This window comes from Phyllobates terribilis, unplaced genomic scaffold (assembly GCF_046119375.1).
Source record: "Phyllobates terribilis strain yellow unplaced genomic scaffold, ASM4611937v1 Scaffold_8__6_contigs__length_399053987, whole genome shotgun sequence".
Classification (NCBI taxonomy): Eukaryota; Metazoa; Chordata; class Amphibia; order Anura; family Dendrobatidae; genus Phyllobates; species Phyllobates terribilis.
The window spans coordinates 113007797-113296154 of NW_027362768.1; the positions used below are offsets into that span (position 1 = coordinate 113007797).

A 288358-nucleotide genomic window follows, 5' to 3' on the forward strand; every position below is an offset into this window, starting at 1 on the left:
ATGAAAGGCCAAATTCGGTTGGCCATCATAAAAATGAGGTCACCCTCACCTGCAAATTGTGAACGTGTGCTCAAGAGCCATCTTCTATTGTCCATAAATCAGACCATGTTGTAATTTATCCTAGCACATAGGCCAGCATTGACAGCAGGCAGCACATAGACCGAAAATACATTTGTCTGACCGTACCTAAACAAGGGCGTAAGCCACAGTGAAAATTCTTGGTTTTTTTTTGTTTTTTTTACATACAAGAAAAAAAAAAGGATAATTTTTGATCAGGGTGCTTGATTGATCTATCAGCCATTTTTGGGCAAGGTGTCAGTTTTTAGAGTCATTGTGACAATTGTTTTTCTCATATGCAAAAAAAATTATATATATATTAATATATACACACACAATATCCACGCTTCTCCCACCCATTCAACAGCAAAAAATAACACCACCCAGATGGCATTTGATTGCTGTGTTTTTTCCTGGACCTATTCTTTTGAATGAGTAAGTTTGATCCACAAATCAGATGAAAACTGATATTTTTTTTTCTGTTAACATTTGTCCCGAGAAAAAAACGGACATGTGAACAGCCCAATAGACTTTGATGTTCTCTCAGTGAAAATCACTGATAGTCCTCGTACCTATTATAGTCTATGGGGCTGTTTACACGTCCATACATTTTTGCAGAGAAAATCACAGAGACTTGTCCAATTTTGATCCAAGCTCGTCAATGCAAGTCTACGTGTCTGTGGAAAAAAAAAAATCGGACTGCACTTGGTTGACATCCATGTGCAATCCATTGTGCTGTCTTGTGTGCTAGGAAAAGTTTGAGAAACCTCCATCAGTTATTTTTTTTCAACCGAGAAAAAATGATAAAAATCTCATGGTAAAAACTGACACATTGCTTAAACAGTGATGAAAATCTGATTCAAAAAACACTGATGAAACTTTTTTTTTGCATATGAGAAAAATCACCGATATCGGAATGAGCCCTATGTGTCAGCAGGGCTCCCTCCTGACATATACTGGGGGAATGTTTGTAGACGACAATGCACCCGGCACAAGAGAGTCTTATACAAGGTGCACTTACCATTATTCCACTAAATAGGAAAGCATGGCTTTTCACACTTTCATCTATGCAGTGGGGCACAGTACAAAAAACATGTATTGCACTTTATTTTATTTTTTATATTGGCTGTCATATGCCACTTTTTGAAATGCAGGGATATACTGTACATTGGTGGGATACATCAGAGAAAAATCCCAGTATACTGTATACAGGCTTGGACTGGCCCACAGGAGAGCAGGAGGAACCCCTGGTGGGCCCCCATGCAGAGATGGGCTCTGCACACCACTTATATGTACGCTATGTACAGACAAGGGCATCATCTCAGCATTCATTTAACAAACTACCCCGTTTATTATTACATAGATATATAGACAAATTTGTGAGTGAGGGTAATGTGATATTTGCATGTAGCTGAACAGTGGGCCCCCAGACTCAATGTTACTGGTCGGCCCTTGGCACCCCATCTTGCTTGAAAAACGAGATGTGACTAAAGCAATAATCACTGGCATATACAGACAGAAGAGGACCCATATGCAAGAACAATATATGGGTCCTTTACAGTCCAATAGTTCATCATAATGCCTAGTTCCATTTGCTTTGGAATTGGAAATGTGCCCCCTTACCTCTTGTGCCCCTATGCAACTGCACAAGTTGCACCAACGATATGATAGTAATATATTACACAGTCTGGCACCTATAAAGTCAAACTTTTATATATAGTTGTGCAGGGGCAGACATTACAGACACAATCCCTCTGGAAACCCTCACCTGTTTGCCGGCTGCCTGGACGTCCTCCTCTGAGTTTTCAGCATTTCTTTGCTCTGTTTATGCACAGTGGGAGTCCGGCGGCTCTCACTTGAGCAGAGACCCTATTGCGGAGCGGCTGAGATCAGGTTCTGTCCTTCTGCTCAGGTGACACTGTGTCTGGTAGCTAAGCGTTTATGGTGAAAGCTTCCCTTAAACTAAGCAGTATTGTAGGACAGGTGAACAAAGGCTGATTATGGAGATCCTTCAATACACTAACTCTGCTGTTGACAGAGATGGCAGATCAATGTTTCCTTGTGCAGTCAGTGTTTGCTTTCACCTTAATCCTATAGATGTATTTTTCTTAAAGGACAAACAGTTTTTTTGTTGGCTGTGATGTTAAAGTCATGTTCACGCAGAAGTTATAATATCATATGGAACTTGAATACTATAATGAACAAAAATATCAACGCCAGACAAAAGGCCCTTTTCTCTCAAATATAGTTCACAAATTTGTCTAAATCTGTGTTAGTGAGCTCTTCTCTGCCAAGATAATCCATCCACCGCACTGGTGTGGCATATCCAAATGCTGATTAGACAGCATGATAATTGTACAGGTGTGCCTTAGGCTGGCCATAATAAAAGGTCAATCTAAAATGTGCAGTTTTACAGTATAGGGATAGCCCGGAGGGGGGGGGGTCAGAAAACCAGTCAGTATCTGGTGTGACCACTGACCACCATTTGCCTCACGCAGTGCAACACATCTCCTTCACATAAAGTTGATCAGGTTGTTGATTGTGGAATGTTGGTCCACTCCTCTTCCATGGCTGCGAAGAACTGCACATTTTAGAGTGGTCTTTTATTGTGGCCAGCACAACTGTGCAATAATCATGTTGCTTAATCAACATCTTGATAAGCCATACCTGTGCGGTGGATGGATTATCTCAACAAAGGAGAAGTGCTCACTAACACAGATTTAGGCCTCTTTCAGACATCTGGATATTTCCAGTACTGGAAAAGGCAGCACTGGAGACGTCCGTGTCCGTGTGCACCTGTATGACATGAGTGTGGCAACCGTGTGCCGCATTAGGATCACACGTACCGGCGCCTGGGAATCAGCAGTACAGTTAGCGCTGTTTCCAAGTAACAGTGCTGCCCTCATCATTGTCCAATCCCTGCTTTTCGATCAGCGCCAGCAAGGGACAATGTTGAGAGTAGTATTCTGCTACCATTGTGTCCTGGTGTAGAAATAAGAATAAAATTAAAAAATCCTTATATTCACCTGTCTGAAGATGTCCCCTGCTGCAACCCATCTGACCACTCATGCTGAGGAGCAGAGGAAAATGACTCGCTCCAGTGAGCGGTGTCCTGTCACTCACTGAGCTCAGCACAGAGCAGGAGCCGCTCGCTGCAGGAGTCATTCTCCCCTGCTCCTCTGCGTGAGCGGTCAGGTGGATTACAGCGGGGGACATCTTCAGACAGGTGAATATAAGGATTTTTTAATTTTATTCTTATTTTTACATAGCGCAAGCAGGGTACAATGATGAGAGATTACACTGATTCCCAGGCGTTGGTACGTGTCACACTGATGACACACGGATGTCATCCATGTGTCATCACTGTGCACATGTGTGGGACGTTTTGCGTCCTGTGCTGCGAGAAAAAAACGGACATGTCAGCGTGTGGAGCACACGAACACACGGTCTGCGGAAACACACTGACATGTGCACAGATCCATTCATTTGAATGGGTCTACGTGTGTCAGTGTCTCCAGTACGTGTGGAAACGGACACCACATGTACTCAAAACACTGACATGTGAAAGGTGCCTTAGACAAATTTGTGAACAATATTCTTAGATCTTTGAGTTCACCTCATGAAATATGGGAGCAAAATCAAAAGTGTGGCGCTTATATTTTTGTTCAGTATATTTATTGCCATTTATCCTCCATGAAGACACTAGCTCCTGGAGTATCCGTATTAACGAATAAGGCCATGTTCCCATCTAGCGTTAACGGTGCATTTTTCTGCTGCATTTTTTCCTGCAGATGATCTGCTCCGTTTAAGGCTACGTTCCCACGATGAGCTTTTGGTGAGTTTTTGATATTACAGATTTTCTGCACTATTTCTGAGCCCATTAAGTAAAATTTGTTATTTGCATCTTTTTGAAAGTACATAGCATAAAAAAAATCACAAAAATTTCATCATGGGAACGTAGCCTAATAGTTTATAGTGGATGGGATTTAAAGGAGTTGTCCAGTCTTTAGCTACAAGTCTGCAGTCACTCTCTGTGACTGCAGACTTGTGAACCCTCACATTATGCGCTGTGAGGATTCTCCAGTGATGGCAGTCATGTGACCACAAGTATTCGCTATGCATACTCGCAGCCACACTCCAACTAGACTGCTTCTGGCCATGTTGAATACACTTGAATTGAATAAGGCTCCACCCATCTACTCGGAGTGTGGCCTGGAGTATGTATATTGCATATTTTCAGTCATATGACCATCATTCGCGGTGCTTGCAGTAGGGAATCCTTACATGCGGAGTGAGGATTTGCAAGTCTGCACTCACACAGAGTGACTGCAGACTTGTAGTTTAAGACTGGAAAACGCCTTTAAGTAGGAGTAACTTAAGGATAACAAGAGTTTGAGTATGTGGAGACTGAGAGGGCCCTGTAGTCACCAGACATGTCATATGATAGGTCATTTAACGAGTAATGTATCCAGCGAGGTCACGTCAGGTGACATATCACATAATAGGTCATGTGATATACACACATGGGTGCTCAGTTGCACATGCAGGGGACAATGTTGGAAGCAGAGAATTTTTTAAAAAATTTACTTATGCATTGCTTTACCTATGGGATTTGACTTCTCATTATGAAAATGTAGCAAACCTTAGACTAATACGAACCACACACACCAAGGAAGGCAACAGTCACTATATTTAATAAAGTAGGACACTGTATTTAAGTGAGAATACACTATACATAATAAGGGAGGACACTATGTAAAAATGATGGGTTATTCATTATAAGACAGTAATAAGAGATGGCGCTCTTCATAAAACGAGCGGTTGTTCTACAAACAAAACTATTACCAAATTCATCATTCTCTGGAATCCATACAGTATAGATACAGGGTAATATTTACACCCAGTGACTGACCGGTGATATCTCCATCACCCACTGTGAATTTAGCGTTATATTTTTGGTTGTTTTATTTTAGTGCTGTACTTCAATTTGTCCTCCCTTTTCTACTACTGTTTCCACTATTAAGTCTCAGCCGCCCCCAAAGCAGTTATGTCTATGTTTCTGCAGACCCCTGGGGTGCTCTATAAACTTACTTTCAGGCTCTAATCTATTTGTGAGAAATGCATTGATCTTGACAAGAACATATGTGCACGAATTACCAAATGCAAACACATGAGAACAGGAAGACATGAGGCATCATTACTGTACACAACGTCTTTTTGTTTTCTCCTATGTCGACATGTGAGGAAGGTTTTAAGAAGAAAGAACTGACTCATCCTGTAAACAAGCCGACACCATATAATCACATTATACCTGTCATGTCAGACCGTGCAGAGCTCAGCAGTGGGCTCCAAGAGCAGAATTATAGAAGTCTGGTGTCTTTCAGACCAGAGCGATGCAGAAGTGGATGTTACTAGATTTCAGTTCCAGAATATATCTCAATAAGAACCCAATGTTCTAAAGTTTAGCCAATAACATTCTAGACTGTCTACTTTATGACCACTTTTGAAGAAAGTCTAATTAAAGGGAGTTCTAACACAGGAACAAAGGATTGGTCATGTTGAAATGCAAGATGCCCAATTCTTATTTTTAATGACATCTTTCATCATACAGATTTCTTTGCTTGAACAGGTCTGTTTAAAGGTTTTTCTGTTTTATTTAACTCACTAAGTGCTGTAAATTTACAGTGATTGGTTCTAGGCTTTAAATCTATGCTACTATAAATGTATTGCAGAAGGTTAAAGCTTCTGCAATCTAGGAGGAACAAGTTTGGTTGGTTCCCAGCTGTCAGGCACAGCCAGGAACCTAGGGAGAAGACAGAAGCGGTTTATCATTGCTTCTGCCTTCTATATCACCAGCTAGTGTACAAAAGCATTGTCACTGCCCATAGAGATTTTATTCCACATAGACTGAAATAGCAGCATGCTTCACATATTGAGGCAGATGCAATGGACACAAAATTGACAATTGTGTGAGACTATAGAAGGATCCACATTCACACAGAATTTTTTTAATGCAAAGTTAAGCAGAATTCTAAATAGTTTTCATTGAAAATTTTCTATAATTTGGCAGCTGCAGTGGGTCCGTAAGTCTTTAATTTGGCTTAATGCATTTGAAAAAATGTTGCAAATCTGTCAACGCTTCTTCTCTTGGTTCTGATGGCTTTCTGCTCTCCCCTCCCTTTTCACAGAATAAGAGATAGTAACGCTGAGGGGGTTGGGCACAGATTCCCACAATCTGGACAGAAGAGAAAGCATGTATAGTCTTTGTGAGGGCAGGGAAAAAACAGGCTATAGAAAAGGGGGAAAGCACACGAAGAAGAAATAAATGCAGGACATTTGTTGGGCTGATATGGTGTCTTACTGAGGTGTCAAGGACCCATTGATTTACTTGCAAAAATTACATTCATAAATTTGTCTATGCTTCTATATAATATTACACTGGATAGTTTGTTAAATAAATAATGACATCCTGGCTTTGTCTGTATATTGTAACAATGTATAAAACATTGTTTCCACATCAAATAGTCTTTAAGGTAGAATAAACAGGTTACCTGTGTCCTTTACACTGCACCATTATTTATCTCTAAAAGGGACATTATATTTAAATTTCCATTTGGAAGTCCTTTAAAGGTGAAAAGGAAAGCCTACTAGATGGATGGAGTATGCCAAAGTTAAAATGGGGTTTTCCAAAGGTGGACAAACCTATCATTCTTGTTGCTGTAATACTGTATGTGCATGAAATTGCTATTCCATGTACATATCTGCTCTGGGATACTTACTCTGTAATATTTGCTAATGGCTGTCTAATGATAGGATTTAGACACTCTGGGCTCCAGGTGAAGCTGAACCTGCTGGAAGCATTGACTGTTGTGAAGTTACTGTGACTACAGTTTACACTTGGTAATTGTGACTCACACCTCTGGCTTTCATCCAGGAGTCATACTATTCAGGTGTAATCCACTTTGTAGTGGTCAGAAATTGTTTATTTACTATAGAAGAAAGGAAACTTTGAACTGCAGGAATATTGCAGCTTTGCCAAAATTACAGAGGATAGATTTACATTGCAAGAATCTTATTTGACATTGCTGTTAATAAGTGTCAGAAAGCGGAACAAAGGATAGGTTACACTGAATTCCACAGATTGGAGTGAATTCCCCCTCTAATTCTCTGTTAGGCCAAGTTCACACGTTCAGTATTTGGTCAGTATTTTACATCAGTATTTGTAAGCCAAAAACAGGAGTGGAAAAGTATAATAGAAACACGTCACCACTTCTGTATTTATCACCCACTCCTGGTTTTGGCTTACAAATACTGATGTAAAATACTCACCAAATACTGAACGTGTGAACGTGGCCTTAGTCAGATATTTTATAAGATGACATTTATTGGGATCCATAGCTACAGCCACTTATAAAATCTAAATTAAAATGTACCTGTCTTTTTACACAAAAGCTGTATAAAAGCATGTTCTTCAGTGGCTAGATCCCACATCACAAGTTAAAACTTGGTTCGCTGTTGTAAGAAGACAGGAAGTAAGGTGCTGGATGGCAGGTATGTGGTGGTTTTTATTTTGACTGGAAATGGTTAGGAGATGGTTTTTATTTTGACTGGATTTTGGGTCCAGGATTTAGGAGCGACAAAAAGAGCCTGGGTGGGAAAGGTCGCTCCCATAGTCCAGTCTGGGTCTTACTGGCCTACTAAAATGCAAGTGGATGGATACAGACTGAGCTGGTGGATATTCTGTACTGCAGCCTGAAAGATTCCTGTAATACCAAATTGGTGAGACAGTTTAATTTACTTTGCCTTACCCATAGAGAGGACTGTTTTCTTATTTATTTGTGCTGAAGAAATTCTGTTTCATTTTTGTTTATGAAGGACAATAAACTTTCTTTCATTTTGACATAAAAACTCTGTGCCTGTGCATATCCAATCGGCTATGAGAGAGCTGAAACCTCTACAGTTTACATAATAGTCTAACATGTCTACAAACTGCTTCTATTCTTAGGACTCTGAAACTTGCAATTCTCTCTTTTTGAAAAAACAAATATTCTTCTTAAGTATAATGCCAGCACTACAAGTGCTGGAACTTCCTTTATACCAGTCCTTCTTTTCCCAGCATGCTCGCCTGCCTTGATCTGAGAGTCCGCCTCTCTGGTATGCCTGTACACAGATTGCCTCTCTTCTCTTTATGTGCTATATGAGGCCCCAATTCTCTGTTACCTGTCTCAGAGTCCCAGCTGCTAGTGACAGACTGCACTGGACAACACGCAGTGCACACAAAATTACACAATAAAAAAAGTGGGTTCTAGGTCGACTATTGTCAACCCAAATGTATTAATGATGGGTTGATTAACAGCAAATACAATGCAATGGAGTCAGAAATGGAGCGCAATAGCTTGTCCTATCAATAATTAATAAATAGTACTATTTTTTTTTTTTGGATTGAAGAAGTTCAAACAAATCCCTATGGAGCTATTTGCAAAAAACCTCGCAGCCTGGTTAGAGATGCTCCACGCAGCGGCATTTAAATGCCATATTTGATAACATGTCAACCGAAGACTTGACAGAGCTTATTTGAAAGTTTAACAGAGACTTGTGTTTGCTGTCCAATTTATTAACAGCGAGGAGGATGTTAACTCGGAGCGGGGAAAACAGAGGCACTAATAGACTCCGTCTTATTTGCTACTGCTGCATATATAAGACTGAGAGGTTACAGGACAGAAAGGTGTCATTGAGCGAATATATTACTTCCTGCCAAATATATTGTCACATAAATATGTATCACATCTCTGTCCGTCTTCCCTGAATTACTTTCATTTGCATCAATAACATCTGAATAAAGTCCTAATTTCCATGTGGGTAATCGGTACTCCTTCCACTTTAGTCATATACTTCCTCTTGTAATGTTTTCCTATAAATGCTGTTTCTGCGCTGAACAAAGGGCAGAACCATGAATGTCTCCTGAAGATGATGACATACACAAATAAGGCAAAACATTAAAACCACATGGTTAGTCAATTACATTGAATGTAATTATCTTGTTACAATGTCACATGTCAAGGGATGGGATGTAGGTAATAAGCAAATAGTTCTTGGCAGGGGCATAACGATGTTGTTGCAGAGGGTGCGACCATGACTGGTCTGATGCAGGAGGGGGCCCGCCAACGCCATTGTCTATGTCAGCTGGATGTGAGTCATTGGAGGCATATTCAGCTGAAATGTATTGCAGCGTAGAGGTGCTCCCTGCACCTCAGTATAAGTCAACGGCCAATCAGAGGTTGGCAGCTGACATAGGCGTGCCGGTCATGGGCGGCGCATGGCAGTGATGTCATGAATAACCCGAGGCGGGCATGCCAGTGTCAGCTACAGGACTCTGCACAGACGATATAAGAGGACGCCGCAGATCAAGAGAGTGGAGGAAGGTAAGAATAATTGCTTATTTTTTTAAAAATATGTTGGAGAAAAATGGGGAACATTATGCTGGAAAGGGCCCAGGATGGGAACATGATATCAAGAAGGAGCCCAGGATGGGGAAAATTATATCAGGGCAGGGCCCAGTATAAAAGACATTGTTATAGAATGGGGCCCAGGATGGAAGACATTATACCAGCATAGGGCTCAGGATGGAAGACATTGCTATAGGATGAGGCCCAGGATAAAGGACATTGTTATAGGATGGGGTCCTGTATGGGGGACATATTAAATAAAGGGGTCAGGATGGGGGACATTATTAAATAAAAGGGCCAGGATGGGGACATTATTACAGTAAGGGGCCCAAGATGGGGGAATTATTAAATAAAGGACCTAGGATAGGGGACATTTTTAAATACAGTGGTCGAGGATGGGGGACATTAATACAGGCAGGGGCCAGGATGGTGACATTATTAGATGGGGGGCAAACACTTATGTCTTTATAGTATCTAGAACGCTACAAGGGCCCATTCATCTGAACATGAAGTTGGGGGACCCGGTGCAAAATTTGGACCTGGGCCCCACACTTCATCAGACTCTAGTTACACCACAGTTTCTTGAAGCTCATGTGTTTCAAGACGGAATAAAGAGCATGTGCAGAGAGCCAGCTAACTTTGACAAGGGTCAGATTGTGATGACTGGATGACTGGTTTGTGAGTGACTCCTGGTTACTACCTGTCAAGAGTGGTCCAAGTAAAAGAAATCAGTCAACGGGGTCATGGATCGGAAAGGCTCATTGATGTGTTTGAGGAGTACAGTCCAGTGTCTCTTGTCAGATCCCACAGAAATGTAGAAAATGACACACTTGTTTGTGGGGAGAAATAAGTGTAGCAGCAGACGCTTGATGTGCCCAAGCTGGTCCCTGTCTACTGCTGAAGGTGCCTACTATGGGCACAGGAAAACCAGAATTGCAGCATGGAGCAATAGAGGATTCATATCTGGGTGAATGTCAATCATTTACAGAAGTGCCAACTTGATTTTATCTTATTTTATCTGGATAACTTATCCAGAAAATACAAACAGACAACAATTTTTAGGCAATAGTGCTCTATTTTTATGGACTGTCCAGGGATTTTGGTTGGTGACTCTGTAACAGCTCGATCACTAGAAAAAGGTTGGTATAAATGGGAAGACAGAGTGATCTTCTGGCCAATGTTCTGCTAGGAAATCTTAGGTCCTGGAATTCATGTACATATTATTTTGACATGTAGCTCCTTCCTTCACATTGTTGCAGACCAAGTTACCCCCTTAGGGTATGTGCCCAAGATCAGGAAATAGCAGCGTTTTGGAAGCAGTGTATATTCGCTGCGTCCAAAACGCTGCGTTCTAATCACGCAGTTAAATACTCATGTGTTCAGTGAACCATGTGGATTTACAGCATCTAATGATATTCTATTGTGGAAATTTTTGTAGCGGAAACCAGCGCCTCTGCAACAGAAATCGGCATGCTGCGGCTCGTAAACCCGCGCTGTGGATGAGTTTATGCAGAATCAAATAGAAGCACAGTGGGCGTGGGATTTCTATAAATCCTATCCACTAAGCTTGTATTGTAGAACACAGCGTTTTGGATGCCCCGCAGGTGAGCTGCGTCTAAAACGCTGCTATTCCTGATCGTGGGCATGCAGCCTTAATGTTAAAAGCAGTCCTTTCTGTCCTGCAAAAATCACTCAGTAATGTTTAGAACATCATAACAAAAAGTTCAAGGTATTGCTTTGGCCTCCAAAAATTCCTCAGTTCTCATTTTGCTCAAGCATCTGTACGATGTTTAGGAAATACAAGTCAGATCCATGGATGCCCTGTAGGACCCTTGTGACCTTCAAGACCCATAGGTCCTGCTCCTTGGTGCTAATAAGTATGGCATAAATTCAGATGTCTTCTGAATCCATGCCTCAACCGGCCAGAGCTGATTTGGGAGTTTGAAGAAGACCTAGATAATATGAGGTAGGAAGATTTACTGTTACGGCTGATCGTTGTATAGCAAGGTGTAAAGCGTAAGCTCATCTGTCTTAAAAAAAAACCTCACCTTTTTAGGGAATCTTCTCTCCAGGGAATCTTGGCCCATAGCAGCCCCTGCGGTTTTGGTGTTCTTTTTCAACCTTTTATGCTAAATTCCCATGAAGAGCATTTGGTGATGACAGTGACACAGCCAAAGCCTGGCACAGGGAGCAGTGGCGGAAATTCGCCAGTGGATACGGGGAAAGTGAGTACAGCATGAATTGTTGTTTTATAACAAGTTTCAGTTAGGATAGAAACTTAAAGTGATATTCCCATCTCCAACATCATATTCCAATATGTAGTGGGTGTAATAATAATAATATAAGCAAGTACCTCCAATTAGAAATGTAGCATAGTTCTTCTGATTCTCTGCGTCGCTTACTCATCTTCAGGGCATTGTAGTAGCTTAGTTATCCATGGTTACAACCACTCATATAGTGACAGTTAGTTGTTAGCGGTCGCAACAATGGATACTTAGGCTACTGCAATGCCTTGCACATTGGGTAAGCGACACAGCAAATCAGAAGAACTATACTACATTACTAATTGGAGGTATTTGATAATATTATTATTATTATATCTACCACATATTGAGATAGGATCTTGGAGATGGAAATACCACTTTAATTGAAAGGGAGCAACCCTTTAAAGGATCTGGCATCTCCGATTTCAGGCCCCTGATCATTCTGTTCTTCAGGAAATAAGTCTAGGTCAGAGCGCCAAAGTATTCTGGCAACAGCCCTCCCATAGAGAGCAGTTTGGCCAAATGAGCGCTTCTGTGTATGGGAGATAGTTGAAGCATTGGTCAGCCGACAGTCAACGAGTTGATAGCGTATGAGTGTCTGTAATCTAAAAAGTCTCTCCCGACAAGGGGCCAACGACAAAAGAAGTCAAAGCTCTACCATTATCAATAATTTGGAGGCCCTGGTTATGTCTGATATATCATTTCAGTCCCTTTGAATTGAGCTATGCTGCAATACCAAACCCAGCCCATGAACAAGAGTGGCACTGTTTTTTAGAAAACAAGGCAGATTTTATTTTTTCTATCTCCTGTCAGCATAAGTGCTCTATTCCATATATATGAATTATTTTTAATAAGAATCGCATGTTTTGTCATTTATACATTTGTGTAGTTGTATTATTGCAGTCATTCCTAAGTGTTACACAATATATTTCTTCACGTTATATTATTTACTGTCTTGGTGGAGAACTGAAATTCTGACAAAACTAAGATCAGTGTAGACTGGAATTTACGGAAGAAACTTCCGATCACAATGGTTGTAGTGGGCATTGTGTCACAGCACAGCAGCCATCAACAGGCTATTAGACGGGAAAAATGAGGATAATGCTCCATGGGAATGTGCTCCACGTCCAAGAGCAGCTGTTGATGTTGTAATGGTCAAGGATTGCGGACCTTTATACCCACAGTGCGGCAACAAAGTGTACAATAAAGCAACAAGAACTGCAAAACTAAAATGATAAATGTGGGAATGGAGAATACTGCTGGATCAGACGTGGAGCACATACTTTACACGATAACTGACAAGGAGAACTTGAGCCCAAACCTAATTATGGCCACTTTAATCTACCTTAAACACACTTTGTCATAAAGCATCCTTTTCAAAGCAATGAACCTTAACAGGGGTCCCACAGAAAAGTGACACACTGTATAGACCAGGAACAGGGTATAACAAATATACATAAGGTATAATTACATTTTTACCTTATGACAAAGAAGAAGAACTTTAATCATGTTAGGCAGAGTTACTGGAATAGTGGCTTCAGGGAGAAAATGAGTTGTTATTCTCCCTGCAGCTGCTCATTTACAGTCATTGAGGCAGTGCATGGGACAGTATCAGTTACCTTTGATCACTCCTTCAGCACCTTGACAGACAGCCTGCGCTGCACACACTTACTGCAGAGCTGGCTGTCAGTCAGGGTGCAGGAGGAGTCATCAAAGCTCGGTGACGGTAGTGAGAACTGACGGTTGTCGCTCCCTGAACTGCCCCGATGAATGCAAGCGAGCAGCTGCAGGGAGAATATAACTTCATTTTCTCCCTGTAGCTGCGCTTCCAGTTAGACACACGCAGCATAGCCTTACTGTATTTTTCTGCAGAAAAAAAGCTGCTTTTCACAGCACCAGGAAAAGGAATGAGATTTCAGAAATGTTTTCATTTTTTTTTTTAATCTGAGAACTGCAGCATTTTTTTTTCTATCTGCAGCATGTAAGTTTTTGCAGCCTTATTGTTTTTTCACCTATAGAAGACAATGCAAAAGTGTAAAAAAATGCAAACAGGTTTTGCTACGTTTTAGCATCATTTATTTGCTGCTGTCAAACGTGCACTGTAGACAAATTGCACATGTAATCCGCACCAAAATAACACTGCAAAATGCAACAAAAAAGCAGAAAAAAACATAACAAAAAAAGCAACAAAACCGCTGTAGAAAGAAATGCTGTGAGGCTATGTTCACACAATGCATTTTTGCAGCATTTTTTTTTTATCAGTAGCCAAATCCTGCTCTCTTGGCAGTAAATATGCATTCAAAACACCCTTCTTTCAGCATTTTTGTGACTTTCTGTCCCTTTTTTGGTGCAGATTACTGGTGTATTACAGTACATGTTTAGAAAAGTTAGTTTTATTAACCAAAAATGTTGCAAATCGCTGCAACAATGCTTAATTGCATTTTATATTTAAATTATATATCTAAAGTTGCAAAAAACTGCAACGTGTGAACATAGCTTAAAATGGTTATGTGCGAATAACCCTTTTAAATATATAAGCAATTTCTTAATCCTTCTCATGTACATGGATAATGAAACCACCTAATCCAGGGATATTTAACAATTGAGTGCAAAATGAAATCCTAAATTAGAACCTGCAGGGAAGCACATTAAACATTTATTCATTTTTTTTACTTTTTTTTTTGTCTAAGAAAATCATTTTAAAATCTTCGGCTGGAGATTTCTTGTGTTTTATTAATTTCCCATTCTTCCAGCTGATTGCGCCCGTCCAGGACATGTTCAGCACCTGCACGTTCATTGCATCCTTTATAAATTTTTACAGTGTTTCACCTTATACATAATTTAACCCCAGCTACAAGTATAGCCTCTGAAAGGATTTTTTTAGAGGAACACCTTTTTATTGATTCTTTAAAGGGGTTGTCCACTTTTGGAGAGACATTTGTTTTCCTTTCTTAAATGTATGTATTTTTAGCTAAAAATCCTTTATAGGAATAAGGTTTCATTTAAACTTTTGCAGTGTTAACCTTCTATAGTCGCTTTATTGTACTGTCCATTTCTGGCTGCAGAATGGGTTAACTAAGACTGTCATTGAGCTCCCCAGCTCGAACCCTTTTAGGTCTTCACTACCTTATGCTTGGACAACATTACCCATGTTGGAAAGAAGTGGTAGTCAACTTAATAACGAACATTATTGGGGATAGTAATCCAGATAAACTTGAAATATGTTAATTGGGAAGCCTGCATGCTATTAGAATTGAGTCGAAAATAAGGCATCAACCGTAATATAGTTTTTTGCTAACTTAAATTTAGCTAAGAAATAGATGAATTTCCACCAAAAAGTATAAGAAATAAAATTGTAGATGCAGTAATAAATTATAAATACACAAACATTTCCGAAAACAAAAGAACATTTGGTTGGCTTACTTGTGCCAAAATTTGTGTGCCCTTGTCATATTTCACCTCCCCCTTTGCGATTGAGGCCAGATTTCCAGAGTATTTAATTTAGTAAATCTCCCCCAATTGATTGTAAGAAGAACTGAGGTTCAGGATCACTTATACTGCAGCCATACATTGTAATGTTTTTTGCCTCTTTGTATAATGCTTCTAAACCTGAATCACTTGTTATGTTTTGATTACATGCTCGATGAGCCCGATTCATTATATTCATATTACTGTGTGTACGGATGCATAACTCAACTAGTGGAAAAAGGGTAATATAAAAAGGACTTATATTGTCCAGTCAGACTTCTAGAAAAAAAATTCTGTAGCTTTGCACAACATTTGACACAAACATCCTGATGACACTATAAAACTAGTATTGTAGGGGGCTTCATGTATAGGGTCAAGCAGAGGTTTATAGCAACCAGTCGGCTCACTTGGTGTCTGAATTAGTTATTTTTTCTTTGAGGCCAAAACCAGACAGATCTCTAAATGAAAGCTCTAGCATTGAAGAAGAGTCGCAATAAAAAGTTGAGTAACTTTGAAATCCTGAGTTTTACTATCTCACATCTAAAGATAAATTCAGAATCTTGGGGGTCTCCGATTGACCAGCACAATGTGGGAGCTCCCATGACTAGAGATGAGCGAACCAAAACTTAAAAGTTTGGGGTACGTACCGGACATTCAGTGTTCAGTGCTGAACTCAGAACACGGACTTCTCTCGGAAGTCCGTGTTCAGTGCTGAACTCAGAACACGGACTTCTCTCGGAAGTCCGTGTTCAGTGCTGAACTCAGAACACGGACTTCTCTCGGAAGTCCGTGTTCAGTGCTGAACTCGGACTTCTCTCGGAAGTCCGTGTTCAGTGCTGAACTCGGAACACGGACTTCTCTCGGAAGTCCGTGTTCAGTGCTGAACTCGGAACACGGACTTCTCTCGGAAGTCCGTGTTCAGTGCTGAACTCGGAACACGGACTTCTCTCGGAAGTCCGTGTTCAGTGCTGAACTCGGAACACGGACTTCTCTCGGAAGTCCGTTTTAATGTTCGGAGTTCCGGTGGAAGTTCGAAAGAGAGATTCGGCTCCCCATACATTTCAATGGGGTTCGGGTTAAATGGGGTTCGGGTTCATGTTCAGGTTCGTGTAAAGCTCTGGTACCCGAACTTAACTTTGGAAATAAAGTTCAATTGAGTACCAGAACTCTAACTTCCACGGGTCCGCTCATCGACACCTGTGACATTGAAGACTCATGCAAATGTTTAAAAGGGGTTTTCCGGGCTCCACATACCTTTCTGCAGTCATTCCATGTGACTATGGATTGCCAAATTCTAACTGTTGCAACACTGCCTTATACACACTGTCATGATGACCTTCTGTTGCCAGCTCGAGTGGCCGTAACTGGACCACAAATATGCAATTTGAGTATTAGAGGTCAAATCAGAGGCCAACTAACTTCTTATCAGGTTCTCTCATTAGACCATTGAAAGACGCAGGAAAAGTTGTTAATATGCAAATCACATACTTCTGGTTAAAGAAGCACTCCTCCCATCAAAATTTGTATCCTCTTAATATACTGCAGTCATCATATTATAAAAAAAACAAAAAAAACCTGGGAGTCTGAACTGAAACGTAAATTGATGTGCAAGCAAAGTGTAAATGCATGTTCACATGAGGCCATTAGACAGAAAAAAAACAAAGACAAAAGCAAAATACACAAATACCTGAAAGTAAATGGATAAATCACAGTGCATAAAAATAAAGATAAATAATAAAGGGTATTTAGTTAACATAAATTTTGATCAAAATAATGTAAAAGCCATCCCGCCACATCACTTGACAAATGGTAAGGTTTTTAATATTAGAGTTAGCACTGTCCCATAAGGGTTGCCGTGACGTGGCGGGATGGCTTTTACATTATTTTGATCAAAAATTTATGTTAACTAAATACCCTTTATTATTTATCATTATTTTTATGCACTGTGCAATTTATCTATTTACTTTCAGGTATTTGTGTATTTTGCTTTTGTCTTTTTTCAGTCATCATATTATATAGCAGTGTGTACTTACAATTATTCATTTTGCTTCTCTACCCAGTTAATGGTTCTCTTTTCCATTAGGTCTATGACATCACGCGATTAAGTACTGACTGACTATCTGAACCCTTCTAATCTCTATGTAGAAACAGGAGGTCTATTATCCCTGCATGAGTCATCACTGCAAAGTGCCTGGGTCAAAAGTTGAAGAGGGTGATGACTCATGCAGGGAAGAGAGCTCACAAAAGAAAAGGATTACAAAAAGTTGGATCTATATAGCTCTTACATGGGATGTGTGAGACTAGAAAAACATGGCTCCTTTCTTTAAACCCTTCACTATGGACGAATTTCCACTTCAGCATTTTTGCTTTTTCCTCCCAGACCCATAACTCTTTTACTTTTCAGAGGACATAGACATATGAGAGCTTGTTTTTTCACTGGACGAGTTGTACCCTAGAATGGCACCATTCATTTTACTACATAGTGTACTGGAAAACAGGAAAAAAAATTCCATGTGGAGAGAAATTGTGAAAAACACGCAATTTATTTTTTTGGGAATTGCTTTTATGGTGTACATTTTGTGATAAAAATGACTGTAATATGATTAGGCTCATCAGTATGTTTACAGCGATACCAAATATTTTTTGGGTTGTATCGCCACTTTCCGAGATCCATAACGATGGAGGTGTGTGAGAGTTTCTTTTTTACGGGACAAGATGACATTTTTATTGATACCATTTTGGGATAGAGGTGACGTTTTGATTGCTTGTTACAGCATTTTTTTTTTGTGGAATTGCAGAGACCGTAATTTTGGTGTTCTTGATTTTCTTGTTTACGGTGTTTACCGATTGGGTTAATTCTTTTTATATTTTGATACATTGGACTTTTCTGAACGCAGCAAGTGATACCACATGTGCATTTTTTTAATATCTATTTTTAATGAATGAGGGAAAAAGGGGGGGGGGGGTGATTTGAATGATTATATTTTTTCAAAACATTTTTTTACACTGTTCACTGTGCTGGTTAGTCCCCTTAGGGGACTTGAAGCTGGGATCGCTGCATATAGTAAAAATCAAGGTCTCCTTTGAAGTTGAGCCGCAGGCTTACCTCCCTCCTCATTTTCTGAAGAGATGCAGTTATAAGTCACCAGCCCCACAGCTTTCAGAGCAGGTGTGCAGTATACAGTGATACCAGTATAGACTCCAGAAAAAAATCATTGATGGCTGAATGTGTTACGACAGAACTTATGCTGAGATTTATAGTTCGACCAATACCACAGCTCTGCTACTCACCAGAGCTGTCACTCAAGGAGGAAAGCCCGCCCTGCTAGAAACCAGGAAGGAAACTAAGGAGAATGCAGAGCTCTGAATTGCTCAAGAGACAAATCGAGAAAACCCCTTTAATGAATTTGGCACATCTTATTTAATTTGATGAATCAGGGCCTATAGGTTTTTACCAAGTACAAGACATTTTACTCAGAGGTTCTTTGTTGCTAATTCATCCGTTCTCTGCATCTTGGAAAATCCAAAATAATCGCATGGTTCTTTGCTAAAAACAATTGACAGCTCGATTAAAAGAAATTCTTGATATACCTTGATACTTATTTATATGGCGTATGTCTAGAATTTTTCAAAAAATGTATTGAAAATTTTCTAAGCTAAAAAGAATGATAAAAATTTCCAGAAATTAGCACTTGTCAGTGGTTAGGAATAAGTCACGCTGACACTGCTTCTTTTTTCTCCCTGTACTATAATTTAATAGAAATTATCCGTCTCCATCACAAATGTATTTTGCAATCATCATGTCGCCCTTTGTAAACCGCAGTACAGGTCAATATAAAAATCCATGCATTCACAAGACATATCGTATTAAACATTTTAATTAAAAGTTGTTTTTTTTACATTATACTTAAAACAATTACTAAAATACAAAACAGGTTGAAGAGTACACATAATATTAGGTGATGTACACAGCCCCATCCAAGTGGCTTTCATGCATATAAAAGTCTTGGCAGCCGAACATTTGATCCGTGATTACACAGGGTTGATTTTGGTGCCTGGAAGACTAGAGCGGAATAGGCTTTGGCAGCGCTTCATTGACGTTCTTGATGCTTTCTTTGTGTGCCGTCTCCACTTGGTCCTTATAAGAGTAAGGTCACTTCTTTGGTCATTGGGACACTTCTATAGAATATAACATATGTTGCTTGTTCAGGGTATTCAGGAGCCATCCTCTTGTGCGTCAAACTGTTCATCATATGACTGAGATGAAAGGAAGGTTTCCCATGTGGCAAGGCACTGCAGGAAAGTAGACAGATGTATACGTGAAAATTCTATTTATTCACAAAATGAATTGGAAATGATCTGCTAAAAATATAAAAGAAAAAAAAATATATAGAAACTATGTGCAACTGAGTAAAAAGCCTAAATAGGAGTTATACAGCGCAATGCTGGACAATCATTCCTAAATAGATCATCGATAAAGAGTTAGGTCCGTGCTTTCCAGGGGGATACATCAAAGATACAAAACAAAAAAAAATTCTTAATTCCTTCATACATGCAAAAGCAGCAATGTTTTGACCTGTGTGATCTTTATCAAGCTCAGGTTGAAACGTTGCCATTTTTAAGTGTATGGAGGAATAAAACCATTTCCATGTCTGGTAATCCCCTGGGGAATGCTGTAATTACTCTATATGAACATTTTGTACAGTTGATTCCTTGGTCTTATATGGGCTTTCACTTTGAGAGTGGTGCAGATAATTGGGTGCTTTTTCCATTCATAAATGGGTTGTCCACTACTAGGACAACTCCTTTTCAATCTGAATGTCCCAGTTAAAATAAAAACACCTATACTCCCAATCCCATGCCAACGCTGTTCCAGTGGTGTCGGCACTCGCGTTCCCAGGGCTCACATGAGGCTATGTCATGTGAGCCCTGGGGCTGGCCGCTCACTTCCTCTTGATTACTTACATGTCTGAAGGCGGGGACAATGACGCCAACGCTGAGTGGGTGCAAGGCTACCTGACATAACCTCATGTGAGCTCCGGGAAAGCAAGTGCCGACACCGCCGGAATGGCGCCGGCACAGGAGGTGAGCACAACTATGTTTATTTTAACGGGTGCAAACATTCAGATTGAAAATTGTCCATATAGTGGACAACCCCTTTAAATAAAGTATGTTATACTCTAAGCACACGGTCATAAAGGGGAATCAGAACCTACATTAAAAAAAAAAAAAAAAAAACCTTTATTGTAACTAAGGAGTTGTCCACTAATTGGACAACCTCTTCTCAATCCCCATTTTTCCCCCTTGTAAAATAATAACACTTATACTCGTCTTAGGTGCCATTCTAGTGGTGTTGGAACTTGTGGTCCCAGAGTTCGTATGAGGAAAGTGGCAAGCTGCTGTTCTTTCACGTCCTCCGGATGTATGTGATATGTTCGAAGGCAGGGAGAGCGAAGCCAGCACTATTGGCCATAGGATTACGTGACAATGTTATGCGATCCATGGGAAAGCCAGTGCAGACAACGCTCGAATGGTGCCGGCACCGGAGGAGAGTATAAGGGTTATTATTTTACAAGGAGGAAAATAGGGATTCAGAAAGGGTTGTTCAAGTAGTGGCCAACACCTTTAACCCTTGCCTGTACTGTGCAAAAAAAGTAATTTATTCAATATGCAAATCGTGGCGTGAGTGCTCCATGCATCGTGTCCCCCACTCATGTATTGACATGCCTTGCTGCGTTATGTTATTCTGCCTGAAAAGAAACCCAAGACTTGTGCGCACAAACTGGCAGAACAATAGTAGAGTGTGTGTGTGAACAGTCCCTACTCTTTCAGGTGTATCAATGTAGACAGGGGCCGTGACAGAGACAGCACACACATGCTGTCAGTGCATGTGTGTGCACATACATGGGTTTATGGTCAGACAGCACGCTCTCTAAGCAAGCGAGCGTTGCAAAATCACCAATACTGGGGGCAAAGGCTGCACCAAGCACCCAAATTTACACACTGAATAGGTGTCTTTTTTCTTGGACAGTAATGGCAATTATTATTTTGTTAAATATATGCATTAAATAGGGGCTATGTTCCACTATTTAACAGTGTGCGTGGCCTAATTTATGATTTGGGAGACTTGTTAGGGAGTTCTCCCCTTTTCCCAGGAGTATAGTCAACTATAAGCTTGTATACTGTATGTATCGATTAAAAAAAATTAACAAAGCCTACACCAGGCATTAATTTTACAGCAATAAAAAAAAAATGCATCTAACAGGAACCTAATGACAGTTCTTAAAGCTATTCAGACAGAAACCCATAACGAGGATAGGATACACAATGTGCGCATCTTCCGGCAAACATTTAGACATACACCAGGCAGCTGGTTATTACCTTGTAATTTACTATTGTATTAAATGCAATTTTTTTTTTTCATGGAAACCATTGTAGCATCTAGAGGAAGCTCCGGATCCAGCCCTCCTTATGTCATAATTACATGGGGTGGGAAAGCATGGCTGACTATATATGAAATTGAACCATTTTATCTTCTAGATATGGAGAGACAATTATTCCTGTTGACAACTTAATATCGATATTTCAGATACAGACGCTTGTGTCATTTTGGAGAAAGAAAAAAAACTTTTAAAAATTGCTCCATTTACTTCACTCAGAAGACGAAATTACAGAAAATGGCATTTATCGAAATCTTCCGCTATACTTCGTAGATAGAAAGACTTAAAAAGTATCATAGCAATGGTGTAACACGAAACTTGTGGGCTCCAGTGTTGTGTCTCCAAATAAACCCCCAATACCACACATCTTTAATAGCATTGCTCTTCTTATATGGGTCTAAAGGACCTTTTGGGCATCCTTATGCTCCCCTGCACCTATTATTGGGTCAGTTGACTTCTAGATTCTTTTTGCCATGATGAGTACTTTGCAGTCATTGGAAGATGTGATTTTTAAGCAAACAAGCTCAATGATTTTTGGAACCGCCATACAAATGTAGAGAGCAGCACATGCACAGGCACCACTCCACCCGTGAGATGACGCACGGACAGGGGCCTGTTTTCGAGATAGGTGGGCCCTGCATTTATCATATATTTATGGTCATATCATGTGGAAGGGCATTTGTCATTAACAGGCCCCTCTTTTGGCATGGGTACAAGTGGGGTGGACCAATTTTTCTCCAATTTATGGTTGGTAAAAAATAAATAAATCCTAGTCTAAATTCGATAGAATTTTATTAATCCTTTAAGAGGTTTTCCCCTGACCAAAAGATGATTTTAATCAATAGATCTTGAAATGATAATAAGTTCCACAATTGGATGTGATTAAATAAAATGTTCCGGTGCTGAGATAATCTTATAAATGTCCCCTGCTGTGTACTGTGTAATGTCTGTGTCTGACCGTACAGGGACATGGTCTGATCATACCACATCTCCTGGACAGGGGGGAGAAAAAGAGTATACAGATATTACCGCAGGGGATCACAGCTGATTCTGTGAGGTAAAACATTTCACTGCCTGCTTTTAAACAATGTTGTACCTCAAAGAAATAATCATTTGCGATCCTGTGCTGTAATGTCTGCATACTCTTTAGCTTCCTCCCCTGCCCAGGAGCTGTGGTATGATCAGACCATGTTCCTGTACGGTCAGACACAGCCATTACACAGTACACAGCAGGGGACATTTATAAGATTATCTCAGCACAGGAACATTTTATTTAAACACATCCAATTGTGGAAATTATTATTATTCCAAGATCTATTGATTAAAATGAACTTTTGTTTGTGGGAAAACCCCTTTAAGTAGAGAGAAATATTAGGTCTGTATTAATAATCCATTTCACTGAAAACAAGCCGAGATCTGGACAATGGCAGGAAACTTTTTAGTAAAAAGTCAATTGCATTGTGTAAAACATTATTTACTCCTATGGCTGCAGTAGCTGCCTGCATCATTATGGTGGATCACAAAAGTCATATAGCTTATTCTTAGCATATTAAATTATTTAGTTAAAAAAAAGTTCCCAAAGTGATAACGCTTAAAAGTCAGCAAGTATTCAAATTAAGAAAATAAAACCAACAACACTAAAAAAGAAGGTGATTGATGGCACGCCCCAACCATTTATCTTTAGAGAGTGAATGGCTCTTTATGAGGCATCAAAATCAACCAGGATCATCGCTGATTGTAATAACGGTACCTTTCAGACTGGCAGCTACGCGCAGTATCTCTCTTACTTGAAAAGAGCAGGAAGATTACGCTCCTTTAAATAGCATTAATTATCTTGGGACTCAATGGATTTTGTCATCTTCAACTAGATCTCACATGACTATATTACAAAAGAAAGAATATGCAGCAGCAGGCCGGGGTCTTCCCAGGGAAGTGTGGCGTCTTCTCATCTGATCTGGTTAACCATCTACACATACACACTAGAGATTATCAAAACGCTTTGTGTAACCCTGGTCCACGGTCTAGGTCAGTGCTCTCTGGTCATGGACAGAAGCTGCGTGAAACGTTCTGACCTTCTGGGTTCCTCGGTGTGGCGTTTGGTTCGCTGGCTTGGTGTGAAGCACAGGTGATGACGCACCAGTCCCTCATATCAGAAGATGAGCCCCGGATCCCTGAAGGTCAGGAAATTGCCACAGCTCCTGTCCACGGCCAGAGAGCACTGACTTGGTCTGTGGACCGGGTTGCCAGATGTGATCCAGTCATCTATAATATACATGATTGAGCGTGTTTAGAAAGAAGGGTGATCGAAGAAAAGCTTCAGCAGAGACACAGGACTGAAGAGCAGTAAGCACCATTATGGTCCAGCAGAAAGGGTGACGAAATTAGCATCAAGAGTGTTGCAGTGGTTTATAGCGAATTGGAGGGTCTTATCTGAATGGTTAAAAGGGGTTGTCCGGTCTAAAATAAAAAGTCAGCAAACTTATGAATCCCCCCCCCCCCCCAGTGCACAGTGCCGGGAGCTGGGACCAGCGGGCACATATGCGTTATGCATAGTCCTGGGCAGAACATGTCTAGTGGGCGCAGCCTCTCAATACAAGTGTATGGAGCAAGGCCATGCCCACTAGACTGGCTCTCAAACATATCACAGCCGTTCCCGGCTAAGAAAAAGGCAAATCCTTGCAGTGCACAGTGCGTGAGCTGGGGGGGATTCATAAGTCAGCAGTCACACAGAGTGACTACAGACTTTTCATTTTAGACCGGACAACCCCTTTAAAAGGGAATTTGTCAGCACGGAATGACTGCTCAAACCAAGTTTGGGGGAGGGAACGCTCATTACACCTACTTGTTTAACATTTATCTCCACCCTTTAAAAAGCCAAAGCTGGCAAATTAAAGAAGAGGGATGGAGTGGTGGAAATAGAGGGAAAAAAAAAGGAGATGGAAAGGTGCACTTAAAGTTTGGCCACACCAAGGGTGCATCAAGTGACTGTGCTTGGTTGGAACAGTCATTCTGTGCTGACAGAGTCCATTTAAAGGGTTATTCTCAGGATTCTATCTTTAGGACCACACTGCTGCCCAGGCTCCCTGCTTGCTGGGGAGTGGTGTCCCTGTAGTGTGCATAAATTGCCTGTGACCTTGGCTGGTAAATACCATTGCCTTTTTGCAATGTTTAAGAGAGAAGGCCGATCATAAAATCCAAAATTTGATAATGTGGCAGGATGTTTCCATCTGTATCTAATGGGCCTTCCCAAAGCACAAAATCTACAAAGGCCTAGTATGACTAAGAAAACTGCGTAAGGTACATTTGTTTTATCTGGAATTATTTGATGGCTGCCTGCCCAGAGGAAAAAAAAAATGTAACATTAGCAAAAATCAAAGATATGAAATTTTGCATCTTTTAGACAACCATATTACTAAGACAAATGGCATCAGGCTCGTCCCGAAGATTAAATGTGAATTTAATACCATGTACAACGTGCAGAGTCATTTTTCAGTTGCTACCCCAGAGAATAAGGTGGGAAGTGGACTGAGAAGACCTAGACATTGTATTTAATTATCCATCTGTCACTATAGGGAATGTATCAATGCACGTCCATTATAATAAAGTGCAAACCATGCAACTTACTGGGTTTTATAGAGGTATTCTATCTTTATCAAAGCCTTAAAACTGATTCTTTACTTGGAAGAGCTTAAAGGGGTTGTTCACTACTGAACGCCTTCACTATGTGGTTAATAAAATAAGAAAAAAAAAGCATACTTACCTCCCCGGACCAGCGACACTCCTTTGCTCAGAGAGTGGTTTTCACTCGCAATCTCGTGACATTGTTTATGTCACACGACCGCTGCAGACTATCAGCGGCCAGTGATGGACGGCAGTCTTCACAGATCAGTCAGATTACGTATGCTCCGGTATAAAACATGAGGCATGCAAAGGCATCTCCATGGGTGATCTAGAACATTTGCAAGAAGAATAAGCTTTGTTCTCTCACCAATTTACATTAATGGGATTTTATGGTTTTAATAAAAAAAATAAAAATACAGCTTAAAAAGGGATGTGTCATTGGGAAATTACCTCAGGTTTAAATCCCATTTTTGTGATAAACATATCTTGTTTAATTTGGCAATTTTTTTTCATACCACAAGCTTTACTAAAAATGAAGAATATAAATCCTTCAATTTTCACACTGGCCACTGGGGCTTTTTTAGACTAACTTCCTGTCTCAAAAAATTAACACGCACATTAGTTGAAATAGACTGCACACGCTCATTAGATGCTGAATATAACCGTCACAAAGTGAGGGGCAATAAGTCAGCACTATGGGCAATGTCCCAGCTGACCTTATTAGCTGTGTTTAGAGGTGTTACCTGTTATAGTAATCCTGCCTCTGATGATAAGGAGCCTGTTGAAAACGCTTTCTGATAGGACAGGAAGTAGGAGTCAAAAAAAGCCCTAGTGGCCGGCGTAAAAATTGCAAGATTACTAATTTTGTATTTGTTTTTTTAAATAAATAAAATACAAAAAGAAAAAAAATATTGCTAAAAGTAAAAAAAAAAATCTAACACAAAAACCTGATTTAAACAATAGGTCATCCCCTTTAAAGTTGAAAATGACAAAATAAAAAGATATCTACTGAGGTCCCAGTTGCACCAGTCTGCATAGCTATAGATAGGATGTCACCTCTGCAGCAAGAAAGACCAGCAGACAGCAATGTAGAGGTAGGTTCTTGGTTAAAGGGGTTGACTGATTAAAATATATATATATATCTCAAGTAGCCAAGGATGTTTATGCTTTAAATTGGCAAAATGACTTGCATACTGAAGCCTCCAAAGCTTCAGCTTCACCTCTCCATTGCTGCCTGCTGGTCTTTCTTGCTGCAGCGGTAACGACATGTTTACACCACTGCAGACAGTCATTGGAGCACCAGTGGCTTCAACGGATAAGAGCATCCTACAGATTATAATATAATTTATATATACATATAAATAAAAAAATAAAGACTTGTCCGAAAGTGTTGGCACCCTTGAAACTGTTCAAGAAAATGAAGTATTTCTCGAAGAAAATTATTGCAATTACACATGTTTTGTTATAATATATTTCCTTCGTGTGTATTGGAACAACAAAAAAAAAAAACAGAGGAAAAACAAAGGCAAATTGGACATAATTTCACACAAAACCACCAAAATGGGCCGGACAAAATTGTTGGCACCTTTCCAAAAATTGTGGGTAAGCAACTTTGTTTCAAGCATGTGATGCTCGTTCAAACTGACCTGTGGCAAGTAACAGGTGTGGGCAATATGAAAATCACACCTGAAACCAGATAAAAAGGGGAGAAGTTGACTTAATCTGTGTGTGTGTGTGTGTCACACTAAGCATGGAGAACAGAAAGAGGAGAATAGAACGGTCTGAGGACTTGAGAACCACAATCGTTGAAAAATATCAACAATCTCAAGGTTACAAGTCCATCTCTAGAGATTTTGATGTTCCTTTATACACATACACACAAACACGCATATATGAAGATTACACATATACCGAAGAGATTCCTGACAGTGTATATACTATACTAAGACATATCATAGTTCTCCAATGCCCGTGAGCGAGTTGGATATACATCAATGGGTACAAAACAGTAAATACACAAGACTCCGTCCGGCAGTTGAGTTTCCCAAGAACCAGGGTGTTTCGATTTTTAATGCAGGTTTCTATGACAAAGACTCAGTTATTTTTGTAGTAGGGTAAGATCTCCACTGCTTCCATCTTTCAGGCTCATCCATGTGTGAACCTGGTCTACAGGTAATTAACTATCCTATACACTGGCACGTATGATACATTTTATAAACGCTGTCAGCTAATGTATCGTGAATTATCTCCGTCCTGTTATATTTTTCAATCACAAGACACAATTAAATGCAGGAGGTAATAATGTCACAGAGAGGACGTTAACCTTGGGCTAAATACGCATTTTCCAATTCTGCCAATCAACCACAATTCAGTTTAATTAGTTAATTTAAGACTGTATGTTATTCCTAATTAGCCTGTGCCATTATGCTATTTGGCATTCAATATTCTGGCGTAAGTGCAGAAATAATGCACAGACGGACAGAACCGAGGTAACAATGGGGATTTTAATTAAATATTCTGAGTGTATTATTTAAAATTAGACTTTATTTCTTAATTAGTATTTGGCCATTGGCTTTACTGGAGGATTCCCAGTGGCTTTAGTCAGTTTCTTTATTTTAGCTGTAGGATTTGTCACCGTAGTCTCGTTATTAGAGGCAGATGTCTACAACTCCAGCTGCGAGGAATGTAATCGAATACAAGGTGCACATCTGTTTAGAGCTTTATGATGCCCAAAAGGTACCTGTCATTTCATAAAAAAACGGTAGAACATTACGGTCTTGCTGCTCGTATAGCCCACAAGTTAAAATTGCTTTTGTTGCACTTATCAGTCTTGTGTGTCCAAAAACTGTCCCAACTTTTACAGCCTGTAACTTGTCCTCTTCTAATTTTGAGTATGTGGATCCCTTTCATTAGCATCCTGCCAGCACTATAGGATCTGGAACTTCTTTACCTCACTTCCCAGCATGCATTGCTCCTGCTATTGACCAACAATTTGCCTTCCCTAAGCGGAAAACCCACCTCTCTGTTTTGTCTGTATGCAGTTTTTCAGACAGGAAAGCAGGAGTTGCGATAAAGACCTGTTCCTATTCCCTGCAATCGGTCTCAGATGGATTACGCTTTAAAACAGGCAGTGAAAAGTAAATTCAATAGTAGAGATGTCAAATAATGACTTATAGTGATCTGCAGAATATCTATGCATCACAGTATCTACCTAATGAGATCAAATTGTCTAAGAGGTATAATGACCATTTAAAGCAGGGGTCTCAAATACGCGGCCCCTGAGATTGTGTTCTGCAGCCTGCGGGACACTGGAGCTTCAGAGACATCATTAGGACAGCAGAGAGCGGGCCGAAGAAGGAGCGCTCTGATGCCTCTTCATGACATCATGCCAGAGGGCAAGGGTGCCAGAGCTGAGGCATCTCTTTACCAACCAGCTGGATTGGCTTCTGGTAGGTGAATGTGGAGAAGAGGATTTTTAACCACTTCCTGACAACCGCCAAACACATATGGCTTAGTGAGAGGGGACTTCCTGCAAACTGCTGTACATAAAGGTGCATCTCACTAAATTAGAATATCATCAAAAAGTTAATTTATTTCAGTTCTTCAATACAAAATGTGAAACTCCTATATTATATAGAGTCATTACAAACAGAGTGATCTATTTCAAGTGTTTATTTCTGTTAATGTTGATGATTATGGCTTACAGCCAATGAAAACACAAAAGTCATTATCTCAGTAAATTAGAATACTTTATAACAACAGCCTGAAAAAGGTTTTTAGAATCTGAAATGTTGGCCTACTGAAATGTATGTTCAGTAAATGCACTCAATACTTGGTCGGGGCTCCTTTTGCATCAATTACTGCATCAATGCGGCGTGGCATGGAGGCGATCAGCCTGTGGCTCTGCTGAGGTGTTATGGAAGCCCAGGTTGCTTTGATAGCAGCCTTCAGCTCGTCTGCATTGTTGGGTCTGGTGTCTCTCATCTTCCTCTTGACAATACACCATGGATTCTCTATGGGGTTAAGGTCAGGCGAGTTTGCTGCCAATCAAGCACAGTGATACTGTTGTGTATAAACCAGGTATTGGTACTTTTGGCAGTGTGGACAGGTGCCAAGTCCTGCTGGAGAATGACATTTCCATCTCCAAAAAGCTTGTGGGCAGAGGGAAGTATGAAGTGCTGTAAAATGTCCTGGCAGACGGCTGCGCTGACTTTGGTCTTGATAAAACACAGTGGACCTACACCAGCAGATGACATGGCTCCCCAAACCAACACTGATTGTGGAAACTTCACACTAGACCTCAAGCAGCTAGGATTGTGGCCTCTCCACTCTTCCTCCAGACTCAGCTGTACATTATAGATGACACCATGCTGCAATGGCCACGATTGGTATTAGAACCTATCACAGCCATTTAACCCTTTAGATATCACCGTCAACGGTGACCGTGGTATTTGGATAGATATTTGAAGGAAATATTTATTGAATCTGTTTTTTTTCTTCAATTTTGAAATCAACAAATATATTCATGCATGCCCTTAAATATCTTGTGCCTAGCGTACTGCAAAATCCTTGCTGACGGTGACTATTATATTCATAAATTTCTGACCTCATCTCCTTCTACCCACATGTAATCTCTGTTCCTCACAAGACCTTTTTCTTTCCTTGCTTCGTACTTTCCTCACACAACAGTCTCCAAGATTTCTCTTGTGCTTCCCCTGTGCTCTGGAGCTTCCCACGCCAAGAAATCAGGTTCTCTTCCATCTTGGAAACCTTCAAACGCAAACTGATTTCCCATGTCCTCAGGGAAGCCTACAACCGGAAATAGGCCTGCTATCACCACACTGCCATATCGGCAGCTTCTATCCTCCCCGTACAAGGTCTTTTCCAGTACATCGTAAACACTCAAAAAGTCCTCTCCCATTCTACCTAGGCCTGGGCAATTTTGCAAAAAAATAAAATCTTGATTTAATAAAAAATTAAAAAAATTAAATATAATATTCAACTACAATCTCAGTTATTTTTTTGTGGGTGGTGCTTAGTAAGAGCCTATCAAATTTACTATAATTTGTGCCAGAAAGAGGCGTAATTATAACAGAAATCTACTCCAGCTGTAAATGGGGGAAAATGGGGGATAGAGCTGACAGGCAAGGGGTCAGGAACAATCTTTATTCCAGTTTTATGGAGGGTAGGCAGCAAAGATGAGAAGCTACAGGGGGGCCAAATACTGAAGGGGCACATGTGAGGTGTTTAACCGTACTCCTCAGTACTGAACAGCAAACATACAAAAAATAAAAAGCTGGATGCAGGAAAGGAGCAAAATGTTAACCCTCGTACACTCAGAAGAACAGAAGTTACTGATAACACAATTTAGAAGGGAAAAACAGTGGAGGCATGGGGCAAGACAAGATTTTATGGAGATGCAAAAACTATTTGTTTGCTGGTCTTCCTGCAATGAGAGTCCTCGGAGCGGTGCCACAGCTTCTCCTCACCGCTCACCACTCATCTTATGCTCGGGTACCAGCTGCTCTGCCCAATCACGGTGTTCAGCAGCTCTGTTCTTCCTCCCACAGTGGCCGCTTCACTGATGACACAGGGCTGGCGGGATCATAGGGAGCGGGACTAAAACTAAATTTTTGATTTTGGCAAAAAACAGAATTGAGCCAACCTAAAATGGGCAATTAATCACCAAGCCCTAATTGTACCTGCCCGTCACTAACTTAGGGTATGCAGAGATGACTGTGTTGTTCCCTGAAGCGTCTTAAAGACGTCTCGTCGGAACCTCTTTTGCGGGGTCTCTGACGCCGGCATTTTTGTGTGTGCATTAATAGTGACCGTTTTTCCAAACAGAAGACGCCACAAGAGTGGACTGCTGACTTCTTTTAAAGCGAATCAGTCAGCAAGTTTTTGCTGTGTAATCTGACAGCATAAAGCAGTGACAGATTCCAGCAACGTATCACTAAATTTACTGGGTGCAGAAATTATGATAAATCTTCAGAGAAAACTGATTTCATCAGAGCTGGTAATGCTGTAGCACCGAATGCCAGCTTTCTGTCACTATACCTTATACATAGGAAGCTGCTAATCAGTGGTGGGACTAGGAGGCACAAGGCTAGTTGTCTTGTAATGATAACCTCCTGGTAATAAAACACAGATTGTATTGAAAGAGCAAAACACAACTCAGTAGTGACACATCACTGGAATCGGGATCTCTTTCACTACATCACGGTGCTCTCAGATTACATTGCAAAAACCTGGAGCACTCCTGAAAAGGCGTTTAAAGAGGTGGTCCACTAGATTGTATAATGCGCCCATCGATTTACACCTTTTAAATAAGTATTTTTGTAAATACCTTATGTTGCCATATTTGCCTGTGAGCGGCGCTATCGCTGCTAGCTCAGTCCGCCGCTGAGGTCACATCAACTTCCTGACTTCCTCGATTTCCTCAGACGTGATCCAATCGCACGCACACCCCCTGATTGACTGGACTGTGGGCGGCATTTCACTGCACGTCACAGCCCAGAATCCAGCATGCGGTTTCCCTCTCTGCTCTGCTTTCATTGGTGGCAAGCACGTGCTGGATACTGGGCTGTGACGTGCGGTGGAATGCCGCCCGCAGCCAGTCAATCAGGGGGTGTGCGTGGTATTGGATCACGTCTGGGTGAATCAAGGAAGTCAGGAAGTTGACCTGTCATCAGCGGCGGCTGCAGCCGGGGTCACGTAATGTGGACTGACCGAGCAGCGATAGCGTCACTCACAGGCAGCAGAAGGTATTTACAAAAATACTTACTTAAAAGGTGTAAATCGATGAGCGCATTATACAATGTAGTGGATCACCTCTTTAAAAAAAAAAAACTGCAAAAAAAATGAACAAATGCACAACTTTTGACAACTTAGGAGGGTAGACCCTACTGACCGATTCCCTTTTAGCTTATGTATTGGAAATCCTGTTTTTTTAAGTACAACATGCCAAGTGTGCTATAAAAACAATAACTAGAATAAAAATAAATAGGTGAGAGATTAGCGCTGCAGACAGAAAAGTCACTTAGCAAGATGAACACAAACCGAGATGGAGCAGCCCTCACTCTAACAAACGCTACAAGCGAAACTGGAGAACATTTTTAACAATCAATAACAAATCTCTTCAACTTGTAAACGTACATACAATGCAATAATGAAAAAGTGGTCAAAGCAGTACACAGAGCCTTTAAGGTTTTCTTTGTTGTGAATCAATATGTCAGACCGATATTGCTCAAGTGAAGCAAGTTAGGCATAAACTGTATTGCATTAATAACAAGAAAATCCCAAAAAGAGTCCCAAGCCACAGTACACATGGCTCCTGCAGTGACTACATTCTCTGGATAGCACAGTGCAGAATATAAAACTGGTTCAAAGAGTCCTTCTTCATTGTGGCTTTAATGTCTGGATACTGAAGCCTTAAAGGGATATTCCCATCTCCAAGATCCTATCCCAATATGTAGTAGGTGTAATAATAATAATTTTAGCAAATATCTACAATTAGAAATGTAGTATAGTATTTTGGATTCGCTATGTCACTTACCTCACGTACAGGCATTGCAGGACCTTCAGTATCCATGGTTACGACCACTAGTAGCTATCTAACTAACTGTCTGTATATCAGTGGTCGTAACCATGGATACCTAAGGTCCTGCAATGCCTGCACATGAGGAAAGAGACATAGTGAATCAGAAAAACTATACTACATTTCTAATTGTAGATATTTGCTAATATTATTATTACTACTACTACTACTACACCTACTACATATTGTGATAGGATCTTGGAGATGGGAATACCCCTTTAAAGAAGCCCTCCTCCTCCTCCCATCAACGTTTTCATCCTCTTAATATATTGCAATCATCATATTATATATCACTGTGTACTTACAATTGCCCATTTTGCCTTTCTACCCAGCTAATTCTTCTGGATGGATTCTTCTATTACTAAATATTTAATCCACCATATTGTGGCCACTGAATTAGGTTTTATTCCCACATACGTTTTCGGCTTTAGTCTATAGGTTGCTGTCACTTATAGAGATGAGCGGCAGAGACCGACCGACAGACAGACAGAGAGACCGACCGACAGACAGACAGAGAGACCGACCGACAGACAGACAGAGAGACCGACCGACAGACAGACAGAGAGACCGACAGACAGACAGACAGAGAGACCGACAGACAGACAGAGAAGACCGACCGACAGACAGACAGACAGAGAGACCGACCGACAGACAGACAGAGAGACCGACCGACAGACAGACAGACAGAGAGACCGACAGAGAGACAGAGAGACCGACAGAGAGACAGACCGACCGACAGAGAGACAGACCGACCGACAGAGAGACAGACCGACCGACAGAGAGACAGACCGACCGACAGAGAGACAGACCGACCGACAGAGAGACAGACCGACCGACAGAGAGAAAGACCGACCGACAGAGAGACAGACCGACCGACAGAGAGACAGACCGACCGACAGAGAGACAGACCGACCGACAGAGAGACAGACCGACCGACAGAGAGACAGACCGACCGACAGAGAGACAGACCGACCGACAGAGAGACAGACCGACCGACAGAGAGACAGACCGACCGACAGAGAGACAGACCGACCGACAGAGAGACAGACCGACCGACAGAGAGACAGACCGACCGACAGAGAGACAGACCGACCGACAGAGAGACAGACCGACCGACAGAGAGACAGACCGACCGACAGAGAGACAGACCGACCGACAGAGAGACAGACCGACCGACAGAGAGACAGACCGACCGACAGAGAGACAGACCGACCGACAGAGAGACAGACCGACCGACAGAGAGACAGACCGACCGACAGAGAGACAGACCGACCGACAGAGAGACAGACCGACCGACAGAGAGACCCACACAGAAAGAAAAAAAAATATTTTCAATGGGGTTCCAGTTCTGGTGGAAATTTGGGTACTGCTGTGGTACCCGAACCGAACTTTCTCAGAACCCAAACTTCCATCAGTCCGCCCATGCCTAGTCACTTATAAAGTTAAAATGTTCCACACAGGCTCTGCACAAGGAGAAGGGCACAAACTTCTAGCACAGTTACTGGCAATTAATAATGTAGGTTGACATCAGAGATCAGCTAGGATTCTAGATAGGGAACTTCACACTTGCAATATACTAAACACCCATCTGCACTACGCATATCTGTGTGACTGGCACCCTATAGAGGCCTGATCAAAGCTTTGAACTTCGTAGAGCGTTGACAAGTAAACCGCATTTCTGGATATCGCTTTTATCCTCCATCCTTGATTTACCAGCAGCGCAGAACTAACCCTTTCATTACATTTCAGTTGATTTCTTTGTGGGTCTGCAGCAGCCTTGACCCTTTTAGTGGTTGTGGTCACACAACCATACCAGATGAGTACCTTTGCCTTTGGTCTCCCCACTGTAACTCGGATAAAACCCTATTGCACTTGTTATAGCAGTTTTTTTTCACCTTAAGTATAATACTAAGCAGCCCCGCACTCATCTAGTGTCTGCATTCTGCTGGGAATCGGTGTACGAGCCTGCATTCGTATCACTAAGAATGACCTGCTGAACATTAGATAGATTCCTCTCAAACAGTCAAGATCAGCAAGATCACAGCTCAGCCTCTCTGGTCATCTACTTATTTTAGAAGATAGTTGAAGGAAGGATAATCCCTCTTTCCTCCTCCAGCCATGCCTGCAGGCATAGATGGTACTGGCTCCATCTGCTCATGTCATGCTGAACTTGCCAGGCATTCACTGATGTGTGCACCTCATGGGTTCTTCCTAGTCATTTTTTTTCCAGCGCATGACACATTTAGTGCTCTCCCGTCTGTATAAAATACTGACGACATTATTACAAGAAGCAATGCTAGAAAAGTGGATTAAAGGGGATGCTGAAGGAGTCACAAATCAGAAGAAAAAGGCTAAGGAACCCCCAATGATCTCAAAACCTGCATCAACTTTCCAAGAAGGAGGATGTTATCACTTACATATACAGCTATAACATATCAGACAATGCAAAAAAGGCTGGGTGAAAATGTGGCGCCCCTGAGGGTTCGACCGCCACAGGAATGCTGCACTTCTTTAATGGAGTGTGGTGTTCCTCCTCTGAGGTAAGCCTGGTGTGATGGTAGTTACCTAGCCTTTTGCATCCAACACCACATTCCACCAGAGGGAGCTAGTATGCACTAGGTGCTGCTCCCCTGGTTACAGGGAGACTGAGGAACACAAAGTGGTAAGAACCAGTTAGTGGGTGTGGGTGGAGGAACAGTTAGTTAGTGACACATCTAATTTCATATTTAATAGAATGCCATCTTTGATCTTGGTCTTTCTGCTGGTTCAAACCTGGTCCTGTGTGGACCTGTCCTTCTTAGTAGTCCTTTTTGGTTGCTGTAAAACTACTGTGTGTAATGTGACTTCCCTCCGGGAGCACAGATCCTGTGTGGGCCTGCACCGGCAAGGGACACAGCCCTCGTACCCTGGCCTTGGGACAAGAGGAAGGTTGCAGACAAAGAATGTCTCAACCCGGCCAAGGACCAGGATCAAGAAGGCCCGGGAGCTTTAGAGTGTGGCTCCCTAGCAAATGGGTCCCGGGGAGGATGCAGACAGAGCGGAGCACGCCACCTGTCCTCGCCTACCTGATCTATTCAGAGGGATTCCGGCTGCAAGAGGGGTACCGGCCCCCGACACCCGACCTCGTACTCTATGTCCAGGACGGGAAAGCCCGGTTAGGCCCTGAGGATCCCGCCGGGCTTGGGATGGAGAGGAATTGCCACCCGAGCCCTACACCTGAGAGGAGCTCAGAGGGAGACCTGGCCTATCTACACACGCACAGACGGGAAGGGGTAAAGTCTGTAGTGCAGGAACACTCTGGTGTAGGGACGCTACCAAACACTGGACTTCCTCGGAGGTAGTCGGACCCCCGTCCCTGGTGGCCGCAGGACTCCGCGAGGAGCAGGGAGAAGCCTTGCGCTGCTTTTGAGAACTGTGAGTAAAGCCTTGGAAATTCATCCCTATGGCCTCCGGACTGTTCATTACGCGCCATACCACGCGACGCGGTGCCCGCACTCCCCGCGCTACTACTACTACCCCTTTCATCCTGACTTGCCTGCCCTGAGGCCGCGCTCCACCTGTGGGGAGCAGCGAGAACTCTAGCCGCCATGACACCGGGCCTCAGCGAACTGTAGCGGTGCTGGTGGCGCATCACCAGACACCACAGGTGGCGTAGTCGACAGTTACCACTCAACCCGGAAAGCCCTAACATCATTTTCAATGTGACGGCCCTGGGCACGGAACGGGTCAAGGCCACGACTGCATCCCCGTCCTCAACATCTGACCCGGCTCTGAGTACCCCATCTTCCCAGGGCAGGGCTTGCGAGCGTCACATCACTGGCGTAGTCGGCAGGATATCGTGCCCGCAGCAACGGAGAAAAGTGCCCATTGCTATCGGGTACTGTTTGCCTTACACCTTGGACTGTTGTTTTACACTTAAAAATGGCGCCCGCCCAAGAAGAACAGGCGCCATAATGCTGTGAAAAGACTGTCTTTGTACTCCTCCCATCGTGGGCTTGGCTCCCGCTTGGCGCCAAAAATGTGGACTGCCCCTTCCATCAGAGACTGTCCGCGGGGTAATGCCCGTCAAACAGGATGGGCTGAACGAAGGCGGGCCTGTCAGCATGCCGCCCAGGAACCGCCCCGAAAGAGGAGGAAGAAGAAGGAAAGTAACAAGGTGCAGCCATGTCAGTCGGAGCTTGGCAGTGAACAGAGGCGGTCATGGATGCCCTTGGGGAACGAGGCCATGCGACTGCTGCACCCAATCCAGGCCCTTCATCTGGCGGAGAGTCTAGCGGCAGTGTGTTGACACCGGGAGACTTCGAGTTTCTAAACCAGGAGGCTCCAGAGCTTGCTAGGAGGCAGAGAGAGGCCCAGGAGGCGGCGACGGCAGCATGGAAAGCGGAGATGCTGTAGCGAATCCGAGACCGCCGCCGAGGAGTAGAGGCTCGGGAAGCAGTCGGCCTGGAGGTCGAAGTGGAAACTGATCTGACGGCAGGTGAGGATGCAACCCCTGCCCCGGCTGCGGAGCCATCGGGACTGATCCTGGACCTCATGGCGGAGTATGTACATCCCCAAGCTGTCACCTGGGAGCAAGCGTTAGCTCCCGAGCTGCAAGCGGCAGCTATCGGTGGGGATTTGCACTGCCATGGGAGCTCCGTGACGGAGGTGCCTGGAGCTGCGGAGGAGGCTACCGACTCCAACCCGGACTGGTCCGCCTTATTAGAGGACTCGCAGCAACCCGTCCTGACCCCGCTACCTGACCCGGCGGTGACCTGTCCCGAGGCCGAGGAGTGGGCCTGGGAAAACCAGGGGGGCGACCTGATAGGCTTCCCGTGGGAGACCAGATCTGAAGCGCACAGGAGGAGCCAATGGTGCAGCGATCAGGTCCTCCAGCTGGCAAGGGAGCAATGTCGGCGGGAGCAACGTTGCCAGCGCCTCGAAGTCCGGACCAAGGCTACAAAGACTCGGGCGCGACAGGAGGAGGCCACCCGTCCTAGCCCCCGGTATGAAGGCAAGGTTGTGCGACTTCACCAGCAGGCGGGGTAGGGGTTTATCCGGTGCCCCATGTTCCAGGACGATGTGTTCGTCAGCAGGCGGGACGTCGAGCCGCGCCTTAAGAAAGGACACCCCAGCCGGAACCTCTTCCCGGGCAACACAGTGACTTTCACTCGCCACCAGGGGGAGCGTGGGTGGTACGCCCTGGACGTCCGCAAAGTGTCTGGGAGTGACGCCACCCCCTCCTCAGCTTCAGGTGACCGGCTAGCCTCTGTCGGGAGGAATGAGCCCTTCCCTCCTCGCGAGCCCCAAGTCTAAAGCAGCCCCCGGCTGCTGTTGTAGTTGTTTGAAGTTTAGTTAAATGCTGCTATTTTATGTTTACCTTTTCTTATAGAGACTTTGGTCCCTGCGGACTATGGCAGGCGGCGGACTGCATTGTAAATAGTTATGCATCTATTTAGGTGCTCCCTATTGGTTTTATACAAAACCGTGCCTACTTTCTACCTCAGACCTCAGAAGCAAAACCTGTCTGGAGTGGCTTTTGTAGGGGTCCAGCTCCGGATCTTCATGCCCTTCAGCCACCCCAGGGCCCACGTAGAGGGTTTAGGGCAGGTCCCTCTTGCTACTGAACTGACCGTCGTCACCTTTAAGCAGTCCGCTGTCTTGATCAAAAAGTCTCTTGTCTTAATTTATAATTTTGCACTTTTATGCCTTTGTACTTTTATAATTTTATACTTTGCACTTTTGTACTTTTATAACTGTTATGCAACGTTACAAGAAATGTGCCTCCCATAAAGGGATGATAGTTTTACTTGTTATATAAAAAGAAATTTTCCTGGGTGCTATTCCTTTGCAGCCCGCGGACGTGCTGTGTTTTACCAGGGGGGAATGTGGCGCCCCTGAGGGTTCGACCGCCACAGGAATGCTGCACTTCTTTAATGGAGTGTGGTGTTCCCCCTCTGAGGTAAGCCTGGTGTGATGGTAGTTACCTAGCCTCTTGCATCCAACACCACATTCCACCAGAGGGAGCTAGTATGCACTAGGTGCTGCTCCCCTGGTTACAGGGAGACTGGGGAACACAAAGTGGTAGGAACCAGTTAGTGGGTGTGGGTGGAGGAACAGTTAGTTAGTGACACTTCTAATTTCATATTTAATAGAATGCCATCTTTGATCTTGGTCTTTCTGTTGGTTCAAACCTGGTCCTGTGTGGACCTGTCCTTCTTAGTGGTCCTTTTTGGTTGCTGTAAAACTACTGTGTGTAATGTGCGTTCCCTCCGGGAGCGCAGATCCTGTGTGGGCCTGCACCGGCAAGGGACACAGCCCTCGTACCCTGGCCTTGGGACGAGAGGAAGGTTGCAGACAAGGAATGTCTCAACCCGGCCAAGGACCAGGATCAAGAAGGCCCGGGAGCTTTAGAGTGTGGCTCCCTAGCAAATGGGTCCCGGGGAGGATGCAGATGGAGCGGAGCACGCCACCTGTCCTCGCTTACCTGATCTATTCAGAGGGATTCCGGCTGCAAGAGGGGTACCGGCCCCCGACACCCGACCTCGTACTCTATGTCCAGGACGGGAAAGCCCGGTTAGGCCCTGAGGATCCCGCCGGGCTTGGGATGGAGAGGAATTGCCACCCGAGCCATACACCTGAGAGGAGCTCAGAGGGAGACCTGGCCTATCTACACACGCACAGACGGGAAGGGGTAAAGTCTGTAGTGCAGGAACACTCTGGTGTAGGGACGCTACCAAACACTGGACTTCCTCGGAGGTAGTCGGACCCCCGTCCCTGGTGGCCGCAGTACTCCGCGAGGAGCAGGGAGAAGCCTTGCGCTGCTTTTGAGAACTGAGTAAAGCCTTGGAAATTCATCCCTATGGCCTCCGGACTGTTCATTACGCGCCATACCACGCGACGCGGTGCCCGCACTCCCCGCGCTACTACTACTACCCCCTTCATCCTGACTTGCCTGCCCTGAGGCCGCGCTCCGCCTGTGGGGAGCAGCGAGAACTCTAGCCGCCATGACACCGGGCCTCAGCGGACTGTAGCGGCGCTGGTGGCGCATCACCAGACACCACAGGTGGCGTAGTCGACAATTACCACTCAACCCGGAAAGCCCTAACATCATTTTCAATGTGACGGCCCAGGGCACGGAACGGGTCAAGGCCACGACTGCATCCTCGTCCTCAACATCTGACCCGGCTCCGAGTACCCCATCTTCCCAGGGCAGGGCTTGCGAGCGTCACAATTATTTAGGATATTTGAAGATGAATGGTTGTTTTTGAGATATCAATTTTCCTCGCCTATAAAATGCCCATACACAACAGAGAGAGCAATATGAATAGTGGAGTAAGCCACAGTAGGTCACTTTTGGTAGCAGCTTATCTCCCCGGAAAACAAAGGAATCCAGAGTGCAAATATAAACTCTCTGATTCTTCTCTGACCCAATCTCACCTATGGTGAAAGAGCAGGAAGACCTTTAGATACATTAAATTGGCAGCAGGTCCCACCAAAATTGGCAGGTTTGGCCAACTTTAATCTGATACATTCGTGGGACTTAGGAAGTACAACATTTTTTATCAGTGCCTAATCTATTTTGTGAGGTCTAGAAGTGGTTTAACACTACAATATATAATTCTGATGGCAATGAAAATATAGAAATAAGCAAAAAGATCTGCACTGGTGAGGTGTCCACTTCAGTACTCGATGACAGACGGACTAGGGCATAGGGAATTGCTTTTGCCTTCACTCGTATGCCGGCGTCCTAGGAGCCTCTAGCGAGTACTAGATTCCCACCAACTCAAGGTTTAACAAACATAATAGTCCTAAAAAGACTAGTGATCACAAGAGGCACCTGGATTCCGGCATTCAAGTGCCGAACAAAGAAGTTTGCACTGCCTTGCTCTGTATGTACCAATGAGGATAATGTTCCAGGGAAATGCTTAATTTTTGGCTCATATCTAATACACAGTAAAATCGCTTTAAAAAGAGTTACAGTATTTTGCGGATTATAAAATGCACCCCAAATTTTGGGGTAGAAAATGGGAACATTTTTTATTTTTAAATGAAATGGCGTGCCTTATAAATCGGTTTTAACTGGGGGGTGGCAGCAGTGGAGTGGGGATCACAAGAGCCAGGGTCACTGCTTCAAGAGGTCGGCGGCGACTGCGGTAGGAGTGGGGCGATGCCGCAGGTCTCGTCCTCTCAGAAAGGTCGCTGATTCAGGAGGACTAGGATGGTGGCGGGAGTGGGGCGATCCAGCAGGCCCAGTCCACAGAAGTCGGCGGTGAGCTGAGGTTCCTTCTTCCGTACATAGCCCTGTGGTGGGGTTCGGGAAAATGGCTTGGAGGCAACGCATGTGCAGATCGAGATCTCGAGAGACGATATCTCGTCTCCAGATATCTCGTCTCCCGAGATCTCAATCTGCGCATGCTCCGGTGGCCATTTTCCCAAAGCTCACCGCAGGGCTATGTACGGGAGAGGGGACCTCTGCTCAAAACTTGCCTCTTCTAAGAGGACGGGGCCAGCAGCATCGCCTCACTCCTGCTGCAGCCGCCAACCTCCTCAATCTGTGACCCCGCTCTACTGACGCCGCCCCTCAGGTAAAATACCATACCTTCGCATTATAGGCCGCACCCCCTTTTTCCTCCCAAATATTGGGGTAAAAAAGTGTCTTTTAATATGAAAAATATGGTACTTCAGTTCCGATCACTTCCGCAAATGAGGTCAGTGATATCACATCTACATAGACCTGCCAAGTCACAAGTATGAGCGGCAAGTATTGTGCGTACCTGTCCCTATAACTAGGCCCCTTTTTCCTCCACTGAATAAGGCCTCATTCAGATGTCCAACTTTCTTGTGTACCATACTGTGGTGCGAGTGTCTTCCGATTTTCTCATATGTTAAGAAATAAAAAAAAAAAAATTGATATACAGTGGTGGCCGAAAGTATTGGCACCCCTGCAATTCTGTCAGATAATACTCAGTTTGTTCCTGTATATAACAATCTTCTCTAATCTGACAGTCTGTGACAATCGTGTCATCCGAGTGCGGTCCAATTTTTTTACTGACCCACTGACTTGTATTACAGATTTTGATTCGATCCTCAGATCAAAATCGAAGAGGTCTCCGTTATTTTCTGGGGACCTCTCAGTCCCCGAATGGCCCCATAACACTCATACCTCTGATAGTCTATCAGTGAAAATCAAGGATAGCACTTGTACAGAGAAATCGGACATCTGAATGAGCCCTAGGTGAGGTTTTACCGTATTTAAATTCTTGAAATAAGACCAGATGTTTTTTTTTTTTAACTAAGTATATTTCAGTGAGGCGATTTGTAAGATGCATCATTTCATGGTATTAATCTTGAATAGTTTCCACTCAGCACCGCTGTGCCATGTTAGTAAAAACAATTTGCTAAGACACGGCTAATTTCACAGCATAATAAAATATAAAAGAATTCTGCTTAAACTGGAGCGAGGACGAAATTGAATGCTGAGGATTCAATGGTAAAAGGACTCTAACAAAAGAGCACATTCTAGTTTACAATTTGCGGAGCACTACTTGGCCTAAATTGTCCATCGGTTTACTTACAACCATTCAATAATGTGAGGACAGAGCGAGAAAAGTAATCATAAACGTATAAATGGAAAAGAGGTAATAAATTACCATCTCCATTTCATAGTAATTCCAACCACACAGTCAACAATCTTCTGAGGCTGGTCATCTCTTATATTCCACATGAGATGTTATGTAAAAAACACAAAAGTAAAAAACTACAACAGGTGGTAATAACAGCCGGTAATAAATGGTTACGTAGACTTTCAGTACAAAAAAAAAAACCCAACAAAACTAATGAACTACATCACCTCCTGATAATGGTCGATCCTGCTGTCGGCCATGGTTAGAAAAGTAGCTTTTAAATCAGTCCGCGTGTTTTTTGTCCATCGCTCCCAGTCCGCTTTCAAAGCGTTATTGGCAAATTCTACTTTATCTTCAAGTTTTTCAATCTCTTCCTTCAGCTGCAAAAAACAGAATAAAGAACAAAAAATAAATAAAATAAAAAAACACTTAAAGATGTAAGTGATGCCTTAAAAAAAACAAAAAAAAAACCTAAACTAAATGATCTACTGCAAGTAAATTAGAAGAACAGACGTGTTAGTCCATATGAATGGAGCAACGTTGCAGTACCAGGCACAGCCATTACGGTATGGATGTCGCAGTGCTGGGTGCTATGATGGGTACTGCAGTGAGCATTGCTGCCCCTTCATTGTGTTGATTATTAGGGTTTTCGGAGGTCTGATCACAAGTGATTATTAGTGTTGAGCGATACCTTCTGATATCGGGAAATATCGGATCGGACCGATACCCAAAAAATATCGGATATCGCCGATTCCAATACTGGAAACCAATGCAAGTCAATGGGACACAAATATCGGAATGAAAATAAACCCTTTCTTTTCTTGTAGGTTAATTCTACATGAAGGAAAACAACTAAGAATAATGTAGAATGAATTACATGAAAAGCCGGCAATTCAGCAGCGGCATAGACCAGTACCCGACAATTTAGAACAGAAAAAATAGAGCATCACACATAGATTAGATACATAGAAACATGTCAGTCACATATATAATAAGTACAGTGACAGTGTTGCTTACTGTACTTGTCATTTAGTGTTAAAGGATTTATTAAAAAAAATAATAGTGTTTTCATGCACTGTCTCTTTAAAAAAGCCGGCCGGCAATTCCGCATCGGTACCCGACAATTTAGAATAGAAAGAATAGAGCATCACACATAGATTATATACATAGAAACATGTCAGTCACATATATAAGAAGTACAGTGATAGTGTTGATTACTGTAGTTGTCATTTAGTGTTAAAATAAAGCATTTATTAAAAAAAAAAAAATTGGCATGGGGTTCCCCGTAATTTTAGTCTCTAGCGGAGGTTAAGCAGACGGCTGGGGCAGATGTTTGAAGCCTGGGAAGGGGGTAATACCCAAGGAGCTTCCCAGGCTACTAATATCAGCCCCCAGCTGAATACCTAGCCTTTACTAGCTATTAAAATGGGGGACCCCAAAAAAAATGACGTGGAGTCCCCCCTATTTTAATAGCTAGCAAAGGCTAGGCAGACATCTGGGGGCTGATATTAATAGCCCAGGAAGGGTGCCATGAATATTGGCCCCCTCCCAGGCTAGAAACACCAGCCGTCAGCCGCCCCAGAAATGGTGCATCCATAGGATGCACCAATTCTGGCACTTAGCCTTGCTCTTCCCATTGCCCTGTAGCGGTGGCAGTGGGGTAATAGGGCTGGGGTTGATGTCAGCTTATAATGCCAGCTGACATCAAGCCCAGGTTAGTAATGAAGAGGCGTCTATAAGACACCCCCATAGTCAAAGTTAAGAAAAAACAAAACACCCAGAATAAAGTCCTTTAAATGAAATAAACACACAATTTTTTAATGTTCTAAATTAAACCATACTTACCATCACGCCCATTCCAGCTGAAGCCAATGTCTTCTGGAATAAAAGTAAAATAATAAACCAACCTCATCCATACCTTTCCATGGTTCCCAGCACGGCTCCAGCTCTCTGGAGCCATCCTGGGAACCATGGAAAGGTAAGGATGATGTTGGTTGTTTATTTTACTTTTATTGCAGGAGATCGTTGGCTTCAGCTGGAATGGGCGTGATGGTAAGTATGGTTTAATTTAGAACATTAAAGGAATACGTCTTTATTTCAATTAAAGGACTTTATTCTGGGTGTTTTTTTTTTAGTTTTTTTTTTAACTTCGACTATGGGGTTAGTAATGGGGGTGTCTTATAGACGCCTCTCCATTACTAACCTGGGCTTGATGTCAGGTGGCATTATAAGCTGACATCAACCCCAGCCCTATTACGCCACTGCCACCGCTACAGGGCAGTGGGAAGAGCGAGGCTAAGTGCCAGAATTGGCGCATCCTATGGATGCGCCATTTCTGGGGCGGCTGACGGCTGGTGTTTCTAGCCTGGGAGGGGGCCAATATTCATGGCACCCTTCCTGGGCTATTAATATCAGCCCCCAGCTGGCTGCCTAGCCTTTGCTAGCTATTAAAATAGGGGGGAACCCACGTCATTTTTTTGGGGGTCCCCCATTTTAATAGCTAGTAAAGGCTAGGTATTCAGCTGGGGGTTGATATTAGTGGCGTGGGAAGCTCCGTGGGTATTACCCCCTTCCCAGGCTTCAAACATAAGCCCCAGCCGTCTGTATAACTATTCGTTTTTTTAATACATCCTTTAACACTAAATGACAAATACAGTAAGCTGAGCGCTGCCATCCAGCTTGTCATCCTTCAGAGACACTGCAGAGCGCAGGCATTATGGGAACTTCTGATTCCGGTATTCGATATTCTAAAAGTATCGGAACTCCGATACTGAAATATCGGGTATCGACCGATATTCGCGGTATCGGAATGCTCAACACTAGTGATTATATATTAACAGCTTGCCCTAAAAATAGACCATCACTTAAAATCCCATTAAACAAGAGTCCTCAGTGTCAGAACTGTGCAGGTTATATTTTACTAGCTATTCAACCTGTTCTACTCCCGAGTGGCGAGCATTTTTAGTCATACATTTCCGGCACCATTTTTCTTTTTCAAGATACTGTTTGCGAATTTGCATATACAGTGTGTTCAATAAAATGGCGCCGGAGATCGTGGCATGAGCACCCCCCGAGTCCGGTGTCATTTTATTGAAGTCATGTATTAAAACATCAACATAGCAGTGCACACGCGCCGGCCATTGGGATAATGGCAATGGGTGGTGCATGCACACTGCTATTTTGACATTGTAATACATTAATGCAATAAAATGGGGCCAGAGTCCGTGCATGTGTATACCGCGCTATCCAGGGCCATTTTATTGAAGACACTGTATATGCGAATTCGCAGACAGGGTCTTAAAAAAAAATGGTGCCTGAAAGAGCGGTATGCGCATGCACTGACTTTGGCGCCATTTTATTTGAAGTGTTGTCGTACAAAATTAAAGGGATCCTGTCATCAGAAATAACACTGTTAATCTGCAGATATGTGGTTAATCTGCAGGTTAATAGCGTTAGGCTATGTAACAAAAAGCGTTTTTGCAGCAAATGCAGAAATGCATCAAAAACGCTTGTAATTGGTCAACCATGCATTGCAATGCAAATCTGCATGTGCTGTGCACACGATGCGGAAATTTCCGCTCCATATTTGCATTGCATTAAAAAAACGTAGCACTACCATTGTTCGGGCGTTTCCGCCGCAAATTCGAGCCCATTGACATGCAGCAAAACCGCAGGTAACCTGTGGATTTGCTGCGTTTCAATTTAAGTCAATGACCACGAATTCGCAGCGGAAAAGCGCTGCGTGTGGTACCCAGGTCAGGAAAGGAGGCTACTACTCCCTTCATCCGATCGCCGCTCTCGCTGATAGGAGCAGTAGTCTGCCCAGTCAAGCCCATGTGCTCGCAGTGTATAAAAAAAAAACAAACAAAAAAAAAAAAAAAAAACTTTTATACTCACCTATCCGGCACCCATGATGTCCTCCTGGTCCCCGGCAGTGATCCTGTCCTCCCGGAGGCTGGCGGTGCACTGTGGGGAGCGGGCTCGTTACCGCAGGTCCTGTCAGTATAGTACCTGCAGTGACGTGAGCATCGGCTGATCGGTCACGTGAGCATCGGCCGATCGGTCACGTGAGCATCGGCTGATCGGTCACGTGAGCATCGGCTGATCGGTCACGTGACCTCTCCGTGGGAGCATTCTCAAGAATGCTCCCCCAGTGGTTAGCTCACTGGGGCTCATCAGCCCTCCATTACTAACCTGAGCTTCACGTTAGCCGCCAATATAAGGCTGACGTGAACCCCAACCCCATTACCCCACTGTCACCGCTACAGGGCAGAGGGAAGAGCGAGGCTAAGTGCCAGATTTGTCGCATCTTATGGATGCGCCATTTCTGGGACTACTGAGGGTGATATTAATAGTCGTGGAGGGAGCTAGTATCCATGGTCCCTTCCATGGCTATTCATATCAGTCTGATGACTCACTAGTGTACAGAGCACAAGTTAAAAGGGTAACCCCTACTGACCAAATTACAGTATCTATTTTGAGGAAGGGGGTGGTTTAGCATTTTTATATGTAAATAAAACAGCGAAATTAAGAAACTTTTTCCACTCATCACTTCCACCCCCTGAACGGATTATTCAACTTAAAAAGACTGCTGAAATCTGTCTACAGTTCTGTCTACAGTTCTGTCTTCAGTGAATGATCAAACAATGCCTGCTGCCTATAGAAGTCTATGAAGAGGGGGAGAAGTGAGAGAAAGAAAGCAGTAGAGCAGGAAGGGAAACTGTTGTAGCCTCCAGGGAATAAAGCCTGGGGAAAAGTCTTAGTTACTTATCGGTAACAGGATTTTTCAGAACCCATGACAGCACCACGATAAAAGGGATCTGCCCACCAGGGACAGGAAACCTGCAGGCTAATAGGGCGGCACCTTCTCTCCCACATCAGTTGTATTACAGACCATGTGAGGACCTCCACATGACACCTGCAAGTGTGGAATCACAATGTTAGTAAAAGGAGTGCTCACCCATTCGTGACAGGAGGGAATACAAGGGTGCTGTCATGGGTTCCCGAAAAATCCAGTTACTGGTAAGTAACTGCGACTTTATCGATCACCCATGACAGCACCACGAGAAAATTACAGAGAACAAATAATCTAGGAAGGGACCACAGCCTGGAGCACCCCTCTCCCAAAGGCGAGATCGGCAGACACACACATATCTAATCTATAGTGTCTACAGAATGTGGAAGGAGAGGACCAGGTAGCAGTCTTACAAATCTCTTCTATTGAGACATTCGCTTTCTCTGCCCAGGAGGTTGCCACGGCCCGAGTGGAATGAGCCTTTAAACCTTCTGGAATTTCCTTGCCGCTTGATGAGTAGGTTAGAGACATGGCATATCTAATCCACCTAGCAATGGTGGGTTTTGAGGCCCTACACCCTTTCCTAGAACCCTGGAAGGATACGAAAAATGAACTATCCTTTCTACAGTCCTTAGTAGCTGAAAGGTATCTGACTACACATAAAACATCCAAAGTATGCAATCTCTCCTCTTTCTGGTTCTTTGGATTGGAACAAAAAGAGGGAAGAAAGACTCCCTGTAGCTTATGGAACCGACTCGCTACCTTAGGAAGGTATGCCGGATCTGGTTTAAAGCGCACCTGTCAGCAGGATTGAGCTTAGTAAACCACATACACTGTCAGGTGGATGCCATTACACTTTCGGCAAACGAAAGATGCTACTGCGCATGAGCGACGGCCATTTTGGGGAATGAAAAGATCCTAGTTACTTACCGGTAACGGGATTTTACAGAGCCCATGACAGCACCACCTGAGAGAGGGTATCCGCCCACCAAGGACAGGAACCTACTGAATAAAAAGGCGGTACCTCTCCTCCGCATCAGTTTTTTGTTTCAGAGCATGAGAGGGCCTCCGAAGACAGGTTAATACATAACCACCACCTCAACATATGTACTAAACACCTTAAAAAAAGTGCACACCACAGTGATAAAGGGGAGGGAATTAATAGGGTGCTGTCATGGGCTCTGTAAAATCCCGTTACCGGTAAGTAACTAGGATCTTTTCCCCTTCTCCCATGACAGCACCACCTGAGAGATTTATAGAGATTAAATACCAGAGGGAGGGATCACCGCTTGCAACACCCTTCTACCAAAGGACAGATCAGTAGAAGAGGAAAGGTCAAGACGGTAATGTTTGTAAAATGTAGCAGGGGATGACCAAGTTGCCGCCTTACATATAATGTCGATGGGCACATCCGCCTTCTCAGCCCAGGAAGCAGCTACCGCTCTGGTGGAATGGGCCTTCAGGTTCTCAGGAACCGGCAGATTGCTAGAAGAGTAGGCTAAGGTAATAGTATCCCTGACCCATCTAGCTATGGTCCCCCTTGTAACCTTAAGTCCTTTCCTAGCCCCCTGAAAGGATATAAATAAAGCGTCACTCTTTCTCCAGGCTTTTGTCACTTCCAAATACTGGACTAACACCCTCCTAACATCTAAGGTGTGAAGCTTATATTCCTCAGAATCCCTAGGATTAGGATAGAAGGAAGGGAGAGTGATTACTTGCGTCCTATGGAACTTGGAGGCTACCTTTGGAAGATAGGCCGGGTCTGGTCTTAAGATTACTCTATCCATACATACTTGAGTGAATGGATGGTTAACGGATAGTGCGTGTAAGTCACTGACTTTACGAGCTGATGTCAGGGCCACCAATAGCGCAGTCTTTAAAGTTAAGATTTTTTCTGAAACCTTCTCTAAGGGCTCGAAGGGAGGTTTGGTTAATGCTTCCAGAACTAAATTAAGGTCCCAAGGAGGCATTCTTGGAACAGGAATAGGTCTGGATCTATGACAGGCTTTAATAAATCTAATGATCCATCTATTTGCTGCCAAGTCATAATTATACAGTGCCCCCAGAGCCGATACCTGTACCTTAAGAGTACTGGTGGCTAGTCCCATGTTTAACCCCTTCTGGAGGAATTCTAGTATGGCCTCAATAGGAACCCTCCCTTTGGCAGACTGACCCGAGGTAGACAAGAACTTAGCCCAGGTTCTACCATAGATTCTAGTTGTTATCGGCTTTCTACTTGCTAGAAGGGTAGTAACAAGATCTGGAGAAAACCCCCTTTGCGTCAATAGCGACCTCTCAAAATCCAAGCCGTCAAATGCAGGCCCGCTCTTTGGGGATGACAGACTGGGCCCTGCCTGAGGAGATCCGGGATGTCCGGAAGAACCCATGGATCTGCTTGGGACATTCTCTTCATCCAAGTGAACCATGGTCTCTTGGGCCAGAACGGGGCGATCAATATAACCCTCGCCCGTTCCTCTCGGATCTTCCTCAGGATAGTAGGGATCAGTACTAAAGGGGGAAAGGCATAAGCTAGAGTGAAATCCCACTGAATCTGCAGCGCCTCCACCGCAAACGCCCCCTCTTTTGGATTCAGGGAGCAAAAGGTTTCGGTCTTCCGATTGTGTCTGTTTGCAAACAGATCTATCTGGGGCTGTCCCCACCGATCCACAATCTGCTGAAAAACGGCTGGATTCAACTCCCACTCTCCTTGTTTCAAGATGTGACGACTCAAGAAATCGGCCTTTATGTTCTCTTCCCCTTTTATATGCAGTGCCGAGAGCGTAACCAGCCGACTCTCGGCAAACCTGAAGATCTGATCCGCTATTAACATCAGAGGGAGAGACCTGGTACCCCCCTGATGATTGATGTAGGCGACTGTTGATCTGCTGTCTGACATTATCCTGACGTGAGGACCCTGAAGAACAGAACTGAATTCTTTTAGCGCGTTTCTGGCTGCCAACAGCTCTTTCATGTTGGAAGAGAGGCTTGTCTCGCTGTCCGACCAGAGGCCTTGTACAGAACGATCCCTTAGGTGAGCTCCCCAACCTTCCGCACTTGCGTCTGTTGTAATTGTATCCGACACCTGGAAGGTCCAAGGAACCCCCAAAGATAGGTTGACCGGAGATGTCCACCAGTCCAGGGAGTTGATCACAACATCTGGAAGAGATATTTTCCCATTCAGGCGACCTTTGAGCCGCCTGTCCGCTGCCAGAATCTCCTGTTGAAGACATCTGGAATGGTGCTGGGCCCACTGAACCGCCGGAATGCAAGACGTCATTGTACCCAACAGAGACATTGCACTCCTCAGGGTGATGGTCGGATTGCTGACAATCTGAGATGTTAGGGATCTGATCTTCAGTTTCTTTTCCTCTGGCAGAAGACAGGTTTGGTTTTCCGAGTCCAGAATGAGACCCAGGAAAGACTGAACCCTCTTTGGTTCCAGCCTTGACTTCTCCAGATTTAACAGCCAACCTAGGCGTCTTAGACTGGCCATGACGTCCGCCAGGGCTAGAGCACAGAGTTGACTTGATCTGCCCACTACTAAGAAGTCGTCCAGATGAGGGATGACTAAAATATCTCTTTCCCTCAAGTGCGCTGTGACCTCCAGAATGATTTTTGTGAAGACTCTCGGCGCCATGGAAATGCCAAAGGGAAGAGCTGCGAACTGAAAATGCCTTACGTGCCTGCCGAATTGTACAGCTACTCTTAGAAACTGTTGATGATCTGGCAAAATCGGGACGTGGTAGTAGGCGTCCTTCAGATCGAGGACGCACATAAAACAGTCCGGAAATAACATCTTTATGGCTGATTTTATTGTTTCCATCTTGAAAGGCCTGTAGATTAAATGGTCGTTCAGTCTCTTTAAGTTTGCAATGGTCCTGAAGGAGCCGTCCGGCTTCTTTATTAGGAAGAGGGTCGAATAGAATCCTCTTCCTTGCTCGGGTGCAGGTGTTTCCACCAGAACTCCTTTCCTGAGCAGAGAGAGAACTTCCTGCTGTAAGGCTATCTGTTCCGCTAAACCTCTGGGGGCTGATATTTTGACAGTGTTCTTGGGCCTGCTCTTGAACTTCTTTCCAGCTACCTTGGTCTCTGGGAGCTTTACTGCGGCTGTATTTTCTCTTCCGAAAGGAACTGTTAAATCGGGAACCAGACACCGTGGGAAATCCATGTTTTTTGTCTGCGGCTTTATCTAGGATGTCATCTAGACCTTTGCCGAACAAGAAGTCCCCCTCACAAGGGATTGAGCACAGTTTAGACTTTGACTGCACATCTCCTGGCCAGCTCTTGAGCCATAGCGCCCTACGGGCTGCATTAGAGAGGTTTGCAGACCGGGCAGCCAGCCTAACTGAATCTGCCGATGCATCTGCCAGGAATGCAGCCGCTCCCTGCACAAGAGGAAGGTCTGATAGAATTTTCTCCCTGGACACATTCCCCCTGATCTGGTCTTCCAATTGTTGAAGCCAGATCATCATAGATCTAGCAGTGCAAGTCGCTGCTACTGCCGGTTTAAGGGCCCCTGCTGACGACTCCCAGGTTTGCTTAAGGAAGGACTCCGCTTTTTTATCCAGCGGGTCTTTTAAGGCTCCTAAATCCTCCAAGGGCAGAGTGGATTTTTTTGAAGATTTTGAAATGGCCACGTCAATCTTAGGGGTTTTGTCCCATTTAGCCGCATCCTCATCCTCAAAGGGGTACCTCCGCTTGGAGGATGACGGCAGCTGACCCTTCCTCTCCGGTTTCTTCCATTCCCTTTCTATCAGAGATTTAATCCGGTCATTGACCGGGAATGAGCGTCTCCTCCTTTGGTCTACGCCCCCGAACATAACATCCTGGACTGTTCTGGGCACTTTGGTATCGGTAATACCCATAGTCCCTCTGACGGCTTTAACTAGTCTCTCAGTATTAGCAACCGAAAAACAAGGTCTGCCCCCCCCCATTATCATCCGAAGACTCCGATGACGATGAGGAGTGATTAGAGGAGGAAGGCAGTTCTCTCGTAAAACGGGACTCCACTGATTCCTCTAATTCTGAAGAAACTAGTTTTCGCTTCTTCTTTTTGACTGAGGTTAAGCCTCTTAAAGACTCTCTGACCTCTGTCTGGATTAGATCCTTTAATTCTAAAGAAAACTTGGGGGACTCCTCTGCAATGGTTTTCTGAATACAGTCTGAGCAAAGGTTTTTGGCACAGGAGGTGGGAAGACCGATTTTGCATAAAGCACACTCCCTGTTTTTATTTTTAGCACTACACTTCTTCGCCTCCTGCCCCAAGAAATAAAAGGAGAAGAAGGAGGAAAAGAGAGAGAGAGAAGAGCACATTATTCAAGGTGAGACTTTCACGAAGATCACTCACCACACTGCCGTTCAGACTAGGGTACCGGAGGCGGTGGTTGCCGTTCACATGAGGGCTCCCATCTGGCGGAGGCGGACTGACGAAGTCTTTTCTGACCAGTCTTGCCGGAACTCGTACGCCCCTCACTGCTGTGACTTTGTCGATGGGAAGATTCCCGTTCCATTTGTTTGAGCTGCTTGCGCTGCTCTGATGGCTGTGGCTGCTGCTGTACTTCCTGTGGCGGTGACAGCTGCTGCCCAGGTGACTGCGGTTCCTCATTCATCATGGCGGGGATGCAGACACCGCCATCCTGATTGCTCCCCATCCTTAAAAGCAGTAGGGCTCCACCTCCTTTAAGCTCCTCCCCTTCCGGCAGCATGCTCATCTCTCTTTTTTTTTTTTTTTTTTTTTTTTTTAATTTTAGCCAGCTGGCGCGCTACCCGCAGATCCACCTGCCTCTGCGCGTGCGCAGACCAGCGGCACCCGGCGCGCTTGCAGCGGGATGACAGCTTCCCACCCGCGCATGCGCAGACCCGGTTTCCGGTGCACTCCGTGATAGGGCGCGTGCGCAGCCCGGACTTCCGGCGCGCTCCGTCACAGGGTGCGACGCGACCCCCACGTGCGCAGCCCGGAAGACCTGCCGGCCGGCGCGCTCAGTTCATCTTTGCGAGGCGCAGGCCCCGGCGCACGCGGGGAGGCATCCAAAGGAAAACAGCACCTCCTCCCCACACGCAGACCCGGGCAGCAGCCAGACGGGCTGGGAACAGGGACCATCTGCTGCTTCCACGGCCTCCAGGCCGCACCGTCCATAATCCAGGTACGTGAGGTACCACCTGGTGAGGCTCCCATCAGGGACAGGAACCAAAACTGATGCGGAGGAGAGGTACCGCCTTTTTATTCAGTAGGTTCCTGTCCTTGGTGGGCGGATACCCTCTCTCAGGTGGTGCTGTCATGGGAGAAGGGGAAAATTTTCACTTTGCCACGGACATTACAAAGACCGTATTTTAAATAGTAGGCAGGTCACTGAAAGCAGAGTGACCTTTCAGAGGCCAGAAATAGGCATACATAATGAGAGCACCAGTTACAGCCCCTCCCCAAAGTCCCGCCCCAGAGCACGAGCATATCATTATGGCAGAAATGAAAATAAAGATTATAAAAGAACCACAGCAAGGATTTCCATCAACAAAGGTATCATTTTAATCAGTGTAACAACGCCCACCTGACAGTGTATGTGGTTTACTGAGCACAATTCTACTGACAGGTGCACTTTAAAGATCACCCTGTCGTCATCTAAGATTTGAGTAAATGGCAGGGCTATAGAAAGAGCTTGAATATCACTAATTCTTCTGGCTGAAGTTAATGCTACCAGCAAGGCTGTTTTAACCCCTGTCTGACGTAATCAGTAATAGTACGTCGCACTGGCCTGGGCCTATTGGACCAGGTATGTACTATTAAGCATTACGGGATCGCACATGCACACAAGCGGTGCGGGGCGATTTTTCGCCGGATGTCAGCTGATTATCACAGCTGACACCCGGTGCTATGTGCAAGGAGCGGTCCCGTACCGCTCCCAGCACATTAACCCCCAAAATGCTGTGATTGAAGTTGATTGCAGCATTTTGGGAGCAAGGGGAGGTAAGCGCAGCTTACTTACTTCCTCTCCGGAGTCCCGCACTGTCTGTGCCGGGTCCCGGAAGTTGCCATTGTGACCCGATGTCGTCATGACGACATCCTCGTCACCAGGCAGAAGAAAGTTACTTTGATCATGCGCAGTGCACGCAGTCTGAGAGCCTGTATAGCATAGAGATGCTGCTCTGCATCTCTATGCTATACAAGCGATCAGCCTGCAAAAAGTGAAAGTCCCATAGCGGAACAAAGTGTAAAAGTAAGAAAAAGTAAGAAAAAGTATCAGAAAGTGAAAAAAAAATAGTAAAAAATAAAATGAAAAAAAAAATCCCCAAAAAATAAAAATATGCTGTACCCATAAAAAAAAAATATGAAAAAAAACAAAAAAAACACAATAAAAATACACATATTTGGTATTGCCGCGTCCCTAACGACCTGACCTATAAAGCTGTCCTACTAGTTAACCCCTTTAGTGAACTCAGTAAAAAAGATAAAATAAAAAACAAAGCAAAAAATTATGCTTTATCATCATACCGCCAAACAAAAAATGGTATAAAATAAAAATGTTACCTACCGCTGAAAACGTCATCTTGTCCCGCAAAAAACAAGCCGCCATACAGCTCTAGCAGCCGAAAAATAAAAAAGTAGTTATAGCTCTCAGAGTAAAGCGATTATTTTTTCTATAAAATAGATTTTATTGTGGAAAAGCGGCAAAACATTAAAAATTATATAAATGTGGTACTGCTGTAAACGTACTGACCTGAAGAATAAAGCTGCCTTATCAAATTTACCACACGTGGATCGGCATAAAAAACCCTAAAAAACAATTCCTGAATTGTTGGTTTTTGTTTATTCTGCCTCCCAAAAATCAGAATAGAAAGCGAACAAAAGAAAGTCATGTGCCCGAAAATGGTACCAATAAAAAGGTCAACTCGTCCCACAAAAAACAAGCCATCATATGGCTCTGTTGGCCGAAATATGGAAAAATGATAACTCTCAAAATATGGCAATGCAAAAACTAGTCTTTGCAACAACAAAAAAAAAGCGTCTTTTAGTGTATGACAGCTGTCAATCATAAAAACCCGATAACAATCTGGCATCGCAGTAAGCGCACCGACCCAATGAATAAGGTCGTCTAATCACTTATACCGCACAAGGAATGGCGTAAAAAATAAACTCTAGGGTTAAGATTTTTTCAAAAGTAAAGAAAAAAAAAAATTATGACGATATGGCGACTAGTGTTGAGCACAAGTGCTCGCTACTTGAGTTTGCACCGGGTGCTTGGGTATGCACCGAGTATTGTGGGTGCTCGAATGACATGCTCGAGTCTCCGCCCCATATGCTTTGCGGCCAAAGAAAACCTTGCAGGGATTGCCTGCCATGCACGAGCGATCCCCGCATGTTTTTTTTTGTATGTCTAACAACCGTGAAACATGCAGGGCAGGGACTCGAGCATGTCACTCGATACATGGTACATACCCGAGTACCCGATGCAAACTCAAATAGCGAGCACTTGCGCTCAAGACTAAAGACAACTTATTCAATATGATGACCTAAAGTTATCAAATTCTGTGTCGTACCTCTAGGTTCAAAATGTTCACTATGCCCCTTGATAAAATCCTTGAGTGGTCTAGTTTCCAAAATGGGGTCACTTGTGGGGGGGGGTTTCCACTATTTAGGTGCATCAGGAGCTCTCCAAACACGACATGGCGTCCGCTCTCAATTCCAGTCAATTTTGCGTTCAAAAAGTCACACAGTGCTCCTTCCCTTCCGAGCCCTGCCGTGCGCCCAAACAGTGTATTTTCCCCACATATGGGGTATTGGCGTACTCAGGAGAAATTGCACAACAAATGGTATGGTGCAATTTCTCCTGTTACCCTTATGAAAATGCAGAATTGGAGGCTGAAAAACATTTTTTGTCGGAAAAATGTGAAAATTGTATTTTTACGGCTCAATGTTATAAACTTCTGTGAAGCACTTGGGGTTCAAGGTGCTCACCACACATCTAGATAAGTTCCCTGAGGGGTCTAGTTTCAAAAATGGTGTCACTTGTGGGGGGGGGGGGGTTTCCATTCTCTAGGCACATCAAGGGCTCCCCAAGCGCAACATGGCGTCCGCTAATTATTCAAGCAAATTTTACATTCAAAAAGCCAAATGGCGCTCCTTCCCTTACGAACCCTGCCGTACGCCCAAACAGTAATATTTCCCCACATATGGGGAATTTGGAGTGCTCAGGATAAAATGCACAACAAATTTTGGGGTCCATTTTTTCCTGTTACCCTTGCAAAAATAAAAAAAATTGGGGTCTAAAGTAAAATTTGTGAAAAGTTAAATATTCATTTTTTTCTTCTACAATCCAAAAATTCCTGTGAAACACCTGAAAGGTTAATAAATGTTTTGAATGTGGTTTTGAGCACCTTGAGGGGTGCAGTTTTTAGAATGGTGTCACTTTTGGGTATTTTCTGTCATAAAGGTCCCTCAAAGTCACTTCAAATGTGATGTGGTCCCTAAAAAAATGTTTTTGCAAATTTTGTTGGAAAAATGAGAAATCACTGGTCAACTTTTAACCCTTATAACTTCCTAACAAAAAAAAATGTTGGTTCCAAAATTGTGCTGATGTAAAGTAGACATGTGGGAAATGTTATTAACTATTTTGTGTGACATATCTCTCTGATTTAAGGGAATAAAAATTCAAAGTTTGAAAATTGCGACATTTTCAAAATTTTCGCCAAATTTCTGATTTTTTTCACAAATAGACGCAAGTGATATCGAATAAATTTTACCACTATCATGAAGTACAATATATCACAAAAAAGAGTCTCAATCAGTGGGATCCGTTGAAGCGTTCCAGAGTTACTACTTCATAAAGTGAGGGTGGTCAGAATTGTAAAAATTGGTCTGGTCATTAACATGCAAATCAACCTCGGTGGTAAAGGGGTTAATGGAAAGAACCTTAAGGGTTGCTGATTCTGTGGGTTCAAACAGCGTGTCAGTTAAGGCTGTCAGGACCAAATTTAAGCAAAAAATTACCTAACTTCCTGCGGGGTTGGTGCACAAGTAGGGTCCCAAACCATATAAGAAAACTCAAAGATATTGCAACTTCTTTCGTCCAAAAGGACCTTCATCAGTCTACCTGCAGATATAGGTTGTATGGAGCAAATTCCCAGTGAAATAGTCAAATAGTCCGTCAGAAGGCAGTTTAGAAATAAGGAGAGATCAGCAAAAAGAACACGGCGTCCACCGCTGGTTCAGAGGCGTGCTGTGCAGAGCATGCCTCTACCTTTTCCTGTGCGATCTTCACATTAGTCTTGATCTTTAGGAGGCTTCCTTCGGACAAATCTCCTCTTCGGAAAGGATCGCCTCTGGGTAAGCATGAATAGAGTAGGGAATCACTTCTTCACAGCTCCTGCTTTTTCGAGGATTTCGCCCCGGGCTAGGCCAAAGAGCTATCCAGGCCAGAAGGAGACTATCTCCCAGCCAACACTTTAGCCATAAAGCCCTATGGGTGGCATTAGAAAGGGCGGCCGACCTTGCCGCCAACCTCACAGAGTCAGCTGAGGCATCAGCCAGAAAGGCTGCTGCATCTTGCATCAGTGGAATGGTGGACCAGACTTCTTTCCTTGCCACCTTCAACTGTACTTTCAGCAGCTCCAGCCAGATCATGAAAGATTGAGCTGTGCATGTTGCTGCTACTGCCAGCTTCAAGGCTCCCGCTGATGTCTCCCAAGTGCCCTTGAGAAAGGTGTCTGCTTTTCTATCAAGGGGATCTCTCAATGCCAGCCATATCATCAAAGGGCAGAGAGGCTCTCCTGGAAGCCTTAGTTATTGCCACATCCAGTCTGGGGGCTTCGTCCCAAAAAGACTAAGAAGGTTCTTCAAAAGGGTGCTTTCTTTTAAAAGAAGGGGGGAAGGGAACTCTTCCTTTCTGGCCTCTTCCACTCTTTATGCACTAACCCTTGGATTTTCTCATTTAACGGAAAGCACCTCCTTTTCCTCTGATCTAGGCCACGGAACTTTAAATCCTGCACTGATCTCTCAGGCCTAGTGTCCACAACACCCATGGTAGATCGGACCGCTTTACCCCGTCCAACTTCATTCAGAAGAAAACAATGGCACCCTGAGCCACTATCCGAAGATGAGGCAGATGAGGAGGGACTAGCTGAGTTAGCCTCATATTCTGATATAGAAGAGACATCTGACATTGGGGGGACATCACTATCAAGTTCCAATTTCTTCTTTCCTTTCTTAGAGAGGGCCTTGCTGATCTCTGCTTTAGTGATGGATCTTAAGCCAGTAGTAAAGCTAGGGGTCTTCTCTGCCACTGTCTGTTCTATGCTTGACTGACTCTTGATAGTAATCTGATAATAGGGCTCTGCACAGAGCACACTCCTTGTGCTTGGTCTTAGTAATACAGTTCTTTTCCTGGCAAAATGACAAGAAAGGAGAGGACATCCTATTACCAAGTGAACTTTCACAAAGATCACTTACCACCTTGACTCAATAGAATGGTGCCGTTTAGAGGAAGGACCCTTCTCAACCGGGAGATCATCCCTGGAGGCTGCAGATTCGTCCAGCTTGCTGGAGCTTCGTTGACTGGACCTGCTTGCAGACCCACACTTCTCTGTGGTCCGGCTCCACCTCCTCTGACACGAAGACGACGACGCTCCACTCGCTCCTGGGGCTTCCCATGTAGCAGCTGCTGCTGCTCATGCTGATGCTTCAATTTTATCTCCACCATACAATAACGGACAGATGGGCTGGAAAGCATCTGAGCAGTGGTGCCAGTCTTCTATATACTGGCCCCTGCTCCCAGTACCTCTGTTACTTCCAAGTCACGTGAACGTGAACTCTGCACAGCTTTCGGCATGCCTCCATTGCTGTCCTACATGCCCCACTATTAGGGAATTCCTTTCTGCAACTTTCAAACACTCCTGGTGTGACAATGGTGCATCCGCCCTGTGTGCGCGAGCGTCACGCGGGCTTCCTGATGAGGTCATCAGCTGCGCCCCCGGCTGCGTCATCGGCCTGCCCCTCTCCTAGGAGCGCGGTACTTCTGGCTTCGGCCACCTCGTGTTGTGGGAAGGGAATCCTGGACAGGGAAGGCACCTGCAAACGCCTGCAGCCTGAGCCACGCCTGAGCCGCCCATCCCCAGGTAGGGAACGCCACTCACCTCACGACCATGCACAAGCGCCCTTGGGCCCACCGTGGCGCCTAGAGGAGCCTTGCACCAGTCGAGGCAGAGAAGGGAATTCTGCCTGAACCGGCCGGCCAGGCCTGGGAAGAAAATCTTTGACGTCTTTCTTCATTATAGAGGTAAGCCTGTAACAGGTTCTCCCATCAAGGACTGGAAACCAACTGATGAGGGAGAGAGGCGCCCCCTTTTAAGCCTGTTTGTTTCCTGTCCTTGATGGGCAGATCGCCGCTGTCATGGGTGATGGATAAAAGGCATAAATAATGCAGACTATAGGTCACATAATGGTCAGAAATAGTGCCATTTCTCATATATACACATAAAAGCTTATACTTTTTAAAAAGAATAAAAAAAAAAAGATGAAAAAGTAAATAAATAAAAAAAGAGCATAAAGACCACAAAACCTTTCTATTATGCAAACAGATGTAAAACTTTGGCTGATGGATGTCTAAAAATGTTAAGAGACTTCTATGTTTTCTCTAGTTTGTTCTGCATCCCGAGCAGAGCTACTTCACATTTTAGCTTTCGTAACACACATTTGCTGCACTCTTTCCCCCAATGTAGACCATCTGCATCTGTTATCTACAAATACACACATCAAAAAAATGTGAGTTATCGGAAAGTCCCCTGGGTGAAAACAGCCCCTAATTTACTCACAGATTGTGTTTTCCGAATAAGAGCGCGAAACTGGCACAGAATAAAACCGAACATTATGTTGGCATCTGCAGTTGTGTAGTAATTGGACAAATTTAATGAACTTATTTTGATTTACAGATTTATTTTACTCGTAGCCTCTGAAGAGAGGGATGTTTGCACAGCCATAATTTTACATCAAGGTTCCATTTACAGTGCATTGTGAAAGTATTTGGCCCCCTTGAACTTTTCTACCTTTGGCTACATATCTGGCTTCAAACATAAAGATATAAAATTCTAATTTTTTGGGGAAGAATCAACAACAAATGGGACACAATCGTGAAGTGGAACGAAATTTATTGGATATTTTAAACTTTAACAAATTAAAAACTGAAAAGTGGGGCGTGCAATATTATTCGGCCCCCTTGAGTTAATACTTTGTAGCGCTTCTGCTGCGATTACAGCTGCAAGTCGCTTGGGGTATGTCTCTATCAGTTTTGCACATTCTTCCTTGCAAAACAGCTCGAGCTCATTGAGGTTGGATGGAGGGCGTTTGTGAACAGCAGTTTTCAGCTCTTTCCACAGATTCTCGATTGGATTCAGGTCTGGACTTTGACTTGGCCATTCTAACACCTGGATACATTTATTTATTTTTGAACCATTCCATTGTAGATTTTGCTTTATGTTTGGGATCATTGTCTTGTTGAAAGATAAATCTCCACCCCAGTCTCAGGTCTTTTGCAGACTCCAACAGGTTTTTTTCCAGAATGGTCCTGTATTTGGCTCTGTCCATCTTCCCATCACTTTTAACCATCTTACCTGTCCCTGCTGAAGAAAAGCAGGCCCAAACCATGAAGCTGCCACCACCATGTTTGACAGTGGGGATGGTGTTTTCAGGGTGATGAGCTGTGTTGCTTTTACGTCAAACATATCGTTTTGCATTGTGACCAAAAAGTTCGATTTTGGTTTCATCTGACCAGAGCACCTTATTCCACATGTTTGGTGTGTCTCCCAGGTGGCTTGTGGCAAACTTCAAACGAGACTTTTTATGGATCTCTCTGAGAAAGGGCTTTCTTCTTGCCACTCTTCCATAAAGGCCAGATTTGTGCAGTGTACGACTGATTGTTGTCCTATGGACAGACTCTCCCACCTCAGCGGTAGATCTCTGCAGTTCATCCAGAGTGATCATGGGCCTTTTGGCTGCATCTCTGATAAGTCTTCTCCTTGTTCGAGATGAAAGTTTAGAGGGACGGCCGGGTCTTGGTAGATTTGCAGTGGTCTGATTCTCCTTCCATTTCAATATGATCGCTTGCACAGTTCTCCTTGAGATGTTTAAAACTTGGGAAATTTTTTTGTATCCAAATCAGTCTTTAAACTTCGCCACAACAGTATCTCGGACCTGCCTGGTGTGTTCCTTGGTCTTCATGATGCTCTCTGCACTTGAAACAGAACCCTGAGACTATCACAGAGCAGGTGCATTTATACAGAGACTTGAATACACACAGGTGGATTCTATTTATCATTACCAGTCATTTAGGACAACATTGGATCATTCAGAGATCCTCACTGATCTTCTGGAGTGAGTTTGCTGCACTGAAAGTAAAGGGGCCGAATAATATTGCACGCCTAACTTTTCAGTTTTTAATTTGTTAAAAAAGTTTAAAATATCCAATAAATTTCGTTCCACTTCACGATTGTGTCCCACTTGTTGTTGATTCTTCCCAAAAAAATTTGAATTTTATATCTTTATGTTTGAAGCCAGAAATGTGGCAAAAGGTAAAAATGTTCAAGGGGGCGAAGTACTTCCACAATGCACTGTACAAATATTGAATACGTACGTACACAAACCCGCAGATCTTGGCGATGATTTTGGAATATTTAATGGTCATTGTTGTATCTATAATAAATACAAAATATCTATAGGATATTACGCATCTATGAAAAAAAATTTATTCTGCAGTAACAGGATCGGACAGGTGTCAGATCTTCAGATATGCATTGAGCAGAGGGTTGGACATGATGACCCTGGAGGTCCCTTCCAACCCTAAACAGTCTATGATTCTATTCTCAATTATTGGATTATAGAAAGCCATATGAAAATTCACTAGCAAGAGGTAAAGGGACTTTCCTAAGGAAAGGCACAATTAAAATCTGTTACCAACAGCTTTTCTGTTCTCTTTTTGTGCTCGCTGCTCATTCTTCTAAAATATAAAATTATATTCTGCTCCTGTGCGTGAATTATAGGAGCAGATTATGTGATGCTGAATTAAAGGGGGTGACCACACTCTTAAATGTAAAAAAAAAACAAACAAACAAAAAAAAAACATAATTCAATGACGTGTTGGCAAAAGATATTAGGTTATTCCAAGACCTAACAAACTGAGAGTTCAGTCTAGGGCAGATGCAGGAGATCTTGCCGCTTGTATCTCTAGCTGCTCAGTAAAGGGCTCAGCAGTTACTATGTCAGAAAGCTGTGTGTCACGATTCCACCGCTCAGTGTGTCTGTGACCGACAGCTCAGTCGTCCAATCTAGTGCAGGGGCGTGCTCAGCGTTCTGTATTTTGACTGACAGCTCAGCCATCCAATTTGAGACTGGGAGGTGCTGAGGTTACTTCAGGTGTTCCCTGTTTTAATTGATTACCCAGCTACTTAAGCTGTTGGCCCCAGATAGCTTCCAGTTACAGCTTTCAGCTCAGTGTGGTGTGTTCTCTGTGCTCTGAATTCAGACATCCTGATCTTCTGTTGCCAGACCTTGGATTTGCCTACTGACTACCCATTTGTATTACCCCTTTTGCCTTGACGCACTCTGACCTTGGAATTCTGACTTCGGACTGTGACCAGACTACACCTTTGTCTCTTCCCTCTGTTTATGATAGTACCCTCCTCCCAGCCCTTGACCTTGGATTCCTTGACTACCCTGACTCAAGGCTTGTCCATGAAAAGTGACTCAGCGTTACAATATGTGTGAATTGCATCTATGTCGGTGCTAGCTGCTTTCAGCACAAGCGCAGTTGGGGGCTCAGCATTTACTATGTCAGGAAGTTATGGGTGACAGGAAAAAAATAGGAGGAAAAAGCACAGTAGGGTTTTAGCTGAGGGAGATGAGGGTTTTAAATAAGGTTATGCTAATCTAATTTAGTTGTGCATGCACATTTCCATGACGTATAAATCCAGCTGCTGCAGGTCCAATGAGTTATCAGACTGGGAAGACACAGAAAAGGAGTATTAGGGTTTATACGCAAAAAAATAATTTTTCATTATTAAGCATTTCTTACTTTGTCTCCTGATTTTTTGTTATGGTTTTATATTTTTTTTTGCGGTTGTCATGTGATATCTTTCTTCATGCTTATTGGTGCTTCGCTACATTAATGTATTATGGGAGTTGACATTTTGTAGCTTTGATAAAGAACGCAGCATGCGTTTGAAATGCATTGCTTTTGACAATCATAATATGGAATCTTTTTATCATATTTTCTAAAAAAAAGTTTTCATTTAATAAAGCTGGATATATTTTTCCTTCACCTGTTTCTACATTTTGGTCCTATGGAATCCTTTGCTTCAACACGCATAGAGCTCTGGTGAACTGGTTTTCTTCTACTCATTAACCAACTAGATGTCTTTGCTGGTATTGACTGCAGCATCTAAAACAGTTGAACAGCCATGATCAGTGATAACACCAAACGTGGCAGATGATACAGTGTGTCAGTTATAGTGAACAGCTGACATCTACTGCATTTTGAGGCATCAAGGGATGCTATTCTATTCCCCAAGTCAGTAAAAAGGCATGTTAGCGGTCATCAATTAATTTCTTTATATCTACTGATATTATCTTGATGCAGGGCAGTTTTGTAGTGCAAGAGGAAATTAAAGTACTGTAGTGATTCAGCTCTCTGGTAGACGATTGGATACGCACAGGCGCAGGGTGTTTATCTAAAACAAAAATAAAATTAAGTTTGCCCTTCACAAACTTTACAGCTCCAAAAATGAAAACAGCCTTTCTTCAGCACAAATGAATAACCAAAAACAGTCCTTTCTCTGGGTAAGGCAAAGTAACTCAAACTTGGTATTACATCAAACTCTTAGGCTGCAGTGCAGACTATCTACCAGTCCAAACACAACACACTCTGCAAAGCTAACCCAGATGCCTTTTATTAAGCCTGTAAGACCTGGGCTGAAGTATGGGAGTGACCTTTCCCACCCAGGCTCTTTGGTCGCTCCTAAATCCCGGACCAAAAATTCAGTCAAATAAAAACCTTCTCAGTAACCTAGTGTTACTGGTATAGACTTCCTGGGGACTTACAACACTGAGGCCAGCTGCCTCAGTGACAGATACCTGCTGCTTTCTTACAGTACACAAGAGGAAATCCACACAGGCAAGAGCATACAAACTCCATGCAGATATTGCCTTGGTTGGATTCTAAATCAGAACTCTGATGCTGGAAGGCAAAAATGTTAATCACTGTCCTGTCCATAGAATATAAAGCTGTATAATAAATAATCTTCATTATCTAATTGGGTCTCATAAGGGCTGAGTGGAATTTGATGCAACCTCTCCAGGGGCTCACATTAAGCCATTGTACTAGGTAATGGAAAACGAATACTTTACAATCAACTAACATTTTCTGAAATCTGAACAATACCTTGAAAGATCATCTGCTGGTCAACTAGAAGAAAGCATTGGCATGAAACAATGATAACACAAGGCTAATGCCTCTGGACAACATCTGGAAAGCAAGTACTCGAGTGACAGCGAATTAATGAGGCAGCTAGGAAAGATGTAACAGTAACAGACATAAATGAAAGCCGGGTGGTGAGAGGGCAGCTGAAGACTTCGGAGTAAAAGGATCAAAAAAACCATCAAATCGACTTTCTTCACAAAAACATCAAACAACCGATGGGCTGCTCTACATGCCGTCAGAAAATAGTCTGAGCGAATTACCATCAGGCCGACTTTTATTGAACTACCGCTCATGAATTTCTAATAAGAAAATAAATTCAAAAGACTTTTTTTTTAATTTGAAACTACAGGCAGTGATGTCAGCATCCAACTCCCAGTGTTAATAAAAATATGCACGATCCAGGATTTCGGCATTCAGTTACATTATCCAGATCTGAGGTATGTGATGGGGTTCCATAATGGCTTCAATTAGATTGTATTAGGAGTACAGAAGCTGGTTACTCTGCTTAAAAATCTTCCTACGAATTTCTAATAACGCTCGCCCAGTCTTTGGTTACTTAAAGGAATTTTCCAAGAACTACACTGATCAACAGAACATATGGACAGTGGCAATTTCTGGCCCTTTCATTGCAGTACTCGGCATGACATCCATATGTGCTTGGTACTTTCAAATGAATAGTGCCAAGGTACAGTGACACCTCTGTCAAGTCCTCCTAATCAATATGGGTAATCCAAAGGATGATAATATGATAACATAGAAAACGACTTTAAAAAAGACCCTTAAACCCAGGCCATGCACAGAAATAACTTTCTTCAGGTGCTCAGCCATGTTCTCTTCCTCAGTGTCCCATGTATGGCTGTAGGACAACTGCCTGCAGCAGAAACCTCTCTGCAATAACTTGTCTACAGTTGGATCGCTAAGCATCTCCACTCTGCCAACGCTGATTACAAGCAGAAGAAGGGACTGCTCAGCACAGGGTCAACCCCTGTGGTTCTCTGCAAGATTTATATAAGATTGATTTTCCCAGGCTTATTAATGTATAAGTTTGGTGTACCTTTATTAAGCCATATCCACTGTTACTCAAATTGGGAGGCGCCACTTACATCACATTGACATAAACCTTCGTCAGGCTGCATAATTTTACAACGTTAACAGGTTGCAGAGGTACAATTGTACCTTCATATATACCTCCACTGTGGGAAGACTTTCTCCTTTACTTGGTTTCAGAAACTAAAGTTCATTCAGCTACAAATGTTATTCTGATATCTATTGGCCAGTGTTGTTACTGCTCACTTATGTTGCGAGTTGATTCAAACTGGGAGTGGCTTCTACTACTCTTCCTGCCTCCCTCCTCTCAGTAGCCATTTTGCTGTTCATCTCATTGCTGTGAGCACACACATTTCTAGGCTTCTGAAGTCTTCAATTTCTTGGATACGAAGGTAGGAAAGTCTCACAGCATCTAACAGCCAGTTATACCTTCATTCGCCTTATGTGGGGACAGAACAGTCAGAAATTGTCTTTGAGCCTGGACATGGCTTACATATATTTTGTATGAAACTTATCACCATAGGTATGATTTTTATACGAAAAATGGATAATAATTAGTATCTACATATTGTTTTACGATGTTTTACTTATATTCAGCACAAAATAAAGATGGTGGCTCTGTTACAATTTTCCTATTGGTCGAAAAAACAGTCGAAGATGGAATGAAAATTCTGAAACCGTATACGGTTTACATAATGTATAAATGACATTTATAATAATTATCACTAGAAATAATTTACTTTTTTATCTGAACTTTAGAATCGAGTTTCATTCTACTTGCCACGTGTTACTGAACTAAATTACGAAGCCAAAATTCATCTACCAAGTCATCATGAGTGATAGTGATGCTGGATCTAGTTTCCGCCATAATCCAAGAAAACGTGTTTGCAGGTTAGTATCATTTTGTGAAAAGCCAATAATGTAGTATTGTGTAGTATTTCAGAAAATTATTTATTTTTAATTTTTTCATATTTACGTCTGACTAAATAATGCGAATGCTAGAAGAATCTGATTCTGAGCATGAGGAAGAACCATATGTTGCATCTGATGATGAAAACTATGTACCACAAGTGGATGTTACTGAAGAAGATTCAGACATTGAACAAGAAATAGTCAGAGCAGGAAAAAGAATACGACTTAGACGAAAGTGTTGAGGATGAGTCTGTGCCTCAAAGTGCAGGCGACATTTGGACTGCTAAGGATAAAACTCAATGGTGTAGTGATCCACTGCCAAATGCACAAACAAAATCTCGTAATGTCCTACGACAAAGAGGTGGCCCTGCAGCAATCAGCAACCTGTATACAGCAAAAGAGCTATTCAAGTCAATCATGACTCCCGAGATGTGTGACATCATATTACGAGTAACGAATCGAAAGGCCAAGAGAGTTTGTGATGCTTACAACAACGAACTGGTACAAAGTTTTCCTGATTCTTCTGAACGGCCACCACAAAAAACATTCAAGCAATTTACTGAAACTGAACTCCATGCATTTTTGGGCATACTGATTGCTGCTGGTGTGCACAGAGACAACAAAGAGAATCTGGAGGAAATGTGGAATGTTGCTGCTCTGCCTCTTATACGTGCAGCCATGTCTCGTGACCGCTTCAAGAGGATACTCAGATTTATCAGATTTGACAACGAAAATACACGTGCAGAACGTGTGCAAACAGATAAAGCTGCACCAATACGGGACATCTGGACAATGCTGAAAAGAAATCTGGAGAGAGCCTACAAGCCATATAATTGTATCACCGTCGACGAGCAATTATTTCCATTTAGAGGCCATACTAAATTTACCCAGTATATACCTTCAAAACCAGCTAAATATGGCATAAAGATTTTCTGGGCTTGTGACTCGTCAAACACCTACCCATTACAAGGTCAGCTCTTCACTGGGAAACCAACTGATGGTCCTCAACAAGTAAACATTGGTGAACGAACAGTATTGGACCTAGTGAGCTCGTATAAAGGCTCTGGAAGAAATGTCACCACCGATAACTTCTTTACAACCATGGAACTAGCTAAGGTATTGAACTCCTGGAACATGACACTAGTTGGTACAGTGAGAAAAAACAAAAGGTTCCTACCTAGCAACATGCAGCCTGCCAAAGAAAGGCCTGTAAACTCGACAAATTTTGCCTACAATCATGATGCAACAGTCTGTTCATATGTACCAAAGAAGAACAAATCAGTCGTGCTTCTATCATCTATGCACATGACGGGAGAAGTTGAAGAGACACTAGCAGCCAAGCCAGAGATAATAAAATACTACAACAAAACAAAAGGCGGAGTTGATGTTATGGATAAAATGTTGGGAGAGTACACTGTGAAACGACGAACATTACGTTGGCCTCTTTTTCTACAATATGATTGACGTCACTGGGTTAGCATCCTACATCATCTACAGAGAACACAATCCAAGCTTCAGGACAAAGGATCAACGAAGAAAGTTCCTGAAAGATCTCGCAAATCAGCTGTGTATGCCTGCAATTGAAGATCGTAGTACAAACCGAATGATGATGAGAAACCATTTTCTTCGAGGTGCAGTAGAAATGGTGCTTGGACAATGCATTCTGGTAGCATCGCAAGCAGCAGCTGGCCCTCAAATACCTCATGGTAGTCGTGGACCCTCCCCTGTTGTTGGTAGTTGCTATGTCTGCCGAGACCTGAGACGAAAACAACGTAAGAATAGAAAGTCTTGTGTGGTTTGTGTGAAACCCATTTGCGATGAACACTCGGTAGCAATTACAACATGCATTACTTGCGAAGAAAATCATTAAAAAAAAAGTTTTACATTTTCTTTTATAATGTAAATGAACAGTTTTTTTTACATGTTTATAATAATAAAATAGCATTATCATTAAAAAAAATATTATTCTTTTTTCCTTGCATTATCTTCATTCAAAATATATGAGGGTACATTTGTACCTATGCAGCTTGTTATGGATGCAAAAATATCTCGACCCCTTATCTCGGAAGGGGGTGGAGATATTTTATTGAAATTTGGCCAATATATTCTGGACCAAAACTGCAGAGATGTCACGAAATTTCAGCCCTCTACGGCTTTTCGAAAAAAAGTTATTGCAATTTTAAAACGGAATAGTTACAATTGTACCTACTCAGCCGGACGAAGGTTAATAAAGTTCTCCGTGCTGAGCACTCTGTGGGAAGTTACAGCTTTATCCCCGTAGAAGAGATACACATTTTACTCCCTCACATATCCATTTACTTTAACGAGGGAATTGGAGTACCAAGGATTAATGCTTGGACTCCGTTTTAATCACTTATTTCTCTCATGTTTCCCATCTTCTTTAAGGTTGCACGCTGCTCCATAGATAAAAGGCAATGCTGCTGGGTGCCATCAATTTTCTCCCTCCTTTTTGTGGGTTAATTTTTGTCACCGGCCTCTTCTACCTATACTGTACCGATAGGCTGAAGAAGAATGGCAAGTGATGGCTGGAGGGAGCAGCATCCCGAAACATGGCTCAAGACTAGAAGATGGTTCCCAGTATGTCTTCATTGCTGATGTCCACTTTCCAATGTAATGTAAGCACAGCCTGTGCCAAATACTTCCCAATATGGGGAGTATTTGGTAAGAGCTAACCGTGATATACTGCTGGCTCCAGTGGTGGGGATGGTACACTGCCACATAGTACGACACCTACCTTTTTTTTTTTTTGCTTCCACAAACAAGTCAGTGTATCATTAAGCTGTTGGTATAATGAAGAATAGAGGGGTGTCTACCATACATTATGCCATGCCACACCATAATCCACGGAGTAGGACCAGTGAGACATTCCCTTCTGAAGGCCTTTTCATGGAGTTGTGCGTGTGATTCCTAGACCAATCTCCAGCTATCATTGACTCAAAAACAAAAGAGGGACTCCTCACTGAAGAGGATAGACTCCATTCCATCCTCCATGGCTGTTTAAATCTGCACCATGATAGCCTTCGAGAGAGGTGGCGTGAAGTCAAGCATGAGGCAAAGGCTATCATGGTGTGGAGCAAAATGGCCATGGAGGATGGAATGGAGGTCTATCCTCTTAGGCGATGAGTCATGCTTTTGTCTTGAAATTAAATTTTTACAGAAGGGGCCCCTTTACTATTGGGTCGTGCTGAAAGAATGAGCACTGCTTGAAAAGAGGTCTGACATTCGATTGTCTTACTAAAGTCAAACTGCTCTAGCGAAAACACATCTGAATTCAGATTTTCAAAAAATCAAACAGAAGCCCCCGAAGGAGTCATAGACAAGGACCAAGACAAGGTGTAATCACAGCCTTAGCTGCAATCAGAGTTTCCATAAGGTACTGCTCTATGATAACCGCAAAAAAAAAATTTAATTCTGCATTTTAGCTTTAGTCATGGAGAAGACAGCCTCAGCTAATACAGGACAAAAATGTAGAACAAGTTATTAACAATGATTTTCATGTTATGTAACTTGAATTTTCAATGTACTCATTAAGAATGTTTAAATATTTTCTTATACATAGCAAATTGTTTCCTTGAGTTATCAGATTCTGAGTGTTACGAAATAAAACTTCACTAGTCAATACAGACTACGAGGCCACTTTTTCTCCAGGACAGCTTTGCTACATGAGATCTATTGTGAAATGTGACCCTTTTTCGCTCCACCAGCAGCAAGTGTCGTCTGTAGGACAAAGTACATCAATCAAACTGAAGAACAATGAAAATTACCAGAGAAACAAGCTTAGAACTTACAATTACTTGGTCAGCTTTTCTGTTCACCAGAGCATCTACTTTGGCATCAAGCTCTGCCTGGATTAGATCTCTTCTTCTCAGCACTCCCTAAGACAAAATTGTACCAAAATTAATACATTAATGAGGCTCAGAGGAATTTGTAATTATAAGTATTTCTATTCACAGCTGTCACAAATTCAGTTTTCGGTATTGTCTATCATATCACTTAAAACTTTTTTTTTGTCAATCAATGAACGTTTGACATTTTTCCATTTCATTGGAAAAATAAAAAAACTCATTAAGAAATAAATGGCGGCAACACATTTCAAAAAAATTAGGACAGGACCATGCCTATCACTGTGTGTCATCCAGTCTTTTGACAATAACCTGCAAACACCCGGGAAGTGAGAAAACCAATTGCTGGAGTTTTTCTCATGCAAGATTCCAGCACTCAACATTCCTGGGTCGTTGCCAAATATTTTGTTTCATAATGCGCTAAAAGTTTTCTATTGGTGAAAGGTCTGGACTGCAGGCAGCAGTTTCATCATCCGAAATCTCCTTCTGTGAAGCCATGCTGTTGCGATGGATGAAGTATGTGGCTTAGCATTGTCTTGCCGAAATAGACAAGGCCTTCCCTGAACCAGACCTTGTCTGGATGAAGCATATATTGTTCTAGAACCTCTATATGATGCTCAGTAGGGATAGTGGGTTCACCTTGTCGTGGTGGGATAGCTTTTATACTATTTTTGATTAAAAACAGTGTTATTAAGAACCCTATTTTAATTAAATGCACTTGTTTTTTATTTATTTACAGCAGGGTTTATGTTCATTTTGCTTCTTGTAGGTTTTTCTGATTCATGGCCATTGTGAAACATGTATTTAGGTGCTGCATGTATACCACCTTAAACCAAGCTCAAATTTTGTGTTTTTTCTTTGTCTTTTTTGCATTTTGTGCAAACCAGGGTGTGGCCTCCATTCCTAGAGCTGGATAATACATTTAAAAAGCTTCATTGGCTGTTGTCCACAGTTCGAGACCCGGTCCTTTGTCTGCCCTTATTCACACAGAGGTCAACTTTGAAACATGGTAAGGTTTTTAATATTAGACAGAGTAGGACTATCCCGAACGGGTTTACCTTGTCGTGGTGGGATAGCTTTTATACTATTTTTGATCAAAAACAGTGTTACTAAGAACCCTGTTTTATTTAAATACACTTGCTTTTTATTTATTCACAGAAGGGTTTATGTTCATTTTGCTCCTTGGGTTGTTACCGATGTCTGGTGAGAATTTCATGTTAATAAAACCTTTAGAAATATATTTACTTAGAAAACTGGTGACATGTTCAATACTTATTTCACCTGCTGTAAATGAGTTTTGGCCAAGAGAAGACGGCAGCGTTTCTGGATGGTGTGGATAGATGGCTTCTTTATTATATGACAGAGTCTTAATTTGCAGTTGTGGATTGCATGACAAACTGTGTTCAGAGGCAATTAAAGTTTTTCTGAGCTCATAAGTGATTTGCAGGACCGACTCATGCGTGTTTTTTAATGCAGTAGTCTCAGGGCCCGTTGATCACAAGCATTTAATATGGACAGTGGGCCTTGCCCCATCAATTTCTAAATTAGTTCATTTTTTAAAATGAAATGAAACACTGTCTAACGTTCTGATCTGTGTTCTCTGTTCTGAATCGTCCAACCTACTCTTCACTTAGGTCACCAAGGTGTTCTAGGAAATGGTTCAAGTGGCTGTGGAGATAATGCACCTTGATACTCATGGTACAGCCAAGGTGACTGAAAGAAGATAATTACGCTGAACTAGTAGAAAGAGTGCTTTCTGCTTTATAGTTCTCAAGAAGATTCTGTACAACCATAGTGAAAGAAGACCATACAGCTGCCTCAGCAACGTTTAATGAATCTTTGAAGTGTGTCCTCTGATTTGAAGACTCAAAAATACCAGCTTTTAGCTTCTCCGTGGTCAGGGCTGGAAATTTTCTGCAGATGTAGTTGAAGCATCTTCCCTCTTTGTTTACAGTCTTTACAAAATGCTTCATTACACCTAGTTTGATGTGCAGTGGTGGTAAAATTATCTTATTTCTGTCAACCAATGGTTCTTCAATTACATTCTTTTCTCCTACTACCATGTGTTCTGAACCACTGCTCATTTTTTGATCTACTAATGCAGAGACATATAAAACAGGAATAGTGTATCCACTCTGCTGTCCCAGGAGAACATTCACCATCTTTAGAATCAAAACAGATTGGCCACTGGGGATTGTGATATGATATTTTCTGTAGGACCAGATCAATTGTGTTTTGCTCTTCAGTCATCTTAGTTGAGTGACCTATTGGGATTGGCCCATATTTGTTTCCATTTTGTAAAAGCACACATTTTTAGGCTCTACTTAGAATGGTCTATGAACAGCCGCCATTCGCCTTGTCGATGTTCTGATATGCACATTTTCATCAGCAAGTCTTGAACAGTGTTGCAATAAACAAAAAATCACTTTCTTCCGAGAAGAATGGCAGTAAATCCTTTTCTCTGTAGGGATAGTATTTGATTTTAGTTTCCGGATGTAATAAATTCTTCTCTGCTCATCTAGGCGCCAATAATTCTGCTGATTTCTATGGGACATTTAGCTCTCCAACGAGGTCATTGAGCTCCAGGTGATTAAAAACTTGTGGTACTGATGAGGTTTCTTCAAAATCCCAGTCATCATGGCTACTGTTTGAAGAACAGGATTCATCTTCAAGGAGCTCTTCTAGCTTATTGAATAATGGGCTGGTATTTCATCTGAGTGTAAAACAGGTTGTTATTCCGAGTCTAGCGCAGGATACATCCAGTTACTCAGATTACGTCAATTAATGCCCTTTATGTTAACCACACAGACCTAACAATCACGGTGATTCCGATGTTCTCTCCAGACCAAGTTTCAGACATTTCCACGTACCATTTGACCTCTGCCCAAGGTGCTAAATACAAGTTTTACAGACAATGTGTGGAGCCCATGTCTTATCTTGGTCCCCCAATTTTATTTTGAAATAGCTTAGGTATGACCTTTTCACAAAATCAGAAATGGATTTTCTTTGTTCCCTTAATTTATACTCTCCAACAACGTAGCAAAAGCAATTGGGATGATTCAAACACTGTCTTCATGAGGATGCCATATAATCACCTTCAAGGGTGAAAAATATAAAAAAGATTACACAAAATCCAAAAAAAATTAAAGTATGGTCTTCTGCTGAATAAGTAAAGACCACACCTTTCGAATTCTCAAGTATTCTAGGAAGGAACATACAGCATCTAGTTAATACCAACCTTTCACTCTCAAAGCCAGGACCACGCTAACTCTGCTTGAAGTGAGAAGACGTCACCGAGGTTGCCAAATGCTCTACTGCGTTGCCACACATTTCTAAGGAACAAGCTGCCGATAGAGTTGGTATAGAATCACAGATGGTCTGTTATGTATTTGACTAACACCTTAATACTTATTAAATGCAATGTGCATTTAAATGAGTATTCAAGTATTTCTCACATACCTTACAGACCATCTTTAATTCTTTAATTAAAACTCCTGTCAAGGAAAAATCCCAAATTCATGTGTGGGCAACCGTACATTAAAACTAGAGCTACTACAAAAAAAAATGAATTACATTCTGATTCAGAGGACTGGATATACCCAAGATCAATCCCAAGACCTGAGGCACCAAAAACCAGGGCTGTGGAGTCGGTAAGCCACAGTTGCGACTCAGACTCCTGGATTTTATCAGGTTCCGACTCCGGCTCCGACTCCTTCATAAATGGCCAATTCGTAACAATAAATTTACTGTTGTAAAATATTAACATCGTGCTTATTCAGTTTCTCACCGTCATATAAGTAATCAGACCACTTAGAGCAAAAACTATATTTATTAGAATATAGCAAATAACTTTTATAAACTCTTGTAAGTAAATATGCAATAAACACAGTTATGTAGTTAATAAGAAGAAATCTATAAATTTGTCCTCAGAAAAAGTATTGCCTCTGTCAGATCCTCCTTCATGGATGCCCTCAAATCTGATCTAATTATTTTGAGAGCAGAGAACAACCTCTCTACACTAACTTGGGTTGGTGGCAAAGCAGTAACCACTCGGGCAACATCTCTGACAATGTCAGGATACAGAGGAATCGCTTGTTGCACTGTTATTTTTGATGAACTGTCAAATTTCTCAATTTCTTTTAGTGCACATGAAAAATTCTGCTGAAATGTACTGGCTGTGTTCTTTGATGGGGATGACTCTTCTTCTATGCGGGAACACTTTGCACGATCCTTGTGATCCAAATATTTTTCTAAATTAAATTCTTCATCAGTTGATGATGAGGGTGAAGATGTGGCAGGACGACCAAATTCTTCTTGTTCCTCCTGACTGTTCTGCAACCCTTTCATCCTTACTGCTATTTTAAACAGAGCTTCTTTTCCTTTAGTTAGCTGTTGATCATCTAGAAGAATCCGATGCATTGGGTCTACATAAACAGCTGCCAAAAGAATGTTATTTTGTAATAGTAGCTCCTCTCTCCGTTTCATTGATGTAGCAATGCCACTTGCAATTAACCCTCCTCTTTGGGACAGGCGAAACATCAGGTTCTTCCACTCCTTTAAGAAAATACCTGGAGTTAAGTCCTCTGCTTGTAATTTTTTAGTCACAGTAAATGGGTGCTCTAGCAATTTTTCCAGCTCAGTCACCTGATTCCACTGACTTTCATTTAGCGTCAGTTGAGGGTTAGCCATGTCTACAAGAAAGGTTTTCAGTTCAACCAAGCACTGAATCATTAAGTAAGTACTGCCCCATCGTGTGGCTTGATCAATAATTGCCCCTTTTCCAGCACGTCTCTTCAAAATTGAGTCAACTTGACGGGTTCTGGCAACAGTAGCCAATTTTCTCACTTTGCCAATCAGTGCAGCAGCATGTCCTTCTTGCAGACTGTCTCTTATAGCCAGCTGTAGCGTATGCACAACACAGCGCATGTGATGAATGAAAGAACGTATTGACACAGTTTCAACAAGATCATCTAAACTATCATGTTGCTGTTCATCTGAAGCAACTTCAGTTTGCTCCTTAGTTACAATACGGTGTTCCTCTATTTCAAACATTTCTGTGTCTGTGGACCCAGAATGTTCTTCTAGCTGCTGGTCACCATCATTACTCTCATTCATTAGCTTAATAGTACTTATATTTGAAGCATTGTCAGTTACGACAGAAAGAACTTGCTCTTTTTTAAGTTCATAGTCTTGCAGAACCTTTTCCACCAAGACCTGGAGAAACTCACTGGTGTGATGCGCTTTGGTGTCTTTTACTGCCAATGTCTTGGTAACTATTTCATTTTTGTCACAAACAAATCGGACATTGATGGCAAAATAGTTCACTCTGTGACGTGAGCAGGCATCCATTTTAAGAAACAGAAAGCGTCCCTTGAGAGTTTTTTTAAGTTCTTCCTTTTGTTTAAAAGCTTCTTTGATTACTAATTTTCTAATACTCTCTCTCCAGAGAAACACCAAGCTTGAGGGCCATTTCCCCATTCAGACACATAAAAGCTGGTCGTGAAAATAATGAAATAGGCACACTATCCTTTACAACAAGCTCTATAATCTGTTTTTTAAATGTATCTACTGTCATTGTCACAGTAACTTTGTCACTGACAAAATATCTTGCAACTGATGGCTGCAAAGTTCTCTGCTCCTTTGTTTGGCTGGAAGAGCCGGGCACTGGTTCATTGGTTTGGATGCAGTCTTTCTCATCCACTGCTTTCAGTACTTCTGGATGAAAGCGCTGCAAATGTCTCTTTAGATTAGAAGCTCTGGTAGGAGCATTTTTATCTTTGCCTGAATATGCACTGATCTTGGCTTCACAGCATTTGTTTTCGTCTGGATCATTTGTCATACACTGACAGACATAATGTTTTCTATCTTGAGGGATGGTGAAATGTTCAAATACAGCTGATTTAATGTGACGCTTCTTTGACATTCTCAGGTTTTTAATTCTGCATTCACAATTCAAATGACAATTGTTTTTCCTAAAAACAATTGTACAAAATTATTGCCAGGTCGTACAATTGATATAATGGTCAGTAATACTGTTATTCCTCATGTACTCACAGTTAACTGATGCAAAGTTTGTTGAAAGGATAATACTTCTTACAGTCTTCCTCTTCTGAGTAGCAGCTGTGAGATGCTTGGAAGACTCACACCTAGTAAACATCTAGTCTAGAGGAGGAGCTTTACTACTAAGAATTTGCAACACATTTTCACTTTCAGTTTCATACATTGTAAGTAGGGGGGTTGGGGCAGCATGAGGTTAACCAAGTATAAGATTAGATAAGGGCAGTGGAGAACAGTGACACACAAGAAGTAAGAAATGTCTATCTCCAGCAGAACTGCTTATCACTGTTGTTCATAGTTTGATAGAACATATATGAGTAACATTTATAAAATTCATATGAAAGTTCAATTATGAAATATTAATACATTTTTTTTTAAAGCTGGAGTCGGAGTCGGTACATTTATACCAACTCCGACCAAAACTAACTCTGACTCCACGACTCCGACTCCGACTCCACAGCCCTGCCAAAAACGTTTCTTCATTTGTTCCCCAAATCATAGGGTTATTATGTCTGATTAGAGTCCTTCTTTAGTCGTGTGCACATCAAGTTATTTTTTCCTTAGTATTACTTCCACCCTACACATGATATTGAAATATAGCCAGATCACTTCTGTAACATTTCCAGTTAGGTCCTGTCAACATTTATGAGACTCCAAAAACATAAAAGCCTTGCAGCCCGTAATGAGGTATGCTAGAGGGTGGGAATGTGTAGATGTGCACCAGAGAGTCAGACGAGTCAGGAAAATGTGAATTAAAAGACAAAGCTGTTGGCATTATTATACAAGTAGCAAATATAATCTCACTGTCCTGATGAGGGGATAAAGGATTTGTTCTGGTAACTGTGTAGTCAATATTACCATAAAGTCATTGTCACAATTGTGCAATCATTCGAGAAGACAAGAACTTGCTAGGATGACTTGATTTGGCTGTTAGAAGATGAGTAGACTGGACATAAGTGGTCAACAGAATGCTAGCCTTTGTTATTCACGCGTGACTATTGGCATTAAAGTGGTTGTCTCATCTTCTTAAAAGGGTAAAAGTACTTGTAAAAACAAGCAACTTTGAAATTATTAAAAATTCTCTCTATTTAAGAACAAAGGGATTTTTACTTCTATAGTTTACTGCTCATTGCTTAGATTATGGCCACAGCTGCAGTCTATCAGCCATGGTCGGTGTGAAGACCCGGGGTCTTCAGTGGGTGTAATACTACTCAGACAACACAGGGTGAGGGTAAAACAGTGTGGTAATACTTTATTGAACCACAAAAAGGACAATAAACACACAGAACAGTCCCAGCAAATACCCAAGGTGGTACAACATTACACAGTCCTCACCCTTCCGCTGGCCCGCCTGGGATAGAACAGCTGTGACTTTGGGACTTCCAGGGCCAACTACCTCAACCAGTGGCCCCCCCTTTTCTGATAGGCCCCCACAGAGAGAAGGTAGTGGCAAGCTTAGGAAGCTAGCAGTCCATCGAGGATCAATGTCAGAAGACCCGAGGGTCCCACCCTGGCCTCTCTGAGAGTTTCCATGGGGCCAGATGACTGACTGGTCCCAATCTGGCTTCTGCGAATGTCTCCATGGGTTCCTGGCGACCGTAGGGTCCCACCTTGCAACCCCAAAAAACATATCCATGGGTTCTCTGATGGTCAATGGAGCAGATTCGTATCTTTCCAGTCAGGGCCATATACCCTAAGGCCGGAATCATGTAGAATCCAAATCTGTGTGTCTTTGGATGGAGCAGTCATGCTATCCATCCACTGTCCTGAAAGATGTCTCTCATTCTCCTTGTAAAAGTCTTTCTGATTCTCCTTGATTCTCTTTGCAGCAGGATAGAAAAAACTTTTTTATGTTTACATAGGTGGCTAAGGTCATCAGGCACAGGTTGGGGGGAAAGGGCAGAGCTCACAGGGCTCAGGTCTCATTGTTTGAGCTAATCAATTTACATAGTTTGTATCTTTCCTGCTCTTTGAATTCACATCTAGCTGGCTTAGTACAATATATCACTAGCATATTAACAAACATCATTGTTTCCAAATGAAGACAAGTCAACATTCAGTTTTATACAAATACTGGTCTGTCCTTCTTGACCAGCCACAAAAATGCATATACATTCACAAGTCAACGTAAAGATAATAGTTTATTTCTCGTGGCTTAACAAATCTAACCGTCTGGCTGATTAAGATTATAAGCTATATCGTCACAGTCTGTCTCTTAAGCAAGGAGCGAAGCACCTGGAAGAACAGCGGAGAAGCTGGTCAGGTCACTGGACCCTGTGCTTCTCCAATTCTGCCAAGAAACGAAGAAAAAGCTACCTCTGCTTGCAGCATAGGAAATTGCAGTTTGGGCCAGTCATCAGGAAAGATCCTGAGAAAAAAATGAGAAGACCTCCATGTTTGCCAAGAAAACATTTCCACAACAATATGCTACCACTAGTGACCTGAAGTGCTGATTGGTCCATCTTACCATTAAGATAAAAATTAAAAATTGTGTAATCTTCACCCATTTTGTGTAGCTTTTGTGGTGAAAATTTAAAAACACCCTCTTTAAGTAAATGTCAGACAAAAGATCTGTAATTCAGTCCCCTATAGATACGTACACCAGGCTTAGATGTGTACGTGTTCCAAATGGTGAGAGAGAAGATGCTCACAGTCACTTGGCATAATTAAACCCAAAGCTCGATTCCTCCTCCTTCCCCCATCCACAGTTCTCCTTGGCATCTTCCTTCGATGGGGAGTTGATACCTCAGCTAGTTAATGGTTGAAGGTGTATTGGGCAGTGACAATGTGTTTGGTCACATTTAGTTTTCTGTGGTTAGCATAAGAGGTCGTGGTCACCTTGTTTCGGTGTTGATGCACATTTAACCCCAATTACAAGAATATAGACTTGTGGCGATGGCTTAAGCCTGGAGTTTTTTTAGTGTGGACTCCTACAGAGGCATTTGAATGCTGTATATCAATAAAAGTAGGCAAGTATGTTGAAGAAAAGGGCATATAAATGATGTCCCTCAAATATGTGCAGTTGCAAACACCATTTAAAGATATGTTTGTTAGCAAAATTTACAAACATTCTGCTGCTTACAAATAAACCAAACAAGTAAAGCACCTTTCGCTGTTATGACCTGCTGTAAATATGATGCATACTAGACACCAACTTCTAAAAGTGTTCATATAGAATCTTGGCCTGCAGTTCACAAGAAATCTTGAATTTGTGTTGCAACCACTGTCTTATCTAATCAAGGATTTTCTATGGAGTTATGATGTATGCTTGGGATCACTGCCCTGTTGGATAGTCCAATGACACAAACTTCAGCTCCTCACAGAAGACATGATGTTTCCTACCAGTATCTCCTGATAGTAGATTGAAAATATCTTGTTCTACACATGCTACAGGTTTCCAGTGCTATAGGAAGGATAGCAGCCCTGAAGCATCATTGATGTACCGCCACGCTTCATCGTAGGCTACGCCTAGCCACCACTATGCTTCATTGTAGCCACCTCCATGCTTCACTGTAGGCAGGGTGCTCTTTTCTGCAAATGCTTCATTCTTCCTCCTCCAGGCTTACAGCTGATTCATAGACCTGAACGATTCCAGTTTTGTTTCATAGCTCCAGAGAACAGAATCCCAAAAATTGGGTAGCATTTTATATGTGCTTTTCAGTTTGTCAAAATGGCCTCTTAAGTTGTTGACTAGAGAAGACACTGGCGCACCCGTAAGAAATCCACACAAACACAAGAAAAACATGCAAACTCAATGCAAATGTTACATTCAAGGCAGTGCATCATGCCAACCTGCATAAATGTTTAGGATGCCAGCCATAGTTGAGCAAATGTCCCGAAACCAGAGTCAGGCAAAATCACTTGATTCAGAGGGGAAAATTTGATTCACATCAAATAAATATCCAATAATTTTATACTCCCCCTCTCGGTCCTGCCACCATCACTCCTCTGATTCGCTTTTTGACGTACATTGCACCCCATTCGGAACGAAGAAAGAAGACAGAAGAGCCAGCAGCAGCAGTGGATGGACAGGAAGAAGGTGGGCTGAAGAGATGTGTACTACAAGAGGGGTTTTTTTTTTAACTCCTTCCTGACTGGCCCCAATTTTGCTGGATTCGTCAGTAATGACATACAAAAAATTCAGATGAATCCAATTTTTTTTTTGTAAAGTTCAAAGCGAATTTGATTCGCCTATCTCTCATGCTTACTGATTGCAACATGTTCTCCCCAGTTAGTGCTACAATTCATACAACTCCTAAAAGACCAGACTAATATATGGAGGCGTTTTTCATTTATTATAATTCCCACTGGCAAGTTCACTTTAACAGTCATGCAGTAGCTAGCAGCGCTGAAAAATTTATCAGGAAAGGAACGCTACTCAAACCTAAAAGTCACAAGTTTAATCTGCTAATCAGGTTACTGCCATTGACTCAATGCAATCTCCAGTGTAACATAAAACATCCATAGTTAAGCAGTACTTACAGAAAGGGTTTCACTGTATAGAACATATTCATGAATAATTGGAATCAGATCATTGGAGAGCTTAGAATTTAAGGCTTCGGTGACCTTGCAGCACTTGTCTATGCAGCCTGCCACCCCTCTCAGGGGGTCCATCAGGTCCTCTTCAGAGGCAGACCACAAAGTATAGATGGGACCATACTCTTTCATCTCATCATAATAATCTATGGAGCAATATACAACATTTAGAATATGAGTTGAACAGAAAATAGGAACTTCTCAGCAAAGAAAAATTATTTAAAGCGGTTTAGAGGGTAGTAAAGGGAACCTGTCAGCACATATTTACATATGGAGGTTGTGAGGAGCTGCCCACTTACTAAAGACTAAGTCTTATCCAGCACGTAGCACTGGTTCCGTCATTATTATTATTGTGTTTTATTTGAGATTTGCTAGCTGTGTTTTATTAATGCTCTGCTTGCTCGTCAGTTTATGTACACTAATTTAACTTGTAAATTGTGCAGCATTGCAGTAATCTCACCAGTATCTCAGGAGCCTTGAATCATTGTCCAAACAGTTTCTAGGCCTATTGTGTGAGTGTTGATTGTGAACACAGTGGAGCGGTCACCACAGGGGGTCTTACATGCAGTCTCAGATGAAGGCTCCTGGAATATTCTTCATTGTTTCAGCTAATAGTAAATGCTTAAGGGGAAGGGTGTCATCACTTCTGACCTTTGAGGGGGCTGAGCCCAGAGAGATAGAAGGGATATATTTTAGTGGAGAGTCTGTGGAAGGCAGGGCTGTGGAGTTCGGAGTCATGGAGTCGGTATAAAATGGACCAACTCCAACTCCTAAAATATATAATAAATTGGGTACAGTAGATCAATGCAGTTTGTGGGGAATATTTTTTCATAAGAATTTGGGAAAGCTTGGAAATGTCCTATAAATGTCTGTCCTATTCATGATCTAAGGGTCTAGACTTTTAGCGGAGGTGAATCTGTGTTACAGTAAATTTATCACTTAAACAGTGGAGTCGTGGAGTTGGTGTCATAGAAATTGAGGAGTTGGAGTCGGAGGTTTGGCTTACCGACTCCACAGCCCTGGTGGAAGGACGCCGAAGGAAGAGGATGGAGACTGAGGAATTGGCAGGATGGATGGATGGATAGATAAACATGTTACCGTTGTGGGATCTGTCAATTGGATTTAAACTTTCTTAAAGGATTGTTGCTGCTGGATACCAGCATTTCTATCGTTTTATCTGTCGCCAGGAGGATCGTGGACTGTGGCTACAGACTATACTGGATGGAGATGCAAAATCTGTGGGCCAACCTAAAGTTGGGACACAGTGAGTATAGCCTGATACAAAGCAAGTGGAACTATTGATCCCAGGTTGGGAACTTAAGGACTGAGAGAACTGTATTTTGGTCATTTACCTTGAATTTCTGCATTACCATGGATGTGATTAATAAAATATTGTTGCATCATTAACTTGCCTAGGTGATTACGGTACTTACAACCCACAACCTCAGATCTTCAGGTCATGGTATGGCTGTAGAGGAGCTTGCACTCCAATAAAAATGATACTCGTTTTATAGAGATCCAATGTGCCAATCATGAGAACTCTCCATGCAAATAAGGTTGAAAGTGCACTGGGAGCGTGCCAATGCATCGCAAAGAAGCAGACCTAATGCACAGACACGCCTCTAAAGCACCTCCAGCCTTTGCATATGACTTCTAGTTTTCCTATGGCTAGCACATTAGATTTATATTTTTATTGGGGAAGATGCGGGTCAGGCTCCATATAGCCAAAACACTACTTTCAAATGTAAAAAAAAAGTGCTGACAGATTCCCTTTAAAAGTCATCTGCCACTTGATGGAATTGCCCTTGTTTATATAAAAAAAATCATTTTGTTTACAAAAACTACATTCTTTCTTGTATTTGGCCTATATCTGGAATTGTATTGTAGCTAAACTGCATTTGCTGGATCACAGCCCACTGACAAGAGTGTTGCAGCTTCTGAATACCAATTTGCAAATCCTGGAAGCAAATTTTAAAGATTTTACTGGTATATTTTTTTTTTATTTAAACACTGCTAAAAATTTAATTCAGCTGCATTTTTTACTTACATTGGGTGATGCAACCACTATGGGCACTGATACAGCTTTCCAAAATTCCTGAATTCTAACATCTCCATTACTTATGCTAGGATCCATCAGGGATATCTGGGCAGCCATCCATGGAAGCCGCAGTTTACGAGTAAAGACAGTACTTAATCGCGAAAATGTAACAGGTAAAATGGATCTGGGTTTGCCAACAGCCATCGCTTCTGCCAGAAGCAATATGCAGTCTTCTCATCAGATTGCCCCTGCCAGTTGGGCACAGTTACTAAGTAATAGCAGGAGCCTCGTCTAAAGTTAGGTGGGGGACACATAGTATAATAATGACAGCTTTTATTAAGAAATAGCTGCAATATGCAACAGTGCACTGGTCCATTGCTGATAGCAGCTCAGCTTGTGTGAAATGTCTTCTGTCGAATTGCACATGAAGAGGAAGTCAGATCAGCTGCAGACTTCCTCTTCCTGCTCAATTCGACAGAGGGCGGGGACAGTGACGCCAATGTTGATTGGGCGCCGGGCTCATGTGTCACAACAACCGCACGGGAGCCCCAGGACCGCGAGTACAGACACTGCAAGAACGTCGCCGGCATGGAAGGGGAGTATAGGGTTTTTATTTTATCGGGGCCAAACACTTAGATCAAGTAGGGGCTGTCCTAGTAGTGGACAACACCTTTTAGTAAGATTGGCTTCACATGTCCATGTTTCACTCACGATCCTAACACGCACTGTGATGTATGGACCAGCCATAGGCTTCCTGACCCATGGCCAGTCCATACACAGCGGTCCATGATCAGCCCGCGAAGCACGGATGTGTGAATCCAGGCTAAAAAGGAGAAAAATGGTCAAATTACTACCAAAACGTAAAATCCAAACCACATTTACGGAAAGGTCCAAGTTCCATGTAAACATTAAACTGTAATGAAATATTCTGTACCTTTTTCTTCTTTATGAATTCTTTGTGACACTTTGTCCAAAACAGATATCTTTTGGCCAAAAGCTTCCACGTATTCTCCCAGTTCTGTAAACTCATCGGGGCGATTTTTAACTCCCCTGACAGAAGACGCCACAGCTTTGATTGTCTGCCCCATCCTGCTGAGCAGTCCGGGACCTTGTTTCTTGTGAGATGTCAGCTCCTAGGGAGAAGTAAAAAAATAAATACAAACAATTTTATCCAACACATACGCATAAAATACGTCAATGGAATATGTAAGGGAGACCTGCTCTCCCCCAAAAATTACTCATGTTTTGGGGGTCCGATTTGTCAAAGGCAAAATATATTACTGAGCGCGCTATATGCCATATCTGCTTCTATGGACACTGGATGACAACCAATGCAGTCAACGCTACAGCTGTCTGGGGGGGTGTCACTCACTTTTCTCAGAATCACGTAGGTGGTGAAGTCACATAAGTGCAGCCAAACAGTAACCGCCGACTAGCTGAAGCTTTCACATTTCATCTAGGTGGACAGAACCGGCTCAGACATAATTTGAACAATGGCAGTTGTTGATTGACTGCAGTGGTCACTTGACCAACATGGGCAGATGCTGATGCCAGACCGATGTTTGATGCAGTGCTGAGTATGGAGGAGCGGCGCCACTCCAGGAGAGGAGTATTTTTAATTTGATCTACATTCCTGGTTCCATAAAGGTTGGCCAGTAGTGGGAAAACCATTTTGAAAAGACTAGGAAAGGCAGTGAGCAACCCTTTGTGGGAACTGTAATGCATTTCCCCACCAGTTTTCTCTCACACTTATGCACCCTTCACACGTACGCGTGAGTCCGTTTTTACTATTCGCATGGTTTTCAAAATGCTAAAAGGGCCAAATGTAAAACTTTTCCTCAATAGAACTTAAAAATCTGCATTATGCTTTTTCTTCCCACACAATATTTTTGCACTACACATTTATAGGGTTTTCAAAACTTCCTCTTCATGTACCATGCTGGAAAAAGCAGCGAATCTGATGAATAATCCACATGGCAAATAAGATGCAATCTCATCATATGTGACAATGGCCTAAAGGGCCAGTCAAATGGCCACCAGTAAGGCTATGTTCACACACGTTGTGTTTTGCCGCGTATTTTGCTGCAGATTTTTATGCAAATTTTCAGGTGCGTCTTGAGGTACCAGCAAAGTCTATGAGAAACCAGAATTCTCCGTTCACACATTTTTTATTTATTTTAATCACTTATATAGTGCCATTAATTCCACAGCGCTTTACAGACATTATCATCACTGTCCCCATTGGGGCTCACAATCTACATTCCCTATCAGTATGTCTTTGGAGTGTGGGAGGAAACTGGAGAACCTGGAGGAAACCCACGCAAACACGGGGAGAACATACAAACTCCTTGCAGATGTTGTCCTTGGTGGGATTTGAACCCAGGACCCCAGAGCTACAATGCTGAGGTGCTAACCACTGAGCCACCATGCTGCATATTGCTTTTTTTCTTTGCTGAATATTTTGTTCCTTGGTTGTGTTTTTGGAAAATAGAGCATGTCACTTCTTTCAACGTGTGTGAACATAGCCTTAAGGTTGTGTTTTTTTTCTGCTGCAAATCTGCTGCTAACTTTTCTTTGGCAGGAAAACTGCGTTAAAAATGTAGTTGTGTTTTCTGCTGCAAAAATGCTGAAAGAATTGACATGCTATATTTTCCAAAAACACAACCAAGTCACAGAATATGAAGCAAAAAAAAAAAACACAACAACATGTGTGAACTGAGAATTCTGGTTTCTCATAGACTTTGCTGGTACTGGAAAACACAGCTGAAAATGTGCATAGAAATCTGCAGCAAAATACGCTGCAAAACCCAACATGTGTGAACATAGCTTTAAGCCAAAGAGAACAAAAAGTGATAGCATGCTTTCCTTGAATTGCCGCCACTTTTTAGCCATTTTAGTGATCATAAATATTATTTGCATATCCTAGAGCTGTATCACTAATGTCTATGCTAAGATAATCCCTTTAAATCTATCATAAATGGGACTGGATAGTTATCACAGCAATAGACTTAAATCCCAACAATTAAGCATTCAATGAATTAAACCAGTCTTAAAAATGAAGCAAATTCTTTTCCTAAAAAAAAAAAAAATACTTTTGAATTTCCTAGAAAGAAGTGTTTAAAGATTAAAATTCATAAAAGGAAACCACTTGAGCAGAAAAAAAAACACAAGCCGTTAAAGCAGTAATGATTAAGGCGAAAAAATGAAAACTTTTTAAAACTATTACAGAACTCTTACCCATGCCTGAGCTGTGAGGAAAATCTTGAAGTCTTCATTAAAAGTTAATGTGGGATGATCGGCTATTCTGTTCAAAAATTTATGCAATGCCTTTCTCCGAGTCTCAATGAAATCGTCATTAAACCTTTCCACCATTCCTTTAACTATGAATTTCTCTGGTAAAGGCTTGAAAAATGAAGAAAAAAAAAACAGTATTAATGAGGACTTCTAAAACAAACATGTAATTCACTAATTATCAATATCTTACTTTTATCACCATGTAGTAGCAATGTTTCGGAGATGCCGGAAAGTCGCCCAAGGAAATTCACTTTCTGGAACATCAATATAATCCCAAGATCCTCAGGCAAAACTAGCCAGAGCTCGGAACGATCATGAAAGATGCCCGGCCAAACGTAGCTCGGATTCAAACCACATCATTTTGTATTTGTAGTTGTCATAAAAAAAGATTTGTAGATTTTAGATTTTGGTTTTCAGCTTTAGATATCCATGAACACTGCTGCGGGAGTCGGGTGAGTTCATCCAAGATGGCCACACACGCCTTATCTCCGTCTCTCCACGGATGCCAGGGAAAAGTAGGTTCAAGCATATTAAATATTACCATGCCAAGTCCTGTGTTCTCAATGAAGACAATAGCTGCCAGATGCTTCACTTATTCTTTTCACCGCAACAAAAAGCCATGGTGGGATAGCCAACAGTAGTAATAGTGCTTAGTCAGCCCCTGAACCTGGTCCACCTCTATGCAGTAGTTGTGCAGTACCCCATAGTTGAATTGGAAATGAGCATTGGGAACGAGGTGTCACTTACCTTCCCACTCCCACATCATTGCCAAGTTTGTCCTTGTGCACAGTAAATAGGGAGAAAGCCACCAACCAGTGATAAGTGGGGGGTCTGGGAGGCGGAGAACACACGCCATTCACAGTATTGAATCTTATTATTACGCCGAGCATTGTATCTCACACAGAGTTATAGGCAGGACTTACCGGAATGATTAAAGTTGGATGGGCAACTTCAAGTCTGCTTTTTAACCATAAGAAATCTTGATATCGTCTTCTAACTTCAAACTCGCTAGAGTCAAATTCGCTGCGAGTTGTCTGAAAACACATCATTTAAAAAACGTAAAGTCTATGGACATCTTAGAAATGGGAAAAATATTTTTACAAATAGTAGTGCAAGTCCTCAATTCATTTTCAGATCCTCTGATAAGCAGTTTGCAGCCCGATTCAAATTACAGATTTTTCTCTTATAGGAATGTCTCTCCCAGTAATATAGGCTGGCTATGCTGCGGTCTTCATTAACTCATATTAGCGCAGCTTCTATCCTGCACTTATTTCCTTACTTCATATTTAGTTACGTACTCTCCTAAACTGTATGTCAGCGATTCCCAAACCAGATGTCTTTGAAAGCCTATAGGTATGCTGTAACGTCAGAGTTAAAAATGGACTGGATAAGCCAGAAAAAAAAAATTATGTGAACAGGGCACAAGGCAGGAAGCCATACATAGCTCAATTGTTTCCTCTTCTTTAAAAGTGCATGACTTATTTAAACTCATGATGGTGGCACAATAATATCATAGTGCCACCAGCAACACTTATGATTTGTCAGCATCATACAGGGAGAAGACGTACAAGCCCCCAATGAAAACTCTGATAAACACCCACTTAGACTTTGGGTGCCAAATACTTTGTCAATATCTCGGCAACACAGGGGCAAGTTTCATTCTGTTCTGCAGACACAACAACATTGTGATTTCCAGTTCAACATGAAAAATTTGGTGAAAGGCCTTCTTTAACAGAGCATCACATAGTAGATCGTCAATGCATACAGATTATATATACCTCGCCATCTGCCCATGAAGTGGTATATGTTCTAAAATGCCCTATTGTTACATGGATTTAAAAAGTAAATTTAGGAGGACATTACCTTTACCTTCTGTACAATAAAAAATATTTTAAAGTTCCTGTTTGAATAAAATTTCTGCAGAAAAAAAAAAAATTGGTGCTGAAACCAACCGATAAATTGTAAACTTTCTATACAGACCTTTGTAGCAATCCTGTAAGTAATAAAGGTTTCGATGGCTGTGATGTGACTTTCAGGCTCATCAACTCTAATGAAGAGGTCCCTGACTTCAGGCTCATCCTCAAACTTAACCTGGTTTATCATGGATGCCGGAGAGGCCAACATCAATGGACTAAATAAATTTCCATCATTCAGAGTTGCGTCCTAGAACACAGAAATGAATGGATGATTAGAACAGAAGAAGATTGCAGATAATTATGGTAGGTCTATGGACTAAGCGAAGAACAAAACACAGGATTGTCATTGATAGTTTGTTCAGAACTCAAATATAAACTTCCAAAAAAAAGTGTATAACATCAATGCAGCTTCCTCAATCTCGATAGTCAATCTTTCATTAACGTACCATTAGGGCTGTGGAGTCGGAGCCCAAGCCCATTTTGGTGGAGAAAGAGTCGGTATAAAATGGACCGACTCCAACTCCTAAAATATATAATAAATTGAGTACAGTAGTTCAATGCAGTTTGTGGGGAATATTTTTTCATAAGAATTTGGGAAAGTTATGAAATGTCCTATAAATGTCTGTCCTATTCCTGATCTAAGGGTCTATACTTTTAGCTGAGATGAATCTGTGCTACAGTAAATTTATCATTTAAACACGAGCCCTGTATGAGGGAGTCGGAGTCGTGGAGTCGGAGTCGGTGTCATGGAAACTGATGAGTCGGAGGTTTGGCTTACCGACTCCACAGCCCTGCGTACCATTACACCTTACAGCATGTAGAACACAGCTTTTCGGTCATAATGATACATCCTTAATATAAGATTGTCTGCACATTGCTGTAGAAAGTAAACAAAAAATTGGTTTAAGCTATAGGAAATGTGAAAATAAAGTGTTAAAATTCTATAAAAGTTACAGACTTGAATACACTGAAGCCAAAAAACGTTTGAAAAGTTATTATATCATTTACGAGATCCCTTAAAATGGGTTGTCCACTACCAGGACAACCCCTTCTGGATGTATATATTTGGCCCCAATAAAATTAAAAAAGCTTACACTCACCTCCCGTGCCGGCGCTGTCAGCACTCGTGGTCCCGAAGCTCCCATGCAGTTGTTGCGACATGTGAGCCCGGCGAATCAGCGCCGGCGTCACTGTCTCCGCCTTCTGTCGAATTGAACATGAAGAGGAAGTCCGGGCTGCAGCTGATCTCTGACTTCCTCTTCATGTTCAATTCGTTCGAAGGTGGGAACCGTGATGCCGGTGTCACAACAATTGCGAGAGCCCCGGGACTGCAAGTGCCGACACCGGAGCGGAGGAGAGTACAGGGTTTTTTTATTTTGTCAGGGGCCAAGCGCGGGGTATGAGAAGAAGTTGTCCAAGTAGTGGACAACTTCTTTAAGAGAGGGTGGGTGCTCTACAAGGTCCTTAAAATGCTTAAGTGCGGTCACATCTGCACCACAATCTAATAATCCAGGTCATGAGCTGTTTTTGGGTTGGGTGCGTAGATTTATTTTTTGAAAAGTTCTACAAAAAGTTTCAAGGTAATTACTTGTTCTTGAAAAAAAACGATCACTGCATAATTAAATAGTTTTTTTCCAGTGTTGGAACATTACAAATTTTAATGAAATGAAAAGACTTGGTTAGGGAAAGATCCCTGAATAAAAAGCCCTAAGTTTTAGGGTCATATCTCACTCTGATTAAAATTAATATTCGAATATTGTAGGTTATATAAATATTCGCTGTAAGATATGCGGTTTTAATTAAAGCACTAATGAGAAGTTTGTTTTTAGGTTTGCTGCGAGCCTTCCCCTTCCATATGGCTGAAGAATTCTCGCCTGGGTTAATTATTAAACATATTTCCAGTTTAAATCTGTCTACAGAAGTGAGAAAGTTTCACATTTCAGCAGTAACATAAGGCTCCCCTAACTTTATAGAGACAGCAATAACGATGACAGTTCGTGCGCGGTCTCATTTACTTTCTTTGCAGCGCACGGCAGTCACTAGATTAGCTGTGAAAAAAAAAAATGATATACAGCACGTCTAGAGGACTTGTCACATCTTGTATTGTTATTTGTAGGTGTCCCAGCGCTCTGCGCTCTTTACAGTCTGTGGGAAAATACTAAATAAATGATTTTTACATGTGAAGGACATAAAGAAGGGAAACTTATAATCCTACACAGATTTCATATTTGTCTTTTTCTTTTTTTTTTTTTTTTAAAGTTGGTTGTCTAACACCACCCATAATATCCCCATCCAAGGGTCTTTCAGTAATAATGCCCACATCCTGGGCCCCATGCTATAATAGTATCCCACATTCTGGGCCCTTTTTTGGCATAATGTCCACACCCACAGTGTCAATTTCCCCCGGCCTGGCCCCTTCCTATAACAATGTCCTCCATCTTGGGCCCTTCCAGTAATAATGCCCCCAACCTGTGCCACATCATATAACAATGTCCATAATCCTGAGCCCCTTCCTCGTATAATGTCCCCCATCTTGAGCCCCTTCCTCGTATAATGTCCCCCATCCTGAGCCCTTTCTTGGTATAATGTCCCCCATCCTGGGCCTCTTCCATTCTTCTTTAGCACATTGCAAAAAGAAAAGCAATTATTCTAACCTTCCCCCACTCCCACAACGCCCTCCTCTATAGCAGTCAGATAAGGTGGCAGCTGACTAGTGTGCCGGCATGGGAAGCACATGACATCATTGCCATGCTTCGCCCATCAAGGGCAAGCTGATATCTGTGGCCAGTCTCCGATATGTATTGCAGTGCAGGGAGCTGGTGAGTCTCTGCACCACAATACATTTCAGCTGAATGTGCACCCGAGAACGCACATCCAGGTGAAATTGGAGCTTGCGTTGGTGGGCTTCCATCCCACAACCTCTGCGACTGTGATCGTTACTCCCATCTGCCTCCAACTATTTTGAGGCCTGCTGTCGCATAGGTGAAATACTACAGTTGGGGACCATCCTGAACTTATCAATTTCGAATAGGATATTATAAGAAAAAAAGCAGCAAAAATTGTTACGCGATAGGAAGGATACACGTGTGGTTGATTAAACCACTGATGTCTCGGTTCTATCTCGACAGGAACCAGTTAACATGACTGATGGATCCGATCCGAATTCCATCATGACTCCAAATCCTTCATCCACTATAGTTGATTCCCAAGACAAAGGAAAAAATTTGTCCTTTAAATTTCTTAAATTCACTAAATAAATTTTTTTTATGAGCAGCATAGGAAAACTTTGTCAATTGCCCCTGTAAAACTGGATGTTATAAAATCTGTGAAAGATAAAAACATGTCAGAGAACACTAATAAGGATTTAATCGACATAAAAAACTCAAATATGACACAAACAGCACAGTCCAACTTGGATACAAATTTCACATCTCTGGATATGGTCCCAATAGTCAGGTCAATCGATAATTCCAAAGTCTATTGGAAAATTAACTGGGTCTTTAATAGTCCACCTATGGCCATATCTACACAAATGGAGGACCATACTGACCCCATGAATTTATCCTTGTTGACAGTACACAATTATACACCTTCACAGATTAAATGCACTGAATCTTCAACAATACTCACTGCAACTAATATAAATGAATCGGTTATGTCAAATTATTTTAGGGAGGAAGTTCGACCTAATGATCACCATCTACCCAACGGGGACTCCCCCATTGAAATGCTTGTTTTGGATGGGGATCGGAGTTCTCCAAATAAGGAACTCACCACCACCAACATTATCCACTCTTTAGTCCCTTCACTTTCTCTTAGAAATGTTTCAGCGATAATATATTTAACTCCATCAGTACAGGAATCAATAACTAAGGCTCAATTCTCTCTTCCTTTGAATGAGAAAAATGTTATAACTAATCAGAACCCTAATCTAAGGGACTCGAAAATTACAGTTTTTTCGGGTTGCCCCCGGACGTCACCCAAAGAGAAAAAGAGAAAACGGGGCTGTAGAGGAAGTGGACGAACCCTCTGCAGACCCGATACCTCGATTAGATGCATCTCAAAAAAGGACAAAAGCTGATTAGATTACAAGAATACGAGTGAGAATTCAGGAATTTTCAATTTGTCTGACCACAACCTAACCAAGGATGAGGTCCGATTACTTGAACGGGGTTTGTCATTCTGGCCTAATTCTCCAACTTATGTGTTTTTTTTATACCTTGATCTTAATGATTTTTTTAAAAAAACTAACAATACATCGACATTTTTTATTAGAAGAGAGGAGAAAAAAAGCCATAACTTTACCCTCACAAAACTCTTCCCCTACAATTAATTCAGAGGTTGAACCAGTGCATGTAGATGTACATGGATATCCGAGTAAATTTTACCCGTTGCACCATAAAGGTTCTCATTGAAACATTTCAACAACTCATTCTAAAGGATAATCGGTCTTTTGAGCATCTAAAAATTAGGGATAATTTAAGTCCCGGTGAGAGACGAGCTGTCATTTCACTTAGGGACAATCAAAATCTTATCATTAAGAGTGGAGACAAAGGGGGTGGCGTAGTACTCATGAATAGAGGCTGGTATCTTGGGGAGGGAAGAAGAATCTTGGATGACCATGATTATTATGAAATGTTATCCCATGACCCGTCGGTTTCGATATTCCTGAAATATAAGGAACATATTAAAACCGCACATGCCAATGGTCTCCTAAACAAAAAAAAGAGAAAAAAATTCTTAGATATAACAACATTCAGGGTCCCTTTCTGCTATTTCCTCCCCAAGATACACAAAAGCTCTACAACCCCCCCCCCACGTTTACTTTGACCTTTCTCTTCAAAAATATGTCCTGAAGCTTGACTCATACCTGAGAGACTCTTCTCAATTAATCAAACTCCTAAGAGGTCTCCCCCCATGAATAATTGTCTTATCTTGACTCTTTATGTCAGTGCTCTCTACAGTAATATATCCCATGAATTGGGGTTGCGAGCAGTCGAACAATTCTTGTCGACTGATATTAATATTCCAGCTGAGCAAAATAATTTTTTTAAAACATCCATTATGTTCAATTTGAATAATAATGTATTCACGTTTGAAGGGGTGGCCTATCGTCAGACAAAGGGCTGTGCGATGGGGACAAGATTCGCCCCCAGTTATGCTAATTTGTTTATGGGGGCCTTCGAGTCCATCTTCATTGCACAGTCCCCCTTGGCGGTCAACCATGTGGTGTTTTACCGCCGCTATATAGACAATTCATTCTTCTTGTGGAGGAGCACTAGTGAGAGTGCATTGAAGTTTGTTGATGAACTCAATTCTAATCCATGGGGTTTATCCTTCACAGCAAATTTTTCTGAAACTGCCCTACAATTATTGGATCTGATGGTGCATTTTGACACAATGGGAAGATTGTTCACATCAACCTTTTTCAAACCAGTGGATGTCAACAGTTATTTGAGGTTTGATAGTGGACATCTCCCAAAATGGATCACCAATGTTCCCTATGGGCAATATTGGAGGGTCCGAAAAAACTGCACCAGAGAATTTTTGGTGGAATCTAAAATATTGAGAAAACGGTTTATACAGAAAGGCTACCCACAAAAATTATTGAAGGATGCCTTTTCTAAAACTAGGGCTCTCACCCAGGACATGTGCATCGATAGGATTGAGTCATCCACTGGGAAAAATGAAAATAAAATAGCCTCAGATTTGACTAGATGGAGTATGGTCACTACATTTAGTCAATATAGGGTCACCATTCACAGTATCCTGAATAAATTTTGGTGTATTTTGAGGGGTGACCCAGTCTTAGGGCCCTTCATACCTAATAGGCCAAGTATCATTTATAGGAAGAATAAAAATATACGAAGTTTAATAGCACCAAGTAATACATCTTTGAAGTCTAAAATACAACCACCACAGGATGGTATCTGTCCGGGGTGTTTTCCGTGCAATACGCCAAAGTGTTTATGTTGCAGAGCCATTCAAAATGGCACTCAAAAGATTTTCTCATCACACACCACAGGAAAGAAATTCTTTATCAAATATAATGTTAATTGTCAATCAACACATGTGATCTACCTACTGGAGTGTACATGTGACCTCCAGTCCGTGGGCCGCACGATACAAACTACGCATGCACGTCTAAACAAACATAGACACAACATCCGGATAGGTTATCAATTACATAGCGTATCGAAACACTTCAGTATTACCCATCAAAAAGATCCAGGAGATATGAGGCTTACTATCATTGACCATGTACCCGATACTGTTTCTGATCGATTGGTGAGTTTGATTAATAAGGAGAGTTTTTGGATTTTCAAATTGGGCACATTAGCTCCTGAAGGTCTGAATCTGGCTCTTGAAAATGTGACCAGCTATTAGGGTTTGTGTCCTTTCCCTTCCAGATTGATTTATATTCTCCATTTCTCACCCCCCCCCCCTTTTCTCCACATTACCAATTTTGTATTTGCAATATGCCACAATACAGTGACTCGTGTGTATTTTATACTGGTAATGTTTTTTTTCAACATTATCCATCAATAAGTAATAATTTGTGTGTGCATTTTTTAATCAACATGTATTTTTTAATATTGTCTATCAATATGTATTGCTATATTCTATACCTTATCTAGTGTGTTCTTGATTCTTGAATTCATGTGAAGGTTGTCCATGTGAGACTGTTGGAGGCACATACATACCGGCACATGAAGGGTTCTTTGAACCCAGGTTCAACTAATTAGCGTTTGAACTAATTATTGCAAAACTAATTAGTATACCAACCAATCATTGTGAAGCCTTGTCTATTTAATGTTTTATCCTGTGTCCATACCCTTGTACCACCTGATGAAGATAGTTTACTATCGAAACGCGTTGTGGAAAGGGCTCATTAAATGTTTTGAGCCCCAAATCCGTTCTTTCCAGTGATCTTTTTTAGCGCTCCATAGACCACTTCTCTTTCACACACATTTTTTAGTCCCTCTTGAGGGTCAGCGGCAGGAGCAGCTTTGTGGATCAATTGCCAAATCCTTCCTTTAATTCCTCCCCCGACACTTGAGGACCTGCAGCAAGGGAGCCGCCTCTTCTAAACCAACAGGACCTGCGGCGAGGCGCATCCGGTCCCGAGTCACGTGGTCCGCGGCCAGGAACCCGGAAGCGGCGAACACAACCAGCGGTCCGCAGCACACGGCACGTGGCGAGCCCACCGACCTGCACCACGTGGTGAGATTTACTCTCCCTCCACCCTCTGACAGTTACCGGGGTTGTGTAGGGGGTGCACAACTCCAGTAGGTGAGTGGCCTCTCGGCCATCTTCAATTTATATTGGTCCATCTGGTCCTTCACATAGCGCGCTTTTTTTCCTCTTTTCGCCTCCATCTAGGCCTGTTGTCATGTAGGTGAAATACTACAGTTGGGGACCATCCTGATTGTGTACACCTTGTTGCGGTGGGATGGCTTTTACCATTTTGATAGAAAAAAAAAAAGCATCAACTAAGCACCCTAAGCACATGTACTATTCACTTTCTGCAGGGTACTTGCTCATTGTTTTTAGCCTTGGTTTTGAGGGATCATGTTAATGCACCACACTCCCTCGAGTCAGGGTTTATACTGGAATTCCCTCCCCCAAAAAACCCTGTATCCCGACGGGAATCTCAACAGAGCCAGTCACTCCACTAAAGCAGACAAGTGCCCTGTCTGACCTCTGTATTGGCAAATTTCACAAAAAGTGTCCAAATAATTGGTAAACCAATAATACTTCCAAAACATCAATTATTAACACAAATTTTTTTACCAGGATGTATTGTAATAACCCAGTAAAACAGGAAGTAACAAAATAATTTTAAAATAAATATTTTATTATAGACATATTAAAATCAAGAATAAAACCGTAAAAAGAAAGGTACCAATCATAGGGAGACAGGAGAAGAAATATTAAAGTCTTTAGAAAAGTATGCATAAATTGCTGGTTGATTGTTAATACATACACCCAGCTTAAATAGTCTTATATCAAACTTGTTGTACCATTAATAAAGTACCCATAATAAATTAGAAGGGTGTATATTTTAAATATTTTTTGTTATATATATCAACACGGAGTATCAGAAATGAGTTATTATGCCACACATTAGACAGAATCAACAGAGCAGCAGTGCTGTAACATACTGGTGCTCTCGTGTACAAAGGCACATAGATCAGCACAATTCATTAATTACATGACCAGCACCTGCTGCCAAAGTGATCATTCCAGTGCACATAGAAACCTATAGATCTCTCACTGCCGATAATAACTGATACTGAGTGGATACAATCATCACATAAGCATATACCAACAATAAAATGTATAGTGCTATTTCATACCAATATAGACGCTCCTGCTTCCTGCCCCGACGCGCACGTTTCGCATTAGCTTCTTCGGGAGGCGTGTCAAACTGAGGGGTGTGCGTGTTTTTTATATAGCAAAAAGCCAATGAGGGGATAGTAGGCGGAGATGAAAAGATGATGCTGTCAGCGTGGAGCCAATGGCGCATGCGTAGATTGAGGCGGCATCCAGGAAATGAGTCCTGTGACCAGTGGTCACGTGCTGAATGACGCGTCCGCCTTCAACTGCCCAGTGAAAGCGAGGCGTGATCCGCATTGAAAGACCACGGTACTCAGGGCTCGGAGCCGCGACAACCCGCGCATGCGCACCCACCACGAAAGGAACAGGTCACAGATTGGGACAATGAATATTGTGAAATAAGTGTAAAATAAAGGTGGTGATGTCGTGAAAAATAAAACCACAATAAATGAATATGTACAAAAAAGCAGGGACATATATATAAATAAAAAAACAATCAAAAATGCAGCATAAATACTTATACCGCAAGGAATGATATGCAATTAATCAACAGATAACAATCATGCTGATAAATTAGTTGCAAAGGTGATAGCATAAAGTGACAGTGCAGTCTAGAAAAGGTATATATATGCTGGCAACACAATATACATACATATAATTTCATGCTAAAAAATCAAGTGCTATAGCTACATGAGGTGACTGTGCAATAATAACATCACATTGACACTATAAAGTGATAATGCAGGACGCCAATATAGAAAAGTGTACTGTAGACGATGCAAGAAGATAATATTCTGTCCAAATTCTTCATAATTTCATACGGCAACACTGATTGACATCTATGCATCATGGTCTCATCTCCATCCATATTTGCTAAACCCCAGGTACCATATGCTGGAAACTTAAAAAAATAAAAATTAAAATCAAAACAAACAGCACACATCAAATATCTAGTTTCAAATCTCATATAACTCATATGACTCACAGAAAGACCCCAAACCCAAAACTCTCATTCAAGCCTTGAGGGGCCAAAGAACCCAACCGGTATATCCATCTGCTTTCAGTTTTCGCTAATCTTTTGTGTAAATCGCCCCCTCTAATACCCATAGTGACCACATCAATACCCCTAATTTTTAATAAATGAGGATTACAATTGTGATACCTCTTAAAATGTTTGGGTATCGTTTTAAGAAGAGAGTCGTTAATGTTAATTTTGGCTTTCTCAATGTCTTAACAATGCTCACGAGTCCTTACCTTAAGTTCTCTACTGGTCAGTCTAATGTAGATTTTATTACAGGGACATTCAGCCAAATAGATGACACCCTTGGTTGCACAAGTGATGTGATGGCGAATTTCAAATGTCCGTGACCCATCATGGTTTCTGAAGTTTGTTGTTTTAATTAAATTACCACAGGCCTTACATAGACCACAAGGAAAGAAGCCATTTTTGTATTTAGATGCCTTCTGGGCCTTTGGTTCATAATGACTATGAACCAGAATGTCATTTAAATTACGGGAGCGTTTAGCAATAATCTGTGGTGAGTCAGGTAAGATTCGTTTGAGAATTGGGTCAATGGAGAGGACATCCCAATGTTTCAAAATTATATTTTTAAACACCGTCCATTGAGAATGGTAATTGGTGATTAAGCGTACTTGATTATCAGCCCTAGATGATTTTTTGCTGAGTTGATTATTATAGAGCAAAGAATTCCTAGAAGTAGTCTTAGCACGTTGGTAGCCTCTCCTAATTGCACGATGACTGTATCCTCTGGCCTTGAACCGTTCCGATAATTCGTGTGATTGTATTTCAAATTGTTCATCATTTGAACAGATCCTTTTGATGCGTAAAAATTGTCCAATTGGAATGCCGTTGATGGTGGACTGTAGATGTGATGATGATACATGAAGCAAGGAATTTGTTGCCGTGGATTTCCGGAACAAAGTGGTCGATAACTGGCCATCTGGGTTTGTGGAATGAGAATATCCAAAAATTCAGCAGTTCTGCCAAATTTATACGTGAGCTTAATATTGTATTTGTTGCAATTCAGGCTATCCATAAACACTTTCAACTCCTCGCTGGAACCCTCCCAAATGAACATGAGGTCATCAATGTAACGAAGCCAATTGTGGATTTTGTCAATACCAGGCCTTGTTTCATCTTGCAATACTTGACGTTCCCAGAACCCCATAAACAGGTTAGCATAAGCAGGGGCACAGGATGCCCACATGGCGGTCCCCTGTAACTGTAAATAGGTTTTGCTGTTGAAAGTAAACACATTATGAGTTAATATGAATTCCAGCAAGACCAAAATTAGTTTAGTTAAAGAGTGATCAATATTGCTAGATAGAAGAAACCAGGAGACAGCCATGAGGCCATCACTGTGTCTTATAGAGGTATATAAAGCCTCTACATCTGCGGTCACAATCAACATATTGTCATTTAGTTGTATATTGTCAAGCCGACGTAGGACCATGGTAGTGTCCTTAACAAATTATGGTAATTCAGAAACAAGTGGTTTGAGATAAAAATCCACAATTTTGCATATAGTCTCACAGAGACTTTCATTTCCGGAGACAATCGGTCTCCCTGGAGGGTCCAACATATTTTTGTGTACCTTAGGAATCAAGTATAATGTGGCTAATCTAGGGTTCAAATTCTTATACAGATCCAGAAGTTTTTTGGGGATGATGTGGTCTTCAAAGGCCGATGACAAAAGGCCAAGAAGTTCAGAATGAAATGCGGCGGTGGGATTAAAGGTCAACTCTTTATAGCATTTACGATCGCCAAGTAACTTATTGGCTTGTTTCTCATACATTGAATTAGGCCACACCACCACATTACCGCCTTTGTCGGCCACTTTGAAGACCACATCATCCCAACCCTTCATTTCCTCTATAACCTTTCTTTCTCTATAACTCAAATTTGACTGGCCTCTGGATTCAAAGGCCAGTTTTTCAACATCACGTGATACTATTTTAGTAAAAATTTCCACCGCCGGTACGAGAGAAAGAGCAGGAAATATTTTGGCTTGACCTACCAGGTGTATAGGGAAGGCATTCACATCTGCGGAACTTCCTTCAGCTAAAGATTGCAGAGTAGCTAAAGCCTCCTGTTCTTCCATAGATGGGAACATATCAAAGACATCAGATTTATGATGAAATTTCTTTAAGATTAATTTACGGGCAAATAGATGTATGTCCTTTATGGCCGTAAATGTGTCTAAATGAAATGAGGGAGAAAACGTTAAGCCTTTCTGTAGGACAGACATTTGAATTTCAGATATGACATGAGAAGACAAATTGATTACCTTCAGAGAATCATCACGGAAGTTTTATTGTACGTTCTTGTATTCGGTCTCCTCTTTTGAAATTGCCTTGTATTGGATCCTGTTTCAGAATCCGTTCCAGAACTAAAGTCCCCCGGATAAGAGGACAAGGATTGACTAGATGTGCTCCTAGGTAAATCTTTTTTGTTCGTATTTTTCCTCAACTGCCATTTAAAGATAGTACCACTCTGAAAATCATTAATGTCCCGTTCATACTTTTTATGCTTGTCCATACTGATATTTTTCTCCCATTTTTCAAAATCCTTGTCTAAATTTTTTAGAATTTCCTGAAATGTGTCAGCTGACAACTCTTGTTGTAATTTTCGTTGAAGACCCTCAATCTCTTCCTCGGTAGATTTAATTGTTTGATCATTTTTATCAATTATAATTTGAATAAATTGCAGAGAGCACGTGTTGGCAGCATTAATCCATCTTTGAATGAGGGCTTCATCGTCAAGGTCAAAAGCAGGAAAAGTCTGAATCCTCTGGCCTCGCGGAATTATTTTCTGATCCAGATAATTATGTAGCGATGTCCTCGTCCACCACAATTTGGTCTTTCTATAGAGTAAATTCTTATATTTTTTGAGATTCTCCTGATTGGAGTATGAAACACAACGTGACTCAGGATTGGTACCTTTCCTGAATATGTCAGTAGCTTTAGCTAACCAGGAAATTTCCTTGGCTTTGAGTCATAAGAGTTATATGAGATTTGAAACTAGATATTTGATGTGTGCTGTTTGTTTTGATTTTAATTTTTATTTTTTTTAAGTTTCCAGCATATGGTACCTGGGGTTTAGCAAATATGGATGGAGATGAGACCATGATGCATAGATGTCAATCAGTGTTGCCGTATGAAATTATGAAGAATTTGGACAGAATATTATCTTCTTGCATCGTCTACAGCAGGGTTCCCCAACTCCAGTCCTCAAGGCCCACCAACAGGTCATGTTTTCAGGATTTCCTTAGTATTGCACAGGTGATGGAATTATTGCCTGTGCAGGTGATGCAATTATCACCTGTGTAATACTAAGGAAATCCTGAAAACATGACCTGTTGGTGGGCCTTGAGGACTGGAGTTGGGGAACCCTGGTCTACAGTACACTTTTCTATTGGCGTCCTGCATTATCACTTTATAGTGTCAATGTGATGTTATTATTGCACAGTCACCTCATGTAGCTATAGCACTTGATTTTTTAGCATGAAATTATATGTATGTATATTGTGTTGCCAGCATATATATACCCTTTCTAGACTGCACTGTCACTTTATGCTATCACCTTTGCAACTAATTTATCAGCATGATTGTTATCTGTTGATTAATTGCATATCATTCCTTGCGGTATAAGTATTTATGCTGCATTTTTGATTGTTTTTTTATTTATATATATGTCCCTGCTTTTTTGTACATATTCATTTATTGTGGTTTTATTTTTCACGACATCACCACCTTTATTTTACACTTATTTCACAATATTCATTGTCCCAATCTGTGACCTGTTCCTTTCGTGGTGGGTGCGCATGCGCGGGTTGTCGCGGCTCCGAGCCCTGAGTACCGTGGTCTTTCAATGCGGATCACGCCTCGCTTTCACTGGGCAGTTGAAGGCGGACGCGTCATTCAGCACGTGACCACTGGTCACAGGACTCATTTCCTGGATGCCGCCTCAATCTACGCATGCGCCATTGGCTCCACGCTGACAGCATCATCTTTTCATCTCCGCCTACTATCCCCTCATTGGCTTTTTGCTATATAAAAAACACGCACACCCCTCAGTTTGACACGCCTCCCGAAGAAGCTAATGCGAAACGTGCGCGTCGGGGCAGGAAGCAGGAGAGTCTATATTGGTATGAAATAGCACTATACATTTTATTGTTGGTATATGCTTATGTGATGATTGTATCCACTCAGTATCAGTTATTATCGGCAGTGAGAGATCTATAGGTTTCTATGTGCACTGGAATGATCACTTTGGCAGCAGGTGCTGGTCATGTAATTAATGAATTGTGCTGATCTATGTGCCTTTGTACACGAGAGCACCAGTATGTTACAGCACTGCTGCTCTGTTGATTCTGTCTAATGTGTGGCATAATAACTAATTTCTGATACTCCGTGTTGATATATATATAAACAAAAAAAAATTAAAATATACACCCTTCTAATTTATTATGGGTACTTTATTAATGGTACAACAAGTTTGATATAAGACTATTTAAGCTGGGTGTATGTATTAACAATCAACCAGCAATTTATGCATACTTTTCTAAAGACTTTAATATTTCTTCTCCTGTCTCCCTATGATTGGTACCTTTCTTTTTACGGTTTTATTCTTGATTTTAATATGTCTATAATAAAATATTTATTTTAAAATTATTTTGTTACTTCCTGTTTTACTGGGTTATTACAATACATCCTGGTAAAAAAATTTGTGTTAATAATTTACCTCTGTATTGGCAATATTTGCCTTTTTCAGACATGGACAAAAAAGTGGCGTTGCATGGAGGAAAAATGCATGGCCTATAAGTCTCCTTACGCTAAATTGGTACGTCACAAAAAAAAACAAAACAAAAAAAAAAAAAACTTACAACATAAAAACAGTTCTGACATGTCACTAATAGAGATCCCCAAGTATCGATTCCCTCTGCTGGAACCTTAACGTTTTGGACCTTTGATGGTCACTCATGACATACTACGATAGCACTAAGGCCCCTCTTGCTTCTTGTACAAGACCACTGCTCTCATACATCTTTAGTGATCCAAGTGAAGACTGTAGTTAGGGTTTAGGAAAAACATTTCCTTCTTCCATATTAGTGGGAACCTCTGATTGAATGGATCGACTGGACCGATATTGAAGCCAAGTGGTTATAAGCATGTGGGCTCATGGTAGCGTCCACACACCAGACCAAACAACTATAATGGATGTAATTTCGAGCGGATCGGCAGGTCCAGCGGTGCTCCTTTATCAGCACCAACCAGCTGTTCAGTCCCTGGTTAATAGATTATATACTTATCTTAAAAATCTTATGTGTCAGCGCTGAAGCTGTCTGCTACTAATTACATTTCCTCGCTCTCAATATATTTAGAGAAAAGGGGTCTCTGCACTTTTGCACAGCCTTCAAAATGCTAAACTGTGTGCTGCCATGGTTACTGGCATGAGATGTTTAAGCCGTGCATCTAAAACTGAACGTATAGAGCTTTCTAATTAAAGCATCCGCCAGGATTTCTAGACGGGCCTGTTATACGCGGAGCTGTGGCATAGCAGAACGGGCTTGTCAATCACTGCCACATGAGTCACCACACACCTATTTACAGCCACAAGTACAGCAGTCACTTATTTTTATGGTTATTCCCAGCTTTTAACCATTGAAGAACCAACATTTTTATTTATTTTTTTTTTTAAGTATCAGTTATTTTGTAATTCTGATCAGTTTTTTCCACTGCTGCTTTGGATTAAATTTCATGTTATTGTGTTTGATCCATAGTGACATAACATTGTGTAACATCTGCTATCATGTGACGCCATTATGGATGATATGTTTTAAAAGAATAGATAAAAAGGGATAGATAAATCGGCATCATCCATTTACCATGAATGAGTTTGGCTTCCATTTTTTTTTTGTTTAAATGTGCTTGAAGGGAATCTATCAACAGGATTTTGCTATGTAATCTGAGATAACCATAATGTAGGGGAATAGACCCTGATTCTAGCGATGTATCACTTATTAGGCTGTGTTTTTCTGTTTCAGTACAATCCGTGTTTTATCCGCAGAAGATTATCACTAGAGGACTTGGTGTCCTGTGCTTCCTGGTCCAACCACTTCCCACCTCTTATTAACAGTTTTCTGTCAATATACAGTGTACACAGAAAGCAGCCAATCAGTGGTGTGGGCGGGGTTATACACAGCCAAGCTTTGCAGCAGAGAAAACGGTGATTCTATCATAACTGCTGCACCCAGTAAACTAAGTGACACATCGCTGGAATCAGGGTCTCTGTCCCTACATCATGCTGCCGTCAAAATTGCATATGAAAAACCTGCTGACAGATTCTCTTTAAAGACTTGTCACCAGGTCAAAAAGTTGCCAGTTTTTGCTCTTATTTTATTCCCGCTGCTCCCGAGTGTTTCATCTTTTGTTTCCTTCAAATCTGCCATATGATTGTAGCGATATGGGCCTTTTTTTTTTTTTATTTAGTACTTACCAAGGGGGTGTTACTCATGAGATGCAAAGAAGCCTTAAAAACAAGCCCCCAGAGAATCAGAGGGTGCAAGTCATTTGCTACCTTTTCCTACTTATGCTATCTTTATCCCACTATCTGATTAGCAAGGTGGCTGATGAAGGTCTTAATGTCAGACTGAAACGTTACATATGCTGGATTAAATTTCAAATAAAGCTATTGTGAGGTCAGTGATGGTCTGGGGGAGGCACAAACCTCCATCCTCCATGAATTCATCTGGATGCAGCGCTCAGCCATCTCCGGAGGTCTCTTAAGTATGATCGGTGATCATTGCTCCATTCATTTTTTGGATCTGTGGGGTCCCAGCGGTCAGATCACCGGTGGTTGAGGAGTTAGCTCCTATTCCACAGATAAGGGATAACTTTCACACCCCTTTAAGTTTGTCTGGACCTGCAGCATTTCAGCAGAAGCAAATCACTGAAGCACTAAGAACCGGGCGTGGAATTACTGCATCATCACATTCATTGACTTGCAATGTGAATGAACTTTAGGTTGTTTCTACATAGAATGTAGGTAAAGTCCTCAGTGCCGATTAGGCCCAGACTTGGAAGAGTAAAAATAATATTATATATATATATATATATATATATATATATATATATATATATATATATATATATATATATATATATATATATATATATATATATATATATATATATATATATATATATATATATATATATACACACACACACACACAGTACGTTTGGACACACCTCATTTAAAGATTTTTCTGTATTTTCATGACTATGAAAATTGTACATTCACACTGAAGGCATCAAAACTATGAATTAACACATGTGGAATTATATAATTAACAAAAAAGTGTGAAACAACTGAAAATATGTCTTATATTCTAGGTTCTTCAAAGTAGCCACCTTTTGCTTTGATGACTGCTTTGCACACTCTTGGCATTCTCTTGATGAGCTTCAAGAGGTAGTCACTGGAAATGGTTTTCACTTCACAGGTGTGCCCCGTCAGGTTCAATAAGTGGGATTTCTTGCCTTATAAATGGGGTTGGGACCATCAGCTGTGTTGTGCAGAAGTCTGGTGGATACACAGCTGATAGTCCTACTGAATAGACTGTTAGAATTTGTATTATGGCAAGAAAAAGAGCAGCTAAGTAAAGAAAAATGAGTGGCCATCATTACTTTAAGAAATGAAGGTCAGCCAGTCCGAAAAATTGGGAAAACTTTGAAAGTGTCCCCAAGTGCAGTTGCAAAAACCATCAAGCGCTACAAAGAAACGGGCTCACATAAGGACCGCCCCAGGAAAGGAAGACCAAGAGTCACCTCTGCTTCTGAGGATAAGTTTATCCGAGTCACCAGCCTCAGAAATCGCAGGTTAACAGCAGCTCAGATTAGAGACCAGGTCAATGCCACACAGTTCTAGCAGCAGACACATCTCTTCAACAACTGTTAAGAGGAGACTTTGTGCAGCAGGCCTTCATGGTAAAATAGCTGCTAGGAAACCACTGCTAAGGACAGGCAACAAGCAGAAGAGACTTGTTTGAGCTAAAGAACACAAGGAATGGACATTAGACCAGTGGACATCTGTGCTTTGATCTGATGAGTCCAAATTTGAGATCTTTGGTTCCAACCACCGTGTCTTTGTGGAACGCAGAAAACGTGAACGGATGAACTCTACATGCCTGGTTCCCACCGTGAAGCATGGAGGAGGAGGTGTGATGGTGTGGGGGTGCTTTGCTGGTGACACTGTTGGGGATTTATTCAAAATTGAAGGCATACTGAACCAGCATGGCTACCACAGCATCTTGCAGCGGCATGCTATTCCATCCGGTTTGCGTTTAGTTGGACCATCATTTATTTTTCAACAGGACAATGACCACAAACACACGTCCAGGCTGTGTAAGGGCTATTTGACCACGAGGGAGAGTGATGGGGTGCTACACCAGATGACCTGGCCTCCACAGTCACCAGAACTGAACCCAATCGAGATGGTTTGGGGTGAGCTGGACCGCAGAGTGAAGGCAAAAGGGCCAACAAGTGCTAAGCATCTCTGGGAACTCCTTCAAGATTGTTGGAAGACCATTTCCGATGACTACCTCTTGAAGCTCATCAAGAGAATGCCAAGAGTGTGCAAAGCAGTCATCAAAGCAAAAGGTGGCTACTTTGAAGAACCTAGAATATAAGACATATTTTCAGTTGTTTCACACTTTTTTGTTAAGTATATAATTCCACATGTGTTAATTCATAGATTTGATGCTTTCAGTGTGAATGTACAATTTTCATAATCATGAAAATACAGAAAAATCTTTAAATGAGATGTATCCAAACTTTTGGTCTGTACTAATTAATTATATATATATATACAGTGCCTACAAGTAGTATTCAACCCCCTGCAGATTTAGCTGGTTGACACATGCGGAATTAACTTGGCATTGTGACATTTGTACTGTAGATCAGCCTGGAAGTGGGAAATTTATTATTCAACCCCTCAAACCACAAGAATTCTGTTTGATCCCCCAAAAGTATTAAGAAGTAGTTCAGGCACCAAGAATAATGAGCTTCACATGTGTGGATTAAAAATCTCTTTTGCCAGCCTTTTCTGACTATTTAAGACCCTCCCCAAACTTGTGAACAGCGCTCAGACATGGTCAACATGGGAAAGACAAAGGAGCATTCCAAGGCCATCAGAGACAAGATCGTGGAGGGTCACAAGGCTGGCAAGGGGTACAAAACCCTTTCCAAGGAGTTGGGCCTACCTGTCTCCACTGTTGGGAGCATCATCCGTAAGTGGAAGGCTTATGGAACTACTGTTAGCCTTCCACGGACAGGACAGCCTTTGAAAGTGTCCTCCCGTGCCGAGGCCAGGCTTGTCCGAAGAGTCAAGGCTAACCCAAGGACAACAAGGAAGGAGCTCCGGGAAGATCTCATGGCAGTGGGGACATTGGTTTCAGTCAATACCATAAGTAACATACTCCACCGCAATGGTCTCCGTTCCAGACGAGCCCGTAAGGTACCTTTACTTTCAAAGCGTCATGTCAAGGCTCGTCTACAGTTTGCTCATGATCACTTGGAGGACTCTGAGACAGACTGGTTCAAGGTTCTATGGTCTGATGAGACCAAGATCGAGATCTTTGGTGCCAACCACACACGTGACGTTTGGAGACTGGATGGCACTGCATACGACCCCAAGAATACCATCCCTACAGTCAAGCATGGTGGTGGCAGCATCATGCTGTGGGGCTGTTTCTCTGCCAAGGGGCCTGGCCATCTGGTCCGCATGCATGGGAAGATGGATAGCACGGCCTACCTGGAGATTTTGGCCAAGAACCTCCGCTCCTCCATCAAGGATCTTAAGATGGGTCGTAATTTCATCTTCCAGCAAGACAACGACCCAAAGCATACAGCCAAGAAAACCAAGGCCTGGTTCAAGAGGGAAAAAGTCAAGGTGTTGGAGTGGCCTAGTCAGTCTCCTGACCTTAACCCAATTGAAAACTTGTGGAAGGAGCTCAAGAATAAAGTCCTCATGAGACACCCAAAGAACCTAGATAACTTGGAGAAGATCTGCATGGAGGAGTGGGCCAAGATAACTCCACAGACCTGTGCCGGCCTGATCAGGTCTTATAAAAGACGATTATTAGCTGTAATTGCAAACAAGGGTTATTCCACAAAATATTAAACATAGGGGTTGTATAATAATTGACCCACACTTTTATGTTTAAAATTTAATAAAATTCAACTGAGCAACATAACTTTTTGGTTTGTAAGATTTATGCTTCTGTTCATAAAACCTACTCTCGTTTGCAGTTTGAAGGCTCTAACTTATTTGCATCTCATCAAACCAGCTAAATCTGCAGGGGGTTAATACTACTTGTAGGCACTGTGTATATATATATATATATATATATATATATATATATATATATATATATATATATATATATATATATATATATATATATATATATATAAAGAGATTTAGAAAACTCTGATCTTCACCATTTTCAGTGAAATTGTTGTTGGTGTAACCAAGGGAACTGACAGCGAAGGTTTCCTTGGAGATTAGGCCACCCTGGGTCCTAGAAAGATCCATCTATCCTGGCTGATCACAGTTCGTTTGTTTTCTAAAATCTCAACATTCCCTTTGCTATCAGATATATCAAAGTTAAAGGGGCATTTCGATCTAGGAGATTTATGGTATATCCATAGGAAATGCCAAAAATGTCTGATTCATGCAGAAAAGGGGTTTCCCAGGCCCCTAACTTATAAGCTGATTCTGAATACATCAGACATTTATTAGATATCCTGGGTGGGAATATGGGAGTTTAGCAGATTTTACTAACCAATACTCAACTGTTTATTCCCGTCGTTCCAGCATCAACTCTCTGGTGTTCCCAGATGATGGTCCATGTTTACCTGTCCAGCAGTGATGACATTACAAAGAGTATATCTATGTGACCACTGCAGTCACTCACTCATTCTTAGTGTTTCTACATGCAAAAATAACAGCTGAGATCTTTGATTAGCTGCAGCGGTCACATGAATGCACAGTATGTTGTATAAAGTGGTCAAACCATGGCAGTGATGGAGTGGCAGTGATATTTTCCAGGTGAGTAATCACGTTGCCCATCATTAGATTTTATTTATTTATTTATTTTTTTTATAAATCCTAGACATCCCCTTTAAGTAGAGGATCCATACCATTAGTGGGTTGAAAACTCAATATTTATATGCCTTCCAAAAACATAGGGAAATAGCATTCATAAAATTTACAGGCTCACAGGTGTTACAATGTGCCTGCTGTAGATTTTAGCTTTCAGCAGAATCATCAGCGCTCAGAAATTGTGGGGTGAATGAACAGATTCACTTGGGACCTACAACAACCATTATCTTCATCATCACAACATGAAAGAATACAGGAGAAAGCGGACATAAATCAAACCAAAAAAGGTCATAGAGGACAGAGTAGAGAGGAACTACACAACAAGGCGCAGCAGTTACAGTCCCATCAGCTATACATTCGAGAAAAAAAAATACCATTAGCATTAGGCAGCGCACATACACTGTGGCCAATATGCAGACATCTGTACATACACTGCAATTAACGGATACATGAATTCCACTATAGCTATACACATGACATATAAAGTACGTAGTAAATATATATAATTTTTTTTTTAAAACAAAAAGTGTATCAGCCATCCAGCAGCAACAAGGTGACCTCCATGGATGGACCCTACATCTTTTAAATTACCTTTTTACGCTCCAACTTGGCCACAAATAAACTGGGATAGAGATAGGTTTTAATAAGAGCTACACCAGATTCTGCATGGGAAAGATAGGTGGATGGACGATGGTACTCTCCCAGGTGGATGGACGATGGTACTCTCCCAGGTGGATGGACGATGGTACTCTCCCAGGTGGATGGACGATGGTATACAACTTCTCCAGCATTAGGGCTCATTGACGTCTGGTTTTCAAGGACAACGCTTGCACTGGTGATAAGCTATGGCGCCATTCACATGTCCATAATTTTATGCGAAGCCAGAGTTCCATGGAAAATGGACATGTCTGATTTTGATCCGAGGATTGGATCAAAATCGGCAATGCAAGTGTATAGGTCCATGATAAAAAATAAATAAATAAAAATAATCCGGACTGCACTCTGGTGCGGTTTGATTTTCACGGACTGTTAAATAGAAGAAGGTAAAGAAACTTTTTTTTCTCCACGTACAAGAAAAACAGATGACGCTTGTACCACATTTAGGCTATGTTCACACATTTCGTTTTTTCAGCTTTTTTGTGTGCATTTTTTTATGAAAATTTTCAGCTGCGTTTTACAGTACCAGCAAAGCCTATGAAATTTCAGAAGTCTCATGCACACAGCTTTTTTTTTATCAGTATTTTGTGCTCTGCATGTTTTTTTTTTTTGCAGAATAGAGCATGTCACTTCTTTCAGCGTTTTTTTTCAGCAATTTTCACCCATTGGAAGTAATGGGTGGTGAAAAAACGCACCAAAAATGCAGGTGTCCGTTTATTCAGCTTTTTTATTTGGGCCAAAACCTGATGAAATAGAATGAGATTTTTTTTTTTCCACTGAACTTTTTGTACATGCATAGAGAGACCAAAGGACAGTGAAGAAAACCGCATCAAAAATAGAAGCAAAAAAAGCAAGAAAAATCCTGAACAAACCTCCTGGCAAGAGATCAGGTTTTGCTGCAGAAAAAAAAGCTGAAAAAGCGCAATGTGTGAACACAGCCTAAGGCTGTGTGCCCACGTAGCATTTTTCAAGCGTATATGCTGCGGAATTTCCGCAGCGTAAACGCTTGAAAAACGCATGTATATCCGCACCCCATGGTCCCCAATGGGATTCCGCAAGTTCTATGCACATGCTGCGGATTTTTCCGCAGCGTTTATGCCGCGTTCAAAAATCCGCAGCATGTCATTTAATTTTGCGTTTCCGCAAGCGGAACTGCCTTTGTCCAATGCATAAAAAACGCAAGGCAATTCCGCATGTGGAAAACGCGTGATAAACGTGCGAAAAATGCGCGATAAACGCGTGCGGAATTCCGCATGCGTTTTTCCGGGAGAGGACTTGCATTTATGCAGCAGAAATTTTCTGCTTCATAAATGCAAAGTGGGCACATAGCCTTAATAGGTCAGTTTTTCTCATACGTGAGAGATTTGGACATCTGAATGAGACCCAAGTCTGCAACTGTTGTGTACTCCTATGTGCAGACCCCTTAAAGTCATTTTGCCTTAAAATACACTGCTCAAAAACATAAAGGGAACACTCAAATAACACATCCTAGACCTGAATGAATGAAATATTCTCATTGAATACTTTGTTCTGTACAAAGTTGAATGTGCTGACAACAAAATCACACAAAAATCATCAATGGAAATCAAATTTATGAACCAATGGAGGCCTGGATTTGGAGTCACCCTCAAAATTACAGTGGAAAAACACACTACAGGCTGATCCAGCTTTGAAGTAATGTCCTTAAAACAAGTCAAAATGAGGCTCAGTATTGTGTGTGGCCTCCACATGCCTGTATGACCTCCCTACAATGCCTGGGCATGCTCCTGATGAGGTTGCGGATGGTCTCCTGTGGGATCTCCTCCCAGACCTGGACTAAAGCATCTACCAACTCCTGGACACTCTGTGGTGCAACGTGACGTTGGTGGATGGAGCGAGACATGATGTCCCAGATGTTCTCAATCGGATTCAGGTCTGGGGAACGGGCGGGCCCGTCCATAGCTTCAATGCCTTCATCTTGCAGGAACTGCTGACACACTCCAGCCACATGAGGTCTGGCATTGTCCTGCATTAGGAGGAACCCAGGGCCAACCGCACCAGCATATGGTCTCACAAGGGATCTGAGGATCTCATCTCGATACCTAATGGCAGTTGGGCTACCTCTGGCGAGCACATGGAGGGCTGTCCCCCGCGCTCGCTCCCGGCAGTGTACATCGCTGCGCTGCCAGGACCTGCGGTCACGTAAGCTCTCAGCTGAATATCAGCTGAAAGCTCGCATGACCTCACTTTACGGCACTGGTGCTGCGTGGGAACATTCTCAAGAATGTTCCCACCAGTACTGATGCTGAGGTCACCGAAGATGATCAGCTGATGAACTCTAGTGACTTCACTCCTGCAGCAGCATGTACACTGACAGGAGTGATTTTACACCCCGGTCAGTTTACACTGCTGTCTTGTACAGCAGTGACATCAGTAATTGCTGATGTCACTGCTGTAGAAGTGACCCGGATCACCGAAGGACAATCATGACAGCGGACAGGTGAGGGATATGGTTGTTTTTATTTTACTTTTTTTTTCAGGACACGAGGAATTCGGGGACTGGGCGTACAATAACATTTTTTTTTTTTAAAAAAAAACTGTCATTTTATTTCATTAAAATACTTTATTCTGGCAGTGTATTTATTGAAGCGGCAACAACTTTACTACGCGGCTAGTAATGGGGGCATCTTATAGAGGCCCTCCATTACTAACCTGGCCTTCATGTCAGACGCCAATACAAGGCTGACATGAATCCCAACCCCATTACCCCACCGCTACAGGGCAGTAGGAAGAGCGGAGGCTAAGCGCCAGATTTGGTGCATTTTATGGATGCGCTATTTTTGGTTCTGCTGAGGGTTGATATTATTAGCCGCGGGGAGGGGGCTAGTATTCATGGCCCCTTCCCTGGCTATTAATATCAGCCCACAGCGGTCTGTTCTGGTTAGATTTTTCTGGTTAGATTTTATAGGGGGACCCCATGTCTATTTTTTTCTGGGGTCCTCCTGTAATCTAGCCAGTAAAGGCTAAGCAAACAGCTGTGGGCTGATATTAATAGCCAGGGAACATTGTTGGCTAATGGCCACTTCCCCGGCTACTAATATCAGCCCCCAGCGGTCGGCTTTCCCTCTTGCAGGTTATGAAAAAGACGCAGGAGCCCACATCTTTTTTTTAAAAAAATTTTAGGCTCTGTACCCACGATTCGGACATAGCAGTGCTTTGGACGCATATTTTTACTGCGTCCAAAATGTTGCATTCTATTGAAAGCAGGTAAATCCACATGTGTTCACTGAACTAGGTGGATTTACCGCATTCAATACATTCTAGTGGTCAAATTTCTGTTGTGGAGACTAGCAACTCGGCAAGAGAATTTGACATGCTGCGGTTCTGAAAGACGTGCCGCACGTCAGTGTCCGCGGATGATTCACAGCCTCTGATTCACGCATAGTGGACGAAGGATTTCTAGAGATCGCATCCACTATGCTGTAACATCTAGACGCTGCGGGTTTGACTCTGTATAAACATACAGCGGCTCCTGATCGTGGCCACGTAGCCAAACTCACCCGCAGCATGTCAATTTCTGTAGTGGACACGCCAGTGTTTTGGACGCAGCAAAAATACGCTGCGTCCAAAGCGCTGCTTGTTGCTGTTCGTGGGGACGTAGCGGCTAACGAAACAGCTGTGAGCTGTTAAAAGCCAGGGACCATGTTTGCCTAATGGCACCTTCCTAGGCTAAAAATAGCGCACAGCTGCCCCAGAAATTACATGAATGGAAATGCTAATGAAGATTGGGTGAATGGGATTAGCTGACACCCATCTCTTTTGTTTGGTGATGACAAGGTGTCAGACCTTTTCATCACCAAACCTAAATAAAGTAGATTAAAGAGTTAAATAGACAGAGTAAATAGTTTATTTGAAATACAACAGACACATTCATTAACCAATATACTCACCACAGTCCTGACGATAATCCAAGGGTTAAAGCAATGTCCCACCAAATAACATTATTTAGCTCCCAAAAGCATTCATTGATGTACAAAAACGCGTTTTTTCCGCATTTTTCCTGCCAAGGAGATGCAGAAACTTCTGCTTCAAATCCTGAACGTGCGCACATACCCTAAAATTTCATCCTACATTATTACGATCTTTTAAAACCAGAGCGCTTGACCAATCAGCCGTCCTGAGAGCACCCTCAAGGCTTTTGATTGGCTCAGAGTATAAGTAAATACTGTTGTGCTCCACCCAATAGTCAGCGGGATGCTAGGCATACTATGCAGCGCCCGCCAACTCTGGAGCTGGAAGCAGGATGGGGAATTAGTTTGTGTTGACCTATTTAGCCGTTCATGGGCATTTATAGCTATAGTCTGTATTGTCAAATTGAAAAAAAAAAAAACCATAGTGGCAGGAAAAAACCAAGAACACAAAAACAAGGCATCTCAGATTTGCTAATTTCCTCTAATAAATTGTGCATTTTAATGATCCTCTGTATCTTGTCTCGGGGCAGCCTTTAATGACAACCTTGTTACGGCTCAGTCATCCTAAATTACAGATCACTAATAGGGTGGATGATGAAATGGAAACCATGTTGACCCTTCCAGATGGATGCTACGTAGATATGACACTTGCCGTGCCGCTCGGTGGAAGGGATTTGTCATGTCTGCTCGCTTACTAGCGAGCATCAAGGAACACGTGGGAATAAACAGCGAGTCTTGGCTGGTGTATTACCATAATTAATTCTGAGCCATGGTGTACAAGATTATGATGGCGGGAAAAGTAATTATATTGCATAGGATAGGTAATGCAACACCAATCTGTGGGAATATTTGTAAACCCTGAACATCGACTGACCACTAGTGACCCTGACAATATTAGCTACATGACTACAGGTTACAAGTCTTTGACTTACAATTCAAGTATTTCATTTTTTTTCCTGATACAGAACACTAAATACAACGTAGAGCGAAAAACAGAAAAAATAAATGGTGCAATGTCACCCTCTGGTGGTGATTTACTTGTACTACAAGTCTTCTACATTTCCAGTACACACGTACACAAGACGTCCACTGTGTAGATTGAAATAATCCCAAATCTAGAGAAGTCCTGACCTCCCTCCTCTTGGCTAACCCATTCTGACTACTGTACTTGTCCAGAATTGCAGATAACAAGCCGAGCGGCTCTTCATCAGGGTTATGTTAATATAAGCAATATAGATTTCTGTGTTTTGGAATCGGCGCTAGCTACAATTCATTATGACCCGATCAATGAGACCTATGGAGCGATATCGAGAGGAAAACAAAAAAATGCAAAGAAGTCTAGGAGTGCCAGCAGAGCAGAAAAATAATGAATCTGATATTAGGTTGTTTAGTTATACTAGACTCTCATTGTAAAAAAGTAAATCAGAAAAGTTAAAAGAAGAATGTCAGAAAATCTGACAGATGGGGGTCTCAGTTGGGACGGAGAACGGGGTTCTGTCTAGGTCACTCTGAACAGAGAATTAACTTTATTTGCAAGGTTTTCAAAATAGTTGAGAAGGTACAATAATCTATTTTTTTTCTACACACATAAGACCCTAAATACATTAGATAAAGTTGAACCCGGCAATATCAGTAAGTAGTGCGATCATCTAATGTGTATGTAGTGTGTGGGGGGCCTTCCAACTTTTCTCCGACAAAGTCCAAAAACAGCAGTTTGGAGAGTTTTGTACACTAGTTATCTTCCAACCAACTTATATTTAAAAACAAATCATGAATTTGCTAACACCGAATTTCTGAGATTATTGAGGCTCATGAGAGTGACAAAGAGTTGAATGTGGCTAACAACATACAAAAAGGTTGGAAACTTCTGCAATACTCACTTAAAAAGGGTTTCCCGGATCCAATAGCTTCCATATCATATATGTGAACAGCAGGTAACGTGCATCGACCTAACCACTAGAATAAGGCTGCAATTACAGACAGACAGTTTTTCAAGCCAAAGCCAGAAATGGATTCAAAAGTGGAATATAAAAGGACTTCCCTTAGAAAGCTTTGATATCCACATAAAATTACTTTGGCAGTTTGTAAAGTACTCATTTTTCAATATTTCTTTGGTGCTGGAATCTAAACTCAGTTTATTGCTGCACTTAGTTGTCCACCAAACAATCCGCACCTTCCTGAAAAATCCCACAAGTGATGCACCGGAGAGGAAAGTCATCGAGGGCGAGATGGCAACACATAACACAAGGCTTTAGAACTTTGTACCAAGAGAAGTCTGTGCAGAGATCAATTGGGAGCCATTGCTTGGTTCACTGGCTCAAGATATCTTCTGCAAGAAAAACAGTAATCTACTGAGCTTAAATGTTTTACTAGGCTGATGGGTCAGACCAACTCTGAAACGCGTCATGTTCTGCAACATAAATACTCATGGATGCAATTGTGTGACGAGCAGAGAAGCCACCATGATTCACTGCATTTGGAGTTTTACTTTTATGACTCCCAGTTTACTATTAATCGTAGCCATCACGCCAAATAAGGACAAGCAGTAGCAGCTTGGATTCACTCCAACGTGCACTGAGAGGCGTTGTGTCCTATACACAAAATAACCAGGTGAGTAGGCCAATACATAGGAAGGAGAGCGCACGGCCCATGATGCGCCCCATCACTGCTTTCTATACAGTGTTATCACAAGGGAGCTTTCTTTTTTCTTTCTAAATTTTAGAAACCAGGCTAAATGATGTTTTTAATATTAGAGGTTAGGACTGTCCTGAATAGGGTCACAGTGACGTGGTGGGACGGCTTTTTGCATTTTATTTTATCAAAACATATTAGCTAAGCACCCCATATTATTTTCATACACTATTGCTGTTTATTTACTGCAGTGTATTTGCTTAGTACGTTTTTATCTTGCATTTTTGTCTGTTTAGTGGCCAGTATGAGCATGAGCTTACAAGCTGTATGAACACCAACTTATATCCCAGTTCATCTCTAGGTTTTCTGCTTTCTATGCAGTGTTATCACAGGGGAGCTTTCTCTTTCTTTTTTTTTCTAGATTTTAGAATCCAGGCTAAATGAATGGCTGAGCAGATTATACCCTTTCTTAACAGTTCTCCTCTCTGGGATGGGACTGGGAACAAGACTGAACTTAAAACATCTTTCTAGAAATGGAATATTGTTTTTTTTGGACAACCCCTTTATACTGTTGTTTTTGGTGAAATCACTCGCATACATCCCCATGGCTTTCAACTTTTGGCTACTTAGAAGATAACCTTGAAGGTTCTGGAAATACTATGATGATAAACCTCCCACATAACCTTGACTTGAGGCTTCTGTTCACGCTCTTCTGTCCCAACGTTCCAATCATGAAAATGGAATATCATAAGACACGCACATTGCCTTATATTTAATTGCAGCAATTAAGCGAGACATCAAGTGTTACAGAAACATTAAATTGTAACAAAAAAAGCCATTTTCCTACACCGTTCAATTATACTTTATAGTTAATAGAGTTTTAATGAGATATTGTAATAGGACGCACGTACAGGAGCAGATCAGGTTCAGCCTGATCACTGATGAACGGATGCGTGGGCAACAGATAGGGGACATTGCAATTACAGCAATTAAATTCTGTCTGGCTGCAAAGACTAGTCACCTAGTGAGGCTATAGGTATAGTTTTTTTCAGGGCTGTGGAGTTGGAGTCGGTGTCCATTTTGGTGGAGTCGGAATCGGTATAAAATGGACCGACCCCAGCTCCTAAAATATATAAGAAATTGGGTACAGTAGTTCAATGCAGTTTGTGGGGAATATTTTTTCATAAGAATTTGGGAAAGTTATGAAATGTCCTATAAATGTCTGTCCTATTCCTGATCTAAGGGTCTAGACCGGTGTTTCCCAAACTTCAGTCCTCACGGCCCCCACAGGTCATGTTCTCAGGATTTCCATAGTATTGCACAGGTGATAGAAGAATCATCAAGGCATCAGAAATTCTCTCACATGTTCATCGCTATGAAAATCCTGAAAACAAGACCTGTGGGGGCCGTGAGGACTGAAGTTTGGGAAACACTGGTCTAGACTTTTAGCGGAGATGAAACTGTGCTACAGTAAATTTATCACTTAAACATGATCCATGTATGAGGGAGTCGGAGTCATGGAAATTGAGGAGTCAGAGTTGGAGGTTTGGCTTACCGACTCCACAGCCCTGTTTTTGTTTTTTTTTGTTTTGTTTTTTTAAAACAGGCGCAGCAGTGGCGTCACAAATAAAGCACATGACTACTGCAGCCAGTCACTTTGCTTTGCAATTTTGTGCAGTCTATAGAGAGCTGCAGTGCTGGGAACAGCAATACAGCCCCATTCATATGAATACGGTGGTGTCAGGTTCAAGCAAAGCTGGTGAGCGGGGACCTTGCTGTATAGAGGGGGAATAATAATAAAAAGGAGCCACAAAACTTGAGTATCCAATCTTGCACTGAGGAACATAGCAGCGTTTTCCCTCACACATACCTATGAAATCCACGCTTATAGTTTTTCTTGACACTAGTTTTGACCTCTCCAATTGTTTTCCAGCTCACCCTTTTAGGATCTGTTAAAATATAATGTATTATTGGCTACATAAATAGTCACTCTCAGCCTTTAAAAGGAAGTCTGTCAGTAAGATCAACCCTTCCTCCATCCCCCTCCAAGCTGCATATACACAGAAATGCAAATCCATCTATACTTTCTATCTGTTGCTGCATTATGGAGAAATATGCATTTTAATTAATATGCAAAGGAGGAGTTGTTAAGTGCTCTGGGGGTGTGAAAGAGCACTTCCAAGGCTTGTTTCCCAAGGTTGTTTCCCCACCCAGCACCACCTCTTAAGCTTGAGTGCTCGCTCACGGTCTATGTGCAGGGCCGCCATCAGGGCATTACTGCCCTTACTGGTGTATGGGGCCCGGTGAGCAGGAAGAAAGAGGGGGGACACCGGTCCGGGCCCCCCCGCTCTTGTGCGTCTTCTCACCGGGCCCCAGGATATAATGTACTGTGCGCCAGAGTGCCGTCTATGGCAGCGCACATCTCGGCGCAGGGAGCTTGCCTGCCTGGTGCCGCACAGCCATCAATGCAGAACAGCAGTGCAGCTCCAGGGCTCCCTCCGCCTCTTCTCTGACAAGCTGCTGCATGCCACTCGCCAGAAGGAGAACAGCAGAAGTGGAACAGCACCAGCAGGGGATTGCTTGAGAAGTATGAAAAACTTTTTTTTTCTTTTTAAATAAAATGAATTAAATGAGTGTGGTGAGGGGACAGTAAATGAGGATGAACTGAGACTGGGGGATGGGGTACAGCAAATAATGATGAATTGAGACTGTGGATTAGGAGAACAGCAAATTGGGATGAATTGAGGGGGCCCTGTTATCGTGCAGGGCAACAGTGTCGCTTTTTTCTTCATCTGGCGTAGCGTAGAAGTTGGGGAAAAAGTGGGAAATGTGCTCTGGAAGAGGTGCTCTAGATAACTGCGTTATTTTCTGCAGAGACGAGTCCTGGCTGGAAGAAGTGGTGGTCTGTGCTGGATGAACAAGAAAAGCAAAGATGAAGGACTTGATCTAGAGACATCTCTGGAGAGTCAGTGGGTTATCTGTACACTGACACTGTACACTGTATACTATGTACAGAGATCCTGTGTATACTGTAACTGGTAATTCCTGTATTACCTGTACACTGACACTATATAGAGTTCCTGTGTATAATGTCACTGGTGAGTCCCTATATTATCTGTACACTTACACTATACACTGTATACTATGTACAGAGCTCCTGCGTATAATGGCACTTATGGTAATATTAGTATTTTTTTTTTTACTAATGATCAGTATAGTAGTATTTGGTCACTATGTGGTCTGGTCATAGTTTAGCAGTATTTGTCCCCTGTATGTGGCATTATTTGGTCACTATGAGGTGGTAATATGTGGCCGGTCATGGTGTGACGGTATTTGTCCCTTGGCGTTCGATGGGAACTGTTAATGTGTGATAGGTGAGGTAGTGGTGCAGAAGTGGAGTTTTTCCAAGAGTGGGTGGAGCGACTGTGGAAGGTTTGAGGGGAGGAGCCTGGGAGAAGTCTCAAGAGAGCCCGGAAATTTTGCCAGTATGGGAAACTGAAATTCCTGGTGGCAGCCCTGTCTCTGTGACATCAGATATCAGTCAGACATTGAGCGTTCAATCAAGCTAAAGAGGTTGGTGCTGTCCGGGGAAACGTTAGGAAGCAGAGGTCCAGAAAGTGCACTGTCACTCCCAGAGCACCTAATGATGCCTCATTTGCATATGAATTAAAATGTTAATTTCTCAGGAATGCAAAAACAGATAGAAGATGTAGATGGATTAAGCTTTCAAAGGCCTGCCTGCCAATTAAAGCAGCTTGGGAGGATCTTAAAGACAGGTTCTCTTTAAAGGGAATACAGTAGAATTATTTTAATACAGTATAAAAAGGTTCAGAAAAGACATGTCCGTGGCTGCCTCTGCTTTTTTAGCACACAAATCATATTGCTGTAGGATTAGCTTGTTACAACAGTAATGTCAGCCTTTTGTGTTTCATAGCACCAAGCTTATGAAAAGGTCCTTTATGAAGCATCTGTAAGTGGATTTATCCACCAGTCTCCATTCACATAGATTGCCTTGGAAACTGTGGGTAGTTGTACAATACGCAATAGTCTTACTGTGTAACTCTTATTAATAAGGAACCATTCCCCGGCTGAAGCTCCATATTACAAGAATTAATATTAATAATTTTTTTCCAAGTCCTGAGTATGGTCAGCAATATGGATAAGCGACTTGTAATATGTTGAATAATTAGCCAATAATTAGTTTAATAAAATCCTGCCGACTATGCCAATTGAGGTGCAAAGGAGGAAACTGGCTGACATCTATATCCGTGCCCCAAAACACCTTACATAGGGGTCCCTGGGTGTGTGCAAGCGGTTGTGTTTCTGTTGTGGACACCCTCCGGATACGTTCTGGCACAAGTTGTGGGGCACCGGACCCCATTAGCTTCCCGAAGAAGAAAACAGACGACTTTGCAAAAATAAAGGTCTTGATTACTGAGGTTAGAACATATATACAAAGGTTAGCTGGCAGGAATAATGCTTGGCTTTTTCTTCCTCATGACATGACAAAGATTTGCACATAATGGTTTCGGACAGCGGCACATTACTTGTGAGAGACGTTAAATGTGCAAAACAGGTTACACTCAGGGCCTCCATCTTCCCAGCACAGGAACACATGAGTCGATGTGTTAAGCTTTGCCACTGAACTCGTGAATGGTGTAAGGGAGCTCTCACTAGCTACCTCCATACGGATGTACCCCAGCCTGGCTGACCCCATATTTTTTCACTGCTGATGACTTGCTTTAACTCTTCCTGCTTAGGTGCCCTAACTTGCTGCGATGAGGAAACTGCCACCACTGTATACTGCTTGCTGAATAACTTGCTCCCTCGCCAGTCTGTTACTTACACACAAACACCCAATGATCACAGAACTCTCGGAGGGTGTCTTTTATTCCTCTCCAGCTAGACTCTCCACTAACTCCTAAAACCAAGATCTCACACACTAGCCCCCATTACAGCATCCCAACTATGGGCTGGCCCTACAGTTAACCCTGTCATCCCTAACAGGAACTGCAGACTCTAGGAGGAAAAAACACGGAATAAAATACAATTTGCAAATAATAAAAACAGGGGTCATCAGAGAGGGTGCTACACCATCTTCTCCGCCTTTACAAGCACACTGAGCAGTCATGTTACACAGTCTATTAATGGAGGAGCACTGGGTACAGTGACACACAGAATTGTGCTGCAGCTTCAAGCAACTGCTATGCCTTAGTAACAGAGTTGGTTTCACAGCGACACAGCTCAGTACTGCTGTATACTGTCCTAATTTATGTTGCTATTTCTGGACATGTGCTACACAGAGGAAAACAGTCTACCCACTAGCAAAGAGAGAACTAAAAACTAGAGAGCCTGTAGAAGGGAAGACCAGTGAAAATGCAGGGTACAAATCATATAAAGACCAGACAATGTTATTCTTCATGTACATCCACAACAGCTCAGTTTAAAATGTTACAGAGATTAACAGGGTCATAAAAAGTGCTTTATTACACTCACAAAGATTAGAGCTAAAAAGCGCTCACGTGAATGTCTAAAATACATGAGGCGCACAAAGTTTACACTTTACAATAACTTTCTGCGCTAAAACTGGAGAGAAAATAAAATACCCCAGAGAACTGTTACAATATAAAGAAAAGCAAAAAAAAGAAGCATTTACAGAATGTAATAACTGATGGAAGGCTATCCACTGGTGTCAGCGCTGGTAATGTATTAATACAAAGATATCATTTCATCCATTGCAATAATTGCATCGAAAGTGTAAAATAACAGCCATCGTGCCCAACCTGAGCCTGGCTAACAGATGAAACGTGCCCTTGACTGACATTAGCTCCTGAAAAGGTTTTTGCTCTTCCAACAAAAAAAGATCCATCTTCTGTCAGGTAGAATTGTGATCTCACTACAGAAAAAACAGCTGTTCATTCATTGTGGTGAGCAGGGCTGTGGAGTCGGAGTCCATTTTGGTGGAGTCAGTTGGTATAAAATGGACTGACTACGAAAATACATTGGGTACAGTAGTTCAATGCAGGATGTGCTATAAAGGTTTTCATAAGAATTTGGGAAAGTTATGAAATGTCCTATAAATGTCTGTTCTGTTCCTGATCTAAGGATCTCGGCTTTTAGTTGAGATGAATCTGTGCTGCACTTTATGTACACGCTCAGTAGCGAGGCAGGGCTGTGGAGTCGGAGTCAGGGAACTTGAGGAGTCGGTGGTTTGGCTTACTCACTCCACAGCCCGGGTGGTGAGTCCAAGTGGGACATAGCCACTGCCAAATTTCTGCAGTAGGTATTTAGAGGTAAAGTCTGCACCCAAATGTCGGAATTTCACTACAGAAACACCCAACAATGGTAGCTGCAGATGTTCATTTTGTAAAATCTCATCCACAATGCTAGTACTCAGACCAAACAGGAAAAGGAGCGGTGATTTCCGGGTGCTGCCACAGAGTGAAAACAAGGGTATATGTTCTCTGGATGGTTATTCATACAAGTGTTTCAAAGTTGGGTTGACTCCATCAGATATACCTGATGAAGAAGTCAACCTGACTTTGAAAAGCATTAAATGAATAAAGATCCAGAGAACACCCCCATTTCCTTCACTCTCTGGCAGCACCCAGGAATCACCGCTCTTTTTCTGTTTGGTTTGAATATGCTTCTTCCCACCAGAGTGTGGATCAGCGGTCGGACCAGCAGCCCTTCATTCTTACAAGTACGGAATGGTTAAAGAACACAACCCATGCAGGTGAGCCTATACAATCCCATGCTCCCGGTGTCTTATATTGGCGGTAACACACTGGCAGCGCCTTTTCTCTTTATCTTTTCACAAAGCTAGTAATATGATATGTAGCAATTTTTTTTGCTTGGAAAATAAAGATTGAAAATTTGCTCCTTATAAGACCCGCATGAACATAAAGTAGCACAAGCAGTCTGATCATCTTCCTATACAAGACAGAGGTCATCAAGGAACCGGACTATGGCATTTTTATATGTTTCTACAGTGTCACAAGTTTTTTCACATGTGGTAGGGCAGGGGTCCCCAACCTGAGGCTCGCGGGCCCATGATGTGTGGCTTGCGGCTGTTTGCCAGCAGGTCTCCAGATGGGGACTTTTGTGAGTAGCCTTGCACAGAAGAGCAGATCTGAATGTGCATATACTGGTCTGTGGCTATGATTATGCCGGTAATGGGGGCTCTGGGTGTCACTATAGTGAGGGGGTGGGGAGCTGGATGTGGCGCTCAATGTCAGAAAGGTTGGGGACTACTGTTGTAGGGGCTTAACTGTCCTGCAGATCAGTACGGGCTAAGGTCCTGAGACCCCCACTGATCGCTCAGAAGACTGTTCCGAAGAGCTCACTTTAGCAAGCAAATGTGCTGAGCTCTTTTATGAGTGCACACACAGAGCCCAGTAAACTTGAAAGTGTGGGTGTTAAATGGTTTAACTGGTAATCCACCTAGGACTATCATCCTCACTGAGGTAGCGGCACTGCCATAAGGTCCTTACGTCAGTACAGATAACCATATGACTTGTGCAGTCCACTTATCCACTGCAGTAATGCTGTAGTATCACACTACATCCACTTAAAACAGTATTCTGATTGCAACAAGTTACCCCCACTAATCTCATTAGTAGGTGATATGATCACTGATACACTCTGCGATCGTCTAAATGGAGAGACAATGCACATGCTCAATCGCTGCTCTATTTATTCTATGTGAGAGCCGAAAAAAACAGTACAGCAGTCCGGTTGTCCAGTAGAGAATAAACAGACCAGCGGTTGAGTATGTGCACTGCTGCTCCATCCTGACAATCAGTGGGGGTCCTAGCGGTCAGACCATCCACAGATCTAAAATCCAGGGCTGTGGAGTCAGTAAGCCAAACCTGCGACTCCTCAATTTCCCTGACTCCACAGCACTGGTCACTACTGAGCGTGTACATAAAGTGCAGCACAGATTCAGCTCAACTAAAAGCCGGGATCCTTGGATCAGGAACAGAACAGACATTTATAGGACATTTCATAGCTTTCTCAAATTCATATGAAAAAAATTACAGCACATCCTGCATTGTAGTACTGTACCCAATTTAATAAGTATTTTAGGAGTCTGTCAGTCCATTTTATACCCGGCTCCACCAAAATGGACACCAACTCCATGACTCCAACTCCACAGCCCTGCTAAAAGTTATCAGCTTTTCGGTGGATCAGTGAAAACAGGGTATTCCAGAAGAAGCCAAGTCAAGGGACAGCCATGTAATATAAATATATTGCAGCCAAATCCTCCAGGAGAAGAGTGTTCTGCCAGGACCATTCAGATGTCCTTCATATCAGAAGACTCTATAGGAGAACAGAAGGACTTCCTTTAGACATTTTTTTCTGGTTTGATTCTTGGATTGGCTATAATAAAAACATATAAAAAGTGTCAAAAAGTGGAAACAATCAAACTGGCAGCACTTTGGGACTAAGAAGCTAAGCGCATGGACGGGGCTTTACTTACGGAATATCAAGCACTGGATGTCTTTATTTAGCTCCCTGGTAGCGGAGGCTACAACAGGAGTAATGTAGGGTATGACCTGCGGGAGTGGGATAGATTTAAGGGAGCACAGCTATGAGGGACAGAGATGACTGTGGAGATCGTTAGGGAAATTGGAAAGGAGAAGCACGAGAAGTACCACCACCATCACTGATAGGAAGCTCTATTATGACTACTGGGAGACCAAGACAAATGTGACATGTAAAGGTCCATTCAGACAAGCTGATAATCGGGGGAAAAGCATTCTAGGGAACACTTATTCTCAATTATTAACCCGACTACACAGGCCTGCAATCACCTGAAAAACAAGCAAAATGCTCATTCGTCAGATGCAATGTTTTAATTCAATTGTTTTGTGGGCATAGAACATTATGTTCTCGGCAGCACATTGTTCTGTATAAATAGGAAAATGTGCTGTCGAGAACAATGGGATTTTTAAGCTGCAATGCAATATTCTCGGCAGCATATTTTCCGATTTGCACAGCACAATGTGCTGCCGAGAACATAATGCTCTATACGCTCAAAACAATTGAATTAAAAGGTCTTTCCTCCAAAAAAAAATAATAATAATACAGCCATCTCCTAACCAAATTTATCAGACGCACAACTCTGCAACAGATACAACTCACTTACAGCCTAGGGACATAAAAATGCCTGGTTAAAAAAAATGTTCGAAATAAGCCTCTGGTATAATAAAGTGCTATAGTGCAAATACACCTCCAATAAGACAAAGTATAGGTATGAATAGGTCTATATATAGTGCAAATGAGGAAACTAACTACACCGCAATAATCTGTTAATATAGTTAAATCAACCTATTTTTTTTATTAAACATAAGGTAGTAGTGTTCTCCTGAAGTGCACAGTGCAAATATATAACAAGCCAAACTATGTTAGCCACATTTATGGTAAATTTCTATCCCTATACAAGGGGAAGGTTTAATATGTAGATATAAGGCTATCAACCAATGACTAGACAAGAGACTCCCCTTGAAAAAGGTGCAGTAAGCACCGAAACGTGCGTAGGGGCACTAGACTGGACAGGGAAGCACACTGATAAGGTAATGACCATACTGATGTGGTGCAATTGCTAATTACTATTAAGCACATACTGCCATGCATTTGCCACCACTTGTTGGAACTTTGATCTTTTTTTCTGTGGCATGCTGACTTACTGGACAGCTTTCCTAATGTGATCCTGGCATTATGATTCTTGCATAGAAGACAAATAGACCTAAATACTGTGATCACTTTGACTTTGGACAATAGTAGGGTTCACACATGGGATCTTACTATATACGGTGTGACCTAATTTGCATCAGATCAGGACCTTATATTTACTTCATGTGATTGCTTCCTATATTTTTTGTCCTTTCTCTGTTCTTGTTGTGATCCGTTGCCGATACCTCATTATAATTAAGAAGCAATTATCCCTGTATGCTAATGCTATTGAGCATGGCTCTTTTTTAAATCTATGTTTATCAGTGTAAGTGTGTTGTTTAATAAAATGATGACATAACTAGATTGTGATTACTTATTCTTTGGTCCTCTATGACTCAAAATGGTGCTTTGTAGGGTTATCAATCAATGATATTCAATTGAAAAAAAGGCACAGTCACAGCTAAAGTAAAGCTATTCTAGGCAAGTATTATTACTGAAACATGATCTATTTACCTATAGACAGAAATATAGCGATATGCTGGCTCCACAGTGCAGCCCCGACGCACATGTTTATATTTATCTTTTTTTTTTTGATTGTTTCTATACTTTTTAAAAACTTATTTTCTTCCCTTTCATGCTCTATTTTTTAGTCCCCTAAGGGGAATTGAACCTGTGCTTGTGTAATCGTTTGTCCTGAGTACATAAGTGCTAAAGCTAATCAGCTGAGCGGCCACTGATTGTTCGCAGCGCTCCAACTTCCCCCAGACGACTGAGTAAAGTGTAAGCGAGACAGTCCATTAGAAGCCAATGGGACATGTGAGCGCTGCAGCCAGACAAAAAATAATAATTTTTAATCAGCACTTCAGCCCCTTTTAATTCATACATACAGTTTAAAATAAAAACAATGTTTTCAAACGTCCTTTTTAAGACTAGGTTGCCCAAGTAAGGAAAAAAAGCCTTTAAGGACACCATATGCTCATAAAACAAAATTCAACATATCAAAATATCCCAACAAACGCGATATTCACATCCCAATCATAGGGTTTCCAGACACGGCATCTTGTCTCTTGCTCAGAATCCCACAATCAAGAGTGGTTCTAGTGGACCTGGTCCATGTATGCTATAACAAGGATGGCCATTAATTTGAATAGGGATAAACTTCTACATAAGGCTATGTTCACATTGTGTTTTACCTTCATGTCAGTAGCTCTGTTGATGCTTTTGTCTGAAGTCCTGTAAAACAGGATTCAGGAGTTTTCACCAATGGGGCCACTGACTAATAATGCAGATGGAGTCACTGTGTGCTCTGTTAGACATTATTTGTCCGCTTTAGTCCAAAGTTCGGTTCGGGTACCAGAACTCTATACCCAAATATCACAAACTCTAAAACGAACTTCCGTGTGAAGTCCGTGTTCGGGGTTCAGCACCGAACATAGTGTGTGGTATGAACCCAGAACTTTACAATTCGGGTTCGCTCATCTCTAGATATAGCCTGTAAAAAAAAAGGAATAAAGATAATCAGACCTTTACTGTTTCATCCAATAATTAGCGTGCCCTGTGGACCCTTGAAGAGGCTCAATGCAACGACCAACCGATATTTCTGCAGCCCCGCGTCCCTCACTGGTGATTGACGGACCTGCCATGTCTGAGCATTCTCTGCAGACAGTGCTCCCTCCAGGCAAACCACTGCCATCAATCACTAGTGAGGGCCATGCAAAACCAGCGGTTGGAACGTTGCACTGAGCCTCTTGGCCACAGTAAAGTTGTACAGAGCACCCTAATTAGCATGTTTGATTAAACTTCAGTTTCTGCACAATGGAGGCAGCAATTAGAAAACTTAGGCTATGTGCACATGGCCAGGATTTGAAGCAAAAATTTCCTAAGCGTTTTTGCATCTCTTTGGCATAGAGTAGGCATTAGACCTAACGGTAATAGGGTTTCTAGGAGTCCCTCATGACAGCACCATCAGGAGGTCGTCCTTCATATCCTTGATAGGGACAGGACACACAAGAGGTTAAAAGGCCCCTCCCTTCATCCCTACTCCAGTGATTCTTCAAGTACCACACTAGGATGGATGCAACTCTATTTTATTTGTTTTCCTACAAACCATGTTAACATCACAAGGTCGTTTAAGGAATATCTAGGGAGAGAATGTGATAGGTGCTGTCATGAGGGACTCCTGGAAACCCTATTACCGGGAGGTCTAATGCCTACTTTCCAGGACATCCCTTCTGACAGCACCATCAGGAGAATACCAGAGTATACATTTTAGGGCAAGACTACTGCCTGGAGGACCTTCCTTCCGAAGGCCATATCCTGACCTGACAGAATGTCTAATTTGTAATGTTTGCAGAAGGTGCTTAAATTTGACCAAGTTGCGGCCTTGCAGATTTGGTCCACAGATGCCCCTGATGTGGACATAGCTCTGGTAGAATGGGCTCTAATTTTCTCTGGAGGATATTTTCCCTCAGATGAATAGGCCAGCCTTATTACTGAAGTGACCCATCTCGCTAAGGTAGATTTTGTTGCTTTTTTTTCCCGCCAAACTGTATGAACATGTTGGAATCTAAACGCCAGTCTTTTGTGACCTCTAGGTACTTTAGCACTGATCTCCTAACGTCTAGTGAATGGAAGGTCAATTCTTGATCATTTTTATAGTCCTGACAAAAAGTGGGTAGGACCACCTCCTGATTCATATGGAAAGGTGTAACTACTTTTGGCAAGAATGCTGGATCTAATCTGAGGATAATACAGTCATCTAGGCATTTCAGATATGGGTCTCTGATTCAAAATGCTTGTATCTCCCCTATACGTCTCACCGTGGTTGTTGCAACCAGAAACACTGTCTTAAGACAAAGGAATTTTATGCTTGATTCCTCTATGGGTTCGAAGGGTTCGTTGCATAGGCTCCTGAGGACTATGTTTAAGTCCCATGAAGGGACATAGGATTTAAACGTTGGCCTTAACCTTGTTGTAGCTTTAATGAATCTCTCCACGCATGGATGGTGGGCTGGAGGATAGTCCAGGAAGGCACTTAATGCTGCAATCTTTTTCAAACTGTCTGTAAGAATTCTAGGATTTTTGGAAAGTCTGGAATAGAACTCTGATGTTGGCTGATACGGACAACAAAACTTTTTCCATATTTTTGTATAGATGGCCGAAGTCACTGGTTTCCTACTGTTCTGCATGGTTGAGATTACAGCACTCTAGATCTCAGTATCTGCCTTTCAGGATCCAAGCCGAAAGCTGGAGAGTTTTCACATCGGGATGGTACACCGGACCCTGGAACAGCAAATCCCATCTCTCTGGAAGGATTATCGGATCTTTCAGGGACATCATTCTTTGTAAGGGGAACCAACTTCTCTTGGGCCAGAAAGGAAGGATTATTATTACCCTGGCCCGATCCTCCTGAATCTTCCTTAGTACCAACGGTGTTGAGGAGAGCCATAGGACCAAATACTTAATTAACCTCAAGACATAGGAGATTAAGAGAAAAGACCCACAAAGTGTATTATTTCACCTTACATAAGCTTGTTTAGATCAAAAGATGGCTGCCATTTCCTGTTTCATCACACCATGCTCTGTTCTGGGAGGAAGCTGCATTCTATAGAAGGACTAACCAACCACAAAGGGACACATTGCATGGATCACGCCCCCTAATGACCTCATGGACCAACCTACCCTAATGACCTCATGGGTCACGCGCCCCCCCCCCCGATGATCTCATGGATCAGCCCATGGACTAACCAATGAATACATCTGGTTACTCAGCTAACCGAGCCCCTATTTACAGTTTATATAAGTCTATGTTCGGGTTGAATAAAGACACTTGGAGCTGTGCCATAGCTGATCAAGGAGAGCTTACATCCGACTGTGTGTGTGTCTGATATTATTCTTTCTTGCATGCACTTGATCATATTCATTAGGCCAGGAGCAGGCAACTAGTGAACATATCAAAGTGTTCACCCTAACAACAGTATTAAGGGTAAAGGGGGAAATGCGTATGCCAGATCCATGTTCCATCTTTGGGATAAGGAGTCTATCCCTGCCGGCCTGTCCCCTGGATTGAGGGAAAATAATTTTTCCGCCTTTGTGTTTATTAAATGTGGCAAACAGATCCCATTGGGGAAAGCCCCACAGATGTGTTATGTAATGAAACACTTCCCAGTTTAACTCCCAATCTGACTGCAGAATTGTTTTTCGACTGAGAAAATCTGCTACTGCATTGTGGGAACCTGTTAAGTGTACTGCTGTTATTGAAAGGATTGATCTTTCTGCCCACTGAAAAATTTTTCCTGCCAAAGATTGTAGCAGGTGGTGTCGTGGACCTCCCCTGATGTTTGAGAAAGGCTACTGTCGTCACGTTGTCTGTCAAGATTCTGACACTATCACCTTTTAGCTGATTTTGGCACCTTTTAAAGGCCTCCCAGACGGCTTGAAGTTCTCTCAGATTTGATTAACTGGGAAGATCTTGCTTCTGCCAGGTTCCTTGCAAGTATTGGTTGCTCACATGAGCCCAACAGCCACTGTTGCCTGCATCGGTACTGAGAGTGACGAATGGAGCTAGTTTACACATGACGCCTTCCTGTAGGTTGGTCTTTGATATCCACCAAGTTAATGATCTCATGGTTATTGTTGATAAAATAATTCTCTTGTCCAGACCGACCATCTTCCGATTCCAAGATGACAGTATTTGTTACTACAACTGTCTCGAATGGAATTGGCTCCACCTGACCCCTGGTATGGAAGCTGTCATGAGACCCAAGATTTTCATGCACTCTCAGATGGAGACTTTCCTTCTCCTTGTGAATCTCTTGATCCTGACCCTGTGTTCCATCTGCTTCTTTTCCGGAAGAAATGACATTTGTTGTTCCGAATCCAGGAAGATTCCCAAAAAGATTTTTATTTTTTCTGGAATAAGGTGTGATTTTTACCAGTTTATAATCCATCCTAAATTGTTTAGGGTCAGTATTGTTGATGTTAGATTGATCTTCAGCTGTTGAGGAGATTCTGCTAACACCAGGAAGTCGTCTAGATACTGGATTATCAATATTCCCTGTTCTCTGAGGAATGCCATAACTTCAGCCATCAGCTTGGTAAAGATGCGAGGAGTCGAAGAGAGACCAAAAGGAAGATAAGTAAACTGGTAATGATGAATGGTGTCTCCATCTTTTAGTGTGAACCGTAAACACCTTTGACTGTGGTGGTGGATTGGAACATGATAATAGGCCTCTTTGAGACCTATTGTGCACATGACCATGTTGCGTCTGATTAGGGGGATTGTCCACCTGATTGATTCCATTTTGAATTTTTTGTAAACTACTGATTTGTTTAGTGATTTTAGATTTATTATTGTGCTTAAACTGCCTCCGGATTTCTTTATTGAGAAAAGACCTGAGTAGTAACCTAGGAAGCGTTCTGTCTCTGGTACAGGTATTACTGTTCCTGAATCCATGAGGTTTTTTTTTTTTTTTTTACATCTGTTAGCAGCCATTTAGAGACCGGGTCGGACTGGGTCATCGTCAGATGGAATCTTCCCAGCAGGATCTGATTGAATTCTATTTTGTAGCCATGAGCAATGGATTGGAGAATCGATGGGCTGTTGGTAACCTCAGTCCATGGTCTGTGGAAATGACTGAGTCTTCCACCCACTTTCTTGGCGACATTTTCTGCGTGTGCTAACACCTGTAGGGGGAAGGGGATTTCTCGAGCTACCTCCATTCCTGGTAGCTCCACCTACCCCCTGAATTCCCTTTCCTGGAATATTCTGATCTCTGCTGCTGGTAACGAGGTTTCCAAAAAGAAGATATCTTTTTAACTTTTTCCTTTTGGAAACCATTTCTTATCATCTGAAGCTTTCTCCAGGATCTCATCCAAAACTGGACCAAAAACCCGGAGACCAGAAAAGGGAATGGCGCATAATTTGTTCTTGGACTCACTAACCCCAACCAGGTTTTTAGCCATATTGCCCTTCTTGATGCTGTAGAAAGGGCTCCATTCCTGGCCGCGAATCTGATTGACTCTGCCGAGGCATCAGCAACAAAACCCGTCACCATTTTGAGAAGTGGGATTGAGTTGAGGATCTCTTCTCTGGAAGTCTTCCTCTTTAGATGGTCTTCCAGCCATATGCTCATAGATCTTTCTACCGAAGTGGACGCGATATTGGCTTTTATTATTGCCGCAGAAGTTTCCCAGGTTTTTTAAGAAGACTGTCTGCCTTCCTGTCCATTGCATCTTTCAAAGACGACGAGTCCTCAAATGGAATGGAAGTTTTCTTTGCTACTCTGGCAATCGGGATGTCAATCTTGGGAATCTAGTCCCATAATTTAATATCTTCCGGCTCGAATGGGAGGTGAGATTTAAAGCTGGTAATGACAAGCTTCCTTTCTGCCTCCTCCCACTCTTCAAAAATCATTGCTCTAATATAATTATTAAAAGGGAATACTTTATTCCTGGGAGTTCTCAACCCTCCAAACATTTCATCTTGTACCGAAGGTGGTTGGTAAGTGTCATCAATCTGCATGTTATTCCTCACTGCAGATAATAGAGCATCCGTATCTTCCCAGGAGAAGAGATATTTTTTCTTCTCTTCTGGGGGAATAGCCATAGATCCTTCCCTATCCTGATCGGAGTCCGAGAAGACTGACAACTCCTCCCCCTCTGAACTGGATTCCAGCTCCTGGCGTGGCCTTTTGTGACGGGGCGCACCCTGAGGAGCCTGCGGGGAAACTAAATCCGTAAACATACTCTGAACTTCCTCTCTCACTATAGCCCTTAAGTCCGACATGAAGGAGGAATGCTCTTCTTAAACCACTTTTGCAATACAAGTGGAGCATAGTTGTTTTCCGTAAGTGTCTGGTAGTTTTTTGTTACAGATGGCGCATCTCCTTTTCTTAGGAGCTGAAGTCATCATGCCTTTCTTAGGTGCCTCCTTATCCTAAAATGACAAGGAGCACAAGACTTTTACTACCATAGACAGATGGAAAAAAAAACAGGTGACCAGAGGGGAATGAGCTCAGAACTTACTTGGACTGGAGGTTCAGACATAGCCTCAGAGCGACCAGTGGTTAGATCCGCCATTACTGATGAACTGAATGAACTGCACCAACCCCCTTTAAGTAGTATCTCTCACCTGTCTTGCATCTGAATTGTCAGAAAAAAAGGCGTTCTCCCTTTAATTTTCAGTCTGGCGCCTTTTTTTTTTTTTTCAAATAGACCAGAAGTGTGTTCCACCGTGGAACGCACACCGGTTTCCAGAGGTAAGCATGTTGCTCCCTCTGTAACTGAAAGTGTGGCTTCCGCCATCTTGGGCGAACGCTGGAGCCGAGCGCAGGGCTGCAGCCGCCGGAACGGAGAGCCCCCTCTGCGGGGAAGACAGATCCCTCTGGCGCTCACACCGGTCAAGGCTGAGAGACCCCTGGATACAGCGGGGTTTCGGCCTCCGGACTTCAGCAGGAGTGAGGGGAGGAATGCGAAGACCCCGTCCCGATCCTCCGGCATCCGGATCTCAGGAACTAAGCGAGTACTCCTCTTCAGTGTCCGTGCCTGATAGACAGGAAAAACACTGGAGTAGGGGTGGAGGGAGGGGCCTTTTAACCTCTTGTGTGTTTCCTGTCCCTATTAAGGACGACCTCCTGATGGTGCTGTCAGGAGGGACGTCCTGGAAAAAACGCTTTGAAAAAAAAAAAGTGTGGTTATGTCACGTTTTTTGAAGCATTTTTGTACATCAATGAATGCTTTTTGGAGCTAAATAAAGTTATTTGGTGGTACATTGCTTAAACCCTTGGATTACCGTCAGAACAGGGGTGAGTATATTGGTTAATTTAAATGATTAAAGAATGTGTCTGTTGTATTTCAAATTAAGTATTTACTCTGTGTGTGTATTTGACTCTTTACTTTACTTTAATTAGGTTTGGTCATGAAAAGGTCTGATTCACACCTTGTCATCACCAAACAAAAGAGCTGGGTGTCAGCTGATCCCATTCTTGCAATCTTTATTAGCATTTCTATTCATGTAATTTCTGGGGCAGCTGTGAGCTGCTATTTTTAGCCTAGGAAGGTGCCATTAGGCAAACATGATTCCCAGCCACTATTAACAGCTCACAGCAGTTTCATTAGCCACTATGTCCCCCCGATCAGCACTCAGCAGTGCTTTGGACGCAGTGTATTTTTGCTGCGTCCAAAACGCGGTATTCTGATGACGCATTTTTGTTGTCGGTACATGTGAATTCACCGCATATAATGACCCTTCAGTCAAAATCTTCAGTGGAGACTAGCGTGTCCGGTACAGAAATTGACATGCTGCGGGTGAGTTTGGGTAAGTGGCCACGATCAGGAGCCACTGTAGGTTTGACACAGCGTGTTTATAAAAAGTGTCTAACCCGCAGCATCCAGATGTTGCAGCATACTGGATAGGATCCCTAGAAATCCCATGTCCACTATGTGTGCATCAGAGGCTGCAAGTCACCCGTGGACACTGACATGCCGCACGTCTTTCAGGAAAGCAGCATGTCAAATTCTCTTGCGGAGTCGCTAGTCTCCACAACAGAAATCTGACCACTAGAATGTATTGAATGTGATAAATCTGCATGGTTCAGTGAACACATATTAATTTACCTGCGTTCAATAGAATGGGCTCCCGCTTATAACCAGCAGAGGGAAAGCCGACCGCTGGGGGCTGATATTAGTAGCCGGGGAGGGGGCCATTAGCCAAAAATGTTCCCTGGCTATTAATATCAGCCCGCAGCTGTTTGCTTAGCCTTTACTGGCTAGATTACAGGAGGACCCCAGAAAAAAATTGAAATGGGGTCCCCCTATAAAATCTAACCAGAAAAGGCTAAATAGACAGCCGCAGGCTGATATTAATAACCAGGGAAGGGGCCATAGATACTAGCCCCCTCCACGGCTATTAATATCACCCCTCAACAGTCCCAGAAATGGCGCATCCATAAAATGGGCCAAATCTAGCGCTTAGCCTCCGCTCTTCCTACTGCCCTGTAGCGGTGGCGAGTGGGGTAATGGGGTTGGGGTTCATGTCAGCCTTGTGGTGGTGGCTGACGTGAAGCCCAGGTTAGTAATGGAGGGCGTCTTAACCCCATTATTAACCGCGTAGTAAAATGGTCGCCGCTTTTTCAATAAAAACATTAAGTATTTTAATTAGATAAAAAACACATGGTTCTAAAAAAAAAAAAAATTATTTACCCTCTCAGTCCCCGAATCCCTTGTCTCCTGAAAAAAAAAGTAAAATAACAAACAACCATATTCCTCACCTGTTCGTCGTCAACGTCGCAGTCCACGATAACTGCTGATTGTCACTCGGCGTTCTAGGTCACTTCTACAGCAGTGACATCAGCAATAACTGATGTCACTGCTGTAGAAGACAGCAATGTATACTGACAGGAGTGTAAAATCACTCCTATCAGTATACATTGCTGTGCAGGAGGTCACTGGGGTTCATCAGCTGATGAGCCCCGCTGAGCTTAACACCATGGGAACATTCTTGAGAATGTTCCCACGGGGAGGTCACATGAGCGATCAGCTAATCGCTCATGTGACCGCAGGTCCTGGCAGCACAGTACACTGCTGGGAGCGAGCGCGCTCCCAGCAGTATACCACCGGCCGCCGGGGAGAGAGAACATCGCCGGGGACCAGGAGGACACCGGGGATCGCTGGACAGGTGAGTATATGGATTTACTTTCCACCCCCCCCACTGCTGAGGAGAACTACTGCTCCCCTCAGCAGCGCTGCTCTCGCTGATAGGAGTTGTAGTCCTCCTCTGCAGACCGGGTACCACCCGCACTGCGTTTCCCGCCCATTGGATTTAATTGAAACACCGCAAACCCGCAGGTATAAATATTGCTGATTTGCTGCGTTTCAATTAAAGTCAATGGGCGGGAAATGCTCCGGAAATGCTGGGCTTAATTGTCATGCTGCGTTTTTTTTCCACAATGGTAATCCTGAGCAGAAATTTCGGCATCATGTGCACATCAGGATTACGATTGCTATAGTTGGCATACCTATTAACAAGAGTTTTCAAAGCATTTCCCGCGGCGGAAAGACCACCGCAAATACGCATCAAAAACGCTTTGTGTGCACATAGCCCCTAAAATATTACACTTTTAGGCTATATCCCCCTATAAGGTTATGAGCTTATTTTATACTGTCAGTTTGGGCTGATTGGCTCACTTTAAGACACAATACATTTTTGGATTGGTCTTGTGCCGGCTGGACTTCTTTTTTTTGTATGGATCAGAAAAGAGATCATAGTCATGAAAGAAATCAACATGAAGTAAAGCGTGTGGGTCCGGTAGCATCAATTTCCTGATTGCCACAAGTTTAGTGGAATATGGTGCACACTACAAAACCCACCTAGATGTTAGGTGTTAATTACTAAACCATCTGCTGGGACTACATTTCAGAAGAAGAATGCTTAGAGGCTCTGTGGCCACTGGAAACCCTCCTTTTCCTGTCACATCAGCAGCACAGGGAAACTTTGGAACAGCGGAAGATCTGAGACTCCCGTGCAAAGTACAGAAGGAGTGAAGGATAAGACTGACATCTGAGTCCGTGGGCCGGGCTACCAGCCGCACTGATCCTCCCCACAGCCCAGAGATAAAGACTGCTGCATCTTAACACCACTATGCAGAACAAACCGGGGTGTGGAGTCCACCTCAAAAAATAGGGCAGTATTATATGTCAGAGAGACACTGGAAACAGTATTTACACACAAACCAACAATGTTTCTTAGCTTTAAAATACAGTTAAACAAAAACAACAATAGTATGAAAGCAATGGTAGGTAATGTTACACAAGAAAACTTCCTCCAGGGGAAAACTGAAAACTTCTTTTTTTGCCTTCTGTGTTAAAAGACGCCACTGTATATATGCTTTATTTGTGCATATGAACTTCACTGGAGAATGGTCCTAAATCCAGAAATCAGCAGCTACATGGAAATTCTGCACCATCTTTAAGACTAACAGCTCAGCAAAGCGCCATCCCCCTTCCACCCTTAAAGGGAATCAGACTGCAAAATTTCACCCCCCCCAAACTATTTATAAGTGAGTGTAACTCTGTTAAAGACAAGTCCAGTAATACCTTTATATGGCCAATCCGTTCCCCCTTTACTGGGAAAACAGTTGGAATTGATATGTAAATGGCTATGGTAGATCCGAAGCCTCCGTCACTCCACCTCTTTTCTCCGCCACACTTCTGCTTGACCGATGACTCTTTTGACTGACGTCACACAGCATAGAGGCTGACAGTCAACCAGATTCCCTTTAAGGCTCCATTCACACTTTTTTTTTTAAAAATCTCAGACAGCACAAGGATCCATAAAGTTTAAGGGCGCCATACCCACATCAGCTTAAATGCTGATCCAAGAGACTCAGAGCGCATGGGACTCAGAGCGTGTCCTATTCTCATCTGTTTTGCAGATCAAACTCGGACGTTAAAGTCTCTGGCCATCAGTTTAAAATATGAAACATGGAAGACAGACTCTGTACTTTAGTGATCTATCAGGGTGTCATATTAAGAGTCAGTGGACACAGTTCACACCCGCCAACTAATATCACCCAGCTGTCAATGCAGTCATACATTTCTAGTAGGAACAACAGAGGAACGGCACAACACCGTTCTAGGAAAAGGTGCAGAACTGTTCTATTATTGGGAATACAATTTCCCAAAGCAGAAGACATATACAGAGAGATCCTCGAAGAATAAGCCGGGAGTTCTGATTTTGTGGAGCAACACTCTGCTAGATTTTCACATTGCAGCTTTTATTGCATTGTGTTTCCAGAAATTGGGCAATGTGTTCAAGAAGAAAACAAATGCAATCACTGACTAAATATAATCTTTATTAATGACCCATTAACCAGGACTGTGGAGTTGCAGTCTGTGTCCATTTTGGTGGAAAAATGGACTGACTCCGAAAATATATAATAAATTGGGTAAAGTGCAATGCAGGATGTGCTGTAAACATTTTCATAAGAATTTGGGAAAGTTGTGAAATGTCCTATAAATGTTTGTTCTGTTCCTGATCTCAGGATTTCTGCTTTTAGTTGAGATGAATCTGTGCTTCACTTTATGTACACGCTTAGTAGTGAGACAAGTATCCGAGATTTGGTGCAGACCACTCAGTCCTGAATAACACATGAACAGCTGTACAACCACCATTAAAAATGTGATCTGGGGTCATTAAGATACAACGGACAGAACAAAACCCCCTAAAAACGTATATCTTTATTAAATTATAAACTAAAGCACCTGGATGCAGACAGACACTTAAATATATAAACTAGGTCATCAAAAGAAATAGGGAATTTGGGGACTGATTCACCCTAACCTATTCCCTTCCTTTCTGAGGAGGTTTATAATTAATAAAGATACATATGAGGAGCTCCAGAGACTATAATAATAGGTACAATTTCTATCTGTGGAAAAACAAGGATTGAACTGATAGGGGAACATTAGATGTGTGAATGAGCCCTTACTCCGTAATGTCTGATACTGGTTGTCCATGAACCCTGAGAATATGATGGTGCCATGTAAAAATAATAAAATAATAATTGTATGATTGTTGCCATCATCATCACCAGGGATCGGATCTAGCAAATGATACATTTTTACATTATTTATCTCATATGGTCGCAGCAAGAAAGGAAAAGAGGAGAGGAAAAAAAGTATTGATTTTTTTACCCTTCCTCCAAAACATCAATAAAGGGCTATATATACACATTATATATATATACCGAAAGCTCTACTATTAAAAGATACAACTTATCACATATGGCCATGTTGTGGGGCAGATAAAAATGTTATGGAATACGTCATTTAAAAATAATAAATAAAAAGTTGTTACATTCTTAAAGGGATTGTCCCATCTCAGAAAACTTTTCCTTATATGCACAGTTCATTGTGTTTAAAAAAAAAAAAAAAAAAAACACATCTGTAATATTTTCATGGCTAGAATATGAACCTATTACTGTATATTCTATGGGGTTGTTAAAATGTCTGTTTCTTTGCGGTCCGAATGGTTACGAAAAAAAAATAAAAAATATCACATATCTAATTTGTTCAAAATTACCCATACAAGTCTATGGGTCTGTGAAAATCCTGTACCGCACAAGGATGGAGTCAGTGTACAGTCTGTGTGCTGTGCGTGATTACCATTGTAATGGATAGATGTTTGATCATTTATTTATATTTCCAGCCGTAAAAATCCAGCGCCGATTCTCCCGATCACATAGACACCACTGCAGCCAATCACTGAGCTCAGCAGCTCGAGCTCAAAAGTTCTTTTTTTTTTTTTTTTTTTTACAACAAACTGCACATACAGGGAAAAGTTTTCGGAAAGGGGAATAACCTCTTTAAAGGGTTAAACTTCATCATATAACAGAACATGATGGTCCAATCACAGGTTCTGGACGGTAATATTAATGCGTGATCAATAATAATAGAAGGGTCAGCGCTGCACCGCTCCACTTGACGGTCACCACGCTCATCTGGTGGGATGTACGTACGTATATATACATACATACATGTATATGAATATAATAATAGATAGAGATAGATATCTATCTATCTATCTCAAACACAGGTAAGTGTGTATATCTACTGTATATATATTACTCACAGTGAAGTGTAATTATATATACGCACACACATTTAGGTATGCATATGAATATGTGTATGTAGGTATATATATATATATATATTACATATACACACAGTGAAGCATCCTGATCCGGGACTCCATGATCGCAGCACAGAAAACTTGAAAACTTTCTTCTCTCCCAGCTGCAGCAGTAGTAAGTTTGTGGTCTCCGCCCCGGGGTCTGTACCTTACTGAACACCTCCAGGTCATCATCCTCGTCAAACTGCAGCGTGTCCGGAGTGAGTGGGAGGGCGGTGAGCAGGGCGCTGTGTCCCGGGGTGATGCAGCCGGGAGCCGCGGAGGAACTCGGGGTGCTGGACTCCGGCTCCATCTCTTCTGCTGCCTCCGCCGCCCGCCTCCTGTGTTACAGCCAGGGGGCGCTGCCCGCTCCTCCCCTCTCCATTGGGCTTCACAGGTGGTTACTACGCATAACCGGAAGTGCAGCGGGAGAGGCTTCTCGTTGCTAAGCAACCACTGACGCCCTGAGCTGCCTTCGTGTATGATGGGGCTGCTCGTTTCTGACGTGCTTGTTTGTCATTATCTCACACATGAGAGCACAGAATGGCGCCCTCCTGCGGTGCCAGCTCTCTCTGTTCTTCTGGCTTGCTCTCTGTACCTCTTGCACTTCTCTATGGTTTGGCTGCAGTTGCATGGAGTTGTGACTCACACTGGAGCACAGTGCAGGCGGCCTGAGCTGTGCCCCTTATTAATGCGCCACTAAAAAATGTCCGTAAAACAACTAATGCTTCCTGCTCCTTCAGGACAGATGTGACTGCTGCAGCCAATCACTGATCACCACGGCCTCTGATTGGCTGGAGCAGTCACATGTTAGGGGCTCCCTGCTGTGCAGGGGTGGGGCTTCATTTCAGGCTTTTTCTATATAAACATTGGTCACAGAGTTGGCGGAAGTCTATGATCAATGGCCGGAGGTTCTGCGCATCGCCTCCTACCTCATTACAGCATTACAGTACTGTGCTCTGCACACGGCAGGACAGAGAGGAGTGTGATGGGGGAGATTTTCGATGACGGCGGGGGCGCCGCGTCTTATGCGCAGTGCTGGTACCGATTTATTGATGATGTCCTCATCATCTGGCAAGGTTCCGAGTCTGGGCTCCATGACTTTATCACCACACTTAATCATAATGATCGGAATATCAAACTTACATATAGGTGTGAGAAGCATCAGATCGATTTTATGGATGTCGGGATTACTGTCCAGCAGGATGGCCTGATACAAACTGATGTTTTCCGGAAAGAAACATCGGTAAATTCTTTATTACATGCAAAATCTGCACACACATCTTCAACAATTCAGGCCATTCCCATTGGGCAGTACCTTAGAATGAAACACATCTGTTCCACTGATGGGATTTTTGAGGCTCAGGCTCGTGATCTGGGTCATAGATTCCAGGAGCGTGGTTATAGCAATCGTAGCATCAGAAAGGGTTACTTGCGCGCAAGTAGAACTCCACGACATCTGTTGCTTACTAACTCTTATAATCAACCGGAGAAAGATCCACCCATTAGGTTCATATCTATGTTCAATAATCGCTGGTCTGAGATACGACAAATTCTTACCAACCATTGGCCCGTCCTTAAAACAGAACCAACATTAAATAAAATCTTACCAGATAGGCCCATGATGACAGCAAGGAGAGGTAGGAGTCTGAGGGACTCCCTGGTTAGAAGCCACTATGTCGCTCCCACCCCCACTCTGGTGCTGGGAAACAGAGATGGGGATGTTATCCCTGCGGGTCTTGTTTAGCCTGCAGAAACATTGTCCGTGCCACCTCGTTCACGTCTGCTGACGGGACTAGGAATTTTAAAATCACGCAGTACATCTCTTGTAGCTCCACACATGTAGTTTACCTGGCTAGGTGTCCCTGTAATCTTAGCTATGTAGAATTAACGTCTAGGGAACTTCTAGTCTGTGTGAGGGAGCACATTAGGGATATCACAGCAGCACGAGATGTTCTTGACTTGACAACATTGAAAACTATCCCGCGACATTTTAGGCAGTGCCTTAATTGCGACCCCTCTGACCTGAAATTTAGAGGAATTGACAAGGTGCGCCTTAGCACAAGGGGTGGAAACTACAAACGGATTCTGGCGCAGCTGGAATGTCGCTGGATAATTAATCTGGATACAATGACTCCTTTGGGTTTGAACGAACAACTCAGTTTTGCCTCGTTCCTATAGATTTTCCCTACGTTTTTAAGTATGTGTGTTGCTAATTTTTTTATATATTTTTTTATAGTAGTGTTATAGATCAGGGCCACCCTTTCTATACGTCGGGACTACCCTCAGGACCTTTAGAAGATCAAGGGACAAGTCTTCATTCTATGTACTTGACAATATGAATTATATTGTTAATTTTCTGCCTACAAATAATTTTTATTCTTTCGACTCAAACATTGATATTTATGAAACAATATAAGATATAAATGATTTGTGCTACGCACTTTTGGAATGAATATGTATCTTAACCCTAGAACGCATGACCATAAAAATCTACACTTTCACATACCTGGGGCCTTTTAGGCCCGTGTGCAAATAACATGGAATAACTCAAACAAAAATGACAAACAACTATATACCTGAGGAATACCTAGAGTTTCAAAATTCTAACTAAAGTAATCTTGCAGAAAATAGAAAACAATTAACAGGGCGGGCCTGCGAGGCCCCAGGTATGCGTTCTAGGGTTAAATAATATGTCTTATCGTTATTGATACATTTATGAGATTACCCATATATGGGATTCATTGATATTTTCTTTATTTTTCTGTATGTTCTCTTTATTTTGTTTTTTGATTTGTCATCATCTGTTTCTGTATCTTACCTTTTGCCCTTACCTGTCCCTTTTTACAAATGGCCGCTGCTGGTAGCGCATGCGCAGTGAACCACGGGTCCGGCTGCGTCCTACAAGGCTTCTGTATGATGGGAGTGTGGGTCACTGACATCATTGGAACAATTGTTCCCACCCACACTCCCATCAGGAATTGGCCGGAAATGACGCAATGGAAGTGAAGAACACCACCGCACATGCACTACATTACCGGTGCATGCCTCGGTCACATTAGGCCAGACAGATATCTAAGGAGTGCCTCCACACACACAACCACAGCCCCCCGAGGAAGCATACGCGAAACGGGCATCGGGGCTCCAGCGTGGTACCGGGTATTCATTCTAAGCATGGGTGAGTCATACAGGCTGGTAGATGGGTAGTTATTTTAACTTCCTTCTACTACTTCCACTTTGTTTATATCTATTATTCAAGGTTGAACATTTAGTATTGCTAAGCAGGGTCTGAAGACTGGCACTCTCCTTACTTTCTATTCTCTACTTGTGTTCCATTTGATTAGAACTAGAGAAATTATAATTTATTATGACTGAATTATGTATGCGTCTACTATCTGTATACCTTGAATCATGTAAACAATCTTACAAATAACCCCATGTGGACCTAAAGGGTTACCACTCTGACTTTGTATTCCCCTCCATCTGACCTGCTATTTTTAGATTTTGTGTTTTTTCTTATGTATGTTTAATAAAATTCATGTTTTAGTTTCACCTCCATTGTCATTATTTAGGAATGTATGGAGGCATGTAGCATTATATGGGGCCCATACAGCATAGGGCATTATATGGGCCCCATACAGGATGGGGCATTATATGGGGCCCATACAGGATAGGGCATTATATGGGACCCATACAGGATGGGGCATTATATGGGGCCCATACAGGATACGGCATTATATGGGGCCTATAAAGCATGGCGCATTATATGGGGCCCATAAAGCATGGAGTATTTTAATGGGGCCCAGCCTGCATGGAGCATTATATGGGGCTCATAGAGCATGGAGCATTATATGAGGCCCTGCTTGCATGGAGCATTATATGAGGGCCAGCATCCTGTATTGAGCATTATATGGGGGCCAGTATCCTGTATGGAGCATTATATGGGGGCCATTATTCTGTAACTAGCAATATATGGGGGTCCATAATATTGTACGGAGGATTATGTGGTGCCCATAATACTGTACGGAGGATTATGTGGTGCCCATAATACTGTATGGAGGACTATGTGGTGCCCATAATACTGTATGGAGGACTATATTGTCCGGTCTGCACTGTGCTCTGTGAGGATTACCCAGTTTCTGAGCTATTGTAGAATTTACATTAGATATCACTCATGTAATGTAAGAAGTAAGAGAAATCTTTGGCCTTGTACTATACCTATATTTCTCTGCCGTGCCACGATAAAGAGACATGGCTAAATTGGTAAGTGAATACTGCTCCACAAGAACCCAAGTTCCAGACTGGACTAGGGTAAGTCTGTTGATGTTGTCCACCTGGACTTTTCAAAGGCTTTTGATATGGTACCACATAAAGGATTGGTATATAAAATGAGAACAGTGGAGCTAGAGGGGAAATATGTGTTAATGATCTAACAGCTGGCTCAGAGTTAAGAAACAGAGGGTGGTTATCTATGTAACACACTCTGAGTTACAGTTAACAGTGGGGTACTACAAGGGTCAGTATTGGGCCCTCTTTAATATATTTAGTAATGTCCCTGTAAAGGGCAAAGAGGGAAGAATTTCAACATTCACAGATGATACTAAGCTCTGCAAGGTGATCAATGTAGAGGAGGCTAATTTAATATTACAGAGGCATTTATGTAAGCTGGAGGTTTAGGCTGAGAAATTACAATTGAAGTTTAATGTAGATAGATGTAAGGTGATGTACTTGAGCCAAAAACTGAGTTAGATGAGAGATGGGAGGAAAGTTTAGCATGTACATGCTGTTCGAGGAGTTTAGAGACGAACGGGAGCAGCGATTCGGGATGATAGCTCAACATAGAGGTCATGTTGAGGGATGGTTTCTTCAGGATAGACGTGATTGTGGCATGTTTGAAAGCAGATGGGAAGGTACCAGAACTTAACAATAGATGAAAGAGATAGGTTAGGGCCAGGATAAGCATGGTGGTGAGGTTGGGAAGGAGGTGGGATGGGATGTGGTCAAGTGTACAAGTGGTGAGGTGCTTTTTGGAAAGAAGATGACTGAGCTCTGCTTGTTATATGGAGGGGTTGTGGTGGTTGAGCAGTAAAGATTCGCCTTGTTTAGTCAATCTTATTTTTGAAATGTGCGTCAAAGTCTTCTGCAGAGATGAGGGAGGTTGGAGATGCAGTGGTGGATGGTGGAGGGAGTTAAAAGTATTCAATAACTGTTTTGCGTTATGGGATAAAGAGGATATGAAGGTTGTGAAGTAGTCTACTTTAGCAGAGGTGAGGGCAGAATTGAATGTCAAAGTTGCTTGTTTAAATGCAGTGAAGTTGTCTAGCGAGAGTGTTTTCTTCCAACGTCGCTCCGCAACCATGGACACTTGTTGAAGCTTTTTAGTGCGGTTGCTGTGCTAGGGTTGTCTATTGATTCTATGCATTCTGCCATGCATGAGAGGGGTGCACGAGTCAATAGCTGATGCCATTATGGCATTGTCAAAAACAGTGTCTGTCTCTGTATTGTGGAGTGAAGATATGGAGGACAGCGGTAGAATAGAGTCAGATAGTGTGTAAGTGTCTAGATCAGGGCCGGCTCGTTTTTTGTGGGCCCTGGGTCTCAGTGGGCCCCTTTAACACATACCAAGATTCATGATGCACAGATACCGCAGAGAAATATATATATAGTACAATGCCAATGCAGGATGTCACACCCCCATATAATGCCCCATGCAGGATGTCACTGTCACCCTCCGTATATAATGCCCCATGCAGCATGTCACCCCACCCCCATATAATGCCCCATGCAGGATGTCACCCCCCCCTCATATAATGCCCCATGCAGCATGTCACCCCCCCTCATATAATTCCCCATGCCTCCATACATAACAAAAAAAAATCAAATACTCACCGCACTTCTCCTCACCTGCTGCCGCTGCTCCGGACTCCTCAGCGTCGCCGGCGTCTTTCCGCTCTGCGCTGTAACTGCTCAGTAGAAGGCGCAGTGGAAAGACGTCATCGCGCCCTCTGACCTGAGACATCACAGGGCAGCAGCCGCTGAAGACACCGGACCTGCTGCAGAGGCATGAGGAGGGGTAAGTATTGTGCCGGGGCCCTGAGTGAGCGGCGGGGAGGGCGGGCACTGGCACCACTCTCCTCCGCTCACGGGTCCTATAGCGCACCGGGATGCCCGACGGCAAGTGGGCCCCCCGCCTGCTCAGGGCTCCGGCACTTGCCCGGGTGCTGACGCTGGGCCTGGTCTAGATGTGCAAGGTTTCTGCATGGGGTGTGGTAATTGCTGGATATGGGGGACAGGCGAGGAGGACAGAGATGAAAAAGTGAGTAGATGGTGGTCAGATAGGGGGAAGGTTAAGGTTGTGAGGTTAGATAGGGAGCAGAAGTGGGTGAAGATAAGGTCTAATGTATGTCCGTCCATGTGGGTGGCTGTGGAGGACCTAAGGAATGGGTGGACTTCAGCACCAAGACAGGTTATCAAACTTGGCGTTATTAAGTTTGGAAAAACAAAGGCTTAGGGGCGATCTTATTACAATGTACAAATGTATGAATAGACAACACATTTTTATAATGATCTTACTACACTTAGTATTAAATGCTATGTAATAAAAGGATGTAAAATGGTAGACAAAATTTACTTTTAAGGAATGAGGGCCCCACGTAAAGTTAGTCGACCAATAAATAAAGCCACATCCTTATTCAATTCAAATAGATAAGAACAATAAATAAATGTTTGAAAATGTTATATAAGTTCGACAATCCAAGGAGATAAAAAACATATTCACAAGGGCAAAGGTTAGTAGTAGCATATAAATGAGCAGAACAACAGCCGGAGAACTAATATTACATGATCTAAGTGGTAATTGATATATGTCTGATTTTCAAATGAAGATGAATTAATAAGGAACACCGCCCCAAGAGGTTGTACAGTATAACTACATATATGGTAAGAATAAAATGATAATATTGAGATTGGTAAAGAGGCAATATTGATCAAGCATGAGAGGTACAAACCCAAATATGATGTAGGAATCTCTCTGTCCCTTTTCCCCAAACTCCGACATGCAATTCGCGTGGCATCCAAAAGGAGAAAAGGAATGCATTTGTTATGATTATGAACTGTCCTGGGTTGGAATAGTGGTATTGCTACCACTAGGGGCAGCACCCAGCAGGTATCGTAGTCAGGAATAGCCAGAGGTCGGTACATGGGAGCAGCAGTATAGTTTGAGGAATAAGCAGGTTGAGTAGTCAGGAATCAGCCAGAGGTAGGGTAGGTATGGGAGCGGCAGTATAGTTTTGGACGAGACAACAGGTGAAAGGAGAGCTTGACTAAAGGCTGGGAGCTCAATAATCTTGCAATGAAGGAAGTTTAGGAAGGTTGTTCAATCAGGAGATTATAGGGCGGTGCCAATCAGGAAATCAGGATGGACGCAATCAGGAACAACACAGATACTAGTATCTGGGTTAGCAAGAAACTGTCCAGCAAGCGGAATAGCTCAAAGGGAAGAGCTACTGCCTGGTGCACAAGAGCTGCTCGGTTCGGGTCCTGACTAGTGATGAGAGAGCATGCTCGTTAATCGAGATTTATGAGTATGCTCGGGCGAGCACAAGGTATCTTCAGCGTACTCTGGTGTTATGTGTGAGTCACTCCTGTGTGCATGATTTGTGACTGTTTGACAGCTTTAATATATGTGAGGAATGCTTGTTTCTTTGGCATTCCTTACATGTATTAAAGCTGTCAAACAGTCGCAGATCATGCACACAGGATTGATTCACACATAACACCGAGCACGCTGAAGACAATCGGTGCTCACTCGCCAAAAGGGTTAACAGAACATATTCGCTCATCACTAGTCCTGACAGCTTTCCTGTTGGTGTTATGGTCACCAGGTGAGATGGATCCTCTAAGCCTTAGATCGAGCAGAGTACACTTACCGCCCAGGAATTGATGCTGCAAGCAAGGAGGCACATGGGCAGCAAGGACTTAGCTCAAACAGGAATGCAAGCACAAACACAAAAAGCACAGATGGTGGAGCGCACCAAATATTTAACTAGAGTCTCAATCCCAAGACACAGATGTGTGTCTAAATTGGTCTTAGGCTATGTGCCCACGATGCAGAAATGCTCAGGATTTTTTTCTGCATCTCCCTGGCAGAAAAAACGCATGCGGATTGTACATGCGTTTTCCTGCCAGGGACATGCGGAAATGGAACGTTATTCACTGACATTTCCGCATGTGGATTGTACATGCGGATTGTACATGCGGATTGTACATGCGTTTTCCTGCTAGGGACATGTGGATGTGAAGCGTTCTTCACATGCATTTCCGCATGCGGGTTGTCAAGCGCTTTCCAAGCGATTTTAGCATCACTTGGAAAGTGCTTGTCATCTTGGTCACACTATATAAATCCATGCAAACGGCATGGATTTATATAGTGTGACTGAAAGAATAATAAAAAATAAATATACAGTATACTTACCTTCTGATGGCCCCCGGAGTCCTTATTCGATGCGTCACGGCTTGCCGGCAGCTCGCGGTACACTACACTGAAGGACCTGCCAACGTCAGCCGTCGCGTGACCCGTCACATGACTAAATTACGTCATGGCAGGTCCTTGAGTCCACCGCGATCTGCCGGCAAGCCAGGACAAAGACACCGGGGGCCATCAGAAGGAAAGTATAATGTTTATTTTTAATTTTATTCTTTTTTTTACAGGTTCTATGGTACCCGGGTCCGGAGGAGAGTCTCCTGTCCTCTAGAGCCGGGTGCCATCCGCACATTGAAACGCATGGATTCCGCATGTACAGATGCAGTGATGCGGATTCCATGCGTTCCAATGCAAGTTAATGGCGGCGAAAACGCAGCGTTCCGCAAAATAATTGTTAGTGCTGCATATTTTTCCGCAATGATAATTCGCAGCGGAAATTTCCGCAGCATGTGCACAGCACATGCGGATTATCATTGGGGAACATGGCAGACCTTCTACCAAGCGTTTTTTAAGCATTTCTGCAGCGGAATTACTGCTGCGGAAACGCTTAAAAAACGCATCGTGGACACACAGCCTTAAATAGGTCTAGGGAGATGTTGTTATTAATCCACTTTGGGCAGCTTGCAAAACCAGACATGGAGCACAGCACAGGGCAGCAAACACATGGGAAGGAAATGGAGCCCAAGATATCCAAGACATGTGTGTAAGAGTTGGTGTTTTTCGTTCACTGACTTTTGGCTTGATAAAGGATATTTTGTGACCGAAGCATCGCCATATCTGCCATGTTTGTAATATTTTTAATGCGACACATTAAAGGAAATGTGTAGGGGAATATTGGTGCGCTGGAAACCTATTTCTTCTATTATATTGATGATATGCTGAAGATTTGATTTGAAGCAAGTATGGATCTGCAGGACCGCTATGGGGAATCCAATGTGGAATTAAAGTCTAAGGTTAAGTGCCAACGTAGCGTTTTTGTAGCGTTTTTGCAGCGGTTTTACGGCTGCGAAAACGCCGCGAAAACGCTTGTAAAACAGTCTGCCATGCAAAGCAATGTGAATTCGGATGTGATGTGCACATGATGCGCTAATTTGCGCGCCGAATTCGCATTGCGTTGCAAAACGCAGCATGACCATTTCTACCACGATTACGCTGCAAATTCTCGGCCATTGAGGAACATTGAAACGCAGCAAACCCGCAGGTATATGTGTATTTGCTGCGTTTCAAATAAATTCAATGGCCGCGAATTTGCAGCGTAATCGCAGTGCGTGTGGTACCCGGGATGAAGAGGAGACTACAACTCCTCTTCATCCCGGCTACCACGCAGTGAAAAAAAGAAATAAAGTTAAAAATAAACAAAACCTGTATATTCACCTCTCCGGCGGCCCCCGGTCTGCTCCCGGCCACGTCCTCTCTCCTTGGCGTCCCGCGGTGTACTGTCAGGACATGCGGTGACGTCATTTAGTCACCTGATGGTCACGCGACCGCTGACGTCGGCGGTCAGGTGATGGTCGCGTGACCATCAGCTGACTAAATGACGTCACCGCAGGTCCTGACAGTACACTGTGGGATGCGAAAGAGAGAGGACTTGGTCCGGGATCAGACTGGAGGAGACCGGAGAGGTGAGTATACTGTTTTTTTTTTATTTTTAACGTTTTAATTCTTTTTTTTTACTATAGATGCTACATTTAAAGCATCAGTTGTTCACACATTATAAATCCATGCCAGTTGCATGGATTTATATTGTGTGACCAACTTGTCAAGCACTTTTCCAAGTGATGCTCAAAATCGCTTGGAAAACTGCTTGAAAAAACGCATGCGAAAACATATGTAAAAACGCTGAAAAAACGCTTCTCTCTGGCAGAAAAAAAGCATGTAAATCTGCATGCGTTTTTTTTCTGCCAGAGAGAGGCAAAAACGCTCTGCATCAAATCTGCTACGTGGGCACATAGCCTAAAATGATCTCGATGGTCCAGATGGATGGAGTGGACGATGACTGGTTGATGGACACCCCATGCAAACACGGCTACGGCTCTAACAAGGAGGAGGTGGAGTAATGTTTTGGGCTGGAATCATGGGGAGAGAGATTGTCGGCCCTTTTAGGATCCCTGAAGGGGTAAAGATGAACTCCATAATGTATGTTGAGTTTCTCAAACAGCACTTCCTTCCATGGTTCAAGAAGAAGAACCGTGTATTCCGCAGCAAGATCATTTTCATGCATGATAATGCCCCGTCTCATGCTGCACATAACACATCTGCATCTCTGGCTGCTATGGGCATAAAAGGGGACATACTTATGGTGTGGCACCCATGCTCTCCTGACCTCAACCCCATTGAGAACCTCTGGAGCATCATCAAAAGGAGTGTCTATGATGGCGGGAGGCAGTTCACATCTAAGCAACAGCTCTGGGAGGGTATTCTGTCCTCATGCAAAACAATTAAAGCAGAAACCATCCAAAACCTGACAAATTCAATGGACGAGAGAGTTCAGAAGCTCCTTTCGAACAAGGGGTCCTATGTGCAAATGTAACATCACCTAGAATAAAGTTTTGATTTGAAAACTGTTTGATTTCAGTTTGTAATAACCTGCTGATGCTTATAATTTCAAAAATGACAATTTTTTTGTTCTTTATTAAAATGAAAAGGTTGAAAACTCTGCTGTGCATAATAATTTGGAACATGCATTTTGAGTGCAGTTTGAGTGTTTTATTTTTTTATAAATATACTGTTATCATAGGCAGTTTGTACAAAAACCTTTCAATTGTACTCTAATAGTTATTTGACTGGAAAATTACAATGACTGCAATTCATATAGGTAATTTGGGAAAATCTGAGAAAATATTATTTGCACAATAATTTGGAACACAGTGTAGTGTTGAGCGAACATGCTCGACACTGCTCGGTACTCGGCCGAGCATCACGCTACTTGATGCTTGGCGGGAGCTCGGGTCCGCTCCCTGCATGTTTGGCGCTCTTTACAGAGCCAATGAACATGCAGGGATTGCCAGCCAGTCAGTGTAATGCCGCAGCCATGTTGGTTGTGGGCATTACATTGATTGGCTGGCCGCACAGCGTCACCTCGAGTATTTAAAACCGGGCGCCGCCATCTTGGACACAGACGGCTGACAGTGTAGGGACAGCGCTGCTGATTTAGGGAGAGATATATACTGTGAAATAGTTAGTGTAGAGTCTGTAAAGGCTTCCAGATCAAACAAACAGTCCTTCTCAGGACTAATATCCATCCCAGATATCAGGCAGGCAGGCAGGCTGTATAGGAGACGCAGTGGTTATACCAGCAAACGCTGCATTACAGTCCTGTGTGCTCCTGTTGCTGAAATTGCTGGACTTAGCTCCAGGTCTCGGGGGCCAGGAAAAATCCTTTTTTTCTCATCTAAATCCTCTTTTTTTTCCTCCACACTGTACAAATACCCATCTTATTAACCTTTTGGTGTCCCCCCCCCCCAAAAAAAAGAAAGAAAAAAAGTGTGTCTGTGACAGTTCAAACACAAATATATTTTTTTAAAAGAGTCTGGTGTAGGCCAGAGAAATAGTAGTGTGGTTTTGCAGTTCCACGGTTCAAACCTCTGTATTATCCACTTTTGGGCCATTTTTACCTAAAAAAAAAACAGTTTGAGTGTGTCGCTCACTGTTCAGCCGCAAATATATCTATTTAAAAAAGTCTGGTATACACCAGTAAATTATAACTGTGGTTTTGCCGTTCCACGGTGAAAAATCTCTATTATCCTGCTTTTGGCATTTTTTGCCTTAAATTTTTTTTTATAGTGTCTCCCTGATTGTTCAGACACAAATATATTTGATGAAAATAGTCTAGTGTAGGCCAGAGAAATAGAAGTGTGGTTTTGCAGTTCCATGGTTCAAACCTCTGTATTATCCACTTTTGGGCCATTTTTACCTAAAAAAAAACAGTTTGAGTGTGTGGCTCACTGTTCAGCCTCAAATATATGTATTTAAAATTGTCTGGTATACCCCAGTAAACAATAACTGTGGTTTTGCCATTCCACGGTAAAAAATCTCTATTATTCAGCTTTCGGTATTTTTTCCGTAAAGAAAAACAGTAATAGTTTCTCCATGATTGTTCAGATTGTTTAAAAGAGTCGGGTGTAGGCCAGAGAAATAGAACTATGGTTTTCCTCTTCCACGGTTCTAATCTCCTTTTTATTACCCTTTTTCCATTGATAGTGCGAGTGTAAGGTATTTTACTTCCTTTACAATGGGCAAGGCGCGTGGCAAGGGACGTGGAACTGGACGTTCTGGTGATGGTGCGTCCAGAGGACGGGGCCGTGGCCAAGGTGAAAATGTGCCACAACCAACAGCCACATCTTCTCGCTCCCACTTCTTGACCGAATTACTAGGGAAGCACAGAACAACACCAGTATTGCGAACTTATCAGTGTGAACAGGTTATTAATTGGATAGCAGATAATACTTCCAGTTACCTGGGCACCACCACCTCTGGTCTGTCTTCCACACGGTCAAATCTTAGTAGCCGTGAGTCTCGACCGCATACTCCTCCTCACCCTGATGCTCCTTCCTCCCACCATGCTGAGTGTCGTCAGACAGCAACTGATCCCACACTTGGACACTCTGAAGAGCTGTTCACTGGTCCATTTCCAGATTTCTGCCCCTCGCCTGCTCCACTTGAAGTGGTGGAAGAGGAGATCCCATGTTGCGATGCCCAAATATTTGAACAGCCACGGCCACAGGAAGTCGACGCTGACAATTTGTCACAAAAGGTGGACGATGACGAGACACAATTGCCAGGAAGTGAGGAGGAGGATCGTGGTGTGCAAGTGGAAGAGGAGGAGGTGGTGGATGATCTAGTAACTGACCCAACGTGGCAGGAGGACCTGCAGAGCAAGGCCAGTAGCACACAGGGTGAGGGAGATAGAGTACCCCAACAGGCAGGAAGAAGCAGTGTGGTGGCCGCACACAGAAGGCAGGCAACAGTTCCCCGCAACACCAACACGAGGGACGTTGCCAGTACAACCTGTAGGTCTTCCAGAGTCTGGAATTTTTTTAAAGACTCTGCTGATAACTCCAAAAAGGCCATTTGTACCACCTGCCAGGCCAGCATCAGCAGGGGTGAGAAAACTACCAGCCTGACCACCACCAGCATGATTAGGCACATGGCAGCAAAGCACCCGACTTTGTGGGGTGAACCCCAGGGTCCACGACCAGTGTCAGCGGGTGTCACCACTGCTTCTTCCGCTGTTGTGCGTGCAATAGAACCCCCTGTTGTGTGTGCAAGGCAATTCCCTGTCCATACTGCGTGCAAAGATGCCCCCTCCTCTCAGTCTTCACTTGTTATGGCAGTTTCTCAAGAAACAGCATCAACGTCCACGTCCACGTCCCACCGCAGCATTAAATTGTCCATATCCCAGACCTTTGAACGAAAGCGGAATTTCGCAGCCAACGCCCCACAGGCCACAGTCCTAGATTCGCACATTTCACAGCTGCTTGCGTTGGAAATGCTGCATTTTAGACTGGTGGAGACGGAATCCTTCCGCAACCTTATGGCAGTGGCCGTCCCTCAGTACTCGGTCCCCAGCCGACACTATTTTGCCCGATGTGCCATCCCCGCACTACACAAGCACGTGTCCCAAAACATCTGCTGTGCCCTCAACAACGCAGTTACTGGGAGAGTCCATCTGACAACGGACACGTGGACAAGTGCTTGTGGCCAGGGACGGTACATCTCCCTGACGGCACACTGGGTTAACATAATGGAAGCCGGGACCCAGTCGGACCTTGGGACGGAACACATCCTGCCCACACCGAGGATTGCGGGCCCTATGTCAGTCAGAGTTGCCCCCACAGTGTACAGCTCCTGCGCATCATCCTCCTCCTCCTCCTCATGTTCAGCCTCCATCTCAGATATCACCACATCAGTTACAAGCTGGAAGCACTGCAGTACTGCCTCCGCCAAGCGGCAACAGGCTGTGCTGAAACTCATAAGCTTAGGTGATAAACCGCACACTGCTTGTGAGTTGTGGACAGCTGTGAAAGAGCAGGCAGATCTGTGGCTGAGACCGCTGAACCTACATCCCGGCATGGTCGTGTGTGACAATGGCCGTAACCTGGTGGCGGCTCTGAGGCGAGGCGAGATCACACACGTACCATGCCTGGCTCATGTTCTTAACCTCGTGGTTCAGCGGTTTCTTAAATCGTACCCCGAGTTGCCAGATCTGCTCGTCAAAGTACGCCGCCTGTCAGCTCATTTTCGCAAGTCGGCTACAGCTTCCGCCGCCCTTGTTGTGTTGCAGCTGCGTTTGCAGCTTCCGTCACACCGACTGGTGTGTGATGTCCCCACACGTTGGAACTCTACCCTCCACATGTTGTAAAGGATTTGTGAGCAGAAGAGAGCAGTTGTGGAGTACCAGCTGCAACAAGGCCGTCGATATTCAGGTCAGACTCCACACATAAGACCTCAGGAGTGGACCTGGATGTCTGACATATGTACCATCTTGACAAACTTTGAGGAGTCCACTAAGATGGTGAGTGGCGATGACGCCATCTTTAGCGTCAGCATCCCACTTGTCTGTCTTTTGCAACGCTCTCTGCAGAGAACTAAAGAGGAGGCATTGCAGCCAGAGTATGACGAGATGGATCAAGAAGCCGTAGCGGGCGATTACACACAGCCTAGCCTCATCTCATCCCAACGTGCATTGGGGGACAATGAGGGAGAGGAGGAGGAGGAGGAGGAAGAACAGGAGCTGGTATCATACGCTGTAGATGGTAGTACCTGTACAACTGTCTTACCGTCGGTTCAGCGTGGGTTGCCTGAGGACAGGGGGGAGGAGGAGGAGGAGGAGCGCATGGTCAGTCGTCATCTTGGTGAGGACACGGAAGTCTTGCCCGTTACCAGTCTGGCATACATGGCTGACTTTATGTTACGCTGCCTTAACCGTGACCCTCGCGTTGTCAAAATGTTGGGTGACAGTCATTACTGGTTGGTGACACTTTTAGACCCCCGCTACAAGGAGAACTTTCACTCTCTTATTCCTGAGGTGGAGAGGTCTACAAAAATGGGGCAGTACCAGAAGGCCCTTGCTGCAGAACTGTTAAAAAAATTCCCATCTGAACACGCTAGCGGCAGAGGTCACAGTTCGTTGCCCAACCAAGGCGTACATGCGAGAGAGACGCAACTCCAATCCAGCAGAGGCAGGGGAACACTGTCAACGTTCTGGGACAGTTTTCTCAGACCCTCCCTTCGGACAGACCCTGAGGCGCGGGGTACTCTCACAAGGAGTGGAAAGTTTCAAAAGATGGTGAGGGAGTACCTTGCCGACCGTACCAGCGTCCTCCGTGATTCCTCTGTGCCTTTTAATTATTGGGTATCCAAGCTGGACACTTGGAATGAACTCACTTGGAGGTCCTGGCCTGCCCTGCCGCTAGTGTGTTATCGGAGCGTGTTTTTAGTGCCGCTGGGGGAATTATAACTGATAAGCGCACTCGCCTGTCAACTGACAATGCTGACAAGCTGACCCTTATCAAAATGAACAAGGGCTGGATTGGGCCAGACTTCTCATCACCACCAAATGACAGCAGAGTAACATAAAGTCAAATCCACTGTGTTATTTCGGGAGGTGTTTTCACATGCACCGCTTCACACCCACACATGGGTATACGCTTCCTCATTTTGGCTGTTTTATGTTCTTCTCCTTATCCTCAGCCTCCACCACCACTATACCACCAGGGTGACCGTGGTCCGTATTGCCATTATTGAAAGTTCCTCCGTCCTTATTTTTGTCAGCTTTTGCTTGGAAGGCATAAGCAAAGACTGTGGGAGACCCACTCCCCAATAATGGGAATAATATTTTTAAGATGCTGTACTGTATGGCTCTTGTAAGGGGCATTAAAACCGTCTTGTTAAGCTACTGCGTCCTCCACCACTTTTCAAAGGGGCATTAAAACCGTCTTGTTAAGCTACTGCGACCTCCACCACTTTTCCAAGGGGTATTAAAACCGTCTTGTTAAGCTACTGCGACCTCCACGACTCTTCCAACGGGCATTGCATTTCCTCCTAATTTTAGTCTGCTTTTGCTTTTCAATGCATAGGCGAACACTAAGGGAGACCCACTCCCCAATAATGGGTAGAAGGTTTTTAGTACGCTGTAATCCACGTCTGTTTCAAGGGGCATTGCAGTTCCTCATAATTTTTGGAAAGCCTTCCATTCACTGCTTAGGCCAATAGTGCACAGGAGACCCAGTTGCTATAAATGGAAAAAATGGTTTAGTTAAGGCCCTCTGACCTCCATGTCACTTCCAAGGGGCATTGGAGTGCCTCTAAATTTTTGGTAGGCATTGCACTCACTGTATGCCCTATAACTGTGTAGCCGAACCGCTCCTTTTGGTACAGAAACATATCCTACAAGACATGTGTGGTTGACTGGCCTGATATTGATGTGAATAGTCCCTGTTCCTCCTGCTCTTTTTCCTTTGCCACCACCTCATCCATCTTTTATCACCTGAAGCTTTGTTTTAACGGGAGTCATAGAACTGGGATAGTAGCAGGAAAACATCCAGCAATCCTCGGAGGAGGTAGGATATGCGCCAAAACGCTGACCACCTCAGGCCTAGCCGCTACTACATATATACGCTTGCATTCCAAGAAAACAAAGCAGATGCTAACTTCTATCATCATCATCATGTTCCTCACCTTGGCACTCTCAACTCCCCTGATAGAGAAACCAGGGCCCACCGGAGGAGTCTGGTTCTCTGGTGGGCTCGTCCAATGCTGCTCTAAAGCAGGCCAGGCTGAGAAAAGTGTGTGGGAAGTTGACACGAGAAATAGGGGCGGCTGGGGACCGTTTATGGACACCCGGCCGCCGGTCGGCTGGGGACTGAGTATGGATACCAGGCCGCCGAAGCAGCCATGAGGGAGTGGCCAGCTTCGGCCTCCTCCAAACTAAAAGGCCCAGTTTCAAGGGCAAGCTAGTAGTATGGCATTGCAGCCTGGGGGTGGGTGGGTGGCAGGCTGCACACTTACGCTTGGATTAAAAGAAAACAATGCAGATGCTAACTTCTATCATCATCATCATGCTCCTCACCTTGGCACTCTCAACTCCTCTGATGGAGAAGCCAGGGCCCACCGGAGGAGTCTGTTTCTCTGGTGGGCTCGTCTAATGCTGCCCTAACGCAGGCCAGGCTAAGAAAAGTGTGTGGGAAGGTGACAGGAGAAATAGGGGCAGCTGGGGACCGTTTATGGACACCCGGCCGCCCCCAGGTGGCTGGGGACCGTGTGTGGACACCCGGCCGCGAGGCGGCTGGGGACCGAGTATGGACACCCGGCCACCCCTGGCGGCTGAGGACCGAGCGTGGACACCCGGCCGCCGGGCGGCTGGCGACTGAGTATGGATACCTCGCTGCTGAAGCAGCCATGAGGTAGTGGCCAGCTTTGGCCTCCTCCAAACTAAAAGGCCCCATTTCAAGTGAAAGCTAGCAGTATGGTATTGCAGCCTGCGGGTGGGTGGTTGGCTGCATATTTGCGCTTGCATTGCTAGGAATTGGGGAGGTACAATTTAACACTGCCCTGGGACAAGGACTTGCACGGGGATAGTTGCAAGTCTGCATCTTCTGATGCGGCAAGGATCACTTCTGATGGGCACACTTTTAGGCAGTGACCTGGGAGTCAGAGATGCTTCCAGGGGTCTTCCCCATGCTGTTCCCATGTCTTTCCAGCACTGTATGCATGTGTCATACAGCACATGGCCAGATAAGGTTGTAAAATGTTAAAATGACATTTCCCGGTGAATGAATTTGTCACGATTGAAAGCAATACAAAAGTGCAAAAACGCATGAAAAATGCTACTTGTGAACATAGCCCAAGGTGTGCAGGAGTATTTTTGTTTTTGGTTATTTATTTTACCTTATACACAAGTCTTTACCCTGGAAAGGAAATTCCTTAACATATTTCACAGGAAAGCACTTTCAGTTTAGTTTTTGAACATTTTATTGTGAAACCGTAAAAGTGGCTTAATACCTCTGACCACGTTGTTGACATTAGTGACCTGGGGGCCAGAAATGCTTCCAGGGGCGATCCCCATGCTGCCCCCATGTCTTTTGAGCACTGTCACTATCGTTTTGGGCACTTTTTAGGCTTTCTACAGACTGCCGGGGGTGCCGCCACAAAAATGCTCGGGTCACCCATAGACTAACATTGGGCTCGTTGCTCGGGTCGAGCATCCGAGCATTTTACTGCTCGCTCAACGCTAAAAATTAACATTCACTGCATTGGGTTTTGCCTTTTTCTAGATCAGTAAACTTGATAAACTAGATGGTCTTGTGTCTGCTTTCAACCTTGAAACTACTTTGTAACTATAAGAGATGCCATCTACTGTAACTGTTAACACACGTGTTTTGCTGCGTATTTTGCAGGAGATTTTTATGCAAATTTTCAGTTGCGTCTAACAGTGCCAGCAAAGTCTATGAGAAAACAGAATTCTCTGTTCACACATGTTGCTTTTTGTTTGCTGTGTATTTTCTGCCTTGCTTGCGTGTTTGGAAAATAGAGCATGTCACTTCTTTCAGTGTTTTTGCAGCGTTTTTTCTCCCATAGGAAGTAATGGGTGGTGAAAAAAACGCTACAAATACGCAGCAAAAAACGCACCTCCATTTTTTGCTGCGTGTTTGCAGCATTTTTGATGGCAAAATAGAATGGGATTATTTTTTTTCACAGAACTTTATGTACATGCCTAAATAGAGACAGAAGGTCAGTGAAAAAAACGATGCAAAAACGCAGTAAAAAACTCAGGAAACCTGCTTTTTTGACGCAGCTGTTTTCCTGCCAGAGAAAAGTTGTTATCAGATTTTCAGCAGCTTTAGCTGCAGAAAAAAACACATGTGTGAACTTAGCCTAAGTGTGAGTTATGATATAAATGATTGTCTGAGTGCTGTAATCTAAGAGATAAGGTTTCTCCTTGCAGACAGTGACATGCCAGGCAGGCCCGGCGTCAGTGCCGGGGCCCTGAGCAGGCGGAAGGGGCCCACTCACCGTCAGGCACCCCGCTGCGCTATGAGACCCGTGAGTGGAGGAGAGCGATGTCTGCGCCCGCTCCCCCCGCTTGCTCAGGGCCCCCGCAGCTGGCACAATACTTACCTCTCCCCGTGCCTCCGCAGCAGCCCCGGTCTCTTCCACGGCTGCTGTACTGTGACGTCTCAGGTCAGAGGGTGCAGTGACGTTTTTACACCGCTCTCTCCTGAGCCGTCACAGCGCAGAGCGGGAAGTCGCCAGCGACGCTGGAGCCCAGAGCAGCGACAGCAGGTGAGAAGTGAGGTGAGTATTTTTTTTTTATATGTATGGAGGCATGGGGAATTATAAGGGGGGGTGTGACATCCTGCATGGGACATTATATGAGGGGGGGGTGACATGCTGCATGGGGCATTATATGGGGGGGGTGACATCCTGCATGGGGCATTATATGAGGGGGAGGTGACATCCTGCATGGGGCATTATATGGGGGGGGAGGTGACATCCTGCATGGGGCATTTTATGGGGGGGAGAGGTGATATCCTCCATGGTGCATTATATGGGGGGGGGTGACATCATGCATGGGGCATTGTATGGGGGGGAGGTGACATCCTGCATGGGGCATTATATGGGGGGGAGAGGTGACATCCTGCATGGGGCATTATATGGGGGGGGGAGAGGTGACATCATGCATGGGGCATTGTATGGGGGGAGAGGTGACACCCTGCATGGGGCATTATATGGGGGGAGAGGTGACATGCTGCATGGGGCATTTTATGGGGGAGAGAGGTGACATCCTCCATGGGGCATTATATGGGGGGGGGTGACATCATGCATGGGGCATTGTATGGGGGGGGAGGTGACATCCTGCATGGGGCATTATATGGAGGGGGAGAGGTGATATCCTGCATGGGGCATTATATGGGGGGGTGACACCCTGCATGGGGCATTATATGGGGGGGTGACATCCTGCATGGGGCATTATATGGGAGGGAGAGGTGACATCCTGAATGGGGCATTATGTGGGGGCACAGCCTGCATGGGACATTATGTGGGGGCCAGTATTCTGTATGGAGCGTTATATGGGGGCCAATATCCTGTAAGGAGCGTTATAAGGGGGCCAACATCCTGTATGGAGCATTATAAGGGGGTCAGTATCCTGTATGGAGCGTTATATGGGGACCAGTATTCTGCATGGAGCGTTATATGGGGTCCATTATTCTGTATGGAGGACTATGTGGGGTCATTATTCTGTATGGAGCAATATATGGGGCCCATAATACTGTGTGGAGGACTATAATGTCCGTTCTGCACTGTGCACTGCGAGGATTTGCCGGTTTCTGAGCTTTTGTAGAATTTACAATATATATCACTCATGTAATGTAAGAAGTGAAATCTTTGGCATTGTACTATATATATATATTTCTCTGCGGTATCTGTGCATCATGAATCGTGGTATGTGTTGAACATACTGAGACATTTTCGCCCGGGGCCCACGAAAACCTGGAGCCGGCCCTGATGCCAGGTCTGGCATGCCAGTATGAGGAGACTTAAACGCCTTGCAAACTCCTCCGGAAAATTAAATATGCAAATTGTCCCTTCAGAGGGGAAGAGGACTTGAACTCTATAGCTCCACCTAATGGAAGTAGCAATACTACAAGTCAATATCGACCCTTTAACAAGCCTTGCAATATGACTTAGGATAAAAGCCAGAATCTCAATTTGCAGACACTGTGTTTTGGGATATTATCCCTCGTAAGTGCAAAGTATGAGATCTGATTTGGCTACATGAGAGGCTAAGATTGGGATCTACTGGGTAAGGTTTCTTCTTGTGGAGAGTGGCATGCCAGGCCTGGCATGCCAGTATATAAGGAAGGCACTGTCATAATGCATACGTTCTTCCCTACTGTGTATTGTGAGGCCCATACATTTCGGTTCTGAAGCAGGTGAAGAATACACAAGGACTTTATTTCATATACTAATAAAACTAGATACAAGAAAGTTTCAGCGGCTTTTGTTCTCTGTTGTCCTATATCGTTCCCGTTATATGCATACTAAGTGAAGAATGGTAACAATAAACACAGTCGTAACAAGTGTCAGCAGACTGGTAAAACTTTTATGGTAATGAGAAGTGCACAGGCAATAAGCATCTGAAAGCTTCTACTGCCAGTTGTCTTGTTTGTTAGGTTCAGGATTAAGAGAGCCATTGTCTGTGCCTCCTGCGTCTAAGTCAGCAGTGGCCTTCAATTATATGGCTGTTTATGTGCAGCTCTGAATGCTTGGAAGACACAGTGTTGCAGAACGGCGACAATATAGTTGGCAGCTGTTACATTGGCGTTCCAAGGGAAGATGTGGTTTCAGTATTCAATCAATTTTACATTAGAAAATGCTTTTAAAACCTTTTACAAATATCCTGAATTATGGATGACTGAATATGCTGAGTAGTGGAGTGAACTATTTACAATGTGATCTTAGCTCCACTGATGGAAACTTTTCTTTGCAAATCATTTTATTAAAATGCATACAGAAAGAAATCACTAGGACTACTCCAAGGCTTTACACAGGACCTGACATTTCATTTGCATTGGCAATGTAGTCAGCAAATGTAAAATCACTCACTAACAGGTAAGAAAAGGACAAAATTGTCAAGATTCCTTTATAAATCCACTGACTGTTATGAGGACACTGTTCGTAGCAGCTCTTAATAGGGCATCCACAGACAGGCTTAGTGCTAGCCACTTTGTCTACCAGATCCCAAGGGTTGCCCTGGCCTTATCGTTTTAATTCCCATACAGGAATCTGGAATTACTCAGAGGCCCCTGAGTTGGGGCTATGGAGTAGGCTGCTGGCCAGTGGAGAGATCTGTTGGCAAGAAGGTTCATTATGCAAGGTCGTTGCCAGGAGGTCAATGTCATTGACATAATCGGAAGTCAGAAGAATCATTAGAACACATGCCAGGATCTAGAATTACACACAGGCCCCGTGGTTGGGGCTACGGAGTAGGCTGCTGGCCGGCGGAGAGATCTGTCAGCAAGAAGGTTCGTCACGCAGGGTCATAACCAGGAGGTTAATGTGATGAACATAATTGGAAGTCAGAAGAATCATTAGTAAACAAGCCAAGGTCAGAACAAGAATAAAATAGAACAGGAGCTGAGTAACGGAAGTGAACTGGAGGTAGTATAGACTATAACTGACAGTGGAGGATTAAGACTGAGGAGAATAAATAAGGAGTAGCCCTGCCTAGGGCTCACAGCAGGTAGACATTTTTTAATTTCATTTTTTCTAAACAACTTAACTGATTCATCTTCACCTTTTGACATCCCCAAGTTTTATTGCACAAGCCGCAACAGAGGTCATACTCGGAAGTCACAGGACTGCTAAAGCCTGTGATGAGCTAGAGCAGTCAGATGACTCAAACTGCAAATCATCATGTTTCTCTGATGATGAGCTTAAATAGTTGCTTATGGCCAATGCAGCATGAAGTCAGCATGAAGTCAGCTGTCATTCACATCTAACCATCACTGATGATGGCACGGGCGTAGCTCCTGTGCTTGCGCCATCACTGCCACATAAAGGTACGGCAGGCCCTGCAACCAGAATATGGCACACTCTGTTGCTTCTTTTAAGAGGTTGTCCACTACATTTACATTGATGACCTTAGGTTAGGTCATCAGTGTCTGATCGGTCCCCCCGCTGATAAGCTGGGGTTGGCAGTGGCCGTTGGCTGGAAGTGCCAAGCTGCTCTGTCTACTTGTAGTGGTCGAGGCTTGGTACTTCTCATCCGCCTCATATTCAAATCAATAGGAGGCGGATGTGTAGTACGCTGCAGTGGCCACAACAAGTAGGCAGAGCAACTCAGCAAGTGAGTACTTCCGGCTGCCGCCACCGACACTGATTACAGCTGATCGGCGGGGGTGCCGGGTGTTTGACCCCAGCCGATCAGATATTAATAATCTATCCTATGTAAAAGTGGTGGACAACATCTTTAATGTAAGTTCGGAGCTTCGTTGAGCGCTGAAGCTTAATACTATGAGCATCTTACCAATGGTTTCTATTCAAAGGGTTTGTCTGGTGATGGATTCCCTTCAAGTGAAAACTCTAGATAACTGAATAGAGGAAGAATATTTATAGCTCAGAGAACCAGCAGAGATCAATCTCTTGTTTCTTTTTATAAGAGCTATTACCCTTGTAATGTTTTGTCCGGGATGCTGCAGTACATAAATGGATGGCAGATAATATTGATTTCCTGAAGTTAAAAATACCTGAGACTCTGCATTTATGCAAACAAGGATATCATACTTCTATAATATATTACGATAGTGTCATGTATCGTATGGTCTCTGCTGTAGAAGACTAACAAGATCCCCACAACCCCAGGAGGAATGCTGACATAACCCAGAGGAATAATGGAAGTATGGAAGTATCTAGGAAGAAGCAGAAACTAATGGAGCCTAAAGTATTCTAGAAGGCGAGCGAGTACGATTTAATGTTTCCTGTGTGCTAATTGCCGATGAAATTAGGTAGTGAATGGTTCTGCTTCCAAGTTGTCTAGTCAACATAATTTCCATCAATGCCCTTCAAAGAAAGGAAAGACGCATGCTGTGATTCTAACCTTCATACTGTACAAAGACTGGGACAGTTGTATCTATCTGTCTCGTATATATGTCTCTCTCTCATATTTGTCTATAAGTTTTATTAATTAATAAATTGGTTACAGATACAATATTACTTCTCATTAAATAAAAGCCTTGTACGTGGCCATATTATGGATCCACTTTCTATACACTGATTTTGGGGCCTTCCTGCAGGAATATGGTCAGTATTTTACATCAGTATTTGTAAGCCAAAACCAGGAGTGGAACAATCAGAGGAAAAGTATAATAGAAACACGTCACCACTTCTGTATTTATCACCTACTCCTGGTTTTGGCTTACCAGTACTGACCAAATGCTGACCAAATGCAAAAAAATACTGACCAGATGCTGAACGTGTGAACGGGGTCTTAGGATGGGGCTACACGTTGACTTTGGCCCTAACACCTGTCACGCGACCAAAGTTCGCTAGTTGTGTCTGCTATAACATAGGCCAATACAAGTAAATGGGGTCGCATTGCAAGAATGAGGGTACACAAAATATCTGATGCGGTTGGACTTCTAACGAGTTGCTTGACAAGGTCGCGATACCCTTAAGATCGTAATGCGACCACTTTCACTTATAGTGCACTGCGATGTAGCAGCAACACCTAGCAAACTTTGGTCGCCCGACAGGTATCGCAGCCAAAGTCGTGTAGGCCTAACCTTATGCATGAGGTCTTACGGAAATGTTTTTAGAGCAGTATGCAGGCAAGCAAATGCCTTCTGTAATGAAATTCCAGCTTTTATTCTGTTTATTCTACATCAGTCTCAGGTTGTCTGTAGTCGTAGATGGAAAAAAAAAGTAATTGGAAGTTTTATTTCCTGTAGCTGCTAAGTCAGTGACTTTAAACTGAAATACACCTAATCTACATATTGCATTTGTATTAAGAAATTGTCATATAAGCAATTTATATTCACTGACCGACATAGCGCTTACAATACAGCTGCACTTCAGGTCAGAGAATATGAAAAATTGTCCGAGTTTCATCCAGAAAATATGGATGAACACCATCAAAGTTGTCATTTGGGTGCTATCTGTGTGTCCATTTTCTTAGTTCTGTGTGATATCTATGTGTGATCAGTTTTCAGACATCTACATTCAAAACCATACAAGATCAAATACAGTTTCCTAGGTTAATAATGGCAATTGTATCTATAAAAATTGTGATTCGTGTGAGATCCGATTTTTTTATGCACCCATAGACGTGAATGGACTTGACAAAAGACCATGCAGGTCTGAAATATGCTGCCTGGGAGCGCAGTTGATATTTCTTTTCTGCCTTTTTAATTTTTGTGCTGTTGTATTCAAACATTTTTTTGTGTCTTTAATACTACTGGATCAATAAAGCAATTATTTTAAGGAGATGTGAGTGCAGGCTATCATTTGGTCTGTTGCTAATGTAGCACCCTGAGGATTCGGCTGCTACAGGGGTATTACACCTCAACCCAGGGGTGTGATATTCCACTCCCGGGTAAGGATGGAGTGTGGAACTGAGCTCAGTTAGCTGCATGCACTACACACATCCCATTTCCGAGGAACAGACCGATGGTACTCCCACTAGAGAAATGTGCAGGTACAACAGTGTCTGTTCCTGGCTGGAGTGGGAGGGGGGTGGGACATCCCAGTAGTGTAGGGGCAGATAGGGGGAGCAGCCTGGGTAAAGCTAGGAGCTCATTGGGTGCTGGTCACCTGAGCTCACACATAGAGGGAGTATATAAGGTGGGCACCATCTTAGGACAGGGTCTTTGCAGAGGAGTCTTTTGTAGAAGGCTGGTCAGTCTGTCAGTCTTTTGCAGAGCAGTGGAGGAAAGCAGAGGAGCAGAGCAGCCCCAAGGCCAAGAGTGAGAGAGGAGTTTGAAAGACCCAGAGGGGGAGAAAGAAGGAACTCCAAGAGCCCAAATTAGACCAGAGGGTGAAGAGTTGGCAACAGGGTACCGGATCCCAAACTGGTGGGGGCTACAGCATACCTCAGCCAGAGACCGGAGGCCGTGGGCAGCATCTGCCACGGCCACCCACCAAATCCACCCGGAAGGCAGACCACGCATAGGGTCAGGGAACCCAGAGGCAAGGGTTCGCCCACAAGAGGCCCGAGGGAGCCGGACATAGGTGGATCCCTGGTGGGGAAGGCCAGAGACGAGGACAGGACAGAAAGGGAGCTCAGAACCACGCTCCAGAACTACTTGGGGGTTGGCCGAGTCCAGGACCTGGTGGACGCAGCACGGCTCGGGTGGTCACTCAAGGCCGGAGTGACCGGTACAAGAACAGCAGTAAGTAAAGAACCCTGAACTGCACAACCCGACTCTGACTCTCATTACCATCTTCCCTGCACTTCCACAACCACCATCCTCTGCACCTGACCCCCTGAGGCTATACCCTTCCCGTTGGGGGTTATACCACCTAAGCTGCACAAACACCATCAGCCTCAGTGGACCCTGCTGCAGCGGCGGCCGTAGTGACCGCAATTCAACGGGTGGCGTAGTCGACATAAAGAACTTTAGTAACATCAGTAAGGACTGCCACACACTGAGCTTGACACCCTGGGCACGGACCGGGTCACAGCCACTCGGAGACTACAACCCCCATCTGATCCGGCTCCGGGTATCCCTAACAACACTGGCCCAGGGGGCGCGTCAATTTTGGCGTAGTCGACAGGACTACGTGCCCGCAACAACCGGGTACTGCGTGCCTGAAGAAAAGTACACCGTTACCTTAGAAAGAAGTCTCCTGCCGGTTCCGGAGGGTCCCCGCCATCGGGCCCCATCACAGGTCGTTTCCCGCCGGTTGTCCGCCATTTGCAGCTTTTTCCCGCCATCCATGGAGTTTCCCGCCACTGGGAGACGATTCCCGCCATTTCTGAAGATTTCCCGCCTTGGAAGAGCGGACGCCATTATGGGCGTGCCAGAGGGTGGCAAAAGGCCACCTCCCATCGTGGGCCAGGTCGAAGAATGGCGCCAAAAGCGGAAACCGCCCCCACCAACAGAGACTGTGATGCTGGAAGTGTCCATCAGCGTAAGAGAACTGCCCCTGGAACTGACAATCACGAAGTTGCCCCGGGACCACCCTCGATGTGGGCGGAGACAGAAGAAAAGAACAAAGATGGGTGTCGCCTGGAGCAGTCTGGAGAGAGCGCACCCGGAGACAAGACGTCTGGAAGAGGGTCCAGAGAAAGCACACCCGGAGATGGAGGGAGAGCCAGGCAGCACCGACCCAGCGGTCAGGAGCCTGATGCGGGCCGCTACTCCAGGCAGCACCGACCCAGTGGTCAGGAGCCTGTTGCCGGTCGCCATTCCAGAAGGCCGGCTGGAGACAGCGGGAGGAGAGCAGAGCAGCACCGACCCGTTGGTCAGGAGCCTGCTAGAAGCAACGACCCCACTAGGCTTAGTGGAGGTCTTGGCACAGCTTCCCCGAGATCGGGAGTGTGCACAGACCGCGCTGGAGGGCCTCGCACGGAGGTTGGCCCGGGTGCAGCGAGAGACGTTAGCAGAATGGAGCCGTGAGATGGCCCAGCAGACAAGAACCCGTCAGCGGAGCACGCCACCCGAGACGAGGAGACAGACCGCCTCTGAGGATGGCGCAGGAGGACTGAAGGCCGGAGACGGCGCCGAGAAGGGAGCCGAACGAAAGGAGGCAGGTAAAGGGGACGTCTCTACCCCAAACCGGGAAACCGCGTACCTGCCCAGCTCCCCGTCGCAGAGCCCGAAGTACCCCCTGCCGTGCCCGTCGCTGCAACGTCACCGCCGCAGACTAGGCCTCAAACGGAAGCCGCGACCCCTGTGACGTCACACGCCTCGACCCTGAGCGTGACCAAGCAGGAAGTACCATCGGCCTGGTCGCAAGGCCCAGTACCCCCGGCCGCCGCAATACCAACAGCGCCCCCTACCTCCGCGGAGCCACCGGCCTGGTCGCAGGGCCAAGTAACACAGGGCGCCGCCGTCCTTACGGTGCCCTTTACTTTCAAAGTGCCCCAAGCCTGGTCGCAAGGCTTGGGCAACCCGGGCGCCGCTACCACCACAGCGCCCGTAACATTAAGAGTGCCGCACCTGGGTGAAGACCTGTTCGCCCAACATACGTGCCCGGATGGGCAGCCCTTCATATGGCCACCGGAGTTTCACCATCCTCGACTCCGGAAAGAGAGACCCCTAGACGAACCCCTGATCCCGGCTCCAAAGCCCATAAAGAGGATCTCGCCCCCGCTAGAAGAGACCCAGTTTGAGTGGGACCCCACCGGAGAAGACCTCATGGGGTTCACTCAGGAGACTCGGGCAGCCGCAGCGGAGCGTGCAGAGTGCTGCCGCCAGCAGCTCGAGGTCTTTGAGAGGGAGCGGAGAGAGAGGCGGGTCCGGGAACAACAAGCCCAAATAAGGAGCGCGGAGCAGAAGAGCCGGACCAGGAGAAACCCCCGTGCAGCGCATGGTCCCCGTACCATCGGGACTGTGATAAAATTCAACATGCAGCACGGATGGGGCTTTATCAGAGACCATCGAGCAAGAGGACCCAGACGGGTCTGAAACTGAAACTGTCCACAAAGAAAGAGCAGGAGGACGCCGTCGTTGAGTACGGTAGAGAGAGACTGTATAAAGTTACCCGTCAGGGTATAAGAACTGTTCTAGTTAAAATATAGTCCCCGTTGGGACCAGCCAAAAGTGAACTGTTAACCCCGTGTGTCCCTATTTCCACTGACCGAGGACTGAGAGCGGTCAATCCTCCCTAATACCTGGCCGAGGACTGAGAGCGGCCATATCCCCTTGTATATAGTTGCGCTTCCTAAAGCGCCCCCTACCGGTTTTATAGGAAACTGTTTTATTCCAAAAGAGACTGTCGCACTTTACCCGGTCACAAGTTGCACCGTGACCGGAGGAGCCAGAAGCAAGAAAAGTCTACGAGAATGTTATTTATATGAAAAGTTTATTGCTGATATATATATATGATGTTTTATATGTTTTATATGTTTATGTTTTATGAAAAAAAATGTATGTTTTTGGATGTTTATATCTTACAGCCCGAGGACGTGCTGTGGTTTACCAGGGGGGAATGTAGCACCCTGAGGATTCGACTGCTACAGGGGTATTACACCTCAACCCAGGGGTGTGATATTCCACTCCCGGGTAAGGATGGAGTGTGGAACTTAGCTCAGTTAGCTGCATGCACTACACACATCCCATTTCCGAGGAACAGACCGATGGTACTCCCACTAGAGAAATGTGCAGGTACAACAGTGTCTGTTCCTGGCTGGAGTGGGAGGGGGGTGGGACATCCCAGTAGTGTAGGGGCAGATAGGGGGAGCAGCCTGGGTAAAGCTAGGAGCTCATTGGGTGCTGGTCACCTGAGCTCACACATAGAGGGAGTATATAAGGTGGGCACCATCTTAGGACAGGGTCTTTGCAGAGGAGTCTTTTGTAGAAGGCTGGTCAGTCTGTCAGTCTTTTGCAGAGCAGTGGAGGAAAGCAGAGGAGCAGAGCAGCCCCAAGGCCAAGAGTGAGAGAGGAGTTTGAAAGACCCAGAGGGGGAGAAAGAAGGAACTCCAAGAGCCCAAATTAGACCAGAGGGTGAAGAGTTGGCAACAGGGTACCGGATCCCAAACTGGTGGGGGCTACAGCATACCTCAGCCAGAGACAGGAGGCCGTGGGCAGCATCTGCCACGGCCACCCACCAAATCCACCCGGAAGGCAGACCACGCATAGGGTCAGGGAACCCAGAGGCAAGGGTTCGCCCACAAGAGGCCCGAGGGAGCCGGACATAGGTGGATCCCTGGTGGGGAAGGCCAGAGACGAGGACAGGACAGAAAGGGAGCTCAGAACCACGCTCCAGAACTACTTGGGGGTTGGCCGAGTCCAGGACCTGGTGGACTCAGCACGGCTCGGGTGGTCACTCAAGGCCGGAGTGACCGGTACAAGAACAGCAGTAAGTAAAGAACCCTGAACTGCACAACCCGACTCTGACTCTCATTACCATCTTCCCTGCACTTCCACAACCACCATCCTCTGCACCTGACCCCCTGAGGCTATACCCTTCCCGTTGGGGGTTATACCACCTAAGCTGCACAAACACCATCTGCCTCAGCGGACCCTGCTGCAGCGGCGGCCGTAGTGACCGCAATTCAACGGGTGGCGTAGTCGACATAAAGAACTTTAGTAACATCAGTAAGGACTGCCACACACTGAGCTTGACACCCTGGGCACGGACCGGGTCACAGCCACTCGGAGACTACAACCCCCATCTGATCCGGCTCCGGGTATCCCTAACAACACTGGCCCAGGGGGCGCGTCACTATTACTGGAGTATTTTGCCGTACACTTGGACAGGTGTCACGGGTGTGTCAGATGCAGCAGTGTAGCAGTCATTCTGCAGCTGGTTGCAGAAGGTCACTTCGTTTGACATTATAGACTCCTTCTTAAATCTGTCTTACTTTAGGACCCAGTGGCTACCTCCCTCCTGTTCTGATTGACACCCTGGCCTGGGTGTTTAAATACTTTCAGTTTGCTACAGTGCTGGTGATATTCACATGTTCCCTTGTGAAGGCTTGGAGCTATTGCAGTCGGCTTACTTCCACTTTGGTGCTCTGGAAGACATTTGGTGTAATTTTTCTGAAGTCAGCTCAAGCTAAGTTTCTCCCCCCTGTGTCCTGTGCTAAATTATGAACGCGGATGTCTCCCGGAAGTCCATTGCAATGTTCGGAGTTCCGGGGGAAGTCTGTTGCAGAGTGAGAAAGAGAGAATTTTTCAGCTCAAAAGTTCAGTTCTCCATTGTTTTCAATGTGGTTCTGATTGAAGTTCAGGTACAGTTCTGGCAAAGCCGTGTTCTTGGGAACCTTGAAGGTCCCAGCAGGTTGAGCTCAGCTCATGAGTGTGTTACCACCATTCTTATAGATAGGGGAAATCTTTCAGTTTTGGGAATATATATGAGTATGACTGTGATACATTTTTTCAGAGCCTCATGATTACATTCTTCTATTTGATCTGCTTACTCTTCAGACATTCCTAACATTTTTTTGCCAGCTTCCCGATCAAAGACATGCACAAGTAAAATTAATGTTTAGTATGTACAGTGTGTGTATATTTATGGTGGGGCAGTTTACAGTTTCCTAAAATATTATTTGACATTGTTTAGAATAGACTGTAAATTGCTTTAGTGTATTTACATGGGGTGGATATGCAAAATATGTTCTGTCTGAATTTTCTGTGTTGAAAGTCTGTAGCATATTGCAGTGGAAGAAAAGTGAAGGAGATTTTACCAAGTTTGATTCATACTTTACATACAAGATTCATACATTTTGGCCTGTATTCCAGATTTTAAATCCACAGCATGTCAATTTATGCTACGTATTTTCACCACCAGTTTCACACTTTATAATTCATAGGGTGAAATCATAAAACATGTGGATTTTGGTGTGGATTTGTCAGTGCCGTAACTATAAACTTCGGGGCCCCGGGGCAAAACTTCATAGTGGGGCCCCTCAACATTTCAATCACTAGAGGTTATGCGGAACGTGTTGAAGCCTGCTACGCATTGTTGTATACAACACACAGGCTTCACCACGTTCCGCAAGACCTTTAATAGATTTTGTTGTTTATGATGCAAGTTTTAGAAGTTAAATAATCAGTGAATATGTTTGGAAAATTAATAAGGTGAATAATTCCAAATGTTGCACAATTTTCAAATAACTATATGTTTATTAAATATTAAGTCGTTTTAAACAGTATATATTTAAGCTTTGTTCACTTAAACATAACATTACTTAAACATTACCAATTTTTTCCCATCAGTTTGGGGCCCCTTGGGTGGTTGAGGCCCCGGGGCAGTGCCCCGGCTGCCCCGGTTGTAGTTACGGCCCTGGGATTTGTGACCAGACCTGCAGCAGATTTTTTTCCTCTTAAAGGACCACTCCAGAATAGTTCCCTCCTTTAGCTGTTAGTATTGTGTGATTCGTTAGGGCATTAAAATACCTACCCGTCTACACCGTCTGCCATTTCCAGCGCTGCTTCAGTCCTCTCCTGCATTATGTGACCACAGTTGTGATCAGTCGCCTCACATAGTGTCTTCTGTGTGAGTCAGTAGTCACTTTCACAATCTAAGTCTATGAGACTCAGGATGAGGCTCTCACATGATTGCATTAAAGAGAATCTGTCACCAGGTTTTTGCTATCCCATCTGAGAGGAGCATGATGTAGGGACAGAGACCCTGATTCCAGCGATGTATCACTTACTGGGTTGCTTTTTGTTATTTTGATGCAATCATTGTTTTATCTGATACAGATCTCACAGCGCTCCAAATACTGAGCTATGTATAACCCCGCCCACACCTCTGATTGGCAGCTTTTTCAGATTGCTACCAATCAATGGTGTGAGCGGGGTTATACAGAGATCATGCTTGACTACCTTGACTACCTATAATAATCTCCCGCTCATATAACAATGATTTTATCAAAACTGCAGCCAGCAGCCCAGTAAGTGACAAATCACTGGAATCAGGGTCTCTGTCTCTACATTATGCTGCTCTCAGATTAGGTGGCAAAAACATGATGACAGATTCCCTTTAAGAAAAAAAAACGATCCACTGTCTGAGCTGGAATTGCAGTCATATGATGAAGAAGGAGACCGGAGCAGCGCTGGAAACGGCAGATGTCAGCGGTAAGTATTTTAATGTACACACTGTACACTCAATATTGATGGCTATTCAGGGGTGCAAGAAAAAAAATGTTGAAGTAGTTCTTTAGTCTGACATCCAGTAATACAGAAAGTTTGATTTGTTTCCAGCATGCACTGCAATGTGTAATGTGAGTATCCCAAGACCTGGAGAAGACTGAGCAAAGATAAACAAGTAGGTAATGGCCCTGATTAAAACCTACAAAGGTTAGAGTATGCTCTTATGTATCAAATAAATACTTTGTGTAGAATGGGAGGAAGAAGGCGCTATTAGGCCGCTCACTATGGTGGCTGCAAATTTGTAGACAGGGAACCGATACCTGTCCGTATGGATGTATATATTATAGATATAAAGTTTAAAATTGCGCCTGCGATAGTGGAATAGATTGGGGAGACAGGCTAATTAGTTAAAATTCCTTTATTAGGTTACAATTTGTTATAAAAATGTGTAAAATTGGAATAGAGTAGGATAAAAGGTAGTCCGTAAAAAGTACACTGGGTCCGGGTGTACGGTAAATATTCAATAGATAAAATAAAGAAAATAGAGTGCATAAAATTCAATACATGAGTATCAATCAATAGGCCAGCAGGTAGTTCAATTGGACTGGGTCAGTGCTGGCATATGGTTCCGGTTTTCCTTGATGGAGGTATTGGTGCGGAGACCTGGTCAGACGTGGTGATTGTTCCTCAGCGTGGAGGGGTTTGTTGCTCCTTTTGGATTAAGCTAGCGAGGAGGAGGAGGGAAAGAAAATTTTAGTATAGAGTTGTGTATGCAGTTGGGTGATCAGGAATGTGATCACGTACCTTCTGCTGGATGTGATTGGCCCACTTTTATAGTTGATCCTGTCTGTGGGATCTGTAGGGCCTGTAGACTTCACAGTGTATTAGTCATATTCAATCGCTGGATCAGATTCGAACATGGTCAATGTCTTGAGGAGGAAGAAGCGGGGTAAGTAGGATCCTGCCTGGGGACGCTGTTTAAGTGGGGTCTGACCTAGGTGGGGTACCCGTCCTTTTGGACGTGCTTTAGTGTGTAAGTTCACTGACCTGTGATGGGTCCAGTGGGTGGGTGTCCTTACTGGAAGTCACCTGGGTTTGAGCGTGGTGGGTGCAGCAGGAGGCCCTGGCTGAGCTGTCCGTGGTGGCTGCGATGGAGGTTAGCGTCCTGAGGGGCTGAGCAAAAGTGAGCAATGAGGGTGGTCCCAGAGTGATGCAAAGCAAACACAGAGGGGTTTCTGTAGTGCAAGGAGTACTTACACCGAGTGGTTGTGCCTTTTGTAAGCCAAGGGGCTTAGTGGTGGTCCAGAGAGGTGGTAGTAGAATATTATGGAGAAGCGCTCGGTGTCATACAGTCAGGTACGGCAGAAGATGCACTGGGTTTCCCAGGGTCACATGTAGCAGGAGGCTCTGGCTGCCCTATAGGGGAACAATGGTAGGCAGTCAGGAGGTTGCCACAGGGTGATGTAGGCTTATGTGGAGTGGTTAATATAGTGCAGGAAGTACCTTATATGAGCTGCAAGGAGTATTGGTGGTCCAGAGGAGTGTCAGAGTTCAGTGCAGGGACACTGGGTCTCATACGGTTAGGAAAGCCACCTGGTCTCGTACGGTCAGATGCAGCAGGAGGCTCTGGCTGCACTATGGGGAGCAGTGGTAGGTAGTCAGAGAGTAGTTTTACATAGGAATAAATTGTATATGCTAGGGGTCTAAGCCCATTGGTACTCACGGTCCTGGTGGTCCTGGGGTTTGGTCGGACCGTCCGGTAGCCGGAGCGGGTGCAGTGTCCCGGCCGGTGATTGCCGCAACCCGCGTAGTTCCGGTGTGAGGAGGTGGAGAGGAGGAGATCAGGACGCGCGCTTCCTGCAGAGAAGCGCGCTAGATGCTGGGCGTGTGACGCGGCGTCACGTGGTGCACGAGGTACGGAAGCCTGGGTGTGCTTCCTGGTCTGAGTTAGGGACAGTCCGTCCAACGCGTTTCAACAGCAGCGGCTGTCTTCATCAGGGATAGCCCTACCCAGTAGTATGGTGCCCTTATATACCTTGTGATGGTATAGTATACATGATCCACCTGTCAATCATTAAAGGCGAATATCTCCAATTCAGTGTTCAGTCCCTTTGGTTTTAGTGTATTTAATTTGAAAATCCATTCACTTTCTTTTCTAGACATATTCTTAATATGGTCACCCAGTCTCCAATTCTTATGGACTACCTGTATGCCAACTACTTTGATCCCTTTAGTGGATCCACTGTGTTTTTCCATAAAATGTTTGGAGAGTGGGTGGCCCGTGAACTTGTGTTTAATATTCCTGAGGTGCTCAGTGCTCCTAGACCTCAGCATCTACATCGAGGACAATCAAATTCGGACCCGCACCTACCACAAACCCACTGACGCAAACGGCTATATTCCCATAGATAGCTGCCATCTCCCAAACTGGCTCCTTAACGTACCCCGCAGCCAATACCTACGGCTACATAGAAATTGCACAAAATACCAAGACTTCCACATGGAAGCAGAACAATTAACAAACAAATTACTAGAGAAGGGCTATAACGCACAACTTCTCGAAAAAACAGTAAAAGAAATAGCAGCCATACCACGAGAAAACCTCCTAAGTGCAACTAGGACAAACAAACAGAAAGAAACCAATTATAATGCCAATATCCTCATCATTACACCCTACTGTGCCAACACTCACTTGTTCAGGAAAATTGTAGAAAGATACTGGCACATATTAAAGGACGACAAAGTAATTGGAGACCAAATGACCAACAGACCCAATTTCATTTTTAAAAAAGCCCGTAACCTAGGATCCATCATAGCACCTACTGTTAGGAAGTACACAATTAACCAGATACCACATAGCCCATTCCAACAAAAAATTAAAGGTTTCTTCCCATGTAAAAAATGCAAAATGTGCAAAACAGTAATAACACAAAAACAATACACGGTCAAACACCAGGAAGAGTCATACCCCATCACAGAATTTATAACCTGTACCACCACAGGGGTTATCTATGGGCTATCATGCCCCTGTGAAAAAATGTACATAGGGAGAACCAAACGACCCATGCACACTAGAATCAATGAGCACCTCAGGAATATTAAACACAAGTTCACGGGCCACCCACTCTCCAAACATTTTATGGAAAAACACAGTGGATCCACTAAAGGGATCAAAGTAGTTGGCATACAGGTAGTCCATAAGAATTGGAGACTGGGTGACCATATTAAGAATATGTCTAGAAAAGAAAGTGAATGGATTTTCAAATTAAATACACTAAAACCAAAGGGACTGAACACTGAATTGGAGCTATTCGCCTTTAATGATTGACAGGTGGATCATGTATACTATACCATCACAAGGTATATAAGGGCACCATACTACTGGGTAGGGCTATCCCTGATGAAGACAGCCGCTGCTGTTGAAACGCGTTGGACGGACTGTCCCTAACTCAGACCAGGAAGCACACCCAGGCTTCCGTACCTCGTGCACCACGTGACGCCGCGTCACACGCCCAGCATCTCGCGCGCTTCTCTGCAGGAAGCGCGTGTCCTGATCTCCTCCTCTCCACCTCCTCACACCGGAACTACGCGGGTTGCGGCAGTCACCGGCCGGGACACTGCACCCGCTCCGGCTACCGGACGTCACGACCAAACCCCAGGACCACCAGGACCGTGAGTACCAATGGGCTTAGACCCCTAGCATATACAATCTATTCCTATGTAAAACTACTCTCTGACTACCTACCACTGCTCCCCATAGTGCAGCCAGAGCCTCCTGCTGCATCTGACCGCACAAGACCAGGTGGCTTTCCTAACCGTATGAGACCCAGTGTCCCTGCACTGAACTCTGACACTCCTCTGGACCACCAATACGCCTTGCAGCTCATATAAGGTACTTCCTGCACTATATTAACCACTCCACATAAGCCTACATCACCCTGTGGCAACCTCCTGACTGCCTACCATTGTTCCCCTATAGGGCAGCCAGAGCCTCCTGCTACATGTGACCCTGGGAAACCCAGTGCATCTTCTGCCGTACCTGACTGTATGACACCGAGCGCTTCTCCATAATATTCTACTACCACCTCTCTGGACCACCACTAAGCCCCTTGGCTTACAAAAGGCACAACCACTCGGTGTAAGTACTCCTTGCACTACAGAAACCCCTCTGTGTTTGCTTTGCATCCCTCTGGGACCACCCTCATTGCTCACTTTTGCTCAGCCCCTCAGGACGCTAACCTCCATCGCAGCCGCCACGGACAGCTCAGCCAGGGCCTCCTGCTGCACCCACCACGCTCAAACCCAGGTGACTTCCAGTAAGGACACCCACCCACTGGACCCATCACAGGTCAGTGAACTTACACACTAAAGCACGTCCAAAAGGACGGGTACCCCACCTAGGTCAGACCCCACTTAAACAGCGTCCCCAGGCAGGATCCTACTTACCCCGCTTCTTCCTCCTCAAGACATTGACCATGTTCGAATCTGATCCAGCGATTGAATATGACTAATACACTGTGAAGTCTACAGGCCCTACAGATCCCACAGACAGGATCAACTATAAAAGTGGGCCAATCACATCCAGCAGAAGGTACGTGATCACATTCCTGATCACCCAACTGCATACACAACTCTATACTAAAATTTTCTTTCCCTCCTCCTCCTCGCTAGCTTAATCCAAAAGGAGCAACAAACCCCTCCACGCTGAGGAACAATCACCACGTCTGACCAGGTCTCCGCACCAATACCTCCATCAAGGAAAACCGGAACCATATGCCAGCACTGACCCAGTCCAATTGAACTACCTGCTGGCCTATTGATTGATACTCATGTATTGAATTTTATGCACTCTATTTTCTTGATTTTATCTATTGAATATTTACCGTACACACCCGGACCCAGTGTACTTTTTACGGACTACCTTTTATCCTACTCTATTCCAATTTTACACATTTTTATAACAAATTGTAACCCAATAAAGGAATTTTAACTAATTAGCCTGTATCCCCAAATAAATACTTTGCATTATTTTCCTCCAAGAATTTGCAGGCAAAAAAAGTACAATGTGAAAGAACAGATATTAAAAACAGCAGCGTACTCCCCTCTGCCCCTCTACATCCTTACTCCTTTTGGAGTCATTTGTCATAGAACATGAGTTGTGCATGTTTGGATCTGTGGTTAGACTGACCACAATGGCTGGAACCCACATTTAAAAAAAATGCTGGGATATCATGTTGACTTTGAAACAGCTTAGAATTTAAAGTGAAACTATCTTCTTCTTCTTTCCTTGAATTGCTTTAAACTGGAGCATTTTTTTTCCATGATCCCCCGGAGGAGGATTCAGTTTAAAGCCTTGGCTCCTGTTATGAACAGTAAGAGCATGGCAGGAGAGGATCTCTTATTTCTTCATTCTATAATTGCTGGTCAGTGTGTGCTGCAATATAAGCACATTATGAAATATACTGCAATCAAAAGTTTGCAATATGTATTTTTTGTACGAAAAACGAAGTGCTGCTTATAGCAAAGTAATAACTGATTCAATACTTTTGTACAGGCAGAATACACGCTTCTGTTTGTAACAGCCTACATTCTGTTATCTAAGCAGGAATTTTAGTCCTTGAAGCTGACCAGTCGCTTGCTCATAAAATAAAATGAGTTAGAGGTTGTCCACTACTTTTTCATTGATGACCTATTCTCATGATAGGTCATCAACGTCTTTTCGACCAGGGGTCTGACAACCGGCACCCCCGCCGATCAGCTGTTATCATTGCCAGCGACTGCCAGCCGGAAGTACTCACTTGCAGAGCTAGACGTCTTTTGATATAGTGGCCAAGGCAGGGTACTGCACATCTACCTCCTATTCAAATCAATAAGAGGCGGATGTGTAGTACCCTGTGGTGGCCACTATCAGAAGACAGCCAGCTCCCCAAGTGAGTACTTCCTGCCAGCGGCGGCCACTGACACCAATAACAGCTGATTGGACATTGGACCCTGGCCGATCAGACATTGATGACCTATCCCAAGGATAGGTCATCAATAAAAAGTAGCGGAAAACTTCTTAAAATACATTGTAACCATCCCTAAGCTTCCCTGATTCTGCCGCTCTTTTCCGTTTTGCAATGCGTCACTCCATTGCAGAGATATTCACATTTGTTACTTTTGGAGTGCAATGTGTGAAATCTCTGCTTTGCAGTCCAGATGGGCATTTCTTCTCTATAGGCATGTGCTTTCACCCCTCCCAGACTCTGCAAATCACAGATTGGCAGCATCTGAGACTGATAGATGGCTACATCAGCTGCTGAGTTGTCATGAGCAGCATTTTGGAGGATGGAGTGAAAGCTCCCATCCAGAGAAGACTCTGAAAAACTCCTAGTTGGTCTGCAAGTAAAGATTGCACATTCTGTGCTCCAAAAGAAATAGTTGCAAATCGCTGCAGTGGAGTAACGCTGCGCATAACGGAAAAGAGAGCGGCACAATAATGGAATCTCAGTGAGTTTTCTAAAGTATTAACTTACATTTTTTTCAACACATGGGAGGTGTGAAGGCACAAGCCACCAGAGAAGACTGTAAAGAAACGTCCAGTTGGATAAAAGCAGAGATTTCACATACTTCACTCTGGAACAAACAAATGTGAATATCTATGCAATGGAATGACACAGCTCAAAACGGAAAAGAGTGTCAGAATCAGGGGGAGTTTTGTTATTTTTACAAGGTATTTAACTAAATTTTTTGAGCAAGTAACATGTCTTCTTAAACTTGCTAGAATAGCTTTATCAAACCTACAATTCTCCAGCCATTGTAGAAAGCTCCCAGAATGCTAGACCGCTACTGTTTGAAAACCATAGGTGATCACTGTCTTAGACTGCTCATTACTTATAAAATGAGAAGGAGTCTCCTTAATTGCAAACCAGTACAACAGCATAATTAGGCAGATTTGCTGTTATGGGAAAACATTCTCAAAGACAGATTCATCTGTTAGATACAATAATAAAGACAAGTGAAAGAACAAATCTACAACCCCTCTTTGGTCTAGTGCCAAACATCTGCACAACATTAGGCATCAAAATCCCCTGCGCACACTGTTATTCTTATATACAGCAGGAGAACCTCCTAGATATGTGGTCTGTACCCCTAGGCTACATATACTAGGGGTTGGATAGTTAGAGTCTAGAATGTTTATAGCTGCATACATAGCCGCTTAGATGAGGACATAAATAGTATTACAGTAAAGTAGTAGTAGTTCTATGCTGATTCCTGACCTTTCTCAGAATCCTCCTTGCCCCACGAGGTGAGATCTTGCATGGAGCCCCAGACCGAGGACGATTGACAGTCATCTTGTGTTTCTTCCATTTTCTAATAATTCTGTCAACAGTTGTTGCCTTCTCACTAAGCTGCTTGCCTATTGTCCTGCAGCCCAACCCAGCCTTGTGCAGGTCTACAATTTTGTCCCCGGTGTCCTCAGACAGCTCTTTGGTCTTGGCCATGGTCGAGAGGTTGGAGTGTGATTGAGTGTGTGAACACATGTCTTTTATACAGGTAACAAGTTCAAACAGGTGCAATTAATACAGGTAATGAGTGTAGAGTTGGAGGGCTTCTTAAATAAAAAAAACTAACTGGTCTGTGAGAGAAGAATTCTTGCTGGTTGGTAGGTGATATTTTCCCCACTGATATTTTCCCCACTGTGAAGATTTGTATAAGAAGAGAACATTTTGCATCATTTACTCTTACATAGACATTACTTTAGCATTCAGGTTAGAAGTAATTTTAGGAGAGCAGTTTTTATCAAGAGAGTAAGTAATATCAGTCATCATTGCAGCTGTAAAATCCATTATCAGTACGCATATAAATCTCAGTCTGCACCACTAGAGGTCATCATATCCATCAATTCGTACATCAGTGTGGCATTTACAAAGACTTCATTAAATTACTGCAAAATATATCTATACACGGATATTTAATATGTTTCATTTTGCGATCAGATGTGAATGTGAATATAATGGGCAGATATATTCAGTTAGGACGGAATGATAAGCCAAGAACGCCGACGGGCTGAAATGTGACCTATAAATAATTTTAAAGGGGTTGTCCTGGGCTGACATACCGATTACCTATCCTTAAAATACGTTGTTGTTCTGATACCCAGCACTACCACTAATCGGCTGTCATCAGCTGCGGAGGTGGCAGAATTTAAAGGGAATCTGTCAGCATGTTTTCGCTATGTCATCTGAGAGCAGCATAATGTAGGGAAAGAGACCCTGATTCACTCAGTTTACTGGGTGCAGCAGTGACACAGAATTTTTAGATGTAGCAAAGCTCAGAAAGCTAACCCCATCCACACCACAGCTTTCTGTGTACATTGTATATTGACAGAAAACTGGTAATCAGTTCTGGGGGCTTGGTCGGACCAGGTCTCATGGGGTCACGAGTCCGAGCAGTGATAATCTCCTGCTGATAAAATACTCATTGTACTGAAACAACAGCTCACAACCTAGTAAGAGACACATCACTGAAATCAGTGTCCCAACCTCTACCTCATGCTGCCCTCAATTACATAGCAAAATCCTACTGACAAATTCCCTTTAAACATTGTCCAAAGGAAACAGCAGGATTATACGCACTGTACATTTTTTGTTCCCTGGCCAAGTGATCAGTTTGGGTGCCAGATGTGCAGCGGGGGGACATGTAGCCTGTGTAGCTTGTTCACCTGCATGAGGGCTCAAAGGTCAGGGAACCCTCTTTGGTCACAATGCTCCCCCCTCACAGGGTCCATTGATCCCTTCTATACATTACACTGTAATAATAGATTACATAGGTATCCTGTGACAAGAGGACCTACAGATTGTGGCACGGGGCCCTCAATTGTCAATGTCATCTCCTGCAGGTGTCATATCCACTCCAATCTAATATTGATAATAATAATAATTTTTATTGATATAGCGCCAACATATTCAGTAGCGTTTTAAGATTAAGCTGGGACATGTACAGATAATAAAAACAATACAAAGTAACAAGTATTTCAACAGCTACAGGAGGAGTGAAGGCCCTGCTCGCAAACTTACAATCTACATACCCAGTAAAAAAAAGGGGGATCCGAAGGCACTTCTTTTGGTGAGGGGGATTCCCATCCACATTAAGGTGAAAAAAGGCAGCAAACTTCAAAGATTCTAGTACTTATTTGCTGAAATAATGATCCAACACTCCAAGTGCAAATAAAGTATACTCATGAACGGGATCAAAGGTAAAAACATGCTAAAATGAAAGCATGCGGTATTTGAACCGCTTACAAAATCCTTTCACAGCGCGTTTCAACTTAAAGTCTTCATCAGGTGCCTAAAGACATATGACCCATACAAACTATTTATACCTAAATTCATTGTGGGAAACCACATGCAGAAACAATGAATTTAGGTATAAATAGTTTGTATGGGTCATATGTCTTTAGGCACCTGATGAAGACTTTTATAGTTGAAACGCTTTTTGAAAAAGATTTTTTAAACGGTGCAAGTTTAGCATGTTTTTATTTTATCATATTTTACCTTTGATCCCTTTCATGTGTATACTTCGTTTGCACTTTGAGTGTTGGATCATTATTGCAGCAAATAAATACTAGAATCTTTCAAGTTTGCTGCCTTTTTTCACCTTAATGTGGATTGGAAACTCCCTCACCAACGGGAGCGCCTTTGGATCACCCTTTTTTTTACTAGACGTTCACGTGGAGGAGTTTCTTTGGGCTAGGAAAGCACTTATTCCATGGTCCTCTGATGAGCAGCATGCCATTGAAAGGATTTACATCTGTTTAAAGTGATTCATAGTGTTGTGCTTACATCGCTCAATCAGCTCAGGTGAGCAGACTTTGATCTTGTTTTTTTGAGTACACCACTACTTACTACGCTCAAATGGTGCTTTCCACTTTTTTTTCCCCTCATATCTTCTGCCTAGATCTTTATTTTGATCTATAAACCCAAGATAAGTTATCAATATCACAGTCCTTGACAACCCTTTTGAGAAGAAGTAGAGTGATTGCTGGGAATCTGTTATATTATTAATTATTAGAGGAATCCTACGTGCACCACCAATATATGTGAGGACCATCCATACCAACATTTGGACTTCTGGCCATAATGTCCTATAAGAACACATGATGAATTTCAGTGTGCTCAATTCTTTTTTTTTCTGTTGTCAGCCTGCCACATCTATACGTGCTGCTCATATACACATTGGTCAATAATAATTTAATATGTATGAGCAGCTGAAGTGTTGAAGATGTGTAGAGGACTCAGGCACCATATTCTAAGGCGGATATCGATGCAATGGAATTAGAAAGGTTATTTCATCAATAAGATTTACTATCACTTATTTATAAGACTCTTGTAACCATCTTCACTGATCAGTTTGAATTCCTTGCTGATCTGCAATTCTCGGCTGAATAATGTAGCCAGATTCTTAAAGGTTGCCTGAACTCCTCCCTATAGATGTGAATAGTTTCACTCTTTTCTCTGGTTTAAAAAATGGATCTACTGATCATAAATTTCATTGGTCGATCCAATCACCTTAATGGGGTTGTCCACTCCAGAGTTCATTTTCAGCAAGCTATACAGCTTGCCAAATCCTAATAGTATGTAACGTACATACCATTGGGATTAGGATCCGCTTGCTGTTCCAGCGGTCATTAAGTGACCACAACTATGCAGTTTGCATACTTGCAGTCACCTGATGCCACCTGCCATTTCATTCAGTAGAACATTGAGCGAAGCGCTTGAGACATGAGTCAGAATTTGACAGTAACTATGCAAATTGCATACTTGAGGTCACTCAATATCCGCTGGAACAGCAAGCGAAGCTGAAACCTAATGTTGTGTATGTTACACACCATTAGAATTCAGAAAGCTGCATAGTTTACAAAAGGTTTACTAAGGAGTAGACAACGCTGTTATAGAATTGTCCTATCTCATAAAGGGATGATATGTTAATGGTATTGTCACGGGTGTGTCAGATGTAGCAGACAGTCATTCTGCAGCTGGTTGCAGAAGGTCACTTCGTTTGGCATTACAGACACCTTCTTAAATCTGTCTTACCCTAGGACCGAGTGGCTACCTCCCTTCGGCTCTGATTGACACCCTGGCCTGGGTGTTTAAATACAGTTATATGAAATAGTTTGGGCACCCCTATTAATCTTAAGCTTAATGTTTTATAAAAATTTGTGTTTTTGCAACAGCTATTTCAGTTTGATATATGTAATAACTGTTGGACACAGTAATGTTTCTGCCTTGAAATGAGGTTTATTGTACTAACAGAAAATGTGCAATCTGCATTCAAACAAAATTTGATAGGTGCATAAGTATGGGCACCATTATCATTTTCTTGTTTTAAATACTCCTACCTACTTTTTACTGACTTACTAAAGCACTTTTTTTGGTTTTGTAACCTCATTGAGCTTTGAACCTCATAGCCAGGTGTATGCAATCATGAGAAAAGCTACTTAAAGTGGCCACTTGCTAGTTGTTCTCCTGTTTGAATCTCCTCTGAAGAGTGGCATCATGGGCTCCTCAAAACAACTGTCAAATGATCTGAAAACAAAGATTATTCAACATAGTTGTTCAGGGGAAGGATACAAAAAGCTGTCTCAGAGATTTAACCTGTCAGTTTCCACTGTGAGGAACATAGTAAGGAAATGGAAGAATACAGGGACAGTTCTTGTTAAGGTCAGAAGTGGCAGGCCAAGAAAAACATCAGAAAGGCTGAGAAGAAGAATGGTGAGATCAGTCAAGGACAATCCTCAGACCACCTCCAGAGAGCTGCAGCATCTACTTGCTGCAGATGGTGTCACTGTGCATCGGTCAACTATACAACGCACTTTGCACAAGGAGAAGCTGTATGGGAGAGTGATGCGAAAGAAGCCGTTTCTGCAAGCATGCCACAAACAGTCGGCTGAGGTATGCAAAAGCACATTTGGAGAAGCCAATATCTGTTTGGAAGAAGGTCCTGTGGACTGATGAAGCCAAGAATGGGTTGTTTGGTCATACAAAAAGGCGTTATGCATGGTGGCAAAAAAACACAGCATTCCAAGAAAAACACTTGCTACCCACAGTAAAATTTGGTGGAGGTTCCATCATGCTTTGGGGCTGTGTGGCCAATGCCGGCACCGGGAATCTTGTTAAAGTTGAGGGACGCATGGATTCCACTCAGTATCAGCAGATTCTTGACAATAATGTTCAAGAATCAGTGACAAAGTGGAAGTTACGCAGGGGATGGATCTTTCAGCAAGACAATGATCCAAAACACCGCTCCAAATCTACTCAGGCATTCATGCAGAGGAACAATTACAATGTTCTGGAATTGCCATCCTAGTCCCCAGACCTGAATATCATTGAACATCTGTGGGATCATTTGAAGAGGGCTGTCCATGCTCGGCAACCATCAAACTTAACTGAACTGGAATTTTTTTGTAAAGAGGAATGGTCAAAAATACCTTCATCCAGGATCCAGGAAATCATTAAAAGCTACAGGAAACGACTAGAGGCTGTTATTTTTTGCAAAAGGAGGATCTACTAAATATTAATGTCACTTTTCTGGTGAGGTGCTCATACTTATGCACCTGTCAAATTTTGTTTGAATGCAGATTGCACATTTTCTGTTAGTACAATAAGCCTCATTTCAAGGCAGAAACATTACTGTGTCCAACAGTTATTACATAGATCAAACTGAAATAGCTGTTGCAAAAACACCAATTTTTATAAAACATTAAGCTTAAGATTAATAGGGGTGCCCAAACTTTTTCATATAACTGTACTTTCAGTTTGCTATAGGGAGGTGTCGGTGATATTCACATGTTCCCTTGTGAAGACTTGGAGCTATTGCAGTCTGATTATTTCCTCTCTGTCGCTTGGAGGACATTTGGTGTTATCTCTCTGAAGTCGACTTAAGCTAAGTTTTTTCCCCCTGTGTTTGTCTCCCTTGTTGTCTTTAGTTGCTAGTGGGGAATGACCAGTGATCACCCCCCCTTCCATATCCAGGGCCTAGCTCTAGGGAGATGCAGAGTGTAGGTTTCCTGTTTGACGATTGGTGAGATACCAATATAGGGACGGTAGGGGAGACGGGGTAATTTTAGGTCTCCACTCCCCCTTTCCCTAGTGTCTGAGCTCTCTTCCTCTGATCCCTTTGTGTTGCACTTTGTCTTTCCTACACTGTGCGTGACAGGTATATATCATCACATCATCACTTTATTGAGACTCCATGCATCCAGTCATGCCTCATTTTTAGTGTTATTTCCTGCACAATATCCCTGGACAACCAGCTGTGCAAGGAGCTAAATTACTGTCCCGTTCGGGGGAATGAGGTTGACTACAGTTCCTTGCATAGACACCACTTTGTAGGTATAAAGTAGAAGGGAACATAACCAGGAGCATAAGTAACATTGGTTCAACATAGGTAGCTACATAGGGGTCCAAGAGTTAAGGGGGATCACTTCCTCCTCAAAAGCAGGTGAAATTATGCATTATGATGAAACATTTCACTGCAAAGGGACCATATATTGTTCTTGGACAGAGTCCCTCTTTTATCTGTCTCCGTTTCTGGACATAATGATACAATATCTTCATTTTTAGGAAAGTTGGGGGTCCCAGAGGGCGGACCCCCTTGGTACATAACGTAATGAGATACCCTGTTCGTACGCTATTACTTTATGAAATGGGGAACCCCTTTAGATAGGTGGATTACTACCGTTCCACTGATACAGAATGCACAGCTTAATAACATCCCACCCCTACAATATAAAAGAGTTGTGTCGGGTTTGTAGTGATTTTCAATGTTTTATTTCTATTACAAGAATTGAATTTTTCAATCCTGAGATTTTTTTTGTGTTTTCTTGAATCTTTTCTTATTACATGACTTGAATAAAGGGCATAACTAATATTACAATGGCAATGATTACATGTATTTTACCTGCAGCGGCCTTTATACGGCAGAGATCAAAGGATTCTACAGCCAGCAGCTATTGTACATATGTGATTATGGAGCTTGTAAGTACTTTGTGCTCATTATGATTAGTGAAAGGATTTTGATGTTTGGGGTTATTTGGCCTCTAAGAACAGGATAAGATTGAAGCACTGATGGAGAGCACTATTTTATACATTAGTAGTAATGCACTGTATCCTATAGCTGTAATCGCAATGCAATATTTTATCAAATAGTCAGGAAATGAAAAGAAATAAAGCTCGGTAATTGTATTATTTTTTTCTTTCATATTTTTATTCTATAGAAAATAGCCATGGGATTATGTGTAAGACTAAAGTAACCATACAATGAAGCTCCCAGAGGATGTAAGTAGCTCCTTTTATTACTAACTACTTAAAGCCTAGCTCCACAAAAAAATGAAAATTGAGGTTTAACTGCAATTAACCCCTATAACCCAATTTAAGTTTCCCCATTTCACACTTGCAGAGTTTCTCTAGGTGGAGAACTTTTTTTGTCAGGGTTTTGAGAAGCACATGCAATCATTCATCTTGATCACCTGTAAGTAGGTGGACATGTTGCTCACTTCTTCCCCTAGAAGACATGTATATTGTTGCAATGTGATATGACTTTTGAATGATATCTGAATTGATAGTGATTGTGTCCTGGCCAGCCACAGATAGTTGATAGGGATAGTTAGAGTTAACTGTTGGGACTAGCCCAGAGTGGGAGGGGCTAAACTGAAGGGACAGAAAAATTTTCCTGTCAGGAACTCAGATAGGGCCTAGCTTGCAGCTAGAGCAGACCTTTGGTTTGATTAGTCAGCAGAGCCGCATGAATTGGGTGTCCCTAAAGTGAGTGGAGACCAAGGCAATGGATAGCATAATCCAGAGTAGGAACAAGGAAAAGTGTTAGAAGGCGTGATTTTCCAGAGATGAGGTCAGGGGCTGGAAGCCTAGCGGGGATGGTACTGGGTTATCTGACAGTCATATGATGGAGCAGTGCTGTGAAGGAAAGCGGGATGAAGAGAGATTGCCCTGTGCAGAAGTTCCAAGGCATTGGCAAGCAGAGAAGTTAATTAGCTGCCATAGTGGCACTCTGGGGAGAAGGACGCCGAACTGTGGGTTGAACAATAGGACACCCGCTAGTGATGCTTCTGTTGGAGACTAGGGTAGCTCCCGAAGTGCTGTGCTGGGTGGTGATGAAGCTAGAGAGAGAGGAAAAACGAAACGTCCACAAAGTTTTGCACCTGCTGTCCACTGTACATACTTCTCCCTACATTATTGTTTAGTAAAAGACAGTTTATTTTTGAGTGGTGGTCTGCCTCTCAAGAGTCTGACAACATTTAGAACAAATCCTACAAATAAGCAGACCTTCTTTATAGATATAGCTCAAAAAGTCTAGCTGTCACGATTCTACCTATCGGTGTGTCTGGAAGCAGTGACTATGTAAAAAAAGGAGAGAACAGGGTGCAATGGGTGACTCAGTAATGCAATTTATAGAGGGGTGTGGGAATGGCTACTAACCTTATGGAGTTGTGCACCTCTGCCCAACCCCAGTGTAAAGCTCCACAAGCTCCGCTCTGTTGGTCGCTGTCATCTGCTTTCAGCGGTGTTCACAGATCCTGATCTCACGGTGGTGGGTCACGTGATCAGGTTAGTTGCGCATACCGCCGAGATGGACGCCCAGCTTCACCACCACTCACGGCAGCGTTCTGGAGGGGTTATGGCAGCGCAGCTTGGAAACCAGGGTAGTAACTCTTAGTTAGGTTCATCCCATAGGTGGTTGAACAAGTAAATAAAGGCAGCTCTACCGCACCCCAGCAGGGGGAGAAAGACAATCAGTGAATATGAATAACGGTATCAGAGCGCCAATAACAGGGCAAAAATTAATTAAAATGACTGATTTATTAATACACACAACGCGTTTCGGTGGACAAGGCCACCTTCATCAGGTGGCCTTGTCCACCGAAACGCGTTGTGTGTATTAATAAATCAGTCATTTTAATTTTTGCCCTGTTATTGGCGCTCTGATACCGCTATTCACATTCACTGATTGGAAGCAGTGACTGACAGTTCAGCCGATCAATCTAGGACAGGGGCATGCTGAGCTGTCAGTATGGTGATGGACAGCTCAGCCATCCAATCAGAGGCTGGGGCGTGCTGAGCTGTCAATGTGTTGAATGACAGTTCAGCCATCCAATCAAGGCCGGAGACTGCTGGGGCTTCCTCCATGTGTCTGTTATTCAAGTGATTACCTGGCAATTTAGCTGGCTCTCTGCATCCAATTAGTGGCAGTTGTAGCTTTGCTCAAATGGTGTATGCTTGCTCTGTTCTCTCTGTTCCTGTATTTGATCTTTCTTGCCCAACTTTGGAACTTGCCTTTGACCATCTGTTTGCCTTGCCTTTTTGTCTTGATCCACTACCTTCTGGAAATTCTGACCCTGGACTGTGACCTGACTATGCCTTTGCCTTATTTTGTATAGGGCGAGCCCTCTTGGTATCTGACCCCGGACCTCTTGACTACTGAAGCCAAACGGCTTGTCCTTGAGTAGTGACTAGCATCACACTAGCTTTATTTACTTCATATAGATCACAAAACAGAGAATAAAAACACAATTGAAAAAGGAGAAATATGGAGGAATCATGAGCAATAAAGATCAGTTGTCACATAAATTATACAGATTGTAAAAATGTATATACAAATTTTGAATAAATATATATAAAAGCCCAAGTGGGTTATTAATTAATCAGTGTATACCAATGAAAAGATGGATAGAGAGATAGAGAGATAGATAGATAGATACTGTTCTACATATTTTCAAAAGTTGTCAGGTTGTTATGAAATGAATCATTTCTTAATGATTTTGACCTCCTGAATTCAAATCTGACAATGAAAATTTTTAGTTGCCTCTTGTTTCAATGATATCAATGGTATCAAAACATGTCTAAACATTATTGCGAATTATATATACAGCTACTGAAATTGCATTACAAAATTTGGTCCTCATTCAGTGACAACTAGTGTTGAGCGTGCATGCTCGACACTGCTTGGTACTCGCCCGAGCATCACGCTGCTCGGGATGTTCGGCGAGCACCGAGCATTTCCGGGTTACTCGGGCGGGAGCTCGGGTCTCCGCCCTGCACGTTTGGCGCTCTTTACAGAGCCAATGAACATGCAGGGATTGCCAGCCAGTCACTGTAATTCCGCAGCCATGTTTGTGGGCATTACAATGATTGGCTGGCCGCACAGCGTCACCTCGAGTATTTAAAACCGGGCGCCGCCATCTTGGATACAGTCGCTCCGGATCAGACAGTGTAGGGAGAGTGCTGCTAAGCTAGGGAGAGATTTATACTGCAAAATAGTTAGTGTAGGGTCTCTAAAGCCTGCCAAATCAAACAAACAGTCCTTCTCAGGACTAATATCCATCCCAGATATCAGGCAGGCAGGCAGGCTGTATAGGAGACGCAGTGGTTATACCAGCAAACGCTGCATTACAGTCCTGTGTGCTCCTGCTGGTCAAATTGCTAGACTTAGTCCCAGGTCTCAGGGGCCAGGAAAAATCTTTTTTTTTTTAATCTAAATCCTGTTTTTTTTTTTTTCCCTCAGTCAGACTGTACAAATACGCGTCTTATTAACCTTTTGGTATCCCCCCCCCCCAAAAAAAAAATTGAGTGTGTCTGTGAGTGTTCAGACACAAATATATCTGTTTAAAAGATTCTGGTGTAGGCCAGATAACTAGAACTGTGTTTTTCCTCTTCCACGGTTAAAATCTGGGTGTTATCAACCTGCTTGCCTTTTTTAAAAAAAAAAAAACAGTTTGAGTGTGTCGCTGACTGTTCAGACACAAATATATCTATTTTAACAAGTCTGGTATAGACCAGGAAATTATAACTGTGGTTTTCCAGTTCCACGGTTCAAATCTCTGTATTATCCACTTTTTTGTCTTTTTTCCATAAAAAAAACATTTTCAGTGTCTCGCTGACTGTTCAGACACCAATATATCTGTTTAAAAGAGTCTTCTGTAGGTCAGATAACTAGAACTGTATTTTTCCACTTCCACGGTTCAAATCTGGGTGTTATCAACCTGCTTGCCTTTTTTCCATAAAAAAAAAACAGTTTAAGTGTGTCGCTGACTGTTCAGGCACAAATATATCTATTTTAACAAGTCTGGTATACACCAGGAAATTATAACTGTGGTTTTGCAGTTCCACGGTTCAAATCTCTATATTATCCACTTTTTTGTCTTTTTTCCATAAAAAAAACATTTTCAGTGACTGTTCAGACACTAATATATCTGTTTAAAAGATTCTGGTGTAGGCCAGAGAAATAGAACTGTGGTTTTCCTCTTCCACGGTTCTAATCTCCTTTTTATTACCCTTTTGCCATTGATAGTGCGAGTGTAAGCTATTTTACTTCATTTACAATGGGCAAGGTGCGTGGCAAGGGATGTGGAACTGGACGTTCTGGTGATGGTGCGTGCAGAGGACGGGGCCGTGGCCAAGGTGAAAATGTGCCACAACCATCAGCCACATCTTCTCGCTTCCAGTTCTTGACCGAATTACTAGGGAAGCACACAACAGCACCACTATTGCGAACTGATCAGTGTGAACAGGTTATTAATTGGATAGCAGATAATACTTCCAGTCACCTGGGCACCACCACCTCCGGTCTGTCTTCCACACGGTCAAGTGTTAGTAGCCGTGAGTCTCGACTGCATACTCCTTCTCACCCTGATGCTCCTTCCTCCCACCATGCCGAGTGTCGTCAGTGTTATGATCTGCTACAAGCACTAAGGAAAGACAGGAGATCTGTCCCTACAATAGAACTAAACTGGATCCCTACGATGTAACGGGGAACCTGATTCAGCGATCAGACCCGCTAAAGTCCTCAGCTAGTCTGTACGAAGACCTATAGATGCAAGGAAGGGATCCCTACAAGAACTAGGGACTGGGATAAAGTTGGACACCTCCTAGCAGAAATTGTAGCAGTAAAAGACAAACACACAACATAGAACATAGAGGTCAGAAGACCTAGCAAAACTAACAGAGAAAGGTAGCAGAGCACCAAGGTAGCTCAAGAGTAGTAATTACAATGAAGTCCAGCAAGGCCAGGAGGGTGGAGCCGGATTAAATAGGCAAAAAAGGTCATGTGACCAGCAAACAAGAAAAAAACCAACAGGAGAGTTCTAACAGTCAGACAGCAACTGATCCCACAGTTGGACACTCTGAAGAGCTGTTCACTGGTCCATTTCCATATCTGGGTCCCTCGCCTGCTCCGCTTGAAGTTGTGGAAGAGGAGATCCCATGTAGCGATGGCCAAATATTTGAACAGCCATGGCCACAGGAAGGCGAGGCTGGCAATATGTCACAAGAGGTGGACGATGACGAGACACAATTGCCACGAAGTGAGGAGGAGGACCGTGGTGCGGAAATGGAAGAGGAGGAGGTGGTGGATGATCTAGTAACTGACCCAGCGTGGCAGGAGGACACGCAGAGCAAGGCCAGCAGCACACAGGGGGAAGGAGGCGGAGTACCCCAACAGGCAGGGAGAAACAGTGTGGTGGCCGCAGACAGAAGGCGGGCAACTGTTCCCGGTAACACCAACACGAGGGACGTTGCTATTACAACCGGTAGGTCTTCCAGAGTCTGGAATTTTTTAAAGACTCTGCTGATAACCCCAAAAAGGCCATTTGTACCACCTGCCAGGCCAGCATCAGCAGGGGTGACAAAACTACCAGCCTGACCACCCCCAGCATGATCAGGCACATGGCAGCAACGCACCCGACTTTGTGGGGTGAACCCCAGGGTCCACGATCAGTGTCAGCGGTTGTCACCACTGCTTCTTCCGCTGTTGTGCGTGTAAGAGAACCCCCTGTTGTGCGTGCAAGGCAATCCCCTGTCCATACTGCATGCAAAGATGCCCCCTCCTCTCAGTCTTCACTTGTTATGGCAGTTTCTCAAGAAACAGCATCAATGTCCACGTCCACGTAGCACCGCAGCGTTCAATTGTCCATATCCCAGACCTTTGAATGAAAGTGCAAATTCGCAGCCAACGCCCCACAGGCCACAGTCCTAAATTCGCACATTTCACGACTGATTGCATTGGAAATGCTGCCTTTTAGGCTGGTGGAGACAGAATCCTTCCGCAACCTTATGGCGGTGGCTGTCCCTCGGTACTCGGTCCCCAGCCGACACTATTTTGCCATCCCTGCACTACACAAGCACGTGTCCCAAAACATCTGCCGTGCCCTCAACAATGCAGTTACTGGGAGAGTCCACCTGACAACGGACACGTGGACAAGTGCTTGTGGCCAGGGACGGTACATCTCCCTGACGGCACACTGGGTAAACATAGTGGAAGCCGGGACCCAGTCGGACCTTGGGACGGAACACATCCTCCCCACACCGAGGATTGCGGGCCCTATGTCAGTCAAAGTTGCCCCCACAGTGTACAGCTCCTGCGCATCATCCTCCTCCTCCTCCTCATGTTCAGTCTCCATCTCAGATATCACCACATCAGTTACAAGCTGGAAGCACTGCAGTACTGCCTCAGCCAAGCGGCAACAGGCTGTGCTGAAACTCATAAGCTTAGGTGATAAACCTCACACTGCTTGTGAGTTGTGGACAGCTGTGAAAGAGCAGGCAGATCTGTGGCTGAGACCGCTGAACCTACATCCAGGCATGGTTGTGTGTGACAATGGCCGTAACCTGGTGGCGGCTCTAAGGCGAGGCGAGTTCACACACGTACCATGCCTGGCTCATGTGCTTAACTTCGTGGTTCAGCGGTTTCTTAAATTGTACCCCGAGTTGCCAGATCTGCTCGTCAAAGTACGCCGCCTTTCAGCTTATTTTCGGAAGTCGGCTACAGCTTCCGCCGCCCTTGCTGTGTTGTAGCAGCGTTTGCAGCTTCCGGCACTCCGACTGATGTGTGATGTCCCCACACGTTGGAACTCTACCCTCCACATGTTGCAAAGGATTTGTCAGCAGAAGAGAGCAGTTGTGGAGTACCAGCTGCAACAAGGCCGTCGATATTCAGGTCAGACTCCACACATAAGACCTCATGAGTGGACCTGGATGTCTGACATATGTACCATCCTGACAAACTTTGAGGAGTCCACCAAGATGGTGAGTGGCGATGATGCCATCATTAGCGTCAGCATCCCACTTGTCTGTCTTTTGCAACGCTCTCTGCAGAGAATTAAAGAGGAGGCATTGCAGCCAGAGTATGAAGAGATGGATCAAGAAGCCGTAGCGGGCGATTACACACAGCCTAGCCTCATCTCATCCCAACGTGCATTGGGGGACAATGAGGGAGAGGAGGAGGAGGAGAAGGAAGAACAGGAGCTGGTATCATGCGCTGTAGATGGTAGTACCTGTACAACTGTCTTACCGTCGGTTCAGCGTGGGTTGCCTGAGGACAGGGGGGAGGAGGAGGAGGAGGAGCGCATGGTCAGTCGTCATCTTGGTGAGGACACGGTAGTCTTGCCCGTTACCAGTCTGGCATACATGGCTGACTTTATGTTACGCTGCCTTAACCGTGACCCTCGCGTTGTCAAAATGTTGGGTGACAGTCATTACTGGTTGGTGACACTTTTAGACCCCCGCTACAAGGAGAACTTTCACTCTCTTATTCCTAAGATGGAGAGGTCTACAAAAATGGGGCAGTACCAGAATGCCCTTGCTGCAGAACTGTTAAAAAAATTCCCATCTGAACACGCTAGCGGCAGAGGTCACAGTTCGTTGCCCAACCAAGGCGTACATGCGAGAGAGACGCAACTCCAATCCAGCAGAGGCAGGGGAACACTGTCAACGTTCTGGGACAGTTTTTTCTGAAACCCGCCCAGCTTACAGGCCCTGAGGCGCGGGGTACTCTCACAAGGAGTCGAAAGTTTCAAAAGATGGTGAGGGAGTACCTTGCCGACCGTACCAGCGTCCTCCGTGATTCCTCTGTGCCTTTTAATTATTGGGTATCCAAGCTGGACACTTGGAATGAACTCGCTCTGTACGCCTTGGAGGTCCTGGCCTGCCCTGCCGCTAGCGTGTTATCGGAGCGTGTTTTCCCGCTGGGGGAATTATAACTGATAAGCACACTCGCCTGTCAACTGACAATGCTGACAAGCTGACCCTTATCAAAATGAACAAGGGCTGGATTGGGCCAGACTTCTCATCACCACCAAATGACAGCAGAGTAACGTAAAGTCAAATCCACTGTGTTATTTCGGGAGGTGTATTCCCATGCACCACTTCACACCCACACATGGGTATACGTTTCGGCTGTTTTTTGCTCTTCTCCTTATCCTCAGCCTCCACCACCACTATACCACCAGAGTGACCGTGGTACGTGTTGCCAGCATTGCAAGTTCCTCCGTCCTAATTTTTGGCAGCTTTTGCTTGGAAGGCATAGGCAAAGACTATGTGAGACCCACTCCCCAATAATGGGAATAATGTTTTTAATATGCTGTACTACATGGCTGTTGTAAGGGGCATTAAAACCGTCTTGTTAAGCTACTGTGACCTCCACGTCTCTTCCAAGGGGCATTAAAACTGTCTTGTTAAACCACTCTGAACTCCACGTCTCTTCCAAGGGGCATTAAAACCGTCTTGTTAAACCACTCTGAATTCCACGTCTCTTCCAAGGGGCATTAAAACCATCTTGCTAAACCACTCTGACCTCCACGTCTATTCCAAGGGGCATTAAAACCATCTTGTTAAACCACTCTGACCTCCACGTCTCTTCCACGGGGCATTGATATTGTCTTTTTATTCCACTGCGACCTCCACCACTCTTCCAAGGGGCATTGATATTGTCTTTTTATTCCATTGCGACCTCCATCACTCTACCAAGGGGTCATTAAAATTGTCTTGTTAAGCTACAATGACCTCCACGTCTCTTCCACGGGGCATTGATATTGTCTTGTTAAGCTACAATGACCTCCACGTCTCTTCCACGGGGCATTGATATTGTCTTGTTAAGCTACTGTGACCTCCACGTCTCTTCCATGGGGCATTGATATTGTCTTGTTAAGCTACTGTGACCTCCACGTCTCTTCCATGGGGCATTGATATTGTCTTTTTTTTCCACTGCGACCTCCACCACTCTTCCAAGAGGCATTGACATTGTCTTTTTTTTCCACTGCGACCTCCACCACATTTCCAAGCGGCATTAAAGCCGTCTTGTTAAGCTACTGTGACCTCCACGTCTCTGAAACGGGCCATTGATATTGTCTTTTTATTCCACTGCGACCTCCACCACTCTTCCAAGGGGCATTGATATTGTCTTTTTATTCCACTGCGACCTCCATCACTCTTCCAAGGGGCATTGATATTGTCTTTCTATTCCACTGTGACCTACACCACTCTTCCTAGGGGCATTGATATTGTCTTTTTTTTCCACTGCGACCTCCACCACTCTTCCAAGGGGCATTGATATTGTCTTTTTATTCCCCTGTACCTCCACCACTCTTCCAAGGGGCATTAAAACTGTCTTGTTAAGCCGCTGTGACCTCCACGTCTCTTCCAAGGGGCATTAAAACCGTCTTGTTAAACCACTTTGCACTCCACAGCTCTTCCAAGGGGCATTGAAATGTTGTTTTTAATTACCTTTAACCTCCACGACTCTTCCAACGGGCATTGCCTTTCCTCCTAATTTTAGTCAGCTTTTTCTTTTCAATGCATAGGCGAACACTCCCCAATAATGGGTAGAAGGTTTTTAGTACGCTGTAATCCACGTCTGTTTCAAGGGGCATTGCAGTTCCTCATAATTTTTGGAAAGCCTTCCATTCACTGCTTGGACCAACAGTGTACAGGAGACCCAGTTGCTATAAATGGAAAAAACGGTTTAGTTAAGGCCCTCTGACCTCCATGTCACTTCCAAGGGGCATTGGAGTGCTTCGAAATTTTTGGTAGGCATTGCACTCACTGTATGCCCTATAACTGTGTAGCCGAACTGCTCCTTTTGGTACAGAAACATATCCTACAAGACATGTGTGGTTGACTGGCCTGATATTGATGTGAATAGTCCCTGCTCCTCCTGCTCTTTCTCCTTTGCCACCACCTCATCCATCATTCATCACCTGAAGCTTTGTTTTAACGGGAATCATAGAACTGGGATAGTAGCAGGAAAACATCCAGCAATCCTCGGAGGAGGTAGGATATGCGCCAAAACGCTGACCACCTCAGGCCTAGCCGCTACTACATACATGCGCTTGCATTCCAAGGAACCGAAAGCTAATGAGATGGATGGCCTCATGATCATGATTAATTTACTCTTTGTGTAGGAGGCCGACCACTGCTGCTATCTACCTTCTGAACTTTGTGTTGAAGCATGATTGACCCAGGATCCGCAATCCTCTATGTCTGGAGGACGTGTTGCATCCCAGTGTCCAACTGTGTCCTGGCTTCCACAATATTAACCCAGTATGAAGGCATCAGTGAGATGGACCATCCCTGGCCACATTCACTTGTCCACGTGTTTGTGGTTAGGCTGTTCTTCCCACTAAATGCACTGGGGAGGGCACAGGTAATGTTTTGGTATGCACGCTTGTGCATAAGGCGCACCGGGACAAATAGGGGTGGCTGGCGACCGTTTATGGACACCCGGCCGCCCCCAGGCGGCAGGGGACCGTGTGTGGGCACCCGGCCGCTGGGCGGCTGGGGACTGAGTATGGATACCAGGCTGCTGACGCAGCCATGACATGGTGGCCGGCGTCTGCCTCCACAAGCTTAAAAGGCCTCATTTCAAGTGCAAGCAAGCTAGCAGTATGGTATTGCCGCCTGGGGGAGGGTGGGTGGCAGGCTGCACACTTACGCTTGCATTCTAAGAAAACAAAGCAGATGCTAACTTCTATCATCATCATCATGCTCCTCACCTTGGCACTCTCAAATGCCCTGATGGAGAAGCCAGGGCCCCCCGGAAGAGTCTGGTTGTCTGGTGGGCTCGGCCAATGCTGCCCTAAAGCAGGCTAGGCTAAGAAAAGTGTGGGGAAGGTTACCGGGACAAATAGGGGCGGCTGGGGACCGAGTATGGACACCCGGCCGCCCCCTGGTGGCTGGGGACCGAGTGTGGACACCCGGCCGCCGGGCGGCTGGGGACTGAGTATGGATACCAAGCCGCCGATGCAGCCATGACATGGTGGCCGGCGTCTGCCTCCACAAGCCTAAAAGGCCTCATTTCAAATGCAAGCAAGCTAGCAGTATGGTATTGCTGCCTGGAAGTGGGTGGCAGGCTGCACACTTGCGCTTGCATTCCAAGAAAACCACATAGTAACATAGTAACATAGTTTGTAAAGCCGAATAAAGACTTGCGTCCATCAAGTTCGACCTGTTAATTCTGTAATTGCTAAAGTTGATCCAGAGGAGGGCAAAAACCCCAAATGATTTAGCCAATCTTCACCTGAGGAAAAATTCCCTCCCGACTCTGAAACCAGCAGTCAGAATAAATCCCTGTATCAACCTACTATTTTATTTTATTTTTAAGTATATGCTGAAATCTGCCTGGTATCTAGAAATGCATCCAGTCCCCGCTTGAACTGGTGTAATGAATTTGACATTACCGTCTCCTCACTCAGTGAATTCCATATTCTCACTGCTCTTACCGTAAAGAACCCCTTCCTATGCTGGTGCTGAAACCTTTTCTCTTCCAGTCTTAGTGAGTGCCCTCTTGTTACCGTAATATCCCTCCTTTTGAACAAATCCCGGGCAAGATCTCTATACTGTCCCCTAACATATTTGTACACATTTATTATGTCCCCCCTCAACCTTCTCTTTTCCAGGCTGAATAGTCCTAGTTTTGCCAACCTCTCTGGGTATTGCAGTCCCTCCATTCCCTTTATTAATTTTCTTGCCCTCCTTTGTACCTTTTCAAGCTCATTTATATCCTTTCTATATATTGGGGCCCATAACTGAGCACAGTATTCCAAGTGTGGTCTGACCAGTGCTTTGTACAGTGGAAGAACAATGTTCTCATCCTTTGCAGCTATACCTCTTCTGATACATCCCATTACCCTGTTTGCCCTTACAGCAGCGGCCTGACTTTGGGCACTCCAATTTTGTTTGCTATCAATCAAGATGCCCAAGTCCTTCTCCATCTCTGAATTCCCCAATGATTTCCCATTCAGTGAGTACTGGTGACTTCCATTTTTCCTTCCCATATGTATGACCTTACATTTCTCCTCGTTAAACCTCATTTGCCATTTAATGCTCCACCTACCCAGCTTATCCAAATCCCTCTGTAGGTCTGCACTGTCCTCTTTTGTATTAATTGTTTTACATAACTTTGTGTCATCTGCAAATATTGATATTTTACTATTTATCCCGTTGACTATGTCGTTAATAAAGATATTAAATAACATTGGGCCTAGTACAGACCCCTATGGTACACCACTAGTGACTCTTACCCAATCTGAGTATATTCCATTTATAACCTCCCTCTGCCTTCTATCCTTTAACCAGTTAGCTACCCACTTGCAGACATTTTCTCCCAGCCCCATCATTCTCATTTTGTATACCAACCTATTATGTGGCACGCTATCGAACGCTTTTGAGAAGTCGAGATACACGACATCCACTGGTTCCCCCTGATCTACTCGAGAGCTAACCTCCTCGTAGAAGTCAATCGGGTTTGTTTGGCAGGAGCGATTCCTCGTGAATCCATGTTGGTTCGCGATTAAAAGATTATTAGCATCAAGATGCTCCGTAATTGCCTCTTTAATGAAGCTTTCAAAAATTTTGCCCACAACGGATGTCAGACTCACCGGCCGATAGTTTCCGGCGTCACTTTTCGCTCCCTTTTTGAATATTGGCACTACATTCGCCTGTCGCCAATCAAGTGGCACAGACCCAGTCTCAACAGAGTCCCTAAATATAAGATATAACGGTCTGTCTATCACATTACTTAGTTCCCTTAGTACCCGTGGGTGTATGCCATCAGGTCCTGGTGATTTGTTTATTTTAATGTTACTGAGGCGTTTCTGTACCTCAACTTGGGTTAGATTTGTCATACTTAGTGGAGGATTAAGCTTGTCACTTCTCATTTCTCCTGTTAGTTCTATTTCCTTTGTGAAAGTTGTCGAAAAAAAATAATTTAATAGATTAGCTTTATCCTCATCTTTCTCTATGATTTTGCCTTCCTCACTTTTTATCGGTCCAATATTATCCGATTTAATCCTTTTACTATTTATATACGTAAGGAACAGTTTGGGATTTGATCTACTTTCCCTAGCAATACGTTTCTCTGTTTCCTCCTTCGCTATTTTTATTTGTATTTTACAGGTTCTCGTTTTTTCCTTGTAACACATTAGTTCCTCCTTACTGTTTTCCTGTTTTAATCTCTTGAATGCCTCTTTTTTGCTATTTAAGGCCCCTTTTACGTTCTTGTTCAACCATATTGGTTTCCTCTTATTTCTGGCCCTTTTATTCCCATACAGTATATACCTCTCGCACGGAGTATTCAGAATTCTTTTGAAGGTTTCCCATTTACTATTCGTATTCCATTGATTAAGTACTTTGTCCCAGTCAATAAGTTGAAGGTTTTCTATCAGCAGATGCTAACTTCTATCATCATCATCATGCTCCTCACCTTGGCACTCTCAACTCCCCTGATGGAGAAGGCAGTGCCCACCGGAGGAGTCTGGTTGTTTGGTGGGCTCGGCCAATGCTGCCCTAAAGCAGGCCAGGCTAAGAAAAGTGTGGGGAAGGTTACCGGGACAAATAGGGGTGGCTGGGGACCGAGTGTGGACACCCTGCCGCCGGGCAGCTGGGGACTGAGTATGGATACCAGGCCGCCGACACAGCCATGACGTGGTGGCCAGATTCCGCCTCCACATGCCTAAAATTCATAATTTCAAGTGCAAGCAAGCTAGCAGTATGGTATTGCAGCCTGGGGGTGGGTGGGTGGCAGGCTGCATACTTGCGCTTGCATTGCAAGGAATGGGGGAGGTGCAATTGAACACTGCCCTGGAGCAAGGACTTGTACAAGGATAGTTGCAAGTCTGCATCTTTTGATGCGGCAAGGATCACTTCTGATGGGCACACTTTTACGCAGTGACATGGGTGTCAGAGATGCTTCCAGGGGTCTTCCCCATGCTGTTCCCATGTCTTTTCAGCACTGTATGCATGTGTCACACAGCACATGGCCAGATAAGGTTGTAAAATGTTAAAATGACATCTCCCGGTGAATGCATTTGTCATGGTTGAAAGCAATACAAAAGTGCAAAAACGCATAAAAAATGCTACTTGTGAACATAGCCCAAGGTGTGGAGGAGTATTTTTGTTTTTGGTTATTTATTTTACCTATACACAAGTCTTTACCCTGGAAAGGAAGTTCCTTAACATATTTCACAGGAAAACAGTTTCAGTTTCGTTTTTGAACGTTTTACTGTGAGCCCGTAAAAGTGGCTTAATACCTATGACCACGCTGTTGACAGCAGTGACCTGGGGGTCAGAAATGCTTCCTGGGGCGATCCCCATGCTGTCCCCATGTCATTTGAGCACTGTCACTATCGTTTTGGGCACTTTTTAGGCTTTCTACAGACTACAGGGGGTGCCGCCGCAAAAATGCTCGGGTCTCCCATAGACTAACATTGGGCTCTTTGCTCGGGTCGAGCACCCGAGTATCACCGTGAGCTCGGCCTGAGCTTCGAGCACCCGAGCATTTTAGTGCTCGCTCAACACTAGTGACAACTCCTTTTTGCTTGTCTCTTGCACTCCTGCATCGAATCATGTCTTACAATTGTCCAAAAGTAATCTCCAAGCATTGCTGGATTTCATTTTCCTTGATATCTTTTCTCCATATCTGCAATATCTTGGTGAAATCTCTCACCGTTCTTGTCACTGAACGCTCCGCAGTTTGGTGGAAAAAAACTCTAAATGCGAATGTAAGAAACAAATCTTTAAGGATATGTTACAGCCAAGATCCTTATATGTTTTGAGGAGATTTTCCACCAACTCTTCATAGTTATCTGCTCTTGAATTTCCCCAAAAAATAGTTACCATTAATGTGAATGCTAAACATGAAGCCTTTTCCTTACCCTGCAACAAACAGAGAAACTCCTAATCTTGAAGAAGCTTACTAATCTGAGATCCAATAAAGACTCCTTCCTTTATCTTTGCTTCACTCAACCTTGGAAATTCGTCAATGAGATACTTGAATGCTTTTGCATTTTTATCCATTGTCTTTACCAAGTTGTTCTTTAGGCACAATTTGATATGCAATGGTGGTAACAAAATCTTATGTGGGTCACCAAGTTATTGGATACAGGACATTTTCACTCCCTGGCTGAAGTGAATGTCGGAGAGGCCAGTCTCTTTTATTGTAGTGACATTCTCTTGCACAACTATCCCACTCACAGAGAAAGCAGCAGTATTTTGTGTATCCACCCTAGAGACGAAGTAAGAGGTCAACCACCTTTAAGTCACCACAGAGGGGCCACAAATGTTGGTCATAGTTCAGGCACCTCATCTACTGTTTCATATTGTAATATGTTTCTTTCATGTGGACTGCATAACCAACTGGAATTGAAGGTAGCACATTGCCATTATGCAGCAAGACAGCTTTTAGGCTTGTCTTGGACGAATGGATGAAGAGCCTCCATTCCTCTGGATTATGACTTATCATCAGAGCTTCCATTAAACTGTTGATGTTGTTGCATGACACAAGATTGACCTCCATGAAGAAATATTGATCAAGATCTTTATCATGGTTGCGGAACAAAGAAATCTGAACATCGCCCGCTAGGAGATTCCACTGCTGTAGCCTGGAACCTAAGAGCTCAGCCTTACTCTTGGGCAGATCCAAATCTTTAACAAGATCTTTTAGTTCACTTTGTGTTACAAGTTGCGGTTCAGTTGAGGTTGCTGACAGAAAGTCTGGGTCGTGAGAGGAAGATGCTTTATGGCATCAAGCACCCTCTTCTTCCTCACTTGACTTGATTGAAAATGTTTCTGGTGCTTTTGGAACCGGCAGTTCTTCTGTATGTGGTACTGGGCTTTTGGCAGATGGAATATTTGGATACTGCAAAGTCCACTTCTTCTTCCTTGACTCTCCTTTCCTAATGGGGGCACCATGCAGAAATAGCAATTGGTAGTGTGATCGGTTGACTATCTCCAGATCATTGGAACTGCAAAGCCATAGATTGCCTCTTCCGATGCAACCACTGGGTAAGATGTGAAGTACATCTATTGCAGCCTACGTGTGGAGCCCAACTCTTGTCCTGATCTCCTATTCTGCAGGCAAAATACTGGTTGTAGGCTTTCCTTATCATGGTAGTCAAGTTTCAATGCAAAAGTGACTTCTCCTCATATGTAGCAAAAACTATCCACTTTGTTAATGCAAGAATAAGGCATATTTGAAAAACATATAGAAACATGTCAATATGCTAAGAAACTAAGCTAAGAAATACCAAAACTGTATACCTTATACAGAGATCATTTATAAAAGTTGGTGATGTAACTGTAATTAGAATTATGTCATCAGACCTTAGTTGCCATTTTTTGATTGGTCACCCTAAAATCATAGAATACTGAAGGCTCAATAGACTAAATAAATAGATGATGTAATAGATGAGCTACTAACAATGCAATAATGGTGAGGAAATAATTATAATTAATCATATCTGCAAAACTATAAACAATGCTGCAGGGAATAAAACATGAAAATTAAACTAATTAAAAAACCTAAAAAAACAAACAAAATTGTAAGCATATAACACACCCTCCAATTACAAAAAGGAACAAAACTCCAGACTTCATTAATGCCTTGGGGCACACTGTGTTGATATTCCATATCCAGTGAGCCTCCAATTGAGCCAGTCTCCCTTTCAGGTCGCCTCCTCTATGGTCCATTACTACTATCAATACCTCTCACTTTAAATTGCTCTCCATTACAGTTGTGAAATGTAACCGCGCCCCCAGCACTGATTGACAGGAGGATCAGCATTAGACCCAGCTATCAATCAGTGCTGGGAGCACGGTGACAGCCGCTGCTCATTATGCTCAGAGCGGTGACTGAACCCGTGCCAGTGCTACCCCTGTGACTGAAAGTTGAACGCTGCCAGGAGGAATAAAGTTAATTTCCTCCCGGCGCTGAAAGTGCGGGCGCTGGGCAGGTTCAGGACGCTATTAATTGGCATATTAACCCCACATATGCAAATTAATAGCATTTTTCTGCATGACAGGTTCCCTTTAAGAATCCAGGGTTGTCAGAATATTGGTTGGGAAGAAGATCCTTGAAGTGTGCTGGTCCCTCAAGAGGTCAAGGTATGTCAGCACGCAAAAGCACTAGGGAGAGTACCAGGGGTCCCATCAGCAGTATTGTGGCAGTGAGCTCATGTTCATGTTCGGAGTCTGGAAGGGAAGCAAGTTAAGTAGGACAATCAGCAGCGAAAAGGTTTTTAAGAGTGAGGACGGCGTGTGATCTCCTGAAACATTGTGTCGCATGAGACCTGGGTGAGGAGGACACAGCTCATCAGTAATAAAAAGTTTGCAAGAAGTTCAATAAAATAGATCACAAGGTCCTGAAGTGGCTACTTGCTGAATAATTCTTGCATTTTCTTCAGTACAGAGTCCTGATATACCTGTTGTTTGCTACTATTCTGTCATTACCACATATTGCAGCTGCAGCCTATAAATAAATGTCAAGGCGACAAAAAATAGAAAGGTGATGAGTAGAGAATATTATTTACAGTTCATCACAGGAATCACTCATCTCTATAAGTTCACCCACCCAGCAACTTAACCACCGGTCTGAATTATGTATGCTGTACTAATTGACCAATGGTAACTCCATTAACAGTTCAATATAGACATTGTTGGTGTAATTTGCTGTTTATGAGGCTCGCACCCAATTCATTCTGTAACAATAATTGTTTGAAACCAAGGTTTAGGGAACATGAATTTACACAGACTATACATACTTGCTGTTGGTTAAATGAATCATTTATTTATTCATGCATTAATTTTTTTGTTATGCATTTTTTATGACCTCACAATAGAGCTCAGCCTATAAACACACATCATTTTTACATTTTATTTATTGATTTTCTTTGCTTTCACATCCCTATACAACACCGCCGATGAATACACATTCAGAAAATCATGGTAGTCATCAATGACATCACAACATCACGATAGAGTACAGTCTATAAATACACACACAAGTATTTACTCTACTTTGACATCACAACAAAGCAAAGCCTATAACTGTTTGCTTACATGCGTTCTGTTGTGATATCTGTTGTTCCGTTGTGTCATTTGTCTATGCTGAACGCTATTGTGAAATGATAATTGAACACAGCCTATAAATATATGTACTGTAAGGTGGCTAACGGTCACATGGTCGATGGGAGATATGTATCACAGAGATGGCTGTCCTCTGTGTTGTAGCCCAGAGTGTTGCTCTAGTGCATGTAAGCACTAAGAGGACCGATTGGTGCACCTGGGACCGCGTTACGGGTAGTTTGGACAGTTGGGCAGGTCCAACTACCCACATACCTCACCTCTGGGTATGGTTAACAACCTATAAAATGGAGGCCGTTTGTTTGGCACATGGTCTGTGTGTTTCGAGGGAGAAGACCTCCTGTGTGTTGTTGTCTCCAGATTGAGCCAGGTTACTGGACGCTGCCCAGCCTGTGTGCCCACAGGACTGGCTAAGCAGCGACTTGCTTAAAGGACACTTTACTTTGTTTGCCTAAACTAAAGGCTGTCTGTATTCCTTTTATTTTTTTTTGTTTATGAAGTAATAAACTGACATAGACTTTTAACGGAACATGCTTCCTTTTTGCCTCCAATAAGGGAAGGGGGAAAAAGGGAAGATGTTTATAGGCAGATGTAGGTGACTGGAGGTGATTTCTGACTTATGGAGCCAGTGTTGGACTGGGATGCCAAAGGCCTACCAGTAACCAATGACAGGGCCCCACTTTTCAACTACAAGCAAATGTGACATTATGCTCAATCTCAAATTTATATACTGTAACAATTAACTAGGAAGATTGTTAAATGAATAAGATGCAGCCTTTGTCTGTACATAGTGATTCAAGTATATAGTGCCAAGTATTGGTTTATAAGACGGTGGTGGCCCACTCTTGCACAGGGGCCCACCGGAGGATTCTCCTGTTCTCCTGTGGGCCAGTCCAAACCTGTATGTAGCCAACATGACCCACTGTGTTTTACAATTTGGCTAGCAACAAATATGTAAAACAAGCCTATAATCAAAACAAGCAATACAATAGGAATGTATTCTTGTGCACAAGAGCTTACAAAGTAAATAATACCATTTACAAATTTACGTGATATTGACATATAATATCATGCTTTCTTAACAACAGAAAAATCTACTGTTCATGCATAACCCTGATCCAATGTACTGTTATCATGTAGACCATTCCTGCTCGGTATTTAGATCCCTATTTAATACAGCAGAGCTATGAGAGCTGCAGCAAATGTGTTTGAAAGAAGACAAAGTTCAGTTCTGCTGAACTGTGTCAATTACTTGTCTCACACTGGCAACTCTCCCTTTTAGTATAACTAATAAATAAGTAAAGGAGAGAGGAGTGCGGTGGATCCCAGGAGCTGCTATTGAAAAAAGTTAATCCAGGCGGTAAGTATGAAATAAATTCCAATTTATTGTAACATGTTTTAGAGTAGAACCTACTACTTCCTCAGGCATACATTCTTTTAGTAAAATTAAGCTCTGGAAGCAGATTCTCATGCAGATCAGTGTCCAACCCATAGTTCTGAACCGTTTATTTACATATAAGAAAAATGTGGGTTTCTCTGGAATAAGACATCAGATCGCAGATCGTATTAATAAATTAATACATCTAGGAGAGAGGAGAGAGAGAACCCCACTTACCATAAGAGGTGAGAGAGGAAGAGAGGACCCCGCTGACCATAAGAGGTGAGAGAGGGAAAGAGGACTCCGCTGATCATAAGAGGTGAGAGAGGGACAGAGGATCCCACTGACCATAAGAGATGAGAGCGTGAGAGAGGACCCCGCTGACCATAAGAAATGAGAAAGGGAGAAAGGACTCCACTGACCATAAAGGGTGAGAGAGGGAGAGAGGACCCCGCTGACCATAAGAGGTGAGAGAGGGAGAGAGGACTACGCTGACCATAAGAGGTGAGAGAGGGAGAGCAGACCCCACTGACCATAAGAGATGAGAAAGGGAGAAAGGACTCCACTGGCCATAAGGGCTCATGCAGATGGCCATCCGAGAAAATCAGGCTGATTATGCAAATGACACTCTGATCAAACTCTGATTTGATCAGAGAGTCATCATAATGTGATCTGATGAAAGAATCAGAGCACAATGTGAGGAGAACATGGAAAACAAAATTACTCCATTTTCTCCATTATGTCAATGCATGGAAATCGTGCTGAACTCCGATGTCATCCGAGTGCAGTCTGATGATTTCCACACATTCATTGACTTGCTTGGCTGAGTACGATACGAATATCGGATCAAACTTGGACATGCAACAAGAGAGAATGTGAACGCCACTTACACACTACAGAAGACAGAAAGAAAGAGAGAGAGAGAACCCAGCTGATCATAACAGCTTGGACACTATAGAAAATAAAGAGAAAGAAAGAGAGATAACTCCGCTGACCGTAACAGCTTACACTCTACAGAAGAGACTGTAAGCTGGAGATTGAAAACAACTCTTCCGTACAAATTGTGCCCTACTGGAAACTGCTGATCGGTGATGTCCCAGGTACTGACCACCACTATACAAGGTATGATGATCCGCTAGATGTCATAGCTGCAGAGCATTATGTGAAGGCTGTGTGGCAACACAAATGAAGTTAGCCCACTCTTTCATGCTTCATCATTGTGGAAAATGGTGTTGGGCATGTTTTTGGATTTTTTTTTGTCAACTGTGAATCTCAAAATGTTCAAACTTAAGTGAAACTGCATATTTCAGGAAAATTGCCTCAAACCCGATACTCTGCAGATTGATCTGCTCGTCTCTAATTTTTTCCTTAATTTTTTTTCTTCGATGCTTCCTTCTGTTTCCACCACTTTTGTATCTAGCTCTAAACCTTCACCCTTTATGTTTAAACCAATGTTTGGACTTTCTTGGCATGGATACGAGGTCAGTTGGGTTACTAGATGATTAGATGTCGGGCTGAATTACCGTCATTTCACCGTATGTAATTTTGCTGAAATTACTGTGTACAAAACTGGAAACGGTTAAGAAACAAAGACTTGGTGGTTCTCAATTATGCGGCCAATGTCCACTAGATGCTGCTGTTGTATCAAGATCCTTCGTGTTCCCACCATGCTTAACAATGACTAATTTACCTTTGATACATGTATGTATATAATTAGGTATTTCAAGAAATGAAGTGAGTTTACAATTGCTAATTGGACATTTCTAATGAGCTGGATTTCAGTTAAAGATCACCCAACAAAATCTGACAAACTTTCATAACTATAATCATTTCACACTCACCTCCGCCCTTCGTTTAACTGTCACATGTATATATATATATATATATATTTTTGTGTGTTCTTTCTTGTCATTTACATTGTGTTTTTGTTATGTGCAACATTTTTTTTTTCTAACTAGAAATCCTTTTGTTTTTCTTAGCATGGCTCTGTCACGCTGTAAATTATAAGGAAAATGATTGCGGCTTTGTGATCGAGGGCAGGTTAATTCGAATACCTTTTTATTAACAAAGGCTGATCAATGTAAAATTAGTTGACAAAGGAGCAGAGTTTAGCAGCAGACAGATGTAGATTGGGAATAAACATGCTTTGTCTATTTATACCAGTAGTGCTGGATTTTTTTTTTCTTGTGACATAGCAACAAACTTTCAGTGTTCGTGAATGTCTAAGTGGAATTCTGCAATATGTGTTATTTTTTCTTTGTGCCTTCTATATTAAGAGCACTCGCAATGCATTTTGCCAGTGAAATGTTTTTGTGTTATGGTGGCCATAGACGTAACATTTATAATACAAAAAAACTATTACTATAATAATCCATCAATCAGGGGATAGTTAAAGAGGTTGTCTTGCCTAAAGCCTCCATACACATTTGATTAACGCAGTTATTGACAATTTCGGCCAATATTCTTATGTGTATGGGGACCTAGGACAATTGTTTGTAGAGGGAATTAGGAGTTAAAAATTCAGCATGTCAGATTTCAGAGTGACAATTCTTTTTTTCTCCAGGGGATAGACAGTGCGGCACCACCAGACATAGAGAGGATTCACACTGGATAGGTTCCCAGCAACGAGAGTCGCCTTACCGTGGCTGCTGGGTACACCTGAATTGGCCAGTTTATGCACTAAGTATTCTCAATTATTCCTATTTTATAGAGCAGTAATGTAATTCAAATATCATATGTTTTATGTTTGTATACTATGGCGTTAGAGTGCTACGTTGTTAGTTATATATGGAGATGGCTCTCTCATAGAGAACACAGGATTGTGCTGAATGAGCGCTCCTGTATATGGAAGAGACGGCAGAGATGGCTGCCGGCCAATCTAACGGGTATGGTGAGCTTGAGAAGCAAAGCCTGAAGTCACTTTTTGTGACTGGAAACTGCTGAATCATGACAGTGTGCGGTGCACACACTGTCATGATTCCACTGTATTCCCCAAGCGAGTGGCCGGTGACGTGGCGGCGCACATGCAATTTACATAGTTGTGGTCACATGCTGACTTGTCTTATTCAGCTTATCTCAATAGAAGAGAATTGAGAGAAGTTCAGGAGTCTTGTTGAGACGTGACCCCAACTATGTAAATTACATACTGTACATACGGCGATGTGACCGGCCACTCGCACGGGGAATACAGGTGAATTGTGATGGTGTGCGCATTGTACTCTGCCACGATTTGGCAGTCTGGAACTTCTGGGTGCTGACAAATCCTTTATGTTCTCCTGCTACCAAGTGTCAGAGGGTGAGTGAGAAATCCAACCTGTTTGTGAGAAATCCAACCTGTTTTGTCCAGGGTATTTAGTTACAGGGCTACTGCAGAAAACAGAATCTTTGTACTGGGTAAGAAAGCCTGGCTATGACTGCCATCAATGTCAGATAGGAGAAGCTTCACGCACTGTGAACATAACTGATTGCTAGAACAAACTGGTGGTAGTGTTAGAAAATTCTGGTGTCTCTTGATGGCTTTTTTCAGAGGCTGTGTGGATTTATTATTATTTATAATGCTTTTCTTATATAGCGCCAACATATTCGGCAGCACTTTACAGACATCATCATCACTGTCCCCATTGGGGCTCACAATCTATATTCCCTATCAGTCTTTGGAGTGTGGGAGGAAACCAGAAAACCAAGAGGAAACCCACGCAAGCAGGGGGAGAACATACAAACTCCTTGTAGATGTTGTCCTTGGTGGGATTAGAACCCAGGACCCCAGCGCTGCAAGGCTGCCGTGCTAACCAATGAGTGAATGAGTGATCTACAGTGGAATAAAGAAAAACTATAAAAGCACTATTCACCTCCAAGAGTCCTATGCTGGAGTATTTTATTCCTCATCTCTATGAACACACGGCATTGTTTTCTGTAATATGAACAATCTGGAAAGGAAAGAATTAAAACAACATACTAATGAGATCACCAAGCCCAATTACAGATATATCCTTAGAGAGTGGTATTTTTTTTTTAACTCTAACGGCTAATCACTGTTTAAGGTGGGAACTGGTGGGAGTAGAAAGTAGATACCGGCATGAACCAGGTAAACATTGCATTCGGAGTAGCGGGGAATCGGAATAGGTGGGTATTGCTTCTTTTTTGATGCCAGAGACTGTTAAATAAAAATTGATCAGTACAAACCCTTTTAAGTGATAAAATTACTTGTGCAATTTTGTTCTGCCAAGAAAAAGACTTATCAATAGAAGAAAAGACAAAAAAATAGCTCTCCATCTGAATGACTGGTTGACCACAAGCTGGTGGACATTCCTTTCTAATCAACTTTAGATATTCCAAAATAGGGGCTGTTTAGCAAAGTTTCCTCTGTTCCTTGACAGCTTAATAGAAGCCTATTCTCAGTGTGAATAATGGACAGATGATGGTAGAACCCTATTGCTTGGTACAAACGTAATAGCGAATGAGAGAAGAGTCATCATTAAAGACAACATCTCAATATTTGAGATTTGTGTAATTGTATGTGTAGCTTAGCTAATAAGCTATCTGATACAAAATATTACCAGGTGTTCTGTATTGTTTAAAAACATGGACTCATAAGTCAAGGGGGCGGTCCCAATCAGTCAGCGACAGTTATGTCTGTTTTAGAGAGGAGCGTTTCATTTGAAATTCAAATTTGACAGCTTCACCCAAATAAATCTCAGTACTGGAAAGGAGAGAGAGATTTCAATATGATATGTATATTCCACTTACCCAGTGAAATCAGAATATGGAAACCAACTCCATACAAACTCCCAGTCCTGTACCCAACTGCTCAGCTGGAAACATTGATCCCTGACTGACCACCAATGTACAAAGCGTGCTAATCATTTTTTTGTGAATGATGAATCAAATCTAAAAGTATTTGAATTCTTGTGGAACACAAATTTTTAGAAAATTCCTCTGCTGATTGATTTGTTCATCTCTAGTTTGTATACACACTTATATGGGGAGACAGACAACCCCTATCCAAGGAATAATAGAGATTTACATGGATAAACTACAAGTTACACCTTTCCTACCAACCTAAATTTCTATCTAAATTCTCATTCTCTGCATTCTCTTCATTCTCTACATTCTCATATGGTATGTTCAATGGGACAGATTTGCTTCAAATCAAGTTGATGTTAAAGGTGTGTTCTCAAGTTTAAATGTCCCCTATCAACTGGATAGGAGATAACTTTCTGATTCTGGAAGGTCCAACCGGCTGAAGAGCCCCGACTTAATGCAGCGGAGGTCAGTCACGCTCACTACCGCTACTTTCAGTCTTAATGGGAGCACCAGAGCTTGCCGGGTGTGCGCATGATCGACCTCTGCTACATTTATCCTGGGATCTTCAGAGCCTCAATTCTAAGAGGAATGATGGAGGCCACGACGGTCGGACACCTAGAGATGTTTTGGATAGGAAATAACTTTCAAACTTGAGAACACCACTTTACCTACTATTTTAAAGAATGTTTGCTGATGTTTTTGTTTTCATTTTTCATGCCACTACTATAAGTCATATCTCTGAATGATCAGCCAAGACGGCAGCTCCCATATTTATACACAGAAAATAAAATAAAAAAATCTACAATCAGAAAATAAAACAGACAATAAAATATAAAATCAGTATGCATATCTGCCTGGTTTTAATTAGTACTGCGGCCCATTTTCATTTTTGTGCTTTATTCCACACCCCTCCTTTTTTCACCTCCCCCACAGTAAAAAAAAATTACAATGCAAAACTGACATTGTTATTTTGGGTTTCGTTTTCAACTACATTAATTTTGGCAGTAAAGATGGACTGGCAACATAATTCTTCATGTCAGTTCCATTAAGGACATACCAAACATGTATAGGTTTTTATATATATTTTAGTAGTTAAAAAAAGTATTAACTTTGTAAAAAAAAAAATATTGGTTTGTGTCACAATTTTCGTTGAGTCATCTCTTTTACTTTTCTGTGGAGCTATGTGAGGTGCTTGATTTTCATGTGGTGAGCTATAGTTTACATTCGTACCTTTTTGGCACCATTGTTTGACTGCTTGTACTCTCTTATCCGCTCAGTCAAGTACGACTCTTGGTCATTCCATCGATCATTGCTTGCTAGGCGGTTCTCTCCCGCAATGCTTCTTGCAGTTCACCAATGATCATTCCTATGTCGCTCTTGATGGTGTCGATCCAGGAAGTTCTTGGCCGTCCTCTTCTTCTGCCACTGACCAATCCAAGCATAAAGTCTTTCTCCAATGACTGACTCCACATAATGTGCCACAAATAAGCTAACTTTTGCTCGGTTACCTTAGCTTCTAGCATCGGTTTTGGCTTGACTTGGTCCAAGATGTTTTTGTTGGTGAACCTCTATACTTGTACTAAACAGGAAAAATGACAATCTCTTTTGAAGCTTTGCCACAAGCTGCTCTTCTCAGGAGTACAAAGATAGTAGTGACAAGGATCGGAGATTGACAGCTACATGTAAATGAATTGGAGGTAACTCCGGTCAATGCTAGAGGCAGGTGCTGGCTTTATAAAACAGCTGGCATATGCCCTGTAGAAAACCGGCTCAGCTCCTGAGCCTGCTCCATCACCCACACCAAACATGCTTCAGGAAAGGGGTTAAAATAAGCTGCACTCCTATGCAATTGATAGCACATCATCAGAGACCCTTGAGAGTTCTTAGGTGAAACATTCGCAGAGGATCTCCATCTCCCCCACTCGTATAGCCTATAGCATTATAATCCGGATCACCACAGGTTCTGCCAAGCACCAGGTTTACCTGTTGCTGGCGCTAACACAGCACATTATAACATCATAAAACATTCTGTCATCCCTACTACAAATACGATAAAAAAGCATAATATTATATTTGAAAACCTTACATATCTTTTATTATTTTCTTTATTGTTATTTGTGTATTATAGAATGTACTCACATACTCCAAAAAGAAACAAATGTGATTGCAGCAAATAATCTGATTGTTATCTTCTTTGAGATGCTAAGGGTACAGTATGATGATATAGTTGTACATTCAGCTTTCATCTGTAACCTTTGAAATAAATTGGAATATCCTCTCCCTCTACTTTAGCACAAATACTCACACACACACACTGGGAGATCATAAACAATAATTCCAGAAAGGTCACTCATACAGGACGAGCTTGCAGCTTACAGCAATGATTGCACATGACTATTAAAAGGTCAGGTTTTGTGAATCATATTTTTTTTTTTTTGCATTAAAAACATATTGCAGGTAACATCGTTGTATTTCAGCTAAATTCACATCTAGAACATTCATTTGGCCAGATTTCTATTTTACAGATTGTAATTCAGCAGAGATAGCAGAGGCTGTGTGATAATGCACTGCATACATGGGAAATGTGTTGTCAGAAAATGACCAATTGTTAAAATCTGATTTTTATGTTTTTTTTTTAAATTCTCGATGTTTTTCTTATTTTTCATATAACTATTTTATAATAAAAAAATAAACAATCTTGCAATTTTCACTCTGGCCATTAATAGAGGTGGGCAGGTCAGGCAAACTTGGAATTTGCTTATTCGCTCGGATTTTTCAGTGAAGTTAGGGCTCATTCAGACGTCAGTGATTTTTCATCAGTGTTTAATTGCCAAAACCAGGAGTGGAACATACAGAAAAAAAACTATAATTGAAAGATTGACACCTGTTTTGTGTTTTGGAGACACTACTGGTTTTGGCATACAAATACTGATGAAAAATCACTGACGTCTGAATGAACCCTAATTCTTTGTGAATTTAATATCCCTTATTGTGCTCTGGGGTCTGTCCAAAGACCACAAAGAATAATAAATGGAAGATGTAAAAATGGAAAAAAAAAATACTTATACTCACCTCACCAACCCCTCCGCTCCTCGCCATGACACGTCTGGTTCTCGAAGCATCTTCATATCACCACCACTGCAAGTCTTTAATCCATGGGCCAGTTCACACTACACCGGTATGGTTCTGTGTAAGCACGTGTAGGGTCACAACGTCATGACGTCTCAACGTGCGCCATGCTCAGAATCATACAACACTCATCAGAGCCGGAAGTCCCAGCCTAGCGTTAAGAGGCCTGGAGATTCACTGATGATAACCGGACAGGTGTCGCGAGGAGCAGATAGGGCAGAGAAGCAAGCGGTAGTGCAGATGAGTGTATTTTCGGTCTGATAGCGATCCAACAAAACATCAGATCACACTTGAACCGATGTTATTCTATGGGGCCGTACACATGTCATATTTTTTCCTCGGACCGCGCCAGTCTGAGGAAAAAATTGTTGCATACCCAAGTTTGATCTGATATTCGGATCGTACTCGGCCATGCAAGTCAATGAGTCCATGGAAAACATCGGACTGTACTTGTATGACATCTGAGTGTAATCCAATTTCCATGGACTGACAGAATGGAGAAGATGGAGATTTTTTTCTCCATTGTCTCCTCATCCAAGAGAATCGGATCACACTCTGATCAAACTCTGATCAGAGTTTGCTCAGTATGTGATTTGCATAATTGACCCGATTCTCTCAGATGAGAGAATACATGGTCGCGTGCACCTAGCCGTAGGGTGAGTATAAGTTTGTTTTTTTTAAATAATTTTTTTAACTTTTTGATGGCTCTTTACAATTTGGCAAAATGATGTCTAGCGAACACCACTTTGATGAACCTACGCAGAAACGAATTACAAAAAAATCTGCATTTTAACAAGTGCAGATTTTTGTAAAATTCAAGTAACATTCAATACTCCTGAGATATATTGGATCATCTGTAGCCACTAAGTGTAATTTAAGACTCTTGCTTTTTGTTCTTCACATGGACATCAGCAGCAACAGAATCTATTTTTTTTTATAGAGTCGTACGAGCTTCTAATCTGAGCAGGCATCCATGCGGGTGATGGTCATTGTGAGCATGGTAAAGGATGCAGGTGACATGGGATATCTCCTATTGGCAATGGTGGATTTTGTGTTATCTACGGCATTTAGAGGTGTTAATTACTACTGTATATACAGAGGTTGATTTTAATTATGTCTGTGATGATAATGAGACTCCTGAAAAGTCATCTATATTGAACAAAAAGTTTTAGTTTAGGTTTCTCAGTACCAGTGTAAGGAGATGGACATATTGCCCATGTTCCCCCTTGAAGAAATGAGTGTTGTTGTAATGTGAACTCTGATGTGCGCTAAAGATGTTAGCAATGTTGATAATGTTAATTGCATGACTGTAGGGATAGCAAGAGTTAATGTTTGAGACTAGCCCAGAGTGGGAGGGAATAAGTTAAGTGGAGAGTGACAGTTTCCTGGTAATGAGTCAGTGCCTGGAGTGCATAGAGAAAAGAACTAAAGTCCAATAGGAGCAGTGCAGCATGTTTGGGTGTCATTAACATAAGCGAAGATCAAAGGTATGTGATCTGGAGGTGAGCAGTAAAGAGGAAAAGTAACTGAGAGACAGAGTGATTATCCGGACAGGTCCTGGGAGAGGACACCTAGCAGTAAGGCCAGAGTTTATAAGTCTTGAAGGTAATGAACCTAGACAGGACTGAGTATGTAAGTCGAATGCAAGTCGAATAAAGTGACTCAGGTGGGAGTTCCAGAGTGTCAGCATTAGCGAAGATGAGTACCGGCCATACAGGCAGCTTCTCTAAGGGGAGAGAAGATGCGGAACCGCAGGTTGATTAAAGGACCCTTGTTAACTTGATTGTAGTGTCGAGCTGGGTTGTGATGAAGTAGTGAGAACAAAGAGGACAAATAAAAAGAGCAAAGACAAAGGAATTGAAACTGTGTGGAAAATGCTCCGAATTGGGAAGGAAACGTTCATAAGGTTGTGTACTCACTATCTACTGTATATATTCCCTACCAAGTTCCCATGAAGTAAAAAGTTTATTTTTGAATGGTGGTCTCCCTTATTGAAGTGTGAAACATCTAGTCCTGGCCAACCAGCAACATCAGTTACATGTGGCCTGCATGTGCGTAGCGCCCTCACAGCACAAGTCCACGCACTCAGCCAGGACCCACACTTTCATGTGACGTGCCGGGATGTACGAGATCTTTGTTTGTGCCAAGCAGAGGTGTGCTGTAGCTACAGGAGGTCCAGAGGTAGCACTCACTTATTGGCTCTGATGTCTACGTCAAAGACTCTTTTGCCACATAGTAAGGTACCAGTATTTCAAACAGCATATTTTAGGTTCTTTTTCAAATAGGGGCCCTTGAGCTTCCGGATACATCTTTTTGACTAAGTATGTGAACCATATAAATACACACCTTAGTGAATGTACCGTATATATGCATATAATATATTGGATATAAATATAAAAACACTCTGTATAGTCACGTCCTGGCAATTCGTTCATAGTTCCTAATAAAGAACCTTTCCAATTAGGTAATGAATGCAGATCATTCTATTGTATAGTGCAATTCGTGACTGGTACAAACAATTATTAATTATTAATAACTAGCTCCATAATCTCATCTGTTTACTTAATATCATTGTCACCAGCTTTGGCTCTAGGTGCAACGCATATTTTATTTCTAATTAAAACCGAATAAAAGCTTCCTGCTGACATCATCTGCTCTAATTGTATTTAATATGAAATAATCTCCATGCTTAAGAGTTGTAAGCGTTTCCTTGATTTTATATTTAGAAGATCGAAGTTCCAGCTGTTCGGGTCTCCTGCATTACATTACCTGTGTGGGTTTGTTGTGTCTTAAATTGTGTTCTAATTGTTTCCGCATGTGAAAAAATATGTAAAGGCTCCGTGCTAAACAGAATGTTATCTGGATGTATATTCGCATTTACAGTTAAACATATCATTGGGGATCATGAGCCAATGTTACATGGAGTTTACAACTCTGCACACTCAAATTTCATTAGACATAGTTAATATTTTATTATTTTCTCTTTAGGCAAATCAGACAGGTGAACAGTCGCAATCAATAGAACTTTTAAAGGGATTGCATCGTCTTCAGGCTTCAGGAGTTCATAAGTCCCCTGCCTCCCAGCGTTCTTCTTGCCGGGGGTGAGGTGCTCTTGCTTGATTGGCAGCTCAGACCGGCATCTTGGTTGCACCAAAGAAAAAATGTAAATACAACATCAGCTCACCACCAAACCGTAGGCAATATCAGGATAGTTTCAAGAATGGTGCTAGGATATCTCGGAGCCGATATCTCCCACAAACCAAGTAGACAGATGAACCAAGTAGGAGTAATCCAGCAGCAAAACATATTAAAGAGTCTAATGCATTTCAATCCATTAAAAATAGGTTCGCACATTAAAAACGGGCCAAAAAATGGGTTTCCAAAAGTAGAAACCTAACGAGCTATGGACAAGTCTTCACACATAGGTATGACATATGAATAAGGACTTGTCCGTAACGCAAAAGGTTTCTACTTTTGGAATCCCATTTTTTGGCCCATTTTTATATTCATACCTTGTGAAATTTTTCACATTTTTCACGTTACTTAAATATATTTTATTTGGATTTATGTGACATAGCAACACAACTTTTGCCGAAGAGAAAGAGGGACAAACCATGCGTGCCTCAAAAGTTTTGACCATTTATCATTTTTTTTATAGAAAGAAAAACAACCTGCCGTGTTTTACATGCATTTTTTAGGCTCCAGATAGTAGTCTTTAAAGAAAAAAAAAAAGCTCAGCAGCATCTTTAGATGCACAGTGGGTGCGGTTTTCCTGAAATCATATCTGATTTGCTTGGACAGTTAAACATAGCAGAATTTCTGTGCAAAAAAAAGCAGCAGAAAGAACACAATATGTATACTACATGTGAACACAGCCTAAATGTCCAAGCAAAGTGAATGTAATTTCATGAGAACTCCTGCGGACACCTGCAGAAAATGTGGAGAAAAAAAGCAGTACAAAAAAACGCAGCATTTATGCTATGTGTGAACACGGCTTCAGCGCTACATTTTATTTTATTTTTTATGGGTTTAATGGAGAAAAAATCAATCATTCCATAAATAATCTGATCATTGTATAGGTTGTTACATTTACAGGAACACCAAATATGTCCATGTTATTTGCTTATTTATGATTATTCTTTTAAAAAGATGCATTAAAAGTAACATTATTGTAATTGTTTTTCGTTAGTTTTTTGTAAAATTGTAGGAAGAAAAGAATCTAACTTTTATTTTCCCTCTAAAATTCAGGGACATAGAAATACACTGCTATTTACAGATGTGTCTCTATGTACCAGTATAATCTTCCTGTGTGCAATGCAGCTTCAAGTATACAAAATTCCCCCAGGGATGGCAGTAGTAGCTGTGGCTCATAGCTTTAGTTGTTGTCTGCAATGGTGTAGGTTGTGGAGTTTGATTCCTGGAGAGACCAGATCTCAAGAAAAAAAGAGAAATGTTTTATTAATTAATGTAAGTGTGTGCAGAACAGAGATGCCGGCCTTGCCCCCCGAAGAGGAAGATCTACTGGAGTGATGGAGACGCCGAGAGAAGACATCGCATGGAGAGAGAAGTGAATGTTTGAAGTCGGGACAAAGGCCTGACATGTCGACACAGCGAGACTGCCCCCTCAAATCTGGACAGTCCCTCTGTTGGGAGCTATGAAGTTACATATACTTAAAGGGAACCTGTCATGCCTCTAAACGCTATTAACCTGCAGATGTGTGATTAATTTACATGTTAATAGCGTTCTAAAGCTGTGCAGCGGCCTCACTGACAGCTCGGCTTCTGGGAGGAAATTAACTTTATTCCTCCTGGCAGCCTCCGGATTTCAGTCATAGAGGCACAGCTAGTGCAGCTTTAGTGTCCACTCAGTACATAGTGAGCTGAAGCTGTAAGCACGCTGGCTCAGCAATGCATCAGTGCTGAGCTGGCTGTCAGTCTTGGGGCATGGTTGCAGCCGCCACTCACTATGTACTGAGCAGTGACTGAAGCTGCGCTGGCCGTGCCTCTATGACTGAAAGCCGGAGGAGGCCGGAAAGAATACAGTTCACTTCCTCCCAGGAGCCGTGCTTTCAATGCAGCCGCCGCACAGCTTTAGAACACCATTAACCTGTAGATTAACCCCATATTCCCAGGTTTACATTGTTTTTTTCACATGACAGGTTCTCTTTAATCCATTCTGATCCCAAGTTCCACTATAGCCTTTTTGCAGACCCCTCTTATCATCTGTCTCTACGCCCCGGTCCCAGACAGTGGCTGTCATCTATTACAATATTAATAAGCCTCACATGGGTTGAGGAGAGTCAGCTAATCACAGTATTTTCTATATAATGATAGCAGGACTTAGACACAATTGAACTGGAATAACAGCATAAATATATCATTATGGAAACCCAGTGGTCCCAGATTTTCCACTATGTCTTCTGATGGCAGGTGTTCTGTGTTGTCCTCTCTGTTGTAGAATAATTAGGAAAACATCAGTTAAATTACATTAATCCATCCAGAGCTATTTAATTCTGCTGGACAGAGTATACCGCTGTGCATAAATGGTTTATAATAATGGTATGAGCTATATACTGTGGGAATATTAATGCAAAGTGGTTACTGTAACATGATGTGAAGAATTCTTATAGCTTCTGAGTTGCTGATGCCGTGTGTACCTGCGTGATATCTATCAATGCTATAGTAGTATATGTTACTAACTAGTTTTGAATGATACAATTTATATTCAGATACATAAATGTTATATTTTTATCTGCATTTACTTCAGTAACATCTGCCCCTGTCTCCAGGCACCGCCACATTCACTCTATGGGAGGTGCTGGTGATGGAGGAGGCAGCATTACCAGTATAACTGGTATCAGCATCATGGAGTAAGTTCTTTATGATCGTCTGCAGTAATTTCAAAGTAATTTTTTCAGTAATTTTTTGAGCAATCATAATCAGTTTTTGGATATGTGCTTGGGTTATTACGATGTTAAAAAGCAGGAATGGTGCATGGAAATGTCATAATTTGGCCTTTAAATTGCATTATGCCATTTGTCCGATTTAGTCATAATGTGTTGTGTGCAAGTGTCGTGTTAAATCAGAAGGGAACATAGTGCATAATAACTTGGGAACATATGGAGGACTTTAAATCCAAGTGCTGAATCTACAAAAATTATAAGGCGGTTTCAAAAACTGCATTAATGGTTTAGTATGTTTTATGTGTACAATGATTAATTTTTGCAAATGCTCTCAATTTTAGCAAACGCGTACTCACCTACCCGACCAACCTACTTGGGAGTCAGTTATACATAGTTTGCCCTTGCTTTTTTCCTATTGATTTGCTCACCTTCCAGTTCCAGCATCCTGCTATCAGCGCCATCAGCGCCACTAGGACTTGTGTTACTTCCACCAAAGTGTGCATAAAAGTCTAACTGCTTTAAAGGGAATCTATCACCAGGATTTCAAGTTCCAAACTATTTATATGCATATGAAGCTCTTTCAAAGACAAGTCATTGGTCAGTCTGTTCCTCCATTACTGACAAATCAACATTTAAATTGGTATAGAGCTGGAGTGACGGAGGCTTCAAACCACATATAAATGAACCAGAAGGTCTGAAGCCTCTATCACTCCAGCTCTTTACCCCACCCAGTGTCATCTCCTCCTGCTTGACTGACAGACTCTATGCTGTGTGACTTCAGGCAAAAAAATAGTCAAGTAGGAGGAGGTGGCTCTGAACAGAGAATAGAGCTGGAGTGATAAAGGCTTCAGATCTACCATAATCGTTTGCATATCAATTCAGGTGCTGATTTCTCAGTAATAGAGGAATAGACTTGGAATTTCCCGTGGAAATTTGGGTTTTGGTACCCTACCTGAACTTTATTCCAAAGTTCGACTCGGTACCAGAACTGTACCCAAATTTGAACCAGAACCCGAACCCCATTTTACTTTTGAGCTGGAAAATCTCTCTTTCTTTGCAATGGACTTCCCCCTGAATTCCGAACATTGCAACGGATTTCTAGGAGAAGTCCATGTTCGACGTTTAGCACCGGACACTAACTGTCTGGAGCGAACCTCGAACTTTGAAGTTCGGGTTCGCTTATCTCTAGTTTTGAGCAGTCACATGATCTGAAGTGCTAGACCGCCATTTCTGCCTTCCAATAAATGAAACTATTCTTGAGCTGTGGAAGGGAAAGGGAAATCAACGGCGAGTTTGATGCAGGCATGAACATACACATTTTCTGTTTAGCATTTTTGTGAGATTAACAAAGTGCCATTTGTTCTTCACAAGCGCTTTTTTTTTGCAACTGAAAAAAATCTCATACCTGGAATATTTTGCGTATTGAAAAAACACATCAATAATCATAAAATTGCACAAAACACAACACAAAAGTGTTTCAAATTTCTTTCTTGAGGAAAGCAGATTTTTTGGGGCATAAAAATTGTCTAAAAGCAAAAGGTTTAAAAAGCCTAGAGTTTTTCCTAAATGTAATGTATGTGAAACCCCTGCTATAGAAATATTACTGACCAAGGTTGGATTTCGACAAGGACCCGAGATCTATATATACATAATTACATTGCATTACTCTACATTGAGTTTCATAAAAAATGCAACCAACTAGAGGAGCCCGAAGGGCAGACATACCCCGGTCAGTTTGACTGATACTGCAATATGGGTGACAAAAATTGGGCACAACCTGGGTTGTAAATCTTACAGGCCTAAAAAGATATTTTGGTAAAATTTGCTATTCAATAGCAGCATATTTATTATTTCATGTAAAAATAAGGAAAATAAAAACTTAATTAGTTTATGGTAAGAATCACAAATATGTTAAGTATATTGAAAATCAGCAAAAATCCTCACAAATGTTCACCAGATTTTTGGATTTCATACCAAATCTTGACATTAAGTGCCAATTTATGAGTCAGTGTGATTAGTAACGTAGGGCATGTCACATTGTTACCATACCGTATTTATCTATTTGGCAGATTTGTCTGTCTAAAGTCTATGCTTACTTGCCGGAGTGAATATAAAACCTAAATTAGCTGCTGATGCCATTCATAAAGAGTCCATCAGGAGGCAGTACAGTTCTTCAGGTCAAAAATAATGAATTTTTCCCCCCAGCGTTCCGTGTTTTAGCATCAATATACATTCAGAGTCAAGAGCTGCATATCAGTGGCTTAAGAACCAAAAGGCAGGAAACTATGGAAAATCACGGATAAGGTCAAAACCCATGGATCTGATGACATTCCACCTGCATAAATGATACAGGGCCTGTCAATGTAATTTAGACAGTTTAATGTCTCAAAGTGGGTTTCACTAGAGTCAACAGAACTAACATGGGAATGTGAATCTCTAAGCAGAAGATAAAATCAACTTTTCTAACAAAACTCCTATCTATATGTCATTTCTAATAACCTGATGGTAAAAAAAAAAAAGAGCTCGAATTTGAAAACCTTGAAAACCTCCAGCTGATAAACTGGGCAGGATGAAAATAATCCAATAACACATTTGCAAAACAACATAAAGGTTTTATAGATAAAAACAATCAAACAAAACAGATTTAAAATTCTGAAAGTTAAAAGGAACTGGGGGGTAGATTTTCATGCCTTAGGCTCTTAGGTTATGACTATGTTCAGATATTTGTTTTTGGTAATGTGTTTTTCATTTAAAAATAATAGTCAGGCTATGTTCATACATCATGTTTTTTTCAGCGTTTTTTGCTGTAGATTTTTATGCAAATTTTCAGCTGCCTTTTACAGTACCAGCAAGGTCTATGAGAAACCAGAATTCTCTGTTCACACGTCATGTTTTTTTTTTTTTTGTTCTGTATTTTGTGCCTTGCATGGTTTTTGGAAAATAGAGCATGTTACTTATTTCAGCGTTTTTTCAGCTTTTTTTCAACGTTTTTTTCACCCATAGAAAGTAATGGGTGGTGAAAAAAAGCGCTGAAAAAACGCATCAAAATTTGCATCAGTGTTTTTTCAGCATTTTTGATGGCAAAATAGAATGGGGTTCTATTTTTTCACAGAACTTTTTGTACATGCACAAAGAGAGACAGAAGGACAGTGGGAAAAAAACGCTGAAAAAACGCATCAAAAATGCACCACAAATGCAAGAAAAATACTGAACAAAATGCCCCTGAAGATAGTTTTGCTGCAGATTTGTCAGGCAACAAAAACCATGATGTGTAACATAGCCTTAGGATGTGATTAGCTCAAGGTGAGACGGACTGCTAGCACAGTGAGGTGTCAGGCTACACAGTATATTCAAATGTAAAGTGAGGGGATGGAGGAGGCAGACTGAGAAGAGTAATAGATTGTGCATATTTAAGCGCATTTTACCCAGTGCTGGATTCACAGCTACACTGCTCAGTACTACTGTATAATTACCTCTATGTCTTTGCTGCCTCTGTCTGTGTGTAACCTGAGGAGAGAAAAGAGGAAACCTTTTCTCTGTGCATTTTATGTATGGCAGACATTAATTTGCACCTACTAGCTCAGAGTCAATTGCAAATTGGAGATTAGGCATATTATAAAGGGGAAAACTGGTTGGAAATGACTGGTGGGAAAATATATAATGGCCAGAAATATTGATATCACTGAGTTGCGTCATCAACCCCATGTGGCTTATTTGACCTCAACAGCAAAACGGAGTTCTGGCAGAACAGTAGATCATCGTGGAGGATCAGGTAGAAGAGGCAGAGGTATAATGATAGGTGTGATTCTAGCACAAGTAAATATAATGTATTTTATTATTTTTTAACCCAATCCCATAAATCTGTTTACTATGCTTTGTGGTCTGGTGAGCAGAGCAAACAAAATGCATTTTCATAAAAATTGTGAGAATTTCAATTTGCACCAATTTTATTTGGACCAAATAAAATCTTCCAGCTGAATAGAGCTAATCTGTCTGAAACAAATTTTGTGAGATCCACTTATCTCTTGTGATTTGAGAAAAAAAAAAGAAAAGGCAAATGTTGCTCTATCTAATAGTAAAAAACTTTGTTGCCAGAGTAATAAATTCACACTATAACTATTCAAATAAATACATTATTAAGCAATAAGTGTAAAGATGAGTGAGTATGTTCTGTTAACCCTTTCAGCGAGCATGCTCGAGTGCTCGCCGAGTATCTTCAGCGTGCTCGGGTGTTATGTTTGAGTTGCGCATGATTTGCGACTGTTTGAGAGCTTTAATACATGTGAGGAATGTCTAAGAAACAGGCATTCCTCACATGTATTAAAACTGTCAAACATGCACACGGCGAGACTCAAACATAACACCCGAGCACGCTGAAGATACTCGGGAAACACCTGGGCATGCTTGTAAATCTTGATTAACGAGCATGCTCCCTCATCACTAATACCATTCACAATAGGTGATATCATAGCTCCTCTCTTCCTCTCCCTCCTTTAGTAATGACCTTTGCTTACATCAAAACATGAGTAGAAAAAACTTCTATTCAAGTCAATTGGATTAGAGCTAATCTGTTACTACTGAAACATTTAAATGATCTGTGGTTTCAATAATCTTTTCTCCATTTGATAGCCAGTATACTAAATGATAAAACTTTAAATCATAACCAAAGAAATAAGCCAGAACATATGTTGGTATAAGTGCAACGTGTAGGTACATGTTCACACTGTGGACCCTTAACAGACAAAACCTATGATAAAAACAAAATGAGCAAATACCCTGCAGTAAGTAAATAATAATACAACCCCTGGTAAAATTATGGAATCACCGGGCTCGGAGGATGTTCATTCAGTTGTTTAATGTTGTGGAAAAAAAGCAGATCACAGACATGGCACAAAACTAAAGTCATTTCAAATGGAAACTTTAGGGCTTTAAGAAACACTAAAAGAAATCAAGATTTAAAATGTGGTACTCAGTAAGGGTAATTTTTTTCAGACCAAGCAGAGGGAAAAAATTATGGAATCACTCAATTCTGAGGAAAAAATTATGGAATCACCCTGTAAATTTTCATTTCCAAAACTAACACCTGCATAAATTAGATCTGCTCGTTAGTCTGCATCTAAAAAGGAGTGATCACACCTTGGAGAGCTGTTGCACAGAGTGGACTGAGATGAATCATGGCTCCAACACGAGAGATGTCAATTGAAACAAAGGAGAGGATTATTAAACTCTTAAAAGAAGGTAATCATCATGCAATCAGGATGGTTGTATCCTCTAGTATTAAACCTCACCTTGTGTCAGTAGACCTCAATATAGATGGGGGAAGAGCAGGACCCAGACTAAAATTGGAAATCGCTTTACTAAAGAAAATGTTGTCTTACCCATGTAATAATGCCTTACAATGCTAGCTACAAGGTGTGTCTCTCCTCTGTACCTTGCAGTTTACTGTCTCTTAGCTTAGATCTGTCTTTAGTAACAGAGAAATAGAGTTGGATCACAGAAAGTGGAAACTTTGCTTCTTCTAGTATGGCCCCTTGCGGAAACTGACAATCGGCTCTTGTCTCCTGGGGAACCCCATTTACATTTTGCAGAGTACCTTTTACTGTTAAGTCTCTGAGCTGGGCAGTCCCAACGTTGTCCTGGGACACCTCCTGGTCAGGTATATTGGTTACAAGGGATGCTACCTCATCCGCTTATCTAGCCAGTACAGGGAACAGAAATACAGCATTTATATGATGCCACCTTGATACCATAGCTGACTCCTGGGGGCATACCGGACTACTGGGTGCTACAGCTTTAGCTCATAAGTCCCTGAAGGAAAATATAGACCAATAACAGTAGCATGCAAAAAGTTCTTGACCACTCCAACTTGGTGGGACATGGAACCACAGTCTGTGCGTATGGTGATTTGGACCTGAACCTTACCCCCAGGGACTAGCACATGTGGAAGTGTGGCCCTTGCCAGGGTTACCAAACTCCCTGAGTTCAAAAGTCCCATCACTTGGACACCATTCACAGTCACCTGGCATTCCTGAAGCCCCTTGCCAAGATGAGGAACAGCACTGCTGGTAGGGAAAGTGAGGTAGGATCAGTGCCGGCCTACTCTGCAGTCCATTAGCTCTGAAGTCAAGGGACAATTGGCTGATATATCACCTGGGGCACGACACCTCCATCAGACAATGTTACGAGATGTACCCCTTGAACTCGGCTCTGACCCCTCCTGGTCTTTTTGCGCCTGTCAGGCATGGCCTTTGGCCTCTTCTCTTGGGTCACCCAGAAATGTGACCTCGGGCTCCCTTGATTGCTCAGGGAGTTCTCCATGGCCTTGTATCTTTCCATGAGACTCACAAGGTCATCTGCATTCTTGTGATCTCTTTGGGCAACCCAGGTTTGCACGGCTGGATAAATCAGTCCACTACCACTCTTTCCACCATCTGTGCTGGAGAGCAGGTCTCGATCTGCAGCCATTTTTGCACCAGCTGTAGCCGATCGAACATCTGGGACCGTGGAGGTTTCCCCTTTTGGTAGTGCCAGAGGTGCACTCATTGTGCTTTGACTGCCAGAGTGATGCCCAAACGTGCCATAATCTCCAGCTTCAGCTTGTGATACTCCTTGACATCCTGCATGGCAAGGTCGTAGTATGCTTTCTGCGGTCCCCCAGTAAGATATGGAGCTAGGACCTCTGCACATTGCTCTGGGGGCAATTTCTCTCTTTCTGCCACACTCCCAAGCATAGTCAGGAAAGCCTGCTGCTGATGCTGCTGTTGAACCTGCTGTAACTGTTGCTGATGCTGCTGCTGTTGTAACTGCTACAGCAACTCCTGTTGCTGAGTCTGTTGAAACTGCTGGATCAGGAGTTTTAGTCTCCTGTTGGGTCTGCTGCTGAACTAATTGCTTGACAAGAGCCTCTAAGCTTTCAGACTTTGTTTTTAATGCTGTAGCTACCCAGGACATTACATTTTCACACTGCAAACGCCTGTGCTGTGTGGGACCTCACACCCACATGACATCCCCCAATTGTAGGGTTTCACGCTCTCAGGTAAGCAGTAGGTAGCATTCACACAGGCACTGGATTCTTGCATCAAAATAATGGGACATTTATTTTTCACTGGTTGCACAGTACCAAACAAAGCCATAACCATAATGTCACGGGTGTATCAGGTTTGACAGACAGTCGTTCTGGATCTGGCTGTAGAAGGTCTCTGCGCTTGGCTTTGCAAACACCTTCTTGATCATTTCATCTCTGGAGTGCAGTGGTATTTATTACGGATCCGGGTGGTGGAACCTCTGTGCTGCGGAGCAAGGAGGAACCAGAGGGGCGTAACTAGGTATCAACTCGGACTGACCAAGGTCGCACGGCGGCTCAATCGACTCCGTGAACCAGGGAAGGACCGAGCAGAGGGACCAGGTGCTACTCTGGGCCTGTCCTTGTATGAGAGCAGGTGACTCCCACGGGTAACTGGCAGGAGCCTCCGGGTAGGCACGGCAGGTAACTTGTAGGAGCCTCCAGGTAGGCTGACTGATAGGCACGGCAGGTAACTGGTACGTTCTCCGGGTAGGCAGGCAAGCCAGGCCCATAGACAGACTGACGGGTTTGGTTCGTAGGCAGACCGTCGGGCTGGAGAGTACGCTTGGCTGGCGGAGACAGGTAGTCAGGTTGGCGGACTGGACTGGTAGTCAGGTTGGCGGACCTAACTGGTAGTCAGGCTGGCGGACTGGACTGGTAATCAGGCTGGTGGACTGGACTGGTAGTCAGGCTGGCAGACTGGACTGGTAATCAGGCTGGAGGACTGGACTGATAGTCCGGCTGGCGGATTGGACTGGTAGTCAGGCTGGCGGACTGGACTGGTAGTCAGGCTGGCGGACTGGACTGGTAGTCAGACTAGCAGCGGGACCTGAGGGCTGAAGCAGAGTTTAGGACACAAAGCTACAACCTTGCATGGGCACCTCCATTTTGGAGGAGGTGCCTTTTATATGAGAGGTCCTCCGGCCATTGGCCGGGGACTCCTTAGGACAGCGCATGCGGCCCCTTTAAGAGGGAGGGAGCGCGCGCGCGCCCTAAGCACAGTTCCCAGGAAGCTGCGCGCGCCAGCAGCAGGAGAGCAGGAAGACGTCGGACCAGGAGCACGGCGATAAGAGGGACGGCGTCTCTGCCTGTCAGGGGGCAGAGACACCGATACTACAGTATTCTTCTTTCACTAGGATCCAGTTGTGATCTCCATCTTTTGCTGCTAATTGAAACACCCTTGCTTGATATATAAAAACTCTCAGTGTCTTCATAGAGTCTCCGGAGCTAGAACTATTTTCCCCTGCTCAGGCCTGGAGTACTAGCAGTTGGCTAGTTTATTCTTGGAGTTTCTTGGTGGATTATTGTCGTCTTCTCAAGCTAAGTGTATCGCCTTGTCTGTTGTCCTTGTTTGTCTTTAGTTGCAGTGGGGGCTGACTAGTGCTCACCCCTTCCCCTTTCTACCTAGGACCTAGCTCTAGGGACAGTTAAGGATTAGGTACCCTGCTCTGTGATAGGTGCAGAACCTATTTAGGGACAGTAGGGGAGCCAGGGTGTTGTAAGATCTGCCTAGGGGTCTCCGCTCTTCCTTTCCCTAGTTGTTGGGCTCCCCCCCTTTTCCCATTGTCATACACTTGGCCCTTCCCTCACCTAGCATGACATATAAGCCCTAGCCTTGCCCAGGCACTAAACACAGATCCTGGCTACTCACACAGCTGAACTAGTCCCAATCCAGTCAAACAAAACATATATTATCCATAGCAACCAGTAATACTTGCAGTTTGGTGGACATGGCTTGTCTTCTCAGAGAGAGATTCTAGATTGTCTCTCTCTCTTTGACTCCAACACAGATCCACTCTGGTCAACTTCCCGGAGCTGACTGACTAAGGAAAACAGCTTACCTAGTTATATGCAGGGCTAACCAGATGATCTAATCAGAACCTGTGGAGCTAGGATTTAACCGTAACCTAACTGGCTTTGCTACATCTTTAATTTCCTGATGCCCCTGTAACTAGTGATAAGCGAACACTAAAATGCTCGGGTACTCGTTGCTCGGGTCGAGCAAGTTGGAATACTCGGGTGCTCGACCTGAGCAACGAGCCCAATGTAAGTCTATGGGAAACTCAAGCTTTTTTCAGCGGCACCCCCCGGCTCAATTGACATGGGAACAGCATGGGGAAGACCCCGGGAAGCATTTCTGACTCCCAGGTCACTACTGTCAACAACGTTGTCAGAGGTATTACGCCACTTTTACGGACTCACAATAAAATATGCAAAAACGAATCCATGATGGATTTTCCTGGGAAATATGTTAAGGAACATCCTTTCCAGGGTAATGACTTCTATATAAGGCAAAATAAATAACCAAAACCAAAAATACTCCTCCACACCTTGGGCTATGTTCACACGTAGCATTTTTGATGCATTTTTGCACTTTAGCATTGCTTTCAACCGAGACAAATGCATTCACTGGAAAATGTCATTTTAACATTTTACAACCTTATCTGGCCATGTGTTGTGTGACGCATTATCAGACATATGCATACAGTGCTGAAAAGACATGGGAACAGCATGGGGAAGACCCCTGGAATAATCTCTGACTCCCAGTTCACTGCCTAAAAGTGTGCCCATCATAACTGATCCTTGGCGCATGCGAAGATGCCTCCCGCCATGCACCTGTCATTGCAGACTTGCAACAATCACCGTCCACATCCTTGTCCCAGTGCAGCGTTCAGTTGTCCCTACCCCATTCCTTGGAATGCGTGCGCAAGTATTCAGCCAGCCACCCACCCACTCACAGGCTGCAATACTATACTGACACATTTTTGACAGCTGCTTGCACTTGAAATGTGGCCTTTTAGGCTCGTGGAGGCGGAAGCTGTCCACAATCTTATGGTGGTGGCAACCGGGTATCCATACTTGGTCCCCAGCCACCACTATTTGTTCCGGTGTCGTCTCCGCCTTCCACAATCACGGGTCCCACAACAACGAGTGAACTTACTGGGAAAGACCGCCTACCCACAAACAGGTGGTCAAGTGAATGTGGCCAGGGAAGGTACAGAGCCAGTCCACAGCTTTTTTTGCTGAGTTGTATTTCACCACAGCCATATTTTTTAGCTTGGTGAAAGAACTTGGGAAACCATATCTACTCCAGCTGTCATTTCTCCCAGGAAGTCCTCTAAAGCTGCTTTCACTTGTAACGTGGCCTTTTAGGCTCGTGGAGGCGGAAGGTTTTCACAACCTCATGCCTCTTGCCTCGTGTCCATACTCGGTCTCCAGCTGCCACTATTTCTCCCGGTGTTGTCTCCGCCTTCTACAAGCACGGGTCCCTGAACATTACTGCTGGTACTTTTATGTGGGAATCTGCTTGCCTCCTACCAGCCTGGAATATTTCCAGTAAACTATGGTACGACGCCATGGTATTAGCACTGCCCCCAGTACCAGTAGCGAAGCCATCCCCAATTTCCTTCTCAGGAATTTTATTTGGTAGGCTGAGGGGCTGCCCAAATACATTAGTTTCTCAAAAAGGAGCTGAAGATAGAGTGGCAGTAGGTGCAAGTTTCTCCAACCTGTTAGATATCAGAGGGTGAACGGCAGCACAATGGATCAGTGGTTAGCAGTGCACTGAAGCCTTGCAGCATTGGGATCCTGGATTCAAATCCCAGCAAGGACAACATCTGCAAGGATTTTGTATGTTCTCCCCGTGTTTGCGTGGGTTTCCACCTCAGTAAAAAAGCAGGCATAGAGTGTCTCGGAACCTTCCCACACACTTTTCTGGGCCATGACTTCTCCTCGGCAGGGTTGGACGGTCCCACCAGAGAATCGTCTGGTGTGCCCAGTTTTCTACACCAGGAGAGTTCATGATAGCGCTAACTTTGCAGCTGCTATGGGGCTCTTGAGCGGGGGAGAAAGGTGAGCCCTCAGAATCAAATCCTCTGGTGGGCCCAATGTTTTTCAATCTGAAACAGCTTCTCAGTGGGAGTTGTATTTCACCACAGCCATATTCCTTAACTCGGTGAAAGGACTGGCATAGAAGGAAACCGTATCTACTCCGGCTGTCATTTCTCCGTCACCAGGTTCTGCTCATTGTCACACACGACCATGCCTAGCTGTATGTTCAGCGGTGATAGACACAGATCTGCCTGCTCTTTCAGAGCTGTCCACAACTCTTCAGCATTGTGCGGATTGTCACCTAAGCATTAAGCATGTTATCTTCAGCACAACCTGTTGCCACTTGGCCAAGGCAGTGCTGCAGTTCTTTCAGCTTGTTACTGATGTGGTCATATCGGACAAGGAGGAGGAGGTGCAGGGGCTGAACAATGTGATTATATTGAGGTTACATTTGCGACTCTGTTTTTTATACTAAAGAAAGATCGTACTGTTTTTTTTTACGTTATTTTTAAGACAAATGCATTCACTGGGAAATGTCATTGTAACATTTTACAACCTTATCTGGCAATGTGGTGTGTGACACATCATCAGACACATCCTGATTCATTTATGATGGAGGGGCTCTGAAAGTCACAAAGCCTATTTTTATAGGGCCATCAGGCGGCCCTTACTATTAAAAGGCCAGCAGTCAGCCCTCGCTATTCTTAGAGAGCCATCAGCCGGCTATGCTTTGTTGTTCCCATTATTAACGAGTGGGTCTCCTATACTATTACTGTATATGCAGTGACTGCAAGGGCTGCCAAAAATTCGGACGCAAACCAATACTCCTTTGAAGAGACATAGAGGAGGGTCTCAGTAAAAAAAAATGTTCCCATTATAAAGGAGCAGGTCTCCTATAGTGGTAATGCCCATGCTGTGACTGTAAGGGCTGCCAAAATGTTCCCACTAGAAAGAAGAGAGTCGGCTATACAGTTATAGGGTATGCAGTAAGTGCAACGGCTGACCAAATTTAGGAAAAACCCCAGTAACAATTTAAAGACACATAGAGCAGGGCCACAGTAACAGGTACGACATGTTCCCATTAGAAAGGAGAGGGTCTGCTATACAGTTATAGGGTATGCAGTGAGTCCAACGGCTGACCAAATTTAGGAAAAACCCCAGTAAGAATTTAAAAACACATAGAGCAGGGCCACAGTAACGAGTACGACATGTTCCCATTAGAAAGGAGAAAGTATGTTATACAGTTATAGGGTGTGCAGTGAGTCCAACGGCTGACCAAATTTAGGAAAAACCCCACTAAGAATTTAAAGACACATAGAGCAGGGCCACAGTAATGGGTAAGACATGTTCCCATTAGAAAGGAGAGAGTCTGCTATACAGTTATAGGGTATGCAGTGAGTGCAACGGCTGATCAAATTTAGGAAAAACCCCACTAATAATTTAAAGACACGTAGAGCAGGGCCGCAGTAATGACAAATTCCCATTAGAAAGGAGAGGGTCTCCCATAATGTTGGCCTATGCAGTGAATGCCAGGGCTGCCAAAAATTGGGAGGCATTCCAATGCCCCTTGGAAGAGATATACAGGGCCTCATGAAAAAATGTTCACATTATTAGGAAGTGGGTCTCCCATACAATTGGCCTATGCAGTGAATGCAAGGACTGCCAAAAATTGGGAGGCACTCCAATGCTCCTTGGAAGAGACTTAGAGGGCCTCATAAAAAAATGTTTCTATTAGAAAGGAGCGGGTCTCCTATACTTGTAATGCCTATGCACTAAGTGTATGAGCTGACAAACATTTACCCCTGGGGGGTATACATGAACATACTGTATTAAAAAATTTTTTTATGGGCATCATAAACACCCTTTAAAAAAATTATGTGGGTGCTGCATCATGGACCACGGTCACCCTGGTGATATAGTGGTGGAGGATGAGGATGAGGAGAAGGAGGAGGACAAGAGAAAATAGCCAAAATCAGGAAGCGTATACCCATGTGTTGGTGTGAAAAGATGCATGGAAATACATCTCCCAAAAAAGACACTGGATTTGAGTTTATGTTGCTCTGCTATCATTCGGTGGTTTTGAGAAGTCTGGCCCAATCCAGCCCTTGTTCATTTTTATAAGAGTCAGCCTGTCAGCATTTTCAGTTGACAGGCGGATGCGCTTATCAGTTATAATTCCACCAGCGGCACTAAAAACACGCTCTGATAAAACACTGGCGGACGGGCAGGCCAGGACCTCCAAAGCATAGAGATCCAGTTCATTCCATGTATCCAGCTTGGATACCCAATAATTATAAGGCACAGAGGAATCACGGAGGATATTGGTACGGTCTGCAAGGTACTCCCTCAGCATTCAGCATCTTCCCAAACTTTGCACTCCTTGTGTGAATACCCCACGCCTCAGGGCTTGTGCGATGGGAGGGGCTGAGAAAATTCTCCCAGAACTTTGACAGTGTTCCCCTGCCTCTGCTGGATTGGAGTTATGTCTCTCTCGCCTGTAGTCCTTGGTTGTCCAAAGAACTATGACCTTTGCTGCCAGCGTTTTACAGATGGGAAGTTTTTTAATAGTTCCGCAATAAGGGCCTTCTGGTACTGCCCCATTTTTGTAGACCTGTCCGCCTCAGGAATAAGAGATATAAAGTTCTCCTTGTAGCGTGGGTCTAGAAGTGTCACCAACGAGTAATGACTGTCACCCAATATTTTGAGAATGAGAGGGTCATGGGAAAGGCAGCGTAACATAAACTCAGCCATGCTTGCCAGAGTGGTAACAGGCAATACTTCCGTGTCCTCACCAAGAGGACAAGTGACCATGCTCTCTTCCTCTTCCTCCTCTCTGTCCTCAGGCCATCCACGCTGAACAGACGGTATGACAGCTGTGCAGGTAGTACCGTCTATAGCGCATGAAACTAGCTCCTGTTCTTCCTCCTCCTCTTCCTCATTGTCACCCAATCCACGTTGGGATGAGGCTGGGCTGTGTGTAATCACCCTGTATGGTTCCTTGCACCATCTCATCGTGCTCCGCCTGCAATGCATCCTCTTTGATCGTGAGCAGAGAGCATTTCAGAAGACAGTGAAGCGGGATGGTGATGCTAATTATGGCATCATCGCCGCTCACCATCTTGGTGGAGTCCTCAAAGTTTTGGAGGATGGTACATATGTCTGACATCCATGTCCACTCCTGAGGTCTTATGTGTGGAGTCTGAACTGAATACCGACGGCCTTGTTAATGCTGGTACTTAACAACTGCCCTCTTTTGCTCACAAATCCTTCCCAACATCTGCAGTGTAGAGTTCCAGCACGTGGGGACATCACACACCAGTCTGTGAGCTGGAATCTGCAAACACTGCTGAAGCACGGCAAGGGTGGCGGAAGCTGTAGCTGACTTTCTGAAATGGCCACACAGGCGGAATACTTTGCCAAGCAGATTTGACAGCTCCAGGTAGGATTTGAGAAATCGCTGAACCACAAGGTTAAGCACATGGGCCAGGCATGATATGTGTGAGAGCTCGCCTCGCCTCAGAGCCGCCGCCAGGTTCCGGCCATTGTCACACACGACCATGCCTGGCTGTAGGTGCAGCGGTTTGAGCCACAGATCTGCCTGCTCTTTCAGAGCTGTCCACAGGTTTTCAGAATTGGGTGGTTTGTCACCTAAGCATATTAGCTTCAACACAGCCTGTTGTCGCTTGGCCGAGGCAGTGCTGCAGTGCTTCCAGCTTGTGATTGATGTGGTCATTTCGGAGATGGAGGCTGAAGAGGAGGAGGAGGCTCACGAGGATAAGGTGCAGGAGCTGTAGACTGTGGGGGCAACCATGATTGACCTAGGGCCTGCGATCCTTGGCGTCGGGAGGACGTGTTCCGACCCAAAGTCCGACTGGGTCCCCTCTTCCGCTATGTTAACCCAGTGTGCCATCAGCAAGATGTACCGTCCCTGCCCACAAGGACTTGTCCACGTGTCCATGGTTAAGTGGACTTTCCCAGTAACTGCGTTGTTGAGGGCACGGCTAATGTTTTGGGACACGTGCTTTTGTAATGCAAGGAAGGCACACTGGGAGAAATAGTGGCGGCTGTGGACCGAGTACCAAGGAACGGCCTCCGCCATCAGGTTGCGGAATGCTTCTGTCTCCACGAGCCTAAAAGGCAACATTTTGAGAGCAAGCAGTCGCGAAATGTGGGAATTTAATAGTGTGGCCTGTGGGGCGTTGGCTGCGTATTTGTGCTTGCGTTCCAAGAACTGGGGTATGGACAACTGAATGCTGGGCTGAGACAAGGACGTGGATGTCCTTTCTGATGCTGCTACTTGAGAGTGTACAATGACAGGTGCAGGGCAGGAAGCATCTTTGCATGCACCATGGACAGGTGATTCGCTTGCATGCACAGCAGTGGAAGAAGCAGTGGTGCCACCCACAGACACTGTTCCTGGACCCTGGGGTTCGGCCCACAAAGTCGAGTGCTTTGCTGCCTTGTGCCTGATCATGCTGGTGGTGGTCAGGCTGGTCGTTTTGCCACCCCTGCTGATGCTGGCCTGGCAGGTGGTGCAAATGGCCTTTTTGGGGTTATCGGTAGAGTCTTTAAAAAACAACCAGACTCAGGAAGACCTAACAGTTGTACTGGCAACTTCCTTCGTGTTGGTGTTACGGGGAATGGTTGCCTGCCTTCTTTCTGCAGCCACCACGCTGCTTCTTCCTGCCTGTTGGGGTGCTCTGCCTCCCTCCCCCTGTGTGCTGCTGTCCTCGCTCTGCATGTCCTCCTGCCAGGTTGGGTCAGTTACTATATCATTCACCACCTCATCTTCCACTTCCACACTCTGATCCTCCTCCTGATTTTCTGGCAATTGTGTCTCATCATCATCCACCTCTTGTGACACTTTCCCCCCGTCGCCTTCATGTGACCGTGGCTGCTCAAATATTTGGGCATCGCTACATGCGATTTCCTCTTGCCCCGCTTCAAGTGGACCGGGTGAGAGGCCTGAATCTATAAATGGAAAAGTGAACAGCTCTTCGGAATGTCCAAGTGTGGGATCAGTTGTCTCCGGGCACTCTGCATGGTGGGAGGAAGGAGGTTCAGGTTGATGAATATGCGGTCCAGACTAACAGCTGCTGAGACTTGACCATGTGGAAGACAAAGTGGTGGTGGTGGTGGCTAAGTGACTGGAAGCATTATCTGCTATCCAACCAATAACCTTTTCACACTGCTCTGTGTTCAATAGTGTTGTTCTGCGGTCACCTATTAATTGGGACAGGAAGGTCGATCAAGAAGATGTGGGTGTTTGTTGTGTCACAATTTCAGCTTGCCCATGGCCTCGGCCTCGGCATGCACCATCATGTCCAGTTCCCCGTCCCTTGCCACGTGCCTTGCCCATTTTAAGTGGAGGACAATATCTTCCACGCTTGCTACAAACGACTGAATTTGGAGCGAACTTATATGTGATCCGTGTGATGGACAAACCACAGTTTTAAATACCTGGCCTGTAGGTAAGTATTTTGATCAGTAAACTGGTGTCAATTGCTTCACTGACACACTGAAACAAATTTTTAATGGAGGTCAGAAATGGCAGTATTTTCTGAAAACTTATATGTGATCCGTGTGATGGAGAAAAGAGAATTTTAAATACCTGACCTGTAGGTAACTATTTTGAACAGCAAACTGGTGTCAATTGCTTCACTGACACACTGAAACAAATTTTTAATGGAGGCCAGAAATGGCAGTATTTTAAGCGCAATTATATGTGATCCATGTGACGGACAAACCACAGTTTTAAATTGCTGGATTTTTAACGCTATAATATGTAAAAGACCTGGCTGTATTCTGCAGTGCCAACAAGCAAATGGCGCAGAGCAACGGTATTCTCTGGATTGCTTTTTAAGCAAATAATGAGGATTAAGATCCAAAAAAAAATTATTCGTGGCCCCTGAGACCTGGGCCTATTTCTAGAAATATCTAACAGCCGCAGCAGACAAAACTTGAATGGAGCCTCTTGTGCTATATGCATTGCAGTCTGCTATATACACTGCCTGCCTGATATCTCTGCAGATGGATTAGCCCTCAGAAGGACTGTTTGTTGAGATGGATATGTGTCTCTAATATAGCCTGGTACTCCTACACTAACTAGAGACAAGCAAATCTCTCCCTAGCTCAGCAGCACCTCTTCCTACACTGTCTGATTCCGGGGTGACTGTGACGAGCATGGCGGCGCCAGGTATGATATAGACCTCATGACGCTGTGCGGCCAGCCAATCACTGTAATGGCACAACCAACATGGCTACAACATTACAGTGAATGGCAGGCAATCCCTTCATGTTCACTGGCTCTGTAAAGAGCGGCAAACATGCAGGGAGGAGACCCGAGCTCCCGCCGAGCAACCCCGGAAATACTTTGCGAGCGCCGAGCATCTCTAGCAGTGAGATGCTCGGGCGGGAGGAATCACTCTTGGAATACTTTTATCTTTTTGGGTATAAAAGTATTTACATATATTTTTCTGGCTAAACATGGTATCACAATATAATTTTTTATTGTACATCAATACTAGTTCACAGAAAATTTCACTTCCAGTACATGCAACTGTGTCTTATAACGTACAGAAAGACATACATTTACAGATAGAATTGTAACTGAATTTAATCAGACACAGAATAGTAACCATACATTTTCATGCTGCTGTCTGTCAGCTGGATCTCTCCTTTCTCACTATGCAGTCAGCTTGTTCTCCTCTCTAACTCTCACTGTGCTGCTTTGTGTAATCTCCAACTCTCCCCATCACAGCTTGTACAAGACTACAGAGAGGATGGGTTTCTGTTCAGGCTTGGCTTCTCATTGGTCACTGGTGTAAAGACAGAAGTTACTGATTTCTCATTCAAGGTAACCTCCCACTTAAACAGTGTGGATGACTGATAACTGTGCAACAGGTTAGGGGCTCTATGCATGAAAATTACCCAAACATGGACTCCCAAACCAGTCAAGACATAACTGGAAGCACAAAAGTTACAGGTTTATGCATTCATTTAATATTTTAATGAAATAACTGGTCATTTTACGATTTTATTCACTGTAAAAGATACATTAACCTTCAGTAGGTTGCGCCAAAATACTTACATTATTAGTCCAGTGGGGTCCATGGGACCCCAGTTTTCATATAGAAAAATAAACAACATATATTAAAGAAGAATTTTTACTTTATTTAGGAACTTAAGGTACAACATCTTGTCTAAATGATAATATAACGTTTTTAGCTATCAACAAAATTTAAACATCTTCTTATGTACTATCAAAAAAACAGCACTTATTTGGTACAAAAATCATACATCTTCTCATGGCGCTCATTGCACATAAATTTCTTGCAATTATCACATTTGGTTTTGCTTTTTGGTCACTAGATTTCACGACGCCGCGACTCGCGATGCACTCAGGAGGGAGGAGCTCCCTAGCTTGGGAGTTAACAGACTGTTACTTATCTTCCACACTTGCGGAAATATAATGAAGACAAACTCTTTTGGGATCCAATGAACCCTACATGACTAATTAAAGGTTAAAATATCAGGCAGAAAAACTTTCAGAGAGCCATTCTGACTTGGATTTTCATAGTAAGTACAACAGCCTTATTGGTTCTAAGAGTTCTATTAATGTATACAGTTTGTACTGAAATTTCTGGTGATTTATACAGATGAGATAAGGCAATTTTGTCACTCCAGTCTCTAAATGCAAATTGATCTATGTCTTGATCTGGTTCTGGTCACTCCTAAGTATAATAAATAATGGACATACCTCTGGTATCCTTCATGTTCTCTAATGATAATTACAATCATATTCTTTACAATTGTGTGTGGGCGTCCTCTGAATTTCATAATGGCTGGATCGAGCTTTCCCAGTTAAATTTTCTTATTACTATTAAAATAAAATATTCTTTGTAGCTTTCAAAAGACATTATTTAGCTTCGGAAGTAATTTACTTTCATAGACGGAGTTGCAATATTTTCAGAACAGAGGGCACTTGAGGGACATAGCACTCGACATGAAGGAGAGTAGGATCCTGAAATATAAATGTATGTATGAATATGGAGGTGCATGATTAAGTGATATGCAGCATAATAATTCATCTGTTCATTTGCATTCTGAACAGACACTGAGATATTATGACTTATGGAGGTTAGGGAGCCACGGAATGCAATATTTTGCCTAAATTTTACATGGATTTAAATAAAAGAAGGAATATGTGAGTTTCCGGGCATTTCATGTGAATCTTTGGTCCGCAGAATTGGGCAGTGTAACTGAATAATCTTGGCAAAATACGTGGAAAGAATCATAAAGTAATGATGGCGGTTAGATTGATATATTCTTTAAGAATATATCAATCTAACCGCCGTCATTACTTTATGATGTAGTGAAATGATGCCCATTTCTAAATGATGCACACATTCATTGGTGATGTTCCACATTGCAAACTGAACTGAACTTTCTTAAATGACCACTTGTCAAACATTGTCTTATGCCACATGCTTGATCTGAGGTGGATACTTGTCACAAAGATTTCCTTTTTGGTGTTTTCAGAGTTAGAGTTCATTCAAACTTCATGCTATTCGTGCTCTTCATAGACAGCAATCATACTTATGATTGTCTATGGGGTAGTTCACGTCTGATTTATTTCTCGGACCGACTGGTCTGCACAAAAGCTCGGATACTTGTCCGATATTGATCTGAGTCTCGGATCAATCTAATTGATGCAAGACTATGGGTCCATCAAAAAAGTAGGCAACACTTGGATGCAATCCATGTGCTGTCTATTTTTCACGGACTGTTTGATGGGATTACAAAACAACCCCAAAAACTGACCAGCACTTCCTAACAGAATAAAGCAAGTGGGAACATTGGCTAATTTATGCTCTATGTACATTCATTTTTATAAGCATATTCTATATAATTAGCAATAATGCAGTTCAGATTTCATATACTCAATGTTTGAATATATCTTAGCAATTACAGAGAGCTGTTGAATTCTCTTGTTTGTATATTATGCAGTCATAGCAGCTTGCACCTCTTCACATTGCTTTCTTCTGCTCAGAGGTGCTGATCAGTTTTTTTTGTAGTATATTATTGGAGGTTGTAACTGCCGCCTTTTCTGACTGAGCAGTCATCCTATCAGCCTTATCTCTCACTCACACTTCTGTATGATACGGCCGACTGCTATCCAATGTTTTATCGGCTAGCACTCGGCCCAATGGTATACTATGGATTACTTTCTCATGCCTTTCTCATTCTCTTGGGCGACTTTACCATCCCCATTGACACTTCCCTCTCAGCTGCCTCTAAGCTTCTATCCCTCACTTCCTCCTTCGGTCTTACTCAGTGGTCTTCCACACCCACCCACGAAGATGACCACACACTGGACCTCATCTTCACCCGCCTCTGTTCCCTATCTAACCTCTCTAACTCACCTCTCCCTCTCTCTGACCACAACCTACTTACATTCTCTACCCTCTCCTCTCCAGGGCAACAATCCCCACTCCACAAACTTGCATACCCTCGCAGAAATCTTAAACACCTTGACCTACACTCACTCTCTGAATCACTTTTCCCTCTTACAGACATTAGCTCTTTACATGATGCAGATGTTGCTGCCACTTTATACAACACCACAACAGCTGCTGCTCTCGATTCGGTCGCCCCCCCTCACACATACCAAAGCTCGCACAATCAACAGGCAACCCTGGCATACCAGCCTATATAAAGAACTGCGATGGGCCTCCAGGGTTGCTGAGCGTAGATGGAAAAAGCCCCACTCCAATGAGCACTTCATCGCATTCAAACAGTCCCTCACTACCTTCAAGTTCACACTCACTGCAGCAAAACAAACATACTTTGCATCTCTCATATCCTCCCTGTCTCACAACCCCAAACAACTATTCAACACCTTCAATTCTCTCCTCCGTCCCCCAGTGCCTCCTCCCTCTCCGAAGCCGAAGACTTTGCCTCATTCTTCAAGCAGAAGATTGATACCATCAGACAAAGCTTTTGCCTAAAGCCCCCACAGCCTCTCCCCACACCTACTCAACCCTCCTCCTCCAAAACCACCTTCTTCACCATTACGGAAGATCAACTTTCCTCTTTACTCTCCAAATCACATCTCACCACCAGTAAACTTGACCCAATCCCTTCCCACCTCATCCCAAACCTTACCACTATCTTCATCCCAACCCTGGCCCACCTCTTCAACCTGTCACTAACAACTGGTGTCTTCCCCTCATGCTTCAAACATGCCTCAATCACACTCATCCTCAAAAAGCCCTCCCTTGACCCATCCTCTCTGACTAGCTATCACCCCATATCACTTCTCCCTTATGCCTCAAAACTACTGGAACAACACGTCCATTCTGAGATGTCCTCCCACCTCTCCTCCTGCTCCCTCTTTGACCGCCTACAATCTGGTTTCCGAACACACCATTCTACTGAAACTGCGCTGACTAAAGTCACCAACGACCTACTAACCGCCAAATCCAAGCGACACTACTCTGTCCTCCTCCTCCTAGACCGGTCATCTGCCTTCGACACAGTGGACCATTCCCTCTTACTACAAACTCTCTCATCTCTCGGCATCACAGACTTGGCCCTATCCTGGATCTCCTCATACCTAACAGACAGGACATTCAGTGTTTCCCACTCACACACCACCTCCTCATCTTGCCCCCTATCTGTCGGTGTCCCCCAAGGTTCAGTTCTAGGACCCCTACTCTTCTCCATCTACACCTTAGGCCTGGGACAGCTCATAGAGTCTCATGGCTTTCATTATCACCTCTATGATGATGACACACAGATCTACCGCTCTGGACCCGATATCACCTCCTTACTAACCAAAATCCCACAATGTCTGTCCGCTATTTCATCCTTCTTCTCTGCTAGATTTCTAAAACTTAACATGGACAAAACAGAATTCATCATCTTTCCGCCATCTCATTCAACCCCCCCAACTGACCTATCTATCAACATCAATGGCTGTCCACTCTCCCCAGTCCCTCAAGCTCGCTGCCTTGGGGTAACCCTGGACTCTGAACTCTCCTTCAAAACAAATATCCAAGTCCTGGAAACAGGGAGGGAAAGAAAGGGAGAGTCAGCTCACGGGAATGCAGTCTGTAAATCCTCTGTCCAGAGATCCTCGCAGGGAGTTGCCCTGGCTCGGGTCGGTGCAATGAAGAGAAAAGAGGAAAATCTCCAGCGTAGGATAAATTTAAAACAGTAATTTATTGAGTCCAAGATAAAAAAATCTTTGAGTTCATCCGAGAAATACAAGCATCACATCAATCTGCTCCAGTGAGGAATTACATCAGTCAAATCGACGCGTTTCAAATCAGAAGAGTCTTATTCATGATCATGATCATATCCAAGCCCTTTCCACTTCCTGCCGACTCCAACTCAAAAATATCTCTCGGATCTGCACATTCCTCAGCCATGAATCTGCAAAAACACTAGTGCACGCCCTCATCATCTCCCGCCTCGACTACTGCAACCTCCTGCTCTGTGGCCTCCCTTCCAACACTCTCGCACCCCTCCAATCCATCCTAAACTCTGCTGCCCGACTAATCCACCTGTCCCCCCGCTATTCCCTCTCCTCTCTGTCAATCTCTTCACTGGCTCCCCATTGCTCAGAGACTCCAGTTCAAAACCCTAACCATGGAATACAAAGCCATTCACAACCTGTCTCCTCCATATATCTCTGACCTAGTCTTCCAGTACATACCCGCACGCAACCTCCGATCCTCACAAGATCTCCTTCTCTACTCCCCTCTTATCTCCTCCTCCCACAATCGCATACAAGATTTCTCCCGTGCTTCCCCCTACTCTGGAACTCTCTACCCCAACACATCAGACTCTCGTCGACCGTGGAAACCTTCAAAAGGAGCCTGAAGACCCACCTCTACTGACAAGTCTACAACCTGCAGTAACCACCGCTCCACCATACCGCTGCAAGACCAGCTCTACCCTCAAATACTGTATCCTCACCGATCCCTTGTAGATTGTGAGCCCTCACGGGCAGGGTCCTCGCTCCTCCTGTACCAGTCGCTGTCACCTTGTGTTCAAGATTATTGTAATTGTTTTTGCTATGTATACCCCTTTTTCAAATGTAAAGCACCATGGAATAAATGGCGCTATAATAATAAATAATAAAAATAATAATAATGCCGATTCGGCATGAGAAAGTAGTCGCAACATGCTGCAGGTGCATCCGAGAATCGAATCACATGCACCCGTTAAAGTTTATGGGTGCATGTGAAATATCGGACTGCACTCGGATGTTATCCAAGTGCAGTCCTTACTTTTTCCATCTCCTACGCACCTGTGCTGCGATTCTCTCAAGCAAGAGAATTGGAGCACAGTGCACTTACACTCGGATCAAACGCTGACAGAGTTTGATCCGAGTGTCATTTGCATAATCGGCCCGATTCTCCTGCATGAGAGCGAGCCCTAAGGCTGTTTCTAATTAATGCTGGATCGCGCCTGCCCTTTAAATTTGTAGGCTTTTAGCCCAGGAAAGGTATGTTTGATAAATATTATGTTTAGGGTACCATAAAAAAAGGTCACCTTGCCGAGGTTGATGGGCTCTCATTATTTGGCCAATATATGCGCTAAGTACATTCATTTTTATAAGCATTTTCCATATAGCAGTAATGCAGGTCAAATTTCATTTATTCAATGTTTGTGTGTCACCCTACCTGGATGCCACAAGTGTAATAAAGCTGTGTCTGAGAGCAAGGGGGAGGTTCTCTGGTTAGGGGAACATTAGCATGCAATGCCTCCTGTCTCAGGCCAGTAGGGGGAGCAGGCTGCCCCTATAAAAGCTGGTGCTGGGGACAGGGTTAGAGAGAACTGGATTGCCTGTCTCAACGCTGAGAAGTGTCCCAGAGTGGAGCAGGGACAGACAGTTGATTGCACCTAAGAGGAAGTGTGGCAGGAGGAGAGAGCCACAAGCCAGAGACTAGAGGCGAAGAGAGCCTGTCTTGGCAGATAAAGACTTCATTTTACCAGACTTTGGTGTCTGAAGCTGGGAGGATTCCACATCCCCCAGCAGAGAACCAGTCCGCAAGGGACTGTACATTCCTTGGCCTAAGAAGCCTGGAGGCCCTGCCACAACCGAAGGGACCAGTAAAGCCATACAAGGCTGGGAGCAGAAAGGAACCCACGTCGCAGGCCATACAGGCGAGAGTACACGGAAAGCTCGGAAACGTGGGCTGTTATCCTATCAGGAGGAGATAGTCAGAAGGAGCGCAGAAAGCACGGTAGGCCTACACCCTCACCCTGACCAGGGCCAATTTCCCCGTTGCTCTCAGACGTCCAGGTCCCCTCCTAGCCGGGACTGTTTATGGGTCAGTTTGCCTGTTTCAGTAAAGACCCTGGACTGCAACCTATTGTCTGTGTGCTCCTTGCTCCTCCAGCACTATCATCACTGGGACTCTCACTACCATCACTCCCACCATCCACTATACTGCCCTGGGGCCGCACTCTTCCCGTGGGGAGTCACACTACCCTAGCTGCACACCTCATCAGCCCCAGCGGTCTGCATGCAGCGGCGGTTCCTAAATAACCGCAATCCACGGGTGGCGTAGTCGGACATAATCAATATCACATAACGGACTACCACTGGCCTGACCACCCTGAGCCACGGAACCGGGTTGCCACTACTACTCCCATCGTTCCCCCTATTGCCCGGATCCGAGTGCCCCACGGCCCAGGGGGAGAGTCATTTGCATACATCTTAGCGCTTACAGAGTGCTGCTGTATTCTTTTGTTTGTTTGATAGGAGAAGCTTTGGAAGCCTCCATAAATTTTTTCTTGTTTATCTGAGAAAAACTGATGAAATGCTGAACAAACTCTTGTGCCACCATAAAGAATAAATTTAACTTAGCAGAAAAGGTGGAAATAAATGGTTTTGTAATTTAAAGTTATTACAAATTATTCTCCATTCAAAAAATAACAAGCTTTCATCTGATGAAGTATGCCCCCTGGCGTTATTCCATTCCGTCCTCCCAGTGGCCGATCAGTTGCCTGCGCAGTTCCTGTCATCATAAGAGTTCCCCCCAACTCCCCTCCCCCAGTGTGCACAAGGGAGCATACATTGTGCACACAGGGGAAGGGGAGTTGGGGGGAACTCTTATGATGACAGGAACTGCCCATGCTTGGCCAGTTGACCTGCCACTGGGAGGACAGAATGGAATAACGCCAGGGGACATACTTCAGCAGATGAAAGCTTGTTATTTTTTGAATGGAGCATAATTTTTAATAACTGTAAGTGACAAAAACATTTATTTCCACCTTTTCTGCTTTGTTAAATGTATCATTTATGGTGGCACAACCCCTTTAAGATAAACACTGACACTTTAACCAATCTATGAAAAATCACTCATGTCTGAATGAGCCCTTACATGTGCTTCCCTCTCGCATCCTATCAACCTATGTTTCAGCTACATCCAAGGCCCTTTTAGACAAGCTTTATCAGTACCGACCATTTGTTAAAACTTTCATTTTCGAGCTGTGTAAACATGGAAGCAAAACCACTTGTGTAAACAGGCAGGCAAAACAGGAGATCTGGTGCCAATAACGATAATATTCTATGTGCATCATATTAACGGTCGTTCAGAATAGAAAAGAATTCTGGTCAGCCTGTTTACACAAGCCACTACATGAATTGCAGTTGGACTGTATATAGTTGATCAGCAGTCATTTAACGGAGGCAATCGGCAGATGTTATTGCATCGTTCGTTTGCTTATATCAAGTACAGTGAAGCAAATAATTATTTGATCCCTTGCTGTTTTTCTAAGTTTGCCCACTGACAAAGACATGAACAGTTTATAATTTTAAGGGTAGGTTCATTTTAATATTGTGAGAAAGAATATCCAAAAAAATCAAGAAAATCGCATTGTATAAATTAGACACATTTATCTGCATTTTGAAGTGAGAAATACGTATTTGATCCCCTACAAACCATTATGAGTTCTGGCTCCTACCGACCAGTTAGACGCTCCTAATCAACTCGTTACCTGCATTAAAGACAACTGTCTTACATAGTCACTTGTATAAAAGACTCCTGTTCACAGACTCAATTAATCAGTCAGACTCTAACCTCTACAACATGGGCAAGACCAAAGAGCTTTCTAAGGATGTCAGGGACAAGAATATAGACCTGAACAAAGCTGGAATGGGCTACAAAACCATAAGTAAGACGCTGGGTGAGAAGGAGACAACTGTTAGTGCAATAGTAAGAAAATGGAATAAATACAAAATAACAGTCAATCAACATCAATCTGGGGTACCATGCAAAATCTCACCTCGTGGGGTATCCTTGATCATGAGGAAGGTGAGAGATCAGCCTAAAACTACACAGGGGGAACTTGTTAATGATCTCAATGCAACTGGGACCACAGTCACCAAGAAAACCATTGGTAACACATTACGCCTTAAAGGGTAAAAATCCTGCAGAGCCCGCAAGGCCCCCTACTCAAGAAGGCACATGTGCAGGCCCATCTGAAGTTTGCCCATGAACACCTGGATGATTCTGTGAGTTATTGGGAGAAGGTGCTGTGGTCAGATGAGACAAAAATTTAGCTCTTTGGCATTAACTCAACTCGCCGTGTTTGGAGGAAGAGAAATTCTGCCTATGACCCAAAGAACACCGTCCCCACTGTCAAGCATGGAGGTGGAAACATTATGTTTTGGGGGTGTTTCTCTGCTAAGGGCACAGGACCAGGGCGTACATAGAAATCATGGGGCCCCATAGCAGAAGATCTAATTGGGCCCCCCCAAATAAATAAATATTTGTCTGTGTCACAGCAGATCTCACAACTTTCCAGCCTTTACATAGTAATTTTCCTCCTGCTAAAGTCCTAGATCCCTCTTTCATTTCCCCATAAAGTATGATGCCAACAAAAGTGCCCCCCAAACACAGTATGATACCAACATGGTGCATTCCTCCACATTAGCCTCCACATGCACAGTATAATGACCCTACAGTACCCCACTTCAACTCTCAAGGCAGAGTATGGTGACACCAACACAGTATGATCCCCCAACTGTGACCCCCACAGAGCCCTCCATACACTATAATGGGCTTACATACAGTATAATGGCCTGCACTAGCCCTCCAAACATTATAATGGCCCCCCACATAGCCCTCAAAATATTATAAATGGCCCCACATAGCCTTCCATATAGTATAATATGCCACTGATAATCCTCCATATAGTATAATGCGCCCCCATAAACCTCCATATAGTATAATTCACCCCCCCATAATCCTCCATATAGTATAATGAACTTCCCATGGTCCTCCATAGAATATAATTCACTCCCCACAGTCCTCCATACAGTATATTACACACCCCATAGGGTAAAATGCAGCCCCCATATAGTATAATGCACCCCACAGTCCTGCAGTATTATGGGCACCATGTACTCACTGATTTTTAAAATACCGTATATTTTAAATAAGCCGACTTGAGTATAAGCCGAGGCCCCTAATTTTACTACAAAAAAACTGGAAAAACGTATTGACTCGAGTGTAAGCCTAGGGTGGGAAATGCAGCAGCTAATAGTAAATTTCCCAATCCTGGTACGTATGGCACCCCTCATCACCCAATCCTGGTACATATGGTACCCCTCATCCCCCAATCCTGGTATGTGTGGCCTCCTCAATCCCCCAATCCTGGTATGTGTGGCCTCCTCAGTCCCCCAATCCGGGTATGTGTGGCCTCCTCAATCCCCCAATCCTGGTACTGTATGTGTGGCCTCCTCAATCCTCCAATCCTGGTATGTGTGGCCGCTTCAATCCTCAAATCCTCGCATGTGTGGCCTCCTCAATCCCCCAATCCTGGTATGTGTGGCCTCCTCAATCCCCCAATCCTGGTATGTATGGTCTCCTCAATCCCCCAATCCTGGTATGTGTGGCCTCCTCAATCCCCCAATCCTGGTATGTGTGGACTCCTTAATCCCCCAATCCTGGTATGTTTGGCCTCCTCAATCCCCCAATCCTAGTATGTGTAGCTTCCTCAATCCCCCAATCCTGGTATGTGTGGCCTCCTCAATCCCCCAATACTGGTATGTGTGGCCTCCTCAATCACCTAATCCTGGTATGTGTGGTCTCCCCAATCCCGGAATCCTGGAATGTGTGGCCTCCTCAATCCCCCAATCCTGGTATGTGTGACCTCCTCAATCCCCCAATCCTGGTATGTGTGGTTTCCTCAATCCCCCAATCCTGGTATGCGTGGCCTCCTCAATCCCCCAATCCTGGTATGCGTGGCCTCCTCAATCCCCCAATCCTGGTATGCGTGGCCTCCTCAATCCCCCAATCCTGGTATGCGTGGCCCCCTCAATCCCCCAATCCTGGTATGCATGGCCTCCTCAATCCCCCAATCCTGGTATGCGTGGCCTCCTCAATCCCCCAATCCTGGTACTGTATGTGTGGCCTCCTCAATCCCCCAATCCTGGTATGTGTGGCTTCCTCAATCCCCCAATCCTGGTATGCGTGGCCTCCTCAATCCCCCAATCCTTGTATGCGTGGCCTCCTCAATCCCCCAATCCTGGTATGCGTGGCCCCCTCAATCCCCCAATCCTGGTATGCATGGCCTCCTCAATCCCCCAATCCTGGTATGTATGGCCTCCTCAATCCCCCAATCCTGGTACTGTATGTGTGGCCTCCTCAATCCCCCAATCCTGGTATGTTTGGCCTCCTCAATCCCCCAATCCTGGTATGTGTGGCTTCCTCAATCCCCCAATCCTGGTATGTGTGGCCTCCTCAATCCCCCAATCCTGGTATGTGTGGTCTCCTCAATCCCCCAATCCTGGTATGTGTGGCCTCCTCAATCCCCCAATCCTGGTATGTGTGGTCCCCTCAATCCCCCAATCTTGGTATGTGTGGACCCCCCAAGCCCCCAATCCTGGTATATATGGCCCCCTCATCCCCCAATCACTGCACACACAAAAAAATAAACACTAATACTCACCTTCCTTCCTCACCTCTCGTCCAGCGCTGCGTCCTGTCTGCTGCAGCTCATGTCGGCATCTGAGCAGCGCGCATTCTCAGATCCCGAGGTGAGCTGCTGCTGCAGGCATATTCACTCCTCTCCACTCCAGGACTATGGGCGTGGAGAAGCGTGAATATGCATTCTCTTTAGTAGCAGGCACTGTCAGCAGGAGCTGCGACTCAGCGCTCTTCCGTGCCCACTACTAAAGAGAGTGAATATTCCCTCTTCTCCACGCCCATAGGAGTGGAGAAGAGGGAATATTCATGTCCCTTTAGCAGCGGGCACACGTGATAGCTGCTTCAGCGGCTACTGTGTGTGCTCTGCTCCGCCGCAACCTCCCTCCCCCCACCACTATCCACCAATACAACTCGTCCCCACGCTGCTTGGGTCCCCCCGCTGCTTGGGGCCCCTCGACTCACGGGCCCCCCGCGGTCACGGGTCGCATAGTAGTGGCATGGTCTGCCGCCATTGGCGGTACGCCACTGCACAGGACTACTTCACCGCATCAATGGGAGAATGGATGGGGCCATGTACCGTAAAATCCTGAGTGTCAACCTCCTTCCCTCTGCCAGGACATTAAAAATGGGTCGTGGCTGGGTCTTCCAGCAAGACAATGACCCAAAACATGCAGCCAAGGCAACAAAGGAGTGGCTCAAAAAGAAGCACATTAAGGTCATGAAGTGGCCTAGCCAGTTTCCAGACCTTAATCCCATAGAAAATTTCCGGAGGGAGTTGATGATCTGAGTTGCCAAGTGACAACCTTAAAATCTTAATGATTTAGAGATGATCTGCAAAGAGGAGTGGACCAAAATTCCTCCTGACGTGCACAACCCTCATCATCAACTACAAAAAACGTCTGACTGTTGTGCTTGCCAACAAGGGTTTTGCCACCAAGTATTAAGTGTTGTTTGCCAGAGGGATCAAATACTTATTTCTCATTGCAAAATGCAAATAAATGTATCTGTAGCGCCGGCGTCCCTGCCCTCTGCTAGGCAGGGACTCTGTTCCCCTCACCGCTCTGCTCCGTGCCCGGCGTCCCTCTCCCGCTCTGCCGGCAGCGCGCGCTCCTTCCCGGCCACTGTGCTTAGGGCGCGCGCGCGCGCCCTCCCTCCCTCTTAAAGGGGCCGCGCGCGCCGTCCTAAGGAGTCCCCGGCCAATGGCCGGAGGACTTTACCATATATAAGGCACCTCCTCCAAAATGGAGGTGCCCGAGCAATGTTGTTGCACCGTTCTACTCTGCTTCAGCCCTCAGGTCCCGTTGCCAGTTACCTGCCAGTTACCTGCCAGATTCCTGCCAGCTTGCTGTCCTAATCCTGCCTGATTTCCTGTTACCTGCCTGCCTGCCTGAGGTCCGACGGTCTGCCTTACAACTCCGGTCAGTCTGTCTAAGGACCAACTTGCCCGCTCACCTGGGAGCGCACATCAGCTACCTGCCTGCTTGCCTGAGGTCCGACGGTCTGCCTTACAACTCCGGTCAGTCTGTCTATGGACCAGCTTGCCCGCTCACCTGGGAGCGCTTCTCCGCTACCTGCCTGCTTGCCTGCCCGGAGGCTCCGCTGTCACGTGCTGTGACCACCAGCTATTCCAGAGACTCTTGCCCGCTCACCTGGGAGCGCTTCTCCGCTACCTGCCTGCTTGCCTACCTGGAGGCTCCGCCGTCACGTGCTGTGACCACCTGCTATTCCAGAGACTCTCGCTTGCTCACCTGGGAGCACACATCCTCCATCTGCCTTGCTAGCCTACCTGGAGGTTCAGCCATCACAGGTCGTACCTACCCTTTACCTAGAGACTGCCCCGGTCACTTGCCGTGACCTCCAGCCCGTTCTTCCAGAGACTGCCCCGGTCACTTGCCGTGACCTCCAGCCCGTTCTTCCAGAGACTGCCCTGATCACTTGCCGTGACCTCCTGCCCGTACACCCAGAGACTGTCCCGGTCACCTGCTGTGACTGCCTGCCTGGTCGCCACCCGCTCCCTTACAAGGACCGCTCCCTTGTATAGTAGCCCAGAGGTTCCGCCTCCCAGACCCGTTACAGTTTGCTCGGGCCATGGAACCCGGTGGCACCCAAGCTCCCTCGCTCTCGGACCTGTGTCATGAACTGTCCCGTCAAAGGTCCCAACAGGAGTCCATCCTGGGTCACCTGCGGAATGTCAATACTCGCCTGGACACTCTGACTGTTCCACCAACAACCTCCGCCAGTGCCATGTCTCGCAATCCGGCAGCTCCGCTGTCCACTAACACCATGATATCCTACCCCGGACCTCGGCTTTCTGCACCTCCTCGCTTCGGAGGCGACTCAGCCCAGGCTCGGGGCTTCATAAATCAGTGCACCCTGCACTTTGAACTATTGTCCCACCAGTTTAACTCCGACCGAGCCAAAATTGCATTCATCATGTCCCATCTCACCGGGGAGGCCCTGGCCTGGCTAAATCCTCTATGGGAGAGAGGAGACCCCCTGGTGTCCAATTTGCCTGCTTTTCTCACGGCTTTCCGGAAAGTCTTCGACGAACCCGGACGGAAGACCTCATCCGCATCATCGTTGCTACGCCTCCGTCAGGAAAGTCTCACCGTGGGCCAATATGCCATACGGTTCCGTACCCTTGCCTCGGAGCTGGCCTGGGATAACGACGCTCTGGTTTCCGTCTTCTGGGAGGGTCTGTCCGGCCATATTAAAGATGAACTTGCCGGTCGGGACATTCCTACCACTCTCGATGACTTAATAACTCTTGCCACCCGGATTGACCTACGGTTCCAGGAGCGTGCCAGAGAGGTCACCCGTGAGAGGAGGTTACCACGTCTAGCTCCTACTTTTCAGAAACCCGTCACTCCTTCTGTCTCTAACCAGGTACACCCTCCTGAGCCTATGCAGGTCGACCAGACCAAGATGGTTAAGACCCGTCAGGACTTACGCCGTGCCGAGGGGACCTGCTTCTACTGTGGCAGTAAGGAGCACCGGATCCGTGCCTGCCCGGAGAGGTCGGGAAACGCCTGTGTCTAGGTTCGCTCAGAGAGGTCCACCTAGACAAGAATAAATCCTCTCCATCCCTGCTGTTGTCAGTTTCAATCGTCTACGGGGAGAACCGTTATTTCGAACTAGCCCAACTGGACTCTGGAGCAGCCGGGAATCTTATTTCACAGTCCCTGGTAGAGAAATACCGCATCCCCACCAAACCTCTGGCTGTACCCTTGTCTGTTGCTGCCGTGGATGGGGGGCTCTTACCACGCCCCATCCAACTCATCACCGAATCCATTACTCTGCAGGTGGGAATGCTGCATTCTGAAAGTATCTCCTTCCATGTTCTGCCTGGACTCTCTCACGCCCTCTTGCTAGGCCTACCTTGGCTCCAGAAACATGCACCCGTTCTTGACTGGCAGACCGGAGAAGTCCTTCGCTGGGGACAGGGCTGCCATAAGACCTGTCTGGTTCCCGTTCATCCCGTCCGTCCTTCTCCTACCCCAGCTAATCTACCTGGACTTCCGATTCCTTATTGGTCTTATGCTGATGTCTTTAATAAAAAGGAGGCAGAGACACTACCCCCTCATAGACCATACGACTGCCCTATCGACCTGTTACCTGGTACTTCTCCTCCCCGTGGGCGTATTTATCCATTATCCGCTGCTGAGACCCGGTCGATGTCCGAATATATTGAGGAGAATCTGGCCAGGGGATTCATCCGGAAATCTACCTCCCCGGTGGGAGCAGGCTTCTTTTTCGTCAAAAAGAAGGACGGCTCTCTCCGTCCCTGTATAGACTATAGAGGCCTTAACCAGATCACGGTGAAGAATAAGTACCCCCTTCCGCTCATTCCGGAGTTATTTGATCGTCTGAGGGGGGCTAGAATCTTCACCAAACTGGACCTCCGTGGGGCGTACAACCTGGTTCGTATCCGTCAGGGAGATGAATGGAAGACGGCATTCAACACCCGGGACGGCCACTATGAATATCTGGTAATGCCCTTTGGCCTCTGTAACGCTCCTGCCGTCTTTCAAGAGTTGGTCAATGACATCTTCCGGGACCTTCTCTACTCCTGCGTAGTGGTGTACCTGGACGACATCTTGGTCTTCTCTCCGGATCTCCAGACTCACCGGAGGGATATTCGTCAGGTCCTGCTCAGGCTCAGGCAGAACCATCTCTACGCTAAATATGAGAAGTGCCTCTTTGAGCAGACCTCGCTTCCGTTTCTGGGCTACATTATCTCTCAGACCGGCCTACAAATGGATCCTGAGAAACTGTCTGCCATCGAGAAATGGCCCCGACCAGAGGGGTTGAAGGCTATTCAACGGTTCCTGGGCTTCGCCAACTATTACCGCCTCTTCATCCCGCACTTCTCTTCCTGGACTGCCCCAATTTCCGCGCTCACCCGTAAGGGTACTAATCCCAAAGAGTGGCCGCCCGAAGCAGAGGAGGCCTTTCTTTCCCTAAAACAGGCCTTCTCTTCCGCCCCGGTGCTGCATCGCCCAGACGGCAACAAGCAGTTCTTCCTGGAAGTTGACGCCTCCTCCTCTGGAGCCGGAGCGGTACTTACTCAAAAATCATCTTCCGGGAGAATGGTAACTTGTGGCTTCTTCTCCAAACTCTTCTCCTTTTCTGAGCGCAACTATTCCATAGGAGACCGAGAGTTATTGGCCATCAAGCTGGCGTTGGAGGAGTGGCGTTACCTACTCGAGGGGGCTCTTCATCCGGTAATAATTTACACTGACCACAAGAACTTGGCTTACCTCCAGCATGCCCAGAGACTTAACCCGCGCCAAGCCCGGTGGTCCTTGTTTTTTGCTCGCTTTGATTTTGTTCTTCATTTTTGCCCGGCTGACAAAAACGTCAAAGCAGACGCCTTGTCCCGATCCTTTCTGGTGTCCGATCTCGAGGAAGAACCTAAACATATCATCGATCCCGCCAGAGTAATGCAGGTGGCTCCCGTGAGTCTAAATCGTCTCCCTCCCGGTAAGACGTTTGTTTCAGTACCTGATCGGGAGAAGATCCTACACTGGGGCCATTCGTCTAAACTAGCTGGCCACGCCGGTCAGAAAAAGACCCTCCAGCTTATTGCCCGGCACTATTGGTGGCCTACCCTGCACAAGGACATAATAGACTTTGTTTCTGCCTGTGTGTCCTGCGCCCGCAACAAAGTCCCGAGACATCTGCCAGCCAGACGCCTCCTTCCGCTTCCTGTACCTGCTGCCCCCTGGCAGCATATAGCAATGGACTTTATAACTGATCTCCCCGTCTCTGCCGGTTGTACGGTCATTTGGGTGGTCGCTGACCGCTTTTCCAAGATGGCTCATTTCATTCCCCTGCCAGGCCTTCCGTCTGCACCCGAGCTGGCTAAAGACTTTATCCGCCACATCTTCCGTCTTCATGGCCTGCCCCTCCACATCGTGTCGGATCGTGGGGTACAGTTCACCTCACGTTTCTGGAGAGCCACTTGTAAACTACAAGACGTCACCCTGGACTTCTCTTCCGCTTACCACCCACAGTCCAATGGTCAAGTGGAGCGGATCAATCAGAACCTGACCAGTTACCTCCGGCACTTCGTTAATGCCCACCATTCTGACTGGGTGGATCTCCTACCATGGGCCGAGTTCTCTTATAATAATCACGAGAGCGAATCCTCCTCCAAATCCCCGTTTTTTGTAGTCTTTGGTCAGCATCCTCGGATTCCTTTTCCTGTCTCCACCTCTGTGGACAACCCGGCTGCGGAATCTCTAGTTAGCAAATTTTCCTCCATATGGGAGAGTACCCGGTCCGCACTCCTTCTGTCATCCGAGCGTATGAAAAGACACGCTGATAAAAAACGCCTGGATCCTCCACAATTTCGTCCAGGAGATAAAGTCTGGCTCTCATCTAAATATGTTCGACTCAAGATACCTTCTTACAAGTTAGGGCCTCGGTTCATCGGTCCTCTGGAGGTCATCAGTCAGATCAACCCGGTGGCCTATAAATTGAAACTCCCGGCCAACTTACGGATCCCTAACTCCTTCCATGTATCTCTCCTCAAACCCGTGGTGCTTAACTCTTTTTCCAAGTCTACAGGTACGCCTCCTGCTCCGGTTTCTGCTGAAGACGAGTTTGAGGTAGAGAACATTCTTGCCACCAAAAGGGTAAGAGGAAAGACCTTTTTTCTGGTAGATTGGAAGGGGTTTGGTCCTGAGGAGAGAACGTGGGAGCCCCGGGAGAACATCCATGCCCCTCTCATCCTAGCTAAATTTCTATCTGGCCTAAAAAAGGGGGGGCCTAAAGGGGGGGGTACTGTAGTGCCGGCGTCCCTGCCCTCTGCTAGGCAGGGACGCTGTTCCCCTCACCGCTCTGCTCCGTGCCCGGCGTCCCTCTCCCGCTCTGCCGGCAGCGCGCGCTCCTTCCCGGCCACTGTGCTTAGGGCGCGCGCGCGCGCTCTCCCTCCCTCTTAAAGGGGCTGCGCGCGCCGTCCTAAGGAGTCCCCGGCCAATGGCCGGAGGACTTTACCATATATAAGGCACCTCCTCCAAAATGGAGGTGCCCGAGCAATGTTGTTGCACCGTTCTACTCTGCTTCAGCCCTCAGGTCCCGTTGCCAGTTACCTGCCAGTTACCTGCCAGATTCCTGCCAGCTTGCTGTCCTAATCCTGCCTGATTTCCTGTTACCTGCCTGCCTGCCTGAGGTCCGACGGTCTGCCTTACAACTCCGGTCAGTCTGTCTAAGGACCAACTTGCCCGCTCACCTGGGAGCGCACATCAGCTACCTGCCTGCTTGCCTGAGGTCCGACGGTCTGCCTTACAACTCCGGTCAGTCTATCTATGGACCAGCTTGCCCGCTCACCTGGGAGCGCTTCTCCGCTACCTGCCTGCTTGCCTGCCCGGAGGCTCCGCTGTCATGTGCTGTGACCACCAGCTATTCCAGAGACTCTTGCCCGCTCACCTGGGAGCGCTTCTCCGCTACCTGCCTGCTTGCCTACCTGGAGGCTCCGCCGTCACGTGCTGTGACCACCTGCTATTCCAGAGACTCTCGTTTGCTCACCTGGGAGCACACATCCTCCATCTGCCTTGCTAGCCTACCTGGAGGTTCAGCCATCACAGGTCGTACCTACCCTTTACCTAGAGACTGCCCCGGTCACTTGCCGTGACCTCCAGCCCGTTCTTCCAGAGACTGCCCCGGTCACTTGCCGTGACCTCCAGCCCGTTCTTCCAGAGACTGCCCTGATCACTTGCCGTGACCTCCTGCCCGTACACCCAGAGACTGTCCCGGTCACCTGCTGTGACTGCCTGCCTGGTCGCCACCCGCTCCCTTACAAGGACCGCTCCCTTGTATAGTAGCCCAGAGGTTCCGCCTCCCAGACCCGTTACAGTATCTAATATACACAATGTGATTTTCTTGATTTTTTGGGGGATATTCTATCTCTCAATATTAAAATTAACCTACCCTTAAAATTATAGACTGTTCATGTCTTTGTCAGTGGGCAAACTTACAAAAACAGCAAGGGATCAAATACTTATTTCCTTCACTGTATATATAATGCTGGACCAATGCACACACACAGTATATACAACAGATACAAAGATAATTAATGAAATCAAGTAAGCAACCATTAGGTCCTCTAAACCATCCATGTATTGTGCATAGTAAATAAGGAAATGTATATACAAAATATAGGTGGCTAATTTGGGAAATTAATCCAATAAAGCATGTAGTAAGTGTATAGCATTATAGTCATGGAACATCTTGCAGTGCCAATCAGGAACAACCCCAGTGTGCACATTTAGGTTCGACTCAATGCAAATCTTCACTCTATGTAATTGGCCTTTTATTACATAAATCATAACCTCGTATTTTCTTTGCTTCCTTAATGAGGGGATTTGACAGGTTTGGCTCTTGAGCAACTTTAAAGTAAACTGTTATAAAACAGAGGTCTTTAACGTCTCACTGTCCCAATAGAGGGGGTCCAAGTCGCTATTAAGACCCTCCCATTTCAATGGCAATCAAATACAATCAAATCAAGTACCTCGGAATCCTTATCCCGACCGACCATACCAAGCTTCTACGAACAACCAGGGGCCTAGCAAAAAGAGACATAAAGACAAGACAAGTCCCTGTTTGGGCGGATGAAAATAAATTTTTAAAATGAATATCCTTCCCAGGCTCCACTATCTGTTTAAAGCTTACTGGATCATCCATCACTCAACCTTCTTCAAACAACTTTGGTCAACCTTAATTATGTTTGTATGGGGAGCCTTCCATCCAAGGATAGGCTTCAGTATCATCATTTGCTCCAAATCAGCAGACTTCCCAAACTTAAGACTTTACCACCAGGCATCTCTGCTCATTCTCATACTTGACCCAAACTTCCATTGAAAACTCAATCAGTGGGATTAGTAAGAACAGGAATGCTATCTGAACCTCTGAAATATCTCCCTTGGTTGTAGGCAAGGCATAAATTATGGATAGCCTTACAGAGATTCCTGCTTTGAGCCTCCATTAAAGTTTGGGACCAGTTAATTCAAAAAGATATCCTTTCTAGGTAGCATAGCCTTCTCACTCTGGTATTTTCCAAGCCAGAGTTTTATCCAGGTGGCATCAGGCAGAATTTCCTCCAGTGGCACGCAATGTCCGACACTCGTTTCTACCACATATTACAAGGATCTAGTCTTCCCATCTTTGACAAATTTAAAGTCTGTAATCCCCCTCAACAACATTCTTGGCTGCAATATGAACGGGGCTCTTTCTCATTTTTACTCATCCATTTTGAGGGACTCTGTGTGATGGAGTTACCACCGTTGCATATGTTCTCCCTTATATACTTTCTTCTGATCCAGGCATCTGCAGATTCAGACTCTAGCTGTCACAGGTGTGTCAGAGGTGACAGACAGTCGCCCTGCAGTTGGTTGCAGGAGATCTCTACATTTTGCATTACAGACATCTTCTTAGAGGTTGGCTATCTCTGGGACCCAGTGGCTACCTCCCTCTGGCTAATTAGCTCCCTGGCCTGGGTGTATAAATACCTGGTGTGTCTGAGAGGGAGGTGCCGGCGATATTCATTACTACTTGTAAGGCTTTAGCAAGAGCAGTACTTCGTCCTCTCTGGAGCTTGAGGCCGTGTGCGCATTTGTTTGGAGTCATGTAAAGCTAAGCAATTCCCCCTGTTTGTCTACCCCTGTTGTCTATAGAGTTTAGTGGAGATCGACTAGTGCTCATCTCCTTCCTTCCCTATCCTTAGCCAGATGCCAGGGAAAGTCAGGGTGAGGCATGCGTGCAGCGATTTGTCAAGAGCCAATATTGGGATAGTAGTTGAGACAGGGTGACACTAGACCAGACTAGGAGGTCTCCACTCTCCCCTTTCCCTAGTGTCTTGGCTTCCTTTCGCTCTTCCCCCTGTGTTGCACTAAGTCTTTCCCATACCTTGCGTGACATTATCTTTCTACAGTCATGGAAACTAGAAATAAACATCCCTTTATATTTTGAAAATAAGATAAAGGTTTTACTGATGACACATACTTGGTCTACAGCTTGTGCTGCACAGGAGAAAAACTAAAAGATCTTGATGAGATGGTACAGTTGAAACCAGAAGTTTACATACACTATATAAAAAGACACATATGCATGTTTTTCTCAATATCTGACATGAAATGAGAATAAACCTTTCCCATTTAAGGTCAATTAGGATTACCATAATTTTTAATGTTTGCCAAATGGCAGAATAATGAGAGAGAGAATGTTTTAAGGCATTTTTATTACTTACTGCAAAGTCAAAAGTTTACATACATTTCATTAGTATTTGGTACCATTGCCCTTAAACTGAATGACTTGGGTCAAATGTTTGGGATATCCTTCGACAAGCTTCTCACAATAGTTGATCGAACTTTGGGCCCATTCCTCCTGACAAAACTGGTGTAACTGATCCAGGTTTGTAGGTCGCCTTGCTCGCACCTGCCTTTTCAGCTTTGCCCATAAATTTTTAATTGGATTGAGATCAGGGCTTTGTGATGACAACTCTAAAACATTGACTTTGTTATCGTTAAGCCACTTAGTTACCATTTTGGCAGTATGCTTCGGGTCATTGTCCATTTGGAAGACCCATTTCCACCCAAGCTTTAACTTCCTGGCTGATCTACCCTTCAGCGTTGGAGACTTGTTGGCACTGTGGAACTGAGAGAGGCACCATGTTACATGTCTGGTGGTAGTGCAACAAGTTAAAGCCTTTTTGTGAAGTGGTGTTTTCCCCATAGTAACTGGGAATAGAGTTGATATCTCCCCCTAGGTAGCTCTTCTATACTACCAGGATCTATTAGATCTAAAAAACAGGGCCTTCTATGATTTTGCTTGACTGACACAAGCTCTGTAACATCAAGATGGTGGCACATACCTCAGACCCCTTCTATGTCTGAGTGGCAACAGGAATTCTCACACTTGTGCCATGTAGAAGACTTGTTGGCAGAAAGTTCTGGAGAAAATGAAAAATTTGTGCAGATCACACAGCTGTCTTTGCTCTTTTGGCTTTCAATCCTTGTTTGTGTATGAGGTTCTCCGATGTTCACCTTGTCAGGGCTCATTAGCAATAGAGTGTTATGTTTTGTACCACTGTGTGAGTCTGCGCTCTTGATGTACAGCAATTCGTACCTTTGCCCCACCTAACTTACCTAGAAGAACCTTCCCCTCACCCCCCATTTTATCCCTTCCTTTGTCTCCTTCTGCCTTTTCTACCTTTCCTCTGCTCCTTTTCTTCTTATTCTCATCCTTTTCTACTTAATATTCCATATGTCTTATATTGTACATTTGTTTAGTTCCTGGTTGTGTCCTTCTGTAGCCTTCAGTGAGTCCGATGTCAAATGAGTCTGATGTCATAGAATGTTTTGATCTCACATTTATTCGTCTGCGTTTACCAATGGCAGAAGCGTCTTGATTTTTTGGGCTTTCTCTGGATGTTACAACAGAAGATAACTGCCATGCAAAAATGTGTGGAAACCAAGAGTCACAGATGTGCTTCTAGTTTTTTATTGACTTTTTGTACATGATTTTTATGATGTTTGGCCCTGCGTGGCCTCTATTTTCTGCTTCTTTCCTTGAATATGATAAATTCTTTATAAAATCAATACAATATTATTAAAAATAAATGTAAGGAATAATTCAGATACATAAATACTATGTGAATGCTCCAGATTGCATGTACTCAGTGCTCATGCATGAACTGCCCTACTATAGCCAATTGTCATGTAAATGAAGAACTCAAGTGTACGAACAGAGACTATAGTGAGCCTGATCCTACAGATTGCATATGTATTGGGGAGAACTGCAGGATCATATGAGCATCCTGTAAGCTGAGTATACATGATATTCTCTTAAAATTCTGTCCTACACATACTGACACAATCAGTATTAGTGATGGGCGAGCATTAAAATGCTCGGGTGCTCGATGCTCGGGTCGAGCACATTGGTATACTCGGGTGCTCGAGCCCAATATAAGTCTATGGGAAACTCGAACATTTTTCAGGCGGCTGCCCCCGGCTGTCTGCAGAGGGCCTAAAAATTGCCCAAATCAGTGGGAACAGTGCTCAAATGACATGGGAGCAGCATGGGGAAGACCCTTGGAAGCATTTCTGACTCCCAGGTCACTGCTGTCAACAACGTTGTCAGAGGTATTACGCCATTTATCCGTGCTCACAATAAAACATCCAAAAATGAAACAAAATGGATTTTCCTGGGAAATATGTTAAGAAACATCCTTTCCAAGGTAATGACTGTATATAAAGCAAAATAAATAGCCAAAAACCAAAATTCTCCTCCACACCTTGGGCTATGTTCACACGTAGCGTTTTTGATGCGTTTTTGCACTTTTGCATTGCTTTTAACCGTGACAAATGCATTCACAGGGAAATGTCATTTTAGAATTTTACAACCTTATCTGGCCATGTGGTGTATGACATATCATCAGACACATCGTGTTTCATTTATGAAGGAGGGACTCTGAAAGTCACAAAGCCTATTTTTCTAGGGCCATCTTTACTATTCTTAAAGGGCCAGCAGTCGCCCCCCACTATTCTTAGAGAGCCATCAGCCGGCTACGTTTTATTTTTCCCATTACTAAAGAGTGGGTCTCCTATACTGTTATTGCGTATGCAGTGAATGGCAGAGCTGCCCAAAATTTGGACGCACCCCAATACCACTTTGAAAATTTGGACGCACCCCAATACCCCTTTGAAGAGACTTAGAGGAGGGCCTCCTGAAAACAATGTTCCCATGGTTAGGAAGTAGGTCTCCAATTGTGTTTACCTATGCAGTGAATGCAAGGGTTGCCAAAAATTTGGAGACACTCCAATACCCCTTGTAAGAGACGTGGAGGTCAGAGGGCCTCCTGAAAACAATGTTCCCATTCTTAGGAAGTGGGTCTCCAATTGTGTTTGCCTATGCAGTGAATGCAAGGGTTGCCAAAAATTTGGAGACACTCCAATACCCCTTGGAAGAGACATAGAGGTCAGAGGGCCTCCTGAAAACAATGTTCCCATTCTTAGGAAGTGGGTCTCCCATTGTGTTTGCCTATGCAGTGAATGCAAGGGCTGCCAAAAATTGAGAGGCACTCCAACGCCCCTTGGAGAGACGTGGAGGAGGGCCTCATAAAAAAATGTTCCCATTAGAAAGGAGCGGGTCTCCTATACTTGTAATGCCCATGCACTAAGTGTATGGACTGACAAACATGTACTGCTGGGAGTAGACATGAAAATACTGTATAAAAAAATTATTTTACGGGCATCATAAACACCCTTTAAAAAAATTATGTGGGTGTTGCATCACCGACCATGGTCACCCTGGTGATATGCTGGCGGAGAATGAGGATGAGGAGAAGGAGGAAGACAAGAGCAATAGCCAAAATCAGGAAGCGTATACCCATGTGTGGGTGTGAAGAGGTGCATGGGAATACACCTTCCAAAAAAAGACACTGGATTTGAGTTTATGTTACCCTGCTATCATTCGGTAGTGTTGAGAAGTCTGGCCCAATCCAGCCCTTGTTCATTTTTATAAGAGTCAGCCTGTCAGCATTTTCAGTTGACAGGCGGATGCGCTTATCAGTTATAATTCCACCAGCTGCACTAAAAACCTGCTCTGATAAAACGCTGGCGGCAGGGCAGCCCAGGACCTCCAAGTCACAGAGATCCAGTTCATTCCACATATCCAGCTTGGATACCCAATAATTATAAGGCACAGAGGAATCACGGAGGATATTGGTACGGTTGGCAAGGTACTCCCTCAGCATCTTTCCAAACTTTGCACTCCTCGTGAGAGTACCCCGCACCTCAGGGCTTGTGCGATGCGAGGAGCTGAAAAAATTCTCCCAGAACTTTGAGTGTTCCCCTGCCTCTGCTAGATTGAAGTTGTGTCTCTCTCGCCTGTACTTCTTGGTTGTCCAAAGAACTGTGACCTCTGCCGCCAGCGCTTTCAGATGAGAATTTTTTTAATAGTTCCGCAACAAGGGCCTTCTGGTACTGCCCCATTTTTGTAGACCTGTCCACCTCAGAAATAAGAGATATAAAGTTCTCCTTGTAGCGTGGGTCTAGAAGTATCACCCACCAGTAATGACTGTCACCCAAAATTTTGAGAACGCGCAGGTCATGAGAAAGGCAGCGTAACATAAACTCAGCCATGCGTGTCAGACTGCTAACAGGCAAGACTTCCCTGTCCTCACCAAGAGGATGACTGATCATGCTCTCCTCCTCCTCCTCTCTGTCCTCTGGCCATCCACGCTGAACAGATGGTATGACAGCTGTGCAGGTAGTACCGTCTGTAGCGCATGAAACTAGCTCCTGTTCTTCCTCCTCCTCTTCCTCATTGTCACCCAATCCACGTTGGGATGAGATGAGGCTGGGCTGTGTGTAATCACCCTTTATGGTTCCTTGTTCCATCTCATCATGCTCCGTCTGCAATGCATCCTCTTTGATCGTGAGCATAGATCTTTTCAGAAGAGAGAGAAGCGAGATGGTGACGCTAATTATGGCATCATCACCGCTCACCATCTTGGTGGAGTCCTCAAAGTTTTGGAGGATGGTAAATATGTCTGACATCCATTTCCATTCCTGAGGTCTTATGTGTGGAGTCTGAACTGAATACTGACGGCCTTGTTGATGCTGGTACTCAACAACTGCCCTCTTCTGCTCACAAATCCTACCCAGCATCTGCAGTGTAGAGTTCCAACGCAAGGGGACATCACACACCAGTCTGTGAGCCGGAAGCTGCAAACTCTGCTGAAACATGGCAAGGGCGGTGGAAGCTGTAGGTGACTTTCTAAAATGGGCAAACAGGCGGCGTACTTTAACAAGCAGATCCGGCAGCTCCGGGTAGTATTTAAGAAACCGCTGAACCATAAGGTTAAGCACATGGGCCAGGCATGGTACGTGTGTGAGCTCGCCTCGCCTCAGAGCTGCCACCAGGTTCCGGCCATTGTCACACATGACCATGCCTGGCTGTAGGTTCAGCGGTGTGAGCCACAGATCTGCCTGCTCTTTCAGAGCTGTCCACAACTCTTCAGCATTGTGCGGTTTGTCACCTAAGCATATTGGCTTCAGCACAGCCTGTTGCCGATTGGCCGAGGCAGTGCTGTAGTGTTTCCAGCTTGTGACTGATGTGGTCATTTCAGAGATGGAGGCTGAAGAGGAGGAGGAGGCTGAGGAGGATGAGGTGCAGGAGCTGTAGACTGTGGGGGCAACCCTGATTGACCTAGGGCCTGCAATCCTTGGTGTCGGGAGGACGTGTTCCATCCCAAGGTCCGACTGGGTCCCAGCTACCACTATATTAACCCAGTGTGCCGTCAGCGAGATGTACCGTCCCTGCCCACAAGCACTTGTCCACGTGTCCGTGGTTAGGTGGACTTTCCCCGTAACTGCATTGTTGAGGGCACGCCTAATGTTTTGGGACATGTGCTTGTGTAATATGGGGACGGCATACCGGAAGAAATAGTGGCGGCTGGGGTCCGAGTACCGAGGGACGGCCGCCGCCATCAGGTTGTGGAATGCTTTCGTCTCCACGAGTATAAAAGGCAACATTTTGAGCACAAGCAGTCGTGAAATGTGGGAATTTAGCAGTGTGGCCTGTGTGGCGTTGGCTGCGTATTTGCGCTTGTGTTCCAAGGACTGGAGTATGGACAACTGAACGCTGCGCTGGGATAAGGATGTGGACGTGCTTCCTGATGCTGTTACTTGAGAGTGTGCAACAACAGGTAGGGCAGGAGGTATCTTCGCATGCACCATGGACAGGTGATTGGCTTGCATGCCCAACAGCGGTGGAAGCAATGTTGCCATCCGCAGACACTGTTCCCGGACCCTGGGGTTCTGCCCACAAAGTCAAGTACTTTGCTGCCATGTGCCTGATCATGCTGGTGGTGGTCAGACTGCTAGTTTTGCCACCCCTGCTGATGCTAGCCTGGCAGGTGGTGCAAATGTCCTTTTTGGGGTTATCGGCAGAGTCTTTAAAAAACAACCAGACTCGGAAGACCTAACAGTTGTACTGGCAACTTCTTTTGTGTTGGTGTTACGGGGAACGGTTGCCTGCCTTCTGTCTGCGGCCACCACACTGCTTCTTCCTGCCTGTTGGGGTGCTCTGCCTCCCTCCCCCTGTGTGCTGCTGTCCTCGCTCTACATGTCACCTTGCCAGGTTGGGTCAGTGACTTCATCGTCCACCACCTCATCTTCCACTTCCGCACCCTGGTTCTCCTCCTGACTTTCTGGCAATTTTGTCTCATCATAATCTACCTCTTGTGACACTTTCCCACCATCGCCTTCCTGTGACCGTGGCTGCTCAAATATTTGGGCATCGCTACATGCAATCTCCTCTTGCCCCGCTTCAAGTGGACCGGGCGAGAGGCCCGAATCTATAAATGGAAAAGTGAACAGCTCTTCAGAGTGTCCAAGTGTGGGATCAGTTGTCTCTGGGTACTCGGCATAGTGGGAGGAAGGAGGATCAGGGTGAGGAATATGCAGTCCAGACTCACGGCTACTGAGACTTGACGGTGTGGAAGACAGGGTGGTGGTGGTGTTGGTGGCTAAGTGACTGGAAGCATTATCCGCTATCCAACCAACAACCTCTTGACACTGCTCTGGGTTCAATAGTGGTGTGCTGCGGTCCCCTAGGAATTGGGACAGGAAGGTTGGGCGAGAAGATGTGGGTGTTTGTTGTGTCACAATTTCAGCTTGCCCATGGCCTCGGCCTCTGCATGCACCGTCACCATCACGTTCAGTTCCCTGTCCCTTGCCACGCGCCTTGCCCATTTTAAATCGAGGACAATATCTTCCACGCTCACTACAAATGGCTGAATTTGGAGCGAAGTTATATGTAATCCGTGTGACGGACAAACCACAGTTTTAAATACCTGGCCGGTAGGTAACTATTTTGAACAGCAAACCGGTGCCAAAAAGTTAGCTGACACACTGAAAAAAAAATTGAATGGAGGCCAAAAATGGCAGTATTTTTAGTGCAATTATATGTGATCAGTGTGACGGACAAACCACAGTTTTAAATAGCTGGATTTTTAGCGCTGTAATATGGAAAGGACCTGGCTGTATTCTGCAGTGCCAACAAGCAAATGGCGCAGAAAAACGATGTTCTCTGGATTGCTTTTTAAGCAAATAATGAGGATTAAGATCCAAAAAAAATTATTCCTGGCCCCTGAGACCTGGGCCTTTGTCTAGAAATATCTAACAGCAGCAGAAGGCAGAACTGGAATAGCGACTCTTGTGCTATATGCACTGCCGTCTGCTATATACACTGCCTGCCTGCCTATATACACTGCCTGCCTGATATCTCTGCAGATGGATTAGTCCTCAGAAGGACTGTTTGTTGAGATGGATATGTGTAATGTACTTGTTTCTCCCTACACTACCTAATACACAACCAAATCTCTCCCTAGCTCAGCAGCAGCTCTCCCTACACTGCCTGATTGCATAGTAGACTGACGAGCATGGTGGCGCCAGGTCTGATATAGACCTGATGACGCTGTGCGGCCAGCCAATCACTGTAATGCCACAACCAACATGGCTGCTGCATTACTGTGCATGGCAGTCAATCCCTGCATGTTGATTGGCGCTCTAAAGAGCGCCAAACATGCAGGGAGGGGACCCGAGCATCCGCCCAAGCATCTCGGAAGTACTCTACGAGCTCCGAGCATCTCGAGTACTGAGATGCTCGGGTGAGTACCGAGTACTTGCAAGTATGCTCACTCATCTCTAATCAGTATCCCATTTGTGTTGGAACACTCAGTACTAATTTCTCTATGGTGAATTTAGTATTATTTCACCAAATATATATCTTATATCTACTGGTTAGGGCAGTAATCTTACATTTTAGGGTGCCTTTAACAGAACAGCACTAATATACTGAATGGGGAATAGGTTATATATTGCACACAGTAAGCTAGTGAGTCTGAAAATGTATTTCACTTTCACAAGATGCCTGTTTTGTATTGAAGAAAGGGAAGAAGAAATTGTTCTTGGAGCTACCTTAGAGGACATTTTTTTTTCATTGCTGAAGTGGCGCTTTAAATGTAAGCCCCCTGCCCCCCGTTATACACTCACCCTCCAGCGTCTTCACTGTTTTCCAGCACCGCTCCGGTCCCGCGGCACCATCTTGTGAGCGCAGCTCCTGGCTGGCCGGAAGTCAGAAGCTACGTCACAAGCTCTCAATACAAGTGTATGAGAGGCAGAACGAGGCCAGAATGAGGCTCTTGTAGACTTGCATTTAAAAGTGACTTCTGCGCAGCTCCATGAAACACTGGAGCAGCCAACAGGTCACTTTTCGACACTGGAAAATGATGAAGGCCGCAGATGAGTATGAGACAGGAGTCAGGGAATTACATTTAAAGCAACACTCCAGCAGTACAATAAAAAAATGCTGGAGTGGTGCTTTAAAAAAATCAATATCCCCTTTGACTATTTGCATGGATGCATTTGGAGATGCAACTGACACTTTTTATTTTAAATATGGTGTGTAATGATGAAAGCAGTAAGGGGGATTTATTAAGCTAAATGCACCAAAATTCTGGCCAGAATTCTAACCAAAAAAAACTGTGTTTCTTGACTTGCACCATATTTATAATGAATTTTAGAAACGTTCTGTGCCTTGGTTGACATGGGGCATGGCCTCACCGAAAAGGGATGAGGAATGCTTGGGAAATATGAGAGGTATAACGTGTAACACAGTGTGTCAAAAAATAAGTCCAGAATTGTGGCCCAAAGTAAGCCAACTAAAAAGTGATGTCACATCGACTTAGACTAGGTAGTCTTGGGATACACCAGATTTATCAAACACAATGAACCGCTAATAATTCTTGTGTATTTTAAAACTGTGTAGTCTAAGTTTGCAATGTCTTAGAATTAGACAGTATGGATAAATCTGTCCCTATGTATTAGTAATGTAATGTCCCACTTAATTTTTGTAAAGATAGACAATAAAGATGAGCGAATGGACGTGGTGGCTGGATGAGCATCCTACAAATCAATTTGATCGTCTCTAATAAACACAGCATATCTGCAACTTATGGGTCCATTAGAACCATAGTAGACAATCGCCATATTAAAAGCAGCATCTTGTGCTCTTTTAGGGTACAGTCACACTGGTGTATGTTCTCCCATGCGAGAGAATCGGGCTGATTATGCTAATGACACTCGGCTCAAACTGTGTCAGAGTTTTAGCCGAGTGTCAGCTTAGTGCGATCCGACTTATTCACCTGCGGAGAAGACGGGGAACTTAATTTCTCCAGCTTCTCCATTGTTTCCGTCAGTGTACATCGGGCTGCACTCGGATGACATTGATGTTTCACACGCACCCATAGACTTGAATTGTTGAATGCGATCCAAATATTGGAGCCACTTGCTGCATGTAGCAATTGTTTTCTCATGCCGAATCGGCATGAGAAAATAATCACAGATCTGCACTGCTCCATAGTATAACAATTGGTCGAGTGCTATCCGATAAAACATTGAAAACAAAAGCAGTAGGAGCACCAATGGTGAAGAGCCTGAGGTTTGGGGGGGGGGGGTGAAGGGGGAGATGTTGTGACCACTCACCTGGTCCTGTTGTGCAAAGGAGCCCCGCACAACAAGGGAAAACGCTTCCAGGTGGGAGTCTGTAAGATGATCACAACTTAGCAGGAACTGTTGTAGGGAGCTTCTGTCTGCTTCAGCGGTCACATGACCAGGATCGTGTGACCGAAGTGGGCATTCCACAATGACATCACGGCAGGTCCTGTAGTAGGCTAGTTGTAAACAGAGCAGTTTCCACCGCTCTCCACAAGGGAGATTAGCAATCAAGAAAGAAGGAATTCTGCGGTGTTAGTGAAGCGCTAGAACAACTAGACAGTGGATTAGGTTATAACACACAAACCTTTTATTGTTTAGTACGCTCTCTAACGCCACGACGCGTTTCGATAGCAGACGCTATGTTCCTCAGGAACGCGTCGTGGCGTTAGAGAGCGTACTAAGCAATAAAAGGTTTGTGTGTTATAACCTAATCCTCTGTCAAGTTGTTCTAGCGCTTCACTAACACCGCAGAATTCCTTCTTTCTTGATCCGATAAAACATTGGCTTTTTTTTAAAATAAAAAAAGCAACAAAAGTGCTTCTACCCTACTAGGAGTATTTCCATATCATTCCATGTAGAGAATGCTTTTTCCGCTGCCTGTAGATGTCACGTCAGTGCTGAAGGAACACATCAAGACTACCTGGTTTACATGACCACTGAAGAAAGAGCAATTTTTAGAATACAAAACACATATACTCACCTACCACACACACACTGTTCCTGCTGGGTCTGCCCCACGATCTCCGCAGCTGCAACTTGGCTCTGCGCTCTCACTTCTAACTCTTGTCCAACATTCGTGTGAGGGAAATAAAAGTTCAGCAGCCAACAGTGGCCACTGATTGTCTGCAGTAACAATGCAACCCAACACCGACATCGCAAGAATAGCAGTTGATGGAACAAATGATGAGTATGTACTTTTTTATTTTGCCAGGAGGACTACTTAAATTGAAAAAAAGAAGGGTTGTCCAGGTATTGGACTTTAACTACTGGAGATCATTATACTGCTTAGGCATACTGGAGGGAATACTCTTTCTGCTATTCTAAACAAATTACTCTGATTGTAGATTGTAGAGGAGACAGACATGTTTTTTCTTTGGTTAAGCTACATTCATACTTATATTCGTACATTCTGAAAAACTGATGCAACCAAAAGCAGAGGGAGTGCATTTATTATTATGGAGTCTCTCTGGGTTTTGTTATTTTTCAATTTTCAGAACAGAAAAAAAGTTCTGTCTGATGTGCTGGTTCTTCCATTCTAAAAACACATAACAGAACCCAATCGGTCCCTATAATAATCATTGGGGCCCATCTCATTCTGTTTGCATCAGTTCTGCAACAGATCCATTTTGAAAATTAATTTGTCTGATGCTCAAGTCAGAACAGAAACATGGAATGTTCTAATAGAAGTGTGAATGTAGCCTTAGTGGTTTTGTGAACTCTCTTTGCAGTGCACCTTTGTGCATCTTTTGCCTCATTACAAATCCTCGGGTCTAATATTGCATGCTGTGAAAATCTTTTGCGTAAATTGGGCCATTGATTGCTGTTTGTGTGTAATCGATTGTGCACTGGGGCAGAATATAGACTGAAAATAAGGTATTATGAATAAGCCCTTCTAGCATTTCACCTCTTAGTTGCCTGTAGCTGCCTATAAACATTGCAACCAAATGCTAGCCAGCAAATGATCTATGATACAGAGCAGGAGCGGACACAGACAGGAAATAGCATCTGTACAAGAACAGTAACTGGGACCTTTGAAGTCTAATAGCTCATTTTAACCCCCTTCTCAATCCATGTTTCTCCCCAGTAAAAAAAAAACACCCATACTCTTCTCAGCTACCAGCACTATTCCAGCGGTGTTGGCATTGGCTTCCAGGGGCTTGCATAACATTATTATGTCACACAATCACTGCGGCCAATCAACGCTGGCTATACTTTCCACTGCTTCAGACAAATCAAGATATTCGGAGGAAGTAAGAGAGCAGCCTCAGCTCTCGCTTCCTCCGGATGTCAATTACATCTGTAGGAAAGAATAGTAAAGCTTGCGCTGATTGGCCACAGGGATTGCGCGACATAACAATGTCATGCAAAGCCCTGGGACAGCCAGTGCCAACACTGCTGGAACGGCGCCAACACCGGAGGTGAGTATAGGTGTAATTATTTCACTAGAGAGAAACAGGGATTCAGAAGGGGTTATCTGATTAGTGGACAACCACTTTTATTAAAATTCCAGCTGCTTTGGAGGTAGAAGCTCAGGTTGCACCAATGGTATGTCTGCCCCTGATATAGAGCATTCTGCACAGGATGATCATATCCTCCAACAGATCAGGTCATGTATAGGTGGCTGCTAGCAGAAAAGAGTGGAGATACTGCAGGCAAATAGTATAGACTTTTTAAAATTACATTGGCTAATTTTTAATTTTCACCAAAAACTCTTTTGCCTCAAACAATCCCTATTCTTTCCAACAGTTAAAATTTTGCCAGTACTGTGCCATGTCCTTAAAGAAATTGGGCTTAGTGAAAGCATATCCCAAAATGGACTGTTTACTGATTGGGGGGAGTTTCCAGGTGGTTCCGGTGGTGGGACTTACATATCTTAAATTTTTCATTCTTACCGTCGTTAAGTATAAAACCCTTTAAACAAATCAGAATCAATTTTCATAAAACTACTGGGAATGGATTCTATTTCTTGAACAGTTGACCAATATATGCAAGTAAAATAATATGCTTTGCACTCTGGGTGTGTAATTAGCACAGAAGGGTATGCACCGTTAGGCAATTTAGCCCCTACCTGCTAACTATATTGTTGAAAAGAACATTTAAAAACAGGTTTTATGTCATTATGGTGTGTGTCTTTTATATCAAGAATCAACAGCTAAGATATATATTTAATCATCATGTGTATTGAAAAAAAAACAGATGGGAAAAAAATAGTACACAGCAAAGTAATTAGCTTTATAAGTCTGTATTTTACATTACCCCTGGTGTTTCCTTAACACTTAGCAAAAAGTGATAGCTGTAGTAAGAACACATTAAATGTAAGTTGCAAAATATTTTGCAAGTCTAGGTGAAAAACATTTATTCAATGGAACCTTGATTTGAAAATTTGCTTTTTTTATTTCCTTTTCTTTCATTGAGAGCAAAGAACAGCATTTTAGCATGAACTGAGCAGTCTCTGCCTTTCCATCACTGACAGTTAATAATTAAATCAAACAGTATATTCAACAATAGAACATATGCATCAGCTTCTTTCAAATTGCATTTCCTTCCTGTTAGATCCATTAGTGTAAACCAGACTGCCTTTAGAAAACCCCTTATTGCGGCTGTCTTTTAGTATGGTTCCTGAAATGGATAATGCACTGCATATTATGGGCAATTACACAGAACTCCCTTGTGATGGAGTTTTGGAGATTTAAACGAAACAGCTGGAAATTGAAGAGTACAAACTAACGAGGAAATAAAAAATGAAAATGGCTGGAACATTCACAATGAGACTTACAAAACCGGGGTCTGAATGAGTGATAGGAAACACTCAGCTAGTAAAATGTCATTGTTTGTCAAGACTGTATTAAACCACACATATAGTCTTCGTGTTTTGTGAAAAAACAAAATGTCTCACAATTCGACCTGTATGTTACTTCTGGAATATAGGGCTCATCATAGATTTACACCAATCCTATGTATAATAAATAATGCACCTGTTAAAAGGGTGGATCAGGCTTGGAGTTCAAGTCTGCAGTTACTCTATGTGACTGCAGACTTGGGTGATCAATGAGTAGAACAGTCTGACATTAGAGGTGGTGAGTTCTCCTTCCATGGAAGTCTTTAAACAGAGGCTGGACAGACATTTGTCTGAGATGGTTTAGTGAATCCTGCACTGAGCAGGGTATTGGACACGATGACCCTGGAGGTCCCCTCCAACTCTAACATTCTAGGATTCTATGATTCTGGTGCCAGCGCCAGAAACGGGCAATTTGCATACATGCGGTCACGTGCCATCTAGACGTGTGTAGCCGGACACGTCTAGTCAGAATATGGTCGCAGGTATGCAAATCCCATACTTGCAGTCACATGACTGCCCACTCTTAGCACAAGGCTACGGACAATCCTGATAGCCCACCCTGTACATGCTGTGAGGATTCGTGAGTCTGCAGTCACAGCCCAGACGAGCCATTTAATCTTTGTAGTAAAGCTTGTTCTTGTCTTCTTCAATATTTAAAGCTTCACATTTGGGTTGGGTCACTAGCTATAAAATAAACATCTTTTGCCTAGCAATATATCTTAAAGAGGTTTTCAAGTAGAGCAAAGTAATCACGAATCCATTGCATAGGTGATAACGTGGAGATCAGTGGGGGACGAACTTATGGGATCTAGTGATGAGCGAGCACAAAAATGCTCGGGTACTCGTTGCTCGGGTCGAGCAAATTGCAATACTCGGGTGCTCAGCCGCCACTGTTTCTCCCGGTGTCGCCTCCGCTTTCCACAAGCACGGGTCCCACAACATTACCCGTGCCCTCCCCAGTGTACTTACTGGGAAGGACCGCCTAACCACAAACACGTGGACAGGTGAATATGGCCAGGGACGGTACGGAGCCAGTCCACAACTTTTTTTGCTGAGAGTTGTATTTAGCTCGGTGAAAGGACTGGCATAGAGGGAAACCGTATCTACCCTGCGTGTCATTTCTCCCAGGAAGTCCTCTAATGCAGCTTGTTGCAGAACAATGGCAGCCTGTCCAACATCAACTCACACTTGTCAGTGGTGCTTTGACACACACACATCTTTCTTTGCGCATTTAATTTCTTGAATACAGAGTTGGACAATGGCCTGATCTGTAATGCGGTTTAAGAAATAACATGCATAAGCATGGCCGATCCACATTAAAAAAGCAGCCACAAAGTGTCCGGGAACCTTCCGCCACACTTTTCTTAGCCAAGGCTGCTTCTCGGCAGGGTTGGACGGGCCCACCAGAGAACTGGAGACTCCTCCGGTGGGCCCTGGCTTCTCCTTCAGGAAAGTTCATAATGCCGAGGTGAGGCCATGATGATGATAGAGGCCACCATCTGCTTAGTTTTCTGTTACTTGGAATGCAAGTGCAAGTATGCAGCCAGCCACCCACCCACAGGCCGCAACACTAAACTGTCAGATTTCTGGGCAGCTGCTTGCACTTGAAATATGGCCTTTTAAGCTCGTGGAGGCGGAAGCTTTTCACAACCTCGTGCCGGCGGCGGCTGGGTGTCCATACTCGGTCCCCAGCCGCCACTGTTTCTCCCGATGTCGCCTCCACCTTCCACAAGCATGGGTCCCACAACATTACCCGTGCCCTCCCCAGTGCACTTACTGGGAAGGACTGCCTAACCACAAACATTGGACAGGTGAATGTGGCCAGGGACGGTACTGAGCCAGTCCACAACTTTTTTTTGCTGAGAGTTGTATTTAGCTCGGTGAAAGGACTGGCATAGAGGGAAACCGTATCTACCCTGTGTGTCATTTCTCCCAGGAAGTCCTCTAATGCAGCTTGTTGCAGAAGCAATGGCAGCCCGTCCAACATCAACTCGCACTTGTCGGTGGTGCTTTGACACACACACACATCTTTCTTTGCGTATTTAATTTCTTGAATACAGAGTTGGACAATGGCCTGATCTGTAATGTGGTTTAAGAAATAACACGCATAAGCATTGCTGATCCACATTAAAAAAGCAGCCACAGAGTGTCCGGGAACCTTCCGCCACACTATTCTTAGCCAGGGCTGCTTCTCGGTAGGGTTGGACGGGCCCACCAGAGAACCGGAGACTCCTCCGGCGGGCACTGGCTTCTCCTTCAGGAGAGTTCATAGTGCTGAGGTGAGACCATGATGATGATAGAGGCCACCATCTGCTTAGTTTTCTACGGTACGGAGCCAGTCCATAACTTTTTTTGCTGAGAGTTGTATTTAGCTCGGTGAAAGTACGGGCATAGAGGGAAACCGTATCTACTCCGGCTGTCATTTCCCCGTCACCAGTGTCCGCCCATTGTCACACACAACCATGCCTGGCTGTATGTTCAGTGGTGAGAGACACAGATCAGGCTGCTGTGTTACAGCTTTCAACAACTCTGCAGTGCTGGGCGGTTTGTCAATTAAGCATTAAGCATGTTATCTTCATCACAGCCTGTTGCCGCTTGGCCAAGGCAGTGCTGCAGTGCTGTCAGCTTGTGACTGATGTGGTCATTTCGGAGATGGAGGAGGAGGTGCATGAGCTGAACAATATGATTACATTGAGGTTAAATTGGTGACGCTGTTTTTTATACTAAAGAAAGATCCTATTGTTTTGTTTTTTTACGTTATTTTTTAAGACAAATGCATTCACCAGGAAATGTCATTTTAAAATTTTACAACCTTTTCTGGCAATGTGGTGTGTGACACATCACCAGACACATCCTGTTTTATTTATGATGGAGGGACTCTGAAAGTCATAAAGCCTATTTTTATAGGGCCATCAGACGGCCCTTACTATTCTTAAAAGGCCGGCAGTCAGCCCTCGCTTTTATTAGAGAGCTATCAGCCGGCTATGCTTTGTTGTTCCCATTATTAACAAGTGGGTCTCCTATACTGTTATTGCGTATCCAGTGACTGCAAGGGCTGCCAAAAATTTGGACGCAACCCAATACCCCTTTGAAGAGACATAGAGGAGGGTCTCAGTAAAAAAAATGTTCCCATTATAAAGGAGCGGGTCTCCTATAGTGGTAATGCCCATGCTGTGACTGCAAAGGCTGCCAAATTTTGGGAAAAACCCCGCTAAGAATTTAAAGATACATAGAGAAGGGCCACAGTAACGACAAATTCCCATTAGAAAGTAGAGAGTCTGCTATACAGTTATAGGGTATGCAGTGAGTCCAACGGCTGACCAATTTTAGGAAAAACCCCACTAAGAATTTAAAGACACACAGAGCAGGGCCATTGTAACGAGTACGACATGTTCCCATTAGAAAGGAGAGAGTCTGCTATACAGTTATAGGGTATGCAGTGAGTCCAACGGCTGACCAACTTTAGGAAAAAACCCACTAAGAATTTAAAGACACATATAGCAGGGCCACAGTAACGACAAATTCCCATAAGAAAGGAGAGATTCTGCTATATAGTTATAGGGTATGCAGTGAGTCTAATATGGCTGACCAAATTTAGGAAAAACCCCACTAAGAATTTAAAGACACATAGAGCAGGGCCACAGTAGCGACAAATTCCCATTAGAAAGGAGAGAGTCTCCCATAGTGTTGACCTATGCAGTGAATGCATGGGCTGCCAAAAATTTGGAGGCACTTCAATGCCCCTTGGAAGAGACGTGGAGGAGGGCCTCATAAACAAATGTTCCCATTAGAAAGGAGCGAGCCTCCTATACTTGTAATGCCCATGCACTAAGTGTATGGGCTGACAAACATTTACCCCTGGGGGGTATACATGAACATACTGTATAAATTTTTTTTTTACGGGCATCATAAACACCCTTTAAAAAAATTATGTGAGTGTTGCATCACGGACCACGGTCACCCTGGTGATATGGTGGTGGAGGATGAGGAGAAGGAGGAGGACAAGAGCAAATAGCCAAAATCAGAGTACCCCGCGCCTCAGGGCTTGTGCGATGCGTGGGGCTGAAAAAATTCTCCCAGAACTTTGAGTGTTCCCCTGCCTCTGCTTGATTGAAGTTGTGTCTCTCTCGCCTGTACTTCTTGGTTGTCCAAAGAACTGTGACCTCTGTCGCCAGCACTTTCAGATGGGAATTTTTTTAATAGTTATGCAACAAGGGCCTTCTGGTACTGCCTCATTTTTGTAGACCTGTCCGCCTCAGGAACAAGAGATATAAAGTTCTCCTTGTAGCATGGGTCTAGAAATGTCACCAAACAGTAATGACTGTCACCCAAAATTTTGAGAACGCGAGGGTCATGGGAAAGGCAGCGTAACATAAACTCAGCCATGTGTGCGAGACTACTAACAGGGAAGACTTCCGTGTCCTCACCAAGAGGATGACTGGCCATGCTCTCCTCCTCCTCTCTATCCTCTGGGCATCCACGCTGAACAGACTGCATGACAGCTGTGCAGGTAGTACAGTCTATAGTGCATGAAACTAGCTCCTGTTCTTCCTCCTCCTCTTCCTCATTGTCACCCAATCCACTTTGGGATGAGATGAGGCTTGGCTGTGTGTAATCACCCTGTATGGTTCCTTACTCCATCTCATCGTTCTCCGCCTGCAATGCATCCTCTTTGATTGTGAGCAGAGAGCATTTCAGAAGACAGAGAAGCGAGATGGTGACGCTAATTATGGCGTCATTGCCGCTCACCATCTTGATGGAGTCCTCAAAGTTTTGGAGGATGGTACATATGTCTGACATCCATGTCCACTCCTGAGGTCTTATGTGTGGAGCCTGAACTGAATACCGATGGCCTTGTTGATGCTGGTACTCAACAACTGCCCTCTTCTGCTCACAAATCCTTCCCAACATCTGCAGTGTAGAGTTCCAACGTGTGGGAACATCACACACCAGTCTGTGAGCTGGAAGCTGCAAACGCTGCTCAAACACAGCAAGGGCGGCGGAAGCTGTAGCTGACTTTCTAAAATGGGTACACAGGCGGCGTACTTTAACAAGCAGATCCGGCTGCTCCAGGTAGGATTTGAGAAACCGCTGAACCATGAGGTTAAGCACATGGGCTAGGCATGGTACGTGTGTGAGCTTGCCTCGCCTCAGAGCCGCCACCAGGTTCCGGACATTGTCACACACGACCATGCCTGGCTGTAGGATTAGTGGTGTGAGCCTCTTTCAGAGCTGTCCACAACTCTTCAGCATTGTGTGGTTTGTCACCTAAGCATATTAGCTTCAGCACAGCCTGTTGCCGATTGGCCGAGGCAGTGCTGCAGTGCTTCCAGCTTGTGACTGATGTGGTCATTTTGGAGATGGAGGCTTAAGAGGAGGAGGAAGCTGAGGCGGATGAGGTGTAGGAGCTGTAGACCGTGGGGGCAACCCTGATTGACCTAGGGCCCGCAATCCTTGGTGTCAGGAGGACGTGTTCCGTCCCAAGGTCCGACTGGGTCCCGGCTTCCACTATGTTAACCCAGTGTGCTGTCAGCGAGATATACCGTCCGTGCCCACAAGCACTTGTCCACGTGTCCGTGGTTAGGTGGACTCTCCTGGTAACTGCGTTGTTGAGGGCACGGCTAATGTTTTGGGACACGTGCTTGTGTAATGCGGGGACGGCACACTGGGAGAAATAGTGGCGGCTGGGGACTGAGTACCGAGGGATGGCCACCGCCATCAGGTTGCGGAATGCTTCTGTCTCCATGAGCCTAAAAGGCAAAATTTCGAGCACAAGCAGTCGTGAAATGTGAGAATTTAGTAGTGTGGCCTGTGGGGCATTGGCTGCATATTTGCGCTTGCGCTCCAGGGACTGGGGTATGGACAACTGAACGCTGCGCTGGGACAAGGACATGGACGTGCTTCCTGATGCTGCTACTTGAGAGTGTGCAATGACAGGTGCAGGGCAGGAGGCATGTTCACATGCACCATGAACAGGGGATTGGCTTGCATGCACAACAGCGGAAGAAGCAATGGTGCCTCCCGCAGACACTGTTCCTGGACCCTGGGGTTCGGCCCACAAAGTCGTGTGCTTTGCTGCCATGTGCCTGATCATGCTGGTGGTGGTCAGGCTGGTCGTTTTGCCACCCCTGATGATGCTGACCTGGCAGGTGGTGCAAATCGCCTTTTTGTGGTTATCGGCAGAGTCTTTAAAAAACAACCAGACTCTGGAAGACCTAACAGTTGTACTGGCAACTTCCTTCATGTTGGTGTGACTGAGGGAACGGTTGCCTGCTTTCTGTCTGCGGCCACCACACTGCTTCTTCCTGCCTGTTGGGGTGCTCTGCCTCCCTCCCCCTGTGTGCTGCTGTCCTTGCTCTGCATGTCCTCCTGCCAGGTTGGGTCAGTTACTATATCATCCACCACCTCACCTTCCACTTCCTCACCCTGGTCCTCCTCCTGACTTTCTGGCAATTGTGTCTCATCATTGTCCACCTCTTGTGACACTTTCCCACCGTCGCCTTCATGTGACCGTGTCTGCTCAAATATTTAGGTATCGCTACACGCGATCTCCACTTGCCCCGCTTCAAGTGGACCAGGCGAGAGGCCCGAATCGATAAATGGAAAAGTGAACAGCTCTTCAGAGTGTCCAAGTGTGGGATTAGTTTTCTCTGGGTACTCGGCATGGTGGGGGGAAGGAGGATCAGGGTGAGGAATATGCGGTCCAGACTCACGGCTACAGATACTTGACGGTGTGGAAGACAGGGTGTTGGTGGTGGTGGTGGCAAAGTGACTGGAAGAATTTTCCGCTATCCAACCAACAACCTTTTCACACTGCTCTTGGTTCAATAGTGGTGTGCTGCTTTCCCCTAGAAATTGGGACAGGAAGGTCAAGCAAGAAGATGTGGGTGTTTGTTGTGGCACAATTTCGGCTTGGCCACGGCCTTGTCCTCGGACTCTGCATGCACCATTACCATCACGTCCAGTTCCCCGTCCTTTGCCACGTGCCTTGCCCATTTTAAATGCAGGACAGTATCTTCCACGCTCACTACAAATGACTGAGTTTGGAGCGAATTTATATGTGATCCGTGTGACGGAGAAAACAGAGTTTTAAATACCTGGCCGGTAGGTAAGTAGTTTATACAGCAAACTGCTGTGAATTTCTTCACTGACACACTAAAGGAATTTTTTAATGGAGGCTAGAAATGGCAGTATTTTCTGACAACGTATATGTGATCCGTGTGACGGAGAAAACACAGTTTTAAATAGCTGGATTTCTAGCGCTGTAATATGGAAAGGACCTGGCTGTATTCTGCAGTGTCAACAAGCAAATGGCGCAGAAAAACGGTGTTCTCTGGATTGCTTTTTAAGGAAATAATGAGGATTAAGATCCAAATAAAAGTATTCCTGGCCCTGAGACCTGGGCCTTTGTATAGAAATATCTAACAGCAGCAGAAGGCAGAATTGGAATGGAGCCTCTTGTCCTATATGCACTGCAGTCTGCTATATACACGGCCTGCCTATACACCCTGCCTGACTGATATCTCAGCAGATGGATTAGTCCTCAAAAGGACTGTTTGTTAAGATGGATATGTGTAATGTACGGTTTTTCTCCCCACACTACTTAATACACGATTAAATCTCTCCCTGACACAGCAGCAGCTCTCCCTACACTGTCTGATCCAGAGTGACTCTTATATAGACCTGATGACACTGTGCGGCCAGCCAATCACTGTAATGCCCATAAACAACATGGCTACGGCATTACAGTGCATGGCAGGCAATCCCTGCATGTTCATTGGCTCTCTAAAGAGCGCCAAACATGCAGGGAGGGCACCTGAGTTCCCGCCCAAGCAACCCGGAAATACTCGGCGTGCGCCGAGCATCTCGAGCAGTGAGATGCTCAGACGAGCACCGAGCAGTAGCGAGCATGCTTGCTCATCACTAAATCCCCTTCGATCAGCAGATTTGGACACTTTCATCCCTATCAGAATGGAAAGGCAGCGTTCACTCAATATATGACTGTAGTCCCAGTCATAATCCATATCTTACATTACATGACACTGGTACACAATATATATGTTTTTCTCACCATGGAGCCAATCAGTCACGATTATCAGACGCTATCAGATGTTTCTTCCCATAGACTTGATGTCTCCCAGCTTCTGTGTTTTATCATGAATAATCTACGAGAAGCAAATGTGCACATTGTGTGGATTAAAATCACTTTCGTAAATGAACAGATGATTAAATATTCATGCAAATCTGCATAACTGGAGAATGAAATTGTACAAAAACACTTTGTAATTGAAACAAAATATTTAACTGTCTTGTCACAAGGATTCATTTCCAACTAATTTTAAGTAATAACATACGAACACAGTGGGGGTTATTTATTTGTAAAGTATAACTTTAGATACATAACAAATAAATTCTTATTGTGAGATATTTGCTTTTAGATTGGTTAAATCTTTTATTAGAGAACATACTTTTAAAATTTATCATTAGAGATGAGCGGTGTTCGACTCGAACTGTTCGCCAATCTCAAATTCGAGCTGTTTTGGGCGGTGTTCGAGCCGTTCGGCGAACACGAACGATTTGAAAAAAATTTGGCTGTTCGAGGTTATGTTCGATAACTGTTCGTGCACCAAAATCATAACTGGATTTTTTCACAGTAATGCTGATAATCAATGTTAATACACAGTTTGAGTGTACAGCGGGGCGGGGGGAGGGGCAGGGGATGGATCCCTGCAGAAATAATGAAGATCTCCATTTTTTTTTCTCTTTCCCGCATTTACAGTGGGGAGGTGCAATCTGTCAGCCTATCAGCAGCGCACACACGGAGCGAACTGCTTTTTTTCACACAAGCAAGGGCATGTGTCATTGGCAGTGTATGTCACATGTCCTTGCCCTATAAGACCCAGCCATTTTCCCCGTCGCCACCATTTTCTCACTGCTGCAGCTGCATGTTAGACGTCACCGCTGTTGCTGTGTGCGCTATACTTTCAGTGTTAATTTCAAGCCAATTTTCTCAGAAATATACAGATAGCTTGGGAGTAGGGAATAGTTGTGATTGCAGTCCTTTTGAGGACTAGGTTACAGCATTTCCTACGACTTTTAGCAGGCAGGTCTGTGCCAGTGCTGTGCAAGTGTTTTTCACAGCATTTGGCTAAATATAGCTAAGCAAATCCTTTTTGGCCTCTTGCAGTGTGTGTTAGTCAGTGGAGTAGCGTATCTCTGTTGCAAGCTACACCACCTGTGTATAGAATACAATTTTTTTTACTGCACCTAGCCAAGTAAAACCTTTTGGGCATAGCATCATTCTATTAGGCCATCTATACTGAGCTCCACCAGCTTGCAAATTACTAATAATTTTTATCTGCATCTAGCTCTGAAAATAATTTTGGGCTTGTAGCAGTGTGTGGTATTTATTCTTAGTCCATCTATACTAAGCTCCACCAGCTTGAAAATTAGAAATAATTTTTATCTGCATCTAGCTCGGAAAATAATTTTGGGCTTGTAGCAGTGTGTGGGACTTATTCTTCGTCCATCTATACTAAGCTCCACCAGCTTGCAAATTACAAATAATTTTTATCTGCATCTAGCTCGGAAAATAATTTTGGGCTTGTAGCAGTGTGTGGGACTCATTCTATTAGTCCATATATACTAAGCTCCACCACCTGTTTATGTAATAAAATTGTTTTACTGCATCTAACCCAGCCAATCCTTGTGGGCTAATTCCACAGTTTGGCCTCTCAGCTCTGCTCGGTTCCCATCCATCGTTTTTTGTGCAAACAACTCCAGAGTTGTCAATTAGTTAACCACCAAAATGAGTGGAAAAGGCCTGCTGCTGGTGGAAAGGGGAATAGGCGTGTTGGGAAGGGAAAAAAAGGTTGTGTCCGTGGGGTAGGTGTTAAAGCAACAGTAACATCTGCAGAAGAAAGACCATCTTCCAGCCAAACTAAGATGTCTACTTCTTTTAGCGGACAATGTGATACGATCCCTTTCTTATGGCCACGCCAATCGCTACAAATTCCAGATGAGGCACAAAAACAGCAGGTGCTTCAACGGATATCAAGTGCTCCTTTAAGTGGGCTCTCCTCCACCTCAACTTCAACATCACAAATACTCCAGTCCTCAGAGGTGTCACCCCAATCGCACTTGCTTCCTCACAGCTCCCAAGTTTCCAGCTGCCCGTCTGAGTATGGGGTAGAACAGATGCTTTTGTCTGCAGAGCTGTTTACTCATGCTATAGCCTGGGAATCAGAGGTCGACTCCAGAGCTTCTGTGAAACCAGACGAGGAAATGATCTGCACTGATGTGCAGAATCTTTATGAGTCGGATCCAGGACCAGATGCAGAAGGTTCTGACCATAATGTAGACCATCGTTCCCAAACTGTAACTCCTGTTGGTGGAGACAATGAGGAAGACGATGATGAGACTCAAATACCTGATTGGAGCGACAACTTGAGTTTTTTGTCAGGGCAGGAAGAGGTTGGCTCTGAGGACGACGGGTGTGAGAACACACAGGGTGATGATGACGAGGTTGCAGATCCCACTTACTGTCAACCCACAGTCAGCCAGTCGATGAGGTCAGCAGAGGAGGTGGAGGAGGATGCTAGTGACGACGAGGTCAGGTTGCGCCTTCCAGGACAGAGACGTAGTACTGGAAGCACGTCAACAACTGCATCCTCAAACACAACTCTGCCTCTGACCACAAGTCGTGGTGGCTCTTCAGGTCGCATGGGTGCTAAGCCTTGCATAGCCTGGGCATTTTTTCAGATCAATAAGGATGACCCAACTCATGTTATCTGTAACATTTGTCACCAAAAGCTAAGTAGAGGCCAAAAAATCCATAGTTTGAGTACTTCATGCATGAACCGTCACATGGATATGAAGCATAAGTTGCAGTAGGAAGCTCACTGTGCTACAATGCGGCCTAGCGGGCCAGGCCAACCACCGTCTGCCCCATCTTGTGCATCCGCGGCCTCTTCATCCTCTGTGACTGGGGGGACAGCAGTCACACCTGTTTTGGGATGCAGACCTGCCATCTCTTTACCCGCAACAGCCAGCGTGATTGGCAGGTCATCATTTTCTTTGGAGGTGGAAACACCAGCTGGTTTTGAGCGCTCTCCGACATCGAGATCACCACATTTGGATCAAGGCAACCTATCATGTCCGCCTGCACCTTCCTCACAGACCAGCAGTTTGCCGGGGACGCCCTTCTCAACCCCGTCTAAGCACAACAGCCAGCCCTCTGTCCCTCAGATGTGGACAAGTAAAAGACCATTTCCTCCTAGCCATGAGAAAGCTAAGAGGTTGAATTTCACCATCTGCAAGCTCTTGGCTACAGAAATGCTGCCTTTCCGCCTGGTGGACACAGAGGATTTTAGAGACCTTATGTCCGTCAGAGTGCCCCAGTACCAGATGCCCAGTCGGCACTACTTCTCAAAGAAAGGTGTGCCTGCGCTCCACCAGCATGTCGCACACAACATCACCGCTTCTTTGAGAAACTCTGTGTGTGACAGGGTGCATTTCACCACAGACACTTGGACGAGTAGGCATGGACAGGGGCGTTACATGTCGCTGACTGGGCACTGGGTAACTATGGTGACAGCAGGACAAGGGGCTGCTGTCCAAGTCTTGCCGTCCCCACGAGTTGTGCGTCAATCCTCTCCTCTCCTCCACTGCTTCTGCCTCCTCAACCTCCTCTCAGTCCTCCACCTGCACCCAAAGCCTGTCTGGTCATGCCACACGCTTTCAAACTGCGCAGAAGGGATCCTGCCCACCTCCTTACTATGCTGGCAGCAGGGCTCAACGTCATCAGATGGTTTTTACTTTGAATTGTCTGGGAAATGTGAGTCACACAGCTGAGGAGTTGTGGTCAGCTCTGGAGAACCAGTTTCATGAATGGTTGTCTCCACTGGACCTGAAACCAGGGAAGGCCGTGTGCGACAATGCTGCAAACCTGGGTGCGGCCCTTCGCCGGGGCAATGTCACACACGTGCCTTGTATGGTTCACGTGTTGAACCGGGTTGTCCAGCAATTTTTAAGCCACTATCCCAGACTCGATGGCCTTCTGCAGAGGGCACGGTCGCTGTGTTCTCTCTTCCGCCGTTCGCATCCCGCAACTCAGCGACTTACATCTCTACAGAAGTCGTTGGGCCTGCTACTTCACCGGCTAAAATGCGATGTGTCTACCCGGTGGAATTCAACTCTGCACATGTTGCAGCGACTGTGGCAGCACCGACAAGCCCTGGTGCAATACGTTCTGACGTATAGCCTGGGCCAACGAGATCCAGAGGTGGGGCAAATCACGCTGGAGGAGTGGTCTCAGATCAGGGACCTATGCACCCTTCTGCACAGTTTTGAAATGGCGACGAAGATGTTTAGTGCTGACGATGCCATTATCAGCATGACTATTCCGGTGATTTACATGCTGGAGCACATGTTAAACAGATTTCGGAGTCAGGTGGTGCGACAAGAGGAGGTGGAGGAAGTAGAGGAGGAGGAGTTGTATGCGGAAGGGCTAACATCTGCAAGGTCCAGACGGTCGGCAGCACCAAGGCGGCAGGCATGTGAGGGTGGGGAGATGGATTTACCAGGGCGCATAGTAGCAGCCAAACTAGTGAGGAAGGTGCAGGAGCCCAGGAAGAAGTGGAGGACGAACTGATGGAAGACTCATCAGATGAGGAAGACCTTGATCACATTTCTGTTGTGCGAGGTTGGGGGGAGAGGACAGAGGAAGGAAGCATGATTATTACCTCGCCACCAACACAACAGGGACTTGGTGCTCCTGGATGCGCAAGACACATGAGTGCCTTCTTGCTGCACTAAATGCAATATGACCCTCGAATTGTCAGAAATCAAAATAATCCTGACAACTGGGTTGCCACACTCTTAGATCCCCGGCACAAAAGTAAATTTGCCGAAATAATTCCTGCCATAGAAAGGGATTCATGCATGCTGGAGTATCAGCAGAGACTGTTGCAGAATCTTACATGTGCTTTTCCACAAAACACCAGTGGGACTGTCGAGTGTTCAGCACAGTATCTGCTGGTAACAGCAATTTTGCGGAATCATTTCACAGCTTTTTTAGCCCATCCTTTGCAAGGCCACAGGAGACAAGAAGTCTGACACATAGTCAACGCCTAGAGACGATGGTACAGGAGTATCTCCAAGTAAACATCGAAGCCATTACTGTGTCACTGGACCCTTGCTCTTTTTGGGCTTCCAATCTGGATAAATGGCCGGAGCTCGCCACTTACGCCTTGGAGATCTTGTCATGCCACGCAGCCAGCGTTCTCTCTGAACATGTTTTTCAGCGCTGCTGGTGGTGTGCAGACAGATAAGAGCACGCGGCTGTCCACTGAGAATGTAGACAGACTCATGTTCATAAAGATGAACAAATCATGGATCCGCAAGGACTTTTCTACCCCTGTGTCATCCTGGGGAGAGTAAAAGCTTGAGGATTTCATAAAATCACCTCACCAACCTTTTTAAGCTTTCAAATTACAAATAATTTTTAGCTGCATCTTGTCTGGAAAATAATTTTGGGCCTGTAGCAGTGTGCGGTACTCATTCTATTATGCCATCTATACTAAGCTCCACCAGCTTGAAAATTACAAATAATTTTTAGCTGCATCTTGTCTGGAAAATAATTTTGGGCCTGTAGCAGTGTGCGTTACTTATTCTATTATTCCATCTATACTAAGCTCCACCAGTTGCAAATTACTAATAATTTTAGGTGCATCTTGTCTGGAAAATAATTTTGGGCATAGTAGCAGTGTGTGGTACTCATTCTAACCAACCATTTTAAGCAACTCTGGGGCAATTGATGCCACTTAAGTGGTGTCTGTGCCACAAATTTTGGGAAAAAATGGAGACTCTTTTTGGAGTCCCCGTTGCCATCGTCAATTAGAGATGGGTTGGGTCCCCCCCCCTTTTAACCGTAAGAAAATACATACACTATGGCTTGGGGTAACACAGATGGTTGAGTCTGAAGAGCTGTTTACTCAGAGGTCTGCTCCAAAGCTTCAGTGTCTGCTAGTCAGCGTAGTAACCCAGCTGCGAAGCAAGCTGCACCGCCTGTGTATCTAATAATGATTTTTAAATTCATCTAGCCTAGGCAGACTGTGGGGACCCCTAACCAAACCCAGATGCTCAGCCCCCTAACGCCCCCCTTTCATTGACAATACAATCATGTAACTCTTACAACTGGATGGGTGAGGATCGGTCACAGCTTTATTAACTGTTTATACTCATTCCATTAGAAATGCATTTTATTTCTAAAATAATTCAGCTTGTTGCAGCATGCCCTGTGTCTCCAGTCTCCACAACGGCAAGATGGCCAACAAGGGTAACTCTCCAACATGTCCTTTCTATTTCCAGGCCACGGAGGATCCTGCTTACTCGTGTGCAGGACTCCGACCCCCATCCATCACTCTTAACGCTTGTTCCACTCCGTCCTGGAGTCCTGACAGTAATATGTCCTGTCCAATATCCATTAAGTGAACACCGTCGGGCTGTATGACGCCTGCTTGTCGGTGTCGTATCACTACACAGCCTCTGTCTCTTATAAATTTTGCCATCCAAATATTTATTACCCTCCTTGTCCGTTCGATGGCCGTGATGTCTCACGCACCTTGCCATACCGTTCTCGGCACAATCTCTGACCATACTATAGTTAGTTTTGTGAAAAATTCTCTGAAGCGCTCAGTGTCTAGTTTCATTATTGCCATTAGTAATGCGCTCTTGTGATAAGCTATGTCGTTTCCCCCGGCCTGTATAACTAAGATAACCGGACCTCTTGCCTCTCTCCCTACCTTGATTACCTCCATTAATACCTGTGGCCATTGCAGGCCTCTAATACCTCTCCAGTTCAAATATGTGTTTTGAAACTCCAATTTCCTCCCGCCTGGGCGGACTTTCACCCTTCATTCTGCACAATATATATATACACGAGTTCTTAATCATTGCATAGCAAAAAAACAGCAAGGAAGTGGTATTTATATGTCATGTCCTGCTATGCACCTGTTCAAGGCTGAGTTAATCAGAAATTTAAACACACATACCATGTTAAAATTGTACAGCATAGAAACAATGCATATAAATGTAAATAATCAAAAAGAAAAAGAAAAGAAGAAAAAAGGAACATATATATATTAATATCAATCAAATCATGTCTGATGTTTAAACCCGCTGGTACACGTGTATTTAAAGTATAAATCCACCAACTTTCTCTATTAAGGAGCATTCTCCTATAATCATCCACCAAATCTCCACCAATCGCCACGGCCCACGGAGGGGCCACCATAGTCAGTGAATCCTTCCTTATTTAGTATAGAGTCTACCAATACTTTGGGCGTATTAGCCCAGCGGCGAAGCAAGCTGCGCCGCCTGTGTATCTAATGAGAATTTTTAACTTCATCTAGCCTAGGCAGACTGTGGGGACCCCCAACCAAACCCAGACGCTCTGCATCTAACCCAGCCAATCATTTGATAGTATTGCTAGTAGCAGAGTCGCATGGGCTCTAAACCTTGCATAGCCTGTGCATTTTTTCAGATCGCTAAGGATGACCCAGCTCATGTTATCTGTAACATTTGTCACCAAAAGCTAAGTAGAGGCCAAAAAATACATAGTTTGAGCACTTCATGCATGAACCGTCACATGTATATGAAGCATACGTTGCAGTGTGAAGCTCACTGTGCTACAATGCGGCCTAGTGGGCCGGGACAACCACCATCTGCCCCACCTGTGTCATCCTGGGGAGACTAAAAGCTACTGCGTAGTCTTTCCCAAAAATTTGAGGGAATTACCACGGGAAAGGTTTGGAAGAGGTATTAGAGTTTAGGTAGGACGTTCATTTTTAGTATACTTATTCTGCCGAACCAGGAAAAATCCTTCACCGTCCAAGAAGTAAGATCTTTATGGAGTTGTTCAATAAAGGGCCCAAAATTAAGATAAAATAGATGGGAGAGGTCTCTATGAATATGAATTCCTAAGTATTTGATACCCTGTGAGGGCCAGGCAAAGGGAAAGTTGGACTGGATGGAATCCTGTATGGATTTGGGGAGGGAGACATCGAGGGCCTCAGACTTCGCTGCATTGATTTTAAAATTTGACCATGTACCAAAGTGACCTATTTCAGCCATAACAGCAGGGATGGATATATGTGATTGAGTGATATATACTAGGACATCATCAGCAAATGCAGAGCACTTGTACTCGGTGCCTCCCACCTCAATCCACCTAATATTGGGGTTATCGTGAATTGATGAGAGCAGGTGCTCCATCACTAGGATGTATAAGAGAGGGGACAGAGGACATCCCTGCCTTGTCCCATTGGTGATTATGAAAGGTGATGAAAATGTTCCATTTATCTTCAGCCTAGCTGACGGATTGCGATACAGGGCCATGATTTTGGCTATAAAAGGGTCCCCTAGACCCCTACCCCAAGCTTTTTAAGAGAATAATATATGGCATGCCAGGAGACTCTATGGAATTCTTTCTCAGCATCCAACGAGAGTATCTAATTACAAATTTTTAACTGCTTCAAGCCCAGGAAATACTTTGGACCTAGTAGCAGTGTCTGCTAGTCAGCGGATTATCCCACCTGTTAACCAAGCTATACCACCTGTAGTTTAGACACTTAATTTTTTCAAAGGAAATGCTTCGGGCCCCCGGGACACTCAGTGAAGAGCATCGGGGAGGCACCCCAAGGCACAGGGGCTGGGACTGGCGGTAGGACGCCTTGCGGTGGACCGCCAAGCTCGATCCTTATAAAAGCTTTTTAACTGCAGCAGCTTTAGTGGACGCTACTGGAGCTGGAACTCTTTTTTTATTTATAAAAGTCCAAAAACACAAAAACAAAACACAAATACAAACCACAAATACAAACATTATACAAGAAAAACCAAAAACCCCAGCAAAACAAGCCCAAATCCAAAATTATACAGAGTCCAACAAACTAACACATGACAATTGAACAAAACGTCCCCCCCAGCAAAGGAAGACCTTCTGTACCTACCAGCCAGGCCATGCCCTAAAGCGCACAAGACCCCTAACATCCGCAACATTCATACCTGCACATTCACACCTAACCCCAAAAAGGAAAACTAAATAACTGGCCCACCGCCCAAAATAAGTGATGGGCCACCCGGCCAAAACTAACACTCTACACACACAATTTATTTATTTATTTTTTATTTTAATTTTTTGAATTTTTTTTATTTTT

At 43.9% G+C, this 288358-nt stretch overlaps 2 protein-coding genes and 1 long non-coding RNA gene across 4 annotated transcripts in view; 1 reads left to right on the plus strand and 2 right to left on the minus strand.

Moving 5' to 3' along the window:
* LOC141156820 (uncharacterized) overlaps positions 1–2082 on the minus strand; it is a 200067-nt gene extending 197985 nt beyond the window's left edge. The window contains exon 1 of the mRNA XM_073643230.1: positions 1826–2082. Coding sequence (XP_073499331.1) covers positions 1826–1869 — 44 coding nt within the window. The 5' untranslated portion in view covers positions 1870–2082. The remainder of the gene's footprint in view (positions 1–1825) is intronic.
* Positions 2083–18989: 16907 nt separating this feature from the next.
* Positions 18990–139925, minus strand: SNX7 (sorting nexin 7). 2 transcript variants are annotated; one of them, XM_073643233.1, is made up of 10 exons: positions 139697–139925; positions 88480–88662; positions 87423–87533; positions 86443–86607; positions 84140–84338; positions 81114–81313; positions 70521–70607; positions 68312–68467; positions 42729–42881; positions 18990–19528 (listed from the first exon to the last, which is right to left on the minus strand). In XM_073643233.1, the coding sequence occupies exons 1-10, from the start codon at positions 139838–139840 to the stop codon at positions 19451–19453; spliced, it is 1476 nt and encodes a 491-aa protein (XP_073499334.1). In that variant the 5' UTR covers positions 139841–139925; the 3' UTR covers positions 18990–19450. The 2 variants fall into 2 exon arrangements, with proteins under 2 accessions (XP_073499334.1, XP_073499335.1); XM_073643234.1 differs by lacking the exon at positions 68312–68467 and having other exon boundaries at positions 18992–19528; positions 139697–139921.
* Positions 139926–170180: 30255 nt separating this feature from the next.
* Positions 170181–238317, plus strand: LOC141156401 (uncharacterized). The gene is made up of 4 exons (XR_012247605.1): positions 170181–170408; positions 172387–172450; positions 186533–186593; positions 237937–238317. It is a non-coding gene; the product is annotated as an uncharacterized lncRNA (long non-coding RNA).
* Positions 238318–288358: the final 50041 nt, after the last annotated feature.

What these genes read in the sequence shown, in the direction of transcription:
- SNX7 (XM_073643233.1), bottom strand. Translation starts at nt 139,840, where the DNA reads ATGGAGCCGGAGTCCAGCACCCCGAGTTCCTCCGCGGCTCCCGGCTGC. An exon ending in ACCTGGAGGTGTTCAGTAAG is followed by an intron (nt 88,663 to 139,696) that starts GTACAGACCCCG and finishes TCTGTGTTCTAG; the next exon opens with GACGCAACTCTGAATGATGG. An exon ending in GAAAAGCTGACCAAGTAATT is followed by an intron (nt 68,468 to 70,520) that starts GTAAGTTCTAAG and finishes TTTTCGTCTCAG; the next exon opens with GTCTCGGCAGACATAGCAAC.